The sequence below is a fragment of the Dasypus novemcinctus genome, chromosome 14 (assembly GCF_030445035.2).
Source record: "Dasypus novemcinctus isolate mDasNov1 chromosome 14, mDasNov1.1.hap2, whole genome shotgun sequence".
NCBI classification, from domain to species: Eukaryota; Metazoa; Chordata; class Mammalia; order Cingulata; family Dasypodidae; genus Dasypus; species Dasypus novemcinctus.
Window position 1 is genome coordinate 23267192 of NC_080686.1, and position 288358 is coordinate 23555549.

The 288358-nt window shown below is 44.7% G+C and overlaps 1 protein-coding gene and 1 long non-coding RNA gene across 6 annotated transcripts; one reads left to right on the forward strand and one right to left on the reverse strand.

Annotated features, from left to right (window-relative positions):
- Positions 1-12950: 12950 nt before the first annotated feature.
- Positions 12951-208334, forward strand: CHD7 (chromodomain helicase DNA binding protein 7). Of its 5 annotated transcripts, none has more exons than XM_058275557.2 (39): positions 12951-13221; positions 80601-82443; positions 123882-124312; positions 139153-139291; positions 140425-140442; positions 145233-145370; positions 146381-146446; positions 153598-153653; positions 161116-161230; positions 164629-164712; positions 166096-166233; positions 166330-166451; positions 166782-167025; positions 169791-169967; positions 173953-174096; positions 175264-175519; positions 180934-181144; positions 181685-181880; positions 182189-182356; positions 182582-182761; positions 185895-186005; positions 186092-186297; positions 188054-188253; positions 188431-188590; positions 192514-192603; positions 192996-193099; positions 194440-194569; positions 194945-195017; positions 195172-195229; positions 195572-195800; positions 196030-196238; positions 196363-197034; positions 197907-198067; positions 199410-199637; positions 199887-200333; positions 203356-203577; positions 205022-205162; positions 205351-205455; positions 207273-208334. In XM_058275557.2, the coding sequence occupies exons 2-39, from the start codon at positions 80773-80775 to the stop codon at positions 208188-208190; spliced, it is 9018 nt and encodes a 3005-aa protein (XP_058131540.1). In that variant the 5' UTR covers positions 12951-13221; positions 80601-80772; the 3' UTR covers positions 208191-208334. The 5 variants fall into 5 exon arrangements, with proteins under 5 accessions (XP_058131540.1, XP_058131542.1, XP_058131544.1 ...); XM_058275559.2 differs by having other exon boundaries at positions 205025-205162; XM_058275561.2 differs by having other exon boundaries at positions 205055-205162.
- LOC131273254 (uncharacterized) lies at positions 152683-161157 on the reverse strand. Its single transcript, XR_009180403.2, has 3 exons — positions 161123-161157; positions 160164-160208; positions 152683-152769 (listed from the first exon to the last, which is right to left on the reverse strand). It is a non-coding gene; the product is annotated as an uncharacterized lncRNA (long non-coding RNA).
- Positions 208335-288358: the final 80024 nt, after the last annotated feature.

The window sequence follows — 288358 nt, forward strand, 5'->3', positions numbered from 1 at the left end:
GAAAAAATTATTCTCCAACTCACAGTTACCTGCTTCAGAGACAACCAGTACTGCTAGATTGTTAGTTTTTTGTGTAGAATTCTAAAAATAGCTATGCATTTACAAAAATGTATATGTATGTATGTGTGTGTACATAAAACCCAGTGTGCTCTCTCTTTACAATATATATATGTTGTAAATTTTTCATTCCTTTCTTTTTTCCTACAACTATGCATTCAGCATAGGCATTCTTTTGCATTCTTTTTTTTTTTTAATGTAATGATGTGATGGTAGCTTGGAGATTACAGCACATCAGTACGTAAATATCTACTGCATTCTTTTCAATAAGGGAATAGCTTCTATCATAAAGATTAACCATAATTCAGTTTTTTAGTTGTCTTCACACCTTGTGTTTTTCTCATTAAATGCACTCTTTCTGTAGACAAGCTGTAGAATGTCTACATTTAGCATACTCCCCCATAAATCCGATAGCGCATCTTTCTACCTAGGAAAAGCTCAATGAACAGCAGTCGATGTTTATCAGTAAATAGTCAAGTAGTTGGTAACTGTATTTTATAAATAATATGTGAGCAATACCTTGAGAAAGTGTTATAGCATTATCGAATCGATGGCATCTGTCTCTCAGTGAAAATTTCCATGTCACAATATGCTTTTGCTATTACCTACCGTCTGATATGGAAGACTTGACCTTGAGGCATACTGAGTTTCAGCAACTCTGTGGGACTAAAAGGACTACCCCAAGGACAGAGCACAGCCACCTTCAACCCCCGGGAGAATGTCCACGAGAACGTCAGCCCCACCGTGGTGCAGGCCAAGGGAGGAGGGGCCCTGGTGGGCGCCGGCCCCAGGAAGTACCAGGACCTTGGATGGACGGTGTCTAGTGTTCTACGGGTACAAGGCCAGAGAAACACACCCACATTTTAAAAAATGGCTCCATTTTCTGCAATTCAATCAGTCTCGCCCTACTGCCATGATTTTCACCGTCTTTTACGTCTACACGTTCTAGTACACACTCGGGAAGTCAGGTCTGGCAGATATTGTTCTTTTCCTGAGAAAACTTATCACCACAGAGGCTGTGGGTGAAACACCTGACACTGCCTTTGACCAGCTTTGGACCCAGGCAACCTGAGAGTGGCCCAAGGGTAATAGCCGGTGAGGACCGCACAGCAGTGGCAGGAAGGAAGGGTTGGGGTGGGTGGTGTGCAGTGGCGCTCCCAGGTCCACCCTCCTGTCCCGCTGAAGGTGAAGGCCACCGTGGGACCTGGAGTTATCAGCGCACGATGCACCTGGAGTCGGCTAGAAGATGGCTTAGTATGAGTTCTTACTGGCTTTCTAAATGAAAAGCCCCAGCGGGGCTGCCAATGATCTTACAAACATTAAAAGTGATTCCTTTAGAAGAAATGAACTCTTTGAAAACACTAAGATAGAATTGGGAATGCTTCCCCTTTCAGATTCAAGAATGTGCGAAGTACTAAGAATTAAATATACTCATTTTGCCTTTCTGTCTGCAAGCAGCCCAGCACCTTCAATGAAGCATTCATCCCACGGGCATTTGTTGAATGCCTCCTGTAAGCCAGGCACTGTGCTGGGTGCTGGCCCTGAACCAAACTCCTGTACATCCAAACTCCGCGCTGAGTCAGTGGGTACCCGTGACCTTCATATGTCAACAAGGAGCACTTAGGCAGAGGGCAGTCAGTGTTCCCACCCATGAGAAGGGATTAATTTGTAATTGGTTGCATAATTCTTCAGTCAGTCTAATCCAGAGCTCTCCCCTAAGGCAAAATCTTGCATCACATTGAAGGCTTGTCTGTCAAGTGCGAATTTTCCCCCTTTAAAGCAGAGGAAAATGTAAATAATTGGATGGAAAGGGCTTTGTTGTGGATCATAAGGAAAGGAAGGAGTCTTTTGGCAGTTGGTAGTTTTCTGTCTAGGAAGAGCACTGAACAGTGACCAGAAGAGCTAAGTTTGAATCCCATCTTTGCCCTTCACCAGCAGGGTCATCTTGGACAACCTCTTAGACTCAGAGACCTCATCGGCAAAATGAGAATTGTGTGACCATGATCTGCAGAACCCACAATGAATTGGGGAGTGGGTGGAGCTCAGAGACTGAGCACCTGCTTCCTGTGTACAAGGTCCTGGGTTCAATCCCCGGTACCACCTAAAAAATAAAAGACAAACAAACAAAAACCAACACTGAATCTTCTATGTGCTGTGAATATTTTGACTGAGGAGGATGAGGGATGAGGACTGGAGTACCGTGTGCTGGCAATTGTTAGGGGCAAATATCTAAACCCAGTCAATGCAAGAGTATCGGGAGGTATGACACACGGAATACGCATTAAGCCATTTTAAAATATGGCCAATTCTCATTTCAAATATCAAAGTACAACTTTGAGTTAGATGGACTTTGGCTTGGAATTATCCAGTAACGTGAGACCACTGGAGCAAAAAAAGAAAAAGAAAAAATACAGCTCCCAAGTCTTTGCCCAAGTAACGCTGGGATCCAACTGAACGAGCCAGTCAACCATTCAGGGGTTTCATGGAATAGAAGGAAGAGCAGATATGTCTAGTTATTTACTTGTAGATAACCTACTTCTTTCCAAAAGAGGATTTAGTTGACATGCTGTGACTATTCACCTCCAACTCATATCCTACGTTTAAATAGAGGAATGGTGATTGTGGCTGCTTCGTGGCTCTGGGGAACAACTCAAGTTGATCTCACATGGCTCCTGGGATCTCAGAGGCTATGTGGTCAATGGTCTCTCTGGGTCTCCACAGAAGGGAGAGATTCCCTTGGGTGAATCTAGGAATTCAAGGTTTGTATTCCTCTTCCCCCAGGGAATGAACATTACTTAAGGAAGTTGCTTAACGACTTGGTGCCACTGCAGATTCAGTCAGGTACCCAAGAATCCTTTTAGTTTCTCTTTGCAGCTTCCTTCTTCCCCGTGTGGTTATTCCTAAACACGGTCACTTTTCTCAAGTCATTTGGCCACCCAGGAACATTTCAATCTCAGCTGATGATTAGCCATTGAATGAGTAAGAAAGATAGAATATCTTTCTGATCTGATTAACTTGCTGCCCTCTCTCTCACAACCTATGAACTCACTGCCATTTTCTCCAATGTTTCTTTGGTTTCAGAAAAACAGGTGTTCCTCCTCCCATGAAGACTAATTCCTCTACCCTGAGGCTTGATCCCTTCCCTCTCCTGGCCCCCAGCCCCCCAGACTCACTCTCCTATGCAGTTACCCTCTCCCTCCTCCCTGGCATCTTTCTCTTACTCCCAGATAAGGCTAGTCACCCTGTGGTGCTATGAGGCTGGGTGTATCCCAGCAAAACATGTTCTTAATTCTAATCCATTTGTGTGGGTATGAAGCTATTGTAAGCAGGACCCTTTGATGAGGTTACTTCGGCTAAGGTATGGCCCACGCCAATAAGGATGGGTCTTAATCCTGTTACTGGAGTCCTTTATAAGAGAATGAAATTCAGAGGGAGCAGCTAGAAGCTGAACATCCACAGATCCTGGAAGAGAAGGGAGAGACTGGGAAACAGCACCATGGGCCTTGCCATGTGCAAGAGCTAAGGACCAAGGGTCATGGGCAGCCAGCCCCAGGATGCCACAGTCTTGGGGAGGAAGACTTGCCTTGATGATGCCTTGATGTGGGCACTTACCCAGCCTCAAAACCATAAGCTAATAAATTCCCGTATCTAAGCCAACCCGTTTCATGGTATTTGCTTTAAGCAGCCTAGGAAAGGCAAGCACCCACCCATATTAAAAATCAAACTACTACTCTCTCTTTAGCGTGAGTTCTCCTCTAACTACTACCCCATCTCTCTTCATGTCATACCAAGCTTCTAAAAAAAAATAATCTGATGTCCACAGCAGCTGCCTACACTTCCTCAATTCCCATCACTCTGCAATCTAGTGTCCACCCTGAACACTCAAAACTGAAAGATTAACAATGACCCAATCCAACGAAGACTTTTCATTCTTTCCCTTCGTGATCTTTCTGTGACGTTTGAAGCTTGTGGCTCCTTCTAGAAACTCTTCTCCCTTGATGGCTTATTCTTCCTTTGAGGCTGACCTTTGTGAAATCATTCTTCAATGGTTTCTCTTTTGATGTCCTTTTTTTTAAAAACAGATCAATTTTATTGATACATATTAATAAAGCATACAGTCAGTGGTATTTGGTATAATCACGGAGTTGTACATTCATCACTTCAATCATTATTAGAACATTTTCATTATTTCAATAATAATAACAATAAAATTAGACAAACAAGAAAATTCTTCACCTTTCAATCTCTGTTTCCCCTGCAGTGCATAGCTGCTATTTATGACTATTCTTGAACAATTATTTATTTATTAAGCGGTTTTATTGAGATATATTCACATACTATATGATCTATCCAAAGTGTATAACCAATGGCTTTTAGTATAATCAAAATGTTGTGCATTCTTCATCTCAAAAATTTTAGAAAAATTTCATTACTCCAAAGAGAAAAACTCCATACCCCTTAGCGTGCTTTCCTTAGCCATCCATAACCACTAATCTGATTTCAACTTTATAAATTGATTTATATTTACATTTTATATAAATGGAATCTTTCAATATATTTAGTTCATAGTGCAATCATACAGTATTTGTCCTTTTTGTGTCTGGCTTGCTTCACTCAACATAATGTCCTCCAGGTTCATCCATGTTGTTATATGCTTTACAACTTCATTTCTTACAGCTGCATAATATTCCATCTTGTGAATACAACACAGTTTGTTTATCCATTCATTGGGTGATGGACACCTGGGTTGTTTCCAACTTTTGGCTATCATGAATAACACCGTTATGACCATCGGTGTGCAGATGTCTGTTTGTGTCATTGCTCTCATTTAGGTATTGCAGGGTCGTGTGGCAAATCTATATTCAACTTCTTTAGAAACTGCTAACCAGTCCTCCACAGTGGCAGTACCATTCTGCATTCCCACCAACAGTGAATAAGTGTTCCTATCTCTCCACAGCTTCTCCAACACTTGTAGTTCTGTCTTTTCAATAGTGGCCATTCTGATAGGTGTGAAATGATATCTCATGGTAGTTTTGATTTGCATTTCCCTAATCATTAGTGATGTTGATTTTTTTTTTCATGTGTTTTTCTTTTTTTGCCATTTGTATTTCTTCTTTGGACAAATGTTTATTCAAATCTTTTGCCCATTTTTAAATTGCGTTGTTTATCTTTTTATTGTTGAGTTGTGTCTTCTTTTTATATATCATGGTTATTAAGCCCTTATCAGACATGTGATCTCCAAATATTTTCTCCCACTGAGTTGGCTGCCTTTTCATGTTTTTGATAAAGCCCTGGGAGGTGCAAAAGTGTTTATTTTGAGGAGGTCCTATTTATCTATTTTTTCTTTTGCTGCATGTGCTTTGGGTGTAAGGTCCAAGAAACCACCACCTACCACAGGGTCTTTTAAGATGTTTCCTTACATTTTCTTCTAGTAGTTTTATGGTCCTGGCTTTTATATGTAGGTCTTTGATCCATTTTGAGTTGATTCTTGTATAGGGAGATGTCTTCTTTTCTATTGTTCTGCCTATCTCTTAACATTGTTTTACCTGGATAGATAATGTCCTCAATGAGTCACACCTGTGAGCATCCACGCACCTTCTTATTCCCTCCCCATATCGATCTGGGCTTGGCCAGGTGACTTGCTTTTTGGCCAGTGGAACACCATCAAGCATGAAACAAGCAGAGGCTTGATAAGAGCTTGTGCACTGGGGCTCACCTTGAAACGCTTCCCGGAGACTGCCGTGTCATAAAGACAATCAAGAGGGAAGGCCAAGTGGGGGAAGGGGCAGAGAAAGAGGAGAGAGGATAGGAGGGGGAAAGAAAAAGAAAGACAGGGTGAAGGTTGGTTGCCCCACTATTCCAGCCAACCTAGCAGATGAATAGTAAGTTGCTGTTTTAAGCCACTATGTTTTGGAGGTGGTTTGCTATGCAGTACTCAATAACTGGAAAAACATGTTCTTTTAGGATTCCTGTCCTCAGCTCACTTTTGTGATTATTCAACCCAACCACTCGCATCCATTCCAATGGATTTAAGTACCATTCCTACCTTGTAACTCTTACGTCTACATTTCCAGACTACTTCAGTCGTCTAGGTTCCCACTTCTTGCCTAGTGGGCATCTTCACTTGCCCAAACCCCCAACCAAAGTCTGTGTTCTTCTGCAAACTCTTCCTGCCCCTTATTCCTTCTCTTGGTTAGTGACACAACTAGTTACCCAGCCCCCCCTCCCCAGAAAGAAACCTAGAAGTTTCTGCTTACTTCTCCCTTTCCCTCACTTCCCACTCATCAGTAGAGTCATTTGCCAACTCTATCAAACATGGCGCCTAAATATCTCCTGCAGCTGTTCCATTGGACCTATCACCAGGAGTGCTGCCCTGGGCGAGGCCCTCGTCCTGTCTCCCTTGGACCATCACCAATGGGTGCCTCTCCTCCCCCTCCCCCTTCTGAACATATGCAAACTGGTCCTGATCATTTTCCTGCTGACAAGCCTTCAGTGGCACCTCACCGCGTACGGGGCAAGGTAAACAATTCTTAATAGGCTCCACCACCTTTCCTGACCTGGCTCTGCTTTCCCTCCTTGTTTCCTGTGCCTTCTCTGTGCATGCTGGGTTCCCACTGAGCCAAATGACTGCGGTGTCTGACACTAGCCATCTGCCCCATGTATGTCCCAGAACAGTCCCCCCTCCTGGCGTACTTCCACCCCTGCCACCTGCAGAGTCCTCCAAGACTCAGCTCTGACATCATGAAGGCTCCCTGAAGCCTTCCCTGCCCATCTAGGCAAAAGCAGAATTAGTCCTCCCTCTTTCCGAGCATCACTGTACCCCATATCCACCATTGCACGTTTTCATTGCAATGACGTGCCAAAATGTGTGTCCCCTCTGATAGATCCAGAGAGCTTTCCTGGGACAGGGGTTGTGCCTTATTTTTGTTCACAGACCCCAGCATAGCATGGAGGTGCATGGCAAGGTCTCCAGAGCTATGACTATTTTGTGAATAACACACTGCATTTTCCAAGTTTAAATGTTTTATCCAAGTATCTGGTTGTAACTAGCTAAGTTGGCACTGTGAATCCCCACCTATTAATCTAGAAATAGAGACAAGAGGCTTTGGGGACTGCTCAGTAGTACTGAGGATAAGTTTGGTGACATCAAGTCACTGATGGTCACAGCTGGCAGCTGATAGGGGCAGAGGCTCCCTCTGGGTGGGAGGCATGGCCCCTCTGGATCCACCCTCTCTCACCCCCCATCACTGTTCCTTCCACGATAGAGTGCTACCTTCCATCCCCATAGAGCTGAGTGGCTCTTCAGACCTGTCTTGGCTCCCTTTAGGGCAGCCCACATGGCAAGCATTTAGCCAAGTCTTGGAGTCTGGACACTAAAAAAGAAGTTGACGGTTGCATTTATCGCTTCCCTTTTTTTTTGATTCCCCACTGTTTCTCCTTCCTACAGGTCTAGTTGCTCCTCACCCTACCTCAGAGATCTTTCTAGGCTGACTTGTTACTCTCTTGCTGAAATCCCTTCAGGGACTCTTCACAACTCTTGGGTGGCAAGCATAGAGCTCTTCTTGGCCCTGACAATTTCTTCAGTTTTCTCTCTTTCTACTGCCTCTTCCCCCCCTTATACAAGTTTATGAAACATTTATCGAGCACCTTCAGTAGGGAAGGTTCTATGCTAACTGGACATACTGGCAAAGACAAAGGCAGTCATTGCCTCCAAGTAACTCATAGCCCAATGGGATGAATGAGTTGTGATGCTTGATGCTTTAGTGGTCATGGGCATCTTTGGGAGAACAAAGAAAAGACAGCCAAACTATCTGCGGAGACCTGAGCAGACTGTGGGGGAAAGATTGGCTCAATCTCTATGCTGCCCTCAAAATGGAACACCTGCAGCAAACTAAACTCTCATAGGCTTTGGCGCCACTGAGCCCCTTTGTCCTCTGCGGGGTTGCCTCTCACCTCATTGCTCTGAGGCCTACCCGAGGGCCAGCTCAAGATTCCCTTCCTTTCTTTTTGCTGCCACAAAATAGGAGGTCCTTGAAGGTTGGGGCCTTACCATGTCCCCAATGCTCATATAGAGTGACACCTAGGAGCCATTCAATGAACTTTTGTTGAAAGAGCGGCTAAAACTAAGCAAAACTTGCTATCTCTGGGCCCCATCACTGGCCTAATTGTAGCACCAGAGACTTTCTTTTCTGGACCATAAGGCCTGCCCTTGACAGTTGTCACCCAAAGCTTGGAACTGTACTCTAGGCTAATGGAAATGAAATAAGGAGTCATAGTGAATGATTTTTTAAAAAAAGATTTACTTTTTATTTATTTCTCTCTGCTTCTCCCCCCATTGTCTGCTCTCTGTGTCCATGTGTTCCTCTGTGACTGCTCTTATCCTTATCAGCAGCACCAGGAATCTGTGTCTCTTTTTGTTGCATCATCTTGTTGTGTCAGTTCTCCGTGTGTGCGGCACCATTCCTGGGCAGGCTGAACTTTCTTTCTCGCTGGACAGCTCTCCTTGTGGAGGCGCACTCTTTGTGTGTGGGACACCCCTGCGTGGCAGGACACTCCTTGCGCGCATCAGCGCTGCGCATGGGCCAGCTCCACATGGGTCAAGGAGGCCCAGGGTTTGAACCGCGGACCTCCCGTGTGGTAGACGGACGCCCTAACCACTGGGCCAAGTCCACTGCCTCCCTTGAATGATTTTTAAACCAACATACTATCTGCTTATATAAGAGACACTGGGTTGATTGCTAACACAATTTCATGCAACACATACCTGATAAATGAAAAAGTACAGAGAGAGATTCTAAGTGTAATTTAAGAAGAAGATCTTCAGAAAAAAAATGAACTAATTCATATTCATATGCTATCTATGTTAAAACCTGGGAGGAAAACTAAAGAAGTAAGTTTTTATGCAGAGAAACGGATGCTTTTGTGTTCAGGTAGAGTATGTGTAACTAAATAGTAATTTCAATGCCTTGCAACTAGTAAGGTAAAGGACAACATCACTGGGAAAGTTACCATTTTAGACACTGTAAAAGAACTGTTTTAATTAAGAAAATGGGATCAATTTTTTAAACAAATACACCTCCTTTCCTTTATGAAAAATCCAGTAAAAGATTATACAGTTACTATGGGAAGCAGACTTGGCCCAGTGGTTAGGGCGTCCATCTACCACATGGGACGTCTGTGGTTCAAACCCCGGGCCTCCTTGACCCGTGTAAAGCTGGCCCATGCGCAGTGCTGATGCGCGCAAGGAGTGCCCTGCCACGCAGGGGTGTCCCCCGCGTAGGGGAGCCCCACGCGCCAGGAGTGCGCCCCGTAAGGAGAGCTGCCCAGCGCGAAAGAAAGTGCAGCCTGCCCAGGAATGGCGCCACACACACGGGGAGCTGACACAGCAAGATGATGCAACAAAAAGAAACACAGATTCCCGTGCTGCTGCTAAGGATAGAAGCGGTCACAGAAGAACACACAGTGAATGGACACAGAGAGCTGACAACTGGGGGGGAGAGGGGAGAGAAATAAATAAAATAAATCTTAAAAAAAAAGATTATACAGTTACTCTGGTGAAGCAGGAAAAATTTTGAAGCCTTTTCTTTCTAGTGTTTTCTTCAGAATGGGTAGCCTCCTAAAAATCCATATCTTTATTTTTCGAAATATCTTCAATGACATTAAATCTTTATCACTGAAAGGCAAAATGCGTTGTTTGGAGCTAGCCAAAGTCATTTGGGTGCCAATTTGGTAAATGATGAAACAGAATAATGCAGATTTTTAGTGAAAAAAAAAAAGATATTGCTCTAAAAGAGTTATTTTTTATGGCTTGCCAATTGGTCTCTACCACGATTTCAAAACACGAGCTCCAAAAATGCATTGAGGTATGTTCTCAATGCCGGAATTAATATAATTAATGTCTAACTCCCTTTGCAATATTTTAAAGGTCAAAACATTTGGAAGAACAGCTAGGGCTGGAGTTATGAATAAAAAGGTGTTTAAAAGTTTGGGTGTTTTCAGTTATTTTGGATGTGCAAATTACCCTTCTCCTCCCCTCTCTCTACCCCCTGCACCCCCCAAAAAGTATCCCTTCTCCCCCCCCTCACAAAAAAAAAAATGTATTACAGGCTGCTACATTATGGCCATGTTCCCAAACAAAGATAGATATAGATTTGTCTAAGCAGGAACGCCACGGAACGGTCGGGGGTTTGTGTTAGTCTCTTGGAAGGGACGGTTTCCATCGTTTTCAAAGGGCCTAGGAAAACTTTTGTCCTAGGTTCGGTTGGCTTTGGTATTTTTCTCAACTGCCTTCCACTTGCCCCAGGTCATCATCCTAAAGCCCCACTGTTCAGGTCTCTAGGACCTTTTCACTGTCCTCTGGGCTACAGCTAACTCTGGCCTGTCCTATCCCCCAAGGGCTCAGGCTCTAAAATTACCATTTCTCTTATCGCTAAATCAAAACTACCAATCCATTAGATGGTAAACTCCATGAAGGCGAGGGTTTGGGCCTGTTTTGTTTACTGCTGTATCTGCAGGGCCTAGAACATTGGTAGGCCCCTCAACCTGGAATGACTGGATAAATCTCTAAATGGGTGAACCTCTGCTAGTGTCAAGAGGAGAGCAACCCATTGAACTAATTTACACTCAAATGTGAATGACCGTGGAGTCCCTTATCTCTCCTTAGGGTATTTACATACTTAAAGGAAAGGCTTGTGAATTCAAATAATTCTCTTTGGGAAAACTTCAATAGTGAAGCAAATGGAGAGAAAACATTCCAGGCCTAAAGGTAGTGGGGGGTGGGAGCTAAGGCTAGGAAGGCCAGAGCTGCCTAGGGGTTTGCCCCTGGGGCTATCTGCTGGGCAAGGCCCCTGAAGTTCACACCAGTACAAGCTCTAAAAGCTTAGAGACTTCTTCACCGTGGCTCTCAGAGACTGTGCCTGGGCTGTGCTGGGAGAGTAAGCCAGAGCCGGCCTGCAGATCTGTTTCTTTCTAAGTTGGGCAGTGCTGTACTATTTCTACAATGTTTCAAAAGGAAGTTTTATCCCTTTCTAAATGAATAAGGACGCAGAGTCAGACCTCCCCATCATCACCTAATAGTATTTGTTGATTAAAGGTTAACTGTAATATTATACTTTCACCACATGTAGATGCCCTATTATTTTTTTAGCTTCTACATTGCTTTGAAATATATGCACAGCTGATAATTAGCTGGGGTGTACTATAAAAGATAAGAAAAAATTACTTCCCTGTCATACTCTAATTTTTGATGTGTTCTCACATAGGCAGATACTAGTGGTTTCCTTCAGACATTGGGTGTGTATGTGCATGTGTGTACACAATAAGATATATGTAAAATTAAAAAATGCACAGGAGAGTGTTCTTCATAGGCTTTCAGTGATAGATACAAATCTAATGGAAATGTAAGCCTAAACTCTGAATGCTGATATCTGGCTTATGTTATTTACAAAAAAAATCATAAGTTCATTTTAGTGTTTTCAGCTTTTTTAACGACAAGGTTCTTTCTCTAGTACCAATCCCTTTCGCTGAGCATCTGTGAACTCCTTGATTAAGACATTTACTTCTTTTAAGATGCTGCTCAAAAGTATGTTTCAACAAAGTCAAAAGCAGTGCATTTAATAAGTCAGTATAATGTAGCAAATCTTTACAAACTTATTACTGGTATTAAGAAAAATGTTTTAGTGATTAAGTGTAGTATAATCAAATATCTCTTGGATATTTTTGTCATCTCCTCATTTTATTTCAGAGTCCAATAATAGCAAGCTCTTTTTATTATGGGAAAGGACAATTTTGGCTGATTTAAGTTCGTTCCTTGATTTAAAAATCAAAGTAATCTTTAACCTAATAGATCACCCTAAAATGTAGTTAGCAGTTTGGAAAATTACAACTGCTCAGGATTTTCCGCACAGAAGATGCTCGATAAATGTCTGTAGATCTATTGCCTAAAGAAAAAATATAGTAAAAGAAAAATTTCTCCAAGTTTAATCTTTATTTTGTACTGGCAAGAGAAACAGTAAGAGGCTCGGATATTTAAGGCTAGGAGGTCATGTAAAAGTAGCTTTTTTTTTTTTTTTTGGCCAAAGAATGATTAAAACACTCTAGTCCTGACATGTTTAATAATGGGCACACAACCTATTTCTTTGTTTCATAACCATTGCGCGCGCTCTCCCTTTTGGCATGGTCACAAATTTCACAAAATCAACGCCATCTAGTTAAACTTTTTGATTTATTATTAGAACCCGGCCGGCCTATCAGCGAAGATGCAGGAAAAAGCCAAGTGGGGCAGCAGGATGCAATCATTTGAAACGGAAGGTGTCCATGCTCGACCGTTTCATGTGGGAAAATAATTCCAAGTTGAAGGATAATTCCACAAGGGACGGCGCCGCACCCCCGCGCCGCCGCCCGCGCCGCCCGGGCGAGCCCTCGCGGCCGGCCCGGGGGACCTCGGCGGGGCCCGCGGCCGCTTCCTGCCCCGGGGCGGCGCACCCGGGCGCGGGGAGGGGGCCGCGCGGGAGACGTGGCACCGCCGCCAGCCCGCGCCCCGGGCGCTGCCGCGCGGCCGCCGAGCGCTCGCCGGAGCCCCGCAGGAGGGGCGGCGGCGCCCGCCGCGGACGGGAAGTGGCGCCCGGCCCGCCCCGCGCCGCCCGCGGCCCCGCGCCGCCCCCTTTCTCTCGGCCTCTCCCTCGGCCTCCGCCACCCGGGCCGAATTCTTGCATAAATTATGCCAGGCGCGCCTGACGTCAGGTGGCGGCGCGCGGGCGCGGCGCGGAGGAGCCGGCGGCGGGCGCGCGCGTCCCCGCGGCCTCGGGCGCGCGCGGCGTGCCGGGCGCGCGCAGGCGCTGGCGTGCTGGGGCCGCGGCGGCGGCGGCGGCGGCGGCGGCAGCGGTGGCGGCGGCGGCGGCGGCGCGGGGGTTGAGCCGTGGTGGTGCGGGCGCGCTCGTGCTCGGGAACTATCGGATTAAACTTGAATCGAGTGAAATTACACAAAGGAGCGCCGCGGCCGAGGCGGCGCGGGGACCCGGAGACCCTGAAACTCGCCCGCGCCGCGTCCGCGCCCGGCCAACTCCGCGCCGAGGACCAGCCCCCGGCCGCGGCCGCCGAGCCAACTCCGGAGCCCGCTGCGCGTCGTGTGCCCCCGGCCCGGGCGGCAGGAGCCCGAGCGACCCGGTGAGCGCGAGAGTTGGCCGGGCGCCCCCGGGAGGGGCGGCGGCGGCAGGAAACCGCCCGGGGGCCGGGGCCGCGCGCGGAGTTGGGAGCGAGGAGTTGGGCGTGTGCGGGGCGGGGGGCGGCGGGGCCGGGGAGCGCCCGCCCGCGCCGGGTCGCCCGCGTCGCCGGCCCCGGCCCCGCGCCCGGAGCGCCGCCCGGCGCCCCAACTTTTGCCTGCGCGCGCGGGGCCGGCGGCGGCGGGGGCGCGCGGTCCGGCCGAGGGTCACTTCCTCGCATGTAAATGGCTTTTTGTTGTGCTGCCGGCGTGGGGGGGGGGGGGGCCCGGGGGACCGGAGCGAGCGTGTCTGCGCGGGGAGCGCGAGCGCGGTGCCTCCCGCCGGCGCCGAGCACGAGTTGCCGGCCCCCTTCGAGAGAAAAGGGAAGGAGGAAAAGTTGGGCTCCAACTCCGCGCGAGCGGCGATGGGCGCGCGGGCGCGGGCCGGCTGAGCGGCGGCGGCGGCGGCGGCGGCTCGGGGACGGCGCGACCCCCGCCCCCCGCTCCCGCCCCTCGCTCCGGACCGACCACGCCGCGCTCGCCGGGCACGGCGGCCGCCCCGGCGCGAACAAAGTGCGTCCCTCCCGGCGCGGCGACGGCCCCCGGCGAGGTGGGTCGGCGGCGGGGAAAGTGCGCGGGGCGCCCGCGTGGGGCCCGGGCGGCGCGAACACGCGGCGCGGGGGGCGTCCCGGGCCGGCCGGCGCACCGCGGGGCCGGAGTTGCAAGACCCCGAGCCGGGGGCGCCCGGGGCTCCCCGGCGGCTCCCGAGTGCGCGAGGAGGAGAAGAAAGGGAGCGGGGCCGGGGCGAGCGAGGGGCGGCGCGGCGAGGCGAGGGGACCCCACCTTGCCGAGCTGGCCGGGCCGGCGGCGGCAGCGGCTGCATAATAGAGACTTTAACCCCCGGACGCAACTCGGCTCCCCCGGGCCCCCCGCACCGTCGGGGCTCCGCGCCGGCTGCAGGGGGGGTCGCCAGGTGGTCCCCGAGGTGGCCCGGGTGCGCTCTGGCCCCGCAGAGAGCCGCGGCTCGGAGCGTGAACGGCCGAGGTGGCTGGAGGCCAAGCGGTCAGCGGGGAGAGGAAGGAGGGCGGCGGGGACGCCTTGTTTGTTTGATTCGCATCGGGGTCTGGGCTCGCCGGGGGCGCGGCGCGGGGCTCGGCGGGGGCCCCGGGTGGGCTGCGGGGCGGGGCCGGGCGGGCGCGGGCGGGGGCCGCCGGACCCGGGGCGGGGGGTCGGGAGGCTCCGGGGAAGGAGCCGGCGGCCCCGAGCAGCCATCATTACCGAGCCGCCTTTCTCCGGATGGCTGTGCCTCGCGGAGCCCCGCGCCGTGGGAGCGCACCCCAAACTCCCGGCCGGCAGCCCGCTTTGTGAGCGCCCCCGGGAAGCGGGCGGCGCGGGGAGTGCTCCCGCTATGGGTCCGCCGGGTTTCCCGGAGGTCACTTTTAGAGACTGTTCACGCCTCGGTTTTAAACTAGTTTTTTTTCCCCCCCTTCTGAACAGACAATGGACAAAAGAAAAGTAGCGACCCACATGGAGAGTTTCCTTTTGAATTGCTAGAATTAGATACACTATCCAGCTTTCCACTTGCTAAGTATACTTTTTAGTTTCTCATTGTATGTTCTCTAGCAAGTCGATTTAAATAACTTATGTTTAAGATGTGTGCATTCTCTAGGCTCGATTTCTGGAATACACGAAATATTTTAATTTATCTTTAAAGGATTATGTGAAGGCCCGGGTTTTTATTATTTCCTAAAAATATTAACTTAAGCCGTCTTTGCAGTGGGCGATGTCTTTCACAGGGGTTGAGTGCATTTCCCCCAGATCTCTCTCATTGAGAGGGGGGAGTACTCCATATACGCAATAATCAGATAGAACAAAAATTATTTCTCTATATTTTCTCACAGATCTAACGATGACCAAAAAAAAAAAAAAAAAAAAAAAAATTGTCTATGACCTTAGCGACACGGGTACTTGATTTATCCCAGTTATAATTCTCCTTAGATTGCAGTAATGTGTAAGTACTGTGAAATTCCTATTTCAGAAATAACTTGAGCAGTGATTTTATGAAGTTGAAACCCGTCTCCCAGCCCCCAGAGTACATCTGTCGCGGAGTGTTTTTGTCTTGCTGTTGCACAACAGAAGCCCTCCAGTCTTTACCCTAAAATGGCAGCTTTCATTTGACTGGGGCCCATTCATTGACAATGATAATAAAGAGGCTGAAAGCTAGATGCTTGGGGCACGGAGCAGGACTCGGTTTTGCCTTTCTAGGTGATAAGTAGAAAACATTTTACGTCTTCTAGTTTGCTCATGAAAAGTTTTTTTTTTTTTTTTGGTGTGTGTGAAAAATCTGTATTTTAAAAAAGTTACAAAGTAAACAATTTGGAAATGGAAAGGGGCTTGAGCAGAACATTTTGGGAACTAAATTTTCTTATTCTGTCAAACAGTGGAAATCTGGCGTTCACCTCTTTTTGATAACCCGCTCATAAAGGACATGATGGGGCTCGGGAGGTTTGTAACAGGTGAATTTTCTCATGATGTCCCGCAAGGATCTGGACTGTTTTCTAGCATGATGTGCTTTATTTTTATATTCTCTTCATATTTTCTATTTTTGTCTCCTGTGCAAGTCACTAAATTGAAGCTTGGTGAATTCTATCCTAGGTTTATGCTTTCAAGATTCAAATAAGTTTTTACATAAATGCTTTTTTTTTTTTTAATTAAAAGACTGGTTTGTGTATTCCAAACTGTAGTTTTATTGGCTTGATTAACGGGTTTATGTAAAAATATTTTTTAAAAAATCACTTCCTTTTCTGTATCTTAACACAGAAGGCAAAACAGAGACATGATAAAGAACAGTTGTATAGGTGATGTTTAAAAACTCAAAAATTATGTCTTTTGAGAGAGAAAGAACACTTTTGGTTCCAAGCTGAAAATGTGAAAGGCAAGTTTAAAATTATACTGCCAGTAACTTAATTTTAAAATAGTACTTTTACAGATTCACCTGTACTTGGTTTAGTTTTTAATCAGTTTGGCTTATAGGACCAACCATTACCAAAACTTTTTGTAATGACAGTTTCATAGGTCAGCTTTACTTAAAATGAATACTATGGAGAATGCTTTTGTAATATTGTATTAAGGAAGTTTTACAACCTTTTCTTCATACAGATGCAAAACCAATAATACGATTCTTACGGTATGATTTTTAAGCAATTAAGTCAAAAGACCAGGAATATTTGCATCTATGAGAGAACACAGTATCTGAAAGCTTTTATATGCATGGTGAGTAACCCAAAAGGGTAATCTAAGTGCCAGGTTTATGATTGTTCAAACCTAGGGTTGCAGCAGTTTATTCCCTATGCTTGAGAAAAGAATTTTGCCATACAGTCACTATTCCCTAATGTCGGTTCAGCAAACATGGGCAAGTCTTCAGTGTGTAAAAAGGCAGTGACCGTACTTTCCCTCAGGGAGTTTACCGTCTAGCAAGAGACTGTTCGAGAGGGAGCCACGTTTTCACTCTGAACCTCGAAGCGTGTGAACTTTGGAGACAATGGTTATCTTTCAGCCTTATTATCCAAATACGGCCTTTCAGGTTTGATAGCAGGCACCCTGGCCGGCTTATAAACATCTCCTATAAATAAGGCATTGCAAGAATGAAAATGCTTAGTCAGGGCTGAGCAAAGTGTGTGACAACAGAAAATGGCTCTTAAAATTAACTTGAGCTTTGTAAGAAAGTTGATTCACTTCCAGTATTTGGATGATTTCTGTATGTATGCAAACAAGCACCTAAAGAGAGAAATGGCAGTCCCGTAGTTAATGCTCTAAAAGGGAGAAGAAACATTTGGGTGATGCTGCATTGACGTCAGAAACCTATTGGCTTTCTGTGGCTGACCTGTTCTTTCACATAGCACATTTCTATAGGCTTTTAAAAAATTCTCTTTTTGTGCCATTGGAAATGTGGACTTCAGTGTTATTTCTTGTCAGGATTCTAAAACTGTTACAGCTTTATTGGTTTGGGAGTTAAATTTTTCCTCTTTCTCTGGAAAACTTTATGTAATCTTACTAGTTCTAAAAAAGTTCCTTGACATCCAAAGATGACCAGTGATGCCAAAATATAAAAGAAATTGGGATCACTTAGTTTTCCTGTAAGAAATATGAAGATGTATGATTTATTTCAATTTGGATATCACTCAGATAGCAATTATGGCAGAAAGCCACAGCTGATTACGGTGATAGTTGAGAGCTGGGAAGGTAATTAAAAATACTGTTAATGCTCTTTTAAATTTTACTTTTATTAATATTCAACACAAACATGAAACCATACCTTTATGATATAAGTAACAAATAGGAAATCTTAGTGAACTTGTTGAACAGAAAGTCATTTTGTGATCATTAACGAATCTCTGGCTATTTAGAGTGAGGGCCTTAGTGAGCTGGTCTGACTTTCTCATTTTGCAGAAAACCCAGAGAGATTAATGAGATGAGCTGCCTCGGGCTGGTCACCTGGTGGTTGCAGGGCTTGTCTGAGTCACAGTTGGGTCTGGTGGTGGTGGGGTTTGCCCTGCCGGGTTGATCTTTGAATGAAGTTGATCTTTGAACGAATGCGCTGGTTCTGGAAGAGTCTAGCTCTCCTTCTGCTGCTATGACTCCAAAGGACCTCTGACTTAAGAATCCTAACAGCACACAATAATGCAGCTCTTCAAGGTGTTCTTAAACCAACAATCATTTATTTGCGTCTACTGTGTGATGTTACGGAGGTTGTTTTGTTTTTTTTTAAACTATGTTTTCTATCCAAAAAAATGCAGAGATAATTATTCCAAGATTTGATGACTGTTTTCACTTTAGGGGCATAGATTCATGACCATAACTAGATTCCTGTACCTTTTAACTAATGTTAGGTGACAGCAAACATGATGGTTTTCCAATGAGGTAATTTGGGGGGGGGGGTGTAGGGGAACTTATAATTTGTCTTTCAATTGAAATTTTAAAAAACTTAAAAAAATGATAATGTAGAATATTAATGATGAAGTATAACTTATTAACAAAAGGTTGGTTGGTCCTTGGGGCTGTTTGCTTATGCTAATACGGAATCGGAGATGCACTTTTCTTTGCAGTGACCCTTTCAACCTTGCACCACCTCTGGCAGGTGCCATACTTGGCCCCCAAGGCAGTTGAATCTGGGCTGGGATCAGTTTTCCTGTTTAAGTTCATCTGTTTTCTTGTTCATCAATTACTCAACTATTTTTGGGGTATCTGCTACCTGAAAGGTGCTGTTAGGGCTAGGAATTCAATAGTGATGAGAAGATGTATTAGACACATAGCAAAAATAAAGCCACTGCGTGGCCACAGGTGTTCTGCAGTGGACCCTGGGATGACTGAGGACTTGTGACTTGGGGACTAACTTTATGGCAAGTTCTTTAGGAAGAGGCTTTCATACTGCCCCTCAAGTGCTGGTGGAGGAAGGGGCCAGAGGGCATTCCAGGAGAGCAGTGAGATGAGATCTCAGAGGCAGGCAGGGCTTGACTTATAGGATGTGGAGTTTGGGATTTGTTTTTGCAGCAGTAGGAGCCACCAACAAAGAGTCTCAGGCAGTGTTTGTCATGAGCAGATTTGTATTTTGAAGAAGATGAGTGAGTAGGTGAGGGTGGAAGGGAGAACAGGTTGGGGACAACAGCAGGCAGTGATTGTGCCTGGGATGGAAATGACAATGATTTGGACTAGACTGTTAGCCAAAGAGCTGGGGAGAAATGGAAGATTTGAGGAGTACTGAGGTTAAAAAAACAGGATTTGGTGGTGGATTTGCTCAGGGAATGCAGGTTTCTAGCTTATCCACTGGCTGACTGGCTGGTTGGCGATGCTGTTCTCAGAGGCAGGGAACACCCAGGAGGACAGGTCTGAGGAGGAAGATTCTTGTAGCCTCTGACTGAGGTAGCAGATAATGGACCATGGTAGGATTGTTTTGGACACACCTTCTTTCCATTGCTAGTGGCATTGCCAAACTTTCTGGAATAATTGCTTGGGCAATAAATTGGTGTATGGTGAACCCACCATGACTTGCAGAGGTGGCAGGGTGTGTGTGTGATGAAATTACTTGCCTAGCATGTAGCTCTGTACAAGTTTGCTCTTTCTAGATTGGAATAGAATCCTGTGGGAACCAGATTTTTCCACGTTGAGTTCTTCTCTATCTCCACATTCTGGAGGCAGTTAGGTATTGGGTTCCTAACAAATAGCTGGTGGGGTCTCACTCTGCTTTCAGTGCTGTGCTGCTCACTCAGATAGAGTTGTATCTTACAAGTTGGTTGCAGTCTTACCTAGATATGGTAGAATTACTGAAATAGTCATGGAGAAAAATACTATTCTTGGCCAAATCAACTACTTGATTTTTAGTGGGTTATTTCGGAACCAATTTGATCTGTAGATTATTTTCAAAGCCACTTTGTTCATTTATTATAAAGAGCAGATTATTGAGAGTAGTTTAGTTGTCTGGTAGCAAGTGAGAGATACTGATAATCCAGAAAAGCTTCCCAAGTTGCCGACTTCTGGTATTATGTGAGGGACCATGAAAATCTTGAACATGGATCTTGAAACATTTTTTTGTGTGCGTTTGTATTTTCTTTTTTGCCAGTTTTTGTAGGTGGCCACATTCTCCATTTATTTTTGTTTTAGGTCAGGTTTTTTGTTCTCAGTGTGCAGAAAGCTATTTGTCCTGGGACTTGTCTCGGGAAAGGATTCTTTTTCAAAGGCCAGCTTACTGACACTGTTTGCTCTTCCTGGGCCTTGCTGGTGGCCATTTTGACTCACATTCAAATCCACCAGGGCCTTGTCTCTTCCAGGGTGGGAAAGATTGTGTGGATTCACAGGCTCATTTAAGGACTCAACGTTTGTCACAGGGACATGTTTGGTCCGAAAGTTTTACTCTTGCCTCTCCTGGTTTTGAGTGATAATTTGAATAGATTCAATTCAGGAACAGTAATGTTACTGTGTGGGAGAATAAAAAAGCTTGGTGTGATGGCCTCAGCTGGGCTTGTGTAAACTATTCTGTGGTAATTTACTTCTAATACTACTTCTTAAATTTGCTGGTTTTAAATCTTCTTAAAACCCTTCCAGATACAGTGTCTTGTTTGGTCCCACCAATGGTGTCGTCTTATGGCATAAGAAGCCATTTCCACCTCGGAGGTGTAGGACTGAATGGAACGCCGCACACAGGCCTCCTGTGATGTGGTTTTGAGTGGAAGAATAAAGAGGATGTTTATTTGGGGCCTGCCTTTCTCAGAGGACAGCAGGGGCTGAGCAGGTAGATCAGGGCATGTGGCAGATTGAGGTTTTCAACCAGGTAGTTCATTGGAATGGGGGTCCATCCAAGGGCCACACGGCTGAGTACTCCAAACGGCTGCTCTAACCAGCGCACCTCTGCAGGGGTGGCTCGCAACCCTGGACACCACGCCAGCCTCTGTGTGGGGGAAGACGAGGAATTGGAGGTGTGTGGTAATTTTGACATATCACTCTCCCTGGGACCCTCAACTAAAAGCAGGCTTGTTTCTGTGCTATTTGTCATATATCTAAAAAAGAGTATGTGGTGGCTAGATAATTTTTTTTTTTCCTAATTCTGAAGCAAGTTTGGGGATTCCTTTAACCTTATAACAGACCTTTTTTTATCCTTTTGAATGAAACCATAAAAATTTTAGTAATCTGTTCTGTGTTATATGTAATACAATCTTTATTTTAACATTCTTAAAATTTATTAAACATCTTTAGCATGATAGCAAGGAGGCAAATAGTGGGAAGTCCCTTGTAGAATTCTAAACATGATGTTAGTTTCCAAATCACTTTCCTGCCCTTGCACTAAATGAATAATAAAACCATCTTGAGTACAGGTGTACAATAAAAAGCAATACTTGGTGATGTATCTAAACATTTATGGGTTTAGCCATCACTTTACTTATGGACAGAGCTGACAGTATATTGAACCTTTGAAGCCTGGAGCCTGGATCCTTCAGGGAACTTTTTTTTTTTTTTTTTTTAAAACATCTCAGTATTGCAGTATTTTATATTCTTATATACTTGACCTTGTGTGTGCTTGAAATTTTGCTTTGGCCAATTGCAGGTGTATTGATCTTTCAGAAAAAATCATGCAGACTCATCTTGAGAATTTCAAAATCTTATTAAATCAAGAAGCAACTTTTATTTTCTCTATTAGGTGTGTGTTGGACAACTAAGTAAAACTGCAGAAATAACAAGGCAACCTTAAAAATAATAGTAACAACCATAATGATGATCTGACGGTCATTGGGCATTTTTAGTCAGCCAGGCCTTACATGAAGGGTTTTATACAGACCATTTTATATGATTGACAGCACATCTCTAGGAAATAGGTAGAATAATTATCCCCATTTTATAGGTGGGGAAACTCTTGGGTCGAAGGTTAAATGCCCAGGGCCGTTCTACCCTGGCAAGACGTGAAGGAGGATTTTGAATCCAGATTGACCATCAATCTGTTAACACCTGCACAGCAACCTCTGCAATCCTGTAGCAGACCCTGCTGCTACTTCTTGTCAGCCCAGGCCACTCTCTGTCCACACATCCTCTGTTTGTGTCTACTCTTTTTGGGGACTACCAGTCTTGCACGTTGTTGGCACCTTGGATAGTTTGGCCCCGTGCCTTTCATCTCCCATGTAGATGAGAACGACTGTTCTTGTGGAGGTTTCATTCTGTGCCAGCTGGAGAATGTGAGCTCTGACATTGGACAGGTCAGGCTGGGGACCATAAAAACGGAGAAGGTGATAGTACCAACCACCCCAGGTTATGGTGACAATTAAACTCTACCTAAAGCAGTTAATAAAACATATGGCCCATTGATTAATTATCATATTAACCATCTTCCTCACTGACCTTATCATACTGTGTGTCTTTGTTTTTTAATTATTATTAGAAAAAAAGTACCCCAAGAATGAATGATAAACTTCAATAAAAAAGTTAAAAAAAGATTAAAAAAAATAAAAGAAAAGATAAAGTCCCCCAAACTATGATCCTAAATTATGGGTAGAGAACAAGTGGCCTGCTGTAGTGTTTGGGTACACTTTTCACTTTTCCTCAGGAATAGACATTTGAAAATTAGTATCTGTATGTGCCTTTGTTCAGCAATACAACCAGATGTCATTTATCTAATCCTCTCAATGGTTAAATAGGATGATTCAGATGCCCCAAGTAGGAAAAACGACAAATTAAGGCAACAGTTCTTGCTATGAAGACATTCATCTGCTACCAGAATTATGGCTAACCCTGAAGTAAACCAGTTATTCCTCCTTTTCTCCAAACTTGCAATGATCCAGAATTGGGGGGTGCTGTTCTCATAGATGATCAGTGGTTTGGGTATATTCGGTTAGTTCTAGAATATTAGAACATTCCGATTCCTACCTGAGAGCTGCAGGGTGTTGTTGAAATCTGTAGGCACTCTAGCTTCTTGAATCTCTCAACACTTGACTTAGTCCTTTCTTCCCTAATTCTGTTTACTGCTGATGGAAGAGGCACGAAGGGATCTTAAACCAGGAGAGTAGATTTGGGAGTCACGGTGGATGTCTTAGTTTGCCACGGCTGCTATGACAAATAACATACAATTGGGTGGCTTAAACAGCAGGAATGTATTACCGCATGGTATTGGAGGCTAGTCATGCTTTCTCCCAGAGTGCATAGTGTTCTGGTGCAGGCTCACCACAGTCCTTCAGCTTCCTTGGCTTGCATCTCTGCCTCCATCACATGACTCATTCTTTGGCTTCTGTGGCTGGCTTTTGTTAACTTCCGGCTTCTAGTTCCAGGTCCATTTTCCTTTGCTTGTAAAGACTTCAGCCATATTGGATTAAGACCTGCTTCCTTTCAGTTTGGCCACAACTTAATTAATAATAAGATCTTCAGAGATCCTGTTGACAAATGGGTTTATACTCACTGGACTGTAGATTAAGACTTGAACATGTTTTTTGTGGGGTACATGATTCAGTCCCCAGGGTGGTGGTGGTGGTGGTATGTGGTGAGTAGTGAGTGGTGGATATGAGTGGCAAGTATTACAGAAAATGGAATAGTTTCTCTTCCTCTGGAAGAGGGGTAAGCTCCCTTATAATTCCACTGCTACCCAGACTGACGCCCAAAATGGAAGATACGGGATGTAGACAATTGTCATTTTATTTTCTTCTATTGTGTATTTACTTAAAAGCAACTAGAAGGGAATAATAAAACAAATGGGGTAAAATGTAAACAATGATGAATCTGTAGATGGGAGTTCCGTGTGCTAGTTTCCCTCTTTACTGCAAGTTTGAAATTGTATCAAAATAAAAAGTTTTTTTTTTTTTTTTTTAAAACAACAGTGACACTCTAAGGGGATTGATCTCAATTACTAACAGTTATGGAGCATGAACTTTGTCAGCATTTTCCTAAGCTGTTTACATGAATGTTTTTCACTGTATCAAAAAACTGAGGAAGGAATTATAATTGCCATTGTATAGGTGAAGAGATAGAATTTTAGAGATTGTTTACTAAATATGCCCAGGATCCCAGCTATTAACGGGTGGAGTTGGGACTCAACTCAGGTCAGTCTCATTTAACAGCCCATAGCATTAACATCTCTGCAGAAGTTGCTCTGAATGGTCCCAGGACAGTGAACCTCAGTCTTGGAGGGACAGGAGCTCATCCTCCTGTGCTTTTGAGGGCTGATTCCCGGAGAAAGACACCGAGAGGCCGAATGGCATCCGTCAACAGAGGAGGGAGGCCCCTTTTCCTCAGATGCTGGAGCTTATCAATTGCAAACACTTTTCCCTAAAAGACACATGCCTGCTGTGAGACTTTCTGGTGTTCCAACCCTGCTTCCATCTATCAGTCCAAGGCGTAACCAGTATCAGGGCGTTCAGATGGTTGCAGAATTGCCTTTCCTCAGAGTTTCCCCCCAGTGCTTATCCAAGATGAAATTCAGTTAGCGTCTTTTTCTAACTACACAGGATTGGCGTTGCCCAGAAAGGGATGCATGATGTTACTCATGTGCCCCCAGTCACGGTACTTGCTCCTCTTACGTAGATGAACGTATGTGGGGATGCAGGGCCCATGACACAAATGCTTGCATACTGCTTCTGCTGCACACGACCATCTTCTCCCACCATGCAGCACATCACTTAAGTCTAACCTTCAACTGTAGAAATCAGTAGACTTCTAGGTTGTCCCATGGCCAGTTTTTTTTTTTTTTTAAACGATAAAATCCCCAATCCTACTATGCCTGAAAGAAGTGTTCTATGGCAATGTATTTCTGGATTTTGTGCATGTCGATAGCTTTTTTCCCCTTTTGCCTTCACAATTGAACTGGTTCAAGTACTGTGAGCCTCCAGTAAAGCTTAAGTTTAGCAGTTTTTGGTGCCATGAAAATGTTCATCATTGTCTCAATTGTGTTGTTTCAGTGATGCATTCATCACCAGAGTTAGCATTGTAAGTTTTCTATTTTCCCACTCATTTAAAAACAACAACAGAAAAATCTGGCCAAGTGTATGAAACAAATCTCAGGTTTGTAAGGAATTTTTTTTGGCAAGTGTGGGATGCTGAGAACCATTCCATGTAGCTGCTAGGGTCCGGCAAGGTAAGAAAAACGGGTCTCATTATGGACAGAATACAGCGAATAGCCCGGAAACTTTCCCACAATGTTGAGCACACAGATGGCCAGCCTGCCGTTCTGATCGCAGGCTGGCAGGCGGTGCCGCGGAGCTGCCGCTGCGCCCGGATGTCTCGGAGTGGTGGACTTGAGACGAATGGGCTGCCCTTGGGAACTGCTCTGTGGCCCAGGCTTTTCCCTGCAGAGTTGTGGACAATTGGAACTGCCTGCCGTGTTCCCCCATCAGGCTTTTCAGAACTTGGGGCGATGCTCCAGTCACTGGCATTAGCCTTTCTTGAACATGACTACTTTTTATTGTCAGGCCACAATAATGATAACCGTGAGTAATGTCTTCATTTGGCAAGCTGGTAAAAGCTGCTAAAATACCTAAACCTCCTTTTTAAAGATGCCTTTGGCCAGCTATGGCATCTAATAAGTGATTTGACTTTTTTTTTTTTTACCTACTAACAGTAGGCTAGAGGTGACAAATGGATCTTTTTTATTTTTTTTTTAAGATTTATTTATTTATTTGATCCCCCCCCCCCGGTTGTCTGTTCTCTGTGTCTATTTGCTGCGTCTTGTTTCTTTGTCCGCTTCTGTTGTGTCAGCCGCACGGGAAGTGTGGGCGGCGCCATTCCTGGGCAGGCTGCTCTTTCTTTCACGCTGGGCGGCTCTCCTTACGGGGCGCACTCCTTGCGCGTGGGGCTCCCCTACGCGGGGGACACCCCTGCGTGGCACGGCACTCCTTGCGCGCATCAGCACTGCGCATGGGCCAGCTCCACACGGGTCAAGGAGGCCTGGGGTTTGAACCGTGGACCTCCCATGTGTAGACGGACGCCCTAACCACTGGGCCAAGTCCGTTTCCCGACAAATGGATCTTATGATTCAAAGCATTTGGGCATTAATTCATATCCTTATAAAACTTGTGTATTTCTTACTCTTCCGAAATTCTACTTTGTGCAGACACCCCCAGCTCTTTTTTTTCTCACTTTTTTGAGACAGGTGCTTAGAATATGCTTGTCCGTCATTTCTGGGGCAAAAACAGTAAAGGTGGCATTGGTATTTGCCGTTGATGGGGCAGGTGGAAACGGAAGTTGTGATCATGGACCTTTGCCCGGGTCTCTGAGCTTTGCCTCTTACCTCCCTCACCAGGATTCAGAAGGTCCAGGGTTGTTTCTGCAAAAAAACACAAACAAACAGTGCTTCCATTGGTCTTCAAGGAATATAGATGAGCTGGACTGTGTTTTCTCATCTGTTTTCTTGGTCTGTCATGCAGATGCTTTTGAGGGTCTTACATAATTATTTTCCAAGCTCATCTGGTAAACTTAGAATGACTGACAAAAGAGTTATTTATTGGGCCTTAGAATTAAGAGTCACCTGGGGGTACTAGTTAAAAATGTAGATTCTTCAACTCTGGACTAGGATTGCTGAATTAAAATCTGTGTGGGCCATCTAGAAGCTGAATTTTCATCCAGGCGCTTCTGATGTACTCAAAGGTTAAGAAGCCACACATTTAAACCAGTACGTTAATAATACAAGGAACACAGTTCTTTGGAAGTATAAAACAATTTAGGAAATGGAAACTCATAAATTCTCACAATATTTTTTCGAATGTATTTGGTGTGTAATGGTAATTTCTTACATGTACCTGAGTGAAACGCAGCTGCTATTTGGCACATGGATGACTATAGAAGGTTGAAGATGGACAGTTGGTTAAGACTTAAAAAGCAAATCTGTTTTAAAGATGGTGTTCAAAAGGAGGGAGAATAGTTTGTTTTGTGTTTATTAAATTTAATTTCATCTGCCACACAGTAATCAAGACCTTGTTTTATGCGTCGTTCTGGTTTCCACGGTAGATGTTAAGTCACCTCAGGCCCCTGGAAACTTGTCTCCCGTCAGACTGAGTCCTGGGCGGTTGCCCACGCGTCCTCTCCTTGCTCCCCCTCAGTCTACACTCCGCGCCTCTCCTTGACCTTCTCTGAGGTCACTTGTGGGCCGGCAACTTCTGCTCTTTTTCACATACAAATAACTCCTCGATCTATATTTTTATTTCCTTCCTCTCCCTCAAATCCTGAATGTCCCCGGACTCAACATAACGCTGTCTTCCTGCAAAAACGTACGGAATGCGAGAGACTCCAAAGCCACCTCTTCCTTGTGGAAGCCGGACGCGGCGCCCTGCGCCTGCGCTGATGTCCCGGGTCTAGGCCCTCCCGACACACCCCGGCTGCTGCTGGTCCCTGGTGGCGCCCGCCCCGCAGGGGACCCCTGGTTCGGGTCCTTGGCCGTTGCTGTCTCCCCTGGTAAGCTTGGCTGGTGGCGCGCAGCCCTAGGCCTGCCTGGCCGCGCCGCTGTGGCCCCGGGCGAGGCTGGGGTCGTGGCGGGGCCATGGTGGGTGCTTGGGGAGCCTCCCCCACTGCTGTCCCCGGTGGAGGGGCCCCCTGAGGGCCCCTCCCTACGCTCTCCTTTGCTTGGCCCTGGGCGGCCCAGCCTCGCACCCCGAGCCGAGGAGTCTCCGCCCCGCTCCTCTGGGTGGGGGTGGGGGTGGGGGTGGCGTGCGCTGGCCCCGCGGGTGAGGCCTGCGCATGCGCCCGCGCTGGGCCTGACAGGCTCCCGTCGGGCGTCTCGGCCCGCGGAGGCGTGAGGCCGCCCTTCGCCTGGGGCCTCTCTTCCTGCCTCTTCCGGGTACAGAGGGCCCGGCCCGGGCGCCACACGCAGTTGGTTCCGGCCCCTGGCTGGGGAACTGGGGCCTCCTCAGCCCCATTTGCGTGTTCCTGGTGTCCAGCCGCGGGGCCTTTCCCAGGAGGCACTGCCGGGCGTCAGTGCTGCGGGGCAGTGCGGTCAGGTGGGCTTAGGAGAGCGTGTCCGGGCGACTCTTGCCGCCGAGGTCCTTGGGAAGGGATCGCTTGCTAAGGAACGGCAGGGTCGAGAGTGCCGCCGGCACGTGGCCCCGTCTGGTGGCAGCGACCCTGGGACAGGTGCCGGCCTGGCAGGCTGGCCGGAGGCGAGCAGCAGGCCCCGGGGCTGGGGTTTCAGCTCCCTGGACCCATCAACATTCGCGTCATAGTGAACTTTTTCATAAAAGGGCCATCACTGAGTTAATTTCACAAAGGATGTTAATGAACCCAAAGACGTGGCTATTGATATTGGAGAAAGAATTCCAATATAGTTTTCAGATGTACATCTCTAAAGAGCAAATGGCAGTTTCTGTATGATGCTTATGAAGACAACTTTTTGGCTTTCAGCAACATGGATGTGCACTGAGAAAACTGTTACTTTAGTCTCCTTTCAAAGATAGATGTGAATTGTGAACATGCAGATCTTTAGGTTCTTTTTAATTTTCCATGGTGTATTTAATGTTTCCTAAAGGTGTGCCGGGGTGGCATTTCAGTTGTGCTAAGCTTTGCAGGAGGTGTTCTTAAAAAAGCTATCCATGGCCCCTGAAGATTGGAGAATTAAGTCTTTGTAGGAAATAAAGATTCACGTGCATCCAGCAGTGTGGACGGAAGGGCGGAGTATGTACTTAAGTGCTAAAAAGGCACGATACCATGCCAGGTATCGTGACCAATGCAGGGCTCGGTAGTAGAGAAGGCTCAGGAAGTATGACCGGAGCTCTCCTTGATGGGTCAGAAAAGCTGGGAGGTGACATGATGAAGTCCTGGAGTGGCACACAAGACGACCAGCCCAGAATGACCCACAGAGACCTGGGCAGGGAGGCTGTGTGGCCCCATCACAGAGGTCAGCCCCCTGGGCTACAGGGCAGAGCTGGGAAGGCTTGGAGCCGGCTGGCAGGTAGCTGGCCACCGGAGCGGGCATGCTGGCCTTTGTGTCTAGCCCCTGCCCACTGGGCATTGCTGAGGGGTGGACTCATGTCGGGGAGGGCTGAGCTGGCCGGGAGGAGATGGGCAGCAGCTTGGAGCGAGAACGTAGGGAGGTCAGACAGGGTGAGATCCTGGCTTCTGTTTTATGATGGGAATGAGCTGGAAGGTTCGTTTGGCAGCATGGGATGGAGTGTGGTTGGAGAGGGATGGGAGGCAAAAAGAAGAGGCTGACTGTGGGGCAAGTTGGAGAGGAGGGAGGAACTTCAGAAAGAACGTGGGGCAGGATGGGGATGAGCTACCGGGCATGGAGGGGAGAAGGCTTAGAAGGCCTCCTTTCAGGAGGAATAAAATGTGATATTTTGAACTGACATGAGATCCCAAACTAGAGAAGCTCCAAAATAAGCAATTGTCTTCACCAATTGTCCATCTGAACTTTTTATTTTAATTGCCGTGCCCAGTAGCAGCTATGGTGTGCTCACCTATACGAAAATAACATTAGTTGCCAAAGACATCCCCCAAAATATCGTGAGACTCTTGTGAGTTCCTATTCCCTAAACTCTTTTATATTATACTTCCAAAGAACTATTTCATTGTATAACTAACATATTGGTCTGGTTGTGTGATTTCTTAAACTTCAAAGTACCTCAAAAGCACCTGGATAAAAATAGAGCTCTTTATTGATGAGGTCCTGTAACTTCCTGGTAAAGAAGAGGCAAAGTATTTCATCTTTTTTTTTTTAAAAGATAACATCAGGTTTTTACAAAATACAAACAATTATTTTGTAGCTGCTTTCACTAGTGATTTAAGTTTGCTCTATAAATATCCTTACCTCATTAGGTACAGTTGAAATACTAGGACACAATTCTGTAAAATATTACTCTTCCAGAATCAAAATAGTACAGTGACAATTTGGGTGTATGTAAGAGGGCACTAAATGTAGTTATTACAAATTCACTGTAGTTTAACTTTATTTTGAATGTGTGCATTCTAACATTAATAACTGTCTAAGAACTGTCTCGTGTGTTTTATACTTCAACTACTCTAATGCTTACTTATGGATTCTTTAAAAAGATAAATCAACATATTCTGTGAGAAAATCCAGTAGAGAAACAGTTGCAACCCAATAGAAAAAATGTAAAGTATCTGAATACGTAATGTATAAAAAGAAAACTCTTAATTGCCAATAAAAATGAAAATTCCCAGATTATTCAGGGATAAAAGAAATGCAAATTTAAATGCAGTACCTTTTCTTTCCTTATCAAATTAGCAGAGATTTTTAAAAAAGTTCTTTACTGCACTATCTCACAGCTGTCTGAATTTCAGTAAATACAAATATTTTGGAAAGAAATTAGATAATATATGTATCAAGACTTTTATAAATGGCCCTCCCAGTTGTATCAGTGATCTGTCCTAAGGAAAAATCTGAAATTTTGTCAGCTTTTATGAATAAGAAGTCGCAGCATATTTTTTTTCTGACAGTGAAACATTGAGAATGGTTAAATTTATACTATATCCATATGTTAAAATATCATGCAGGCATTGCAAGTCATGTTTTTGTAAAATAGAAAGCTTAAAAGAGTAGGATAGAAAACTACATATTAAATATGGTTCTGACTTTATACAAATTAAATTATAAGCATAGGAAAAGACTATGGAAAATGCATCCTGCGGAGTTAAAAGCACTGCTTCCAGAGTTAGATCTGGTTTAAAAACAAAACCTGCTTTAACCCTTAGTAGCTGTGCATCTTCACATGAGTGACATATTAGCTGCATAACCAGAGGCAATTTATCTGAGACTCAGTTTCCTCTGTGGTAACAGGGGGATGATAATATTGCTCATCTCACAGGCTTACGTGTGCTAATGTGCTGATGCATCTAAAATACTTTATGCAGTGCTTGGGCAGTTTTAGCCCTCAGTTAATATTAGTTATTTGGATTGGAGGAGCTTTTTATTTTCAGTTTTATGTTTTCTAAGTTTTAAACTGAAGGTTACTTTTATAATCAGGAAAAAATAACTCCCCCCCCCCATATCCCCGCCTCCTCAAAAAAAAACTCCTTGATAATGTTTATGGAAGGAAGAACCCTGACTGTGTCGTTCAGTGTTTCAGTGGTATAAATAAGACAGTCTTTTTAAAAAAAATTAAAATTTTAACCAGTTATGAAACAAATACTACCAATTTTACATTTTACCTGTTAAAACTTTTTCTCTCTCTTTCTGATCATTTGGCAGTGTTCGTAATTTTCTTATCTCAAAGTAATTTCGTTCTGCAGTAAGTTGCATTTAAAATAATTTTTTTTTTGTTTTCTGAAGTAAAAGAATCATCTTGTAAAGTTTCTTTGGATGAGTTCTGAATTTAGTTAATATCAACTGCACACTTAGCACTCAAATTTCAGACATATTTAGGGCTAGCTTCTGTACACATCACTTAATTGTTTAAATATGTGAGCATGATTTTGATATTTGGGAGGTGGAAGAGAAATCCCTTGAGATTTTGGAGCTTGAGTTAAAAGGCTTATTGTGTCGTGGAGTAAGCTGAGGTAGGCTGGTAGGAGGAAGTTAGCATCTGGAAATCTTTCACCTTGGAAATATGCCTTTTCCGTAGAAGAAACACATTTGGACTGCATACAGCCTGGAGAAGCTTTCAGGTTATATTTTCCTTACAGGAGGGTAACAGCTTTTCACTTAAAATAGTTCAAAGCTTTTGTCTCCTTGAAGTCGTTAACTTTCATTTGCTCTCAAACATTCTTTGTTTTATCTTCTATGGCAAATAGAGGAAGATAAGAAAAAGAAAAAAAAAGATAAGTTGTTGATTGTGTCCTCTAGATTAATTATGAGTAACTGGGTTGATGGTAATATTAAAACTTGAAAGAGTATAATATGCTATAGGATCCAGAGTATATGCAACTGTGTATTACTGTGTTTTGTCACTTCTGAGATGGTATAAATTGTAGGAAATACCGCTTTTTCTGATAGGTTGAAAGGAGGAAAAAATTGGTCTTAGGGTCAATGAAATATGGTATGAGTAAAACAAAACAAAACAAAACACTGCTCTGATTGCAGTCACTTGTATTTTTCATTTTTGTTTACTGAACAAAAAGAAAATCATCTGAATGCATCAGAAATTGGAACTTAAGCCTCTAATCTTTAGCGTGAAGATTTCCCAGCTCTGATTACTTTAGTCCCACCTGGCGCCCCCTCCCAGACACCTTGCCTCCCCACTGCCATGAGCGGCAGATACGGTGCCGCCTGGGTGCCCTCGGGCGCCAGGTGTTTCAACATGACCCTGCGTGGCAACTGGAGCTAATGTAACCAGACAATGGGCAACTCTTTACAGCGTTAATCTGCCAGCCTGCTGTCAACACTTTGGGTACCATAAAACAGTGTCACCAAGACTATTCAGCAAGAGTGATGCCAGAATCTATTAAAACTCACAGTAAAGCAAGGAATGTACTGCTAACCACTTAAAGCCTGACTCAACAAAAAAATCAAGAAGTATTTGAGTACAGATTCTGAGCTCTGCATACTGGGCTAGTGCCTAGGGCTGAAAATCTGCAAAAGTTGTAAAATGAATGGTTCTCGTTCATAAGGGGTTTAAAATCTAATTATTCAGTGATACCAAGGTAAGGAAGGGCTCAACATTAATCTTTTGTGCCTAGGATAACTTGAGAAGATTTTGCATCAGTGTGATGTCAGTACAATATAGGGCAGGTAGACTTTTCCAGACCTAAACGTGAGCCTGTTTTAATGACATCAAAGATTCCTCCTACACCAAGCCATAAGAAGGAAAGATTTCAGATGAGATTATAGCAATTTAAGGATTCCTTAAATGTATACTTAGAGGTTTGAAGAGGTAGCACAGCATAAAGCTTTAAAGGCAAGGGCTTAGAGTCAGACTGCCTGGGTTCAAAGCTTAGTTCCAATTCTTATTACTTTTGGACCTTGGGCAAGTTAATTAACCTGTGGTGCCTCAGTTTCCTCACTTGTAACACAGGGTTAATGATAGTACCTTCCTCAAAGCCTGGCACATACCAAGCATGCATTAAAACGAGCTACTGTTTAATAGCGTGGCCTGCTCTGTTTCTTAGTAATGAGAACATGAAAGTGAGAGGTGTCAAGATTTGCAAAACCTTGGTGTCTATTAGTATGACTGTGGAGGTTTCAAATAAAGATGGTAGATAATGCTTTTTGTGGCATTTCTAATGAGCATTATGCAACTTGAGAGCTATTAGTTATTAACATCTTTAAAGAAAAGATTGAAAGTGTGTTTGTGGCAACTGCCTATAGAAGATTTTGCTAGTAATATCTTGATCAGAGTTTTCTGGATTTCCCCCTGTATTATGTGGTTAAGTATAGAGAAATTTTTAACATAGCAGTGTGGATTTAGATTATAAGAAATTGTTGAAGCTGTGCTTTCTACCACACTGACAGGCACTTCTCTGATTTATCTCTTAGATTTCTATATCTGGTGATATAATCAACTATTTTTAAAGAATTATATGATCATCCAGAAGAACTGAAATGGTTTCAACATTGTAAAATACTGATTTTTAAGCGCATTTTTTACTTTGAAAAGTTTAAACTTACCGGAGAGTTGCAAAATTAATACTCCCCATCCAGATTCCCAGACCAGCTGATTTTGAACATTTTGTCACATTTGCCATATCATTCTACCAATCTCTCCATCTCTCCACACATTCATGCATGCATGCATGCATGCATCCATCCATTTGTTATCTATTTCGTAAATATTTGAGAGTGGGTTGATGCATCCCCCTCCTTGAACATTTCATGTTCCCATGTACTTTTCCTGAGAACAGCAACATTCACTTCTATAACCACTTTAAGTACAGTTTTCAAGTTCAAGAAATTTAACATTGCTATAAAGCTTACAATTTTTTTCATATTTCCTAATGTCCTTTTGGGCATTTTCTTCTTCATCATTAGAGCCAGTCTAGGATCATGTATTGCATTTATTTGTCATTGTCTCTTTGGTCTCTTTTAAATTGTGGAAACATGTATACAGGATGGACTTTCTCATCTCAGCCACTCCCAAGTATACCATTCAGTGGGCTTAATCCTGTTCCCAATGTTGTGCTACCCTGACCACCATCCTTTACCCCAGACAGAAACACTGCACCCGTTATGGGTTTAACCCCCATTTTCCCTCCTCCCCCATAACCTGTACTCTACTTTTATCTATATGAATTTGCATGTTCTAGCTCTTTCATATAAGTGGAATCACACCATACCTGTCCCTCTGCGTCTGATTTATTTCAGTAAGCCTGATGTCTTCAAGGTTCATCCATGTAGTAGCTTATATCAGAACTTCATAAATATCGATGCTTTAACTGTTTTGTTTCTATTCTGCTAAAGAGAGACACCAGGACTGTGTAACAGGTCTTATTTAATTCCATTTCACTTGGAAAAAAAAATCCTGAGGAACTCTTCAGCTGTAGCCAGCTCTGCTTCTCCCCTGTTGCTTTGGGATCTACCCTGACCCCACACATTCCTTCTCTAGAGTCTCTGTCATTGGATCGGGTAGGGCTGGGTGTAGAAAAAGAGTCAAAGAAATAAAGCAAGGCCTTCAGGAACTTGTAGCTGAAGTAAGGTTTGCCTCCTTTTCCACTCCACGCTCCATAGACTCCAAAGTTCATCCTCCCATTCCACTCTCTCAGCTGCATAGTGGGTTAAATGAAGGTTCCCCACCCCCTTTGTTTTGTTTTTGTTATTGTTTGATAGCTACACATTGTTTCCAGGGGAATATTCTAAATTCCAAACAGCCAAATATTAATAGCAAAAGATCGTTAAGGAGTAAAACTAAATACTAACTTGATACTTGGTGATTGCTTACCTTATGCTCTTTCCGACGATATTGGTAGCTTTTCACCTTCACAGATTATGTCTAGGACATTTCTATTGTTGTCAGCTTTTTTTTTTTTAAAGTTTTATTTATTTATTTTTCTCCCCTTCTCCCCCGCCCCAGTTGTCTGTTCTCTGTGTTTATTTGCTGTGTGTTCTTTGTCTGCTTCTGTTGTCAGCGGCACGGTAATCTGTGTTTCTTTTTTGTTGCGTCATCTTACTGTGTCAGCTCTCCGTGTGTGTGGCACCATTTCTGGGCAGGCTGAACTTTCTTTCGCGCTAGGCGGCTCTCCTTACGGGATGCACTCCTTGTGTGTGTGGCTCCCCTATGCAGGGACACCCCTGCGTGGGGACACCCCTGCGTGGGGACACGCCTGTGTGGCTCGGCACTCCTTGCATGCATCAGCACTGCACATGGGCCAGCTGCACATGGGTCAAGGAGGCCTGGGGTTTGAACCGTGGACCTCCCATGTGGTAGACTGATGCCCTGACCACTGGGCCAAGTTTGCTTCCCTCTAGGACATTTCTAGAAGCTTATCATGCTTACAGTTGAGACTGTTCTGCACTAGGTATATGAGTTATCTAACAGGTTAAGGAACTTGTGAATTGATGCTATGCCGACTATGTACTGACCTGATGAAATCCAAGGTTCCATGTATGTTAATGCAAAATAGATAAAAACGACATTAAACTCAAAATAGTTGGCACTGCAGACTCAAGAGATGACTGCCTTTAGTCTAATAGGAGGTTACCTGTGACAACTATTATCAAGTGACTAATTGTTGTAGAGACTTAAGAAATACTGCCAGCTTTGGTGCTGGCTAGGCACACATTTAAACTAATCAAATGGTCTGGAGATGACAAAAGCTAGATCTGCTGTGGATACCCATTGGAGGCAGTATAAGCTAACAGTTAAGAGCCTGGCTTCTGGAGTTGGAACCTGGTACCAATTTAGGCTCTGCTTTACCATGTGACCTTGGGAAAGTTCCTGAAAGTCTCCAAGCTCCGGTTCCTGAAAGGGGACCAGTACTTGGCGCAGGCAACCTCTGAGTGAAAGGATGATGGTCACGACGACGACAGTGCAGCTTGGCAGGTTTGTCACCGCATCAGAGTGTGGTGCTGCTCAGGGCTGGCGGGCTGGCTTCGCGGATTAGAACACTGTTCATTTGAGTCAGTCTTGTTTTTTGAGCAGAGTAAGGTTTGCAAATGATATCTGTTTGGGCTGGGAAATAACATCATGGAAAGTAAACACACATGCACACACCCATCAGCTTGTGGTGATTTAGAGTATCTTTTGTAGATGGTAGCAGCTCTGTAATAGTAATTCAACCAAATCAGCAGACTGCAGTAAAATAGAAAAACAGAGTCACAACTGGTACATCCTTATAAGCAGTAGCAATAGTTTAGTCAAGATATATATGTGAGGGAGCATGTGTAAAATGTCCCTGAGGTTATATAGTAGTGAGTACTCAATAAAGTACTCCATAAAGCACTCAGTAAATGGCAGTCTTTTCAGTCATATGGATTCATTCGTCTCTATAAAGTCTTAACATTCTCAGTATCTTCATCTGAGGACTGCCCATTTCATTTCCCAAAATAAGTGCATGTCCAGCTAGCTTTGTGAGTCTTGTCTGCCCATTTCTCTGCATAGTTCTAGTTGGAAGCTTGGTCGGGAATGGATGGGATTTACTAGTCTTACTGGAGAGGGCATTTCTTAGTAAAAGATTGTTTTGTGACTGCTTCACACGTTCCTTCCAGTCTGGACTCTTATTAGATCATGGTTCTTGTGTGATCCTCTGCACATAGGATGAGAATAATTCTCTCTTGGAACAACCTTTTGCAGTTTTATTTGGAAAGGTGGGGTTGGGTGAGGAAAAAAGCTAAAGCTGTGCTGACATGAAGTATTTGGTTTAGTTTTGGCTCCAAGTGAACTCATGAAACATTTTTTACCCTCTTAGGGATTTTTTGAAGTTTCTCCCCCACTTTTTGTGGGGAGGTGCCCCCCCCCACTGCTGTAGCTTTTTACATTTTTCTGTGGAGGCTCTATATCTTGACATAGGGCTGTTTTTTGCCTCCTGTAAGATCCTTAGAGTTCCTAGCGTAACGTTCCCAGCCTCGACGGGGAGACATTCTCCTGGCAATTTTGTTTTTGAGGCAGGACAAAATAGGAGGAAGAAGTTGGACTTTAAATTAGTGAGGCCTTGTCTGGAATCCCAGCACCTCCTCCCTAGTTTTGTGAATTTGGGACTGTTGCTTAATTGCTTTGTTCTCAGTTTCCTCATTCACAAACTGTGGACAGATTAAACCCCAGGGGTGGTTGTGAGGATTATATGGAGTATGTGTGTAAAGTGCCTAGTACCATAATTAGCATAGTCAGTACTTAATAAATGTTGCTTTCTTTTTTCTCTCCCTTAATACTAATTTTCCTTATGTGGCAGATATAGGATCAGGAAGATACAGGATTTTAAAATCACAAATACTGAACACTTTTTCAGACTAGGCGCCCCTCCTGATAATTAATTAGAAAAATATGGGCATTGTATCCATATCACACTTTGCCTCTTGTAGCACCTATTTTGGTTTCCTCTTCAACTTAACTGTGCGTTCCAACTTCACAGAGCAAATGGAGCCTGCTTCAGTCCCCTAACTAAAGTATTTTATGCTAAGGCCCTGTGGTGACAAGCTTGTGAGAAGGTGGCGGCTATGATTTTAGTTGTTCACTTACAAACAACATCTCTTATACTGTCCTTTCCCTGCCAGAGCTTTTTGATTGCTGGTGAGTGGCATGTGAATTTTCTTCTCCTCTCAGGTCTCATTGCTTGATTCTAGTAGGGGAACCTCTGAGTTAGCAAACCACCCCGAAACTCAGCATCTGAGAACAGAGGCCATTGATTTCACTCACCGTTTTGTGGGTTGGCGTTTGGGACAGGTCTCAGCTGGCCTCATGCCTGCATCTGTGGCCAGTAGCCCTGGTCCAGCAAGACAGGGCAGGCCCTGACGCTCAGACACGCTGCAAGCCTGTTTGCCTGAGGTTTGCTCCGGTGCTCTGGTGTAAGCCCATCGCATTGCCAGACGGTGCTGGCGGGGGTGGCTCGAGGGAGGTGCGATCGCAGCCAACACTCCTCCAGCCAAGCCACGAGCCCTAGAAAAAAGGGTGAGGGGTGGCCCCACACACGCGGGTCACTCAACTGGCCATGCAGAGTGGCAATTGCCACCCCAGTCTTCCACAGGGAATGTGCATGTCACCTGTTTATTCTGTACAGTGCCCTCGGCCAGCTGACTCTTGAGAATACTGAAATGAAAGGACAAGGGCAGACTGGGTTATAATTTCGTAGCCCTCTCTTCCTGTCACCCGTCAAGGTAGGGTTATGGGAGGAAGCAAAGGAAGAACACAAAGCCATTTGTGCTTTTGTTTTCCCACTGTAGCACGTAAATTTTAGAAACTGTTTTTAAGATACCTTCTGGAAGCCCTGTTTGGTTAAACCTCTCAATCGAAACTCCCATCTCTCCACAGCCGCAGGGAGAAAAGAAATTCCTGGTGCCACAGTCAGGAAGGTCTCATTTTTGTTTCGCAGCATCATAAAATTCATGTTAGCGTCCTGCCTGTCAGTATCAGCTGCCTCACCCCTCTCGCCGGCTGCCCACCAGCTGCCCTGCGGCCTGGGGTCCATTTGGACCACTTCCTCAGGCCGGACTCTCCCCCACGCCCTCCCTGCGTTCGGCCAGTGGTCACGCCTGGCCCCTGGTTCTCCCTCATCACCAAAAGGTCCTCCGACTCTAACCTTCCCGTGGCTGACTTCCTTCTCCAAAACAGTCTCTGTTTAACCGTGGCTCAGCTCCCGGACCTACCGCGGGAATCGTCCCCTTGCTCTCTCCAGGCCCTCGCCTCCAGGCTGGCCCTGTCCCGGCTCTCCAGGGCCTCCTCCGGCCCTCCTCCGGCCCTGCTGTCACGTGTTGCCATCAACTCTGTTCATTTCCACCCATTTATAGTCCACCTTATTGAACATTCTGCTTTCAGCATCAGCTCCCCCTTCTCCACCCACATTCTACTTTATTCCTTCTACTTTTCCCTTTTTTTGGCTTCTCATTAAATCCATGCATAGGAGTTTTCTCCCTTGGTTGAATGTCCCGTACTCACATTCTTGATCATGTATTGTGTCTCACCCTTTTTAAGGTATTGGCTGTAGAATTAGATTAGTCGTCGTGATCAGTTATTTTTATTTTTATTTTTTTTTAAAGATTTATTTTTATTTATTTAATTCCCCTCCCCTCCCCCGGTTGTCTGTTTTCTGTGTCTTTTTGCTGCGTCTTGTTTCTCTGTCCGCTTCTGTTGTCGTCAGCGGCACGGGAAGTGTGGGCGGCGCCATTCCTCGGCAGGCTGCTCCCTCCTTCGCGCTGGGCGGCTCTCCCTATGGGTGCACTCCTTGCGCGTGGGGCTCCCCTACGCGGGGGACACCCCTGTGTGGCACGGCACTCCTTGCGCGCATCAGCACTGTGCATGGATGGGCCAGCTCCACACGGGTCAAGGAGGCCCGGGGCTTGAACCGCGGACCTCCCATGTGGTAGACGGACGCCCTAACCACTGGGCCAAAGTCCGTTTCCCATGATCATTTATTGATCCACCCCCAAAATAATTATTGATTATGTGTGGGCCAGGCACCCTGCTGAGTGCTGGGGATACGGAGGACAGAGGAACCATGCCCAGTGCCCAAGACGGGTGGAGTAGACGGGTATTAATCAAAGAATCACATAAAACACAAAAGCGCAACTGTCGGCATTTCATTTCTTTTTTTAAGTACTTGGTGCTATGGCATGTGAAAGATAAGGATTTGATTCATTTCTGGGTGTGAGGATGGCCTGACAAAGCTGAGGAGGGGAAGCCGAAGTGGGCGTCCTGCTGCGCAAAGGCCCTGGCTGCCCTGGGGAGAGCCTGACCTGTGCCCCAAAGGCAGTGGGGAGCCACCGCTCTGGTGGCACCAAGTGCCAGGACTGGGTGGGGAAGTCAGGGGCATGGCGCAGGTGAGAGGTGATGGGACTCCATCTGGTACGGACCTGGCAGGTATGGATCCAGCGGGCCAAGCCCCTAAGACTTGGCGTTGGACTGGGTGTGGGCAGCCGTGGGGCGCAGAAGTGTGCTGGGCGACCCGGGTGTCTGGGTTAGCCTGCATGGTCAGCCGGTGACTGGTGCGTGTGGGGCCACACCTCGTCCTTTTCTCCGAGGCACATGGCTCGGCTGGAGGAGTGTTGGCTGAGTTTTTACATCACTCTGCCTCCCCTGGTCCCTCGGGCAGGAAAGGGACTGCCCAGGCCCCCAAATGTCGGCAGCGGCCTGGGCCAGGCACCAGGACTGGGCCACCAGCTGCTTTCTCTCCTCTCTGAATCTGATGAAGCTTTTTTTTTTTTTCCCCCTTCTATTTCTGGTTGTCAGAAAGTGAATATATAAAAGCAAGTGGGAAGGATGTGCCTGAGCTGGGGTCTCTAGGACCCTCTAGAGTAAAGAGAGTAAAGGGTCACTGGTGGAGTAGGACTCCTGAGAGGGGTGGGGAGGGGCTCGGAGGCGGGGCCAGACCTCGGCCAGGTGGAGCAGAGGCGCTCTGTGGCCCCGGGGCCCAGGCGCGTGGAGGCAGACCAGGGAGCCTGTGCGCTGGGCCACCGGCGGGAGCGCCTCCCTTCCCAGCAGAGTAGAGTCAAGCAGCGAATGTGTGCCCTGTCAGTTCACTGAGGGCAAGGAGGCATGCTTATAGAAACGAGCTTTTTCTTTCTTTCCCAGGGTTAGAGCGATCGTTTCTTAGCTGTTGGGTTTCAGTTAGCAATTGGATTAACTGAAAAGTTAGACTTATTACTTGGGGTTAAATGTGCAGTTGCACCTAAGACATCACTCAACATCTTACCAAGTTTGTGAAAATAATTACTGTGATGAGGTACCATGCTCAGTCATTCCTAACTACTCCCTGAATGTTGTCATCTTAAGATTAGAAGGGTCTCCGTAAATAGAGCCTTCATAGACCACAAATGGCAGAATTCATGCCAACAGCACACAGTGTGGACAGCAGAGGGAAATGCACAGTATCTACTCAGAGATTTAGACAGAAAGGAAAAGATAATGGTGACAGGTGTAGAAGTAAGAACAGAGGGGGAGACTGGTACTTGACATAATGGTTCTTAACTTGAGCCCCTCGGCATCGATGAGCATTGTATACGAAAATGCCTCACATCTGTACTGTGTTTTGTTGCTTACCAGGCACTCTAACACACACTGATACCATAGTTCAGGAAAGGTGGCATTTTTCAGAAGAAGACATTTAGGGTTTATCCAGGGCCACGTGCGTCATCGACTAATGAGGCAGACTGACTGCAGCTCTTGTGATTTCAAAACAGAATCAAGCGCCCTCTCACCCTGGGAATTCTGAAAGGGTGAATTATTATTATTATTTTTTTGGTGGGCCCTTAGATCTGCAGTTTCAAATAGGAGAGAGTATCCAGCCCAAACACACAGACCTCCTTACACTGTGCTGATATTGTTCATTTGATCTGCTTGCTCTTAGTGTTGGAGTGAGTTTTCTATATTTTGCTTTCTAATTATGCCTATATACAACTATTGAACATGGTTAAAGATGGAATTTGGAATAGGTAGTAGAGCCATTATGAATTGCTTACCTGGTAACATTCAGGAAATAGGAATAATTTAGTATGGCACATTAAAAAAATTTTTTTTTTAGTATGGCATATTTTTATAGTATTTAATATTTTTTACAAACTTGGCCAAATAGTGGTTTTTACAATATCAGGAAATATTTTGATGCTTGGCTAGGATTTTGCATATAGAAAAATAAAATAATATGCCAGCATGCTAACACATTGTCTTGAAAGTTTAAATGACATGAAGAAAAGGTGACATTAGACTACATGTTCAGTAATTGTGTGTCATGGAGCTTCTTGTTAGTAGTGCATCTTGCTATAATTATCAAAGTCATAATAAAAAATAAGAATTCATGTTGCAGCCTATAAAAAGATAAAGTAGAGATTAACACATTTATCTAGATAATAATACATTTTTCTTCAAAATATAAGGACAAAGCTATAGTCAGTCACTTAGCTATGTTTTGGTGATTTAAGAAGCTTTAAACCTAGCAGTGAAAAGATGTCACCAGTTTAAAAAGTCAATATGCTGAAAGTTAGTTCACATCCATGAAAAAGGAAGTTCTTTTAACAGTGTTTACTAAAGATCCTTTAAAAAATATATTAATATTAGGATTCTGCTCCAAATCTGTGATGTAAAACTTGGTGAAATGGTAATGAGAAACAACTCTTGATGCTGTCTAGCAGTTCCTGCTTATTTTAATATTGCATCCAAAGAGGCTGAAACAAGCAAATACTGGCAAAACTAGGTTTATTGATAGTGATTTCAATTAAAATATTGTGGGCCTGGACATCCGGCAGTCGTCTTTGATTGGCAGCTCTTCCTGTGATGAGGAATTTGCCTGCTTGCCCCCGAGTGACTCCTCTCCAGTCCTGCCAGGCTGAAGAATGTGATTCACCTCCTTATCCTTGTGACATGCATTCATTCCCCACAAAGTGGTATTAACTATGTTGGTACATCTCTTCATGTATCCTGTGTCTCATTTACTGGGTAATGAAAAAAGGTACAAGTCACTCCTCTCATAAAAACCCACCTTGAGGGATCTCACCCGTAATTTTGAAGGATTGATCACCCGAGTTGGGTGGCTCTTGAGCGGGAGCTCACCGAGCACTGTTGACAGGCTGCCACGGCAAGGCTCCACGCTTGGCCCTTACCAACTGGAACCAGACCCCAAGCGTGTAGTCCTTCCGAGCGCCAAGACCTAAAGCCTGGGTAAGATGTGCGTGGCCAGTGGAAGGGCTTGGGCACGGTTCTCGGAGCACTTAGATTTGTGCAGGATTTAAAGCGTGGGTGATGACCGGCACCTGTGTTGGTGGAGTGCAGGGGAGGAGGCACATGTAAGGAAAGCAGCAAAGTTTTGTATTTAAGAACCAGTAAGTGTTCAGTCTGGATGGAAGAGGGAAGGGAAGATCAGCTCAAGGAGGGGTTTTTTGAATGGGCCTGGGTTTCTTGAGTGCCAGGGGGGTCCTTGGAGGTTCCACGCTAGTTGCGGCAAGGTCTGAGCTATGCTGTGAATTTTAGGTGCTCTAAATCACATCCGGAGTTTCCCCCAGATTTTCCTAATACACTTCTCCCGGTCATCCCGGAATACAATCTCTGCTTCATTTTGGCTTTCTCTCTTGTAATCCTCTGTATCCAGAAAGTTGTCCATTTGTGTAGGCTCTCTCTTTCTCCCTGGCGCGGTGTGGCTCATGATCTGTCCACATTTCAGCATCTGCTGGCCCTTGTGGCTGGACTTGGCAAAGACATCTCACTTGGATTCTCTGCCTCTTCCTGTTCCAGTTGGCTTTTTTTTTTTTAAACAAATTCGTTTTATTTTATTTTTTCAGGAGATACTGGGGATTGAACCCAGGACCTCATACATGGGAAGCAGGCACTCAACCACTTGAGCCATATCCACTCTCCAGTGACAGTTGGTTTTTTCATTTTGTTTTGTTTTGTTTTCAGGAGGTACCAGGGATCGAACCCGGGACCTTGTACATGGGAAGCAGATGCTCAGTCATGTGATGGCTTTTCAGTGGGCTGCACCTCATCCTTTACACTCCTGTCCAGCCATCTTGGTATTCTCTTGAAGATCAGATAGATTGCCTCCCCTGGCATCCAAAACCTTCTGTTCTCAGTGCCCACCTAACTTTCTAACATCACATCTCCTCTTCTTTGAATACATTCCGCTGTCAGGCTTAACTGGATTATTCATGGTCCCTAAACCCACCCAGTAGTTTCCTTCTTCAGTGCCTCTGCCCCTGCTTCAGCCTATTTCCTGTGCCCCTTTTGTCCTCTTGCACCCATCTTTGCCCATCAAAATCCCACGTGTCTTCAAACTCTTCTGCATTCTACTACTTCTGAAAATCCACTTCTGATTCCTTTCAGCTGGATGCAGTTTCTTTCCCTTGGATCATCTTCTTTTTGTCTTTACTTGAGCACACCTCCCTCGCTAGATGGGGCTGCCAGGAAACGCGTGTGCAGGGCCTCACTGCGGCAAGCTCGGCGGTGTGGCCCTGAAGGAGGCCAGAGCCCTCGCCTGGTGCTGCTCGTGTCCCTGTGGAGTCCTCGCTGGCCCCCCTTTCCCAGGGGGCTTCATCCTAGCTGCTCATCTCTACCTTCTACACACTTTGCAGGATTTATCAGGGAGTAGTGCACTGAATAATTTACATTCCTGTTTTCTTCTCTTACGTTGTGAGTCCTTGGAAGGCAGTCCGGGCTGTATTAAGTTAATATTTTCCTAATTATGTCTGGTAAGGTTTAAGGTCTGACGTCTAAAGTAGGTAGTCACACTGCCCGTTACCAAACAATGAGCCAAGGTACGTTAGTATAGCTTGTCATATTTTGATTAACTTGATAAAATGGTGAATTCCCTGAAAGGTGAATCATGTGTATGCTTGACTAAGATTTAGCATAAGTTAGAAGAAGGTGGGGAAGATAAATATAGTTAGAAGAACCACTGAAGCTTATTCATATTATTTTTGTAACCCCCTTGCAGCCAGCAAACTGCCTTAGTAGGTTTGCAGGTTTTGGTTAAATTGAAATCAAAACTCTGAAGATCTGTTGAAACTGTTACCTTTGAACGAAGTTATTATGGTGCTAAATAAGTTACTTTCTTTGCTGTTCTGACTAGATTGAGGTGCGCAAGGATTCCTTGTTTACTCTATATTCCTAGCACAGAGTCTGACACATCCTTTATACTTTTAAGTTTCTTAATAGAAATTGAAACTGTATTTAAGGATGAAAGGAGACTTTAGTTACAATGTAGTCTTCTCTATAATAGCAGTGATGCTAGAAAATGCCACTTAAAAATAGCGATTCTCCTACAGAGCAGTTAAAATATGTCTTACAGTAATCCTTTGTAGAAATTCAAGTCTTTGTAATTTATTATTGGGGGGGGGGTTGTCTTTAGAATTGAGAGTTCACAAATACAGGCTGCTAAGAATAGTTTTGGATATTCGTTTAAATCTCAAGTTTTAATTTCCTTAATGAAGTTGTTTATGATACCCCTTCTTGGAATGTCTCTAAAAATTTCCTCCAATGTTTTTTGGGAAAAAATTCTCCCAATACTAGTTTCTTCTTTGTATCTCCTTTAGATAAAAGGTTCTCTTCTGTACCTGAATGGGGGTGTGGTGGGAAACTCGAGCAAAATTTTAGATACCTAAATAACATGTTCTTAAATATTAGAATTATTGTGCAGACTTAAATTTTTTTCTTTTCCTTTGTTTTGCTGATAGTGTTAGTCTCAGCAGCAGTGTTCTTTTCATCAAACAAAGCAACATTCATCCTTGAAGAATTAACCTGATGGAGGATAGGAGACGTGGTGGTGGTGGTTGTGTATTTAGTCAAATACTGAGTAAATTGCACAGGGGAAGTTCATTAAAAATGCACCGTTTATCTTTCTCCTTGCTTGAGGGAAATGAACATCTTTCCTTTCTTTGACATCCCAACTTTACTAGTGATGGTAAATTACCATTCTAACATACAATTGAATTTGATAAGTTTAAAATCAAGTTCTAATCCAAGATTCGGAAACTCAGTATCTTTTTTTGTTGCCATTGAGTTCGTTGAGTCGCAGAACTGTTTTTTTTTAAAGTCTGTCCTTCCCTGCCTCTAGACATTGTGTTACCGTTCTTCTAATGCCATACCAGAATCATTCATCTTGAGGCATTTAAAATGTGAGTATTTGTCATGGATGAGGAGCCTGAAACCTTTTGGATTTAAAAGTGGCACGTTTTTCTAAGAATTGAATGAAATGTATACAATGAAGACCAACTGGTATGGTTGCAAGAGGGCAACGCAGAAGCTGCCTTTGGGAAGGGCTCCTGATTTAGTGATGGGTTCCTGTGATGGCAAGCTCCTAGGTTCCTGCTTAAAGAGAATGGGTTGGAAATCTGTAACACAAGCATCTCACAGACTCACCTAGACAGGAAAGGACACAAGGAACTATTTTAGGTTGATAATCTTTGGAGACTGGGACCAGGGTTGGGGGTGGACGAGGGAAGTAAAACTTTTTACCCTTCCTGCTATTGAATTTTTCCTCATCATGTCATAGGTGACTTTTATACCAAATACAATAGAACCAATTAAGATCTGTTAAGAAGGTCTGTGTAATAGTCCAGTATTCCCTTCAGTTCTGCTCTACTTCTTGGTACCTCCAAAGTCATATGAAGGGAAACGAATAATGGCTGTTCATCTTTATAGTAAAACATGGAAGAACTTGTGACAGTGTATTAAGGCCTTTTGCTAAAAGGCTTATGTGCAGTCCAGCAACACAATTTCAAAGGGGAAAAAGCCATGATAACCTGTGGGAAGAATCTCTGAGGCCTGCAGAATTCTCTTTCTGCATGGATGATATGAGAAGGTTTCTAATGCAGTCCAAAAACAGTTTCAAGGCAAAGCATTGCAGCCTCATCATATACAGCTTTGCGGCCTCGTGACTTATAATGAGGGTGGCATGTAATTAGAAATTGTCCCTGTCTTTTCTGAGTACTGATGAAAACCATGGCTCAGAGGTTAATTCAAATAATAATTAATATTGGTCTCTGTCAGTACAGGGTGGTAATGAAATCTTTCATTATTTGATGACTTTGACTTTAAATGTTGAGCAAGGACTGGAAATGGTGTTATCCCTCTTACTAATTGTGGGGCAGCTCCAACAAACTGAAACCCACTTGGTAAAAAACACTAGTCAGAAGATGCTGAATACAAAATTTCTTGGCGGCCTGTAATTGCCTACAATAGAAGCTATAACGTGACATAAAGATATTAGTATAATTTTGTTTCCTAAAGTGATAATTATTTTGAGTGAGCTATTGGGAAGGCACTAGTAATTGACTCTGTCTTTGCATATGGAGGAAGCTTTCACTCGTCCTTTACATTTCCTATTGAATGTAGTGTATATTATGCAACGTTAAATAATCCATTAACTCTTAATGGATTACATATGTACATTAATCTAAAAACAAAAACATCAAATGGCTGGTTGACTAGAGCACTTTCCATGTCCTTTTCAACCTTGAAAGTCAATGATTCTATAGGTCAGTAGGCAGCATTTGTTGAGTATTTTTCATATAAAGGGTGGGAGGTTACAAATGAAGTAGAAGGTTTGTGGTTCATGTAAAAAGGCTGTCTGGAAATGCATAAATATGTGTTAACTTGAATCAACTGTAGCTTTGCAAAGCTGCAAATACCAAGTGGAATCATTTGACTTAAAATAATTTCATGGAAGATGTTCAGGCAGGACTGCTTTTTAAAAATAATTACAAATGCTTCATTGGGTAACTTGCTTCAAAACCACAATATTCTTTTTTTGGGGGGAACATTTGTTGACTTATTTGCTACAGCTTAATCTCCATGGATATGTTTGGTGTCATTCTAAGCAACATCATCTTTTATAGGGAAAAGTACAAGAGCAAAAGAAAATTAATTTATGCAGAATTTAAGGATTCTGAGATGCTTCAGATGCCCAAAAATGGGCCATTTCTAGCATATGCGAAAGTAGACACACAGGAGAATCAGCTGTCATGTACCCTTCATCCAGGTTCATTAGCTCATGACCAGTCTTATTTCATTTGTATACTCACTGATTTCCGCTATAGTCTGTCTGTACTATTTAGTAGCAAATCCAAGGCATCACATTATTTTATTTAAAAAATTTTACATATCTCAATATATATCCCTAAAAGAAAAAGATTCTTTCCAAATTAAATGACTGGAGAAGCATGTGTGGATATCTTAGAAAGTTTTTTTTTAATTCTTAAATTGCAAGGCAGTACTATTTTTGAGGAAGGATTGTAAGCATGTTTTCCTTACTAGAATATACTGGGTGATAGGCAACTGTTGGGCAGTTAGGCTCAGTAGGCATAAACTGATTTTAGGAGGAATCACAGAATTCTGAAATGAGAATGAATGACGGGATCAAAACATTATTTAGGAGGCAGCATTGCCTCTTGGTTGTTGATGTCAAGGGTATTTGGAGGCAGAGGATTTAGGGAGGCAGTTGAAAATTGTTCAGGAGCTCTTCTAAGTGGTTGCTATGTGGGGGCAAATCAACACATTCTCAGGGAAGAAGTCAGGGATCAAGCATCGCGGTGAAGCCAAAGTGACCTTTTCAGAAAAAGAAATAAGTCTGATCTTGTCACTGCTCACTTACAGCACCCTTCCTTCCATGCCTGCTGCAGCTGGGATTGCCAGGGCCACGTGTGTGCTGAGCTCTTCTCGACGTTTGCCCAGTGACTAAATGGCCGGAAGGCCCTGATTCCTGGTCAGGGCTGGCTGGGCAGAACACGCGGCCGGGGCACAGGGGGGACTTCTGCCGGCAGGCACTCACAGCTGCTAAGAGAACACCTCTGTTTGAAGCACTGGTTGTCCAAGTTGGTAGGATAGCTAAATGCATGTCTCCTGTAATCATTGGGAAGTGGGACCAGAGAAAGAGGTTAGAATTCTACAGGGGATGTTAAAACAACAACAAAACATTGACGTGATTTGCTGCCTGAGAGAGGTCAGAGTGGGGCCTGGCCAGTTTGGGCTTGATGAACAGGGACGGATGAGCCGTTACTGTTCTGGTTGCATGTCTCCCCTAGAAGCTTGAATGTGGAGTCTTGCGCAGACTGCAGCTCAGCGAGGAGATTTCAGCGTTTGGCCTCATCGCGTCTGGCTTGCATTGGGTAAAGGAGCTTGCCTACCTCTGGGGGCAGCTGAGCTTAGGGTGAGTGAGTCCACTCAGAGTCCCTCCAGGTGGTCTACTCCCATTACCCTTGGTGCAGCTGAGTCTTCTAAAACTCCCTAGAGCAAGGTTTTTCCTTTCTGTATATGGGAGCACTTTATATTGAAAAAAAAAAAAAAAAAAAAGAAAACAAAAACATACAGCCATGTGATATAATGGAAAAGCCCTAAACATGGGATGGGAAATGTAGACTCTTAATTGTTTCTAATACCACGATATATAGAGACAGATACTTATCCTTCAACCCCAGCCTCACTCCATTTATGAGGGCCTAACGCTATACCTTCATAGCTTACTGCAAAGGACTGAGCACTGCCCAGTGTCGGTGTGTGTTTACAGTGCACTTTACAACCTTCTCCAGGCTAATCTTATCTTCTCCTTCTCCATTGTTTCGTGAACTTTCTCTTCCAAGATAGAAACCATGGAATCCTTCTTTTCTCACACACCATGTCAGCCCTCAATCTTATGGGCTTCACACTCGAAACATATGCAGAATCTCTTCTTTACCACCCCGTCCCGGCGGCCGTTACTGCTTGCCTGTGACATTGCGGTGCCTTCCTGACAGGTCAGCTCCTTGCTTCTGCTCCTGCAGCCTCCGTCTGTTTCACCCTAGCATTCAAAGTAATCTGTCACAGCCGCAGCCGGTTATGTCCCTCCTCTGCTGGAAACATTCCAGCGGCGCGCATCTCCCCGGGTTAAACAAGTCCTTCGGGCCAGCTGTCCTTAGGGCCGGCCAGCTCCACACTCCTCTCTCCTCCTGGAACCGACTTCTCTCAGAAGCTTCCTCAGCTCCTCCTCCTCTCCCTGCAGATCCTCCTCAGAGCCATTTCTCTGCGAAGCCTCACCCACCACTCGGTTTCATACCGCAGCCCCTTCGGCCAGCACGTCCCACCTCCCCTCACGGCTCTAGTTTTCCTCTCATACTTCTCTCTTATTTACTTCTGTTTCACTCATTTAATTTTGTTTGATTACGCCCTCATTAGAGTTTAACTAAGTTCCACGAAGCAGGGAGAAGTTTACTGATATATCCCCAGTGCCTGGAACAGTGTTTGACATGTGGCAGGTCCCTGAGAAATAGTTGTTGAATGAAAGTATATGGAAGCAAAAAAGATCTACGGTTCTCTTCTTTGTAGCACACGTTTTTTGGCACTCTACAGCTAACAAAGCATTGCAAGCAAGGTGGCAAATATTGCTAGAATGTAGTGGCTTTTAGAAATTGAAGACATCTTTTCTCTTTGAAGTAGTCAAATTAGCAGCCTAATCAGTAAATTATGTTTTTCCCTCATGTGTAGATTTCGATTAAGCCTTTTTTGTTGCTGGAATAATGCATGGTGTTAGTGTGTCTTTCCTTAGGGCCTCACATCAGGGGCACCTGATGTCCTTTTGCCCCATTTACTGGTGGTGTTTAGTTTGATCTTTTGGTAAAAAGTGAGTCATGTGTGTGTGTTTTAATAAACATTTTGAAATAATTTTAGATTTACAGAAAAGTTGCAAAGGTAGTACAGAGTTTTCCCATATTCTTCACCTAGTTCTCCCACTGTTAACATATTACCTAGCCTGGGACATTTGTCAAAACTAGGAAATTAACACTGGTGCATCACGATTAATTGAACTACAGGCTTTGTTTGGATTTTGCCAGTTTTCCTGTTAATGACCTTTTACTATTTCAGGAACCTGAGGATCCATGGTGCCTTTTTTTTTTTTTTTAAGATTTATTTATTTCTTTCCCCTCCATCCCCCTCCCCCTGCCCCAGTTGTCTGTTCTCTGTGTCTATTTGCTGCGTGTTCTTTGTCTGCTTCTATTGTTGTCAGCGGCATCTGGAATCTGTGTCTCTTTTTGTTGCGTCATTTTGCTGTGTCAACTGTCCATGTGTGTGGCGCCATTCCTGGGCAGGCTGCACTTTCGCACTGGGCGGCTCTCCTTACAGGGCGCACTCCTTGCGCGTGGGGCTCCCCTACGCGGGGACACCCGTTCGTGGCAGGGCACTCCTTGTGTGCATGAGCACTGCGCATGGGCCAGCTCCACACGGGTCAAGGAGGCCCGGGGTTTGAACCGCAGACCTCCCATGTGGTAGACGGACGCCCTAACCGCTGGGCCAAGTCTGCGTCCCCCATGTTGCCTTTTGTGTGGCATCACCTTTTCCTTTTTTTCTTTTTATTGTGATACCCCATATACAACACAGAATTTCCCATTTTAACTACTTTGATATGAGCAATTCACCGATATCAGTTACCTTTACAATCACCACCATTCTTTACCAAAACTTTTTCATCACGCAAAACAGAAAATCTGTTCCCATTTAGCAATAACATCCCATTTTTCCCAGCCCCTGGTAACCTGTGATCTACGTTCTGTGTTTACGGATTTGCTTTTTCTTGGTGTTTCATGTAAGTAAAATCACACAGTCATTCTTTTGTGTCTGGCTTATTTCTCTCAACATGATGTCTTCAAGGTTCATTAAGGTTCAAGGTTCTGACACATGTGGTAGCATGTATAAGAATTTCATTCTTTTTATGGCTGAATAATAATCAATTTTATGTTTATATAACATTTTAAAAACCCATTCTTCTGTTGATAGAACACCTGGGTTGCTTCTACCTTTTGGCTGCTCTGAATTTTGGTGTACAAGTATCAGAGTCCCTGTTTTCAATTCTTTTGGGCATCCAACCAGGAGTGGAATTGCTGGGTCATATGGTAATTATATGTTTAACTTTCCGAGGAACCACCAAACTTTTTTCAACAGTGGCTGCGCCTTTTCACATTTCCACCAACAATGCATTAGGGTTCCTATTTCTCAGCATTCCAGTTAGCACTTGTTGTTTTCTATTTTATTTTAATAATAGCCATCCCAGTGGGTGTGAAGTGCTATCTTATGATTTTGGCTTGCATTTTCCTAATGACTAGTGATGTTGAGTGTCTTTTCATGTGCTTGTTGGCTGGCCACTTGATTAGGTATCTATTCAAATCCTTTGCTCATTTTTAAATTGGGTTGTTTTTCTTTTTGTTATTGACTTGTAGTGACTTTTTATATATTCTGAATATTAAATCTTTGTCAGATATATGATTTCCCAGTATTTTCTCCCATTGTGTATGCCGTCTTTTTACTTTCTTGTTAATGTGCTTTGACATACAAAACTTTTAAATTTTTATGAGGTCTAATGTATCTATTTTTTTTTCTTTTGTCGCTTTTGCTTTTAATATCATATCTGAATCCAGTGTCTAACACAAGGTCCTAAAGATTTCCCCTTATGTTTTCTTCTAAGAATTTTCTGGCTTTAGCTCTTATGTTAAGGTTGATCCATTTTGAGTTCATTTTTGTTTATGGTGTGAGGTAGGCATCTCATTTCATTCTTTTGCATATGGATATTCAGTTTTTCCAATAGTATTTGTTGCAGAAACTACCCTTCCCCCAACATGTGACCTTGGTATACCTTTGTCAAACATCAATTAGCCATAGGTGTTTGGGTTTATTTCTGAACTCTGAATTCTATTCAGTTGGGCAATTTGTCCTTTTATGCCAGTACAACCCTATTTTGATTACTTTGTAGTAAGTTTTGAAATTGGGAAGTATGAGCCCTCCAATTCTAGTTTTTCAGGATTGTTTTGCTAGGCAGAAAATGCTGCTAGAATTTTGATTGGTATTACAGTGAGTCTGTAAATTGCTCTGGATAGCACTGACATCATAATACTGTCTTCCGATCCATGAACATGGAAACCTTTCCATTTATTTAGGTCTTTCATTTCTTTCTGCAATGTTTCATAGCTTTCAGTGTACAAGTCTGATTCATGTATCTGTCTTCATATATGAAATTTTTAGAATTATGTTCACAACCTTTGTTTATTGCCAAGTTAGAAATATAGTGATTTGCCTGCTTGAAAATGAAGGAAATTCTATCATTGTGGTGTTTTCATTTTGTTACTTATTGTTGGTTATAACCTAAACACTTGGTTAGTTATTAGATTTGGCAATAACATTGTATAGGACTTTTCCTTTGAGCACAGTTCTTTGACATCTGTTCTTTTAATGTGTCTCCAGCACTATATGCTTTGCTTATCTAGGGAGGCAGTGACTGTGGTCCAATGTAGATGAGCCTCAGTAGCATGGTGCTGCATCCCAGCTTCTTCACTACTGCTCTCCGTTTGGATCCACTGCCCCTCTATTGGTTTAGAAGCAAAACCGTAGTTATGCAGAGGTGGGGTGGGGTGAGCTGAAAATTGTAAAGTGCCTAGTAGTAAAAACTATTTTATCTGAGTTTGATCTTATGTTTATGGATAGCAGCTTGAATTCTGGATTGTCAACTTGGGTAATGCATACCATTCTTTAGAAATGGGAAAGACTTTTCTGAGTTAGTCCATTTCAGATGACTGGACTGAAATATTTTTAAAATACCAAAGCAGGACAATGTAAAATTAAGGGGCACTTTTCATTTTGAACTTCCATAATTGTTAAGAAATTTAGATAGGGAGATTATTATATGTTTTTTTTAAAGCTTTTAATTTTGAAATATTATCAAACTTAACAGGACAGTTACAAAAACAGTACAAAACCCAACCATAGAGCTCTAACACAGCCCTCATTCAGATACCTAGATCTACCAACTTCTAACATTTTGCCATGTTTGCCATCTCACTCTAGATATCTTCTGATCACTGACCCATCCATCTTTCTGTCCACCTGTTTTCTAAACATTTGAGAGTAGGTTGTATACATCATGTTCCTTGAACACTCAATACTTCCATGTACATTTCCTAAGAATGAAAATTTTCACTTGTGTACATACGGTTATCAAGTTTATGAACTTTAACTTGATAAAAGCAAAGCAATTTATTTTAAAAGCCAGTTACAGATGTTTTTCTTTTATAGTCACAACCTGCGTTATTAAAGTTTCTGAGGTCACACATGTTTTTATGAAGACACAGTTTGTCAAGGGGAGTTTGGTTTTATACCTTTCAAATATTTGGACTACGTGAAGGTTCAAAGATTTATACAACTTATTTTAAAAATTGCCTTGAAATTTAAATACTCACCAGTCTCTGAAACATTTTTATATAACTAGAACTGATAATGCATTAGCTGCAGTTTGTATTGTCCATTAATTATTGTTTGACTTACTCTTTGTACTTGGTACTCTGGGTGCCTTGTGGAGACAGGTGTGTGGGCGCAGCTCGGACACTGCTGGGAAAGAGCTCAGAGAATCCCCCCCGAGGGCGGGTACTTTGTGCCCCGACCCTGTGGCCATACCCGTCTACTTGGGAGGAAACTAAGGCTTTGTGGGATTCAAGATCTAGCTGGGGCTGCACAGCTCGTTGTGTCAGGACTTGGATGGGAGCTGCGTCTATTTGACATAGAAAAAGATAAGGTAATGAATTATTTTCTAACATCTGGCTGATTGTAAATCATAATGCTTTTTCTAAAATATTTAAGCCATAAAACAGGCATCAAGTAGTAAGTGCAGGTCTCCTCCCCTGATAAATGCAGTACATGAATTATCCTCATAGGCTTCTTAGTGAAGGAGGGTTTCCGCAGTGGGAACAGATTATACCTATGTGACTTCCCTTTTATAGATTATTGTGGCTGATATTTTCATCTCAATACACAAGGCTTTAATGTATCCTTTCAAATCTCAAATAATCACATCGTACTCCATGTCACTTCATTCATCTCTCCCCTCTTTAATGGATATTCAGGTCCTTTCCAGTGTTACACCATTGAGAACAGTGCTGTGTAAAGAGTAGCCTTTGACATCCAACTTTGCGCACCTTTAGGATTAATTTTTCAAAAAGGGGTATCATGGGGGTTATAAAATATGTTCATTTGCAACATGATCCATGCTCTTTGGTTGTGCCCCACCAAGGCTGTGTCAGTTTACAGAGCTTTCCAGGGGTGTATGAGTCGCCTGTTTTTTCTAACTTGCCGTCTCTGGACATTATTGAGCTTTGCCAACATGACAGGTGCATTTCTTTTATTACCAGCAATGTTGGCAATCTTTCCTCATGTGCGTTTTGGTCTTTTGTATTCCTTTTCAGCCCGTCCTCTCAAGGATGACATGGTACCACCCGTAGCTCTGGTCGTCTCGCCTGCGATGGCAGGATGGACGCGTCCTGTGGGCTCTTTTCTCTCTTCCTGTGTAGAGTGGAGGGTGAGATCCCCAGTCTTGGACTTCTTCCTGTCTCAGCCACTTGCCAGAAGTGGCTCCCTTGGCAGGCTGCGGACCTTCACACCCTCAGTTTCCTTTCCTATGGTGGTTTAACAAGGATTAAGGGAGTAAGCGCTCCTGAAGCCTTAGCCCAGGAGGGCCTGTCCTGTGAGTATATGCCGCCATGCTCATTGGGCACCAGTTTGGTAAATAAATTACTGTGCCTCTCTTCCCCGCTCAAGTCTTTCCCAGCCCCTTGCGGCAGCTTTGGGTCCCTGGACCGCTTCTCTCTGTTCCTTTTTGACACTGGCTCCTCAGGTGAAGCCTGGACCAGCAGCCTCGGCACTGGGGAGGGGCCTGGATGGTCTGCATCTTTGTTTAGAGGCCAGTGGTTTGATTTGTCTCCAAGTCAAAACTCAGATTGCTGGGCCTCACTCCTAGAATTCCAGATTCCTTAAGTTCATGTGGGTATTTCTAGCTGTCTCCCTGGTGATCTGGTGGTGCTGGTGCAGGGGCACAGTTGGAGAACCTCTGCTCCAGCTAGTTTTTGGAGAGATTTCAAACAAGGACTGAGCAGACTTGGGGTAGGAGTCTTGCTGTTTCCGCTCAATTACAGGAGCCTCTTGATCTCCCAGAGCCTGTTTCACCATCTGTAAAATGGGGATATTGTTTGTCCTGCTTTTCTCATAGGCCTTTTGAAGCAAGATGCATGCAAAAAAGCTTTTGGGTCCTTTTGTGTTCTTCATACAAAATGGCTGGAGTGGGTTGGGGGTTGTAGCATTCCTCTTGCAAAAGGGAAGGAATGAATGAATGCAAAAGTATTTTAGTTGTAAACTATTTAATACAAAGCAAAAGTCAGGTATTCCTTCTCCACCCCAGCTCCTTTTGAAAGCTGGACATTTTAGCCATGCTGCCCTTATTATAGCACCTATGGCTCCTTACTCTATCTCTCCCATGTCAAGGATGTCTTTGGTGATTGTGACAGTGGAATCATGAGTTTCTACTTCCACTACCTGGATAAGACATGTGGCCATACTTTTCATGTCCAGGGTAATGTGTATAAAGGTCTTTTTTTTTTGGGGGGGGGCGGGGGTTGTTTTTGTTTTGCCATGTTTAAAGTGCTTTATGATGTGAAAGTTTTAAATGCCTGTGTAATTATAGGTACGTTGTATTTTCACCCCTACTATTGAAATTATTAAGGTAACTAATCATTTACAGCTGCAATTCGCAAACTTTGTGGTCTGAGCACCCCTTCCCACTCTTCTGAGAATCCCAAAGAGTTCTTATTATGTGGGTGGTATCTACAGTACCTACTATGTTAGAAATGAAACTGAGAATTTTAAAAATATTTAATTCATTAGGATGACAATTCCATTACCTTTTAATTGAAGTAACATAATTTTTATGAAAAATGGTTTCCACAGCAAAAAATAGTGAAAGAATGAGTGGCGCTGTTTTATATTTTTGTGATTCTCTTTAGTGTGCCTTAAGATAAGACAGCTGATTATCATATCTGCTCTGCATTCAGTCTATTGCGATATGTTATTTTGGTTAAAGGACACAGAAAATCTGGCCTCTTGCAGATAAGTAGTTAGAGAAGGGAGGAATATTTGGCTAGCCTTTTCAGATAATTTGCAACTACATCAAAACTCTCCAGGGGCTAGTTTCTGAAAGGTTAGTTGCAATGTGGCACCTGAAATCAGATGAATGAAATTTTTGTATTCAGTTTCCTTAAGATCCATTGGTATATCTTGCACTTTGAGGGTATCTTTTATCCGTGTATGGTTTTTGTAGCATCATGCATTGGTAATTTGGAACATATTGGTTCAATTAGTTACATAAATCTTCCTGATGTTGACACATTTCATTATACAATATATTTTAAAAATCTCATTTGTTAATATCACCACCTTTTTAATCAGAAAAGCCTCTAAGGATTGAGAAGCTGTCAAGTTAACGGTGGCGGATACAGCTTTTCCAAAATTGTGATTTTTGCTTGAAAGCCTGTATTTTATCATTGGCAATAAAACTGTCGATTGTTTCCCTTGGAGTAACAGACTTATTTTGTTCATTTATGAGAAAGCGCCTGCCAAATACCTCAGGTCTGAATGACCGTAGATTGTCAGCCTTTTTTTTTTTTCCAAAAGAAAATGGTGTTTCATGTAAAAACTTGCAACTTAATCACATAAGTGCTTTTCCTTGGGAATTTCAAGGACGCGTGTAAGTGAAACTGGCTCCCCCCATCCTCCCCCACTCCCCTTACCCTCCACCTGAGGGCTCGACAGAGAAGAATATAATGACTGTTAGGACATCCGATTCCTGATGGCAGAGGTGCCAACTGTTTTACCCACTATTGCTTTTGCACTAGGTCAGCTGGCAGCACAAGGAAAAGAACAAAGAACAGCTCAGTAAGTTTATTACGAAAGTAGTTTTAATCTTGCGAAGCTGTTAAAATTGTCTGGGGAACCCAGGGTACACACTTTGAGAACTGCTAATTTAGAACATGGCTGCAATGGTTTTTGCATCCAAATGTTGGACTATACGGAAACTTTTGCGGCTAGCCTTTGCCCACTTTGCTGATTGTTTTGTCTGTGTACTTAGTAGTGTAATCTGTATTTGACATTCACTTTCTTTTACTCACCTGCCACCTGTAAGATATGGTTTTATTATATGGTTTTGAAAAGTAAATCGTTTTTAGAACAAAGGTGTTTTGGTCTTTATGGCTATTTGAGAAAGTTTATTCTATGTGTTAGAGCAGTAAGTTTAAAAAATTAACTAAAAATTTTGATTAGTTTAAGCAAAATAGGCACCAAGCTCTCTATCATGGCCCTTAGAAATTTCTGTTTTTCTGTCAACCTTGAATTGAGTGCCTTTTGCCATTTAACCACCATCTGGACGGGTTGTAAGTGATCAGGAATGGTGGCAGAGAGGGAGGCCTACTTCCTTGTGTGTGGACGGGTTGTCAGTGACATTTTGAGGAAGTAAGTACTATGCTGGTTAAAAGAGAAAAGTTATGACATAGCTGACTTAACATGAAATACACCAGCAATTATGTACGAGAGCGTTTGTTTCCTTCACAGCAGTGACCTTGGGAGATGGTACACAGCAGGTAGTGGTAGGACTGATGGTTAGAGTGCTTTTAGATGTCGCCTTTCGAGTTGCTTCCAGTTATGACTTTAACTTACTCCTTAGGTTGGGTTTGGATGCACCGTTTTAAAATCATATCGCATCAAATGTCTGCCAGCGTTTTCCCAACTACACATCCATACACTTGGATATTCTGAGAGGATCTGGTTGCCTAGCGGAAGGCAAAGCGAGCCCATTCTTCAGCAACTGAGGACGTTTGTTGCACCCAGCAAGAGCAAACACCAGCCCAGGAGTCAGGGCCCCGGCCGTCCTCTCGGCTCTGCCTCTGCCACTGCCCAGGCAGATGACCTTGAACAAAGCACCTTGCCTCTCTGTGTCTACCTGTAAGGTGGGCGGGTTAGGTGTGTAGTCTGTTAGTGCTCATTTCTGGGTTTCAGAGGCCCTGGAGCCACGAAGTGCTCATTTCTGGGTTTCAGAGGCCCTGGAGCCACGAAAGCAGGATTCGCTTCCTAATAGGGGAGCTGGCCCTTGGCGGCCTGCTGCAGCCTCCAGCCCGCTCTGCCTCAGCAAGGCCGCAGGCTTCGCGGGGCTTGTGATTTTTATAAGGAGTTTTGCTTTTTTTTTATAAGGAGTTTTCGATTCTTAATACAGTAGCATAGCTCAGAACCTGGTGTAGCTGCATCTGGGCTTCCTACTGTCAGTCGCTGTGGCGACAGGCAGTGTTTTGTGTGGGTGACACTGGGGAACAAGGAAAGTGAGATGCCTGGGGTGAGGGTTGGTGCAGAAAGCTGGGAGGGCAGCTACTGTTGACCGACTGTCTCCTTCCTGCAAGGGGCTCTGTTAGTGGCCACTTGTGAAAACTAAATGGAATCACTTCTGAGCAGCTCTTGGAGGGAGGCCACAGTAGGCTGGTTTTCACACAAGAGGAAGCTGAAGTTCAGAGAGCTTACCTCATTTGCCTGAGGTAGAGATAGTGTCGCAGCCAGATCTAGCTGGCTGCACAACTGGTTTTCGCTAAATTTCTAGATGCTGCTCTTCCTGTCCCTTCCTCCCCCACCCATGATAGTTATTTTTTCTTTTTTCCCTGTGACCATTTTAAGATCTTCTGAAGTGTTGAAGAGATGCCATACTTTGGGCACCGTTAATCTTTGATGAGAGGCAGTGATTTTATAAATAAACTGTGGAGCATTTATAAACTTAGTTTTTAGCATGGGGTAGTAAAAGATAGAGACGAGATAAACCTCAACACAACCATAAACTCGTGTTGAAATGGGGTCTCCCTAGGGCTATTAAAGATGTAAAATTGAGGGCAGATATGCTCTGGGACAAGTCCAAAAACAAATGGCAGCATGTGCAAACACGCTTTTAAGTGTTTCCAGTTTGCCTTTCCATCTCAAGAATTAGAAACTCCAAGTTTTGCAGAGTATTTATTGGAAAGAACTCCTCGCCTTTTTTCCTTCACACACTTGTTCTTGTAACGGACTTTATCCTAGCCTTCATGGTAAGTGCTGGCAGGGGTCGAGGAGTCCAGCCCCAGGCCTGGCAGCGAGCATAGTGGCAGAGGGCCCCGCGGGTGCTGGCCATGGCCTGCCCACGTCCGTGTTTCACAGGCTCCAGGGGCAGCAGCTGCCCGCGGCCTCCTGAAGCTCTGCAGATGCGCGGTGCAGATTCCAGATGTGGAAAAATGTGCTCAGGCGGGGTTGTTAAGGAAGTAGACGTAAAATGAAGGAATGTTCTGCTCCCGTCTGAAGATTTTTAAAGGTGTGAAAGTCAAGGGCAAGAATGGTGTGAAGGTAGCTTCTTGTTTCTGGAGAGAGCGCTTCCGTCTGCATAGTTGGGGTTTCTGAGGAAAGGAGCAATCCCAGCTTAGACCTTTAAGAGCCGCCGTAGTGGGGAATATGGCTTTTAATGTACTTTTTTTTTTTGGTATTACTAAGCATATTTTTGTAGGCGTTTGAGGTAAAGCTGTCCTCATCCTCAGCATTCCTGAAGAGGCCAGGTGATAGGCACCTATTTTGTTATTGGAAAAGGAAATTAAGGAGATCACTTCTCACATCTATTCAGCAAGTTAAGGGAATATGGAGAGAAAATGTTTAGCACTCAATTTTCAGTTCAGTGTCTTAGAGGATGCCTTTCAGTTAAATTCCTTTTTTTAAAAAATGAATACACTTTATTATAATATAATTTTTAAATGTAATACAGGAGCGGAAAGAAATATTAATAAAATTGCATTATTTTAAAATGACATATATACATACACAATATTATGGCAAAATGTTTCTACTGTAGTTATTTTCATAATTTTGGCTATAATGAGTTGCTTAATTAGTATTGCATGGGGTTTATGATTGTCACATGCCAGACAATCTTTATGACATCTGTTATAATTTTTGACCTTCATTTTGTGTGCTAATGTTTAGGAAGTTGAAGTAGAGATTTTCTTAAAAAGATTTTATTTGAAGTATATCATTTGTACGTGAATATATATAAACAATGTGTATAGTAAAATTTGTGAATTTGCAAAACAAATATGCATATCAGCATACAAGGCTCCCATACATCTCCCCACCACCACTAACTTGCATTGTTATGAAACATTTGTTATAAACTATGAAAGAGAATCATCAAAATATTAACTCTAGCCAATATCTTAAATTCCCCCCCCCATCCACCCAATTATCAGCACCCTATATTAGTATTATGTATTTGTTAGAGTTCTTGAGGAAACACTCTAATATTTGTCCTGTTAACCACAGTCCATCTTCCACCGTAGGATTCCCTGTGTTGTATGGTCCCATGCCTTGTATAATCCATTCAAAGTGTACACTCAGTGGCCCTCATTTTCATCACAGAGTTGTGCTGTCATCACCTCCATCCATTTTAGGATGTTTTCATTACTCCAAAAGGAAAACTTTCATACCCCCTTATACCCCCCAGATGTCCCTTAGGACTGAAATTGTATCTTGCCATTGTCCTGCTTCTTATTAAAAATAAACTTTGTTTTTAGAGAAGTATCAGTTTTACAGAAAAATTACATCAAAAGTGTAGGGAGTCCCCCTATTACCACCACCCACCCCAAACACAGTTCCCCTTATTATTATCACCTTACATTAGTGTGGTACATTTGTTACAATTGATGAGCAATTTTGAAGCCTTACTACTAACCAAAGTCTATAGTTTACATTATGGTTTGCACTTGGTGCTGTGCAGTTTTATGGGCTCTGCCAAAACCTATGATGTCATGTCTGCCATTGCAGAATGATACCAAACCTTTCAGTTAGATTCTGAGCACATAAATTGTTAGTTTGGTGGAAGAGTTCCATTTCTGCACCAGAGAGCTCCTAGTGCTGGCGAGGAGGGAGCGAGTGTGTTGGGCCAGGCCTGTTCAGCTGTGAAGAGTGGTGTGTGAGGCTTTACTCTCTGAGAAAATTGCTTCCAGTGGCTCCTCGTGTTTGGACCAACCCTCCAGATGTTTAGGAGGCGCCTGAGAAGACCCAAGGCCTCTTCGCAGAGGGGGGCCTGCAGAATTGTTCCCTGCCCTCCCCTCTCTCTAGCTAGGCTGAGGCAGAGGGGCTCCCCATGATGCACCTTCATGGTGACAAGTGAACATGTTCCAAGAAGCAATGGTTTGCAGACGACAGGAGATGCACAACATATTTACCACAAAATCCAGGGGCTAATTTTTATCTTGAGGGAGGAGCAGTTAGTTTAGAATTGCTTCCAGCTCCTAGTAATTTTACATTTAAGACTGCAGCCACTGAATTATTTACCTAATGCTTGTGCTTTTGATTTATCTGCATAAGCACGCCTTACTTGTCAATAATCTGTGCTTTTCTTGAAATTTTTGTTATTTTTCTGTCACCAGAGCATGCATGTTAGAAGAGGACCACTGTGCTTTGTGTCTTTCTAATTGAGAAGCCAGTTAGCTTAGAGCCTCATTGGATGGGCCACTTGCAGTTCTGTCCAGCCTGCTTTCCACCTCTCCACTCTACAGTTGAGTAGACAAGGCACAGAGCGCAAGTGCCTGTATCCAGGCCACATGGCCTGGGTGGCACATAATTATATGCCGGGCGCTGTATACACTGCGATTTGTATACAGCATTTAATTTTGTCCTCATAAATTTGAGGTAGGAGGTCTTACGTATATTTTACAAATTAGGAAGTGAAGTTCTGGGTCATTCAGAACCAGACCCCCAGACCTGCCTTGGGATCACAGTGCTCTATGCTGTCTGGTCTGTTGATTCATTAAAGCTGCCCCTTCCATGTTCACCCAGCCCATAGAAGCCACCGGAATGAAAGCACCTAACATCCAGTTGCTTATTTGCATCTGCACCCATCTTTCTGCTGGCCCTATGGAAGAGGCAGATTCCACCCCTTCTGCCCTGGATCCTCTCCTGTCTCCTCTCTCTGCCCTGGATCCTCTCCTGTCTCCTCTCTTCCGAGTCTGCATGCCTTCAATTGCCCCCCTTCTTTCTGTGCCCCTTTTCAGACCTCTCTCCTCGATGCTCCATATTTATTTAGCAAATGCTTATCCAGTGCTTGCTAAGTGGCAGTCCCTGTCTGAGTGCTTTCCAGATACTGACTCAATAATTCTCCTACTGACCGTGTTAGTTATTGCTATCCCAATTTTATACCAGGCACAGAGTGGCTCAGGAACTTGCCCCAGGTTCCCTCGTCTTCCGAGGACAGACACTCGTTCTTGGTTGACCCACTTCCATTCCTGCCCCTGCCTTCTCCTCGCCTCCTCAGCTGTGCAGGGGGAGTGGGCTCTGCCGTCTGTCTCCATCTTCACCACCTGAACTTGAGCCTCTGCCTCCACTGTTTTATGACCTTAACAGAGCTACTAATATTCTCCTTGTTAAGTCTGGTGGACACTTTTCTTAACTGACTTTCTTTCTGAGTTGCATGTGGATAGGTTGATCCTTCCTTCTCACACCCTCTCTCTGTTTTTCCTTCCATCTTGCTGGCTGGCACTTGGTCTCACCCTGAAGCTCTTTTCTCTTCTTACCCTATACATGACCTCTGGGTGATCTCATTTCCTCCAGGATATGGCTGTCCTTCCATTTGCTGTTAACTTCAATAGTCTTCTTATCTTCAGCTCAGCCTTCTCTCTTGTGCTCTTCTTGTTTTTTGTTTTTTTTTCCCTTGTGCTCTTCTTGTTTTTTGTTTTTTTTTTCCTTCTTCTTCTTTTTTAGGTATTGGGGCTGGGGTTTGAACCCAGGACTTTGTATGTGGGAAGCTGGTGCTCAACTACTGAGTCACATCAGCATTCCTGAGTTGGTTGGTTGGTTGTTTTTGTGTTTAGGAGGCACCAGGGACTGAACCCAGGACCTCCCCTGTGGGAAGCAGGCGCTTAACCACTTGATCCACATCTATCCCCTCTTCTTGTTTATATTTACTGCCCTGCCAGATAGCCCTGTGCAGATTTTCTCTATACCCTTCCACCGACCCAAATAAGCCCTGCTTTCTAATTCCCGTGTTTCAGTGAACGGTGTTATCATCTGTTCGGTTACTCAAGTTGGAGTCTCACTGAGCACTTGCATTTGCCCTCAGCTTCCACTGGCCAACCAGAAACCAAGTTGGACGGTAGGGTCATTGTGTCTCATGAGGATCTCCTACTCCCTCATGATTGTACTGTTGTCTCTTAACCTGAATTCCTGGAAGAGCCTTCTTGCTGCTCTTCCTGGCCCCAGTCTTGTACCATTAGTACCTCTGCTGCTCAGTGAGCCACATTTCAGTAAGAAATGGACATTTCTTTTTTTTTTTAAAGATTTATTTTATTTATTCATCCCCCCTGTTGTCTGCTCTCTCTGTCCCTTTGCCGTGTGCTCTCCAGTGTCTGCTCGTCTTCTCTTTAGGAGGCACTGGGAACCAAACCTGGGACCGCCCATGTGGGAGAGAGGTGCTCAGTCACTTGAGCCACCTCAGCTCTCTGCTTTGTTTTGTCTGTTTGTGTCACCTTGTCATGCCATGTTGCTGAATCAGCTCGCCGAGGCTGCCCATTGTGCCAGCTTGCTGCCTTGCTTGTCTTCTCCAGGAGGCACTGGACCTTCCATATGGTGGGCAGGAGCTTACTTGCTTGAGCCACATCCGCTTCCAATAAAATGTACATCGACTTCCCAATAAAATGTATGTCTTTCTAATATGCATAGCTTAAAAACCTTGGTGTGACTTCTCAATGAATTCAAAATAAATGAGAAGACCCCTTGTGACCTGGCCTACACGTAAGCCATACCAAGGAATTTTCACACACCTGAGTGTGTTCTGCTTTTCTCAGCCTCAGGATGGATGTTTCAGTCCTCTCTGCTCTCCTCTTGCCGAGCTCCTCTATCTGGCAGTCTTCTTCCTGCTTGCCTTTTAGGTCCCAGCTTGACCAGCCCCCTCGACTAACCTTTCAGTCATGATGATGGTAAATGCATGCTGTCCTTTCTCTGTCCAGATAGATTTGTTCCATATTTGGTAGCTACTAGCCACACCTGGCCACTGAGACTTGAAATGTGCCTAGTGTGACAGAGGACCTGACTTCATTTAATTTTATTTTAATGAATTTAAATTTCATAGTCACCCTTGCTAATGACTGCTGAATTGGACAGCATGGAGACTGCAGGGAGGGATGCCGTTGAGTTCCCTGAGCCCTGCTCTTCTCTCCTCCAGAGCTCAACCTGAGGACATCAAAATAGTAATAGCATTAGAGGGACCAGAAGATGTGCAAACAAACAAACAAAGAGAAAACCCCCAAACAAATCAAGAACTCAAAGCTTGCTTAGGTGAAAGACTTCATTATATTGAAATTTGGAAATATGGTTTTACTAAAGGATGATTTGCTTGATCAAGAACCAATTATTTCAGCGTTTTCACATGGTTACTTGTTTTATCCTAGACTAACATCTGCAATGCTTAAATATAAGTTGTGAATCCCAGGGGCTAGGCAGATTTTAATAGCCAAAGTTTATTTTAACATTTTATTGTCTATGGGTGCCAGATAATGCTAGAGTGTTAAGTGACATGAGATATTGGACTGGTAGCAAATATCACTGGGACTTAAAAGAGGTGAGAGTAGTATGTAGAGAGCTTTGGATGCTTTACACTTAATACATATCTTGTTTGTGCTTGCTAGAGGAGAGGTAGGCAGTAAAGCAGGGAGAAGAGATCCTGGGGCCCTGTTGGTGAGAACACCCGGGTGAAGCTACTTTGGTCTTGGGCTGTGAGGGTGGGAGCTGGCCACAGCATATGCACGGAGTTGAAACACTAGGAAAGGTAACAGTGTGTCCTTCGCCTTTTAAATGGCACAGTATCTGCTATACTTCGTGCCGAAATCAGGGTAGAGATGGAAGATGCTTTAATTCTCTGCTCCTACCCCCTCTCCCCACCTTGTCTGAATAAACTTCCCAGGAGGTCAGGCAGCCATGTTTTTGTGGCTAGAGGAAGAGTGTGTGTGTGAGCGTGTGTAGCAATTTACTAAGAGGTTATATAATGGCTTATTACATAATTTTTTTTTTTTTAGTAGGTACCGGAAATTGAATCTGGGACCTTGTACATGGGAAGCAGGTGCTCAGCCACTGAGCTACATCCATTCTTCTCCATACATATTTTTGAGGCATTAGGTCTAGCATTGGGGATATAAAGTGAGGGGTATAAAATGCAGGGTCTCCCTTGATCTGCTCTCCTAATTGGGGACCCTTAACATATTTATAGAGAGATAATAGGACGTTTCAGTGTCAGGATGAAAGGAATACTTTTGGACTGTCTGTATCCAAAAGTTAACCTTTAAACAGGACATCATATATTCAAGAAAAATATGTAAAAATGTAAAGGATTCTTTTAAAAGTAAAGTAATAGAAAATTTAAATTCATTCTGCAAGAGATTCATACTTTGCCATATCCACTTTCTATGCAGCCATTAAAAATTGTGCATACTCATCTAAACAATTTCAAATACCAAATTATATTTAAAACTTTTAACGTAAGGTATTGCACCATTTGAGGATGGCATAGTTTTAGCACTAAGGAACTTGACAGTTGAATCCACAGAGCTCTTGACACATAATCAGACCAGAGCACAGAGTGACTGTATGATTTTGAAGTAGAAAATTTAACTACATGCTCTTCTTAGGTGTAAGTTGCAGTTGGAAGAGGTACTCCACTATTCTGTTTTAAGGGACACTTGGATTTATACTTAGCGTCTTTATACAGTTGTCATAGCCACTGATCTTTAAAGGTTCTAAACTCTTTGTAACATCGACAGAAACCTTTGTTTATATTCAGAATTGTGTTATAAGAAAAGTTGTGGATATTTCCAAATCATTTCTGAGAAATGGGCACAAAGTACATGAGTTTGGTATGTTTAGCAACATAAGAGATATAATAGATATGAGAGAGGAAACTTAAAAAATGTGGGTGAGTGTAACTATGATGTAAATACTGTTAATAATGAAATAAAAGTATTTAGATATCTTTATTCAGAGTGTAATTTTATTAGCTACTGATGTATATAGTTGTTAAACTGTTAAAATCATGCAGATAGGTGGGATTAGCAGTTTTGAGGTCTTAGTAAACTCCCTGTTTTAAACTTGAATAGGTATCTTGTTCTTTTTGTATTCTCTGATTAAACCAAGTACAAAATTTAATTATAAGCCTTCATAGGTAGCCTTAAATAATTTTGGCCATCCTCATTATGCAAAACAAGTGTTGCATCTGGTAGTAGCTCATCATCTCATTGTATCTTTATTGTTTTAAAATCAGTTATGGCATTTTTATTGATTGTAGTTATAATGTATATCATTAAAACCATGTTTTAAAACAGTATATTTAATGTTACTGGAAAATGATCCTGAAATATGAACAAGGGTATTCACTTATGTAACCACCGTAAGTGCAGTTATCAAGTTTAAGAAATTTAACATTGATAAAAAGCTTACAGTCCATATTCCAATTTTTTCATATGTGCCATTAATGTCCTTTTGAGCCTTTTCTCCTCCCTTACTAGATCCCATCCAACATCATAAATTGCATTTAGCTGTCATTGTCTCTTTAGTTTCTCTTTCTTCTTTTTAAATTAATTGTGGAAACATATATACAACACAACTTTCCCTTCTCAGGTACTCCCAAGCTTGCCATTCAATGGGCTTTAACACATTCATTATATTACAGTACCCTCACCACCTTCTATTACTAAAGCTTTCTCATCTCTCCAAACAGAAATCCTACACCTATTATGCATTATCTCCCCATCCTTCCTGCCCACCACCGCTGGCAACCTGTAATCTAATTTCTGTCTCTATGAGCGTGCATACTCTGTTAAGCTCTTTGTAGTTACCATGAGGCTTAAATTTAACATCCTAAATCTGTAACAATCTCATTTGCTTTGATACCAACTTAACTTAGTGAACACAAACTGTGTTCCTATACCCCTCTATCCCTCCCATCTTTATGTAGTTCTTGACACAAATTATGTGTTTATACATTGAATCCAAACTCACTGATTTTTCATTGTATTTTATGCACTTGTCTTTTAAACCCAGTAAAAGGAAGTAATAAGTGGAGTTCCAAACCAAAATTACAATAGTACTGGCCTTTTTTTTTAAAAAAAAGATTTATTTATTTATTTATTTCTCTCCCCCTACCCCACCCCAGTTGTCTGTTCTCTGTGTCTATTTGCTGCATGTTTCTCTTTGTCCGCTTCTGTTGTTGTCAGCGGCATGGGAATCTTTTCATTGCGTCATCTTGTTGTGTCAGCTCTCCGTGTGGGCGACGCCATTCCTGGGCAGGCTGCACTTTCTTTCACACTGGGTGGCTCTCCTTCCTGGGTGCACTCCTTGCGTGTGGGGCTCCCCTACACGGGGGACTCCCCTGCGTGGCAGGGCACTCCTTGCGCACATTAGTGCTGTGCATGGGCCAGCTCCACACGGGTCAAGGAGGCCCGGGGTTTGAACCGTGGACCTCCCATGTGGTAAGCAGATACCCTAACCACTGGGCCAAGTCCACTTCCTAGTACTGGCCTTTATGCTACCTGTGTTGTTACTTTCTGTGGAGATCTTTATTTCTTCTTCTTCTTTTTTTTTTTTTAAGATTTATTTCTCTCTCTCTCCTCCCCCACCCCCAGTTGTCTGCTCTCTCTGCCCATTCATTGTGTGTTCCTCTGTGACTGCTCCTATCCTTATCAAGGGCACCAGGAATCTGTGTTTCTTTTTGTTGAGTCATCTTGTGGTGTCAGCTTTCCGTGTGTGCGGCACCATTCCTGGGCAGGCTGAACTTTCTTTCGCACTGGGTGGGTCTCCTTACGGGGTGCACTCCTTGTGCGTGGGGCTCCCCTACGCGGGGGACACCCCTGTGTGGCAGGGCACTCCTTGCGCGCATCAGCACTGCGCATGGGCCAGCTCCACACGGGTCAAGGAGGCCTGGGGTTTGAACCGGGGACCTCCCATATGGTAGACGGACGCCCTAACCACTGGGCCAAGCCCACTTTCCCTTTATCTTTTCTTTGAACTTTGATCTATTATCTGTTGCCCTTTCCTTTCAACCCATAGAGCTCTCTTTAGCATCTCTTGCATGGCCAGTCTAGTGACGATGAAGTCTGTCTGCTTCTATTTATCTGGAAATGTCTTAATCTTTTCCTCAGATTTGAAAGACAGTTTTGCCAGGTATAGAATTTGTGGCTGACAGATTTTTTTTTTTGCTGTCAGCACTTTATGTCCTCCCACAGCTTTCTTGCCTCTGTTTTCTGAGGAGCAATTGGCACTTAATGTGATTGAGGCTCTCTTGTACGTCACCTGCCCCTCTTTTGCAGCTTTCTGTTTCTCTCTTTATCCTTGGCATTTGTGACATGGGTCTCTTTGGGTTTAGCTTGTTTGGAGTTTGTTGAGCATCTTGGATGTGTCTCTTCATGTCTTCTGTTAAATTTGGAAAGTTTTCAGCCGTTGTTTCTTTGAATATTCTCTCTGCCCCTTTCTTTTTTTCTCTTTCTGAGACCTCACAGTCATTTTCCTTATTTCCCTTAGTTCTTTGTTCATGTTTTCCTTTAGCTCTTGGAGCATATTTAAGCCAATTTAAAAAAAAGTCTTTGTCCAGTATGTCCCAAGTCTGGTTCTCTTCATTGATGGCGTCATATGCTTTAATCTTCTCCTTTGCCTGGGCCATCACTTCCTGTTTCTTTGTGTGTTTGGTAACCTTTTGTTGAAACTTTGGCATTTTGATATTTTGATGTGTTATCACTGAAATTTATACTCCGAGGCATCTGCTCCTTTAACTTTTATCTGGCTAGTATTCTGACAGAGCTTTCCTTGAATGCCAGGACCTAACAGAAAAACAAAACAAAACAAAACAAAACAATACCTTTCTCAGTCTTCGCTGATTGACCTATATGCGTGCCCTCTTTCAGGGCTTACCCATACAATGAGTTTAGAGAATAGCTCAGGCCAAAACGTAGGGGCTCCCTGATCCTTTTTGATACACGTCTTGTCTTGGGCATGTCTTGTCTTGGGCATGGGTTTGTGGCCCTGGGAATTCCCTTGTTTACACAGACATGAATGTCCCCTTTTCCCTAGGAAATGGTTTCCTCACAGCTCCAAGAACTGCATGGTGTGTCCTACATCAGCATGCCGCAGGCAGCATGCCCTGGCTGCTATCCCACAGCTCTGTAGGCGAGCTTGGTGAGCTGCCCTCTACGTGCAGGGCGAGTTCTGGGATGGTGAGTCCCTCAGGTCACCACCAGGCAGGTTTGACCAGACGACTGTGCCCCCAATATGTGCACGAGGGCTACTGCTCCTTCTGGAACCAGGACGGGAATCTGCACCAGCCACTGGGGTGGGGGGGTGGGGAAGGGGTCAGCCAAGGATCCTTCCAGGAGATCTTACCTCTTGCCCTGTTTCTGCAGCCATCCAATGGTCTATTTATTTATTTTTGAGCTTCAAGAAAGATGTTTCTGGCAGGTCTTGCTCGTTGTTCAAAGCTCCTGTGGGTTGATGGAGCCCTGAAGAACCTCATTCCTCACTATACCTCCTTTTACATAACCAACTCTTTTGCTTGCTGGCTTAAGGCAAATTTAAAATGGACTTATGATGGAAATGGACACTGTGTGGAAAATTATACATACATAATTGGAATCCTTTTTCAAACTGAATAGCCTGTTTACCAGCAAGTTGGAATTGTATCCTAAAGTCAGGAATCTTGTACACTCATGCATAAACCATTTAAAATTAAAATTGGGTAAGCAAGTGATTTTTAGGGGAAAAAAATGTGGGGCAGAAGCATCTTTTGATGAGGTGTATTAATGTGGTGGGGCATTGAAATAATAAAAGAATTGGTTACAGAATGTCTTACAGTTTTTTTTTTTGGAAACCCCGATTTAGCTTGTGAATTAATTTGCTTAGAATAGTATAAAATATATTTCATGAAATGAGTTTTCCCCATACTGCACAGCTAACTGGACAAAGAAAACCCAGGAGAGAGCTGGGGGCTGAGCAGAGAGGCCAGGGGGCAGGCTGAGTCCTTGTGCAGATGTGGGAAAACGGAAAGTTAAACATCCAGAGTTGGTGGATAAAACCTTTGTCTTTTACAGTATTTGTATATGGATGAGGATATTTAATTAGGCTCAAAGGTATATCAGGCAAATTAAGTGGCATGAAATTGTTTTGATTTTGCTGGCATTATAGAATCTCTTTGCATTTGTGATAAATGTAGGCAAAGAAAAAGTGTTTTCCAACTTTGCTATGAGTTTGAAATGACTATGAGATAATGGCTGTGAACACATTTACTATATAGTCCAGCCTTAATTCCCTTCCCTTCACCAAATACGATGTACTGGAAATGAACATTTAATAGCATCGTCACTGAGTAAGTTAACATTTGTTTTCTTCCTTATTTTTCTCTAGATTTACCTTTTTGAGATTATGTGCAGTTTTCCCAAATACTTTCTCTAATACTTTCTCCCAGACGTCCCCACACTAAAAACCTTGCTTTGCAGGTCTGTTTTAGTTTTATATTGCTTCCTTCTCTGATGGAAATTTGAATTACTATGATTCTGGTGTATTCCTCTTTTGCAAGAACTATGGTGCCTTACCGCGCACAGGCCTCACCCTGCAGTTTGCGGTGTGACCTCTGCCCTTGGTGTCCCGTGACGCGGAGCTCATCCTGAGCTCAGGTTTACTCACGACGGATAAGGTTCCCTTCCCATCACATATGCTCCGCTCTAGCAAAGAGCAGGGAGAATTATTTTCAGCTACAGTGTTGCCAAAGGTTTCTCTTTCATTCTTTTTTTCAGGTGAAGACTGTTGATGGTTAAATGCATATTAGAGCACACTGATTAACTATGCCCTTTCCCAACCTGCCTCTTAATCCGGCAGGATTGGGCGCAGTTTTTAACTCCCCCGGGACTATAAAAAAGATCATCTTTTCTCCCTTTTCAGATCCTTCCAAAATGTGAAAGAATGTAGAAATTGCCAGATGAGTTAATCAGGGGCCACTGCAGTCCTCATGCAAGCAACCACGGTTTCTGACAAGAGCACTTGGCGGAGTCTGATGTTCCCGCGGCACCTCGGTGTGTGCCTTGCTGCCCTCCCAGCCCCGCTGCCCTCCCCGCTTCACAGGAGCTTGCCAGCCCGCTGACTCCCTGGCAGAGTGCGGCTCTGACTCCTGCCCGCCCTCCCTTCAGTTTTGCTTTTGCTTTCTGGAGGCTTGACATCACCTAGGTGTTGTGTGTGATGTAGTAAGTAAGTAGCTGGAAGTAAGTACAGAATGCGTGAGAAAATAGATTTCCTAATGGTGATGTTTTATATGACTAATAAACATGTGGTGCCTTCGGCCTCTTGGGGCCAGCCAAATTGTGTTTGCTTAAAAATCCCAGGATGTTTTATAGTATCAGGATATACTAGTGATCAAATTTTGTAAGATTTATATTACTTTTCCATCAGTCTGCACTATGCACATCCTTGCCAGGTGGGTTGAAATACATTTTTCAGAAATATATTTACTTTCAAATTTTAAAATTTCCTGTCACAAATAAATTGTTTTAAAATTTTCCATTTATTGATTTCTGGACCTGTCTCTTCACTTGCTTTCCCTTCCTTCATGTTAAAATGAATTAGGAATAGTATTAAGAGATAGGTGTTTTTATTTCTATACATGTGGTTATGACATATAGATAGCTGAGCATGTCTGTACATATTTGTCCTCATTTATCTCCTGCCACATAATGTGGACTATTTCAGGTGTTACTGAAATACGTGCTGACCTCTGGCTGGATCCTGTTCTTTTGCTTATGGGAGAAACGCATGCTGTGATTTCCTGGGGTCTGTGAGGGATGGCAGGTCTGGCTGCAGTCTTCTAAGGGGTTAGTTTCTGGGAGTGATATTTGAATGTTGAATTGCTGGGTTTAAAGGTTATTCCTGAAAGGGCAGAGATTTCTAGGATTCTTTTGCTTTAGTGGCACAACTTGTGTATGGGAACATATGTTCCTTTTGACCGTTAAAAGAGCATTGAGGACTGTGGGCATGTACATAGAAGTTAAGTGTGTGCTCTCACAGTAGTTACCTTGAAATGAAACCTATTAGCCCCCGGCACTATTATGTAGGAAAAAAATCTTTATCTGAAAGGCAGCTCTCAATATCCAGACTCCTCAAAGTTATGTGGAAATAACTGAAAGATTTTTGCAAGAAACCTATGAAACAGTGTGTTATGTAACATGGCATTAGATATTAATGTTAACTGCATTTTTTTTTTTTTGCCTTGCACAAATAATTGGCAAGCAGGATGGACTTATCTTTAGAATTAAACTACCTTTTTAGATGCCCTGTCCTTATAAACCATTACAAATTAAAATTTGTGACTGAGAACTATTTGTAACTCTTTGTATGGTGTCTGCCTTATTTCTTTGTCAGAATGAATGCCAAGCCCAACTTTGCTTACATGTAAAATGACCTACCTTTGTAGGATTTGCTCTGTGACTCTTTGGGACCAGTGCCATTTGTTGTCAATTATCCCTTCCCACCGGATGGTCACTGTGTGCCGGTGAGGTGTCCTCCTCTCCAGGAGCTCCGGTCTCAGGCAGGGTGTCTAGCGTCCACATGGCCAGGAGTCACCTGGGCCCTTGCTTGTACGAGGTGGCACCTGGCTCGGTGGTCTGGGCCGTGCTGCGTTAATGCTGCATTTCTCATCGGCTCCCAGATGCCCATCTCAGGACCCCACCTCTGATAGCAGGGCTCTAGCTTCTGCGGAGAGAAGCAAGCAGGCATACAAGAGCAGGAGAGTGCATTTGGGGCTTCTGTGGCTTCTGTGGCTCTGGCGTGGTGCGGTGGTGACACCAGGGAAGGCTCCAGCATCAGCCTAGGAGGAGGGGTGGGGGGGCCCTCGACAGGGCCAGCGAGGGAGCAGAGATGGAAAGGTTGGGCAAAGCAGCCAGGTTCTATGCAGGGGAGGGCGAGGGCGGAGGGGGCTGGTGCCAGGATGGCCAGAGAAGAGGCGGCCGGCAGGGACGGAGGAGGAGGGGTGAGGAGGCAGGAGGTCCCCTGGGGCAGAGGAATGCTGTTTGGAAACTGGAGAGTGGAGAAGGTCGAAGTGCCTGCACCCATGCTGAAACACTTGGACTTGATCCTGCAAGCCGCAGGAAGACCTTTAAGGGTCTGAGGCAGGAGAGAGACGACCCGCTGTGGGTTTTAGAAGGTGCTTCTGTCAGCAGGGTGAACGTGTTGAGACTGGACCCAGGAGAGCTGGGCAGGCCCGGAACGTGCCGCCCCTTTGGAAGCCTTGATGGCTGGACGGTGGCCCTGGGGATGTGCACGAGAGGCGGGGGTGGTGGTCGCACGCCTGGCGGCGGCTGAATACACAAAGTGGACTGTGTGAGGGGCCAGGGGGGTTTTGCTCAGCACCATCAACACTGGGTCTATTAAATGCTTTACACAAAGTAGGAGCTCATTACATGTTTTTGAAATGGATGATGTCCTCATCTGGTGTTCTGGGAAGCTCGGGGTGGGAGGGCTGGCGGAGCAGGGCCAGCCCCGCAGGGAAGACGGGCATTCACCTGAGGCCATGCCGACTGGCAGCATAGCTTTCCCTATAAAAACACCCGTGTCTTCAGTGGATACCAGCAGAACTGGAGAGTACCTGCTGGTGTACATGGAAGCCAAATGCAACTCATTAAAAACATTTTTTAAAAAAATTAGAGCAGTTGTAAGTTTACAGAATGTAGATGTAACTCATTACTTTTTTTCGTTTTATTTTGGCTTGGTGCTTGGACTAATGTAGACCTTCTGAAGGACTTTACATTGTTCTTTTCCTTTTTCTTTTTTTCTCTTTACATCTTTTTCTTCCAATAAAACAGTGAATGAAAATAATGCAGGGAAGTGGATGTGGCTCAAGTGGTTGGGCTCCTGTCTACCATATGGGAGGTCCCAGGTTCAGTTCCAGGGGCCTCCTGGTGAAGGCGAGCTGGCGCATGCAGAGAGCTGATGCAACAAGATAATGCAACAACAACAACAAAAAGACACGGGGGAAAAGACAATGAGAGACATAACAAACCAGGGAGCTGAGGTGGCTTAGGAAATTGAATGCCTCTGTCCACATTGGAAAGTCCTAGGATTGGTTCCCAATTCCTCCTAAAGAGAAGAAGAGAAGACAAGCAGACACAGAAGAAAGTTCAGTGAGTGGACACAGAGAGCAGACAGCAAGCAGCAAGGGGGGAGGAATAAATAAAAATAAATCTTAAAAAAAAAACTGTATAAAAAGAAACGCACAAAGCCACTAAGAAAAATAGGGATGCTGCCATCCCTGTGCTGTTATTTTTGGTTGTTAAAATTAAGCTTGCTCATACTTTATTAAAGAATAAAGGTAATATGACAGTTATGAAAAGGACTAGGGAATTAATTACTCCTAAGTGTCTGAATTTTGTATCATTGAGAATTAGTTGTAATATTGAAAATTATTTATTAAATATAAATATTTTGGGAGATAGTACAGAAGGCAGAAGTTTTATAGATTGAAAATATAATTAACTGGAAAATATATTTCAAAAGAATGCCATAAATCTCATTGTAAGGGGTACTTGGAAAAGGGTTTCAAGGGAATGCTCATCTCTGAGCAGGAGAAAATACTTTTTCATGAAAGAGGAATGCTACTCTTCACCATGGCCTTTGTCTAAAAATGTTTCCTCTCTAAGGAGACTTATTATCGCGCGCCCATAGCGTTTCCCGCTGTGATGGAAATGTTCCATCTATGCAGCGTCCAGTACAGTAGCCTCCTGTGGCTCCTAAGCCCTTGAAATGTGGCTGGTGCCACTGAGAAACTGTATTTTCAGTTTTATTTAGTTTAATTAATTTAAATAGCAACATGTGCCCAGTGGCTTCTGCGCTGGGCAGGCCAGTTGTCGTGTCCCGGCATCGCCCAGGCATTCTAGCTAGGAGAGAGACGTGGTCTCTGCCAGGGTGCTCAGGAAGCATGCCCTGTGCTCTGGCTCAGGCGGGGAACCCATGCTGGTAACCGAGGCACTTCCTACTTCTTTATCTGGGTTGCTGTCCGTTGGATAGGTGCCTCCTCCTGGCCGGGCTTTCCTCTCTCCCGAGCTGCAGCAGGGAGAAGGGAGGGATTGCTGTGCAAGTACTTGGCGATGTAGCCCGCTACTGAAGTTTCATTCTGAAGAGCTGAGCAGAGCTGGACCCTGATGCTCGATGGGTTCACCTGCCAGCTTGTGGGTCCTTTCCTCTTGAGGTCTGTGCACTCGGTGGTTGAGAGGACCTTCCAGGGTGGGGGTGATGGTGGGGATGGGATGCTTTCCAGCTGCTAGACACTCCCTTGGGTGTGCAGATGCATGCACTCTGCTTGCCTCCCCCCAAGAATCATCCTTGGAGTTATGTCCACCTCAGGTTCTTGAAAGGTGGAGGAGAGGGAAAGAAAGGGAAGAGCTAAAAATTAAGGTTACATAGCAGTGAAGAGTCTTCAGGATGTCATGTGCAAAACATCCTGTTACTTCACACTTGCTCGCCGTGTTGGATATTTATGAAAAACGTTTCTTTTGGCATTTTGTTCATACAATTGGCTGAAAAGTGGTTGAGCTAGAGGAAAAATTCCCTAAATTTTCAGGTCACACCTGAAACAGAGAAGGCTTTGTGTTGCCATGATGCCAGGTTAACACTTGGCTACAAAATTGCTGTCCTACTCTGAGAATAGTGCAGTAAAGAGTTGTTTGTTTATGTTTTGGGGAGGTCCAAAATTCACTTAAAAGTATTATATATAGGGAGGCAGATGTGGTTCAAGCCCTTGGACGCCCACTTAACACATGGGAGGTCCCGGGTTCAGTTTCTGGACCCTCCTAAAGAAGACGAGCAAGATAGCAGGCTGATGCAAAAGGCTGGTGCGGCAAGCTGACTATGCAACAAGATGATGATGCAATGAGGAATCACAATGAGAGACACAATAAGCCGGGAGAAGAGGTGACTCAAGTGATTGGGTACATCCTTCCCACCTCCTTGGAGGTCCCGGGTTCGGTTCTTGGTGTGTCTTATAAAGAAGACAGACAGACACAGAAAGCAGATAGTGCAGAACAATGAGGGAGGGGGAGAAATAAATAAAAAATCTTAAAAAAAAAAAAAGTGTGTGTGTGTGTGTGTATATATATATGTATATATATGTATGTATTTAAGAAGGTGCTGGAGATCAAATCCAGGACCTTGTACATGGCAAGCAGGTGTTCAACACTGGGCTACATCTGCTCCCCAATGAGAGTTGTTTTTTATTTGTTTGTTTTGTTTTTAGGAGGTACTGGGGGATTGAACCTGGGAACTCATACATGGGAGATTGAGCTACATCTGTTCCATATATATATATTTAAACAGCTGATTTGTCTTGAACCCTTTGCTTTTGGATATTCTCGATTCTCTTCATGCCATTCTCTTGTGTGGGTCAGCCTGCTTACATCCTGCTTATTCCCAGTAAAATTAGTCAATAGCCTCAGTTTGCTTCTGATCTGTGCTTCTTAAAAGTTATATATAGTGTAATGTGAAAAATTTTTGAATGGAAACTTTTCTGTTTTGGTGGTCTCAGCAATTATTTTGGTGACTTATCTCTGTATAAAATGGACCCAGCCTGAACCTTTATTTTTGTCCTTAATAATAAATTCTATTTAATCTGTATATATGCACTTCTTTTTGATCTCTGGGAGCTGTTCGTCATGAACATATTTTGTACCCATGTTTGCTCTGTCTATATAAAGGGTTTTCTCATCTATTCAATGAAAAGGGGTTTGAATTAGGTGGCCTCCAAAGTGTTTTCCACCTCTAAGATTTTTGTAATTGGTTTCACAGTCTCTACAGTTTAGATAATTCTGTTGGTTGACAGTCCCACTGGGTCCCTTTCTTACCCTCACAAACACTTGCATCTTCTGAACTAGTGCTCGTTTCAGAAAATAAGCTTTTCAGTGGGGTACTGTAGTAGAAACTTAAATTACTCTACATTTTATTTACCTGTACTATTTACTGTATACCATCACACATAATTAAAACACTTGTCCTAATAAACACCAAATGGTATCCTAAATTTTTATAATATAACCACTGACTCTTAGTTCTAATTTAAAAAGTTCATCGTTTTCAGATGTTATTACAAATTAATGTCGGTTGCATGAGGACAAGAGGGAATTTTACTTGTTTTTGTTCATTAATGTATCTCCAGCACCTAGTCTACTGCCTGGACCATAATAGGTGCTCAATAAGTATATTTTAAATGACTGAACATGTTTTAAGATTTAACTTAAATTTTACTTAAAGCCAAATCAAGTACAAATACAGCTTGATAATTCTGAGAGTCATTTGATGCGCCTGCTAACTTGTATTTCTCTTTTTTCTTTTTAATAGTCTATAACTGTGTTGTCCAATATAGTAACGACTAATCATATATGTCCATTTTCAGTTAAAATATGGCTAATCCAAATTGAGATCCTCTGTACTGGGTTTTGAAGACTTAATACCAAAAAATGTAAACTAGCTCATGAATTTTTTTTATGTTGCTTACACGTCCAAATGATAATATTTTGGATATATTGGGCTAAACCAAACTATATTATTAAAATAATTTTATTTTGGGGTTAACTTTTTTTTTAACATGGCTGCTAGAAGATTTCCATTTACATGTGTAGCTCACATTTGTGGCTCAGATTATTTATATCTTTTTTGAGCAGGGCTGACCTAAACATAGAAAATATATATATATTCAACGTAGTGAAGGAAGATGCTTTCAAAAAAGTAGTTTTAAATTGTTATCTTTCTTATAGAAACACAAACTTACATGTTGCAGCTGTGACTTGGTGAAGTTGGCAATCAGATGGTCTTGATGAAATAAAGACCCAGATACATTAATTAGTTTAGCTTAAATCAGAAATGTGAAATGCAACTTCCAGATGGATTCCTGGCATAGTTGTCAGCTGTGTCTTGAGGTCAGAAAAGGGGCAGGGAAGCGGTGAGGGCCGGCCGGGCGTGAGTGGGCGCTAATGACAGGCGACAGCCACAGCTCTTAACCGTGTCACCCTGGGACGGCGTGCGTGGGGTTGCGGTGCGGTGGGCGACGCGCCTCCTCGACGCCACGTCGTGTGGGATACCTCCCCCGTCATCTTCCTGCCTCGGGCAGGGGGCTCTGAGTGGGAAGGGGTCGGGAACTGGAAGGAAGAGAAAACCCAAGTGTCAGATAGGATTACCCTGTGAGTTTTCTGTCCTGTCCCTTCCCTCGCCTGTGGGCAGCTCCCCCCCTTCTGCTCGGCATTAAGCTGAGATGAAAGAAGAGCCACCTCCACTGCTGCTTCTCCCATCTGGATGTGCCTCGGCCGCGGGGGTCTGTGGACTTCAGGCAGGTGGGTCCCAGAGACCGGGCCGTGCCCTCCTCTAGGCACCTCCTTTCCAGAGCTCAGGGATCCCCAGCCAGCTTTCCTCCTGGGTCACTTGGTGGACCCTGAAGGGGGAAACCGTTATCCTGTAAAGCAAGGCCATCAAGGACGTCTAAGTAGACGTTGTTTTCCTTAAGCTAATTTAAAAGGTTATTTTGATAAGTGGTTAGTCTGCATGGCCGCTTTAATCTATTATCAAGTCCATTCCAGGATCTGGTTCCTTGAAAGCTAGAGTGGGACTTAAATAAAGGAGTCCTGACCACTTTCGGCTTTTGAGGAGTAAATTCAATTTATAAATATTTGTTGCATTTGGCACTGGAGATTTCTTCTCTTTCGGATTTTAAAGTAGTTGCTCAGCAGAGCAGCATGTTTTCATGGAAAACTGCTTTCATGCTCACCTTGTTTTCACCCATTTGACTTCTTGTTTTGGGAGAAACTGGATCAGAAAATTCATAGCAGTTAGCAGCTGAGTGCGGAGACCTTTGACTTCAGTAGACAGCTGTCACCTGGAAACTAGACCTGGAGACCCTCTCAGGTTCTCTGTCTACGGTTCTGACAGTGAACAGGAATGCTGTTTACATTTTCCGTGAGCAGAATCCTCCCCTTGTTAGGAATATGTTAGAATAGGGCAAGCAGAAACTGAATTTTCAGCTAACGGGTGTGCGCTGAGCTGCGATGCTCAGCCCATTGTTCATTCACATGCTCGTGTCCTGTGTGGGGAGAATTTACGACTGAGCTTGTTCATAACAGCACTTTAGAAATACTTCAGCAAGATATTATTTTTTGCAAGTGGGCCAGCATTGCACAACGCTTAATGAACTTATAAAAGAGAACAGAAAAATGAGTTAAATTCCAAAGATGTTTAAGATTTCAGGCATTTTTTTCCCTGTGTGAATTAGTTCTGTATTAGGCTGTAGATTTCGTTAGCACTCAACAAAACCACTTTCCTATCTGGATGGTTGAAACGTTCTTTAGATTATTTTAACCTGACATGAAATCTGCTAGGAGGAACTGTTCAGGAAAAGGTGGAGCATTCCATACTGTGTAGATTACATGCTGCACGCCCAGAGGCACGGGTGCCCTCTACTTTTCTGGCTCCCCACTCAAGTTCCCTCCCTGTTCCCATAAGGGTTTAAGGTGGCTGGCGAGGGCACCTGGAAATGTCGAGCTTTCCTCTGTTGATTTAATTTTTGGTTTTGACGAATTGGGGGAAAGCTTTCTGTTCTGCACTCCTGAGAATAGTCGTCCTGTGCAAACTCTTCATCCAGCGAGTTTCTCCTGGATGTCCACGGGCATCCTCTTCTCTCTCTGGAGCCCGGCGTGTCTGCGGGTGAAAATGAATCTGGTGGAGGGACTTCCTATGCCCCCAGCAGGGAAAGACCGGCCAGACCAGGAATGCGGGGGGTGGGCAGAGCCCCAGGTGAAGGTGGTCCTCCCGTAGATGGAAACCCCCCCCCCCTCGCTTTCCACATCTTGTGTGTTCCTGCCACGCCTCGCGATGGAGCGAGGAACCGACGATGCGCCGCCCGTCGCCGTCTCGGATCCTGCCGCGTGGTTGCGCCTGTGGCCCAGATACCCGACTTGGGTGAGAGGACGGCTCGTGGTGTCTGTGTAATCCTCCCGTCACTTCGGCCACGTTGAGCTTTTCGCAGCCCTGGGTGACGCCGCCGCTCGTCTGATTACGCCGCTGGGGAATAAGGTTAAGGATGTGCTGCTGGAAACCCACGCCTTCCCGGGGCCTCGGCTCGGCAGATGGGCTCCTTGGCTATATTCATACATCTGCTTGCCTGCTGGGGCAGCTGCTGCCGCCTCACGTTGTGTTCTTTTGTTCTGTTCCAGCCAAGAATGGAACGCTAGGAAGTGTAGTGAATGGATTAATTTAAGGTTAAGGGTAGTGTTTTGCTTGCTTTCTAAGTAACTGATCATAATAATGCTTCTGGTGGAAGCTAATGAGCTTCTCTTAAAGTGAACGGGATTTATAAAATACAGCCCAGCTAGGGGGCCTGATCAGCCCCGTTTGATGGAGACCAAATTCAGATGCACAAAATATGGGCAGTATTTATCGTTGGTTTCTAACGCTTTGTTTTCTTCCTCCCTCCTCCCCACCCTCCCCCTCCCTTCCAGGACCTAGATCCAGACTTTGCCTGACACTGCAGGGTCCAAGAGAATTAAGGAAATACGGAATGACACGAGGAGGATTAGCTGAGGCTCCCGGGCTTTGAGGACAGCACCTCAGCGAGGCCCAGCACAGGCGCGCTCCCGAGCTGCGGTCGCAGGGGCCGTGCGCTGGCAGACGATGGCCGACCCGGGGATGATGAGCCTCTTCGGCGAGGATGGGAACATTTTCAGTGAAGGCCTCGACGCCCTCGGGGAATGTGGCTATCCTGAGAACCCAGTCAACCCCATGGGTCAGCAAATGCCGATGGACCAAGGCTTTCCCTCCTTACAGTCGTCCCTTCATCACCCCTCCACCAACCAGAATCAATCCAAGCTGACCCATTTTGACCACTATAACCAGTATGAGCAGCAGAAGATGCACCTGCTGGACCAGCCCGGCAGGATGATGGGCAGCAGCCCCGGGAACGGACTCGCGTCCCCGCACTCGCAGTACCACACCCCGCCCGTGCCCCAGGTCCCGCACGGCGGCGGCGGCGGCGGCGGGGGCGCGCAAATGGGGGTGTACCCCGGCCTGCAGAGCGAGCGGCACGGGCAGTCTTTCGTGGACAGTAGCTCCATGTGGGGGCCGCGGGCCGTCCAGCTGCCCGACCAGATTCGGGCCCCCTACCAGCAGCCGCCGCCCCCGCAGCCCCCGCAGCCCCCGCAGCCGGCTCCGTCGGGGCCCCCCGCTCAGGGCCACCCCCAGCACCTGCCGCAGATGGGGAGCTACCTGGCGCGCGGGGACTTCTCGATGCAGCAGCACGGCCAGCCGCAGCAGAGGATGAGCCAGTTCCCCCAGGGCCAGGAGGGCCTCGGCCAGGCGAACCCCTTCATCGGCGCCTCGGGACCCGGCCACCTGCCGCACGTGCCCCAGCAGAGCCCGGGCCTGGCGCCGTCCCTGCGCCATGCGGTGCAGCAGTTCCACCACCACCCGCCGACTGCTCTCCACGGGGAATCGGTGGCCCACAGCTCCAGATTCTCCCCGAACCCTCCCCAACCAGGGGCTGTTAGGCCGCAAACCCTTAACTTTAGCTCTCGGAGCCAGACGGTCCCCTCACCTACTATAAACAACTCAGGGCAGTATTCTCGATATCCTTACAGTAACCTAAATCAGGGATTAGTTAACAATACAGGGATGAATCAAAATTTAGGCCTTACAAATAATACCCCAATGAATCAGTCCGTACCAAGGTACCCCAATGCTGTAGGATTCCCATCAAGCAGTGGTCAAGGACTAATGCACCAGCAGCCCATCCACCCCAGCGGCTCACTTAACCAAATGAACACACCAACTATGCATCCTTCACAGCCTCAGGGAACTTACGCCTCTCCACCTCCCATGTCGCCCATGAAAGCAATGAGTACCCCAGCAGGCACCCCGCCCCCGCAGGGCAGGCCCGGCAGCGCTGGAATACCAATGGACGTCGGCAGTTATCCAAATATCCCCCACCCGCAGCCACCTCACCAGCCCCCTGGGGCCCTGGGAATTGGACAGAGGAATATGGGCCCCAGAAGCCTGCCGCCGGCGCGCCCCTTCATGGGTGTGCCCTCGGCGCCGCGGGAGCTGGCCGGGCACCTGCGACCCAACGGCTGTGCTGGCGTCGGCCTCGCCGACCCCCAAGCAATACCGGAGCGGCTGATCCCCGGCCAGCAGCCGCCCTTCCAGCCGCTGCCCACCTGCCCTCCGATGCAGCCCCACCCAGGGGGCGTGCACCACCAGCCCTCCCCGCCGCCGCACCCTCACCACCAGCCCTGGGCGCAGCTGCACCCCTCCCCCCAGAGCACCCCGCAGAAAGTGCCTGTGCGCCAGGTAAGGCCCTGCGCGCGGCCCGCCCGCCCTCCAGCGGTAGCTCGTCTCATCTCGTAGAACTGCCCCTGCAGCGCATCTTCCTCCCGGGTGACAAGTTGGAGGCGGGAAGCTGCCCCAGAGGCTCTCGTTTTCTTTTCTCTGTTACTTCCTTTATTTACTCTCTTACTTGCTCGCTTCTGCCTCCGTTTTTTTATTTGAAAAATGTTCACTCTTTCGTACCAGGCACTGTGCTGGGTTCTTAGCATATGTAGAAAACTAGACTGGGTATCCTGCTTGCCAGGAGCTCAGTCACGGCTGGAGGGGATAAGAGAGCTGGGCTCAGAAAACCCATGGAGCACGCTCACTCTTTCCCCTTCTCTCTCTCTCCCCCTGTAGTTCTCTCCCTTTCTCTCCTCCTTGCTTTCTCTGTTTTAGAGATACACTCAACCTTGGTCTGCAGCCAAGTTTTATGAGTTTGTGGTAGTCTCCCCTCCCCACTGATATTATGATTTTTTTTCTTGGAGAGCTGCAAAATGTGTACTTTTATAACATTTATTGTACCAACGGTTGGATTTTAACATAAATTGCAAACAGTTGAAAATCACAGTACACAATAATCCACAGAATGTGTTTGATTTCAAAGAGATCCAGGTACCCAGCACTGAAATAAGCATCTTCCTTTTTTGTAAACTGGGATTTTTGTTATCCAACAGCTTTCATAAGAGGACGGTTTTAAGCTTTGGTCCTCACAAAGGCCTCCTCCCATGATAAATTTTGGTGTTTATGCCCGAGGCCCAGGAAAACTAGAATACCAGCTATGTGTACAGATCATTCTGAGTACTACTCAAAAATAAGTATTGATCACCGCCCCGGCTGCAGCTCTGTATTTGGATGGCACAGCAGGTGATTTTGGCGGTGTAAGGCATAATGCCGGTTCTCTGTGAACTCACATCAATCTGGGGAAACTTGACCGATACGTGAACTCCAAAGCAGAGCGTGGGGCCACGCACGGTTACATGATCTGAGACCCGGGTGAGGAAATAGCTCTGGGTTGGGGTGCTTGGGATTTGGTGAGGCCTTGTGAACTGAGGAGGACATTTCAAGTTGGGGGGTGTTTTGTTATACAAGGACAGGGGACAGAGAGCTGGCTTCTGGGCACAGGATGGGGCAGTGGGGGAAGGTTGCTGTTTTAAGGAGTTTGGACCTAAATGGGGAACCAGTGGAATTGATTAGCGAGCACACAGGACGGATGAGGGCCCAGAAGGTGGACCGTGGCCTGTTGCACTGGGAGCAGAAGGGAGGAAGGCATTGCAAAGCAAGAGGGTTGGGTCAAGAAACAGGTGTTCTGGGCATCTCGAGGGGAGGGGAGGAAGTCACAGCAGGGGCTCGCTGGAAGGGCTGGGCAGCAGAGGCTGGCTAACGCCCGGGCCTTGGGGAGGCTGCCCTCGGCGTGGGCCTGGGCTCCGGGGGGGCCCAGCGGCTGCACCAGCCAGCCGCCCTGCCCAGGAGAGGCTGGCCTCCCTCCTGTCTCTCAGCCCTGTGCGGGTGCTGCTGGAGCTCTCCCACCCGGGTGGGAGGGGAGTCTGGCAGCTGTGGCTCCAGGAGCCCCCTGGCCCGTGGAGGGCAGTGTGACGGGATCCAAGAGAGAATCGGGGGTCCAGGAGAAGCAAGGGCACAGGAAGGGCCTTGGCACAGAGAAGAGGAAACAGAGCCGCGGGGTTATTCTTTCTGCAAACCTCACGGCAAAATGCTCCTCCTCCAGTAGCCGACACCAAGGCTGCTTAGTTTCTGGAAAGTGTTTTTTTATTCCCTGAAACAAGGGACCCTCGAGGGCGAGCCCCTCGGAATGAGATCCCTTCTCCCGTCATAGGAGGGCGAGCTTGATGGGGGCATGAGGGTGCCCAAGATGGTGTCTGAAGCCCGGTGGGAACGGTCGATGTCCTCCTGGCTCTCCTGAGTTTTAAGGGTTTAGGAGTACAACTGTGTGGGCGGGCATTTCTGGTGCACGATGGTATGTACACGATGAGGTACGTCTCAGACTGTGGTTCGAGTCGCTGAGCACCAGGGGCTTCCTTCACCCCACGCCCCAGGCTGGACACTGGGCCATGCCCTGTGCAGGCCCCTCTCTCCTCTCGTCTGACTTCTTGAATATGTAATTAGAGACAAACGGGGGACACGCTCAGTGTTTTTCCCTGTGAGTAAAAGGAATTTGTCTTTATTTTGCCCTGATATTTGCTTATTTCTGCTTAACTTTGCCTCCTCTTCAGATTCTGAGGCATTCAGGTTTGAAAATAATGCACGGGAGGTGGTCTTGGGAGGAGTGCAGATTTTAAAGTGGGAGAAGCCTTTGAATCTACCACTTATTAACTTGGGAGACCTTGCACAAGTTACTTAGCCACTCTGAACCTCAGCTTCTTCATCAGAACAGGAAAAATAGTGCCCATCTGGAGGGTCCTGGGACCAAGTAGGATGCTGCAGGCCCCGTGTCTCAGGGAGCAGCCAGCCCCTGGGGAAGCTCACCTTTCGTTCTCCTTGAGGAGCTACTGTCTGGCCTCGTGCTTATATCAGCTCACATGTGATACAATGTAAAATTGATTTTATATTTAAGGAAGACATTGAATACGATGAAATATAGCCTTTGGGTAATATGGTAAATTTGATTTGTGCCACTAGTGCCCCTCTTTTCGCCCATGTTGGGTGTGAGGAGGATGATGACATGCATAATTCAAAGTGCTGTCACCTAACCCTAAAAATCTTTCCCTCTCCCTCTGAACAAGTCCCATTCCACTCTAGCAGATATTTCACTAAGTGTATTTTGCTTTAGAACTACTAAAATAATTTTGTATTTTATGCGTGATAGAATGGTGATTCCCAACCATGCTGTGCAGCAGAGAAGCTACTGGATTAGGTTGGAATAGTGATGTTATTCACTAACTGAATTATCACATGCAGCTGGCTTGTTGACTCAGTTTTTCACTTTTTGAAAATAGAATTTATGTATGCTCTTTCAGTGTTTCAAAGGTTCTGTACAGATATTTTCTAAATCATATAACACAATTAAGTATCTTTAAAGAAAACTTTCATGTTATATTGTAGTATCAACAAAGGAAAATATTAGCACAAAAAGGCTAAAGTTCATCAGATCAAAATGTACATACTGGTATGTGGACACATTCTTTCTTTCTTTTTAAAGATTTATTTTTTATTTATTTCTCTCCCCTCTCCCCACGCCCCAGTTGTCTGCTCTCTGGTCCATTTCCTGTGTGTTCTTCTGTGTCCACTTGTATTTTTTATCAGTGGTACTGGGAATCTATGTCTCTTTTTGTTGCATCATCTTGCTGTGTCAGCTCTCTGAGTGTGTGGCGCCACTCCTGGGTAGGCTGTGCTTTTTTCATGTGGGGCGGCTCTCTTTATGGACACACTCCTTGTGTGTGGGGCTTCCCTATGTGGGGGACACCCCTGCGTGGCACGGCACTCCTTGCACACATCAGCACTGTGCATGGGCCAGCTCATCACATGGGTCAGGAGCCCCGGGATTTGAACCCTGGACCTCCCATCTGGTAGGCGGATGCTCTGTCAGTTGAGCCAGTTCCGCTTGCCTGGACATATTCTTTTTTTTTTTTTTAAAGATTTATTTTATTTATTTCTCTTCCCTTCCCACCCCCAACCCCTGCCCCAGTTGTCTGCTCTCTGTGTCCTGAGACCTACCAGTGTGAGAGAAAGGCACTCAATTCCTTGCACCACCTCAGCTCCCTTGTCTGCTGTGTCTCTTATCATTTCTCCTCTCTGTCTCTTTTTTTTTTTTTTTAATTTTTTTATTTTTTATTGACTTTGTAATAATATTACATTAAAAAATATATATGTGAGGTCCCATTCAACCCCATCCCCCCACCCCCCCTCTCCCCCCCCCCAACAACGCTCGTTCCCATCATCATGACACATCCATTGGATTTGGTAAGTACATCTTTGGGCACCTCTGCACCTCATATACATTGGTTCACATCATAGCCCATACTCTCCTCCATTCCATCCAGTGGGCCCTGTGAGGATTTACAATGTCCGGTGATTGCCTCTGAAGTACCATCCAGGGCAGCTCCATGTCCCAAAGACGCCTCCACCTCTCATCTCTTCCTGCCTTTCCCCATACCCTTCTGGACATATTCTTTAATGGAAGCTCTTGACTCTTCTGATTATTAGATAAAATCTACAGAAAAACAACTCTAGTTTTTATTTCTTTTTAATAACTGTTTAGAATAGTGGCTCTCAAATTTTTGATTGCTTTACATTCTTAAAAAATTATTGAGGACCCGAAAGAGCTTTTGTATATGTGGCTTATATGAATTGATGTTTATTGTCTTAGAAATCTAACACTGTGGGAATTTACAATATTTACTTTTTAATTCATTTAACAATAATAGTAATAAACTACTACCTGTAACATAAATACACATAAACAAAAAAGATAATTTTCCAAAACAAAAAATACAGGCATTGCTTTACATTTTCACAAATACCGGATTCTCACACCTGCTTCTGTGTGCAGAGTCTGCTGTGAACACATCAGGAGCTTTGGGAAACATCCGCTGTACAACTAACAACTGAGAGTGAAACTCTCGTTAAGAGTTCTGGCTGGTCAGGCCCCTGGGCGCTCCCTCTCACACTCCCCCAGGTCTGCAGCAGAGAGCAGGCGCTGGAGCCTGGGGAGTTCAGACACGAGCCTGTGGCCACAGGTGGGCCATCTGACCTCAGAGCCTCGTTTCCTGGCCTCTGAAATGAGAGCGAACGAGAGCCGATGTCCCTTTCTGGTCGGAGGCGCAGCCTGATCATCCGTGATGTCCTTAAGCACTGAGTACAGCGTCACGCATCGTCCTCGGGTGTATGTTCAAGATCGTCTGTTGCCAGAAACTTAAAAATAATCCAATCACTTATTCCAGTGTAAGAAACGTGGCCACAGTGCTCGACTTCATTTCCTGAGCTTCAGCGAATGCTTATCAAATCTCGAGGCTCCCTAGATGCTGTGCTTTGAGTGAGAGAGAAAGGTGTTGCCAAGGGAGAGGAAGGGCGGGCTGAAGTGGAGTTGTGCAGGGGCAAGCGCGTGGGCCAGCAGTGCGCGCTTGGGGCCGTTTCCTAGCCGTTCCGGGGTCTGGGCAAGTGAGGTCTTCGCTGAGATGCAGAGGATCAGTCTCCGTGGAGAGAAGCCGGAGTGAAAGGGGAGGCAGGAGAGTTTAAGGCTTAGGAAACCCGGGGTGCCTGGTGGGCAGCGCCCCTGGACGCCCTTCAGCGTGGCTGGACTGCAGGGGGTGGGCGAGGCTGAGCACCGTCCACCGCGGGAGGAGGCCGTGCAGCCGGGAGGGGGGCGCCGGGTGGGTGCCCTGCGGCCGTGCGAGAGGGGTCCAGGAAGGAAGGCACAGCGGCGTTTTGTTCACAGAAGAGATTATCCACAGACAGACTGGTTAAGGGGATTGTTCTTCAGGGAGCAAACAAATCCCCAAGGTCCCGAGTCATGCGCGCAAGTCCATGCAGGTCTGTGCACAGTGCGTGGGCGAGGCACCTGGGCTGGATAAGGCTCCTGGAATTTTTAGGGTCTGCTATTTTACTTTCAGAATAAGTAGATTTTGAATACATCTGTGTCCCCTCTATTAATTTGGCCCTGAAATATAGTCTCTGTGAAGAAGAAAGTAGAAAAAATTTTCTGAGGACCACTAGGATTGAGGTGATGGGCAGTGATTTCCCTGATCCTACTGTTTTTAAAGCAGATTAAAAAAAGCGAAAAGACCTAGAGAAGCCGTAACTTTTCCCATCCTCTTTCTTGCCATGACATCTTATGAACACCTTAAAGCAAACAAACAAAACCTAACCTTTCTGGGAAAACCATTTTCTGGTAAATCTCTGGTAGTGTCAACCCTCTCCTGAAATTCTCACAGTTCGCCTGGTAATTACAGTGTTCCAAACATAGGCCAAGTGATTGGCAGCCATGAAGGAAATTTTATGGAAAAACCAGCCATGCTTCTCAAGCCCAGTGCATGCAAGTTGGGCTCAGGAGTAGAAAAAAACACTTTTCTAATGGAGAGCATATACATATTGTGACACTACCCATGAAGCCGCTTTCCTTTTGCTTTCACACCCCTAAAGATGTATGAGAGCGGAGAGCAGGTGTGCCTCCAGTGGTTGAGCACCTGCTTCCCACAGGGAGGTCCGAGGTTCTGTTCCCGGTGCCTCCTAAAAACAAAAAAAGCCAAACAGCAAGCAAAACAAATGAAAAAAACCCACTCAGGGTTGCCAGTGTGGCTCAGTGGTTGAGCTGAGTGCCGGCTTCCCACACACGAGGTCCCAGGTTCAATCCCTGGCCCCGGCACCTGAAAAAAAAAATGGGGGAGATGGGGATAACAAAGCTTCTCTCAAGAAGTCACCTTTGACCGAAGTGAGTATTTCAGTGGCTTTTCTAAGTGTACCCCCATCCAGAAAGCAGGCACCCCATTCTTCTCATTGGAGTAGATTGCTGTACTACACTATTCACACATTGAAATTGGGAGGAATCACAGCTTTTCCCATGGCCTGGGGCTCACTGGGTATTTCTTCGTGACATGTCGCGTTAGAACATGCCAACTCTGCTCTCGCTGCTCTGCTTTCATGATTGGGCAGTTGTTTTTCCTGAAGACTGTAAGGTGTTTCTTCTGAGTAGCTCAGTTTGTAATACACTGTAATACACTGCAGCTTAATGAGCACCTACTGCATCCCTCCTGCAACAAAGTGGAGTTTATACCAGAGGTCAGAGTTTCAGGAAGGTTAGAATAGAAAATACCAAGTGTGGAAGCCAAAGCAAAGGAAATGTCCTAGATTGTGTGTCCTTCCTTCTACCACATGGTGTTAGAGCGTGAATGAGCTGTTTACTACATGTCACCTTACCTCTTAGCTTTTATTTTATAAGGGAGTACCATTTTCTGGGGCTCCCAAAAATATTGCAGGTGATAAGAATTTAGGTTTTTTAGTTTATTTTCAAAGCCTGGCTATTAGGCCTCTGCTGAGTGTCCCAATTAGCAAATTGATCTTCTTAACTTTTAAACCTTTTAATTTTCAATTTTAGATTGCGCATTTTACTCATGTACTTGGTTGTCCTCAGTCAAGTACATTAAAGAAATACCTATTGAGTGACTGTGATGTGGTGTGGTGAAGGCAGGAAGGGGATATAGGCCTTCACTAAGATAGAGAGGGGATTTTGTTCTTTAGGTGTGGCATTCTTACTGCCATTTTTAGGTCTACCTAGTAAGAGCTAGACAGAGCACTTTCCAATCCAAACGGATTGGGAGTTTCAAGTCCAAGACATGGATACTATGGAAAATTTTCTGGTCGTCCTGTTTTTTTTTTTTTTTTTTAAAAAGAGTTAGAACTAATTTTAGAAATATATTTATTTAACCTGACATATCTAAAATATTATTCCAATACATAATCAGTATAAAAGGTGACTGAGATGTTTTATGTAAGTATTTGAAATTGGTCTCTATTTTATACTGGAGCCCTGCTCAGTTCAGACCAGCTGCCTTTCAGATGCTCAGCATACCCCTTTTGATTTCAGAGGGTTCAAATTCTTTTTTTTTTTTAAGGGCAAAACTGGGGAATGAACCCAGGACGTCATACATGGGAAGCAGGTGCTCTACCACTGAGCTACAACCTCTCCCCATCGAGAGTTGGTTTTTTCATTTGTTTCTTTTGTTTTTGTTTTTAGGAGGTACAGGGATCAAACCCACGTCCTCATACATGGGAAGCAGGTGCTCTACCACTGAGCCACACCCACTCCCCAATGAGAGTTGGCTTTTTCATTTGTTTTGTTTTTGTTTTTAGAGATCAAACCCAGGACTTCAAACATGGATAGCAGGTGCTCAACCACTTGAGCTACATCTGCTCTCCAAATCCTTTTCTAAAACAAGCCAGAGTACAAATTCATTTTTTTGCATATGTACAACATGAAATTCTTGAGTCTAATAATGACAGGTCTTATCACCCTCATTGCAAAGGGAGAAAGTAGTAGCATTTTTAAGGTATCATCAATAAATGTTGTGGTGAGTGTAGGGGTAGGTGAAAAGGTAGCTAACGGATGTGTGAGTTTATTTGTTTGACTCTCCAAGAAGGCTGTCCGAATGGTGTCTTTCACTGTCCTCTAATCAACCTAGTGTGTTTCTTTGGAAGGTAGTCTACAGCCATTTTCAAGATTTTAGTTTCAAGCGATGTTTGGATACTTTCAGTAATTTCTTTTTCCCCTAATTCAGAATCTCTTTAGGTTTCTTTAAGTCCCTTTAAGTCACTAATAGAATTTTTTGCTTCTTCATGAATTTGGTTGTCTGATGATTAGGTAGCAGTCTTCATTTTTACTATTCAACATGGTTCCCTTTCACTGTCTTTCCCCCTTTTCTTTTTGGCTTTTTTCTTCTTCCTCTTATTCAGTCATTCAGGAAGGCAGGCTCTGGCCCTGCCGAGCAAATAGTTGGTGGAGGAGAGAGAATTGGGCAGCGGGGTAGGGGGGCAAGAAGGGGAAAGCATGGTAGGAACTAGCTTGGTGAATTTACCTTAATTCTAACGTTGTAATGTTACTCTCAGTTCTCTGTAGTCACAGCAGTAAATCTAACTCTGTATGTAACCACTGAGATGGCCCTTTGTTGCTCAAGTGGCAGAAGTCACTAGCAAACTTGTATGTGCTTTTGCCATGCAAAACTTTGGTGGGTGATGGTACATCACCAGAAGGGAGGTTTGATTTTCTTCCACCTAGTAAAAAAAATGTAGGAGAACCTTCTAGGGAATGCAACACCATGGGTGGGAGTGATGGAGAACTTAGAGGATGTTGGCAATGTGCCATAAAATTGATACCTTTTAAAAAGTCAAATGTAAACGTGTAAAGATGGGCTCACCCTGGCTTGGATCCTGGCAAAGAAAGCAATGGATTTATCTTGTGATAAACGCTGAACTTGTATTTTAATTGAAGCAACATCGTCACCTGGGTGGTTATTTGAGGAAACACGCCATTTAGTACTCCTTAATGAAGAGCATGATATTTCTGATCTGTTTTAAAAAATCTCTGGCCTGTTCTCCTCCACTGCCTTCTGTGTTTAATCTAATCCAAAAAATTCTGTACCATAGGTTTCAGGAGTTTCTGGATTTTAACCCTGAATGGAAGGAAAAAAAAATGTGTTCTAGGCTATAAAAAAGAGGTATTCATCCTATTGCGTGACTGTTTTGTTTCTTTTGGCTGTGGACTTAAAGAATTGGAGACTACCAAGGAGGTGCAAGTATTAACGCTGGGAAACCTTGTTAAAGGCTTTCGAATGTCAGGTGTTTTTTAACTTTATGAAAAGAGAGTAGCTTGTGCCCTTCATCTTCTCTTCCTGGGCCACTGCAGTGGGTCTGTGACATTAGTCTGGGAGCCTCACCTTCACGCACCCACCTCCGCCATTTGCCAGAGGCTGCTGGAGCAGGTGGTTTAGGGAATCTCTGCATGGTTTTCCCTGCTAGCCAATAGGCAAGGAATTTCAGATCATTTTTTTCCCCCTGAAACTTTGTTGAAATTTTATTTCTGAATGTGTTCTTTAATGAAGGGGAGTGTGCAGACTTAAAATTCATGTTGACTATAGAAATATTTGAAATTAAAATTCTGTTTTTAGATCATGTTTCCTGATAGAGTCCAGTAACATGAACCTGATTTTTAACTCAAAACAATCATTTATTTGTGGGGTTATTCATTGTTATGATGTGTTTCTTTTAGCTGCTAATTTTAAAAACACATCTCACTGTCAGTCACCAGGAAGAGATAGCCACACTTTTGACTAGTGTCAGAATGGAGCAGTGGGGAACTAAGGTGGAGAATTTACCTTAAACTTGACATCTTATTATTCCCCTCCATTTTCAGTAGTTACAGCGGTAAATGTAAGCTACCAAAAGAAGAGAAATGCAACTGGGCTATCAACAAGTGGAAAGTGCTGACTTAGCTTTAGCTGGCCTTTTACTAAGCCCAGCTGCTGTCTGACTGCTCTCATTGCAAAGGCATTTTCATAAAGGAGAGCAATTGAAATGCATGGAGGTATATCTTGATTTAAAGGAGATAAGCGAGAGCGCTTTAGGGGGAAAGTTTGATGATTCAATAAGGATCTAAGAAGATAGAAGGAGAGTTAGTTAGCTCAAAGAAGGAAGTATTCCAGAATCAGCTTCTAGAAAAGATCTATCTTGAAGCCTACAGCTTTGGTTTTTGCAACAAAGTTAAAAACTAAGATTTATATGTAAGTAAGGCCCCTAACCTAGATTTTCCTTGGTGAAGAAAACAAAACAAAACAGTAGGAAACTAGCCATTCATAGAGCAAAAATCAGCCAAATCATAAGATCACTTTAAATAAGACTCCCACGTTTAATACTTGAGTGAACCCTTCAAATGCCATGCCATGTTAGATGCCAGAGTGGCTTTTTATATTAAATATAAATTTAATTCCAAGAAAAAGTAAATGGGAAGAGATGATTCATAGGTGACTTGTTTGGTTTAGGGTTTCCCTGGGACTTTTCTTGAGTGTCTTGCCCCTCTGGATTCTGTCTCGTGGACTCCGTGCTGGGTGACAGTCAGGGCTTGTGCCAGGTCGCTGCGGAAGCCCGTGGTTTCTTAAGCCTCCAGAACTTCTCATGAAGCCTGGTTCTTCCAGCGTTTTGCTAAGCCATCTCGAACACTCTTTTCTCTTCCTTAAACCTTAGTTTCCTAGGGGTAATACTTGTACCAATTGCACGGAATTATTACAAGAATTAAATGTGACAGTGGCCGTACAGCATTCAGCACAGAGTCCTGCATGTGATAAGTGCCCAGTAAATGTTAAATATTTGTATTATAACTGCCATTTCCCTGGTGGTTGAAACAGGCTCTCAGAATGTTTCTTTTTACTTTCTACTCTTTCACCTTGAAGTAGACAGGCTTTTCCTTTCTTCTGTAAAACAGGACATTATATATCAGTGCCTTAAAAATCAATTGATCAGATTATAAGGCAAACAAAAATTAACAGTGTTTTTATTTTGGGGCCAAAACTTAAAATCACACTACTGCATTTCTTTTTATTTGAATCTCTAGGAAACGTGGTACTATATATAAAATACCTGTGTTTAATTTATTGGTAATTTTAGCCAAGGTAGAAAATCATCACTCAATTTTTAGAAATTTTATAGGGTAAAAGTTAGGTTGGCTTCCTGTTTCGTATTCCCAGGGAGTTTCCCTCACATTTCCTCCAATACCCAAGAGGATGACACAAATACATACATATAAAATTAGTTCAGTAGTACTCCTATATTTATAGTTCAGTGGTATATATATCTCAGTGTATATATAGTTCAGCAGTACTAAGTTTCTTTACTTTGTTAAATATAAACTTCAACCTGTTAACTTTAAGTTCAGTGATCTACTTCATCCCTTTGTTTTTACCAACACCTTCTTGTTTTTCACGGTGAATTCTCAAATGCTTTAAAATGATACTTTAATTTTGTGTATTAAATGAGTTCCTGTTGAGTAGCACTGAGGGCACAATTTTGAACTTAGGCTGATTTGTGAGGGCCACACTGTTTAAGATCTTTTTCATGTTTCTTTATCCCAATCCAATTAAAAAAAAATAACTCCATATGTTTTCAAGTGAGGCAGTCATAAAAGAGTACTGAATGGTACTCTATACACAATTTGTATATAAAACTAAATGCTTCTTTCATATTTTAGAAATATTATAAAGTGGTTGCATTCAAGACCTGACATATACTTTCATTTATGTTCATATACATTCATATACATAGTCATTCATATACATTTTTTCAAGTTTGAAGAAAAGAAAAAAACCTTCTAAATATACTTAACTGTTTGCTGAAATTTTGTCAGAAAGTACCTAGTGTTTTTCCAAGTTATTTTCTTATGGAGAGTTTGTCATGTATTTTGATAGCATGCAAATACTGTTATGTAATGCTTGTATGAAATATATCACCTAGCATTGTCCAACAGAACTTTATGCAATGATAGAAATATTTTATATATGCTCTGTCATCTATTTTATAAAGTGCTATTGAGCACTTGAAATGGGGCTAGTAACACTAAGGAACAGAAAATTCAGCTCTATGTAATTTAAATTATTTTAAATTTAAATAGCCACACGGGGTTGGTGGCTACTGTATTGAATAGCTCAGGTATAATCAAACAAGGCAAATGATTTACTTTACCAGAATAAGTAGATGATGACTAAAACTATTAAAGAGAGATGTTTTTTCTGTGTGTGTGTGTGGCCTCTGTAGCCAGCATGAGCTGTGTGTGTCTACTTTTATTCTCTCTCACCTCTTACCAGATGGCTTTAAAACCAGAGTCCCCTGTATCTCTTGGCCCCACTAGATAGTGACAGAATATAGTAATCCGTACATGGTAACGTTGACACATCACACTTTGTTATTTTTGGAATAAATCTTTGCTGCGTACCTGCCAATTGTTGCTAAACACTGCATACTATTTTAGGTAATGTGAAAAGAGCTTCTTGTTGAATTTCTCTGTCAAAGAAGTCCCAGTTATACATGTTTCACAACAAACTTTTGTTATTCTTTGGTTTCATCAGTTAAAAACTATCACAGTTAATTTTTTTTTTCCCCCAAAGAAAATGTCTTAACAATTAGATGTTAAGTTCACTTTCCTCATGACTGGAAGAAAAAAATTCAAAATTATTTTCTCAGATGCTTATGGCTGAGAGCTATGTTGCAGTTATGGTCTCCTAAGCTGTACTTTTCTCATTTCCAGTCAGTGTATATACTTGTGTGGGTCTCTGGGTCAGAAGGAGCTAATGGTGTTATTTGGCATTGAAGACAAGCAGAGAAACATTAGTTGTTATAGGGTGTTTTCAGTCTATATTAAAATTGAAATTGCTATCCTATAATATTGTAATATTTGATTAGTGGCCACGGGTAAAAGGGATTAAGTAGAGATTTTAGGTTATGGTCTTATATTTTTATTTTTATTATTATTAAAGTTAATAGATCACAAAGAACTTTACATTAAAAAACATAAGAGGTTCCCATATAACTCACTCCTCACCCCCCACCCCCTCATTTTTATAAATTGTATTTTTTTAAGTTACATACATCACAAAAAATGTTACATTAAAAACATAAGAGGTTCCTGTATATCCCCACCCCCACCCCCTCCTCCCACACCAGCCTCCCCATCATTGTGGCACACTCATCGCCCTCTGTGAACACATTTTGGAACACTGCTGCACCATGTGGATTATAGTTTACCCTGTAGTTCACACTCTCCCCCAGTACGTTCAGTGGGTTATGACAGGATTCATAAAGTCTAGCATCTGACTCTGCAATGTCATTTAGGACAACGTAAAATCCCAAAAATGTCCCCACATCACATCTCTTCTTTCCTCTCCCTGCCTTCAGCAACTACTGTGGCCACTTTCTCCACCTCAATGCTACAATTTCTTCTATTACTAGTCACAATAGTTTTATAGTAGAGTATCAGTAAGTCCTCTCTAATCCATATTTTATTCCTCCATTCTGTGGACCCTGGGATAGGATGTCCTCTCCACCTCTAGATCAAGAGGGGGCTTAGATTCCACATGGCTGATGGATGGGATTCTCCTGCTTGCAGTTGGAGGCACTCTTGATTCCCTGGTGTGGTGGTTGACCATCTTCACCTCCCCATTAGCTGACCTGGGTAAGACCAACGAACCAGAGAGTAGGAGTTGCAACTCCGCTGAGGCTCAGGGCCCAGCTGGCACATGGGCAGTCCAGAGATTCAAGTCTCCTGAGTATGCACCATCCCTAGCACCAACAACAGGTTCAGTAAAAGTGACAGAAGAGGCATGAGTAGAAAAGTCACATCTGAGTCCAGCTCCATCACACTCAGGAGCACAAATTCCAAAGTAGGGCTCTCTGACATGGCACAGAACTCCAAATCCATCTGCCTTCACCATATACCCTGTGGGTCTCCGTACCCTTCAGGAGAACCAGTACCTAGGGTTGTATCTCCTTTGACTTTTTCTGGGGTCCTGCTGAGGTATGCGTAAGTGTGACCCCTCTGATCTTCCTGACTCTTTTTTGGAGGCTCTTAGCCGTATAAATTCATTTGTCTTTGCCATTTCCCCTTTTATTCATGGTGTTTAATTCATGTTTTTCCAAAAAGGATTTGAGGCAGTCTTACAAAAGCATGTGTGGATAAACATATAGGTATATGTGTGTGTACATATATATACACACACATATATATTAATGCTATACATATATCTGAAACTTAAATATGTATAGGAAATCAGAGTTCTATAATGGAAGAACAAGGAAATATGCCAGTTATGGGATTGCTGTAGTTTCTGGTAGTAAGCATCAAATTCTGAGCTTCCTGGTGAGGGTGCAAAGGGAAACATGACAAGATGTGTAATTCTCACAATCACAAGAAGGAAATAAATATTTTGTTTGCAGAAAGATATGTTTTTCCTGACATCAAATTTTTTTGTGGTGCATTTTTTTTTAATGTAGGAGATACTGATTGACATAGCAAATGTTCTCAAGAGTAGTTCTGCAACGAGTGTAAAAATAGATGATTTTTTCATCTATTTCATTTTCAGTATCCCTTGCTGATAGCACCGGAGGCTGTAAAGCCGAGGTATACGGGGTGAAGGCAGTCCTTGCAAAGGTTAATCTGGCCTGGGCGTACGCATTCCAGAGAATCCTGCTTGGTAAATAGTAGAACTGAAAATGCTGGAGGTGCACAAGTTGCATATCTTAGACAATCTCCCTTAGGTGTGTGGCCTTTAAATTAACTCATGGAGGTACCTGGATAAAGCTTAGTTTGACTTACATTCTTTAAGGTCACCAAGAGGTCACCAAGTACCCATTTTTTATCTTACTTGTGGAGAACAAGTCCATATCTTGGGAAACCAGATCAGAGGGTTGTAGGGCAAACATTCTGTTTTGAAAGTTGAGTTCCTATCATGCATTCTTACCTGGGTGGAAATCTTTCATCCTCTGCTGGCTTTCAGGGCCATAAAAGGTTATAGGAAAATCCAGGAATTCCCCAGGAAGGAATTCAGCCCTTTATTACACAGTGGATCCCAATCCAAGGTGCTAGAGCAGGTCTGTCCAAAGAATGTTCTGAGGTCATGGCAGTGTTCTCTGCACTGTCTGATTAGGGAGCTCTAGCCCCATGTGATTACTGAGCATCTGAGATGGGGTGCTGTGACTGAGGAACTAGGGAACTAGATTTTTTAATTGAAATTTGTATTGTGGTAGCATGTGTGCCCCATGAAATTTTCCATTTTAACCACTTTCATATGAACAGAGATATTAATATTACGTTTATAATATTTTACTGCCATTACCAAAACTTTTTCATTATCCCAGACAGAAACCCTGTACCCAGATTAAGCAGTAACTCCCAGTTACCCCCCACCCCACAACACCTGGTAACTTGTTATCTACTCTCTGTCTTTATGAATTTGCTTTTCTAGGTATTTTGTATAAATGAAACCATACAATATGTATCTTTTTGTGTCTGGCTTATTTTACTCAACATGATGCCTTCAGGGTTCTTTTTTTATCACATATGCCAGAACTCCATTCCTCTTTATGGCTGAATAATACTCCGTTGTACATACCATATTTTGTCTGTCCATTCATCTGCTGATGGACACTTGGGTTGCTTCCACCTTTTGGCTGTTTGAATTATGCTGCTATGAATATTGGTGTACAAGCATCTCTTTGAGGCCCTATTTTCAGTTCTCTTGGGTAAATACCTACAAATGGAATTGCCAGGTCATATGGTACTTCAATTTTATGAGGAACTGCCAAATTGTTTTTTCACAGTGACTGCACCATTTTCCATTCTCATCAATGATACGTGAGGGTTCCTCTTTCTCCACATCCTTGCCAACATTTGTTATTTTTTTAAAGATAGCCATCTTAATGTATAAGGATTAAATTTTTTTTAAAAACTAATTTAAGCTTAGACACATTTGACTTATGAGTATGATAGTGGATAGTGTAATTCTAGGGTCATAATTGATAGAATAGTAGACTTCAGACTTTTTGCCCCCTAAAACAATCTTCAGGGGAAATAATGAGCTATTTTTTTTTCCTGACCTTTTTATTTATTTATTTATTTATTTATTTAATTACCAGGAGGTCCGAGGGATCGAACCCGGGTCCTCCATATGGAAAATGGGAACTCAATTGCTTGAGCAACAGCTGCTTCTCTCTGACCTTTAGACATAAGAAATATTCTAAAAAATAAAACAGGGCATGGACATAAGATAGAATATTTATCTTCCTGTTAACTGAGGCAGTAGAGCATGCATGCAGGTCATTCAATAAATGATATGTTATAGATATCTATAAGTATTTATCTGTTTACAATTAAAATTTTTGTTTAAAATAGTGGTTTTGAAACTTTTTGGCCTCAGAACCCTTTGCACTCTTTCATTCTTTTGAGAATCCCAAAGAGCTTTTGTTTATGAGAGCTTATCTCTGGCTATATGCAAGGGGGACTGAATCATGCCCCCACAGAAAGCATGTTCAGGACCCAACCCTGATCCCCAGGGGCGTGAACCATTTGTAAATAGGACCTTTGAAGATGGTATCAGTTAAGGTACACTGGTACCAAATGATGCTGGGCCTTACTCCATTGTGGCTGAAGTCCTTATAAACAAGGGAAATTGGGCATGGAAAGAGAAGCAACAGGGAACATCCAGAAGCTGGAAGTTAACAGACCCAGAAGAGAAGGGAGAAGACACTATATGTGCATAGCCATGTGACAGAAATGCCATGTAACAGAAAAGCCAAGGCGAGATAGGCCGGCAGCCAGCCAGAACGCCACAGCCTCCAGCAAGGAAGCGTTGCCTTGCTGAAGCCTCAATTTTGGACTTCTCCTAGCTTCAAAACCATGAGCCAATAAATTCCCATTGTTTAAGCTGACCCATTGTATGGTATTTGTTTTAGCAGCTAGGAAACTAAAACATATGCCATGTCTGAAAAAAAAAATTGAAAAATATTTATTTAGTAAGTCATTTTAAAATAGCAATAATAAACTATTTCCCAACAAAAGTATAAAAAGAATGACATTGTTTTATATTTTTGCAAACTGTAATATCTGGAACCTCTCTCTGTGCCTGCAATCACTGGGTTGTGATGTATGGTTGTAGTTGTTCCTATACTGATACATAGTTGAAAAGATGAGTATATTAATAATCTTTTCAGGTAATTATGAATGTTATTGGATATTATGCCAAAACTCATCAAGAAGTAGTTTCTTAATGTTTAGTTGGAATGTGGAACCTGAAGTCACATCAATGAAGTTTTCATACCCTGTCATGTTAAAATCCCTTGGTCTATAGCTTGTACTTTGAATGATCTTTTCCTCATGCATGATTTAATAATGTCATGCATTAGTCATTTGGAAAATAGTGGTTTATTGAATTAGGTCTTTCAAATATTGACACATTTTTTAATATAAAATTTAAAAATCACATTTGTTAATACAACTCCCATCATATCAGAAACATTTTAAAGATTGGGAAGCTGTTGAGCGCACAGTTGTAGATACAAGTTTTCAAAATTATAACTTTTGTTCGAAAGCTCACATTTTATTATTGGAACAAACACTGTCAGTTATTTTCCTTGACGTGACAGTCTCACTTGTTCATTTCAAGAAAATGACTGCCAATTACCTAAGTTTAATAACTGTAGTTTGTCTTTCAGTCGTTCCTTCAGGTAAAATCAGGGTTCCATGAAAAAAGGCAGCCAGTTCCGCTCAGCTCCCCCCAGACACCGGGTCGGGGCTTTCCCTGGCAGTACTTTGATATGCAGTGGAAAGGCTTCACATGACTTCCCATTTTGTCACATGAAATATGAAAAAGATGCATACTCAAGGACCCCCAAAATAAAATAATTTTTTCTTGTTTTATCAAAGATATTCTTAAATGAAAAAAAATTTTTTTTACCATGCGTGTGGCAATGAGGAAATAAGGATTACTAGGGCAGTTTGGTGTCACTGCCTTGGTTTGCTTTTGTACCGTCAGTGCCATTCTCAACACAGAAAAAAGCAAGTAATATCTTGGCATCTTATGAATAAGCTTTGGAAAGGGATATTCTAAATAACGATTTCTCCTTGTGAAATTGAAGATTCATTTTTTAATCTAGGAGAAAGCCCCCGCCGCGTTGGGGAGTGGGAGGGCCCAGCAGAGCGCCGTGCTGGTGGTGGCCCCAGGCCTCATCCTGGGCTGGACGGGGTCTCGGGGCTGCTAGAGAAGGAAGCAGGTGGGTGGATTTTGCTGTTGGGTGACCTGTGGTTCCTAGAACTGTTTTTTGTTTGTTTGTTTGTTTTTTGTTTCTTTTCTTTTCTTTTTTTAATGGCCTTTGGTGAGACATCAACTCAGTTCAAATTGGGCCCTGGTGCTGGCTAGCTGGGAGCATTTCTGTTGCTATGCGGCGTATCCCAGACATGCCTGCTTCCTGCTGCCCCAGGGAGGCAGAGCGTGCTGTGTGCACTTTTGCTCTTATATCTATAGTGTGGAGCCAAAGGTTATTTTAGTGAAATCCTGTGTTAAAGTCACTTGATTAGGCTGTAATGTTAAGAAACAGTGCTGGTGAGAAGAGGGATAACTGCCCAGGTGAGACCCCAGAGGATGGCCAGGCTTTGGTGGAGCCCTGGGTAGGTTTATTCGTTGGTTTGGTCATTCATTCATTCATTCATTCATTCATTCATTCATTCATTCATTCATTCATCACATGTTTAGCAAAAGCGTAACATGTGAAAAGGCTGAAAAGGTTAAGCTGAATGACACATTTTTCTTGCCTCTGAGAGACTCAGTTTAGCTAACCTAGTGGTCAGCACCTGTGTGGATGGCCACATTGTAAATATTGGTAGAGAGTAAGAGCAAAGTACAGTTAGGGTGCAAGGGTGAATTGTTTTGTTTGGGATTGGGCAGGCTTCATGGAGGTTTTCAGCAGTGGAAATCTGGACAATAGCTCGACATCCAGAGTGGATTAGATTCATTTTGACTGAATAAGATGGTACTAGAAGCCGATGTGCAAAGATATGAAGCCAGTCTGTCCTTTACAGTATTTATGATATTTACAATTTCCAGCATTGTCTCTTTCTGCTGGCAAGGTACATGTGAGCCCAAATTTAAGATCAGATCTTGTTTGATGAGAATACAGTGGGAAGAATAGCATTGGATTTCCTGAGGTTTATTTTATCTAAGCCATTCACTCAGGCCCCCTGCACATCTGCTACAGACTGGGGCTTTCCCCCCCAGATGTTTTTTACCTGCCATGTGTCCTCCCAACTCTGTTGGCTAAACGGTGAACTGAATGTCCTTTGGGCCCCTACCAGTCTATACCCCTCCTGTTAATGCATGCTTGCTTCTCATTGGATTTGAAAATATATTGTGCAACTTTTGTTTTCTTTTTCTTGAATGAACTCTCATCGCTTTGATTGGACTTGACAGTTAGTGTTTTAAAAACACACCTGTTACCATCCCTTACATTAGTCTACTTTGGTAGATGATTTGCTCATCTATTTATTTTTATTAATTTAACAGCCTTCTACAAATCTCTATTAACTGCCCACTCTGTGCCAGGAACTGTGCTAGGTACAGCAGTGATGAAGACACATAGATTTTGCCATCCTGGAAGTAACGTTGTAGTGACAACCAACCAGCCACCCCAACAAGATTGTGTGCATGTGTGTAGTATCAAACGATGTGAACTCTATGATGTGTGAAGAAGAATAAAGGCAAGTAAGAGGATAGAGACATATGGAGGGTGATATCTGGGATATGTTAGTTAAGGAATGCCTCCTTGGGAGGTGACACTAATCAGAAAACCCGACTGAAATAAAGGGAGCTAGCCATTGCAGACAGCCGGGGGAGGTGAGAAGACAGCCTGTGCCAACCCCTGAGGCAGGACCTTGCTTGATGTGCTTGAGGCTCAGGAAGGAGGCCGCTGTACCTGGAGTGGGGTAAGGGGCAGGGCCGGTGCTGGGGGCTTTGGTCTAGTTAGAGGGCTCACTAGGCATCAGGCCAAGTGGGGTGCGGTGGCCTGCGGTAAGGGGTTTGAATTTCACTCTGTGAGAGATGGAAAGCTGTTGGAGAGTTTTGAGCAGAAGAGTGACGGCCTCTGTTGTGTGCTCACTCTGTTCTTTTCAATGAGGAATAGGTAGGAAGGCAAATGTAATAGCAGGGTGGGGGCTGGGAATTAGAGGCCATTTTGCAGTTGATCAGGCAAGATGTAATGTGACTTGGACAGGGTGGTGGTGGTAGGGAGTGGCCACACGTTTTCAAGGCAGCGCTAACAGGATTTCCTGATGGACTGGAAATGGGGTTTGAGCAATTGGAAGAATGAGCATAATGTGGGAGAAGCAGGTCCCACTTTTAGGCATGTTAAATAGAAGATGCATATGTGACCCAAGTGGAGATTTCAGGTAGACAGTTTGACATAGGAATTTAGGGGCAAGGGGCAGGTGGAGCTGGAGGTATGAATTCAAGAGTCATCATCATGTAGATAATGTATTTTTCATTATAGGCCTGGATGAGGTCATGGAAGGCAGATGGGCAGAAGAGAAACTCAGGATGGAGTCTCGTCCCTGCCGTCATTGAATGGTCTAGATTATGGACTAGAGGATCATGGAAATGACAAGGAGAAGGGTAGTCAGGATGGTAGAAAACTGGCAGGAAGACCCAGTGACCTAGAAGCAACGTGCACAGAGGGCTTCAAGAAGGCGTGATGCATTGTGTCAGGTGCCGGTGTGAGGTTGACCAAGATGTGTGAGTGCCACCTCTTACTCATTTTCCTTTTCTTTTCCTTACATACTTTCCTAAAACATGGCAAATTAGTGCCTTTCTTTGTTGAATTTTAGTAGAATTCTGAACTTGAGGTCTCAGTTCCCCAAGAGCCACTCACAAGTGTACTTGGTATCTACAATGTACCAGATTGTTTTGGCTCCTGAGAAACAAAAGATGAATAGGAGCAACCCTTCTGAACTTCCTGGGTGTGCTGTAATCTTAGGAGAGAACTTTGGTAAAATTTTTTGGGGGCTGCCTTTTGGGGTAAGCATGTGAAGACTGAACGAATGCTGTATATGAAGCTAACGGTAAAATGGTTACAAGTTGTCAGCAAAACCAGTGTTAGGACCAAGCCCTGAGGACTTTCAGTGTCTCCTCCCCACCCTCCAGATGCTACTTTCTTTAGGCAGGCAAAAAAGAACCTCTTAAAGCTTATGAAGACATTTGTAAGAAGATGCCCACTCGAAAAGCAAAGTGACAGAGCGACTGCACTTCCAAAATACCATCCTTCAAGAGAAATCTTTCCGTCAGATTCCCATGAGGGGCATGGATAGGGGACCATAACGGTTTTGCTGTTGCTGCTGTTTGATTGTTCGTTTTTGCACTGCTTGTCCAGCTTTCCTGCCCTCCCTTACTAAAGGCAAAGATGCGTGACCTGGAGATGGGGAGGGGGAGGAAAGTCCATGGTGTTGCCTGAATTGGCAAGTTAAACATTTCTTTTAAACCCACATGTCTTCTTTAAAATGAATGTGACTTTTGCGGTCTTCTCAAATATATCATGTTTGCTTAGCAGTTAAACCGCTCGAGCCTCCCTTGCCCCAAATCCTCACGCAGAAATGCTCCTGCTTAAGGACGCTGGGCCTCTTGCGCCTGCTCCGACTCCTGCCCGGTGTACTTGCTGTGTTCTTGGGGAAAAGGCTTCGGCCGGGGAACTTGTAGCACATCCGCCTGATGACCTGATCCACCAGCAGTTTTCTGAACATCTTAGCCGTGGGGCCCAGTAGGACGAAAGTGGGCACGGTCCCTGGACGGGAGGTGGCCGAGGCTGGCAAGAGAATGCCTTTCTGGAGAGCTGGGGGCGCTCAGGTTTCTGCTCAGGGCGGACTCCCAGGTTCCAGGGCTGAGCCCAGTGGTGGGGCCTGTTGTTCCTGCTGCAGCGCCCCCTCCCTGCCTTCCAGCCCTCCGAGGGGCGCCCGCCTCCCTGCAGTTATCAGCCCTCCCGCACCCAGGGTCGGCGGTGCCTCTCATCTCCTCGCATAAGGTCCTCTCCAGAAGCAACTCCTTAGGCCTGGAACAGAGCGCGCCCCACCTCCGGCAGCAGCCGCCCCTTCGCCCTCCTCTCCAGGCCAAGTGAGCTGAGTTAGTGGCTCAGAACCTGCCTCAGGCCTTTTGCCCCGGGGCACTCACCCTTGTTCAGAAATCGATTCCTCTGCACACTCGGGCTGCGACCCGGTGAGGCTGCTGCTTCCAGTTCTCCCACCGGCCTGGGCTGCCTGGGAGCCCCGAATCTCTCTGTCTCTCATATTTTTTTTGAGGCACCAGGACCTGGTACGCGGGAAGCAGGCGCTCATCCCTGAGCTCCCCCGGCTCCCCCAGCTTGTTGACATTCCACGTGGGAGCTGCTCAGCCCTCCCGGTGGGAAGGCGGGGGTGTGGGCGTGGGCCCTGCCTCACAGGAGCTGGGTGGCTCTGACCAAATACCTCGACTCCCGGGCCTCGGCGGCCTAAACGGGAGTCACACTAGTCCCTCTGCGACGGCCCAGGAAGGTTAAGTGCGTCCAGTGCTCTGCCGCGGGCCTGGCACGCAGTCAAGTATGCGTGTCTTCACTGCCGCTGGCGCCAGACTGCGACCAGACGGCAGGTCTGCTCCGCCTCTGAGGCTTTGCAGGTGCGGCGCGTCTCCCGTGCACTCCAAGTCCGGTGAGGTGGCCTCTGGTCAAGCATGGGTCCCGGAGGTCCCCGTCCAGTGCGGAGGTCCTCGAGGCTCAGAAGAGGTGGGAGGGAGGCGCTTCTTGGGCTGGGGGTGGAGGGAGTGGTGCTCGGGGAAGCCTGGCAGAGGAGGCCTTTTTTGGGCCAAGTTGACCACAATGGGTGGGAGTGAGCCAGGACCCAGGACCGCGTGGCTGCAGCCCGGAGGCTGTCACGGCTGCAGGAGGGGTCCCACTAGGGGACCCGGAGAGTCGAAGGCAGTGCTGCCCAAGAGGACCCAGCCGCGGGCCACTTGGGACTGTCCAGTGGCCACATCAAGAAAGTAAAGGGAAACACATCCACACCTCTCAGTTCAGGGCCGCCCCGTTCCCAGTGCCCAGTAGCCGCACGTGGCTTGTGGGGCGGCATCCAGCAGGGATGGCCGAGAGAGAACGTGGGCCTGAGTTAGGCCAGAGGCAGTGTGGATGGAGGGGGCGAGGCAGTCCCGTCGGGCAGGACGACTGCCCGGCTTCTCACCCGGTCGCCCGTCGAACGGTGGCCTCACAGTCCAAGAGAAGAATGCAGGTGAGAGAAGGCAAGCTCCATTTATGTCTTCAGGAGCCGAGATGATGGGACTTAGGAGGGACACCGGGCTCCATGGGGTGGAACTTCGTCACTGCTTTTTGGTCTGGAGACCTGCGGGGTAGTGAAGCCTGGTATCCTTCCCACTTCCCCCTTTTTGTCTGATTGAGGATTCTTGGGCTTCAGGGAAAGACAGATGATCATCTCCCATCCCCCCAGAGAGAGGGGGGGGGGCTGTGGTCAGAGAACAAAGAAGTTTAGGTCTAAATTTGCACACGTGCCTTAACCTTCAACCTAAATAGTTTGTAGTTCATAAGCTGTTAAAATTTTAAAATTTGTTTTACAATTTACAATCAGTGAAATTACCAGCTATTTTTGATTTTTTAAAAAATGTGTAATTGCGATAGTTCAGCAATTACTGGAAAATGTTGATACCTTTTGATTTTTGAAGGTCAAATTCTGAGAACTTTTTCTAGGTCTGTTTCCAGGGAGTGCTTTTGCTTGGCAGTGTCTCTTTGGGGATAAAATGAGTGATCATAAACAGTTCATACGGGGAGGTAGTGTTTGTTGCCTGTTGAGCCTTATTTAGGCTATTCAGAGATGAGGTGTGGACTGCATCCACTGATTCCTTTTCATTCATTCAGTTAACGTTGTTGAATATTTTCCAGTATGTCAGTCAATGCGTGAGGGCCTGGAAATATAGAAATAAGCTAGCCCCCTCCCCCAAATCCCGGCTATCATGCAGTGATGTAACTGCAGTGGAAAGAGAGAAATGAGAGCTTCTATGAGGCATTGTAATTATTTGCAGGGCCAGGAAAGAACCTGAGCCAGGTGAGGGGCTGGAGGATGGAGAAGTATGTACAGACACATGCACAGAACACGGATAACATGTATTTCATCCTTGCCTTGGATCAGTCCATAAAATATCTGTTCATTTACGTATGCCTTTATCAATACAACAAATGGTTTCAGGTGCTCCACGGAGTACTCTGGAGGGGTGAGTTGCTGAAACTGTGATACAGTGAGGCGGCAGGGTGGCCTTTGGGAGCACGGAGGCTGGGTGGCAGCAGTGGTTGAGATGGAGGGCAGGGCCATGCTGTTAGGAGCAGTGAGTTAGCATTGGGAGGAGTGGTGGGATTTCAGTATTCTCTTAGCCAATACCGTGTCTGCTCTAGAGATGAGTCACCGCATTAGCACACAGACAAGCTCGCCATGCTGCTGTGTTTCAGGGGCTCCCAGCCCAGAGACTGGGAGGACCTAATGTTAATCGTCAACAGCATGATAAGAGTTCCCTGGCATTGGAGAGTGTAGGACTCTACTGCAGAGACCAGGGGAGGCCTCAGGAGGAGGTCATGGTTGAAGATGGAGCAGGAATGAACGAGGAGAGAGAAAAGGAAAGGTGACCAGAGCCCCAGAGCTGGGAGGAGCCAGAGACCTTCTCTGGGGCCTTGGGCAGTTGGGCTTGACTGGGGCACAGCGGGTGTGGGAAGTGCCAGGCCCCAGGCGGCAGGAGGCTGCGAGGAAGCCCCGCCCCAGCCCACGTGAGGACTTTCGGTTTTAAGCATAGTTAGTGGGAAGTCTGGACAAATTGTACCAAGGAGAGCAGCATAGGCCATTTGCATTTTAGAATGAGCTCTTCGGCTGAGGAATGGAGGGTGTGGTAGGAGGCGAGGGAAGAGTCACTTGGACAGAGAGGCTGGGATGGCGGGGAGGGCGGAGGAGCGGGTTGGGGCTAGAGCAGGTCTTAACCACTGGTGGGACATGCTGGGGAGGGGTGGGAGATGTATGGCTCCAGACTGGGTTGGGTGACTGAGTAGTCACAGTGGCTTTCAGGAAGATGATCAAGAGTGGTGGTGGGAGGAGGCCTGCTGATCTCCAGCTGCCAGGGGCAAGTATCCAGTCCTGAGTGGAAATAAGAATCTGCGTCTGCCGTACTACAGTCCTGCTGAGGATGGAAGCTTGAGGATCTCCAAAATCTGACTCTAAAGAACAGTCAGGAAGGAAGAGGCAAGACACCAAAGAGAAAATGCTGGGGAAGCAAGAGAGGTAGCCACTGAGAAATCTGGTTGAAGAGCTCTGAGAGCAGAGGCAGCCTGTGCAAAGGCCCTGAGGCAGAAGGGTGTTTAGCTTGCTGTTAGATGGTAAGCCAGGAGGCATATCGGGAGTGGAGAACAAGGGGGAAGATGGCAGGAGAATGGTTAAGGGGATAGCAGGAGCCCATATCATGGTCGGGACTTGTAGGCCACGGTGAGGACTTTGGCTTTTACTGTGAATGAGACTGGAAAGTACTGGAGGTTTGAATGGAGATGTGACATGACCTGATTTACATTAAAGGATCCCTCAGTTGGCACAGCAGGTAGAACTGGGTTGGAGGGCAAGGCTATCGAATCAAAGAGGTCAGTTACAGAGGCTACTTCAGTCATCTAGGAAACAAATACCAGTGGTCTGTACCATAAACACACAAATTATGGTGGCTTGGACAAGGTTAGTAGAGAGAGAGGTGGCTGGAAGGATAGTCTCTGTGTGTGGAGTGAGCAGGATACAGTGGGTTGGAAGTGGAACATGAGACTGAGGAGTCAGCACAACTGCTGAGGAGCGGGGTCATTTAGAGAGATGGGGTTTTGGGGGAGAAGCCAAGAGTGCTTTAGAATGCAGTAACTTCAGGTGCCTTTTGGGGCATCCCAGCACATGTATCGAGTAGACAGTGGGGTAGAGAAGTCTGGAGTTGACGGGAGGGGTCTGGCTGGAGAGAGAAATTTGAGGCGCACTGGGCACCGGGTGAGGGAGGCTGCGGAGCGCCATGGGGAGGTGCAGACGTGGAGGCGCGGAGCCCCGCAGGAGTCATGGGTGGAGAACTTGGCTAGGGACCAGCCGAGGAAGAGCTGGGGAGGTGGGACCAACGAGGCGTTCCCAGGGCCTCAAGAATCCGGGAGGGAGCGGCTGTGCGCAGCGGGGCAAGGAGGAGAAACGAGCTGTCGGAGGCCCCCTCGTCGAGAGCCGCCTCCGGAACGTGAGTGCCGCAGAGCGAGTTCAAGGCCGGTTGGCGGTGAAGACGGCAGGGCCCAGCACTCGCTCTAGGATTCTCCTCCCGCGGAGCAGAGAAACAGGCGGCCAGCTGGAGGAAGACGCGCGCTGCGCGGAGGCTTGGAGAAGACTGAACTGGGGTGCGGTGGGGTGCGGTGGGGTGGGTGGGAGGACACTTCCGCAGGAGGGAACTCTGGTAAGGCGGGGGGCAAATCCAAACGTAGGCTGGTGGAGCAATTTGGAGGACCCACAGCGGTTTAAATCCTTCCGTGGCGCAGAATCCTTCTAAATTCCCGTTTTGAGGGCGTCGTGTCGGGGGGCGGGCAGGTGCTGGCTCCTGGAAGCCCGCGTGGGGTTCGCCTTGGCTGGGGCTTCGGCGCTCGGGGCTCAGGTCACCCTGGGGCGGAGGCTGGGCGCTGCAGCCCCCCCGCTCGGCTCCGCTCGGCTCCGCTTCAGGCTTGCGGAGCTTGTCTCCCTGAATTCCGCCCCCGCCCCCTCCCGAGCGCGGAGAAGACCTCTCCTGCCCGCCCGCAGCTCCTGCCCGCCCACGGCTCCAGCTCCTGCGGGTGATCCTCGTGTCCCGGGCTCGTGCCCAGCGACCTCTGCGCTTTGTTCGCGCTGCCTGACCTTTGTTCTTCTCCCCCCTCCCCTGTCACCTCGCCGTGACTTATTTGGCCTGGATCTACGGCTTTGGAGTTTCACAGTCGCGTGAATAACTTTCCCTGTACCTAAGTGTTATTCTGCGCATACATTTAATAAATATTATTTTAACATACATTATATTGAATAGAGACTAAACTTCCTGCCAGAAAACACAGTCGATAATAAGGGATCTGTGAAATGAGATTATGTATTATTGGAATGCTGTTTTTGGATGTTTATTTTTTTAATGAGAGAAGTAAATTATGCATTTTAAGGTTTAGTTTAGATTTCTAATTCGGGTATATCTCTTATTTAATTTTAGCCTTTCTATCCTAGGTTTTCAAATTAATTTTTTTTAAAGTTTTTGTATTTATTTCAGAAATGCCCCTAATTTGCTCTTCTGGAATTATCTTTTGTTTCCCCTAACCCATCTTACAAAAGCTCATTTCTTACAGATACAGGCATTTAGACATGTATGGGAGTTACCGTTCTAGTAGGACTGAAGCCAGATTTTAAAAAGCAGAGCTCCCTGGAGTCTTAGAGTTAGCTGGGACTTCCAAAATCAGATCAGGTCTTCATCTTAAAGATGAGGAAATTGAGGCATCTCCACCTGACCACCTTCTTACCTGATGTTAGATCCCACAGAGTAAATGGTCAAAGACCACACCTGATACTGCACTCTCCGAGCTCCTCCTTCTCTGCTGCCTTTTGACAGCTCATCTCAAGGGCTGCCAGCTCGTAGAGATGTGTGTCTGAGTACGTGTCTGGGGCTCTCTTCTATTCTGACCTCTCTGGAGGATGGCCAAAGACCCCGACTCATCCACCAGACCTGATCTGCCTGTGGCATCTGGGCCGGGCCGTCTGAGGCCGCCCACATTCCTCCAGGTTGGTGTGGGTCCTTCTTGGTCAGAGGTTAATCTGGTCTGGGAAGCAGATGTGGCTCAAGCAGTTGAGTGCCTGCTTCCCACATGGGAGGTCCTGGGTTCGGTTCCCAGTGCCTCCTAAAAGCAAAAAAAACCCACAACAAACCCAAACAACGTGGGGAGCATATGTAGCTCAAGCAGTTGAATGTCTGTCTCCCATGTGGGAGGTCCTGGGTTCAGTTTCTGGTGCCTCCTAAAGAAGACAGACAGACAATGAGCAGACGTGGAGCAAAAACTAGCAGTCAATGAGAAAGAAACCATGAGCAGACAACAAGCAAAAAAGACAGCGAGTAGACAATGAACAAAAATAAAAAATGAACAGGGAGCAGATGTGACTCAAGCAGTTGAGTGTCTGCCTCCCACATGGGAGGTCCCAGGTTTGGTTCCTGGTGCCTCCTAAAAAAGCAAACACAATGAGCAGATAACAAGCGAAAAACACAATGAGGAAACAATGAGGAAACAGAGCGGGGAGCCTTGAGGGTGGGCCAAAGAACAACAAGCAAACAAATGAAAAAACCAACACAAGGAGCTGATGTGGCTCAGTGGTTGAGCTCCAGCTTCCCACATACAAGGTCCTGGGTTCAGTCATGGGCCCTGGTACCTTGAAAACCAAAACGAAACACCCATCTGGTCTGCAGGCTGCTTCCACTTCCTGTTTGCCAGCTGTCCCTCAGGATGGTCATGGTAGACAGATATGAAATCCTGTGAGGTTGTTCCCCAAGTAATTTCTTTTACATTTCTGAATTTGCTGTGGTAAAAGCTAAAAAGAAAATCATTACATTCTTGAATTAGAGAAGTGGATAGTGTTGGGCTAGACATGGATAATAATTACATTTTGACACTATAGAGCTTATTATTCTAATAATTTGAGTAAGAATACTAAACTACCATGGAAAAAACCCATTCCTTTGTTTGCTGATGTTCATGCATGAATATTGCTAAAATACCCCAGGTTCTGATTGTGAATAATTACATTCTTATATACCCCCCCCCCAAGTTGGTATTTTAATGAGGATATCAAAATATCACTGTTTATGTTTAAGGGCAGAAATGATATTTTATCAAAAGTCATCCTAAGTTAGGTATTTTCAAAACACGAATGAATTTTTAAAATATGAATGCCATTAAAATAGAAGCAATTTATTCAAATACAAATCCATATGTAAATAGCATCTCTGTAGCATTTTCACCTGGACACAGATTTTTATGAACTTCAAAGAAGGTTGCTGAATGGATGTTGATGTCGACGCACAGGGTAAATCACATAGCAGTTTAACAGAAACAGCTCAGTTGAGGGGTACTGCTGTTTTATATCCATATTTAAAAATCTGTTCCTCTTTTATTCCCTCAAACTGAGTTCAGGGATATAATGGATCCCATTATAGGTAAAAGGTCTGTGACTCAGCCATTGAGCGACTCAAACTCTTGGCTTTTTTAATTGCGACCATTAAAGCTTTAGTACTTTTATCTCATAAAAATAGATATCATTGATGTAAAATGTGTGCCTATCGGAGATACATTTGTACCTCTGGCCTTACAGTTAGCTAATCAACCATTTGTGTGTGAAGTTAGGTTTTATGCAGACTGGAGCATGACATAGATCATAGATTTGTTGAGATTTAGTAATTGAATTAAAAAAAATTCCAGGTAGTAAGAATGGCAGTATCTAGCTAGAGTATCTCCTGAAAAGAAACTTCCTTTCTTTTAGTTTACATTGTGCCTACATTTAATTGATGGAAGGGGTGGTGAGTGGTTATAGTTACCCTTAGATTTTCACCAACCTCTTTCTAGAACCCAAGAGAATAATGTTTCGCTGGTGCTAATACAGCCTATTTCTCTGATCTAACTCAAGGAAAATATCCAAATCATTGTTTTGTCCCGATTTAACACATCTGTGTAATATTAAGTATGGTAATTGGAGGAGTTTGACTGCCTGTCTTCTGGTGTGTACATTGTAGACAAAAATAAAACCATGCAAAGTGGAAAATATCAAGGTGTGAAGGAAACTCCAGGAACACAGTGGGGGGCCTGAGTGTTCAAATGCTGAAAGCTACTTTGTTCTGGGCCTTTTCTCTTCAGTTTGCTAGTGTGACACAGTCATGCATTATTCATTCTGCTCTGCACAAACAAGGTAAAGTGTCTCTTGAAGGGACCGAAAATTAGTATATCTCAGGAAAGTTTAACCGCCTACCCACTATTCACACATTTATTTCTCTGTAGTAAAAATAGACTAGCAAATAATTGGCAGGGCAGTTCATTCAGTTCTTTTCTGTTCTGCAGTTGTAATTGTAGAATTGTATTCAGAGAAGAGAAAAAAATATCTGACTGTAAAGGGGCTGAAATCTGAACAGTTCTAAAACTCTACTAAAATCTACCCACAGAGCATTTGTGAGCTAATATACATAACCAGGCTTCTATTCTTGCCCAGCTGTGTAGATTCAATTATAATAATTTTCTCAGTTGCATAACATTGCTGTTTGTTTATTACTGCGTTATTAGTCAGTGAATGAACCTCCCTCTTTCTGACCCCTCAGCAGTGTTTATAAAATACTTAATTGCTTTGGTATCTTCTGTTTCATGTGTAATTCCAGCTGGAGGGAGTCATGGGGACACAATCCCCTTTAAGTGTTAAACTGACTGTTTCTAATGTGCAATAAACTTTCTTTTAAAAATAAGTGTTAGGGCCCTATAATTGTGCTCATAGTTCACTTTATTATGTCTTTTACTTGGAAATGAAGAGATTGTCTTTTAAAAATCCTCCTCCCGTGACGACTGAAGTGGTAGTTAACTGTCTAACCAAGTCTTGTCCTCTGCCTTTTAAAACACAGTCTCGCCTGTAAACGGCCTCAACGCTTATCTAGCCAAGGCTCTTTGTGCGAGCGGGTCCCACCTCTGTCGGGTTGTTACCTTGTACCGGCTGTCTTTGCCATCACATCGTCGTCCTCCTTGCACAGCCTTCAGCAGGAGTACACGAGCCACAGCCACGAGGTGGAGAGGTTCCTGGTTTAAATCCTGATGCCTCTTCCCACCAGCTTTTCGTGAATTGGGCAGATTTCCTAACGTCTTTGGTGTCTTAGTTCTCTCAAGTCATAAAATGGGAATTGTTGCCAAAGGGGATTGTAAGGATGGAATGAGTTGAATCTGCTTAAAGCACCTAGAACAGTGCCTGGCCCCAAAGCACTAAGCACTGCTGTGAGCAGCCTGACGACAAAGGAGTGAGGAAATCCGGAGTGAGGAAATCCGCTGGTGCCGCCTGTCCTTAGGTGCAGGAATAAACATCTAGCATGGAGAGCGGGAACCCAGTGAAAAAAATGAAGCGTCGCAGAGGATTTTAAGGCCTGTGTCGACGATCTATTGCAGTGTAACAACCCCCCACACTGGGCAGCATAAAATAACACCTGTTCGTTGTCTTGCAGTTTCTGTGGGTCAGGATTTGGGCATGGTCTAGCTGGGTCTTCTTTCTGCTCAGGGTCTCAAGGTTGCGACCATGGCGTCGTGGGGAGTTCTCAGCTGCGATCCTGAGTGGGGGGGAGGCACGTGCTTCCCAGTCCATTCAGTCATGGACAGTTCATTTCCTTGCAGCCGTGTTGCGGAGCACTCCCGCTCTGCTGGCTGTCAGCTGCGCGTCAGCCTCAGCTCCTGCAAGCTGCCCGTCGTGCCCTGCCGTGTGCAGTCCCCCGCCACAGTCACGTGCATCCTCAAAGCCAGCCCCAGAGAGAGGCTCTGACTTAGAAGGAGGGTCTACCGCCTCTTTAGAGGGCTTCCACCTGATTGAGGCAGGTCCACCCAGCTTCATTTCCTTTGATTATTTCAAAATCCACTGATTTGGGACTTTATCCCTGCAAAATCCTTTTGCCTTTGCCATATTGGGTTAGCCAGAAGGCACAGGTTCCACCCACACTTGAGAAGCAGCACCGGGAGCTGGAGAGCATGGTGCTGTCTTAGAATTTTGCTGCCCGCTAGATAGATGCAAGTGAGTTTTGGAGGACCGAGGTAGTCTATCATTAAGCTCTGATTGCAAACTAAACTTTTGCTAGACTCACCGTCTCTGCATCCTGTGTAACGCTTTGTTACTACTGATTTCCTTATAAATTTATTTTTTTCCTGTCAAAGATTTTTCTATTCCCATTTTCATACACAAACCCCAGGGATTATTCAGTATTAAAGGCATATCTTATTTTCAGTCTATTGAAGTTTAGCTTTGAAGTTTTTAGGAACTTTTTCAAGTGGTAAAACCTAATTGCAAACTTGGTATACACTGCTTTTCTGGACACTTCACCAATCCATTTCTGGACACATCACCAATCCAATTCAAGGATCAGTCTTGTGTTGAGTGTACCAGTGATAGCAAAATACCTTGTAGCGTATAAGTGTGCAGTAAAAAAAAAAAAGTTGACTAAATTATTTTTAGTAACCTGAGTTTGGTCTTTGCCTTAAGTATCTTTGAACAAGATATATTCATGTGAACATTTTTACCAGCCAGGGTGCCTTGTTCTCTTGCGTGTTGCTGAGGTTTGGTCAGCAGGTTAGCTTCAGGTCTAGGTCTCTACTGCCTAACTCAAACCTCCAATTGCACCTTTGAAAACAATACAGACTGAATGTCTAACTTAAGATAAGCAAGGCAAACAGGTGCCCTGGGAACTGGTTCTGCAGATTCTCATTCCTTGGTATTTATTGAGCCGAGCCTACTAGAGGAAGGGCACTACCGCGCAAGGTGGTGGGGAACAGAAAGAAGAAAGCGGGAGGGAGAAATAATAAAACTGACTTTGGTTAAGCCCCCGGAATATTTTCATTATCCTTGCCATCTTCAGAAAAGCATTGTCCAGTGAAAGAGTAACTCTATTAGTTACTGACCTAAGGAGCTTAAAAATTCAAAAGAGAGCTAATGTATGACTGTCTCTCAAATCCCTCTAATGGTTCACACTTGGCTTTGCTTGTTACGTCACAGGCCCCATATGTGCACACTGCGTACGTGCTTTTTGTCAGGGTTTTGTGTCTTTACGGACCGGCAGGCCTGCTGCCTCCGCTGTCCCACTGCCCGTGGCCCGGGAGCCTGGGAAGCCCTGCTCACCTGTGCGACGGGCTTTGCGTTGTGTTGAATTTGTGGTGGTTTTGGTTTCTCTGCTGCCCTAAATAGTAATGGATTCTGTTGGCCCCTCTACATTTCTCTCCCTTCTGTCAAAATTATTTCAGGGATAGGAGAGGCTCATGATCAGGAAGGAACACAGTCTTTTTAAAAATTGATTGATTTTTATCCCCCCTCCTCACCCCCAATGGTTCCCTTGTCTGTCTGCTTGTTGTTTTACTTGCTGTGTCTGCTCGCCTTCTCCAGCAGGCATCAGGAACTGAACCCGGGACCTCCCACGTGGGGGCGAGTGCCCAATGGCCTGAGCCACATCTGCTCCCACTGGGCTGCAGTGTCTGCTGCCTTGCAGCATCTAGCTTGATGCCTCTGGCTGTGGCATCTAGCTCGTTGCGGCACCTAGCTTGTTGCGACGGTTTGTGGCAGGTGCGGTGTCTGCTCGTCATCTTTTTGGGAAGCACTGGGACCTGAACCCGGGACCTCGCATGTGGTAGGCAGGCGCCCAAGGGGTTGAGCCACTGCCGCTTCCCAGGAACATGGCCTAATTACCGGGATGCACGTGTTGTGTTGGAAAGCTCACACATGGAAAAACATTAACCATAAAACACTAAAGCAGACTTTTCCAAGCATCTATGAAGCCATGAGGATATATCACAAGCATGCTCAGTTTAGCATCAGCTCAACTCTGCCCTCCGTGTGTGCACGTGCTTATGTGTGCAGGCAAAGAGGTTATTTCAGCTGCACGGTCCCTGCATGCAAACCTGCTGCATCTGTTGGTCCTTTCCTAAGAAGTAGCAGTTGATCTGCTACAAAACTGAGAAAAGTGCTGCCTATGTTAGAGTCTTCAAATAAGAAAGAACGAATGAAAAAACATTAGTAGTGGTCTTTATTGATAGTTTGGAGGAATTCTCAAGGCAGGACAGGGATTGGGTTTCTGTTTTCCTGATTTTGGAAGTCAGTTCAGCTCCTGGGTGAGAGTAGGTCTCCATATCAATTGAATTGAATTCTCCTTTTAAAAGGGTCCTGTTCGGACTCCGACTAGGTCACGTTTGTTAGGGGCAAGGCACAACATGAATCCACGTTTTTATCTTTGGGATAAAAAGTTAAGTGATTGCCTATAGCTTTAGTGTGGAACTAAACTCGAGTTCTTCCCCAGTGCCTCAGAGGCAAAACTGTCCAGTTTTATTAAATTCAGACCCATTGTTTTAACCTGCACCTTGGAGTTAGGGTCTTAGGCTAAGGCCTTTGTGGCTTTGGGTTTGAGCAGAGATGGGTCCCCACCTCCCGAGCTGGCTGGGCCCTGGGGCTGTCAGGATCACATTCCCAAACTTCCCAGGGTGGCTTGGCTAAGAGCGTGGACTTTGTAGCCGGAGCTCCTGGGTCTGAATTCCAGCCCTGCCATTTTCTAGCTGTGTGACTGTGGGTACTTCAAGTGTCATTCTCCTCACTTATGAAAGAGCAGTGATGCTACCAGTCTCACAGGGCCATTACCGGGACCGAAGGAAGAGGATGGCCTGGCCAATTGCACAGCACGTTTAACTGCACGTAGAGAAAACTGCTCAGAGAAAGAGCATCTGGTAAGCGCCCTGGGCTGGTTCAGGCCCGCACGGCAAGCCCGGCAGCTGTGGGCTTGCCCCAGACATCAGGGGTGTTCCTCAGCACCCCTTCCCCGGGGCCTTGCGGGTGGTGGCTCCGGCTGGCGGATGAGGAAGCTGGCTGTCCCTGGCTCAGCCTGCAGGCCTGAGGGCTGCCCCAAGGCGGCACGTCTTCTCCCACCCCCAGCTCAGCAGGAAAGGCTGTGGAGGGAGTGAGATAGCAGCTGGTGCCTCTTCTCCCCCTGAGACGGGGCCCTGCCCAACTTGGGTCTCTCAGACATTTAGAAAAGAGGTGAGCATCTGTGATGTTTCACGGCCAGAGGATTCCAGGGCAGCTGGCTGTACAGGCCCCACTGCTTGGTGTTCGGTGCATTAGAAATGCTGCTTGACCTTTCCTGTGACTTCGTTCCCTTCCTCAATGCATACAGGTGTTCAGTGTTCTCTATCTGATGGGAAGCTGTTTCACATGAAATTAAACACTGCCGCTTGCTCCATTATTTTCATTGTTTTGGATTTGACTAATTCAAAATATGTGATAATTGAGATGCCATAAAATTGTCCAATATTAATTTGTAGCCTTTTAAGATTTTGTGTGACTCATCTATTCTAAGGACAGTGTAAAAACACAAGAAGCAACCAAAGCTTCAAGAATGCCTTGAAGTGATTTTTAAATTACATATTTCAATAGTACTTTAAAAATCATTTGTGAAACTGAATGATTCTGAGGTACATGTTTAGATAAATGATTACATTATGGTACCCAAAACTTCATTTTATTTTACTTCTTAATTATCTTGACTGTGTATATATTAAAAACAGAACTTACGTGATTATTCTAACAGTTCTATTTTATTCCTACCAGTGACTTAATTTGAGTGTAAAAGAAGCTGTCAATTCAGTGAGCTCTTTCAGTGCATTTTATATATTTGTTCAGGGAGTCATATACTGTCTTGTAAAATGTTTGATAACCACAACTTTGAGACACACACACACACACAATTACACACACATTTATCCCTGCTCCAGAGGAGGCGATGAATTTGCCCTGCGTTAGCCATATTCTATGTAGTTCTATGTAGACTAGAAGGTAAAGAACATTTTTAAAAATTGAGATATTCTAGGGGAAAAAAAAAAAGGATGTCCTGGCTGACTAGCTTTAAGACGCCTGCGTTCTCTGTCCCCCGCAGCTGGAGAAGCCCGCAGTCAAGAACCTGTTTGACTTCAGTTAATCCAGAATTCCCTAGACTCGTGTGATCCGAGTCCTCTTTTCACGTAACACCTTTTACGTCCTAAGCTTGAAAAAATAGCGTTCTATTCCTTTTGCCTTCTCAGTGAATTCATATGACCAACAAGCCCAGTATTATTCATTTGTGTGCTCATGTATTCATTAGAGAAATAATTGTTCCTGGAAATTGGTGAATGAGCTGATTAAAATTATCTGGCATTTAACAGGCTTGAACCTGAGGCCCTGATTCCATTAATACCAAATTCAGCCAAGTAGAAAATATTGCAATCCTTGATTCTTCTTCAGAATATTTCTGTACTCATTTTATATGAAAGAATTCAATGTTAAAAATTACAGGCAACCATTCAAAATAGTATGTACTGATCTTGATCTACTTGGCCCCACAAGAGTGTTTTAAACCTGGGCCGGGGTGCATTTCTGGGCCATTCGTCTTCTGCAGGTCTTGCTCAGGCCAGTTGATGGCAGAAAGGCCTCCTGGCCAGTGCCTGCCGCCCCACCAGGCCCAACGTGGGTTCCTTTTAGGGAGCCCCAGCATCTCCCCCGGGCGGGTACCGCGGCTGCCTTATTCATTGAATGAATAAATGAATTGGGCACCAGATATCAGATGTATCTTCTTATCAGTGTCATTGATAAAAAAGGGTGTTTCATCTCAATAGGACTTACTGAAACTTTGCCAGATGCTCATTCTAAACCCCATGTAGACTGTTCTGCTGAAGATCGCGCTTCTGGCTTTGAACCAGAATTCCTTTCTTAAAAAGTGTAGGGGGATTGGGAATCTGGGGGTTACTGGAAGAATAAAAGTTCAGAAAGTCAGTGACAGAGGGCAAGGGCCAGCTCTGCCCAAGATGGGTCTCCAAAGCCATTTAAAGATACTGGGATGGTACTTTACACATCTTAAATGCCTCCTTAGCATATTTGTATTTTTTAAAGCCATGTAAATCATAGTTTGGTGTGTTTTCAGCTCTGTAGTCACTTGGGTCTTAATTGGCCTGCCACTTCTTCCAGAATACCATTTTCTCTGAGAGCACACACTCCTCCTTTCTTGCCTCCCTTTGGCTTAGTTGGTGGGTGGGATATGTCTTCCAGAAGTACACTGCGACTCTGATCAGGTCAGTAGTAGCTGGTCCTTTGCATTAGGCAGTGTTTTGAGTTTAGACTTGTCTGCATCATTGGGTAAAGCACAGTGTTTACACGCAGATGTCCTGTATGACAAAAGGTTGTTGGTTTGTGGAGACTGTGCATGCCGGAAAAACACTGCTCGACATGCTCATATTATTTGCCAACAGGTTGCGGCTTTGAGAATATAATTTAGGCAAAATGATTACATAAGATATTGATTATGTAAAAATGATTACATAAGATAGTTCATTTTCATGAATCCTGGAAGAAAAGCACTTGTGATGGATGACAAGTTTCAGCTTATATATGTATGTTTTCCCTTTTCTTCTAAGGAACTGAAAAGCTTGCATTTTGGCTTAGCTTGGGCTGCCAAGCATCGTGGGGCACGTGTGGGAAAGAGATAGAGAGCTGGCCCTCACTGGCCCTGCCTGGTTCTCCTTTGCTTAAATTTGCTTCCTGTCTATTCTGTTGTTTTATGTAAGATTCTCCTACTTCTACTTGCAGGGAACAGTGGAGTTAAGGATAAAAACAATTATCTTTAGCTTACGGTAATTTTTTTGGTCAAAGAAACATACACCTGGACCAGTTGTATTTGTAGTTTAAATATCCGACGCATTGTCTTAGTTCCAGAAGTTCATGGCACAAGCCCTATGTATCCCATACTATTCCAAAGGGCGTACGGAATTATGGCAGCTGCAGCGTAGAGCAAAAAGTCCTGCAGGGCGGATTTTCAAACCTTTGGAGTCTTACCTTCTCCACACTTGCTTTAATAAAGGAGAGGTTTTAGGAACGCCCTATATGGTAATATCAGACGTTAATGGCGTTGATTACCTGTCAGGCAGTGGGAATTGATGGGGAATTGTCCACTGCAAAATTAAATAGCATTAGAGAAGACTGTAACACGCATCGGGCGGGGGCGGGGGCGGGGGCCCCACCAGCCTGGTAGACTCTGTGAGGGTATTGATGTGAGCTCTGGTTCCCCCCCCCCCACATGATTAAGGCAGGCCATCTGTTCTTTGTTAAATGTTTACAAAAACAGCTTTTCTCTAAAAGATTTAAGGAGATGTGGGTCTGGTAAACACTATACTATTTTTGAGCACCTTTTGCACCCTATTTCAAATAGTACCAAAACATAATTCTGCTGCATATCAAACAGGATTAATACCTTTTTGTATTTAATCTGTATATTTTTTCTTCCTTATGGAAGATTAGATTCTTTACTGAAATACTAATTTTTGGCTTCATTTATTACTGAAAGCAGAATCTAAAATTGTTTGCAGGCTAAAGTGTACAGATATATTTTCAGAATTATTGTATTATGTGCCATGTGCTTTTCATAATTCATAAATGTATACCAGGGATCTCTCAGAAATTGGCGCTCTGTGACTGATGTTAGTTCCATGGAGATTCAAGAAAGGTGCACATACCTGGAATTAACTCAGTGTTCTAAGTTTTAATCATTGGTTGCTGGTAGTCTTTCCTCTTCCCTTCTTGTTCCAGGAAGAGCTTTTTCTTCCATTTCCTGAAAAATAGCTTGTTCCAAATAAATTCGATCTCTGTGTCCCTTATAAAAAGACATTATAAAAAGGGCATTTCCTTTTTAGGTACATTTGGAAATAATTTCGAATAATAGTATTTAGAATTGACTCGACTAAAGCAACTTAAATATAATAAGCCAATTAAATGAGATCCCATTCATTTTTAGGTAATGATGATTTGGACAGTACCCAGTTTAAGTTTACCCCAAGAGTACTTGTGAGTGGAAACTGGAGCTGTGGGTAGTGGTGTTTTTTTTCCCTAATACGTGGTTAGCTATGTTGTACCGTAATCTGCTCTGTAGACCCATACTGTATGTTCTTCCTTAGACTTCGATCTTTGCTTCTCTCTCTTCCTGTATGTCCTTACTCTTTTCCAGGTTCATTCCTGCTCAGCTATGACTAAGAAAGCAAATACCTATTTTAGGATTTATTTATTTTTAACTATTGTAGAATATTGTAGAAAAGACCATGGAAATCCTCTGACCCAACCCTTCATTTTGCAGATGAGGAAACTGAGCCTAGAGGGTTGAAGTGACTTTCCCATAGAGTGCGCTCCCAAGGCAGGGTCAGAACTAGAATTTTAATCTCTTGGCACAGAGTAACCTGCTGCAGATAGAGAGTTGACTGTAGGTTTCTTTAGTGGGAATAGTATACCGCTTTTTTTTTTAGGTAGTGCTTTTTTTTAATTTAATTTTTTCAAATGTGTTTTGGGTCACCAGCCACTGTGGAAATGTAATCTGGGGAGTCTTTCCCAGGGTGATGCCTGTGTAAGAGCTTTCAGGAGACCCGCAGAGCCAAAGAGCGCTCACTGGATTTAGCAAACCTAGCCTGGGCTTCAGCCCTCACTGTGTGCCCAGGGTGGACACAAGCTCCTTGAACTTCTACTTCCTTTCTGAAAAATAGAGGGAAACGGCCACCTGGTGAACCTCACCCGGCACAGGGCGTCAGATGGATAAATACCCCTGGTGCTGGCCTGTAGTGCGCCGCGCATCTGCCTTAAGTGTGCGCCTGGCCTCCCGCCTGCCCATCGGTGAGCCGGGCCCCCGCGCAGTCCACGTCGGCAGCGGCGGCCTAGACACTAGGTGCAGAGAGGTGGGCTCCGGAGCCACTGCCCTGAGGCCGAGCTCCGCTCTGTCACCACTCCCCACAGGTAACTCCTGGGGCAAGAGACTGCATCTCAGAGTGTCAGTGTCCTTCACTACAGAATTAGAGCAATAGTCAGGCCTCTCTCTTAGGGCTGCTGTGAGGAGCGAGCTGCAGGATACCTGCGAAGTGCTTGGCAATGCCCGGCAACAGTAAGGTTGCTCACCAGGCAGTAGCGGGCGTTACTGTCGTCGTCCTTGTTGCTGCTTCTGTTTCAGCTTCTCTAAGCGTCGGGAGATGCATAAGGAAAAGGCAGAAAAGCGGTGCCGTTTGCAGAATTGCCCCTCATTTTCCAAGTATTTCGCGGCACTGTAAAGATCCCTCAGATCTCGTTCACGGTGGCGAGGATGGCCTCGCTCCACCAGGTTTGGCCCTGCGCTGGGGACTCTTACCCACACGCCCCTTCTGGTCTCGGCTGGGCACCTGCACCCATCCTCACTGCTGGTATCACTCCTGTATTCAAGTCCTGGAGGGACTCCTAGTGAGGGATGTGCAGAATTTTAAAAAGTTAAGAAAGATCACTGGCCATATTTCATACCAGCACAGGTCATTAACCAATCCAAAGTCATGAAGTCCGGATACATACTTTTTTCCTTCTTAAACTTGAAAAACAATATAATTTCAAATGTACATGACAGTTGCAAAAATAATACAAAACCAACTCAGAGAACACCAGCGTACCTTCCCCACCACCCAGATACCCAGATCCACCAAATTGAACAGTTTGCCACATGTCCTATCTCATTGTATCTTTTTTTTTTAAAGATTTATTTATTTATTTCTCTCGCCCCCCCCACCCCCACCCCGCTTGTCTGTTCTCTGTGTCTATTTGCTGCATCTTCTTTGTCTGCTTCTGTAGTTGTCAGCGGCACCGGGAATCTGTTTCTTTTCGTTGCGTCATCTTGTTGTGTCAGCTCTGCGTGTGTGCAGCACCACTCCTGGGCAGGCTGCACTTTCTTTCGCGCTGGGCGGCTCTCCTTACGGGGCACACTCCTTGTGCGTGGGGCTCCCCTACGTGGCAGGGCACTCCTTGCATGCATCAGCACTGCACATGGGCCAACTCCACACGGGTCAAGGAGGCCCGGGGTTTGAACCGCGGACCTCCCATGTGGTAGACGGACGCCCTAACCACTGGGCCAAGTCCGCCACTGTCATTGCATCTATCTATCCATCTCATCTGTCTGTCTCTTAAACATCTGAGTGTAGATTGTACACATCCTGCTCCTTGAGCACATAAACCTTCCATGTACACTGCCTAAGAACGATTGTATATGTGCTTTTAATTTGATGTTGTAATGAAAACATCAGAAATGACCTGTAACCCTTAAGATTATATGCCGTGTTTACACTTTGTTTTCTGACTCTCTCAGTTTCAGAAACTCCCAATGTTAAGAACACTTGTTCTTTCTGACATGGCTAACTCTTTGAGTCCCCATTGTCTCATGTGGAAAAGAAGTCAGCTTACGTTTATTCTTTGTGGTTTTAGCGTTCACTGCTGTTTTGTCATTCATCACTTTCCATGCAGGCTGTTAAGAAAATGGATAATGTCTTCAGATGAACGAGAATTTTTTTTCTTCCTACACAGAATTTTTACTTGTATTATGAAATAGTTATTTTTCACTGTTTTTTTTTTTTTTTAAACCCCAACACTCTCCCTAATATTAAAGAAGTATTTTTTTTGGATGAGAAAATGATAGATTCCCCAACTGTGTAGTTGGTAAAATATCTGCTACCTTAAGTGCAGAATAAGTTTCAGAAACATCAGCCATTAACTTTCAGTTCCTTCCTTCTTCTCTATGAAGAGTGAACTAATTTCAATTCCCATTTGTGTCTCTTAGCATTCTCCATCGGAGCCCTTTCTAGAGAAGCCAGTGCCGGATGTGACTCAGGTTAGTGGGCCGAAAACTCAGCTAGTGAAGAGCGACGATTACCTGCCGTCCAGAGAGCAGCAGCCACAGCAGAAGAAGAAGAAAAAGAAAAACAACCACATTGTTGCAGAGGATCCCAGTAAAAGTTTTGGTAAAGATGACTTCCCTGGTGGGGTTGATAACCAAGAACTAAATAGGAACTCACTAGATGGGTCCCAGGAAGAAAAAAAGAAAAAGAAAAGGCCGAAGGTGAAAAAAGATCCGAAGGAACCGAAAGAACCCAAGGAGAAAAAAGAGCCCAAGGAACCCAAGACCCCGAAAACCCCTAAGATTCCCAAAGAGCCAAAGGAAAAGAAAGCAAAAACTGCCACGCCAAAACCCAAGGCCAGCAAAAAGTCAAGGTAGGCTGTGGGCAGGCGCAAGCACCGCAAACCCCTGCAGGCCACTGACAGACAGAAACGAGCAGTTGTAGCCCAGGAGGCTGGGGGTGGGGGTGGGGGGTAGGGCATTTTGATTTTTCTCATCGTTGTTGGGTTTCTTTCTGTAAGGCCCAAATTGAAAATTAAGGCTTCGCACGCATTTTGAAATTGAGAACTCAGTTATTAATTATTAATTTGGATGGCAGACTTCAGGGACCTTACTGGCTAAAAATCATTTGCTGTTTAAAAACCACTTTCTTGTATTCTTCTGGAAGTTTATAATTTAACCAATAGAGCCAAGTTAACAGCGTAATTATTTGTAAGCACAGACCTTGTTTTCCGGGATAATGCAAAACTGCGAAGGAAGGATAATATCAGAAAGAAAGGGCATCCTAGCTCACTCAGCATTTCGATCCTGTTTTCCTGGAAGTTGAAGCAGGATTAATTATCTCCTCCTGGCAGACTAAGCCTTCCGGGGCAGGGGTGAAATCCTGGTGGGCAGCCTTGGAGAACTCAGAGCGCAGTTGTCCATTTCTATGCGCTCGGGAGAAGCACGCCTTTTCGGTTCTAGGAAACGGGCTCCCTTCACCCCTGTGTTCCTCAGAATCTCCCGCACCGCTCTCTGGTCCCCCAGAAGGCGTGTTTACTCAGTAAGAAAAGCTGAGAGGAGAAGACATTGAAGACTAATTCTTTCATTTGTACTGAACATTTCTTACAACTGTTCTGAACCCGTTCCAAACATCTGAATCTATTTTTCAGAATATGGCTCAAGTTAGAAAATATAGTTTCCAGATGGAAGTATGGTCAGACTTGGTTAATCTGAACCTGTTTGCAAACTCCATTGGAAAACATACTCCACCACCTATCCTGCCACATGCCACATGCAGGAGTGCGTACGCGCGCGCGTGTGCAGGCAGACACATGCACACACATGCAGGCACGCACAGCCTGCAGTCCATAGTCTTGGCGTGAGCTTTTGAGGTCACTGGCCTCTAACCCTTTTACCTCTAGATTATCCTGTGTGTGCACGTGCAGATTCCCACAAGTGAGGAGGTAAATTCTGTGACCAGAATAGGCCATTGCAGAGCACAGTGAAAGCACAGACTTTGACTTTCAGCTACCCCTAAACATATCCGAACAACTCCAGCCACATTCTTCTGCCATGTTTTGAAGTTTGCATCATAGCCACTTAAAATGTTTTACCACCAGTACCTTTAAAGATGCCAAAATAACCAAATTATATTCAATACCTCAGTCTTACAGATAGTTGGATATTTGTATTTACTTAGGAGCTTTCTTTGATGTCTTGGCACATGGTCTTCTAACTGAAAACCATTTTTCCCCCTCTACTTTTCTAAACTCACTGTCCATTATGGTATCCTTTTTCATTTATTGAAGAAATATTTTAAGTGCTTCCTGTTTCCAGTGCTGAGTGTTAGGGAAGCAATGGTGAGCGAGGCAGACAGGATGAGAATCTCAGGCTGACTTAGGAGGTGATGTTTTTAAATACGTAATTAGCTAGATCTAGATGTTGTGCTTTTGATAGGAAGGAAGAGTGTGTGCTTATTTCTCCCAAGGAAAAAGAAGTTGAAGCCCAATTTGAAAAAGAATGTTATCCCGGCCCCCCCCCCCCCCCCCGAATTAAAAATGCAGGCGTTTGCGTTCTACAGAAGCTTTCTGGGGTTAAGAAAATATCCCTACCAATTTTAGTATCAAGATATATCTGGCTTCAATTTCCATCATAGTTATAATTTCCATCATAACTATTGGTAAAAAATTAAAACAAACAAAACCTTAATATATCTTGGATCTTGTCATCAATTTCCAAGTAAATTCTTTCAGACTCTGAATCTACATCACACTGGCCCTTTAGCACCTCCTTACCTTCTGCAGAACACTTTGGGACAGATATTAAAAGGCTGAATCTAACCATGACAATGGTTCACATCGCCCCAACAACCCTAAATGACTGTTTGGAATTCGGGGCGAGACCTAGTTAGGCCTGGGTACCCCCTGCCTCTCCATATTTGTCCTCTAAAGACACATTCCGGACAAACCCCCCGCGCATGCTGTCACCTGTCCATTCTGAACTACGAAGCTGTGAAGGCTGAGTGCTTAGCATTGCTGAACCTGGCGAACGATCTAACGCTGGAGTCTTGTTTCTGGTAGGAGGAAGAAAGTGTACTTATTTTCTCCCAAGAAGAGAGTCTAGTACTTTCTCCTTCATTGCTTCGAATAGTCTTACCCAGAGCCTCCTGTTGGGTCCCTTTACCCCAAACGGTGTGAAAAAATTTGCATGGCCCCTGCTGATGGGGCCTGAAGCATCCAAGAGAAAGAGCACCGCCCTCACGTGGCCCAGAGCTCCAGGCGGTGGCCCTGGGTGGGCCCCAGAAGTGTATGTGGTCCCTCCATAAGCCCCGGGGATGCTGCCACGGGCAGGAACCCTTGCTGATTGACAGTGAAGTGTGGTAAGGCAGTTCCTGAGAGTCTTCCCTGCCGTTGATGGCCAGTGCCACAGATGGGGATGGCTGGCCAACAATATGGTAATTGAATCAAGATTTTAAGTAAATTAACAAAGCAAACCCTCAGTCTGTTGAATGTTGAATTCTAGCGTTTCTATGGGTCAGATAAATTGAATATGTCAGATTGTGGTCTCGTCATTCTGCTAAGTCTGGAAAGAAAATAGCGTCCCTAAAGCAAGGATAAGTGGAATGACTACAACTAAATGTAAATTCTGAATGGCATAGCAGAGTAATTATGTAAATTGAATATGCAGTGATGAAGGTAATAGGGGGTTTGGGTTATGTTAGTACGGGGTTTGAATTGCCTTCGTAGTTTGCTTTTAAGCACCGAGTACAGCAGTGGCAATTTTGTTTTGCAAAATGTTATGCGATACCAGTTATTTCCTTCCTTGAATAAGTTAACTTGATGAATTTGTTTATACAGAAAATAATTTTCCTGCAGAGGGATGAAATAGAGGGGAGAAACAGGAGTGAAGCGAAAAATTTGGCATGGAAATACTCAGCCCTTTCCTTTATAGCCCTGTATTCCATATCCGTGGTGGGGGCTTGGGTTCTACAAAACAGACCTGCAGCTCTCGGGCCAGGTCGTGGAGGAAAGCTCCACCGAGGACCGGCTCTGTCCCTACTGCAGGGAGGGCACAGGTTCCATGTGGTCCACTCGCACGTTAATGAAATAAAAGCACACACAAAGTGCAGTGTTGGGGTGGGGAGCTGAGTTTCCTTGGGTGCTTTATGGGGTCCGTCTCACTGCTTTATCATCCCACCTCGTTTCCATCAGGTGGTTGGGGCTTGAACTTCTGTGGCCATTCCCAGCCCACCAGCCCTTTTGACAACCAAAATAGTGACATCCATCTGTCCTGTGCAGGGATGCCCTAGAAGAATCTGCCCAGAAGATGTTACAAAGAATGCTAGTGAAACCACAAAAAGATGTTTAGCATCTCAGTGAAAGATGTTTTAAAATCTTGATGAGGAAAACAGTCCATATTCTTCTTTTTGATTGGGACCATATTTCATTTTTCAGTTTCCCTTTTTAAGGTAATTAAATAAATAAATAAATAAATAAATAAATAAATAAATATTTGTCCTACCCATTTTTCTAGTGCTCTCCCCAGTTATGCTTGTAGCTTTCAGGTATTGGTAGCTAATATTGCAATAAAAGTGAAGGCATTCATGGGCTGGAAAAGATGCCATTTTGCATGTGGAAGGGTTTGTGGGGCTGAAATAGGAGGATTTGCATTCTTCTTTTCAATGGGTTTACTGTTGTGTATGCATTTTCCTCATAAAGTGAGAGAATTTGGAAGAAATGATTTCTTTAAAAGACTCTTGAGGGATTTGGTCCATTTAGCTATATAAAGATCTTTGAATGTACAGAAAGAGGGCAACTTGGCCAAACATTGTGACTTGACTCCTGAAGCTTCAGTTAAATGAAACAATGGAGAATTGCTTTTAATGCAGTTTCTAGGAATATACTATGTTCCTCTCTCTATTTTTCCACCACTGATATTAAATTTAGTTTAGAAAACTAGACTGTTATTTTTCAATTAAGAGTGAAGCCATCATTTCATTTTAAACTGTAAAATGAACACTGCTTGTGCTTTAAAAATACATGTAAAAACTTAAAAAAAATTTTTTTTAAAATGTAAAGTACAAAAAACATGTACACTTTTGGCAAACCACACTTTCATTACTATTAACAGTTAAGTTTATATTTATATCACCTCTTTCTTCTGGAGGACTTTGCTTTTCAGATATTTTCTAGATTTTGAGCTGAGAAATATTTTTATGCAGGCAGCAAGCCCAAAGGTGGTATGTTTTGTTAAATTAATATATATTTTGTAGTGTGCCCATGTACATTTAAAATTCCTTAGTAGAAATTACAGCAGTTTTTCTAATAAGTACAGAAATCCACACAGTCACGTATCTTACCACCAGGAACAAAGGTAAAAAAAATGAGGAAAACCCACAGGTTTTCTTCTTTCTTTTCTCTTGTTTTTTTCTTTACTCATGTGTACCCGAGACAGTGGACAATTTGAAAGGCCGAATTCAGTGTTTGGGGCACGGATTTGCAGAAGAAGGTATCGGTTTCTCAAGTGTGGAGATGGTGAAACACACTCTTGAGCGCCTTCTGCATTGCAGAAAAACGAGGAAGCAGCCGCCCGGCTCGGTGCCCGCGGCCCTGCCCACCGGCCTGTGGCTGCCTCGTCGCTGGTTAATTAAATCCAAGCCACAGGCCAGGGATGGGGCCTGGTGCCCGTTTCCTGCTGGTCTCTTTGTAAAGGGGGCCGTGGAGTCTTTTCGGCCTGAAACCTTCCCTTCCCTCACATAGCCACCTCGGTCTCTCCTTTGCCGGTGGAGGCCACGTCAGTGCCACCCTTCCCTTCCTCCTACCTGGTTCCCCTAGGATGGGCTGAAGAAGCAGGGAGGAGGCCCGCCAAACCCGACCGCCGCGACCACTGTGGTTTGGTGGGAAGAGAAGGCCTGACCGCACCGTCCTTCAGAACAGGTGCTACCACCTGATGCTGCGGGCCAGGTGCAGGATGGCCCCCAGGCCTGCGGGGAGCTCCGCCTCCGCGTGTCCCGGGAGCTGCCTGTGAGCGCCTGTGGCTTTTGGGGCAGTGGCCTGCTGCCAGTTTGGTGTATGTGGGAGCCGGGGATGCAGAGCCCACGTTCAGCTCTCACTGCCACCCCTCGAATGAAGCTCAGCACCGAGGAGGCCAAGAACTGCAGCGGGGTGTCAAAGGGGGGCTGATTCTGTAGACTGTTCCTTTGTCATCTTCCCCAAGGGGCATTGTAGGGTGGAGCCTACATAGCCTTGGTAGCCGTGGTCACAATTTAGGGCGGCAGATGAAGAGCACAAGGAGTCATAGGGTTGTGATTTTTTTTTTAATTTAAAAAATGCCTGTATGAGAGTCCTTTTTTTTTTTTCTTTATTTTTTTAATGTTACATTCAAAAAATATGAGGTCCCCATATACTCTCCACCCCCCTCCCCCTACTCCTCCCCCCATAACAACAACCTCCTCCATCATCATGAGACATTCATTGCACTTGGTGAATACATCTCTGAGCACCGTTGCACCTCATGGTCAATGGTCCACATTATAGTTTATACTCTCCCCCCAGTCCACCCAGTGGGCCATGGGAGGACACACAATGTCCAGTAACTGTCCCTGCAGTACCACCCAGGACAACTCCAAGTCCTGAAAACACCCCCACATCACATCTCTTCTTCTCTCTCCCTACCCTCAGCAGCTACCACGGCCACTTTCTCCACACCAATGCCACATTTTCTTCAATTACTAATCGCAATAGTTCCATAGTAAAATACTGGTAAGTCCTCTCTAATCCATACTCTATTCCTCTATCCTGTGGACCCTGGAATGGATGTGTCCACTCCACAGGAGAGTGCTTTTGAAGAAAGTGAAGTTCTGTACAAAGGCCAGGTTTCACAGCCACAGGGTAAGGGTCTTTTGCCTGTTGTCTTCTGTGCAGCCCGAGGCCCGTTGCGCCTGTGGATGCTCCCGCAGGGCCGTCACGGAGAACAGCTGCAGCCTCCAGTGCCTGCCCTCGTCTCCGCCACCCTTGGGTGAAGTCTGTGTCACTTAGGGTCAACATTTTAAATAGGGAAATTGAAAGTGTGAATTAAAGAGAGAGACGCTGGGGTTTTTTTTGTGTGTATTTTTTCTTTCTTTTTGGAAAGTTAGACTATACTTCTTGAACTTTCCTTTAAAATACTGCTTCTATGTGTAACCCTGACTTCCATAGGAATAGTGTGATTTTGTGGGTGTTTGCTTGTCCTGTTGGGTGGATGGTGAGACTTGCCCCTTCCTAGCTTACGTCTGGTTCTGTGCTCCTGAGGGTAAGACGGGGCCGGCCAGCTCGCTGCGTCTCCCACCTGAACTTGAGAGGAGGTGATTGTGACTCTCACGGGTGGGGTCTCACTGCCAGAGCCCCCCCTCACATGTCTCCTTTCCTGGGCCGTAGACATGTTGTGCATGGGTGGTGTGTTGGACTTGGCCCCGAGTAGCCAGCTGTTTGCCCTGCACTTGGCACTTGGAAGGGGTGCTGTGGGAGAGGGGCGCTGAGAGGCCCTTCTGCCGCCTTTGTGTGACGTCTGATGCATTTCATTCTTTCAGGCAGCATAGCAGGGCCAGGCTGTGCCATGTCGCAAAAGCGACTGAGATCGGTGTCGCGCCTCCACGACGAGAGGACACCGCTAACTGAGCTTCCCCTCCACGTTCCTCCTGGTGGACCTTAATTCAATCCGTGAAGCCCCACCACTCTTCCATTTTCAGTGATAGTCCTTGAGTGTATGACAAGAGGCACTTTTTTCTTTAGAATTATGTGTTATTAAAACTGGATTAGGCGTTTTAGATATAACATTATACTGTACTTTTTTCCCCTTTTAAATATTTCACTTAAAAAAATAAGTCAACTCTTAGCCATCTTCAGGGACAGTGCTCTGATGTTGTTGGAAGACTTAAAATTACCCAGGGATGATCCCAGGTGACAGAATGCCTTCACCAGGAAAGAATCCGTGACGCCCGAAGGACCCTCGCGGAGGCCGGCCAGCACTGCAGAGGCCTCCGTGGGGTGTGAGGCACCGTGGGGCCGGGGAGGGAGCCACAGGCCGTGCAGCCAGGCAGAGGCTGGTACAGTCTAAGGGCTGCCGCTTACGGGGCCAAAGCAGAGCACTCTTTACTCTGAGTGTAAAATATGAAGAGTAGGCATGCTGACTTTGAAATAGGCATTTAAAAAATCTGGAGAGCAGATGTAGTTCAAGTGGTTGAGCACCTGATTCCGGCACATGAGGTCCTGGGTTCGATCCCTGGTACCTCCTAAAAAAACACAAAACAAATGAAAAACCAACTCTTATTAGGAAGCACATGTAGCTCAGTGGTTGGCTGAGTGCCTGCTTCCCATGTATGAGGTCCTGGGTTGAATCCTTGGTACCGCCTTTTAAAAAAAACAACGAACTCGGTTTTAGGCTTCTGGATCTCTTGAAAGCATCTTTGCTCTTCCTTTCCTAAAATATGGCACACATCATGTACTCAGGGAGCACTTCATTCTCAAATTGCTACTTAAGGTAATATCCTAGATTGAATTATTTAACTTACAGGTATTCTGTCCATTAACTTTCAGAGAACTTAAAAAGTCTTATCAGGAGTAGATGTGGCTCAAGCGGCTGAGCACCCACCTCCCACATGGGAGGTCCCGGGCTTGGTTCCCAGTGCCTCCTGAAAGAAACAAAAAAAACAGAGAACAAGCAAAATAAATGCAGAAACGAACTCAGGGAAGCTGATGTGGCTCAGTGGTTGAGCACCAGCTTCCCACACATGAGGTTCCAGATTCAATCCCTGACCCCGGTACCTCAAAAATAAACAGATCCCTAATCACTTGTCATCAAAATCATATGTTTGCTCATTCGTAGAATAGAATTCTTTCCCTTCCCCTCCCTTTTCTCACTCTTAACTGGAAGAGTAGGGTGAAAAATGGGTAGGTGGAGTTTGGGGAGTTGGGCATGGCAAGGCATCAACTTGGACTGATGCCGGTGGTCCCCAGCCAGGTGGCCCCAGCACCTGAGGCTCACTGGATGCCTGGGTGCCCAGGGGCCGCCCCCCTTCCCCTGCTCCTCCCAGGGCTCTCTGCTCACCTTGCCGTGGGGACAGTCTCACACGATTGGGAGGCAGCTGAGCACTCCTGGGGCTCTCGTCCAGTGTGCTCTGATGGCCTTTGTGAGAAGGTGTTGACCTTTCTTTGTATCATCTGACACTCACAGTTGATTTTGTCTTTCCTTATTGGTTGATTCTGCTCTTTTTTTTTTTTTTTTTGAGCTGTTAAACACATTTAGTCTTTGACTTTATTTTACATTTCTATTTTATTTTGATTTTACTTTATGATGTATTGCAGTTTATGCTGCTTTAATTGATCATTTTAAACTTTATGTTTGTACTTCATCTTGTCTTTTCTAGTTTGCCTCTTTATTTTTGAATTTCCTTTTTTATCATTTGAAAAGCTCATCAAACAGTAGCAGGGCTTAGAGGAAATCCTATGCTCTTGAGTTAAGAGGCTGGGTGTGCTCTTCTCTACCAGCCACAAGCCCTTGACCCTGGCTGCTCATTATGAATTTTGTGGTGGTTCAGATCTTTTTGACTCTAACACCCTACAAACATAGGCCCTCTCTCACTTCTTATCCACTAGGTTCAACTCTATTAAAATGCCTTTCAAGGGGAATGGGTGAAGCTCAGTGGTTGAGTGCTTGCTTCCCATACACCAGGTCCCAGGTTCAATCTCCATTACCTCCGAAAAAGAAAAAAAGTCTTTTGAGCATATGAAGTATAAGGACATACTTCATTCAATTCCTTTGTGCTACTTTTGTCAAAGATCGTAGGAGAACATTCTGGACAGGCTGGTGTCCCTGAAAACTAACCTGATAAGTTGTCACAGTCCGAGCCTCAAGGTTGACCTTCCCCAATGCAATGAGACTCTTCACTGACTTCTCCTATCCAGATAGCCCATTTGATCGCCTCCCGTGGTCCAGACATCTTCACTAACTGATCACCACATTTAGTTTCACAGCTCTTTTCCAAATTTTCTTTTCTGTTGAGAACATACACCCTTAGGCTGACACTAATCAGTGTTTCACTGCATTCTGTCCTACAATTTTTGCAATAAATCAGCTGAGCCAGCTGATTTTCTGGTAATTTCTGAACATTTTGTAGAAAACCTTGTTTAGGAAGCCTGCACTCTTTCTCCCCAGGAAGAATAAGTTGTCCATGCTCTATCTTAGCTCCAATGAATTCCTCTAGCCCCATTTCAGGAAATACCATTCAGGTAAAGGCATGGGCTCTCCTAGTCATGAGCAGAACATGAGTTCTTCATAAGAGTAGAGTCCCTAGACCATCCCTCCACAGAACAGATGTTCCACCCTGAACACAAAGTTTGTGTTCTCTTTACTTGTGATTGGTTTGTTGCGGTCTTCTATTTCTTCTCCAGTCAGTGTAGGTAGTTGCTGTGTTTCTAGAAATTTGTCCATTTCATTTATGTTGTCTAATTCATTAGCAAACAGTTGTTCCTAGTATCTTACGATATTTCTTATTTCTGTGGGGTCGGTAGTAATGTCCCTCTTCTCATTTCTGATTTTATTTATTTGCATCTTCTCTCTCTCTCTCTCTTTCGTCAGTCTAGGTAAGGATTTTTTTATTTTGTTATTCTTCTCAAAGGACCAACTTTTGGTTTTGTTGATTCTATCTACTGCTTTTTGGTTTTCCGTTTCCTTTATTTTCTGCTCTAATCTTTATTTCTTTCCTTCTGCTTGCTTTGGGATTAGTTGCTGTTCTTTTTCTAGGTCCTCCAGGTGTGCAGTTAGGTCTTTGATTTTAGCTTTTTCTTCTTTTTTAATGTACACATTTACAGCTATAAATTTCCCTCAGCACTACCTTCACTGTATCCCCATAGGTTTGGACATATTGTGTTCTTATTTTCATTTGTCTCAGTGTATTTATAGATTTTTCTTGCAACTTCTTTGACCCATTGGTTGTTTAAGAATGTGTTGTTTGACCTGCATGTATTTGTGGGTGTTCCCGTTTGTATTTTCCTATTGCTTCTTTCTAAGTGGACTGATCAAAATGGTATCTGCGTTGATCAGCTCAGGAGCAGAGCTCCTGGGTTTTGGTTGGCCAGAGGTGACTAAGTGCTCTCACCTGTGGACCCCAAGCACTTAAGCTGTGTGCTGTCTCACCCACTCTCTGTGCACTGTGAAACGGAAGGCAGGTGGAGTACAGTGGCCTTCAGACCTCCAGCAGCATCTTTTGGGCAATGTTCTCCCTCCAAGATTTCAAGGCTTGGCTCACTCCCTGAGCTAATGGCTCTGCTCCTCTGTCACATGGGTAGTGATGGGAGATGAGGATCTGGAATGAAGGAACTTTGTGAATAGGTTTATTTTATTTCTTTCTTTCTCCCCACCCACTTGTTGTTTGTCCTTGCTGTGTCTGGTCTTCCTTGTTTCTTTAGGAGGCACTGGGAACTGAACTCAGGACCTCTGCTGCGGGAGGGAGGTGCCTAATTGCTTGAGTCACCTCTCCTCCCTTGAACTTCGTGAATAGGGAGGGAAAGTTTATAAATAGCATTCTTTTCTTTGTAAAATTGCTGAGTTTCACTCTATTTTGGTGACACATTAGCCCTGTTGCTGCTGAGCTAAGACGGTATTTCATCATGGAGACACAGACTATGTGACATTTCCTTGAACAAGATAATGGGAAAACACTTAGAGCTGGGCCTGGCACTTAGGGAGGCTGTGTAAGTATTTGGTTGCTATTACTGTTACCGTACTGTTGAGTTAAACATCTGTGAAGGCCTGCACGGCCTGGCACTAGGAACACAAAGATAAGGAGGCCCAGTTCATGTCTTCTTGGGCTTTCAGGATAGTTGGAAACACACCCACACCCACACACAAGCACACATACACACAGGCGCGTGGAGTGACTTTGATACACTGCAATAATGTTACCATGGCATTTTGTATATTTTGGACATACCCCGTATGGGGCATGTTATGTGCATCCAAATGGAGTGCAGAGAGCGTGCGCAGGTTGGGGTGGTCTCAGTGACACCCACGCCCTGTTGGGAAGGGGAACAGGGTGGGTAGGGAGGGGAGGTAGGAGAGAGGCGAGTGCCTTCTGGTACGTGTGGAACATAAACTGTAAAGAGTTCAGAGTACGGGAAGAGTAGCAAACACTTAAAAGAATCACAGAGGGCCTCGTGCCAATGCCGCGTGTTTCGCGCTTTAAAATGCGTGGGTTGGACTGTCAGCTGAATGGTGCAGAGAGGTTTGCATTTGGCGGCCAAGTGGAGGGTAGCTTTGTGGGGGGCATTTTGGTGGCAGGGCCTCTGAGCTAGGGAATGCGGGGTGCGGCACAGGCTGGGGCAGGGTTCATGACCTCTTCAGGCCTGTCGTGTCAGTTGAGCATTAGAAAGTATTTCTTCCCAGCCCAGGCCTAGCTTATTTTAGTTGTGGAGGCCACCATGGCAGACGCTGGTTGAAGCTACATTATTTATTAATAACGTTCTGGGCTGCGCAACTGGAAGAGCTGCCCTCCTTGCGCATTGTGGCTTTGACCGTAATTTGGAAGAGGGGGGCATGCATGGCCCTGTGTTGGCCCTGACGTTACAGAGGAGCAGTGTGGACCCTTACAGTTGAAATAACAGCCATGAGGGCAGGACCTTGCCCCGCCAGGCAGGCTGTGAGTAGCTCTGAAGTGGAGCGCGAGGGGCTGGGGGAGATGGTAGGGGGCCGGAGAAGGAGAATGGTTTGGGCTCGTGCGCTCGTTTGCCCTTTTAGCTGGTGGTTAGGGATGTTACAAAAAGGTTTTCCTCGATTCTTATTGCTTAAATGGTGTGATCAGCAATGCAGGGGGTCCTGTCTTTAGATCTCTGCGGTTGACGTTGCCCAGGTGGGGCCAGATTCCAGGCAGCGGGCACCCCCCAGGCCGGGCTGCGTCCCTGCCTTCCAGGTGCCTGTGAAGGTCTGCTCTTTCTGCCAGGCACTGTCAAGGTTTCCATGCACCGTCTCATTGCATGCTCGTAACATACTTAGAGGAGAATAATGATTAACCTCATTTCCAGATGAGGAAACTGAGGCTCAGGGAAAGTAAACAACTTTTCCAGGGCCACAGGTTGTAAACGTCAGAGCTGGAACTTAAACCTCAGGTCTGCCTGACTCACATTAGTGCTTTTCCCCACCACGCTACATTACCTTCATTTGTTAAAAGAAACATTCTGACTTTAGTTTTTTTGGACAAAGCAGTCTTAATATAGAAGTTACTTGAAAATCCAAATTTGCTTATTGCAAAACAGAAGCAAAAGCAGCTTAAGTAACTTTGTTTCGTCCTTGATTGTAATAGCTTTAGGTGGACTTCAAAGATTTTACAGCTTTAAAAAAAAATTATTTCTTAGGGTTAAACATTTTTTTAAAAATTTGTGCATTGAGGTCACGAGAAGATGTTAACAGGGAAATGCTTTGCGGTCTCTGAATAACGTTAATAGCGCGAGGCCCAGCGAGTTTAGAAATCTTTCATAATCAGAGCTGGGGGAGGCACTTCCCTGGGGCCCAGGCTTTGTGCCTGAGCATTTGGAGAGGTCCTGTCTGACCTGGAGGTTCCTTACACTTCATTCCCACCAGGGCAGATGGGAATGCGTCAGAACGTCGCTCCGTCAGCAAACGGCTGCTTCCTCCAACCTAGGGGCTGCTCGTCCTCAAGACGCGTCCCACAGGCTCGTGCTCCCGGGGCTCTGCACCCACCACGAAGTGAGAGGGCGTGCCCCGCTCCGCGGTGGAGAGGTCCCTGGCCCCGCGCGGCCTGCCAGCTCCCTTCACCTGGCAGCGGTTCAACTCCTTGACAGCCCTACCTCTGATTTAAACAAATTTGAGAAATATGTAAAGTTTTGGAAGCAGTTTTGCACTGATTTGATAAAAGAAACCACAAAACACTGCAGCGCAGGTGTTGAGAATGTTTGAAAGCTGATTGAGGGAAGCAGATGGCTTTAGTCAGTGGCACCCAGCCAAAAGAGCAGGTGCTGGTCATGTGACCGCTGGTTACCACGGCAATCTGATTGCTCTTGGCGTGCAGATGAAAGGAAAGGGGCCCAGTGTTCAGCTGGAGTATTGTATAATTTGTGGCAGTTAGAGCGGAAATAAATGCTGGAAATGGAGCCTCATAGTAGGGGAGACTTCTGTCCATGTGTAGCGTAAACACTGGGACAGTTGGATGAGGAACTGTTGTATGGTTTTTTTTTTTTTTTAAATTTAAAAAATATTATGCTCTCGGTGGATCTTTTACCGACTTAAAGTTTTGGGACGTTGCCTCCTCCTCCTCCTTACTTTTTAAATAAAAAGAATCTTTTAATCCTAACCGCTGTTTGCCATGATCTTGAATTGTTTTAAGCTATTTCCTTGTGTGGCTATCTACCATGCTAAAATTTTAAGAAAACAAAAACACACTCTGAGCGTTCTCTCAAAAGAGCTAGTTTAACACCATGAACTATTTTATTTTCTATTTGGCCAATGGATTTTAGGTGTGTGATGGGTACTTTATCATAGTCACAAGACTTTTGAAATATTTTATGTGATATGTGCCTTACTTGGAAAAAAAAAAGTAAGCTTAAAGCTGCCTTGGCCTCTTTCCTTTTTATGCTATCTGAGGTTGAGAAAATGCCCTTGAATGTATTCTATCAGCATATTTTTCTGGGAATTAGCAAACTTCAATAGATAAACATTTGAAATGTATATCTTCAAAATTCATTAGCATTTTAGTCTCTCTAGAAATAGTGAAAAATAATTGTCACTGAGTTTGGTTTATTTTAAATGTTGGAGAGCAAATGATAACTGCTCTTAGAGAACCTTGGAGCCAGTTTGCAGACTGAAGTGGAAGGTGGCACTAAGTGTGCATTCTAACAGGATGGTTCTAAAGTTGATGATAAACTTATTAAAAAAACAAAAAAAAGGTTTTTAAATTTTTCTTAAAGATCACTCCTGTCTTTTGACTTACGAATGTTCAAATTCTGTTCATGTTTGACAGAGACACCTTATGAAACATGGATTTTAGGTATTGGCTTGCTTGTTTTGCTATATTTTTGTTATCTCAGTAGCCTATTTTTTGGAAAGAAAGGCTAATTTAGACAATCTCAAAAATGTAGTGCCCAGATAAAGTTTATTTATAATTAAGAAAGGTCCATCAAGTAAAATTATGTAAAATAGAAAATTACTATATAAATTAATTATATTTTAAAAGGTGACCGGTTGGATAAAAATTTAGCTGGATGGTGTAAAAGAGGACATGTAGTAGTACAGGTCAAAAAAGTACTTAAGTAGATACCTGTAAAACTACCCACAGGAAACACAAAGGAGAAGATGATTGTATTCTAGTTTTCCTTGACAATTTGTTTTTTAAAAAAAGTGTTCTGCCCCTTAAGAACTTGAAAATGAAACTTTTAAGATCTTGTAATCGACTTGGTGTATTGGCAATTTGCATTGTCTAGGTGAACAGATGTCCTGTGGGTGGCCTTAGGAGTTCTTGCATACAATTTCTCTTTAATTAGGTCAGATATTTGCTAAAGGCCGTCAATATGGGGTTTTGCCATCCAGACTTACTAGAGAGTACCACTTATCTTTAAGTGGCTGAAAAGTATTGATTTATCAATTGTCATTGATGCTTTTGGGATATTAATGTGGGAAATATAAGGCTTGGGGCATGTGGAAAACCACATTCAAAAGTGAACACTAAGTGATCCACTTTGCCTTCTAGTAATAAGAAACCTGATTCAGAAGCAAGTGCTTTGAAGAAAAAGGTCAACAAGGGAAAAACCGAAGGTTCTGAAAATTCAGACTTAGAAAAAACACCCCCAGCATCTCCTCCCGAAGAAGACGACGACCCAGGTGTTCAGGTAAGGCCATTATTCTGCTCCCCAAGCCTCGTTGTTTTGTGCGGGTAACTCTAGACGGGCAGAGGCACAGCACTAGCCCGCCCTCTTTGTCACAGAGGTGCTTTGAAGCTGTCTTTATTCTTGCCTGGGACATCTTACCCACAGTGATGAGGGCTGGGGGGCCAACGTGAAATCAAACTCCTGCCCAGATAGTCAGGCTTTGCCATCTTCGACTCCGTAATGAATAAAAACCACTCTTTATTTCTCTGTAAATGTCTATTTTGATGTTTATACTTACGTTATTGTTAAGATGCGGTTAGCGTATTGTCAATACGTTGGTTCGATTAAAGTTTTGTTCACATTTTTAATTTTCTCTGAAGTTTTGTTGCTTGTTTTTGTTTTTTTTTTTCTTCTCAGAATGAAAGCCCAGACATAATTTGCAGTGTAAGGTTTCTCACATCTGATGGTCAGAGGTGAGAGATATTCGGGTCTCACTGGACTTCCTATTACAAATCAGTGACTCTCTGGATGGCAGACAGTCCAGCACCGTTTTCCAGTGTTAGAGTCTCCTGACTTTATGAAAATTTCATAAGATTCAGTTGAAAAACGAGCCCTGAACTCAACATTAGGAATTTTGGTTTATTGTGTGTAAAGCACACCAACTTCCCCGACTGGACCAAGAGGGATCCTTACACTTGACAGTTAACATTACTTCCTTGTTAGGCTCCCTGGACGCGTGCCAGCGCGGTCCACGGGGATGGCTGGGAATGTGACTTGTGTGAGTGACAGCAGAGCTGTCAAGGCGGCTCCCCGCGTCCTGATGGGCGGGACAGCGGCAGCTCCACGGGCCCTTTCTCACCCTTTAGCCATACCCAGCACTGTCCACCTACGCCCTTCAAGGCGCTGAGGGGTCAGAAACAAATGTTTGTGATTCGCAGCTCTATTCTAAAGCATTTCAGTTGGCTTTTTGGTTCTTGTTTAGTAGAACTCTCTTTTATCTGCACCTTCCCAGAATGGCCTAAGCTAGGAGGATCTGGAAGGGCGAGAGGGAGAGAAAAGCTAGATATGGGTTGGTTTGGTTTGGTGTGTAACTAACTTAGTGCCTCTGGCAATTTGAGTTAATTTTGTTAATTTCCTTTTATTTAACACATCAGGGAAAAGATATCGGGAAGGTAAGCGTTTTTTTTGTTTTGTTTTTTTTTTTGGTTTAGTTTTTAATTGCCTATGGAGTTTAAAACTAAGGTATTTTAATGATTTTGAATTTCATTTTTATGTTCAAGGATGGTTTTTCCTGATTTGTGTTTGCTTAAACCAGGACCTTTATGATACTATCTGTATGATATTAAGAAGATTTATTCACACAATTCAAGAAAGTTCTCTGTCTTAGAAAGTTGCTCTTTGCTAGTACCGCTTCTGGGGAATGGATATAGCTCAGTGGTTGAGTGCCTGCTTCCCTTGTATGAGGTCCTGGGTTCAGTCCCCAGTATCTCCTTTAAAAAATGTTTGTTTGTATTAATGCAGATTAAAATGGGCTTTTATGAAATACTCGGATTTTTTTTCTTTTTCATTTCAGTTATAGAAAAATGCTGATCAACTCAAATGAACATCGATGTAACCTTTATTTGGCTGGTGCTGAACTGTTAGGGGTTCAGTAGCTGATCTAAGCAATCACACAAGTTGATCTGACTTTGAAGACAGTGCTTTCTTGACACATGAAGTGGTACTGGCTTGTGTTTATTTATGTTTCTTCCTATAACACGTGCAAGAAAGGCTTAGATTAAAATTCTTGAGTTTTATGATTAATTTTAGGCTTTAGTAAATGCCATGTAATTTTTTTAAAAAAAGATTTATTTATTTATCTCCCCTTCCCCTCCCCTACCCCAGTTGTCTGTTCTCTGTGTCTATTTGCTGCATCTTCTTTTTTTTCCACTTCCGTTGTTTTCAGCAGCACAGGTATCTGTGTTTCTTTTTGTTGCATCATCTTGTTGTGTCAGCTCTCCGTGTATGCGGCACCATTCCTGGGCAGGCTGCACTTTCTTTCATGCTGGGCGGCTCTCCTTACGGGATGCACTCCTTGGGCGTGGGGCTCCCCTACACGGGGACACCCCTGCGTGGCACGGCACTCCTTGCGCGCATCAGCACTGCGCATGGGCCAGCTCCACACGGGTCAAGGAGGCCCGGGGTTTGAACTGTGGACCTCCCATGTGGGAGACGGACGCCCTAATCACTGGGCCAAGTCCGCCGCCAATGTAATTTTTTTGTAAAAGGAGGTACCAGGGATTAAACCCAGGACCTCATGCATGCGAAGCAGGTGCTCAACCACTGAGCTACACCTGCTCCCCTGCCATAACTAACTCAAAATTGTGTCAAAAGCACCAAGATCATAGAAACATATTTTTTTCTAAGGTATACCTGTTTTGATGATAATTAACTTTTATTTTTTATTTATTTTTCCTCCCCTCCCCCAGCTGTCTGCTTTCTGTGTCCATTTGCTCTGTGTTCTTCTGTGTCCGCTTGTGTTCTAGTTAGTGGCACTGGGAATCTGTGTCTCATTTTGTTGCATCATCTTGCTGTGTCAGCTCTCTGTGTCTGCAGTGCCACTCCTGGGCAGACTGCGCTTTTTTTGTGCAGGGCGGCTCTCCGTGGGGACACCCCTGCATGGCATGGCACTCCCTGGGCACATCAGCACTGCATGTGGGCCAGCTCACACATGGGTCAGGAGGCCCTGGGTTTGAACCCTGGACCTCCCATGTGGTAGGCGGATGCTCTATCCATTGAGCCAAATCCGCTTCCTGATTATTAACTTTTCTAATGCAAATTCAACTTTAAAAATAAACTCCTCCAAAGTTGACCTGTTATTTTAATGTCAATTTGGAAGTTTTAAGTTACGGCTTAAATGCAATTCTGGTATTTCATTTTGATCTGTAAATTTTTTTCGGATAGGTACAGCATAACAGATCATAATAGAAACATTTTAGGTAATAAATCATTAAAAAATTTTTTTTGAAGTACTGCGGTCCAAGGATTGAACCCATTGAACCTTGTATGTGGGAAGTCAGTGCTCAACCAGTGAGCAACATCAACTTCCCTGAGTTAGTTTTTTTCATTTATTTTGCTTGTTGTTCGTCTTTATCTTTTCAGCTGAACCTGGGATCTCCCATTTGGGAGGCAGGAGCTCAACCGCTATGAGCCACATCCACTTCCCATCTAATTTTTTAAAGAACTAATTTATATTGGGAAATTGTAAAAGGAAACTTGATATCCCAAATAAATAAACTTAAGGTCAATTAATATTTAGAAAGTAGAGAAGCCATATAACATTTTAAAAATTCAGGGTATGGAGTTCTAATTTTATTTTGAGTTGTTTTTCACTCTTATTAAGGGATCTCCTGTACAGTACTCCATCATTGCACACACGAATGGCAATGAGAACACAGGTTTGTATCACAAAGTTGATATGAGAAGAAACTTTCCTCATAGAAGTTTTATCTACCAAGACATATATTTCTATGGACAAAAAAGGAAAGCTCACTGTTTTACTGACTGGATGGTTTCTTTATCATCCGAGTGGGGTTAACGTTAAGTGGATTTGCCTTAGACCCCCCCGAGGGCATTTTGTCATCAGTGTTAGAAGAACACCGGTGTGGCTGCAAGCATGGAGACCTCATAAAACATCACAGATGTCCCACGCGTAGCCCACGCTTCCTTATGGGGAATGGTATAAAGATGAAAACATACCTCAGTCCCTTTTAATGTAAATCGATAGGTCAAATGCTATGCTACATGTCACAAAGGGGAAATGCTATTCTTGTCCTAAAGAAACTCACAGTCTGAAAGCGAGGGGTGGAGGAGCGGGTGCCAAGAGCAGGAGTCCTTCTGGGCCAGCCCTGGAAAGAGGGGCCGGAGCTGTCCCTGATAGTGGGGCTGGTAGCCTTGGAGCTTCTGGGTGGCCTTTGGAGAGGCGGGGCCGACTTAGGGCTCCAGCCCTGCCTCTTGCACTTGGCTTTCCCATGTCCCTGTCCTGAGCTGAATGCTGCAAGTGAGTTCCCTCATGGGCGCCTCGTGGCATCCGGTGAGGCAGGCACCGTCACCAGTCCCCTTTGCTCCTCTCACCAGCAGCTGAGACCAAGGTCACGCTGGGTCCGGGCCAGCGCAGAGGGACACTGAGCGCAGGGCCCACGATGGGAAACCGCGTCCTGCAGCGCGGAGACGGAGCAGGGAGCAGCAGCCCGTCCGTCCCCGCCGCCTGCTGGGACCAGGTGACCTGCAGGCCTGACTCTGTGCTGCAGAGGAGGGTCAGGCGAGCCGCCGTCGGCGCCTGGCACACCTCCCTCTCCTTTAGGCCCCAAGGAAGTAGGTTACCAGAACGCGACTGCAGGCGTGTCATGCTGGGAAAGTGCTCTGTGCCTCTGCGGCCACGCCTGCGTGGGGCTGAGGGCTGAGGGTCTTGAGCAGGCCATCTGATTCTGTAGTGAGGGGGAAGGGGGGCACAAACTTCATAAAGTAAAACCAGTCTACCCCGCTTGTCAGGGACAGGTGCTGGGAGTGCGATGGCCTGCCACCCCCTCCGATACTCTCCACCGTGCTGTCCCCACTTCAATATGCTCCTGCCTGCTAAATGCACAGGGCTCTACATTCACCAGTTTTATTTCCCGATTCGTAGAAAAAAGTTTACATGTGTTACTTTTCTCAGTGTTATATGCTTGCCTCCATCAGCAATTTAAAACTTACATGCCAGTTTCAAACTGGGTTTTCATCACATACACATTTTTAAAAAGATTATTTTCTCTCATTTTAAATTAGCTTAAAAAACAAATTCTTTGTCAAAAAAGATCAAACTATATAGAATTTTTTTTGAACAAAAAGTGCATTTCTCTCCCCAGAATTAACATCTACTCACAATCGAGTGTGTATCTTTTCAGATTTTTTTTTCTCTAATTGAAAACATACACATTCATTTTTTTGGGCCAGTATTCATTAAGGCATAGAAACATGAACAAGACATACCTTGCCTAGGTCTTACAGAGTTTATGTATCGATGATCCACACATACAAATAGGTACATGTGCGGTTTTATTTCTTATCTTAAATAAAATCATAAGCCACTTACTGTTATGTGACTTGTTTTCCTTTTTATTTAACAGTTTATCTTGGAGCTGCTTCCAAGAAACATTAGATAGCTTACTTACTAGAAGCACAATTGCCCACTCAAAGGGTTGACATTTTAAGTTTTTGATAGATACTCCCTCATTGTCCTACAAAGACTGTACCGGTTTATATTTTGACCCACCGGGATGTGAAACCCTATGACCACTGGTCGTTATCAATCCTTTACATTTTAACCAGAGTGGTAAAAAATTTTAAAAAAAAAAGGAAAATTACTTTTTATTGTCATTTGTTATACATTCTGTCTTTCAACCCTTCACCTCTTCAGAATTTTCAAGCGTGTTTCTTTTAGGAACAGGATTAAAATGCAAGCTTTCCATTTGAATGGCCTTCTGCAAATATGATGGTTACCTTGGAGGACAATATCATAGTTCTTGTATAGGACTTTATAATTTATCGTTCTTCTAATGCATTCACATTTTAAAAAAACTTTTGTCATGGGAAATATTACAAAACATACAAAACTTGAGAGAACAGTATGATGAATCCCTGTGTGCCTGTCACCCAGCTTCACCTTTGCCTTCACGTGTGACAGTCACAGTTGCTGAGTGAGGGACAAGATCCGTTGTTATTTCCTTTTTCCGGTCACATCCCTGGAAGTGGCAGGGCAAGGGGCGTTCCAAGCATCTGACCCCAAATTTCTCCCCATCTCCATTCTATTGGATTGACAAGATTGAAGTTATAAGCTTTTCTCTAAGATTAATTTTTGTTTATACGTGTATTTCAGCCTTTCCAGAACTTGTAAAGGACATCAGTGGTTGCTTTTTAATATGCACCGTGTTGGGGTTTTTTTTAGAAGAGGCGCTCCAGCCGGCAGGTGAAGAGGAAGCGGTACACGGAGGACCTGGAGTTTAAGATCTCGGACGAGGAGGCCGAGGACGCCGAGGCTGCTGGGAGGGACTCCCCCTCCAACACCTCCCAGTCCGAGCAGCAGGTGAGCCCCCAGACCCCCTGCATGGCGTGGGTGCATCCCGGTCAAGACGGGGGTGCAGAGCGGGACTAGGAGCAGGGCGGCGGCGCCGCAGGCTTTCCCGGGGAACGTTCATTCATGCCCGCTCGTGTATACGCAGGGTTAGTTCTTCGGCGGTGTCTTTAAAAAGGCCCTGTTCATGGAAATTTATTTTTATACCAGCCTGTGATATATAATTTGACACAATTTTGGAGAATTAATGGTCTCTGCCAAGGAAAAGTCAGAGCTAGGATACAAGAAGGCTGAATTTACCTCTGAGAATTCAGTGCCTGTAGCTTCTAGGACTTTAATAAACCACTCAAGCTTGTCTCCTGCTGTTAGGCACCGCAAGAACCCCTTTATGAAATTACTGCCTAGTAGGACCCAGCAGGGCATACTTTATTTGTGCAATGTAAATGATGGATAAAATAGTTTGTATAAAATGTGCGTTGTAATATAGGATTGATTATTTTGCAGATTTTACAAACAATAATGCTCTCTTCTTACCATTACTATACTTTAGTTAACAAACAGGTAAACCGTTGAAAAGTATACTAATTGTAGTTCTGGACACTTCAGTAATTTGTGCTGTGTTGTTATATAACATTTATAGATAAAAGCTGCCTGCAAGAATAGAATGATGAGTATATTTACCCTGTGGATATAGATGAAGAAATGTTTTTTTTTAAACTTTGACTGTTAGCATGCAGGCATTATGTTTTTTTGGCCGCTGGAGTTTCTGAATACTCTCTGAACTTCAGGGTCCCATGCTAGTCCATGTAATTAAACCACATAATCATGATATGATAAACCCAGATCTTCCCTTTGCCTTCCTGTGGAGTGTGGTTTTTGTCCTTTTCAGTTGTATTTCCCCCTGATGGTAACATTGTAGTCACTAATTTAAAGAGTATGGAGGTAGAGGCAAAAAGAAATTATTTCTTGCTTAAAATGAAATGTTTTCCTTTTGGATTGACTCGTACTAATTTATTTTTTAGGAATCTGTTGATGCAGAAGGTCCGGTGGTAGAAAAAATCATGAGTAGTCGTTCAGTAAAAAAACAGGTAAATGCCATTCAGAGTGATCAAAATCTATGGTGTGTATAAGACTCTTAAATTATTTTTTGCTTTGTAATTTTCTTTCAAAATGCCACTATTGTAAAATTCAATGCTTGGTGATATTTCTAATCCTGTTAGATTTATTTGTGCAGTGTAAATCTTTGGGTGGTATTCAGCCCCAAATGAAATTAAAATATATGTTTCAGTTATATCATTTAGAGTAGGCAAAGAAACATTTCTCTGAAAGAAATGTGTTGGACATTAAGAGTTCATAGAAAAGGAAAAAATAAGAATTTATAGGATGCCTTCTTCATAAAAAGCCTTTATAAAAATCAAACATGGATCTCCTTCTCCCCTCTCTTATGAAGGTGGTCGCCAGCCCACCCTGCAGTAGGATGGAAGCTGCGTTTATTATTTTAGCGAGGAGGTGTTTCCTCATACTCTTCCTAACATATTTTTCCTACGTAGTTGCAATATGCATGGATATCTTTACTGCCAGTGCAGAGGTGAAATACAGGGCTGTTACAGTGTAAATTTTGAAGATAGTGTAACTTGCTCTTCAGAATTATTCAGCTTTCATACCACTCTGGAAAGGCGAGCTTCAGTTCCACGTCCGAGCCTAACACCTCTGTCTCTGGGCCTCTGAAACCCTTCGCGGAGAATTCCAGGAGCACTGTGCCTTCTGCGGAGGGAGGGTTTCCCCAGCCCAGCCGCCTCCTTTCTTGCCCGGCTTGAGAAAATGCTTCACTGGGTTTGAAGAGTGACACAGGCACCCCAGCTGCATTCACATCTTCCAGCAGACAGTTTTCCGTCTCTCTAGACAGTAGTCCCCGTTAGAGACATTTGTCTGTCTTTCAGCTTGAATCTTTGGCAGACCCACAGTCATTCTTTGTTTTTGCCTTCAAGGTGGAGGAAGTACGACTTCATCATTTTGACACGTGAAAGAGGCTTCTTGTATTAGTCAAATTTATACAAAGGGTGTGACTTGTTGAGAGAGATGCAGGATGGTGGGATTATGGGGCCTAAAGTGAAATCACAAGCTTATCAAATAGAAGAGCTTTGCTGTTCCAATGCTCTTATCTATCGAGACAGTCTTGAAAATTTCATTGCCCCAGCAGGAAACCACTCTACCTTTGTTGCAATCCTGTTTGCTTGTCTGTTGTGCTAGTCAAGGTTTGGGTTTTCATCAGTATGTTCAACTCTAGTTCATATGAAAATAAGCAAAAGCAACATATCAGGATATTTTCAAATTGGGAAGAGGGGTGGGGAATGTGGAGGGGCTCTCCGTGACTCTATGAAAGTGAGAATTTCCTCTCTGATGAAGCAAATGATAAAATCTGAGCCAAATTTCCCACCTGTTCAAGCCAAAAGGATCACTATTTAACTCATTAGAAAGGTTGCATTTCTGTCCTGCTAATGACTGTACAACTGTTAATTTGTGAATTGTAGATATATGGTAAAATTTAAATACTTGACATGCTTTTAAAGAATAATCCCCTTCACTGAATTGGATTGACTTGTTTGAGTAAATAGCATGTGGTTTGGATGGGGTATATTAATTTTCATTCAATTGATAGTCCTTCAGTTGGCATACTCAGCAGGTTTGGGGGTAGCAAATCATAATTAGCTCTATCATTCAGAGAATAATTACGTAGACTTTGCATTATGTAGGGCATTGCTTTTCTTTCTGTTTTCCCGCTGTAGTTGTTTTTTGTCTTGTTTTATTTTTAACTACCCTTTAAAAATGGGGCCCTATGGTTTAGGAATGGGTATCGTTTACAGACCACCACATTGCTGTTATCATAGGAGATGAAAAATCACTATGACTGTGCGTTCAGGTGGTAGGTTTGTGGAATTGGTGGATTTGGGGATGAAGAAAATTAATGGAAAAATTCTGCTGGAAGGGGAGATAGACCTTGAGGTATGACTTAAAGTATGGAAGCGATGTGGAACTCTTGAATTGCTTTTAGATTGCTGGTATTTCTATCAGAAAACATTCGAGGGTACTCAACATTAGAAGATTCCAACTTCTTAAACTGCTAATGTTCTCAAAAATGGTTACTTTTTTTCAATGTTAATAACATTGAAGGAAGGTGCAAATAAAAACAAGGAGATTTGAGATGTTTCTGTGGATTCCAATTGGGCCTTTCTGTTTTGGCCAGTCTGTTTGCTACGGCTATGAGTAATTTCAGATGGGCCCTCAGGAGGTATCTTTAAAAAATTTTTTTTTTATTTTAAGGTGCTGGGGACCAGGGATTGATCCTGGGATCTTGTGTGTGGGAAACCGGTGCTCAACCACTGAGGCGCATCAGCTTCCCTGCTTTGATTTTATCATCTGTCTTGCTTGTTTGTTTTTTCACAAGGCACTGGGATCCAAACTCGGGAGCTCCCCTGTGGGAGGCGGGAGCTCAGCGTTCGAGACACATCTGTTTCCAGGAGGTGTCTTTGTAGCCCCCTGGCAGCTCTCTAGCAACTGCCCCTGAGCCCTCTGACCCCACCCAGTGCCTGACACACAGTGGGAACTCGGTGTTTTCCGAGTGAAGCTGACCTCATCAGTGCAACCGCAAAGGATGACCCGTGATGATGTCGTCCTGGAGGCCGAGCTCAGCTGGTGGCGCAGCCCAGCTTTCGCTTCTCCTTGTAGTCGGTGTGCCTCAGGCCTTTTTATCATTGCGAAACCACGTTAATGGGCATGAGACCCAGTGGAAAGGACTCAGTGGATACTTGTATTTGAATTTTGAGATAGTAGTAGAATGAACTTTTGGGCTGAATAAAGGCTAATCCTTTTATATTTTCCATGATCAGTCATCCTGTAGGCACTTCTACTTTGAGCAATCCATTTTTGAGAAAAAACAGTTCAGGGAAGCTGATTTAGCTCAATGGATAGAGCATCCACCTACCACGTGGGAGGTCCAGGGTTCAAACCCAGGGCCTCCTGACCCATGTGTTAGCTGGCCGACACGCAGTGCTGATGCGCACAAGGAGCTCCGTGCCACACAGGGGTGTCCCCCACCTAGGGGAGCATCACGTGCAAGGAGTATGCCCTGTAAGGAGAGCCACCCAGTGCGAAAAAAGTACAGCCTGCCCAGGAGTGGCGCCGCACACATGGAAACTGACACAGCAAGATGACGCAACAAAAAGAGACACAATACAAGCAGACACAGAACACACAGCGAATGGACACAGAAAGCAGACAGCTGGCGGGGGGGTGGTGTACAGAAAAGGGGAGAGAAATAAAATAATAAATTAAAAATAAAACAAAACAGAAAAACCAGTTCAAATCCTTTTTTTAAAAAGCAAGTTTTATTGAGATACAGTCAATCCTTTTTGTCTAAGGAGGCCAAAGATAGTTTTAAAGGTGAATTCTGACTCTGTTCAACCAAACTATTTTTTTCTTTATTTTAACTACATGTTATATTTTAAGACCTTATTTTAAATTTTATTCTTTGTTTTAATCCTTTTTACCTGAATGCAATAATTTAAAAAAAAATGCATGTAAGGAACTCTTAATCCCATTTAATATCATGTCCTTATTTCCTCCCTAAGTAAGGTGTGATTTGGAATCTCTGGTATGGTGTACAGTATGTTGGGCCAGAAGTAAGAGGGGATTTCTGTTTGGACCTTATTGATAGCCTTTGCTGAAATGCTTCCTTATTCTCTTGTGTATTGTTTAACACATTTTTCTTTTTTTGCCTTCAAGGTTAGCTTTGTTTTTTCCAGTGTGACTGCTTAATTTAGTCATAGGATATTTAGGAAAGGTTACTCATTCTTTTAGGCCCCAAGGTTTATCATTTACTGAATGACTTTTTTAGGACCCAAGTGAAAAAAAGAGTTGATCGATTACCTAAATCAAGCTTTTTGGTTCATGGGAACAGTGGAACAAATATGGCTTAATATGTTTGTAACTTCAGTTTTCATATGAGTACTAAGGATTTCCACACTATTTTTTTTGTCTTTTCATTTTTTTATGTTTTAAAAGATACTTAGATTACATAAATGTTACAGAGAATATGTAGGGCACCGACTATGAAGTCTAAAAAAAAGTATACACTTTCTCAGAAATACTCTACTGAATGTGTACTGTTAGGTCAGAGGGCTCTCAAATTTAATGACAGCTGTCCAAGAAAGAAGTTTGCGTGTTTGTTGTGTGAAGATAGAGATTTGACTCACTTATTCATTAGAAAAGCACATTATAGAATGGCTCCTAGAATGCTGTTGGAGGGTGGGTGGGTGGCAGGGACCCTTTTTGGCCAGCACCAGAGGCTAGTCAAACAGACCGCCATTCAGTGAGTAATCAGAATGGTGCTCCTGAAGGCCTGTGCATTCACACTTTCTTGTTAATTGTTTTTCTCTGTTAGTAAAGCAGAAGGAATCAAGGCAATCACATTCACATAAAACAAAGGAGGGAAAACAGCTCTGTTTCTAGTCCCACGGTGCTGCTCAAATATGTGTGGGCTGTTAAAGTGCAGTGTTCTGTTTTGGGACATCCAAAAGAAATAGGCACTATCTCCAGGTGCTGCCAGATTGGGTCTCAGAACCTAACTGGCTCTTCTCAGCAACTGTAAACTCTTGTTAGGCATTAGGCATCTGACAGTGGTTTTCCAGAGGAAAAGTCAATTCTGACAAGAAAATGGGTATTAATGAGAGTTGGGGACAGACAACTGATGGCTGTGGTAAGAGTTCAGGCTTTCTGAGAGTAGAATTATGATAAAAGGAAAACCATCTCATTGGTAAAAGAGTTAGTCCTGTGTGCCACTGTGCCTATTAAGAAATTATGGGATGGTGGGACCATTATTATGAGATGGAAAGGGCAGTAGAAAGGAAAAGACCCAGAAGAAGGAAATCACAGAGCACGGAAGTGGTAAGACTTGGCCTTTTACTATCTCAAGGATACATAATTTTGAAAATTTCTTTTAGAATTCAAAGAGCAATGGCGAGTGTTGGAAGAGCGAACACAGGACACTAGGCCTTTGAGCGCCCTTCTAGGTTTGCATTTCGTGAAATGCCAGGGAGACACACCAGAAGATCTGGTCCTGACCTCACGTTTGCCTGCCCTGCTCTTCTGCTCTCTTTATTTATCTCTGCCTTTCTCCTAAGATCTCTAGTCCAGGCAAAGGTGGTGTGTCCTGACGTGCCTGCCAAGCTGTGAGGCCAAACGGGGGGCAGTGGGCCGCCTGGAAGAAACTGAGCTGCCTCCTAGAGGGTTGGTTGCCTGTACTGACAGAACCTACCTATGAATGAAGTCCAGGTGTATATTGCTGGCTCCTGAAGCCATCCCCCAAACATTCCCCCACCCCCCCATTGTGGACAAGACTAAAAGTCTGGGACACGGACATGTTGTCCTGAATACATTGACTTAAAAAGCAGGCTGATGCCAACTCATGGAATCAGAATCTAGAATACAGGTTCCCAGGGGATGGGGTTGGGAATAGGGAAAGGGAGGTTAAGGCTTAAAATATACAGGATTCCTATTTGGAATGATGGAAATGTTTTGGGAATGGGTGGTGGGGATGGTAGCACAACACTGTGGACACAGTTAACAGCATTGAAATATATATATCTGAGTAAAGGGAAATGTGAGAGTGTATATTTGGTAACAGTAAAAATTAAAACAAGAAATCACGAAACTACACTACTCAAACAGGGAACCCTAAGTTAAACCATGGACTTTAATTAATAGTACAGTTATAAAAACGTGTCGTCATCAGTTGTAACAAATGTTCCACACCAGTGCAAGAAGGTGTTGGTATTGGGGTGGTATATGGGAATCCTGTATTTTATGCATGATTGTTGTGTAAACCCACAACTTCTCTAAGAAAGGGGAAAAAAACCTAAAAATAAAAGAGTGAGCTTAGAGTAATGGCCTTTCATAGAGCCACTAGAGCAGAATCAGGTATTAATGGTTTCGACCACACATTCTAGATGGATATTCTATTTTTTTCTTTTTTATTGGTGGTCTCTAAGCAGGTGAGAAAGCTGTTTAAAATCCAGGTTTAACTGATACAGGCAAGAGTGTCAAAGAAAAGTTCAGTTCCCAGTCTTCCAAAGACAGTTTGAAGGTTAAGGATGGAGGGAAAGAGCAGCGTCCTTGAGCAGATCCTACGACAGCTTGTTATCCAGCAGAAGGCTCTGCTCTTCATGCAGTCTTGTGCCGTGCAGTCTTGTGCCGTGTTTCTACTTGCCTCTGTTTCTTCGCAGCCTTCCCAGGCAGCTTAGCAGCCACAGGCGACCCTCAAGGCAGGCTCTCAAGCTCTTGTAAGAGTGTCAAAGCGATCCCTAAACATCTGTAAATGTTCTTTAAGCTTTACATCCCCGTTTTATCTGATCAACTGTTCTAGGAGAAAATTACATATTACAACTTGTTTAACACCCTAAAACCAAAAGAAAAGAAAAAAACCTACTGAAAAGAGATTCCTAAAATAACCTCTGAGCGTTACCTTCCACATCCAACAGGAAAGTGGGATAATCCCACCGCGCTGAAGACGCGTGACTTGGCTGACGGGCGTCACAGTTTCAGCCTTACCTACACGCAGTGTTTAGTGCATTAATTTTATTTGGCTGCTATGCGTGTGAGACATCTTGTCTGAGAGGTTTTAATTGTACCATTGAGGAAAACTAAAGTGGTGACTACCGATGCCTTGAAATTTCAGCATCAGAACAAGGCTCGGTTTTATATGCTTTCTTGTTTAGAGTTATTAACTATATGGAGGAATAAATGTCTTTTAAATATTTTAAAACATCACAAAACCCACAACGTAAAGTTGCCAGGAGGCAGCCAAAAATAATACATATGGTATTCGGGAGAGCAGTGGCTAATTGGCTGCTGCCTGAGAAAATGGTACACTTGGCGTCTACTTAACACTGTGGGTTTGGCCGAAAGCCAAGTTTGGGGTCAGGTTGTTGTGAATGAAGCTGCGTGTGGTTAGGGAGGAGTTAAAGTGATTCATGTCCTAGAAGTTACAGCCGCCGCCGAGGAGGGTGTCTGTGCCGCGCACTCCCTCTGCCGCTGCCGGCCCCCAGCCCAGCCTCGCCGTGTCCCTCTTCCAGGAAGGGCCCCTGTCCTGCCTCCTGGGTGCTCACGTGGGAGGCAGTCATCACTTTTGAACTATTTTAGTAGATGGTTTCAAGCTTGCTCCTGAAATTTTCTTTTGTTACAGAAGGAATCTGGAGAGGAGGTAGAAGTCGAGGAATTCTATGTGAAATACAAAAACTTGTAAGTAAATGGCAATTTTTCTTTTTAAGTGGGTTGGGGGCCAGATTTTATTTTCAAAGTGTGCAACTATTTAAAAAACTGGTGAAACTTAAAAAAATAATACTTGGGAACTGGAGAATTTTGATATGGTTAATAGGGCGTTAGAGGCTATCAACTACTAACTTGGGAATCTTTGATGTTTTATCAGTTTCCTTTTTCTGAAAAAGGTATAATTGATGTAAAAATGGACTGTCTTGTGTAACCAGGAAGTTCTTTTTCAGAGGGAACAAAAACTTGTACAATATAGAAAAACTAGTTAAAAATGTTATTTGATCTCTGAGAATGAATTTTTCTTTCTGAGACTACCCTGTCCCTCCTATGTTTATGTGGGAAGCCGAGCATTTGGAATGAGAGCTCCACTATCAGCAGAAGGCTCTAGAAAATCAGTGACATCCCTGAGATTTTAAAATGCAGTGAATTAGAGTTTTATCTGTTTTTTGTTTGTTTCTAATCTTTTTAGTGGATTTAAGTTATGTAACCTTTTTTGGGGGGGTTATTTTTGAATAATATAACTTAAAAAAAAATGAATTGAAAAACCCAGGGGGTTGTGGTCTTTGTAGATTCTGCCTTATCGATGTAGACAGCACCCCTAGTGCAGACCCATTCCCCCACAGCTCTCTACAAGAGAAGGAGTAAAAAAAATTACTTTGAGGCAACTGGTAAAGTCCATTGATATTGTATGAGATTGGGTGAATCCTTTGAGGGTTGTTAGCCATACACATTTTAGTTTGATTTTGGATGATCCAGTGTTTATGATCCAGTGTTTATGAAAAGGCCCCAAAATGACATCAGAGCTAGGTCCATGAAGACCAAGTAAATGTTTTCACGTTTTTGTTAGACTGAGACTCCAGTCTTGTTGTAGATCCCATGTAGCAGAAATTTATCAAATTCGTATGGCCTGGTCCTCCACTAAGTATCAACTCTTTGGTTTGCCTTGGTGAAAAGCACGGGTTCTGGAATCGAGACACCTGGGTGCTGCCACCGCCAGACATGGGTGAGTCTCAGCCTCTTCAGGTCTTGGACTCCCCCCGTGAAAAGTGAGCGAGTAAGGCACTCGGTGTCGATGTCTTCTTCTAAGACAAAGAGGTCTTCTTCAGAACGGTAGTTGTGTGCACCTCCTTACCGAGGGTCCAGGCCGGCTCGATGCCCACTCTGGTTAAAGTTCTCTGAACTGGCTCTCATGGCATGCCACTGGAAACTCAGAAGTCGGTGCTGGGGCGAATATCCTGTACTTCAGCGAAGTATTTATTTTCATGAGTCTTGGAATCGCTTAGTATATACCAGCCAGGGACTGGCTCTAACAACAAATAGAACCCGTTTTGGCGAGCCAGCATAGCAGTCATCCTGCTGAAGAAGACAGAGGCCGCTCTTGAACCTAAAGAGCAATCACAGGACAAGGACAGACGCAGTCACTGATGACCCGGGAATTACTTTTATAACACCTCTTTTGAGACAAAGAGGCATAGTCATACATTCTAGGGCTTGAAGAGAGGCCTCTGAGTCGGAGTCTAAACAGCTTAAAAACCTTTAATCCCCCTTAGGAAGGTGACAGTGCCAGGCACATGGTTCCTGTCGTCTGCCCCTGCAGTCGGCACGGTGTTCATAAGCCACTGCGCTTCCGCAGAAGTGTAGGAGCAACACCTTCCACCATGTGAAAAAGATGAAGCTTCTATGACATGGTCCTGTGAGAGTTCAAGGACATAGAGAGTCCGACAACAGAAAGTGCCCCGTACATGTAAGCTGTCTTCACCGTTCTATCCTCAGCACATGCTGAGCTTTAAACGTGGAACTCATGCGTGTCACCTGAGTTCCTGTGACTGTGTATGGAGAGGGGGCGAGGAGGGGTGAGGAGAGAAACCGAGTGAGCCAGAGGGTGGCAGTTCTTGTGTACATTTACCAAATCAGAATTTGGGCCAAGGACCTTCAGTATCAAATGCCCAAAAATGGCACCCCTAGGCAGACGTCCACACCGCTGCGTGGCTGTGGGACCACTCGAGCCATGAAAAGCATTTCCTCCTGTCTGTGAGCTGCAGAGGAGCATGTCTGCCTGGTCGACCGCACTGCCAGGAGAGACCAGCTATCCTTCATCTTCACTGGTGGCGAGGCAAGAGTCGTCCTAAAAAAGCAGCGTTCCTGTGTGATGTTATTGAGATCTAAGGCACTGTTAAACGTGAGAATGGCCGCCGAATGGTGATTTACTAGTCTGTCATTCTGTTAAATTTATGAGTCGGGTTTCTACTGTAAGGATGTGCTTTACCTTCTTGCCCATTTGTTTGTTTATAGCTGTGTAGATGCGTGGTTCTTACTTTATTCTGTGAGTTACAGTTCTTTACGATCACATCGCCTTGTCCTTTGCTCACATCACCCAGATTAGGTCAGTGGGTGCCCCTTCACGCAGATTCCTGTGTACCTTTCCCTAGTTTCTCTTGTTCTTTGATCACGTCCTTACTTTCTGGCCCCATGAGATGTCCAGGCTTGTCTTGTACTTTCCCTGCTTCTGTCTACAATCAGTTAGTTTTCCATGGAACCCTGGCTGCTTTTAGGAGATTTGGGCACTGGAGCGCTAATTGCTGCTAGGGAGTCTTTGTTTTTAGGACTGGTAGGGTAGGGTTGGGAGATGTGTGCATGTGGGTGCACATGTGTGCACGTGTGTATGTGTGTGCATTAGGCACATGCATGGGCAAATGTCCACATAAATATATGCATTTATATGTACACATACACATGCCCCTATCTAGCTCTCAACAATGAGAAATGGTACCTTTCTATTGATATTCCCAATTAAGTCCAACATTTCCAACCATGAGAAACAAAGCTCCGATAATTCATAATATATTTGCTTATTTGTCAATACTGGGTTATACAGGAAGTGGATTCAGAATACCTAGCCTATATTTCTGTGAAAAAGAAGCCCACTTAACTAGACTTCAAAATTCATTTAGAATTTTTTTGTCTTTCCCCCAAGGGCCCATAAGCTAAATACTTGTTCCAGAATTTCCTTGGGTTGGCTTTCCTTCTCCTCCACCCCCCACTCCCTTTCAGTGTGGTTATGCTACTTCTGTGATAAATCATTGGGTGCATTTGCTCCTGTTTGTCTTACATTTTTAGTCCCCCTCACCTTATCCTTGTTGGCTTTATTTCTTTTTTCAAGTTGGTGGAACATGAACATGGTTCAGAAAGTCAGACTGTGCACAAAAGGATGCTCAGAGAAGTCCCACCCTGCCTTCCTCCCTTCCCCCTATTCCTACCCACACCTCAGTAATCTTAGATTAGCTCTTTTCCAGTTTTTACATGAATATGCAGCTTTAAACATACTATTTCCCTGTCTTTCTTATACAAGAGATAGCATAGTATCAGTACACTTTTGCACTTTGCTTTTCTCACAGTACTGTATTCCGGAAATCTTCTCTGTATCACTTGATAGGGCTCTTCCTCATTCTTTGTTACAGCTGCCTAGTACTGCACTGTGTGGCGGTATGATAGCTTAATCAACACATCTATGGATATGGGCCATAGTAGTTTATGTATGAAAGGTTATATGCATGTGCATACATGTGTGGTCTTTGATATTTTACAATTACAAATAATTGCTGCAGTATATATTCTCATACCTGTGTATTTTTGAATTGTTTGAAGCAAAACATCAGGTTGAATTCCTTCAGTGGGATTTCTGGGACAACAGGTAAATAAATGTGGAGGTTTGCTTTGTGATTACCAAATTTCCCCCCATGAGGATTGCAGCAGTTGGCATTCCTACCACCAGTGCATGAGACTGCCTATTTCTCTGTAACCTTTCCCACATAGTGTGTTGTTTTACTTTTAAAATTTTCTGAGAAATTGTATCTCAGTTTAGTTTTAATTGGCATTTCTCTTATGAATGAGGTAGAACTTTTTTTCAAAAAGTTTAATGGCCATTTTGATAGCCTTTAAAAAATCATCGTTTCATACCTTTTGCCCCTTTTCCTATTGGGCATCTCTCAGTTTTTAAGAGTTCTTTATATTGTAGGGATATTAGTCCTTTATCTGTGTTTATTGTTGCAAATATTATTTCCCAGTTTCAGTTGTCCTTTGGCCTTATTTATGGTGCTTACCACCTTGTAAAAGCTTTTAAAATAATGTGTATGGATTTGTTAGTCTTTTCTGTTATTGCATCTGGCTTTTGAGTCATTGTTAGGAAGCCTTTCCCTACACTCAGGATAAAGTCTGTGTTTCCTTCTAGTACTTGTAGGGTTTTATTTTTAACGTGTAGGTGCCTGATCCAGTTGTGATCCATTTGGTGCTTATTCTTACTCATGGTGTAAGGTCTGGATGTAACTTTACTCTTTTCCAAGTGGGTACCAGTTGTTCCAACACCATCATGTAAAAGTCCATCTTTCTCCCAGTGATTTGCCATGTAACCATTACCATGTCCTGAAGTTAAATATTAATTTGAATATATATCTGTACTTTAATTCTTTCATCTGTCTATCCATTTACAAGCCTGTATCATACTCTTTTACTTATAGAGGCTTTATAGTATATTTTACTATCTGGTACATCTAGTTTCCCTAATAGTTTTTCTTTTTTTAATGTATTCCTGATTATTTCTACATGTTTATTTTAAAATATGAAGTTTAGGATTAACTTGTATAGCTCCCTGGAAATACTTGTTTGTATTTTCTTTGGATTGTGTTAAATGTACAGATTCATGATTTATGATGTCATGCTATCCAAAAACAAAGGATGTCTTAGCATTTGTTCAAGTCAACTTTTGTGTTGTTTAGGAGTGCTTTAATTATTTCCTTAGATAAGTTTTGTACATTTCCTGTTAAATTTATTCCTAAGTGTTTATCTTTGTTGGTATTATAAGTGAGATTTTCTCTAACATTTTATCTTTTAACTAGTGGTTTGTGTGAATGAAGGCTTATTGATTTCTGTATGTTAGTTTTATATCCTGCAAAATTAATGAATTATTTTATTGTTTGAATAGTTTTTCTATTTGATTCTCTAGTGTTTTCCAGGTTAATGATCATACTGTCTGCAAATAGAGATGGTTTTCTTTTTTCTTTTCCAATTATTATGCCTCATGTTGTTTTCTCTTGCCTGATTGCATTGGCTAATACCTCAAATACAATACTGAATAATAGTAGAGCTAGTGGGCTGCCTCACTTTGTTTCTGGTTCTAATGGAAAGGCCTGTGGTAATTTCCCATTTATGAAGATCCTGGCTTTTGGACTAAGGTTGATATATTTTAATATGTTACTAAAGTGCTTATGAATTCCTATTTTTTAAAATCCAGATGGGTGTCAGATTTTGTCAAGGACTTTTCTAGCATCTTTGGACATAAATTGTGTGCTTTATTTTCCACTTTAGAATTACTAATATTGTGTATTTTTAAATGAATTTCATAATTTTGAACCAACCTTGAATTCCTGGAATAAATCCTATTTGATTGTGATGTGCATTATTTTCTTAATGTGGTGTGAAATTATGTTTGCTAATATTTTACCTAGAATGTTGCAGTGATGTGCAGAAGTGATAGGATCTTTAATTTTCTTCCTTTTTTCCCCCTTTTTGTACTATCTTTATCAGGATTTGGTATAAATTTTATACTTGTTCCATAAAGAGAAATTGTATTTTAAAATGAAATTTTATTTCTCAAAGTGACCATAAACTCTATAGGGACTATTTCTTATTAGCTTCTTAATATTTTTATTACAGTACTACTTGATAACATTTTTCTTACATTTTTTTGTGTGCTAATCCACCAGGAAGGCATATCTTTTCCTTCCTTTATTATCTACTAAGATTGGCAGCCCTTCTTTGGCCCTTTTCTTTCTTCCTCTTCCTCCTGACCGAGCTTCCACAGTGGGTTATTATCAGGGAGTCACTGAGGGAAATAAAGTGGAATCACTGGGGAAATTTCAGCCTCAATTAAGGAAGTAGGACTGGGCTTGACCCACTTCTTAGGTGCCTGTCTCCAGCTCATACCACACTGGTGGTACTTGAAAAGCATTTGCGCCTCGACCAAGTTGAGCAGCCTGGTTGTACATGTGCCATTTCTAAGCAAGTAATTAGGAGACTCAATATGCTATTTTTATAATGTATGTTTCTGATTATGACAGTATTACATATTGTTCATGGGGAAATTTGAAAAATATAAGTTGAAAGTAGAAAATAAAATACTAACAATCTTACCATCCAGAAATTATCATCATTAATGTTTTGATGCATTTTCATCTAGTATGGTATGTGTGTGTATGTGTGCAGGGTTTATAGCAGTTCATATCTATATAAGGCATAAGTATTTATAGTTCTTTTCTCCCTCAGCCAATTCTTGAAGAACTAAATCAGACCTCCCTTTGAACATGCATATTAGACACTCTGAAAATACAAATTATAAGATAACTTCATATCATAAGTATTTTCCATATCGTTAATCATCTATGGGGGTTTTTATAATGGTTACAGAATTTCTAAGAGTAGTATTACCTTGATTTTGCAATAGGTGTATAGTCAAGTGTCTCATTTCATTTTCTTGCAATCAACAGAAAGAGAAAAAAGAGACAGTTGAAGCTATTAGGGGGCAGAGGGAGGATTATGGTACAAAAGAATATTGAAATACCAAACAAAAGAATGTCAAAGGTTCCATGAAACATTCACCACGTACCTCTGAGCCTCGAGAAGGAAAAAGGGAGGTTGGAGCGGATTCAAGCTGAGGTTGGGGAGAATGCAGCCTGACCCCGAGCAGATGGGGGTGCATTTAAAGAGGACGGGATGTGCAAGGGCTGGGCAGATGTTCGTGAACGAATGGACAAGGGACATTGTTTCCAAGCTCCTCGCAGAAGTTGGAAAGCGGAAGCTGATGAGAAGTGGTGGGGGCCATGGGTTCAGGTAGTAGATGGTGGCTTTCTCCTCCCCGGCTGCTCTAGGACTAAGTTAGGTTTCCTCTGGGTCCAGTTTGGTGGACCTTGGATGGATCAAGGACACACTACACCCTTATCTCCAACATCATGGCTGTTTTAATTTGGGATTTTCAAAAAAACCTGATGAAAACCTTTTTATTTCTCAATTAATGATAAAAGGCTTGAAATATAAATTCATAATTAGGGCCACCCTGTAGTGCTAATTGTTTTGTATTGAAGTGTAATCCATTCACTAATGAAAATGGCGTGTTAGTAGATCCTTTTTTTTTTTTTTTTAAGGGGTAGGAGAGCTGGAGGTCAGAACAGAAGACAAATATTAGACAATATTATGGATTTTCTTTTCTTATTCCCAAACATGAGTGGTTATATTGAATATTGCCCAGCAGTGTCTATAAGTAATTAAACAGGTTGTTTTTTTGTTAATGATCTGTTTTGTTGATTTTTCTTGCATAATAAAAGACATATATGAGAGAGGATTATTTTCAACATGTTTCAAAGGTATTATTTTATTCTTTTAGCTCTTACCTTCATTGTCAATGGGCATCTGTAGAAGATCTGGAAAAAGATAAGAGAATTCAGCAAAAGATTAAACGATTTAAGGCAAAGCAGGGCCAGAACAAATTCCTTTCAGAGGTATGAAGTGCTTGGTTAATTTTGTAAAGTATTTACTTTTATTGAAATGTTCTGAATTTTGAATTTTAGTTCAGTAAATTATTAAGAAAAACTAGTTTGCCTCATTTGGTGCTGTTTCTTGCATATTGGTAACTGGTTATTGCTAAAAAATTTGTAAACAGGAAATTTCTCATTCTTCCTGTTGCTTAGTCTAGAAAATACTGGTCCTTATGATATTATGTGGAAATAGTGGTGATGGTGTGATTAAGATCTTGTAAAGAAAGTACAATTAACAGACAATTTTTAAAAGTAAGGAGCTCTCTTAAGGTTTAGGAAGTCAAAAACTACATTAAATATTAAGCACAAGGTCTAGAATGTGCAAGATTAATTTCTACTGGGGAAGGTATGTGGCATGTTTCTTTTGTTTAAGGTAGTGCCTGGCAGCAGAGAGTTTACTAATCTTATTTTTACAAATGATGTGCCATGGTGTAGAAGGTGGTAAAATACCTTTGCCTGTGCCCCTTTATTCTAGGTTATCAATTTGATGAACAGGCAACAATTTGATGAACAGGCAGTACAATGCCTGTTCATCAAATTGAAAATCTAGAATAAAGGGTAGGACAGGGAAGGAAATCTGCATTTATAAGAAGTGCCAGGGAGTGGATGTAGCTCGGTCCGGAATTCGATCCCCAGTACATCCTAAAAAAAAAGTTCCAGGCTTCCCTCTACCATAGTCTGTTACATTGAAAAGAAAAGCACTGTTCACAAAGTCTCTGGACTTTTGCTCACTAATTTAATTTCGCATATAGCCTCAGGTGGATATAGGGGAAAAACCCACCAGACTAGCTGATTTGTTTGCGTGCCTCTTCATTAAAGAGTTAAAAGAATGTAAACTGTAAATAACTGTGAAATTTGATGCAAAATAGTGCCTGTTTAACCGCCTGTTTCACCCTCATCCCCATCCCATTTTTGGAGATGGGGAGTGGGGAGAGCAGAAGAGTGTTCGGTATTTTTATGCCATAAAATCTCTATAATCTCAGGTGACAAGTATATGTTCCCCTAGAATCTAACTTCCATGATCCCAGGAGGCAGACTGTAAAGTTTGTACTAGATGGGAAATCAGATTGTTGTTTTGACTCAACGTATAATTGTCACAACCCCAGTTATTCTGAGTATCGAGCAGTAGTCAGCACTGAGGGGGAATGGAATTACTCGAATGTGACTCACTTCTTACCTCTTGGAGAATATTAAGGCGATTCTCTATTTGAAAGGGCAGTTTCCAGGAAAATACTGTGCTGTTCTGTTTTCTTGCCCTTCTTAATGAAACTAAAGTTCCGCTTTTGTGCCATTCGGCGAACTGAACTCTTTTGCATCCTTTTAGAAAGAACTGTAGGGTGTGTGCTGCTGGCCTTGCATGTGGGAAAAGGAGTGAGCCCACTGGCAGCCCTCCCCGCCCCCGGGCCTTAAATCCCAGACCTGTTTATTCAGTTATTAACCACAGCAGACTTGGTTTCCTCCAGTCAGATGTACTGACCCTGGCTCTGGAGTCTTCTATTTGAATCTATACATATGAGTTGCCCCTATTTAATTGCTGTTAACCTGGCAATTAAGAAATCTTAAGTTCTGTCCTGAATGGAAATAGCTTAAACTTGGAATCTAAGAGGATGGTCCACGAGTTAGCAGAGAAGGATAACACCCTCCTCCCCCCGCGTCTTTTTTGCATGCACATGTGCACACAGTGGACACATGCACACCTGTTTGATGCTCCCATAGATGGGGATACATCTTTGGGTATTCCATGGTTCTACTATTGGGATTTTCAGTTATGACTGCTTTTATGTTCACCTTAGTTTTCCTTGTAAGTCTGCTACAACTAAAATCTCTATTGGAAAAGATCATTTAGACTAGAAATATCATCTGTGTGCTGGCAATAAGATGGCTCAGCTAAAGGGTAGAACTGTTTAGGAAAAGTTAAGGATTTTGCATGGAATCTGAAAGCTGCTGTTGAACAAGTTTTCCTAAAGAGATGGCTTGCCATCAAAACCTAGTTTATGGAAAATTTTAGTGCGTCTGCTATATATGAATAATAAATATATATCATGTACCTAAATTTAGAAGCTATTGACAAGGCTGATGCATTAATATATATAGTAGTGTTTTTTATTACTTGAATGTTTTAGCAGATATTTTGCCTTACTAATCACCTCTATGAGAAAGCTCAAGGCAGTTGAAACACATTTTTGTTTTTCTGCTTTTCTTTCATAATTAGCAGTTAAAAGCTTCCAAACTGGGCATTTCAAATGGGCATGGTAGTTGAGAGAACACTCTTGAGCAGACTGCAGCTGCACAGCCTATCTTTTCAACCTACAGTTCAGGGGATAAAAATGGTGTCTAATTGACTTCTCATATGTTTTTCAAAGTATTTTAATAAAGTTATATTATTACTAAATTCATCAATAGGGACATTTCATAATGGGTCTTTTTTTTCCTAACATTTGAAAACTTATCTGACCCTGATTGCTTTAATGTATGATTTCTTCTCTTCTCCAGTACGAGATAACTTTGTAAGCAAGCAGTATTACTTTACTTTTTAAAAATAACTAAAAGATTAACCAACAGTCAATATATTAATAATAATCATGTTAACAATGACCCAATTATTGAAGCCTCGTTTGGTTCTTTTATTTTTGTTTTTTAGGAGGTCCCGGGGATTAAACCTGGGACCTTGTACGTGGGAAGCAGGCCCTCAACCACTGAGCTTCACCTATTCCCCATAAGTCTCGTTTTTTATTCTTAATATTTTTATGCACTCTGTTGTTAGTACAAATAAATCATTAGAATGCTCAGATTAATTAGGAGACCGTTATTCTAAATGAGGTACCAATGTTGATTTGGCAAAGAAGACCAGCATGATAAACAGTTCACACTAAAATATGAAATCGGCGGGTTTCGGTGTTTTCAGTTTCTGAATAGCCTGCTGTAAATGGTGCTATGCGGTGCCCGACACCTCCGGCAGTGACGAGGCTCCAGCAGCACCTGGTGTGTATGGCCCTGGCTCTTTATCACGAGCCAGAGCTTCAAAAATGCTAAATACATTGCTTGCCATAAGCCTTTTGGATTGCTCATTAGTGAATTGTAATTTCACACTTCATTTAAAATATTCTTAAACATTCTCTCACAGTAAAAGGTTCCACACAGTAATTAAAAGACCCAGTTAACAAAGTCTGAGGAGTCTCATTTCCTCATGGGGAATGATTTTGTTCCATTGTAGCATTTCAATTACTGTATTAGAAATTGCCAAATATGCATTTTGTACTGCCGTGACCCAAAATATGAGTGTCTAGTGAAAAGTAAACTAGTGTTTGCTCTCAGGAAGAAAATAGCATTTTAACTCTCTTCCCCCTCCCCCTTTGGTGCAGATTGAGGATGAGCTTTTTAATCCGGATTATGTGGAGGTTGACCGGATAATCGACTTTGCCCATAGCACAGATGACCGGGGAGAGGTAACAGACGATGCTTCGAATTAGGGGTGGTGGAGACCGCGTGTGTGTGCTTACTGGGTGATGTGTTGGCGCCTAGACCTGGCCCCGTCACAGCCTTGGGCCCTGACCCACTTGGTCTAATTTAACCAAAGCTTGCATTCACTCTTTGTTAGTTTTATGATTTAGTAATGATGGTGCTAAATGTATTTCATAATTAGATTGAGCACTTTTTTAGGAAAAAATCTATTTGAAACCAATACATCAACATCTTAAACAATCTGGAATATGATCAATAAAGAAGTCAGTACATTCTGGTGCACATCTAATTTCCCTTATGTAATTAAGAGCAGCTTTGTAGCGGAGGAGTTTAACGTCAGATAGCATTGCACGTCCTTAGCGCAGCGGGTCAGCCAGGTTTGACGTGGGCCGTGGAGGACAACGCAGAGTAGTTCCCTTTATGGGCTCCCAGGCCTGGCGTTTGCTAACCCCGCTGAGGTTGCACGGAGACGTGACAGGGAAGGAAGCCTCGACACCTGTCCGCTGGCTTCCTGAGCAGTGCACCTTAGCAATCACGTGCCCACCGAGTTCTGCTGTTCCCGACTCCTTCATGTAAATTGAGCATTTGGATTATTCGGAAGCTCATCCGGCAACTCCAGCGACAGTCTGTGAAGATCTCCCATTTTCCTCCAGGCTCAGCATCCTCAAACGCCATGACATAAAAATCAAGTTTCCTCTTCTAGATTTGCTTGGTAACATTTAGAAGAAATTTGCTTCATAGCTTATTTACAGAGTACAGTGAAACTTTTTTAGCATCACAGTATCCTGCCATGAAGGACAACAAACCAGAGCATTTTGTAGATGGCAAAGGAATCCCCTTGATCTGTACAACTCCAAATATTTTGCCTTCCACTCTTCTGAAGCTCAAATACTTTAAAGTGATTGGAAACAAACAGTGTATCTGTTTTTGGGAAAAGTGCAGTGATCCTGATCAAGTTAAGCCTATTTTTCATTCTGTAAGAAACAAGCTAATTATATAAATATGTAAATATGCTAAGGTAATTTACTATATAAGTCAGAATACGGCTCAAATTAAGCTCTATTACTACTAGCTACGCCTTCATGCTCTTTGGCTTTCGAACATTGCTTACCAATGGTTTTGATTGAAATTAAGTTAATTTGTTTTAATAATGCTCAGTAATACAGTATCCAGTTTAGTTTAGATTTGACACTGTAACTAGGGACTACTGTTTAATGGTCATGATTTTGAAACTTCTCCCAATGCCATCTTGTGATTGCTGGAATGGTATGCATTAGTTGTTAAAGGCGGTAGAGACCAGGTTGCTCCTTAGTATTTTTTTTTTCAGTCAAATGAATCCAATTCTAACTTATTTCAACCTGGCACAGCCTGTGACTCACTATCTGGTGAAGTGGTGCTCACTCCCTTACGAGGACAGCACGTGGGAGATCAGGCAGGACATTGATCAAGCCAAGATTGACGAATTTGAGAAACTCATGTCCAGGGAGCCGGAAACTGAGCGTGTGGTAAGAATTGGCTCACGGTGGAGGATTTAATTTGAAAATAGCGTAGTGGTGTGGTCTTTGAGAAACCACTAATGGGATTTACTATATTTGAAACAGGAGCGACCTCCTGCTGATGATTGGAAGAAATCGGAGAGTTCCAGGGAGTATAAAAACAATAACAAACTCAGGGAATACCAGTTGGAGGGAGTAAACTGGCTACTTTTCAATTGGTACAACATGTATGTAAAGCATTTCTTTCCTTTGCTTTTAAAAATGTCTGTCGTGCTTTTCCTTTGTAGTTACTGAAAATAGGAGTTAATCAAAAAGGACCCAAGTAATGTTTTTATTTTTTTCCAACAAATATTAATACACAGATAGGTAGAAGTATGTCAGAACAATTGTTATTACTTAGAGAATTTTGTTTGAAAATGTATTTTATTGAATCTGAGAGAACATCTGAAGCCACAGGGATGTACCTTTATGATAGAAGAGTTTATGTTTTGTGAAAAGACTGCAAGATCTGATCTCTGTACTCATTAAATTTTCCTTACTCTGTTTCCCTCCCAAAGGCGAAACTGCATTTTAGCAGATGAAATGGGTTTGGGAAAAACTATCCAGTCCATTACATTTCTCTATGAGATATATTTGCAAGGAATCCATGGCCCTTTTTTAGTAATCGCCCCGTTGTCCACAATCCCCAACTGGGAAAGGGAATTCCGTACCTGGACGGAGCTGAACGTGGTGGTGTACCACGGGAGCCAAGCAAGTCGTCGGACCATCCAGGTGTATGAAATGTATTTCAAAGACCCGCAGGTGAGTGGCTCAGATACTATTCCTTATGCTAATCACATTCATTTTAAAGAGTCAGAAGTTAAAAGGGTCTCAGTGACTTGGGGGGGTGGTCTACATTTTGGTCAATGGAGAAATTTGCTTGGCATTTCATATGTCTATATATTTATGTCTATATCATACTTCTACATCTCATGAATACAGCTCTTTTTCTTTATTTTTACAGCTCTGGCCATTCTGATTATTACAGTAGAAGGAGTAGAATTTTTCACCTTGGATGACCAAGGAAATCCATTTAATGTAGTGATATGTAATTGCTTTTGTTTTGCCAGCCTACAAGAAAGCAAAATCAAAAATGGAGTTATTAAATGTGAATAGAAAGAATATTCTACTATTATTAGAAGTGAAAAATATTAGACATGTAAAAAGTCCTTGAAATATATGATACATTTTGCGAAACACATCCAAGGGAGGAATGTAGACGGTGGCTCTTCTTAGCAATTGCCATAATTATTTACTCAGTCTAGTTACCTCTGTGCAATTACCTTGTGATATTGGCAGTGAAGCATTATAAGTGACCTGATAAAGAAGGAAGAATAATATGTACGAAAAATAGTTTACGCTATACGTAATAAATGGAAGTCCTCTAATTGGAAATGGGAATGAGTTTTGTTTGATATGTTTGTTTTAAGTATAAAATCTGACATACAATTAAGTAATTAAATGAGAAAAAAATAGAAATCTATTTGGTGTTTAGATTTGGGAAATTACTATAAGTACTATTTTTTTATTTTAAAATTAATATTTAATTTATTAAAGTTATAAATCCCAAAGTCTATACCTCTTCCTTAAACTTTTCATTTCAATTAACAAATTTTATAATTTTATTTATAATCAAGTAAATTTTAACTATCATATGTTTGTTTCCCTTAATAAACTTAGTTTTGAACAATTGAAACTGCATTTATAAATCTAATCATTCATTTTCCTTTTTATCCCCTTTATACGAAAAGTTATGGGTTTACAGAACAGCCATGTGTGAAATATAGGATTCCCATACATCTCCCCACCATCAGCGCCTTGCATTGATGTAGAACATTTGTTACAACTGATGACAGCACACCTTTATAATTGTACTATTAATTAAAAGTCCATGGTTTAACTGAGAGTTTGCTGTTTGTAACAGAGTTCCATGGATTTTTAAAAAATTCTTATTCTGTTACCATGTATATATTCTAACATTATCCCTTTTAATCATATTCAGATATGTATTTCTGTGCTGTTGATTATGTTTACAATGTTGTGCTACCATCCCCACTGCCTGTTATCAAAACATTTCCATTATTCCAAATAGGAATACTGTACATTTTAACTCCCACTCCCTATCCCCACCCCGTCCCCTGCTAACCTATATTTTAGATTCTAACTCTATGAGATACTTATTCTAATTACTTCCTATCAGTCAGATCATATGATAGTTGTCCTTTTGTATCTGGCTGTTTCACTCAACATGATGTCTTCAGGCTTCTTCCATGTTGTTACATGTATCAGGACTACATTCCCTTTTACAGCTGAATAATATTCCATTTTATGCATACATCACATTTTATTTATCCATTTATCAATTGATGGACCCTTGGATCACTTCCATCTTTTCACAATTGTGAATAATGCCACTCTGAACATCGGTGTGCAAATATCTGTTTAAGTCAATGCTTTCACTTCTTTTGGGCATATACCTAGTATACCCAAGATTGCTGGGTCATGTGGTAGTTCTATACTTAGTTTTCTGAGGAACCCCCACACTGTCTTCCACAATGGCTGCACCATTTTGCATTGCCACCAGCAATGAATGAGTGTTCCTATTTCTCCTCATCCTCTCCAGCACTTGTAATTTTCCTCTTTTTAGGAGCAGCCATTCTAATGGGTATGAAATGGCTATACGTACTATCTTAAGTGAATGTTTATTTCATTTTAGAGTGTTAAAAAAAGATTCAGCAAGTAAAAAGTAAGTTGAAAAGTTAAAAGTTTTAAGAAGCTTCTAAGTTTTTATTTTATTTATTTATTTTTTTTAAAGATTTATTTTTATTTATTTAATTCCCCTCCCCTCCCCCGGTTGTCTGTTTTCTGTGTCTTTTTGCTGCGTCTTGTTTCTTTGTCCGCTTCTGTTGTCGTCAGCGGCACGGGAAGTGTGGGCGGCGCCATTCCTCGGCAGGCTGCTCCCTCCTTCGCGCTGGGCGGCTCTCCTTATGGGTGCACTCCTTGCGCGTGGGGCTCCCCTACGCGGGGGACACCCCTGTGTGGCACGGCACTCCTTGCCCGTATCAGCACTGCGCATGAGCCAGCTCCACACGGGTTGAGGAGGCCCGCCCGGGGCTTGAACCGCGGGCCTCCCATGTGGTAGACGGACGCCCTAACCACTGGGCCAAAGTCCATTTCCCCTAAGTTTTTAAAATGTTAGCTTAGTCCCTTGGGCTTTGGCCTTTAGCTTCTGCAGCGTGTGGGGCTGTGGGTACTGCAAGACACATTAGTGCTTGCGATCGTAAGGAAATTAGATGGGAAATTTTGCTAAGAATTTTCTAACTTCTTGAAAAAAGGAAAGGGTTTTAAACTCTGTGTTTTGCCGTAACTGCTTAAAACCTCTAAAATGCCTTTAAAACTGAACTGTGTGTGCTACCTAAAATAAAGAGGTCCCCGAAGAAGTAAATATGTTTTACACTACTTATTCACCCCCAAAGTTGCTAAAGCACTCTTTGGTGCTTACTAATAATTCAGAGTTGTTCTTGTAGGGTCGCGTGATAAAGGGGTCCTATAAGTTTCACGCCATCATCACCACCTTTGAGATGATTTTGACCGACTGTCCTGAGCTGCGGAACATTCCCTGGCGCTGTGTGGTCATTGACGAAGCCCACAGGCTGAAGAACAGGAACTGCAAGCTCCTGGAGGGACTCAAGATGATGGACCTGGTCAGTGGTCAGGTTGGCGTGTCCGTTGAACCCAAGTAGAACTGTTATCGATGGGCGGTTCCTGCTGCTCTTGACCGCTGCCAGTGAAGGGCCCTTGCAAAGCCTACCAAATGTCGGGACAGGTCCTCCTGAGCTTTCTGTTACTGGAAGAGAGCTGCCTTCTTCCCAGCTCTTCCTTTGCTGGTGCTCTTGCTCCAGCTGAACCACACAGCCGAGTTCAGTCCTGATGCTTCCACTGAAGTGCATCTCAAGTATTTGCTTTCCCCCTTCGGTTATGAATGGGCCAAGGTTTACCCCAGTGAGGGTAATCCGCTTATGTGCCTGGGCTCACAGGCTTCGGCACCCTGTGGCCAGTGGGTCTTGGAGGTGCAAGTTCTCGTAAGTTGGAGGGCTATCTGGGATCAGTTCGGTTCACATAGTCATTAGAACTTTGGAGCATTACGGGACTTTGAACTTGATCTGGAGTTTTAGACCACACCTATCCCATGCTCTTCCAGGTCTTCTCAGTATTTCTCTAGTTTTTTTTCAGTAGGAGTATGATAGGATAGTGACAGCAGAATTTGGCTGATTTCCAAACAGAAATTGCTACAGGACCATAGTTCTTTTCACTCCATAGTTTACAAAATGGGTTACGATTTGTTTTTCATTTTTAATGTAGATTTTGAAAGTAAAATCATTGTCATTTAGCATGTCTCAGGGTTTTCGACAAATTTCACAATACAAGATTTTTTAAAATCCCTTAAATATTGACTTTTGCAGATTGATTTGACCTCTCGTTAATTGAGAGTTTGAGATGGAGAGGAATATTCTCTTTTTTCATGGCAACATACTTTTTTTTTTTTTAACTGAAGAGTGGTACTACCAAAAAGAATACCTAAACTTTTTCTGTCATGGGTATTTCTTTGAAATGGCTTCTTTTATTCTTAAACTAAGGGGGTGGGATTAGCTAGCCCATCTCTTAATCAAAAACAACCAAACAAAATCTAGTTTTGTTTAAAGGAAAATGTCTATCTGAATTATCTTCTTTAGGATGGGATTTCCCATTTTTCTTTGATATGAGTTGTTTGTTATTAAAACTATACTAACCAGGACCATTTTATGTTAGGTGGTGACCAATCCACAAAACAACCTAAAACACTTAGAAACTGTGTATAGTTTTGAAGACATAGGCAAGAATATGGAAAGAAGAAATTTAAAAGCTGTATTTGATCTCTCCAAGTGATACTTCGGCACCATATTGCAGTCGTCCTGTATTTACAGGCAAATGCTAATACTTATTAAATAACTGTATCTCCCCATTCTTCACAGTGGTCCACAGAAGCATTAGTTAAATAACCGTTTCCCGCATGTTGAAATGGTAATCTGATGACTGAGTTTATCCAAGCTGTGTTCTCTTACTTGTTCATACATACCCAGAGAGTATATTCTGACTGCAAACTTACCCTCCATTTGTGAGCACAAATTAATTTAACGCTATCAACCTCAAACAAATCTAATTGTCACTGGGAGATCACAAATGATTTTCCTATTTATACTAAAATCTCATTAATGGATTAGCATTTGTTTTCCAAGTTTTTTGGTCAAATATTGCAGTGTTCCTTACCCTTTGTCACATCGTGGCACTGATGGAAAATGACGTTTGTGTGTCATACCTGGGTAAGCAGAGCACGCTGCCTTCGCCAGCGGTGAAGGTCCTGGGGCCCTGGCCACAGCCCTGCCGGCTGCCCCCAGACTCAGCCGACCCGCCCCACCCTGCTGCCGTGCTGCCCGGGAAGCACTGGTTAGAAAACGCACCAAAGATATGTTTTCCTGATGACCAAGAACCTTTAGTTCTCAAGAACTGTTTTCAAGGTGGAAGACAGTTCTGAAAGCTCCTTGCCTGGTCTTAAAACCTTACATCAGGTCGACCTCAGAATCACTCGATACATTTGCCATTTTTCATTCTCTTTTCCTGGAGTCAGTCGCAGTCTTCCTAGTGAGCAGTGAACCTATCCAGCTGCGCAGGGCGTAGTGAACTGCCGTTACCTGAACTAGACTGAGTTAGGATGACAAGGCGCTTGGTGAAGACGATCTTCCAAGCAGCTCTCTCAGGGAGGGCGAGTGAGTGACTTCAGCCCTCCTACCTCCAGGAAAGTACTGGTTGAGAGGAGACAGTGAGGGCCACTTCCAGGTCTTCACAGGCCACCACAGGAACTCTAGAACAACAGAGCTCTCCTTCTCCTTCGATGGCACGGAGGGAAATTGCGGAGGTGTCGTCGTTCTTCGTAGCTTCCACCATCTCCTCTTTCGCGGAGGAGGCCCCAGTTAAAGAGCCTGCTGATGTGGAGCCAAGTGGGCCTCACGCCAGATCAGAGCGAAAAGAACGGTCCATCTTCAAGCCAAAGGCGTATCTGCCAGCACCGCTGAGCTCGGAGGTGACCAGCTCCAGAGCCCAGGTCCCTCCCCTTCCATGCTGCTGTGCGAATTAATCGTACAGTGTCTGATCTTCACCCCCTTTCTCCTGGAAACCTGGTTTTCTTCACTTATGCGGCTGTATAAAAGGGGCATCCATGTAATTACTGAGTATACCTGGTGACTAAACAGCCCTCAAGGGGAAGCAGCTTGAAAAAAGGAACTTGCTTTTCTTTTCCGAAATAGGGTTTTTTTTTTAATTAAAAGACTTTTTCTGAGTATTTGGTTAGGGCTTCATGATTTCAAATTACCCTGGTAATAAAGGATATAAAAATCCCTGAAAGACCACCTTTAGTGTCAGTACAGCTCCTCTATTAAACTAATGCTTTTTTGTGAATCTGTGATGATGTTTAAAAAAAAAAAAACTTGGATAAAGTTATCCAGACCATGAATATGTCTGTGTTACGTACCAGGTGGTTATAGTGTGGGCTTCTTCCTCTTTGTGATTTCAACGAGTCCAAAGATGAAGGTGGTCCGTGCATCTTCCTGCATCAGGGGCATCGTCTTTCAAAAGGGAGTAAAGGAGGAGTCAGAGCATGGAGAACTAGAACTGCTTCCACTCATTTTCAAAGACTTCCCAGACAGAAAAGACAGTAGCTATGAAGGAAATTGGGAGGTCCTTAGTTACGTCGGACCTAAGACTTACTGAGCATATACTCTCTACTTGGCAACAGAAATATTGTCAGACTCCACGTTAGCGATAGAATGTTGCTGTGGAACCTACTGGAAGGTATAACCACTTTCTGGGGTAGTTTTGTTCCCTGCAGCTGTCAGCTCTCCTGTACACTACACATCAGATGGTTAAGTAGAAAACAGTATAAGACCGTAGGGTTCATAATCTCACTATTGTTAAAACTGACTATTGCAAAGGGCTCCTCTGGAGGGAAGGTCAGGGCTACACCTGCGTAAGGAAAGCTGGGGAAGGAGGAAGAATTAATTTAAAGAAATACCTACTTTGGTTCAAAGTGATAAAATTAAAAATAGCATCTGAGTTTTTAGAAAGTGATTAAAAGCTGACCTCTTTGCTAGTCTGAAATTTTTGCAGAACAAAATCATTTTTCCCATGCTGCTGCAGGTAGAGGAAGGACTTCTGTCTCTAAACTGAGTCACGCAGGAAGCAGGAAGAGTCCTGAGAGAGAGCACCGTTGATGTAAAGAACAGAAAGACACTAGGGATTTGAGGGAGACCTTTGACATCGGTGAGGAGGAAAGCTTCGAGACATCGAGGACTTAGTACTTAGGACACTGGGCACTGAAATGCTGATCTGATAACCCCAGGAAGAAACAAAACTGCAAGACGCACCTAAGGTGCCTGCGGGCTCTAGAGAGGCGCCTCGTGTGTCTCGTTCTCTGAAGAAGGGACCAAGTGTTTCTTGTAGGTCCGCCGTCGTTCTGATACCTGTCGTTTGCATAGGGAGGAGGCTGAATTAACAGTGACAAACAGAAGTCGCAAATGGATACCTAGAGTGAGGCTGTGGTTTTAAGAAACGGTTTTCGTTCCCATTTGGTGAGTTCCCTTCCTTGCATCGTTGCAGGAGCACAAAGTGCTGCTGACGGGGACTCCCCTGCAGAACACCGTGGAGGAGCTCTTCAGCTTGCTTCACTTCTTGGAACCAAGTCGCTTCCCTTCAGAAACCACCTTCATGCAAGAATTTGGTGACCTGAAAACAGAGGAGCAGGTACTTACCACACCAGCTTTGTATTTTAGTTGTTAGGATTGAAGATTAACCCACGGAGAGGCAAAGCTAGTCCTATTTAACTATCTTAGGAAGTAACTTATACCATAGTATTTTGTCCACACCTGGTAGATGGGGTACCCTGAGCCTTCTCGGTCCTTGCTTATGTATTCCAAGTCATCGTTGTGAAGGCTTTTTGTTTGTTTGTCCATCCCAATGAAGGGTTGTTGAGGTTTGTTGAGTGATCATGGAATTTTCAGAGACTGCTCTGCTCTTCAGAGATCGTCTCAGAAGCTGCTGCAGCTTTGTAGGGCTGTTTGGCTCCTGGAATTTCGAGATGCTGGGCTTATTTCTGAACTCTGTGTACAGGGGCCACGTTGCTTACTTCTGAGCCTATGTATTTTAATTTGAAAAATAGGGGTCGTAAAACTGCCACTCAGGATTTCTGTGAGGAACAAAAGAGGTGTCCCTGTGAAAAGGGGTTGCTGATTTATCCACTGTGAGAGTTACATGGGTACTAGTTACTATATTTTGTGTGCTGTGTCTGAAATAAATATGGAGGTATGTTTGAAATCCTGCTCTTCTGGGCACGCCCCCCACCCCTCTCCACCTGCTGTCTAAAACCCCTTAGCTTAGCTCATAGTGAAATCTGTTTTGATTTGTTTTGTTTTGCTTTTTTTTCTAAAAATGAAAACTAAACCCTCCAGCCAGTCAACAGAAAAGAGAACCTGGGGGGGCAGCCCAGCCTGCTGAGCAGTACAGGGAGCAGCCCACCCTGGCCCGCCCCCTTATGTTCTATTAGCTCCTCCTAGAAGGAAGGAGAACTAAAGCATAGCACTCCCATGCATTGTCTTGTCCCTCTTCCTCCTCATCTCTGTGGCTTGAGACAAACAGAAGGGAAGGCAAAGGGAGCCAGTGGGGTTGTTTTCCGCAGTGTGCTTCACAAGCCTTCTGGCCGCATAGGTGAAGTCAACCTGACATTGAGCCACGCAGCCTCCATGCCCTTCTGCTATGAAAGCCAAGAGATTAGCGCCCTCCTAGCCTTACTGGATTTTGAGAAATGAACACAAAACGGTAAACGAATAAGATGATCCCGGTTTTTCATGTTAGACTATGTCTTAATGTGCAAGCAAATCGTGATCCCCGTATTTACTGAAGGTCCTTTTTTAGGTGCAAAAACTTCAGGCTATTCTAAAGCCAATGATGTTGAGACGTCTCAAGGAGGATGTAGAAAAGAACTTGGCCCCCAAAGAAGAAACTATTATTGAAGTTGAGCTAACAAACATTCAGAAGAAATATTACCGAGCCATCCTTGAGAAGAATTTTACATTTCTTTCCAAAGGTGGTGGTCAAGCTAACGTCCCTAACCTTTTAAACACTATGATGGAATTACGAAAGTGCTGCAATCATCCATACCTTATCAATGGTAAGCCCGCTTTCCATCATGTTTGTGGCTATCCAGGCGCCAGAATCCCTCCCACCCCCCAGACAGGGTTTTACCGTCTGTGGTCCCAGACGCCTCTTACCCGCCGCCTGCCTCCTGCCCCTCCTGTGGGTACCGGAAGCTGAGGAGCGTTCCCTGTCCCCCGACCCCTGCAGCTGGCCGTCACCTGGCCTTTCTCCTTCCCCCTCCTTCTCAGCCCCTGAAAGGAGGCTTTAGCACTCCACGGCTAGAAATCATCGCAAGTGCTACCCTCAACGAGAAATTAGCCCAACTGAGGTTTTCACACGTGTGTGAGTGTGTGTGTGTTTAAATCAGAGAATCTAAGAGGACCTTTTGTGTAGGGAGGCAGCTGTCTAAAGTCTTTGATGGGAGGAAGTGTCCTGATAGGGCCTCCACAGCCACTCCTCGAGAATGAGAGATTATTTTACAACTCTGGTAATAGTTTGTCCCAGTTACAGATGACTAATTTACGGGCCTCCTGTTTTCTTAACTTAATTTTTAGTGTTACGTAACTGATATGGGTAAGAGTTTCTATTATTTATTTCCACATCCTCTAGTGAGATAACTATTTCATGCCTACCGTGTGTAAGAAACTCTTCAGAATACAAAGCTAAGTAAGAAAGGAGCTTTCCCCTGAGCAAGCCGACAGTTTGTCAAGGGACTTGAGAGAAGGAAAACCTTTAAAAGGAGACGGTGTTTGAAATGAGCCTTGGGGAGAGGAAGGATTTTGCCAGGCAGGCTTAGAAAAGGAATGGCGTTTAGGCCAAAGTGATAACACACGCAAAGAGAGGGAGACGGGGAGACAAAGGGGAACTCGCCCGAAGTATTTTTCAGTGAACTTTAGACCTGTTGGGACCTTCCTGTGGAGGTTCTGGAAGCTAGGGTTAAGGACTTTTGACTTTCATCTCTAGGCAGTGGAGAACCATTGCTAGCTTTTGAACTGAGAAATGATCAGAAAAATGATTCAGGATGGTTAAGGATGGGAGCCTGGCAAGCAAAAAGACCAGTTAGGAGGCACTCCTGTGGTCCAGACATGAGTTAGTACAAGTTAAGTAAAGGTGATAGGAGGCAATATTGGGATGTTTGATGCAATTATAATTTGCCAGATGACAAAGAACAGGGAACCCAAGGACATGGCTGCAGTGTGGCATCAGTGGATTTCTGTTGTTATTTTGCATTTTTAACACCCTCTCCTAAGAAAGACTTATCGTGCACGATAATTCTGTGTTTGTAAGCCAGCCCATTTGAGAGTTTGGAGATGGAGTCGAGGCTTAGGGTGATTAGGCATGTGTATGTGCACCCACATTTTTGCACTGAATATCTGTTTATAAAAAGAAAATAATAGTAGTGTCCACGGGGACAGAAGAGAAAGGGAGATGCTGACAAAAGTGCTTGAATGCTGCGAGCAGGATGTGTGTGAAGGGGGTGGCGATGGTTCTTGGCTGCCCATCCCACAGCCATCGAGCGTGGCGTGTTTGGTTGGTTGCGTGAGAATTCTGTGCGGTGAGCACTGCAGAGTCCTCCCCTCCCCGGACCCAGCCGGTGGACTTCTTTCTGGCTGCTAGCTCCCCAGGTCCACCCGTGGCTCACTTGTTCTTCTGCAAGGTCTCAGGATTCCCTATGGCTTGGTGTCCGTGGCACTTGTTCTCATCTGTCACACCTCTTGTCAGCATTTCTGAGGTCGTGAAGTATCTGTTAAGCGAGTGTGCTTTAAAATATGACTTTATGTTGGGTCGTTGTCAAAAAAAAAAAAAAAAAAAGGTGCACTTATACCCACGCGCCGCACACACATGCGTCAGGCACGCAGCTGCCAGCCAGCATACAGGGCCGTCGTGTCTCACCAAGGCTGGTTCCAGGGCCGTGCTCTCTGCTGTCATCCACAACCTGGAGTGGAAGTTCTGCTGAGATGATGCCCGTTCAGCAGGCATTATTGCACAGTCACAAGGGAGGCTGTAATTTTGGAGGCTAGAATTAAAATTTGTATTGATTGTGGCAGAGTAAAGCCACCCCAATCAAAATAAAGTTCAACTCAGCAAAGCACATTTCTGTAATTGTGAAAAATGGCAGCAGCTATCTACCTATGTTGGGAATAGCAACAAAAGCAAAACGGGAAAAATCTAGATGTGCCAGTAGAACACAAACTACGTTTAAAATTGGGAAATATTTTGACTGCAAGTTAATCTCTCTAATAAGTTGCTCAAACCATCTCTGGTACATTATAAAACACTCGGTTGGTGTTAGTAATTATTTTTTTCCTGCTGACTGTTAAGTAACTGGGTAACATACGTGTATTACTATTATTGGTCCAATCTTTATTCGAATGAAATGTCCAACTTTACGTTTCCTCATGTGAGGGTAAGAATAAGGTTGGAAACGGGTAAAATTCTCCTCATGAATAGGATTGCCTTGAGTCATTTGCAGGAGGAGCGTTGAGAATAGCGAGCAAAAAGAAAATAAGAGTGAAATGTACACAATGGAACGGATTTCAAAGAGAAGATAGAAGCGTGTTTTTTTCCGATAATGTTTTTGCCTGATGAGTGCTTCCTCGTCGGTGGCTGACGTGGCTGGACAGCCTGCCTCACGGTGAGCCTCTGCTCCAGGGGAGAGCGCTCCAGGCTCCAGAGGTGGCACACTTCATCCAGATGTCTCTGGAACGCACTCGTGCAGGCACACACACTTTTTAAACGGGAGTACCCAGCAGTACTTTCGTTTAAGCCAGAGCCAAAAAGATATTTGGGCTTCTTACAACCCATTTCCAGTTGGTTTTCTGATTGGTATTTATGAGTTTAACATCCAGGCAAATCTTTAGTTGCTGTGACATCTAGAAATTGTCCTTCTCGCCACCACCTCACCTACCCCATCCCATCCCCACAGTCTAGCCACAATAAATACTGCACTGAGAGACACATGGCAAATCTGTTTGCTGGGAACGTTTTTTAATGTAATGGAAACTGTCACTTTAGGAAGCAGAATTCACCACAAAAGAGTTGAATGGATGAATTCAGAAGTAGCTTCTTTCTCTCAGTTGAAAAACAGGTTTTTTTTTCCCCTTTCTTTTCAACTGTTCCTTATAAGATGAGAACTTGCTGGTAGTTCGAAAAGGCAGCATAGTTACTTTTCTTGTCTCTGAATACATTTGAAATGAACAGTTAAAATATGAGAACATTCTTACATGAGTTTTAACAAATGTGCAATATTAATACATGGTGATTTGTGGGGAAAACACACCTACTGTAAGGTTATAGAATATAGTTAGTAGTAATATTTAGATGTTCTTTTATCAATTGTAACAAACGTTCCACACAGTGCAAGATGTTGGTGGTGGGGTGCTGTATGGGAGCCCTGTATGGTTTGCATGATTGTTTTGTAAGCTCACAACTTCTTTAGTGAATAAATAAAGCAATTAAATTTACATTGCTCTGCTAATCTGACTGAATTTATTTTTTTAAATGCCTAAAATTTAAATTTATTTTTGTACTAAAATTGTTCAAACATACCTGATTTTTAGCATAATTATTTCACCTTTGAGAAATAGCCATTGATTATTTGTTTAAAACTGCTGAAATGCTCTTTTATTTTGATTGTGTATTATAATCTGAACATGGTCAAAAATAATTAAAATGTGTATATTTCTGAATTGCAAGGGGCTTATAGTATATTGTACAAGAACACACTCTTGGCTAAAGCCTAATTTAATGTTTTATTTAGATCTCTGTCACCCGCCTCACCTTCTTGTCCTACATCTAGAACCCAAATTTCTAAACTTCATATTTTGAAAAACACAGCACTCTTTTGAAGAACATTCTTGCTAATGCCCTGAATAGATGGCGTTTTGTTCTCTGCCTTTTCCTATAAAACCTCTTTTTACCCTGCACCTAAGGACAAATTCTGAATATTAACCTTCTGTGAAGGTGGCAGAGGGAGCGCGGGAATCGCATCCCGTCGGGCTGACATTTTCCGCTGGTCCTTGTCGTGAGTCGTCCCCGTGTGCTGCGCAGAGGCCCTGGTGCCGGGGGGAGGCATCGCGTGGCTTTAACCTGCTCTCGGCGTGATCCTCCACTGAGTCATAATTAACAAGCCATAGTTCTGCATCTGGTCATATCCTAAGTTATTTTCCACAAACGACCTTAAAACAGAAGCAGGATTGCCCCTGTGGGTCTTCCGCTCCCTGTCGCTCCCTGTAGGCGTCCCGGCCGGCTGAGGCGCCTTCCCTGGCCTGCCTGAGCCCTGGGAGCCTGTACAGTCTCCTGGATCTCCACCTTGTGTGCAGCCAGTTCCCATGTTTAAAACCAGTGGAGGAAGCATAGTCTAGAGCTCCTGGCACAGGCCCAGCTAAGATCCCCTGCGATGGACCGGTCAGTTTGTATTTTCTAAAGAGCAGGAGGCGACGTCCCCCAGCCTTAGAAGAGCTCTGCCCCCCATCCCTGCAGAGGTGCAAGGAGGCCAGAGCTAGCTTCCTAATTCTAGTTCAGCCACCCCGGCAGCCAAGGCTACGCAGCCCGCCGCCCCCAAGCAGACGCGTGCTGCGGGTCGGGGGAGGAAGTGGGAAGGGCTCGTCCCCAGGAAGGTACCATTTTCTTGGGGCATTCTCTCTAACGCATCAATTCTTTGAACAAGCGAAAATATAGGTGAGGCTATGGGGAAAGAAAGGGTAAGTATACAAGTCATACGTGAAACACTCAGAGGTTTTTTGAATCATGCTTTGGATCATTCAAGACAGAACTTCTGTATTTTAGGAAATGATCAAAGGGGAATGGGTTTGGAGGGAGATTAGAGATTACGATAAAAGTTGTGTGCTTAGGTTCCCTGTTCCCCCTCCCCCAAATCCTTGAAAGTTGTCCCGAAAAGGGAATTCTTGTCCTGAAAGAGGAATAGCCTTTCTGTCTTTCCTGTGGGTTGTATTAACTTGCAGTTATGTACCCGAACAACTGTCCCTGCGCTCCCATTGTTCAAATTCTAGTCCCTTGCTTCTTAGTTTCAGAACAGATTTTGGTTGTTTGTATTTATATTCACCGAGTACACAGTTCTTCATTTCTTTAACAATTTAGGTTCCAATTTTTCGGTAGGTATCTGGCCCTTGGCTTGTTTCTGCCACTTCTGGCTTGCCAGTCTGTTGTTGAGATGCCATTTGTACAGACAGCAAACATTTGTTTGTTGGGAAACGTGGTTTTCCCCCTAACTGCCTAAATGTGTTGCGGTGAAAACTTTGATCCTGTCTGTACTCGCGCGGTTTGGCGCAGGCTGAACTTTGGGGGAGGTGGATGGATTCCCGTTCGTCACCATGAGTGTGCTCTCAGGGTTCCTGCAGCTTGCCTTGGGTTCTGAAAGCATACACATTGTTTTTAGTAATAAAATACCTTTTACAGCCTCCGCGTTATGCTGTCCAATCTCTGCAGGTGCTGAAGAGAAAATTTTGGAAGAGTTTAAAGAAACACACAATGCAGAGTCTCCAGATTTTCAGCTCCAGGCAATGATCCAGGCTGCCGGCAAGCTAGTGCTGATTGACAAGCTGCTGCCAAAGCTGAAGGCTGGTGGCCACAGGGTGCTTATCTTTTCCCAGATGGTGCGCTGCTTGGACATCCTGGAGGACTACCTCATTCAAAGACGGTGAGCGCCGCCGCAGAACCGTAACAGAAAGGACATTTTTTTTCTTTTTGAAAAAAGGAGCTTTACCAAGGCTCCTTGGAACTAACCTCGACGTGACATTTAGGATCAAGCAGATGGAATGGGGGAAAATGTGCCACCTCTTCTAAAAAGCTGTGGATGGATGTGACAATTATTTTATATGATGGCTGCAAGAGGACACGGCTAATGTCTATCTCCACCCTTCCCCCATCATTTCATTCGATTGTGGGGAGAATAATGCCTACTCCAAAGTGAAATTGTAACTTTACAGTCGAAGGTGTCAACTCTTTTTACAGTTTAACTGTTTCACTGGAGAGGAAATAAAATAACTTTTAATCTTTGGGCATTCAATCAACTGCTGAAAAACTACAACAACCCCTATTTGCCCTGAAATTTTTTCTGATAAATCATCCCATTTCATTATTAAATAGCTCATATGTAATACTTTCGTAAAAACACAGAAGGAACAAGTGTACTGCAGCTCTTTGTCAAGCCTCCTTGCTAATACTGTAACTTTCCTAGGTACCCATATGAAAGAATCGATGGCCGAGTAAGAGGCAACCTCCGGCAGGCAGCTATCGACCGCTTCTCCAAGCCCGACTCCGATAGGTTTGTTTTCCTCCTGTGTACGAGGGCAGGAGGTTTAGGCATTAATCTTACTGCTGCTGATACCTGCATCATCTTTGATTCAGACTGGAACCCCCAAAATGACCTCCAGGTAAACATGCAAGAAAATCTTGCTGATGCTTTTTTTTTTTTTTTTTTTTTAAGTCATTCGACTGTGCTGGAGAATCCCTATTTGAAATAAAAAAGTACAGTTGGGGTAACAGGGCGGTGCCCCACAATTCGTGACAAATGAACCAACTGGTTCATTTTATTAGTCAATTTATTAGTCATGTGAAAAGCAATCTCTTTGTACGTTAGCACTCTTCTCAACTGCACCTTTATTTAAGGGCACACGGGCTTTTACCCCTGGCAGTTGAGTCTGTTCTTTCTTTGATAGCCCTTCATTTCCCTTCCTTCCAGGCTCAGGCCAGATGTCATAGAATAGGACAGAGCAAATCTGTGAAAATCTACAGGCTGATTACCAGAAATTCTTACGAAAGAGAAATGTTCGACAAGGCTAGTCTGAAGCTCGGTCTGGACAAAGCAGTGCTGCAGTCCATGAGTGGGAGAGAAAATGCCGCCAACGGGGTAACACAGAATCTTCCGGAACCCTTCATTTGTTCTGCCTCCTGATTTGATTTAGCCAATATTAAGGAGTTAGTCAGCATCCTATCTTCTTTTGACCTCAATATGTTAAGCATTTTTTGCCATGTTTTCCTTCTTACAATTCAGGTTTATGCTCTTTGAGAAGTTTGTTCGGTCTGCGAATGTTGCCATTCTAAATACAATGTTTTAAATATTTCTCAAAACCAGGTACAACAGCTTTCCAAGAAAGAAATAGAGGATCTCCTCCGGAAAGGGGCGTACGGCGCGCTCATGGACGAGGAGGACGAGGGGTCTAAGTTCTGCGAGGAGGACATCGACCAGATTCTCCTGCGGCGAACGCACACCATCACCATTGAGTCGGAAGGCAAAGGGTCCACGTTCGCCAAGGTGCGGCTGATCCACAGGCCGGGTGTGATGCTGGACATGCAGGGCAGCCTGTGCGGCAGCACCCGGAGGGTGCTCAGGGGTCACAGGCCTCACGCTCGCGTCACGTTGCCAGTTCCCAGCGGAGTCTTAACTCCGCAGGGGCCCCCGGCGCCCAGCGCTCTCATGTGTAGGTTTCTCTTCTGCGCCCGTGGCCCCTTGCTGTCCTTGCATGGGCGCCCGGCCTCCTGGGCGGACGGCTCACGGGCTCCTGACCCGCCCCAGCCTCTCCTACCTCCTCTGAGACTGCGCCCGGTCATCTCCCTTTTCTTCCCGGAGCGTGATTCCGGAAACGGCTTGTACAAACCATCGAGTCCCTCCTGTCTTTAAAAAGCCCCTCGACTGTTTTTCCCTCCAGCTCCCACCCACAGCTCTCCTTCTTGTAGCTCCTGTCCACGCGAGCATCCTCCTCTGCTGCGGAATCGGCGGCCTCCCTTCCTCACGTTTCAGCTGAGCCTGCCCTCCTCCCCACCTCTCCATCTGAACGGCTCTTGCCAGGGTCCCACCAAGCCCCGACTTTCCCCCCAGAGCCCGTCGGAGGCTTGACCCGCATGGTGCCCCAGGCGTGCACGCCCAGGGCCACGCCGCTCTTCGTTTTCTTTGATAGCCTGACATCCCATACAACTCACCTGTCTTAAGCGTCCGTTTGGTGATTACTAGCATGTTTCTGGAGTTGTGCAATAGTCACCACAATCCAAGCTTCAAACATTTGCATCACCCACCCAGTTATTCCTCATGCCCACTCGCTGTCACCCCCCAGCCCTGGCAGCCACGAATCCACTTGCTGTCTCTGCGGTTCTGGCCTGTCCTGGACGTTTCATGTAAATGAGAGCGTATGCTACCTGGCCTTTTGTCTGGCTTTAGTCACTTAGCATAATATTTCTGAGGTTCGCATGTGTCAGTAGTTTGCTCCTTTTTATTGCTGAACAATAATCCATTATATGAATATATCACATTTAACAGTTGGTAATGGGCATTTGGGCTGTTTCCATTTCGGGTTACTATGCATAATGCTGCTGTGAACATTTGTGGATGAGCTTTTATGAGGGTATTTGTTTCCATTTCTCTCCGGTTAGATACCAGGAGTGGAGTGGTCAGGTCATGTGGTAGGTAGCTCCATGTTTAACCTTTGGAGGAACTGCCAGGCTGTACGCAGGGTGGCTGTACCATTTTACAGGCCCACCAGCAATGCCCCAACTTCTCCATGTCCCGGCCAATACGTTCTCCGGTCAGTCTTTTTTTTTTTTTTTTCCCCTCAGGCACTGGGGCTCAGGGATTGAACCCAGGACCTCACATGTGGGAAGCTGGCACTCAACCTCTTAGCCACATCAACTCCCCTGAGTTGATTTTTTTGTTTGCTTTGCTTGTTGTTTGTTTTTGTTTTAGGGGGCATCAGAATCAAACCCACGACCTCCGATTTGGGAAGCAGGCGCTCAGCCATTTGAGTCACGTCTGCTCCCCTTGTCAGTCTTTTTTATTGTAGCCATCCTCATGCGTGTGAAGAGTATTCCATTCTGGTTTGGATTTGCAGTCCTGTGATGACTACTGATATTGACCATCTTTTCACGTGTTTGTTGGCCACTTGTATATTGTCTTTGGAGAGATGTCTATTCCATTCTTCTGCTCTTTTTTTTTTTTTTGAGTTGTTTTATTGAATTTTAAGAGTTCTTTGTATGTTCCATATATAAGTCTCATCAGATAGTGTGATTTGCCAGCATTTTCTCCACGTCCTTTCTTAATGCTGTTGAATTTTGATCAAGTCCAGTTTACCATTCTTTCTTTCATTGTGCTTTTTTAAAAGATTATTTATTTATTTTTATATATTTGCTCCCCCGCCCCGAGTTGTCTGCTCTCTGTGTCCATTTGCTGTGTGTTCCTCTGTGACCACTTCCATCCTTATCAGCGCACCAGGAATCTGTGTTTCTTTTGTTGCATCATCTTGTTGTGTCAGCTCTCCGTGTGTTTTTGTGCTTTTGATGTCTTACCTCAGAAGTCGCTGCCTAACCTGAGATCACAGGGAGATCTACGCCAGTGCTCTCCTCTAAGAGTTTTATGGTTTTCATGCCTCCAGTGGGCCTGTGATCATTTCTGTGGCAGGCGAGGTAGGGGTCTGGCTTCTCCGTGGGCACGTGGGCCCAGTTGTCCCAGCCCCTCCACTCTCACAAGGCATGGCCTCCATCACTCAACGGCCTCTTGCTTCTTTCCAGCCTCTTCAGGTTCTTTCCTCAGTTCTTACCAGCACTTCAAATTCAGTGTGTCCGAAGCTCCTCAGGCCGGCCCTCCACCCTCCCCAAGCACCCGCTTGCTCACCGCAGCAGCGGCAGCTGCGAAGCTGTCGCCGAGGCGGAGGCTTTTCCTGCGCCCCTCCTCCTCCTCAGCCTCCTCGTCTGCCCAGAGTCCAGCGCCCTTCCTTTTACCTTCTAGGCTGCCTCCTTTTCTCCGTCTCTGCCGTCACTGTTTTCAGTCTTCATCCTTTCTTACCTAAACCGCTGCAGTAGCCTCTTCTACTCTCTCTGTCCTCAAAGACACCGCGTGTCCTTCCCATTGCCTGACTCTGGAGGAGATAATGTCCTTCTTGAACGCGTCCTTCAAAGAGTTCCCTGCTGCCCCAGGCAAGGGCTCAGACCCCTGTCCACGCGCCCCGGGAGGCCCTTCTCCATCTGGCTTCCACCGGCTTCTCCAGCCTAGCCTCAGCTCAGGCCGCTCTCCACGAGAACCCCGAGCCCCCGTGCCTTTGTACGCGTCCTTCCCGGGGCTGTGGATGCCTCCACCCGCTCTCCTGTTCTGTGAGCATCTTCAAAAGCTGGTCCAGGCATTATCCTGGGGCGAGCGTTGTCTTCCCCCTTCCCAGCAATACTCTCCCTACACTGCCTCACCCGGGCCAGGGCCCCTCCGCTGTGTGAGTTGCACCCGTCCCGTCATGGGTCCTGCTGCACTGTCACCCTGTTCCCTGGTGAACCACTCGAGGGCCAGCTTCTCAGGCCAACAAGGGAGGGACTCACACGTGGTCACAAATGAATCAACGAGGATTTTGTATTTTGCCTCTGAGAAAAGCATCTCAAAGTAATGCACCATTATTTTTTTTTCTTCTCTTTAGGCCAGTTTTGTTGCCTCTGGAAACAGGACAGATATTTCTTTGGATGATCCAAATTTCTGGCAAAAGTGGGCCAAAAAGGCGGAGTTGGACATCGATGCCTTAAATGGGAGGGTGAGTGAGAGGTCCCCTTCAAACCTGACCCCTGCAGCCCGAGCGCGCACCTTCGGGAGTTTCAAAGGTGTTCGCTCTCTCTTCAGAACAACCTGGTTATTGACACCCCACGAGTGAGAAAGCAAACGAGACTCTACAGCGCAGTGAAAGAAGATGAGCTGATGGAGTTTTCAGACTTAGAAAGTGATTCCGAGGAGAAACCCTGCGCCAAGCCCCGGCGCCCCCAGGATAAATCACAGGGCTACGCAAGGAGTGAGTGTTTCAGGGTCGAGAAGAATCTGCTTGTGTACGGGTAAGTTGGACTGACTGTGTGACATGCGATCTTATTTTAAACATTATTAGAACTTCCAGCTGGTCGAGCAAAATCATATTCATCAGAGACAGTCAGATGAAGGCTTTGCGGCCGTTTCAGTGGGACATAGAGATGACTCGGGCGGCCGTTTCAGTGGGACATAGAGATGACTCGGTGAAGGTGTCCTAGGATTGGGCCTTCGCTCTCGTCTGTCAAGAGACTGTCCCCATCCAAGCCCTTTCCTTCCTGCGCCCCATCCACCTTTCAACGTCGAGGTCACAGAGTTGAGAACCGCATTGGTAACTTTAGAAACAGAACACTAGCGGTGACATCCAAAGCCAAGACGCCTGCTTCGGCCACATTGCGTTTCCTTTACTCAAGCCCTCCGCCCCCACGTTCACCCCTCCTCGCCAGGCACCCACCCCGTGCTGGCCACTGTGCTCAGGTACGGATGATGCCAGGGCCCCGCTGGGACACGACAGTGCCACTCTGCGTTCCAGCGCACAAGTAGGAACCGCAGAGGCCCGTGCCAGTGCGGTGACGGCGCAGCATCCCGCAGCGCAGCAGGGGGTGTGCCCCTGCCCTGTGAGACGCGGCTCGGGTGTCCTCTGTCTCCCCACTCACAGGGCCGGGAGGGGTGAAGCAGATGCCCCTGGAAGATGAGCCACGTCATCTGCGACCTGGTGGATTTCATGAATTAGCCAGAAAAGAGGGCACTCGGGGGCTGGGGAGGTGAGGGAGGAGAAGGGAGTTCCCGGTAGAGCAAGTCGTGGGTCCAAAGGCCGGGGGGTGAGGGCAGGCCTTGTGAGCCAAAAGAAGTTCAGTGACGCCAGAGAGGACGAGGAGGAGCGTGCGACGAGGCCCGGGGGAGGCAGGGCCTGGGAGCAGGTGCATTGTGCTCTGGTCGGCACGGCTGCGCCCTCCTGGGGATGCCCGGACCGGAGCACGGTAGGGGGTGGCGGGTGTGCATCATGAATTCACGCGCGCCGCCCCAGGGGCTCCACCCACTGCATCTGGGGAAAGGGCCCAGCACCCCAGGCACAGGCGCCTCCTGCTCCCCGCATGCTGCTCGCATGCTGGTCCCAAGGCAACGTCGTGCTGAAGGCGGGGTGGTGGCCCCAGAGGGGCTGCTCATGTTCAACAGGGCACTGTCTGTTGGTCTGTCCACAGTCCCTTCTCCCTGCTTCACGTGAGGAACTGGGAGGTGGCTGGCCGTTTTTCCTGTGCGTGCCATTGTACTCTGGAGTTCTCACTCCTTATTTGAAAGGGAAACTCAGAGCTCTTTGTAAGCTTCTCTTACCTCTGCTGGCCTCCCTCCAAGGTAGATCAGCCACCATGATCCTCAGCAGTGCAGCTTTCATCTTGATGGTGTCACACCTACCTTGAGTCACCTTTCATCTCCAGTGGCTGGTCAGCACTGAGGCATACAGATCATGGTAGATTGAAGCCAAGTGTAAAGTTTCCAGGCCCCCAGGTGGCACTCATGCCCGAGAACAGCTGCCGTGGCCAGCCTCGGCAGGGACGTGGTCCTCTTGGCGGTAGCTCACCCACTGCCCTTAGTGAGCTGTGAGCACGTCGCCCGCTCTGTAAGACAGGCTTTTTTAGCTCTCGCCCCCTGGATTGCTTCCATACCACCTGACGTAAAGCATTCCTAGCTTTGACCCAGGCTGCCCCAGCCCTGGCACCTGCCTGTTGACGTCAAGCTCCAATGCTAAAGTCAAAGGCACCCTCTACATACGGAATATCTACTTTGCAGTTGGGGACGGTGGACTGACATCCTTTCACATGGGCGCTACAAACGTCCACTCACCGAGCAGGACGTGGAAACCATCTGCAGGACCATCCTCGTGTACTGCCTCAACCACTACAAAGGGGACGAGAACATCAAAAGCTTCATCTGGGATCTGATCACACCTACGGCTGACGGGCAGACGCGCGCCTTGGCCAACCATTCTGGTGCGTCCAGCGTCGTTGTCCCTACATTAGCAGAGGGGACAGAGAGCCGCCCCAGCCCCCCCCGCCCCCTGCCCCCTGACAGCACTGCTGATAAAAAGACCTAAGGTGACCCCCATGCTTCCTGGCCTCACACCGTATAAGGTAGATTGTAAACAGCTGCTGTCATTGTCGTTCCAGGTCTCTCGGCCCCCGTGCCCAGGGGAAGGAAGGGGAAGAAGGTGAAAGCCCAGAGCGCACAGCCGCTGGTGCAGGACGCTGACTGGCTGGCCGGCTGCAACCCTGACGCCCTGTTCCAGGAGGACAGCTACAAGAAGCACCTGAAGCACCACTGCAACAAGTATGTGTCCAGGGGCCGCACCGACTTGGCTTCCTCTCTCGTTCTCTGAAAAATGTATGTTCTTAGGACCGTGAAAGTGTGCAGTCGCTGCTTTTACACAGCTTTACCATTTTTCTTGAAACACAAGGCCGTGTCACGTCACGTGCCTTTAGATGACTGACTTGTGCCAGCGTTTGTTAGAGAATTATGGTTTCCTTTATCTGATCCCTCCTTCAGCTAATTGCTTTCAGTGCAGGGAAGGGGGTGTTTTCCTGTTACTTGTTGGGTCATATTATCTCCGTGGTGGGTCCTTTTTCCTGGTCACGTTCCTTCCCTTTATTTCCCAAAACTGATCCTTTGTCATTGCAGAACACTGAATCTAAACGTATTTCATTGCTTGGAGCTCTCTGTCCCCCATCTACAATATGAAACTGGCATCTGTCTACATTGCTTCCTTCTGCATTTTGAGTGTTTGTTTTTTTCCAGTATCAGTAGTCCAGGCAGCAGTTTGTACAGCTCTGCCACTTCCGAGCTTTGTGTGAACTTGGGCAAACTATTCAACCTCCTTTTTTTTTTTTTTTAATATCTTGCTTTATTTATTTATTTATTTTTAAGATTTATTTTTTATTTGTTTCTCTCCCCTTCCTTGCCCTGCCCCAATTGTCTGCCCTCTGTGTCCATTTGCTGTGTGTTCTTCTGTGACTGCTTCTCTCCTTATCAGCAGCACTGGGAATCTTTGTTTCTTTTTGTTGCGTCATCTTGCTGTGTCAGCTCTCCATGTGTGCAGTGCCATTCCTGGGCAGGCTGCACTTTCTTTTGTGCTGGGTGGCTCTCCTTACAGGGTGCACTCCTTGCGCGTGGGGCTCCCCTACGCGGGGGACACCCCTGCATGGCATGGCACTCCTTGTGTGCATCAGCACTGCGCATGGGCCAGCTCCACACGGGTCAAGGAGGCCCAGGGTTTGAACTGCGGACCTCCCATGTGGTAGGTGGATGCCCTAACCACTGGGCCAAGTCCTCTTCCCCTCAGCTTCTTTTAAGACACTATTTCCTTGTTAGTCAAAGAGAGTTCTGCAACAAGATCTTGATTGGGTGAGGCAAGGTAAAAATGAATAAATCCATCTTTCTTTTGTAAAAGTAGCAGCAGGGGAAGTCTGAGCACATAATTTTTGAAAGCTTGCTGCACGCTTTAATCTGTTTGAATGGTTTGAGATGTGCGGTCTCATCTTATCCCCCTTCAACTGATAAGGAGGCGGAGACCCAGGTTGAGTAACTTACTTAAGGTCACTCAGCCAGGTACAGGGCAGAGCATTTGAGCCCCAGACTGGACACATGTTGTGCCCTTTTCCCTCCCCACCCTTCGCCCCTGCCTGCCTTGGGCGCCGGCCTGCTGCCTGGGGTCGTCGTGGGCTGGTGCTGAGTCCTGCGCGGGAACGCCTGGTCCTCCCTGGTCCTCGTGGCCTTCTTAAATAGCTGTGGTGCTTTGGGGGCCGACCCTTGACTGCTGTGCTGGGATTTTTACTGACAAAATCTTCCTTTTTGAGCCTTCTAAACCATTGCTTCAAACCATTTTTGGTACCTCAGAAACTTCTTATTGTAGCATGATAGTTCTCCCCAGAATACCACCCCACTTAGAGCTCTAGTGTTCCTGTAGTTCATGCAATCTTTGGGTCAGAAAGCCTTTTGAGATCTGGATTCAAACAAACTGAGAAATGAAGATGGTCTACAGCAGCCATTTTCCCTTGGTTTAGTGTGGAAATAGTAGCTCCCGTTTCCAGATCCCCTGAAAACGGGGATCTCCCACTCTCACGTCAGGAGCAAACCTCTATAGGTCACCCCCATAATTAGTGTGTGGGAGGTAACTAGAAGTAACTAGTGCTCCTCACATCTTTCCACTCACTCCCATAAGAAAATGGTGAACACACTCCATCTCATCTCTGGGAGGAAGCATGGCCTCCGATTCTTCTTTCCTGGCAGCTGGTGCTTTGCGACTCATCGGGACTGAAAATGAGGAAATGTCTACGATTGTTAAGAGAAAGCGAGGCCTAGGTTGAGGGGAGTCTTAGAAGAAAACTGACTAGTACTCTTCAGAAGCTTCAAGGTCATAAGAGACAGAGGACCTGTCTCAGATTAGACCTGACTGAGGAGACAGGACCGCTCAGGGCGATGTGTGGAATTCTGAGTAGTTCCTGGTCATTTAGAGGGACAGGCGGTGAGGCCTGAGTAAGGCCTGGCGAGGCGATGCCACGTCCTGCTTGTCTTCTTCCACTCCCAGGACCAGAGTGGCTCAGTTCATTCCAAAGGTTGGCATTGCACTGATTTGATTTTTTTCCTCTTAAAGAAAGGTGAAATCCACAGTTAGTCCATAAAAGTCTCCACCTAGTACTGCTCCCAAAGCAGAAGACTTTGTCTTCTCCGAAAGGGAGCGACTCCACTGCTGTGAATGGGAGGCAGTCGCCCGAAGCCTGAGCCTTCTTTCCTCTGGAGCTGGTCTTACCTGGTGACCCACACCTTTTCTGTGTGGGGTGAAGTGATGGACAATCAGTTCTTACCTCACGGTTCATCTGGAGTGATTGCTAACCTTGGAGCACTGACAGAAACCTCCCTCCTCTCCACGCTGAGCCAGGAGGAGGTGGCGGTGGTGAGGAGGGAGGCGTGTGCCAGCTGGCCATCTATGCGTCAGGAGTCGTCGGGTTGGGCCGAGCTGCCTTTACTTGTTTCGATGTTGAGAGGACGGTGGCCCTGTCATGGCGAGACTGTGTGAGGTGGTGGAATCACATGTCGTTCTGAGTACTCCATCCCCAAGGTGACTGTGACCTTGGACATGCCACTTATCTCGTGTTAGTCTCAGTTTTCACATTTATAAAATGGAAATTGGAACTTACCCCACTTCTTCACAGGATTCTTGTGAAGAGCACATGAGCCTGTATGTGTGAAAGTGACACGTTGGCTGTCAGGTGCTGTACAAGCGCGTGAGGGGAAGTGGAGGCTGGAGTCTACTCACGGCCGAGGAGCTGGTCTTCACACATCCGGCCCCAAGGCGCACAGCGGCGGTCCAGCAGGGAGCGTTAGACTCGGAGTAGACGGAGGCCTCTGGGACTCCCCAGGAGGATTTTATTGGAAGAATAAAGCTGTTGAGGAAATCCAAGGGGGATTGAAGCTGTGGTTCCTAGAATTCCAAAGTTTTGTGTTTTTTTAAAATTTGATTCCTTGAAAAATAACTAAGAACTTCAATTAATTAGACACACTTTAATCTCCTTTATAATGTTTTATTATTGCCTTTTAAACTAAAACTTAGGGTCACAGGTACTGCAGGCCAGAAGGAATGACCATGTTTAACCCTCCTTGAGGGGGAAGTGTGAGGGCCCAGCTTCCAGCCCCACCCCCAGCCCCATCTTCCTTCCTCAGAAGCAAAGTTGTATAATCTGAAAAACCTGACATTCCATATTGAGGGTTTATTGTAAGGTAGTAAAACCAGATTTTATATCTCGTTTATTCCTACAACTTCTGATGTGCTTCCAAAAATGGTATTAAGGCAGCAGCTGAGGAAATTTTATGAGATAATGAAGCAGAACAGTTACTGAAAGCCATCTGCTCAGTTGTTTACAAACTTGCTCCAATACTTCAGAGGCAGTGGTCGGCTACGTGTCTAAACTTCACAAGCTGCACTAGGTAGAAGTAAATGAAGTGCGCCGGGGCTGGGCCGAGCCCCGTCCCTCTCTGTGCGGTGGGAGCGGTTGCCAGGCAGGCCTGTTGGAAGCCAGCAGAAAGCACCACACAGAGGTGATTATGTGCCACCATCTGTCACGCTTCAAGCCTACCGTACAGCAAGGCTAATCAGCCCTGGCAGGATGATGGATGAACAGCAGCAGCTGCCAAAAGCCACTGTTGGCAAACAGTCCTGAAGTTAAGAACTTTCTCCCCCCCTCCGTCTTCCTCTCCAGGGTCCTGCTGCGTGTCCGCATGCTGTACTACCTAAGACAAGAAGTGATCGGAGAGCAGGCAGAGAAGATCTTGGAGGGTGCGGACTCAAGGTTAGTGCGAGCGCGCTTTGTTCCGGAACGCTCCGCGCCTCGCCTTCAAGAACCTTCACCAGCCATTCGTAGCCCGCTTCCTATCCTCTGGGCTAGGGAGGGTGGCGAGACCTGTCTAGCCGACCCGGGCCGTGTGTGTGTCTGTACCCGCGAAAGCGCGTGTTTTAGGGTGACCTTAGGATGTGAGGTGGTGCGCTGGCGTTCACCACCGTTGTGGCAGGGCGCGGCCAACTCCGCCCTTGCCGTTCACCTTCGTTCCCGCTGCCCTCAGCGCGCAGGTGTGTCCTCCTGTAAGAGAGGGCGGGTGAGTGTGTGCGTCACACCCGTCCCCTGGAAATTGTCCTCAGTTCTAGCAGTTATTTGAAACCTTACCTTAGCGATTGCCTTTATAGCGAAGCCGACGTGTGGATCCCTGAACCTTTCCACGCCGAAGTTCCTACGGATTGGTGGGATAAGGAAGCAGATAAATCCCTTTTAATCGGAGTGTTCAAACATGGTGAGTGATGTTTTGGGCTGACCACATCCTCACCGTGCGGCTCTCTCTCTCAGTAGAACGCTGTGCCGCCTCTTTCCAGAGTCACAGTATTAATGAAGATAGTTCCAGAGGCCTCTTGGCGTCTACCATTTTTCTGCACTAAAAATCTAATATGAACTGTAAATATCAGATGCTGTTTTTGAATGTTTGTTGAGCATTTGAGAAGAAAACATTTCTTTCTTGGCTGTAAATAAAAAACCCAAACCATATTTGTTGCCGTAGTGGCCAAGTCGTCCTATAGTTCACCCTAAACTTTGCTTCCAGCACTGCCTCACTCGCTAACTTGGCCAGCCAGTGTCAGAGTGGACGGTGGGCTTAACCTCTGCTATTAATCTGTACAAGTGCCTCCTGGGCTTTGTTCCAAGCAATATTTCACAAATGTCAGTGCTGAGAACTCGCGGCTCCCCTGAGTGGGACGCAGCCTTGTTAACTTTGAAAGGCCGGGGATGCAGAACTGGCATGATATATACAGTGAGCGATTCCTGATTATAATCCCAACTCTCTAGAGGTCGCGGAGGTATTCTCAGCAGCCCAGCCTGACTAAAGGGGAGAATGATGGCTTATAAAACCTTTCATGATTACAGTTTGGCTTGAGGCTCTACAGCAGTTAGGCGCGGTGTGTTGTAGTACACATCCTAATTGAATTGTGCTGCTCTGCCTCTGTACCGCAGCCATGTTTTGTGAACTCAGCCTAAAAAATCATTTTCCCGCAGCGCACTGTTGGGATCTGCCATTTCCCATCTAGTCAACGTGGGCAGTCAAAAAGCAAATTGCAGTTTGAAAACCATAGAGGGAAGGGTGTCATCTTACTGACATGCATCATCCCAAACCTAATAAGACAGGTTCACCAGCCTTCCATACACAGGGATTTTTCGGCCAGCGGTGCGGGTTCCTGCAGGCCTGGAGCTGTTCAGGATTGGGGGGTTGGTGAGCCTGGAGCACCTCTGCAGAGGTCACCGAGAACATCGCAGAGCCTTCTAAATGTCACGCAAAATTAGATCTCGGAGAAAAAAGGGTCAATCTTTCCAGGCGTCTCGCAGTTATTCCCGCCATGTTTTTCCGTTAGGGTTGGTCGTTAATTCTGATAATGTCCCTGAAGTGTGACCAGGCCCCCAGAAGCTTGCCTAGAAGGATTGTCTGTGGGCGGCTCTAGCTCAACGGGGTTCATTGAAATTGAGCCTGGGCGCAGCCTCGACCGGGAGGCCAGGCCCGCGTGGCGTGGTGGTGCGGTGACTTAGCCCGTGCTGACGCCTTCCTTTGTCTCCGTGTGCTTCCTCCACGGGCTGCTGGGGGTGGCGCAGGCTATGAGAAGTACAACTCGATGCGAGCTGACCCCGCGCTGTGTTTTCTGGAGCGAGTTGGCATGCCCGATGCCAAGGCCATAGCCGCCGAGCAAAGAGGAACAGACATGCTGGCAGATGGCGGTGACGGGTAAGGACATGCTAAAATTTTAATAAACTTTGTGTCAGTGTCGCACTTCCTGGCAGGGTTCAGTTCGCATCCTCCACGATGCCCCGTGTTGCGTCTGCCTGGAACTTAAGTGATGCACCCCCCCATCAATTCCACCTCTATGTCAAATGACTCTTCAAACAAACCGTACCATCTAGCGAATCCGAAGCTTGCTTGTCTTTTCCAAATGACAGTCCCACCCTCCCCACGTCCTGCCAAGGCTGCATGTCCCTAGCCCTGGTGGAGTCACTTCTGATGTCAAACCCAGAAGTCAAAGTAGCGGTACACCTCCCCACCCACGCCCCTGCTCTCTTGCTTGCGAGTATGATTCTTAGCAGATTTTTAAATTTTGTATAGGGGAGAATTTGACAGAGAAGATGAAGACCCAGAATATAAACCAGCCAGAACTCCATTCAAGGATGAAATAGATGTAAGAACTTGAGTATATTGGCTTTTATAGCACCATTACAGTATTATCTGCCCATATAAAACTTGTTAAACTTTACAAGTCATGACCTGTTCTTTAAAAGATAAAATAAAATGGAGACCCCAGGTTTCATTCTCTCTCTTGCTTTGCTTTCAAGGAATTTGCCAGTTCTCCCCCAGAGGATAAGGAAGAAGCCATGGAAGTACACACTACAGGTACGGCGCCGGGAGAGCCCGGGCAGACCAGGCGCGTTGCGCAGTACTTAGTTATTCATGTATTTGGGACTCTGCTTCTTTAGGATGGGAGCACCTCAAAATGTTGTTTTGTCTACACCGACTCATCTCATTTGAGAATACTTTTGATTCTTTTTTATTGTTGGTTTTGCATTGCATTGAATTATATCGGGGTGATTCCTTACTTGTACTTTCAAAACAAGTAGACTAAGAATTCCCACACCATTATCTGAATGTTAATGAGTCACCCGTTCAGGTGGAAAATCCCGTGTACCACAAGGTTGCAGCGACCACATTTCAAAAATTCCTCTTCCACTTCCCCAGGCAAGCACGGCGAGAGCAGTGCCGAGCTAGGGCAGCTCTACTGGCCCAGCACCTCGAGCCTGACCACCCGCCTGCGCCGGCTCATCACCGCCTACCAGCGCAGCTACAAGCGGCAGCAGATGAGGCAAGAGGCCCTGACCAAGACCGACCGGCGGCGGCGGCGGCCGCGGGAGGAAGTGCGGGCGCTGGAAGCGGAGAGGGAGGCGATTATATCTGAGAAAAGGCAAAAGTGAGTTTCCTTGGGGCCTTTAGGCAATTCCAGGCCCGTTCCCCTCCTCTCTGCCCTTCTCGGCCCACTGCAGACAGGAATCCCAGCAGAGGTGGTGGCCAGAGCAAGCAAGTGTCGCCGGCTGCCAAACGAGTGCCGTGTGCCAAGTGTAGGGGAAAGAGAAGGGCAACGATAAACCGGAAGCCTTTGAACTCAAGTACAGTTCGAGCTAATGTCTTCTCTCTACTAGGTGGACGAGAAGAGAAGAGGCTGATTTTTACCGCGTGGTGTCCACTTTCGGGGTTATCTTTGACCCCATCAAGCAGCAGTTTGACTGGAACCAATTTCGAGCTTTTGCCAGACTCGACAAGAAATCCGACGAGAGCCTGGAGAAGTACTTCAGCTGCTTTGTGGCCATGTGCCGGCGGGTGTGTCGAATGCCCCCCAAGCCAGACGACGGTGGGTACCCTCAGAGATGCAAGCGCCACACCAACAGGCCAGGAAAGAGGGAAGGAAGGAACGCTCGCGATCTAAAGCGCCCCCGGGTTTCCCCAAAGTAAACGCGATTGCTTTTGTGTTCCAGAGCTGCCCGACCTCTCCTGCCTGATCGAGCCCATCACGGAAGAGCGCGCCTCCAGGACGCTGTACCGCATAGAACTGCTGCGGAAGATCCGCGAGCAGGTGCTCCACCACCCGCAGCTGGGGGAGCGGCTGAAGCTGTGCCAGCCCAGCCTGGACCTGCCCGAGTGGTGGGAGTGCGGCAGGCACGACCGGGACCTGCTGGTCGGCGCGGCCAAGCACGGGGTCAGCCGGACGGACTACCACATCCTCAACGACCCCGAGCTCTCCTTCCTGGACTCCCACAAGAACTTCGCTCAGAGCAGGGGGGCCGGCAGCATGGCCTCCCTGAACCCGCTGGCTGTCGGGTTCGGCCAGACCCCCGCCGTCATCCCGCCCGCGCACACCCAAGACGAGAAGGGGCCCGAACCAGCCGAAGGCAAAGTGGAGGAGCCCGAAGGCGCAGCCGCCAAAGAGAAGCACGAGGGCAAGGAGGAGGAGGACGATGCCCACGGTCGGGAGAGGGACCTCAGGCATGAGCGCGAGGCGGGGGCCGGCGCGGCCAAGAGCGAACTGAAGGTCCTGGAGGCCGGCGAGGACCCGGGGCCCAAGTGTGTCTCGGAGAAGGGCTCTGAGGAGGACGAAGAGGAAAAGCTGGAGGACGACGACAAATCCGAAGAGTCGTCCCAACCTGAAGGTAAGGCCTGGCGATTTGGGCCGCTCTCCTGGTTTCCCTGCAGCCCATTGGGAGACGCATTGTTTTCCTGTCCCATGAAACGTGCTTTTCTTTTTTTTAAAAGGGTAATTAGTGTATGTTTTCTTCTGCGAAAGGATCATAATTTCAGATTATCCCTAGATATCTGTGAACATCTTATGGCATATAAATCTGACATTTCAAAAAGTTAAGCTCTAAGAAGAATTTCACACACAACAGAACAACCTCTGGGTTAAGCCTAGACCTTAACTTTATATAGCAGAGTATTAAGAATTCCATGTGATTTTGATTGGAACAACTAAATGTGTGGGAGGAGCGTCATTCCTTGGGTAAATATTATTATCTTAAACGATGCTTGCTTTTTTTTGTTTTAATTCAGAAGTTTAAGAGTAGGAGTAGATTCTGGAGAACCAGTTTTCTTCCTAAAGTTAAAAAAGAGAAAAAAAAAAAAAGGAAAAGCACCACATTGTACTGTCCTGCTCTAGCTGTAGCTTTGAACTTCAGCCAGAACATTCACCCTTTTTCCTGTATGGAAAAACATCGGCTCTTGGGTCAGAGACTTAGTTGGCATTCAGGCCTGCTCCAGAGGCATCGTTGCACAAATGCGCAATCTGTGACAACTTTGTGTATGCCCGCTCAGCCCCATTGCTCTCTTACCGCATGGGACGAGCGCCGTCTGCGTTGTGAGGTTTAACTGGCAGGAATGGTAAAGTGCCTCATACTGCTCTGATCACGTACAGTGTTAGGTACTCAGTAAACTGGGGTGAGTGTTCCAAACCTTACTAGGGTCCCTCCTCAGTCTCTGTTTCAGAGAGAGTCTGGCTGTGAGTAATATACATTAACTCATCTCCCAGCAGGGGCTGTTTCTAGAGGGAAGAACTTTGATGAAGAAAGCAATGCTTCTATGAGCACTGCAAGGGATGAAACCCGAGACGGATTCTACCTGGAGGACGGAGATCCCTCCGTGGCTCAGCTCCTTCACGAGAGAACGTTTGCCTTCTCATTTTGGCCCAAGGTGAGCATTTTTTGTTGTTCCTATTTATTGAAAAAGAATAGGGAAGGAAGAAATCGGTCCAGCTTGATTTTACAAATAATTTATAGGTAAACTTTGACCTAGTATATGAAGTAGGTTTCTTTTTGTTGTTTGCAAAGAATTGATCCAGAAAAGCCCAGGGGAAAAAAGTCTGTGGAATACTTTCCTAATAGAATAGGCAAGGTGACATGAAGGATAAATAACCAGAACTCTGGACAGTACTTTGGGTCCTTGTGGCTTTGGAAACTCTGTTTTTATTTTTTTAATCTGAAGCAGAACTTTCAAGTTCAAGACTTACATCTCTTGGAAGCCCACAGTTTCCTTAGGTCGGGAGAGGGTGGGCTGTGTGCCTCTTTGCTCCAGTACCTCTTGGATACTTCCACGTGTGGCCATCTGTCACCAAAAGCAAAGGGAAAGTTAGGTTTTAGGCTAAAGAGGATAATTTTATAACACATCCCTATGTGATTTGGGTGTGCTTCTTAGTGGGGAATTATCATCCTAAACACTATAACAGGGCTGTCTGCTTTAAAGCAAACGACACACACAAAATGTGCTTCCATAGACTTATCCAAAGATTTCGACAGTGTTCATTGGTTTAAAGACCAGGTGTAATTTTTGACTGAAGAATATAAAAAGAACTTTTTTTCTCCCTCCGTTTATCATTGTAGTGCCAAACTTCCTTGTTGAGTACAGAACAGGGTTTCACAGATCAGCCAAAAGGTTGATAGTAGCAAGCACTTTCAATCCATGGAAACTCCGTCCGAGAGCTGTAATTAGAAATTTTTAATGTACACGCTCCAGTGAAATCTGAAGTGATAATGGGTGGGGAATGCAAATTAACATTCATTAGGTATCCCGAGGTTGGTGCCCACTTCATAGTGCTGAACTTTATTAATAGTGATGCCGGTGATGTCCCACTTCCAGGGACCGGCTGTGATCTGGCCTGTGGGTCTGAAGTGCCAGAGCGCCATGCACAGCTTCCCCCATCTACGAATATGCACGCCGATCCTCTACTGAGTGCGAATAAGAGTTACTCTTAAAATAGAGGGATCTTTCGGTGGTGTCCTTTCCTCAATATGTTTCTTACCTTACATGGTTCACTGTTGATGATTGAAAAATAAGTTCTCTGGATCGGGACCAGCTAAGACCATCCATCAGAGCAAAATGGTTTGTGTGGGTTTGGCCTATTTGCTGGGGGTTTTCCTTCCTTTTTGCCCACAGCTTTGCTTTTCAACCCTTCGTGTGTCTCTGGACGGCTGTGTTGCTCTCCTAACTCCAAGCAGGTCTTTGCAACTATGTCACGTGACTGTTCTTCTCCTTCCAGGACCGCGTGATGATAAACCGCTTAGACAACATCTGTGAGGCAGTGCTGAGAGGCAAGTGGCCAGTCAACCGGCGGCAGCTGTTTGACTTCCAGGGGCTCATCCCCGGGTACGCGCCCAGCCCGGGGGACGGTCCCCTGCAGAAGAGGAGCTTCGCGGAGCTCTCCATGGTGGGGCAGGCGAGCGCTGGCGGGGGCGAGGACGTCAGCGCTTCCCCGCAGTTATCAAAGGTGAGTTGGGGCGCCTGGCGGCTGCCGCTGTAAGGGGAGCTCGAGCCCTGGGACTGTCAGCGCGGTGGGAGGCTCGTGCTGAACAGGCTTGGGGAGAAGGTAGGAGCTGACGCTCCAGCTCCACCTGGCCCTGTGCTGTCCAGCAGCCCGCGGACCTGTACTTCCCCAAGCTCCTGGCTCTCAAGAGGTGGCCAGCCTGCCAGGTACAGCTGGGGCTCCCTGCAACTTTACTTTGGGATTTTTCAACAGGAAGACGCTCTCAACCTGTCAATCCCTCGCCAGCGGAGGAGGAGGAGGCGGAAAATCGAAATCGAGGCGGAGCGAGCGGCCAAGCGGCGGAATCTCATGGAGATGGTCGCCCAGCTGCGGGAGTCTCAGGTGGTCTCAGAAAACGGACAAGAGAAGGTTGTCGATTTATCAAAGGCCTCAAGAGAGGCAGCCAGTTCTACCTCAAATTTTTCATCTCTGACTTCAAAGTTCATCTTGCCCAACGTCTCGACCCCAGTGTCTGACGCCTTTAAGACTCAGATGGAACTGCTCCAGGCAGGCCTGTCGCGTACACCGACCCCCAGGCACCTGCTCAACGGCTCCCTAGTGGACGGGGAGCCCCCCGTGAAGAGGAGGCGGGGAAGGAGGAAAAACGTGGAAGGCCTCGATCTGCTCTTCCTGAGCCACAAACGGACGTCGCTGAGTGCAGTAAGTCCAGGAGCTCACCTGCACCCAGCCTGCCCGTGTCCACTGCCAGGGTCCCCGTCCCGCTCGGCGCGGCTGGGCCACAGTCCTCGCGGTGACGGGGCGTCCAGGCTGCCTTCTTCCACTGAGGAGACAGAGTCCCAGAGAGCAGAGCCAGGGTCCCGAGCCGGGGAACTGTACTGGTCATGGAGACCAATCAGCCTGAACCGAGCGTAGCTCGAGGATTTATCCTTCCCAAGGTTCTGATTTATTGATTGCTTTCAGAAGAGTAGCACAAGACAAAAACATGTCCTTCTAAGCCTAACATTGTTATCTCTGAATTCTCGAAGTGGAAAAAGCTTCTTCTCTGAAAAAAAAAATCAATTTCTTTGGGGCCTGGCATTTATGACATTAATATAAATGTTTAGTTTTGGACTAAGATGCAAAGCTGGTGATTGCAAATTTTCCTATCTCCGTGATAACTAGATATATTTAAAATCTGAGCTGAACAGAGGTCTTTGCATATTTACTTTTGAATGAAATGCATATGCCAGTGGATTTCAGCTTTTCCTTTTAAAATTCAAAGTAAATGGATGCAGGTGTAATCAAAATAATTCTCTAACCTATTTCAATCACGCCACCTAAAACTATGCCACCTAATTCACTGAGGGTGAGTCTTTCGCCCCAAAGAACCCGATGATGTTTGTTCCCTTTTAAAAAGGTTGCTTAATTAGTACTCAATCTCCTCGCCATGTGGATTTGAAACTTGAGTGGCCTCTGTGGTCCTGGAGCATGTCAGGCTGCCTCGGGCAGAAGGACACGGCGTGGGAAACACGTTTGAAATTCAGGGGGAGAGCATCCTTCACTTCAGAGTGCTTTTCCTTATAGTTTTACCATTTGTCTGTTTTCTCTTTCTTGAACCTAAAGAAAGCTCAGGAACTCCAAAGGGTAGGAAAAGGCCTGGCTGAGTCGAAGCCAGCCCAGAAATGGCAGAATAGCATTCACTGACATTTCTCTGCCCTTGGTGGGCTCTAATTAAAACAGGAGCAGCCAGGTGGTTAAAAGTAAAATTTCAAAATTGATTAACAATTCATCAGTCGTAATAAGGGTCAGTTTCGTTGGTCACGTGATTGCATTTAGAATCTGGTAAAAATACGCCTTGTAGAGTCTCAGTGGTGACAGCTTATTCGATAGGTTTAAATGTCGCTTCTAGGCATGTGGTCCTCAAACCTGGTTGTCTCACCTGTGATTGGTCTTCCTGCTTGAAACTGATCAAAAAAGCCTTTCCCCATAAACATAAACAGCCTGCCGAGTTTCTGCAGCTGATGCGTTTTCTCGTTCACTATGTATTTGGCATTTGGGTCACAGCACACACTTGTCTGCAGACCAGGCGTTGGGAATCAGTAGTCGGTGGCCCCCCGGCACGATTTTCCTAGTGCACGTATAAGCCCTGTATTAAACTTCAGGCTGACTTGACTCATTTCCCATATTTTAAGCTGTCACTAAGAATTTATTCTTTTTCCGAAGTTCCATTTAGCAGCCCCACTCAAGTCCAAGAGAACCCCTAACAGATGTTAGTGACTGTCCTTTCGAATTTCTGTTTTTCCTGCCACGTGCTGGAATTTAAGGACTCCCCGTCTGGTGTCGTGGAGGGTGCTGTGCAGGCACTGGAAGTAGAAGGAAACACTGATAGGTCTGTAAATCCCCTGAGCAGGGAAGAGGTGCTGACGGCTGCCAATGTCACTTGTACAGAACAGGCCGAACGCTAAGCTCTGGCTTCACGTCAGCACTTGGACTGGAGGCCATCTGGGACTGCCGCGGGAAGGAAGGGTATTGGGATCGTGTGCTCAGCAGCATCGGTGGAGCTGAGATCCCCCGCACCAGGTGCTGGGACGCAAACAGAAAGGCACTTGAGTACACAGTCTTCACGGTGGGGGGCAGATAGATATGTCACGGTGCGTCACTGTGGAGGGTGTGTTGTGACCGAGGCCTGCCTAAGAGCTTTGTGAGCCCAAAGGAGGGTGCACACGACCCAGGAAGGCTGGGGGTGGAGGGCAGGTGGAGGGAGAAACAGATGAGGAAGTTTCACTGAGATGGTCATACTTGGGCTAGGTTTTGAAGATTGAGTGGGAGTTGGCCATTTGAAAAGGTTGGGGTAGGGAGGGAGAAGGGAGAGCCCTCTGGTGTTCAATGACCCAGAAGTTATTGGCTGAGGAACTTGGTGAAGAGTGAAGGTTCAGCAGAGATGAGCTTGGAGCCAAGGCAAGGGGCATATCACAGAGGGCCTCGACTGCCCTGGATTTTATCCTGAAGGTGTTGGGGATGAAGTTATGTAAGTAATTTCCAAAGAAGAGTGATGTGGTGTCATTTTTTGAACTGAACAGAGCAGCATTTTAGAAAACCGGCTCCATAGAACAGCATGGAGGCAGGATGGGAGAAGGGCGGGACTCAAATCAGGAACACAGCTTAGAAAGTTTGAGGAGTGATGAAGGCTTGACCCATGGCAGGAGCCCTCGGGGTAGAGAAATGGGCTGATTTTATGAAAGATGTCTGGAGGTTGAGATAATAGAGTTTGAAGACGAGTGGCTGGGTGCCGATGGCAAAGTCTAAACCTCAGTTGGGGTTCATCTTATGCCATGCAAATCGAACACAGAACATTGCCCTACCCACAAGATTGTCCTTTGCACAGAGTGCCGATAACGTCCCTACAAACTAGCTTTTGGAACAGTCCTTTGATTATCAGTTATCTTTAACTCTGTTATGCAAGGATCCACAAAAGGCACAGGTCAAGTCCTGATGACTCGCTTAGGGTTTCAGCGGGTGGAGATGGGATGGCCTTTGGGTTTTCTAACTAATTCTGAAGTCTACAGTGAAAATAGTAGTAGAAGTCATTCAGTAGCTGTTCTCAAACTGGCATTGCTTCAGGAAACTTTTTTCCCCTTGTAGTCAAAGACCCATGACATTAGTATAGCACGTTCTTAGACTTAGGACACTGTCGCAACGTCTCTCTTGACATGAGAATCAAACCCTTGTCAACTTTCCGCAGGAGGATGCGGAGGTGACCAAAGCTTTTGAGGAAGACATAGAGACCCCGCCAACAAGAAACATTCCTTCTCCTGGAGAGCTGGACCCAGACATGCGGATCCCCGTGATAAATCTAGAAGACGGAACTAGGCTGGTGGGGGAAGATGCCCCTAAAAATAAGGATTTAGTTGAATGGCTTAAGCTGCATCCTACTTACACTGTTGATATGCCAAGTTATGTACCAGTAAGTATTACAAAACTTGGCGTGAGAAAGCATCTCTCTTCCACACAGTGTAGAAATCCCTCCACCTCTCACTTGAATGTCTCCTCTGAGTCTTTGGCAGTTTTTCATCATCGTAGATCACCATAGCTCCTACCTGCGAGAAACGAGGTTCAGCTCTGCCCTGCTGAAGGATGGCCTTGAGTTATCTGAAGACAATTATCCCGCATCTCCTTAATTTTCCCTTTTCCCACCGCACAACCGTGACTTTCTCAGTTACTCTTTGTATGGCACAGTCCCCAGTGGTCTTGTTTGGATAGGCTTCTTAAATGTTCCTTAATTGGTCTCTGGACAAGGTGTGACCAGCATAGAGCACTATGAAGCCATTACGTCCTGACATTTGGCCACTTGATGCAGCCCAAGACTTTATTAGCTTCTTTTTAAGCAACTAAATAGCACTTATGCCTTAATTAAACATTAGGCAGTTAATATCGGCCGATGATTTTGCACATGAACTATTTGCTAGCTGGCAGCGCAGGTCTGTTACTTCCTGTACATCTCTGGGTGATTTTAAAAAACGCAAATGTAGAATTTTGCTTGTTATTTTATTGAATTCAGCCTCGTGTAACTGCCCACCTGAATGCCTGCCCTCCCACACAAATTCTTTTATCTGTTGTGTCTTCTCATAGACAGTTTTCTGTCACTAAATGCATTGTTATCTCTATGTTCATTTTTTTTTTAAAGATTTATTTTTTATTTATTTCTCTCCCCTTTTCCACCCCTCACCCCCAAGTTGTCTGCTCTCTGTGTCCATTCACTGCATGTTCTTCTGTGTCTGCCTGTATTCTTGTCAGCAGCACTCAGCATCCATGTCTCTCTTTATTGCGTCATCTTGCTGCATCAGCTCTCCGTGTGGGCGGCACCATTTCTGGGCAGGCTGCACTTTATTTCGCACTGGGCGGCTCTCCTTACGGGGTGCACTCCTTGCTCGTGGGGTCCCCTACACGGGGGACACCCCTGCGTGGCAGGGCACTCCCTGTGTGCATCAGCACTGTGCGTGGGCCAGCTCCACACGGGTCAAGGAGGCCCGGGGTTTGAACCGTGGACTTCCGTGTGGTAGACGGACGCCCTATCCATTGGGCCAAATCTGCTTCCCTCTATGTTCATTTAAGTTATTAATTAGAAATTAGTAAAGACAGCGCAGAAAGTTTCCTTTAAAGATAACCATAATTTGGTTAACATTTAAAGAAAAACCTTTTTGGGATTATTGATAGACAAAAGGAAAAGCACACTCTCAGCCTGCATGTTTATTTGATTCCTTAATGCACTGAGGGGGAAAAGTAGGAGTTTTTCTTTTGGAGGAAAAGTAAGATTTCTAGAAATATCCATAGTAGTTGAAAATGACTGCTGTTTTCATCATTTACATAGGAAAGAATAAGTATACTAAACACATTTTTTTTTTTTTTAGAAGAATGCAGATGTGCTGTTCTCCTCGTTTCAGAAACCGAAACAGAAACGACATAGGTGTCGAAACCCTAATAAATTGGATATAAACACTTTGACCGGAGAAGAAAGGGTGCCTGTTGTCAATAAACGCAATGGGAAGAAGGTAAAGTGCGGGGAAGCAGAGTTGATCTCTCTGTGACTTCTGATCCCACAAAGAAGCATCCCCCCCCACCCCTCCACACACCCCCCACCATCATTTGTAAGGGAAAAAAAAAACATGTTTTTTCAAGACTATACAGAGATATGAAGAACCTGGGGTTCCTTTAATTGTTTACTGGTGTCTTTCCCCAGATGGGTGGAGCCATGGCCCCGCCAATGAAGGATCTACCCAGGTGGCTGGAAGAAAATCCTGAATTTGCAGTTGCCCCAGACTGGACTGGTATTGTCAAGCAGTCTGTAAGTACAGACCCCACGTTTCCATCACGGAGGGTCCCCACAAAATGGTTCTCCTGCGTTTTCTCTCTTTTCTGTTGCTCATTAATTGTTCAACTTTAGCTCATTCTTATCTTTAAAAAATTGACATAATACATCAATCTCATGTATCCTCTCATACATTTCATACCTCAACACGTCATTAACCCAGTGCAGATTAATCTGTCAGCCTTGATTAGAAGGACTATGTAGAAATAGCCACAGTTTTGGAGGGCGCCTTGCTTCATACAGGTAAGCCTATTTACCAGCCTGCCTGTGGAACAGAATTTATGGGGATGAAGAGCGTTAAGATTAACTGTGATTTCTGATTTTGAAACAAAAAATACAATTCTGCCTAAAATGTGTTTTTTAACCCCATTATTTTATTTTTTATTTTTTACCTTGTTTTAAAATTTTTTTACACTTTTTTTACACTTTTTTTATTAAAGTTAATAGATCACAAAGAACGTTACATTAAAAAACATACAAAACATAAGAGGGTCCCATATACCCCACTCCCCACTCCCCCACCCCATCATTTTTGTAAATTGTATTTTTTTGAAGATATATACATCACACACAAAAAAATATTACAATAAAAAATATAAGAGGTTCCCAAATACCCCCTAACCCCCACCCCACTCCTCCCGCACCAGCAGCCTCCCCATCACTGTGGCACACTCGTCACACTCGGTGAACACATTTTGGGGCACTGCTGCACCACATGGATAATAGTTTAGTCTGTAGTTCACACTCTCCCCCAGTACATTCAGTAGGTTATGGCAGGTTTTATTTTTAAAATTTTTAAAATCAGTATGTTGATGGGCTGGTTCTTTTGTTTGTTTAAATTATTTTTCAATAAAATGAACTTTTTTTTCCTTGGTGTATAGTTCTGTGAATTTTAACACATGTAGATTCATGTAACCCACCGCCTTGATCAGAATACAGAACAGCTCCATCCCCCCTTCCCCAATTCCCTGTACTTTCCTTTATAGTCTCCCCCACTCCTTCACTCACCCCCATCAGCCACTGGCCTGGCCTCCACCCTTCTAGTTTTGGTCTTTTTGAGACCATCACAGAAATGAAAACATCCAATATGGAACCTCTTAAGCCAGCTCTTTTCACTCAGCATTATGCCCTAAAGAGTCATCCAAGTTGTTGCATGTATCAAAAGTTCATTCCTTTTTTTGGCTGAGGTACCATTCTTCCATTGAAGGGCATTTAGGATGTTTTCAGATTTGGGCAGTTATGAATGGATGTGCTATAAACATCCTTGTGCAGGTTTTTGATGCAAACAAAAGTTTTCATTTCTGCAGGGGCAATACTAAAATTTAGCTTCACTTAACTAAATTTTCCATATTTCTCAACTATTTTCTGATGCATTATTTCTTGAGTTAATCAAGACTGAAGATAACTCTGATATTCCTCACTTTTAACAGTTTTTCTGCTGAAATTCAGTGTAACTCATTGAGTTAATGTGATGCTAAAAAACATTATTTTTACTTTCAGAAGTTTTATCATTGAGTTTTTAGAATGGAAGCAATAGCTTATATATTTCCACTTAGAAAATCATCTTTTGGTTCATTGCAAAGGCCCACATTAAGACTTTAAATTCAGGACACCTTGGGAAAATGGGTCATTGATTTGCCCCAAGAAGTAAAAGATAGGTTAAATGTCAGGTGTTTTTTAAACTCCTCTGTTTTGGGTATCGAGTGGCGCTCCGACATCAGTCATCAGTCGAAACTTAAATTTCCTTCCACGACTTTTCATGAAGCCATGGCCTGCCCCTTTCTCTGCTCCAGGGCTTTGTTCCAGAGTCGATGTTCGACCGGCTGCTCACTGGGCCTGTGGTGAGGGGAGAAGGCGCGAGCAGACGAGGAAGAAGGCCCAAAAGTGAAATCGCCAGAGCGGCCGCCGCCGCCGCCGCCGTGGCCTCCACTTCGGGAATCAACCCTCTGCTGGTGAACAGCCTGTTTGCTGGAATGGACCTCACGAGCCTCCAGAACCTGCAGAACCTGCAGTCTCTCCAGCTGGCCGGCCTCATGGGCTTCCCGCCAGGCCTGGCGACAGCCGCGGCCGCGGGCGGCGACGCCAAGAGCCCGGCCGCCGTGCTGCCCCTGATGCTGCCGGGCATGGCCGGCCTGCCCAGCGTGTTCGGGCTGGGCGGGCTGCTCAACAGCCCCCTCCCCGCGGCCGCCGGGAACACCGCGACTGCCCCGGGTCAGGGGGAACCGGACGACGGCGCCCCGAAAGGCGACGAGAAGGGCAACGAGATGGAAGACGAGAACAAAGACTCTGAGAAAAGCACAGCTGCTGTTTCGGCTACTGACCCCGCAAATGGATCTGTTGGTGCTGCTACTGGCCCGGCCGGCCTGCCCTCCAACCCGCTGGCCTTCAACCCGTTCCTGCTGTCCACCATGGCCCCCGGCCTCTTCTACCCGTCCATGTTCCTACCTCCAGGACTGGGAGGACTGACGCTGCCCGGCTTCCCCGCGCTGGCAGGACTCCAGGGCGCCGTGGGCTCCGGCGAGGAAAAGGCTGCCGACAAGGCCGAGGGGGCCGCCTTGAAAGACGAAGAGACCCTCGAGGGCAGCGATGCTGAGGAGAGCCTGGACAAAACCGCAGAGTCCTCCGTCCTCGAAGACGAGCTCGCGCAGCGGGAAGAGCTGGACTCCCTCGACGGGGGCGACGACGCGGAAAACAACGGAAATGACGAATAGCCAGTCCCAGTTCCCGTTCAAGTGTTTAAAACTTTTGACAAGTGGTAGTCCTACTGTTTACACTCACAGTTAATGTTCATACCTAGTTTTATAAGCTGTTCTGTAACATAGTGTAGCAAAAAGAAAAAAGAAAAAAAAGTCCAAGTCATGTTATACAGGTGTGTCAAAAGGTATCTTGGTCATTAAGTATTGTGCAGTGCATTATTTATTATCCCTAGGAGAGATGAAATTTGCGAGGTGATCATGTCTTTTTTAAGGAAACTTACATAATGCTCTGCTTTTTTTTTTCCTTTTGGTACCATTGGTATTATAATAAAAGAGCAATTTGTGACTGGGTGGCACGAATGGAAGGAAGTGCTGCTTCAAGGAAGTATGAAGTTATGTATTTAATTTTTAAATTTTTTTTTTGCTGTGAAGGTCAAGATGAAATTTACCATACATATCATACTTGCTCTTTTTTTTTTTTTTTTTCCTTTTTGACTGTATGGGGGTTCCCACACTTGCTCATACACACACATCCATACACTCTGACAATCTCCACGTTAGTGTGAACGTCTCCAGCTTGAGACGCAGCAATAATAAGGCAGCTGTTGAATGTGAAGGGTCCCTTTGGAAATTAACCTACTGGGCGGGTTCTTGCCAGACAGAACTCCAGTTCCATTGTCTCGTGATCTTGTAATGCACTGGTATAAACAAAATAAATAGATAAATAAATAAAGAGTGAGAGAAGAGAGAATCAGGTACCTTTTTTAAATTAAAGGACTTTGTTACTTTAGCCACAAAGCTAAACAGCATTACCTCAGCTCTAAACTAGCCTTGAAGTTTACAGACATGACTTTGTAAATGTATTGTTTTTCTTTGTTGTGATGTCCTTTTATTTTTTTCCTTTGAAAACTGCTATCGTGTAAGATAAAATGTAAATTGCTGCCAACTGTAGTAATGATGCTTTTAATAAAAGTGACCCATGATATGCAGAGATGTGATGAGAGCACGTGGCACGTAGGGGAGCTGGCGTCCACGGTCTAGTTCTTATTCACAATAGGTGCAAATCCAGCCTTCTGGCTATTGTACGGTTTTCTTGATACAGCCTCTTATACCAGCTGAGCCGTTAGTAATACTCCAACCCGATTGTCTTCACGACGAGACAGGAGGAAAAAACCTTGAATTACCTTCCCATAATTCCACTCCAGAGAGCTCAACAGAGAGGCCCCAGAAACCTCCCGTTCCTCCCTCAAAGGGCGCCTGAGCCTGAGAACACTTAAAAGCGTGCGCAGCCTGCGATAACGCAGTACACTGACGAACAAAAAGGGCAAAGGAAAACGGGGCTTGAGTGGGCCCAGTATCTAGGTCATTCGTCCTTAGTTAATGGGGAGAAAAACACAATGTCGTGGTGTCAGCAGGGGACACAAAAGCACGCTGGTGTCCTGCAGGCCAGTGCTGGACGCCAGCAACCCGAGTGTGGGAAAGCCCACGTGCAGCTACAGGCAGACCCGCTGATGCGCGCACCTGCGCAGCGGCACGCGTAAACGCACAGAGTCTCCAGAGCGACTGCGTGGTCTAAAGCTCCTTACGACCTCGGGCAGTTAAGGTACGATATAAGGTGAGAGCTCCTGTTTTCCCCTTTTTATGTCACCTGAACAAAGACAAAGACCTGTCTCCTCCCAGGTGAGAGGAAGCCGGTGTTGTCTTGTGTGCGGTGTTGTCTTGTGTGCGGTGTTGTCTTGTGTGCGGTGTTGTCTTGTGTGCACTGCCTCCCTCGATACTCCTCCCCCTCCAATACGCAGACAATCTGTTACTCTTCCCTCCAGGAGTCACCCGACAGATTGTCCAAATTCCTTTTGGACAAAGAGGTTCACTTACCCAAATAAGTCCCAGAGCTAGGAAACTGCCAACCTGGTTATTCGAACCCAGATTTATAAACACACCCCAAGTTGGAAAGATTGCCCTGACGATCCTGGAAAAGGAACAATGTCAACCTACCCAGCCCGTGACTGCTTTTTACCCACTGTGGCCACCACCATTATCTCCTGAAAGTCACCTAGCAGGTCATGTGCTCAGGGAAGTGCCTCCAAGAGCGGATCTCCTGAGAAGGAATTCTTTAAACATGGAAGATAAGACTAAATCTGCACAAAGCCTAAGGAATTTAGATATTTAAATAACTGCAAAACACTTTTGGCCTTGAAATAATTCAGGGGCAGAATGCATAGTAAAATCAGTTGTAAGAATTCTAATTCTTTATACCTGGGAAGTTTTCCCGTGACCTTGTCTGAGTCCAGCATATGATACGACATACGACGTGACTCTCCCTGTAAGGAGAAAAGGCTGACGGCGTGGAGGGTCTTCCAAGCAGAGGCCTCAGGTTCTGGTGGCCCACAGGAACTCTGAGTTGATAGATGAGTCGGCTGCCTGCATTATCTAGGACTGTTAGATAACTCAAATGTAAAGATCTCCAAACTGCCACCTTGGAAAATGTCTTTTTCTTCTAATGGAATCCACTCTTCCTATTAGGTCATAACCAGTGTCCCTCGTGTGCTTTGTGCACGTGAGCACTTTCCACAGCGTTGCTCATCTCCTCCTCGCGTGTCTGTGAGGCGCTGTGCAACCACGAAGACACTGAGGCATGGGGAGTGTAGGTGGCAGGGAGTGCGGTGCCAGGACAGGGACCCAGGAGTCCGACATCAGAGCTGCCACCCCTCTCAGGACTGCTTATGTCTCTAAGAGGAAGTTATTGCATAGTGATGGTCTAAAGTGTTTGGTGCTTCCGTATTTTTCCATTTCTTTTCTCCCTCACCCCTCCATCATGGATCTTAAGTTTGAGTTCAGGAAATAAAAGAAATCTACATGAATCTGGAACAGGATAAACTCTAAGGAAACTCATGTCCCAGTTACCTTTGTTTAAATTTGGGTTTATTTTGCCCCATGAGTATTTTTATTTCACCAATAAAGAGAGCAAGGCTTTAAAAAACAGCAGCTTACCCAAATGAGACACAAAGCTAAAAAATATTGCAAACCTGGTATTTGGCTGAGATTTCTCTGCCTCTAAAGCACAGGTTCCCACCGTGGTGCTGGTATAATTTCATTAACACTCATCAACAGATGTTTGTTGGGTGCTAATGTGCTAGGTGCTGTCTTAGGGACAGGAATACAGCAAGGGGCACGAAACAAAACAGACGAGAGCGCTACTGTCATGGAACATTCTATAGGAAGAGACAGGAGACAAATCACATGTAAAATGACTGGAGACTGTAAGATAAGGTGACAGGACTGGTCAGGAGAGCACTTTGCGGAGGCAGCAACTTTGCAGCGGCAGACTGACACCTGGCTGAAGAGTGATCTAGACCAAGGGAGCGGCAAGGGCAGAGACCCTGACCTGGGGATGAGCTTGAACAGGAGAAGGAGAACAAGCCTGGCTGCGTAAATGCGGCAAGCATAGCAGGGAGTGATGAAAGAGGTGGGAGGCAGGGACCAGAGCCCCCACGGCCTGGAAGGGTTTGGATTCCATTCTAAGTGCCATAGAAAGCTTTTGGAAGGTTTGTGCAGGAAAGTGGTAAGATCCAATTCAGCATGTTAAAGGACCCCAAATGGCTGCCATGGGAACGGGGCTTGTAGGAGGAGTTGCGGACCAGTTGGGAGACTTTTGGAGTAGCTTTGACCAAGGTGGTGCATGGAAAACGAGATCGGAAGAAGTGGATGGATTTGGATAGATTGTAAGAGGTAGAGTTTCCAGTTTAAACAGCATGAATAATTTGAATGAACTGTTCAGGTTTACTCCTACTGAGATAAATATCCACAGGTAAAAACCAGTAGATAAAGAATGTTTATATGCTTTTAAATATATATAATAAAACTCCATGATTAGTGTTGAAAGAAAGAGATACCGGAAACAGAATTTTTTCCTTCATGTGGCTATTACAAAATTACATTTTCAGTTCTATGACGTTTATTTGGGAAGAGTTTTCAGAAACTCCATCTAACAGAAAAGGTGACAAATGTGTGTGCACTGTAATGCACTGTAATGCACACACATTTGTCGCCTCTTGAATCAGCAAACAGCAGTATAAATGACTATGCCACTAACAAGCTCTTAAAAGTAAACTTTATCTTCTTCTTTCATCTTGGAACCAGCATTTAACTTGGCTCTTGGCGCTGATAAGATTTACCACAATTTTGTAGGTCTTAGAATAAACTACATTTGGCAAACTAGATGAATAAATTACCTTCTGGAATATGCCATCTAATGTAAGACTCCGTTGGGAAAAAGTATTTCATCATTGGATTTTTTTGAAAGGAGAGTCATCCAATTTGCAGATTTTCTAATACCCATTAGGATGATGATTTTCAAAGTATTTCGGCCTATTTAAATAATTTTATATGTTTAAAATGTCTGTTCAATGATCTATTTCTCCCATTCTTTTTTTTTCTTTTCTTTTTTTAGGAGGTACTGGGGATCGAACCCAGGACCTCATACATGGGAAGCAGACACTCAACCACTGAGTTAAATCCACTCCCCAGTGAGAGTTGGTTTTTTCATTTTTTTTTTTTAGGAGATACTGGAGATCGAACCCAGGACCTCATACATGGGAAGCCGATGCTCAACCGCTCGACCTACATCTGCTCCCTCATTCTTATTCTTATGTCTCTAAACTAAAATTTAAAAATTGTGTATGTGTGTGTGTTGGCAATCCCTTCCCCATTCTAAATGGGTCCATTGGTCTATAGCTTTTCTTTTGAATCTACCAATGTAGAGTGGAATTTTAGTTTGGATGCCCTTCATTGATGAATGCTTACCAGGCAAGTTAAATGAAACTCAAGAAAAGGGTAATGACAATGAAAATTTCAAATATTCTTATATTTGACATCTTTATCTTCAGAATGGTTTATGCTTATGATTTAACTCCTAAGGGGGTTAGAATTTTCACCAACCGAACAAAGATGGCAGAATCCCGGATCCAAATGTTTACAGACGTGTAAGTACAGCACTGCCTCTCATGTTCCTTGCCGTGAGTTTCTTAATCACAACGTCCTTAAGGTATTTAAATATCCAAACCCTCTTGACTGGGCTCTAAGATAAATCTGTCATGGCAAATTTTGAGTTGAAGCTAAAGGACAATATAATAGCAGATTTCTAACGTATAATAAATAGAAGCACACGTCAAAATAGTGTTTCGGAAGCACTTTATATTCTGCTTTAGGCAGCTTCCTCCATCGTCCCTTCCCCTTCTCTGCATTTCGATCTTGGCTTCAAAATTACAAGTGAAAAAATCCCTGATCCTTTTCTTTTTCGGGAGCCTGGTACTGCCTTGGCTTACCGTCCTTTGCTATCCAAAACCATCTCATAATTGTCAGGCTCCATGCAAGAAATCTAAACTTTGGCACAGGCTTGCGGATGGAAACCAAAGCAGGCTGTAAATGTAAGTGTTGGGAGTACATGCAACATTCTCCAGTAGAAAACTCATCCTGTTAAACACGTTTCATTGTGTTTCCTTAGGAGTCGGGCAGGCTTAACGTTTTAGAATTCAGCATTTTTGTTTGTTAATAGACATTGTGAGTTAATCCACACCACGCCCCAGCGAATCGGGTCCGTGTTCTTGCCACTAACCCTTTACCTGGTGAGGTGAGCCACACGGTCAGACGAGCATGGAAGAGAAAGCCACAGGTTAGACTGCTTCAGGGTGATCTGGTCCTAGTTTGGACTCTGAGAACAAATCTGCCTTCCCATTAATTCAGGTTCTAGAATCTTAAAAAAGAAAGAAAGAAACTAGAATAGAGTAAACCACAGTCTCCTAATAACAACAGATGGTATCATGTGAAGAAGAACAAATCAGAAGTTTCCAGAGTCTTGCTACAAGACGAAAGCGAGTGGTGGAAGGACGACTGAAAGACATCAAGTTTTTAGAAGAGACGTTGTGAACAACGACGAGCCTGCTTCCGTCCATGCTGATTTTATGACATAGACTGCGTAACTGGCAGGCTGTGTATGTCTGCCCATGGTTAAAGCTATGCTCTAGGATCTCGGGGGTGATCCGACACGACCGTCTATCCCAGTGGCCCTCTAGAAGGCAGCTGCAGCTCCTGGAAGTGGAGATGACAGAGGCGGGAACCTGCAGTTCCTGCACATGGCTGGGAAATAACCAGCGGCATCAGCCTCCACCCACAGGGTTTTCCTGGGCTACTGCAGCCCTCCGAGCGCATTTGCATATCTGCAGCCGCAGAGCTACTGTTTCCTCACCGGCCCGTCCAGCTTCCTTTCCATCTGGTTGGAGGAGGTGGCGGGGAGCGAGGGGCGGCCGCTGGGCCTGGCAGGGGAGCTCTGTCCTCCCCCCGACGAGCCGGCCTGCCCTCAGCTCCCCGCTCGTCTCCTCCAGCCGCGGCTGGCCTCTGCGGAGCAGCTGGACACACTGAATAGCTCGAAGGTTCCATAGAACCGTTCCCACATCTCCCTTCTCCCTTACTCTCCAAGTGTCCAGGCACAAGGAAGCCCCGCACCTCCCCGCCTTCAGAGGCCCGTGTCGTAGAATACCTGCGAGTTCTGAGAGAACGCGGAGGAAAGCAGCGGGGGCGACTGGGTGACACGACGAGGGGCTTGGCGTGCCCCTCGTCCCCCAGCCCACTCCTGAGAAAAGTTTCCCACGGGCCGTCAGGATTCCTAGATGTCGGAGGGAGGGGATACGGGTAACGCTGAAGAGGTTCCTTGAGGCTTCACCCGAGAAACCGTCTTTTGATAGGGGTGTGCAGCGAGCGATTATTAATTACCATTAAAATCTTCCTGTTGGGGACAATGACTGCAAAAACCTGAACACTGCTTTATGATGTCAAGGAAACGAAAGCTTTTTGCGTTTCTATGGTCTTTTTATGTGGTTTGGGAACAGGCCAAATAAGCAAAGCAAAACTGGCCTGCGAAAGGTGGCAAGGGACGAGAAGACGAAGGCGCACGCGTGTATTTGAGAAGAGTGACTCGGGGAATATCTTGTCTCTCCTTGGTATTTGGAGCTCAAATGATCAAATATCCAAAAAACTCACCTTCAGCTGACATGCGGCGGAGAGGCTGTACTTACTTGTGCGTGCCTGTCTGTGTGTGTCAGAGGTGTCGCAAAGGCGCTCGTGATGTGACTGTGTGGCGTTGTAGAGCGACGAGGCATAAGGGAGGGAGTACACAGCTTATCCACCGAGGGCAGTGCCGGGATGCTGGGACGAGCCCGCAGATACCGCGTGGAGCCTTCTGTGGCACATTTATTCCTAGGGGCCCATGAAGCAGGAAACCTCTCCCTTCCCTCCAGGAGACACTAAAATGCCACCTTAAATTTGACTTACTGGGAAACGGACTTTGGCCCAGTGGTTAGGGCGTCCGTCTACCACATGGGAGGTCCGCGGTTCAAACCCCGTGCCTCCTCGACCCGTGTGGAGCTGGCCATGCGCAGTGATGATGCGCACAAGGAGTGACCTGCCACGCAGGGGTGTCCCCCACATAGGGGAGCCCCACGCACAAGGAGTGCGCTCCGTAAGGAGAGCCGCCCAGCGTGAAAGAAAGTGCAGCCTGCCCAGGAATGGCGCCGCACACACTTCCCGTGCCGCTGACGACAACAGAAGCGGACAAAGAAACAAGACGCAGCAAATAGACACAGAGAACAGACAACCAGGGGAGGGGGGGAAATTAAATAAATAAATAAATCTTAAAAAAAAAAAAAATTTTGACTTACTGTTTTAATAGCTGTTTGGGGTACCAACTATCCTAATCAGCTGATTATCATTTGTGGCTAAATGTATTGAGTGGCGAAATCAAAGAACCTGGGGTCTCCCCTAGACCTGGGGGGAAGGCTTGTGGAGGGATCCACTGTCCTTGGCGCCCTTTAATGAGCTCATCCAGAGTAGGGACACCTTGAACTTGCAGTGTTTGTTTGAAGCAGAGGCCAGCTGGGCAAAGCAGGAGTTTGCCTCTGCATTATTGCAGCTCACAGAGAAGTTTAGGGACCTCAGCTAAATGACCTACATCAGCCACCCTCATTACTATGATGTCACGTCTCCTTAAGACATCACCAACCACAACCCAAAGATCACTGATGAGAAGCATGGCATCCCTGCTGCCCGTGTCCACACCAAATTGCTGCGTGGACTGGGACACTTGCTTGATGGGTGGATTAAATGCAGTCATTTTGTGCTTTGAGTCTTCGGTGCTCTCAGGGACAAATGTCATGGAGTCTTTTTGTGTATTAATTTAAGACGCTGTTGTTTTAAGCTCGAATTCTTCGAGCATTATGCTAGACCAAAAGGATGACGGGCGTCATTCTTGACAAATATTTAGTGGGCACCTGGGGGTGGGGGTGCTGGGAATGGGGATGGAGGACAGAGAATGTAGTCAGTGCCCTGGCTCCCAGGGGCCCTGGCGTGGTGCCGAGACGGAGGATATAAATGACACACACCTGTCTGAACCTTTCAGACTTCAGAGCATTTGCTTTCTTCTCCACTGGTCCTTACAACTCTGAAATTAGGTCCTTACAACTCTGCAGTAGGCAGGTTGGTTGGGACTTTAGAGATTAAAGAAAAGACCACAGGGTGACCCAAGGTTAGGAGATGGCTTAGCTGGCTGTTGCAGAAAGATGTTTGGACTCCACACCCAGAGGTCTTCCTCCCACATGACGAGACACCCGGCAGGTGACTCCTACATTCCCTGCCTCACGGAGCCAGGGAGCAAGAGCTGGGCACGCCCTGAGCTTTACCCTCCTCATTTGTGAATCCGGGTTAATCAGCCTCATAATAAGATGATGACGATACCTTAATGTGGCGTTGCTTCAGGATTAGAAATAGTGACTGGACAAAGTCTTAGTGTTGGGTGCTGAGTTGACACTCAATAAACGATGACTTTAAAGCCATCCTCATCATCTGACGAGTTCCGAATGAGTGGTGAAAGAGAACGCACCGAGGAAGCAGGCAAGCACTCTGGTTTTTCAGGAACATTCTATAGGAATGAGCCTGGAGCCTGTGCAGGTAGTTCTGGGCTGAAGAGAGCAATGCAGCCTGCAGCCTGGAGCCTGGAGCAGGGCACACAGGGGTGGCCGTGAGGGGTCCTGGAGCAGTGGCTCACAGACCCTAAGGAGAAATACGTTCAGAGTCACATGTGGCTATGAATTTTTTTTTAAGTTTCTCAAAATACCACATACTCCTACTGCCTCTACACTGGAATATTTTCTGTTCTGTTCTATTTTTTTAAAAAAAGGTCGTTCCACTCTAAACTGATATCATGACCAAATAATGGATATAGCCTGAACTTTGGAAAAATGTTGCTTTAAAAACAAGGCTTCGGAAAACGGACTTTGGCCCAGTGGTTAGGGCGTCCGTCTACCACATGGGAGGTCCGCGGTTCAAGCCCCGGGCCTCCTTGACCCGTGTGGAGCTGGCCCATGCGCAGTGCTGATTCGTGCAAGGAGTGCCCTGCCACACAGGGGTGTCCCCCGCGTAGGGGAGCCCCACGCACAAGGAGTGCACCCATAGGGAGAGCCGCCCAGCGCGAAGGAGGGAGCAGCCTGCCGAGGAATGGCGCCGCCCACACTTGCCGTGCCGCTGACGACAACAGAAGCGGACAAAGAAACAAGACGCAGCAAAAAGACACAGAAAACAGACAACCGGGGGAGAGGAGGGGAATTAAATAAATAAAAAATAAATCTTTAAAAAAAAAAACAAAAAAAAAACAAGGCTTCAGGCGGTGGACTTGGCCCAGTGGTTAGGGCGTCCGCCTACCACATGGGAGGTCCGCGGTTCAAACCCCAGGCCTCCTTGACCCGTGTGGAGCTGGCCCATGCGCAGTGCTGATGCAAGGAGTGCTGTGCCACGCAGGGGTGTCTCTCACGTATGGGGAGCCCCACACGCAAGGAGCGCGCCCCATAAGGAGAGCTGCCAAGCATGAAAGTGCAGCCTGCCTAAGAATGGTGCCACACACACGAAGAGCTGACACAACAAGATGACGAGGCAACAACAAAAAAAAGAACACAGATTCCCGTGCCGCTGACAACAACAGAAGCGGACAAAGAAGACGCAGCAAATAGACACAGAGAACAGACAAACGGGGTGGGGGGGGGAGGGGAGAAAAATAAATAAAAAATAAATCTTTAAAAAAACAAAAAACAAAACAAAAAAACAAGGCTCTTACACCTGGGGTTCCCCGGTGGGCATTGTGGGAGGGGGCTGAGAATGGGACACAGTCCCCTGTGGGGATGTGCAGTTTTCTGGGGAGAGGGTCTCTAAGTTTCCTCTGTTCTTCTCACAGGGTCTCCAACCTTCTCGTTGGAGAGATAGTAAGAACGAGAGCCAGAAAAGCAGCTTTGAGGTGACTGGTGATTGCTTGTAATGCCACTTAGAAATGGGCAACTGCTGAAAGGCCAATCCCTGCTGCCTCCCAAATGCCTCTTGTACAGAGGAGCCTTCTCTCCACCGTATGACTAGCCGCTGTCACTGCCTCTGTTTTCTCCTGGACAGAGTGCTGATGATTAGAGCACCTACTGCACAGGCCTGTTTGGGAGACTGAGTGAGGCAATACACGTAAAAACTTCTTTGCCCAGCGGGCCCCGAGGACGTCGACTCTCGTGCATGCTGACCCTGCCTGATGACAGCGTCGCAGCGCGTGTGTCCCTGTGGCACTCGTTCGATTCTCGTGTGAGCGGGCGTGCTCGCTGTTGTTTCGCATGGCATGAATCATTTCCCTCCTAAGTTCTCAGAGAGTCCGACCAAGATTCAGGGCAACCTCGTCCAAGCTGGAAGGAGCCCTGCTGGCTTCTGGAAGCTGGCCCTGGGAGCCGAATGGTGTCCCCGCCAAGCTAAGGCCGATTCCTGGACTCCCCAGGCGTGGCTGCCCCTGCCGGGTGGCGGCCAGCGACGCCCCGCTCCCCATCCCGGCCGCTCTTGTTTCCACTTGCCCTTCAGTGTCAAAGCAAAACAAAGCCGAGCTGGCCCGACCAGGTGCCTTCAGCCTTCCAGTCCCCCGAGGAGGAAAGCCTCCTCTCTGCGCGAGCTGCGCGGCTTCGGGGGGCCGAGCGTCTGCCTTCTCGTTTTGAAAGCCCACCCTGTTCTTCGCTCTCGCGGCTGTCCCGCGCGAATGCTGGGCCGCCTCTGTGCACGAGCGCCGCTGGGTGCAGGACGGGTGCATGCAGCAGGCGAGGTGTGTTAGATGCAGGCAGAGGGCAGATGCCGCGTGGACGGGCAAAGGGGTCGCTGACTTCTTTCCCGAAGCCCTGTGTAGAGGACAAAGCCGCAAAGGGGTGGTGGTTTTAAGAGCTCAAACCCAGCAAAGAATGATTTACAAACCCACAGGAACTGGACCTATTTGTTTTGGGTTTTGTTTTTTTTAATTGTTTGTAAAATTGTGGAGATATGTATATATATATATCATAAAATTTCCCTTTTTAAACATTTTTACGTGTACGATTCTGTGCCATTAATTACATTCACAATGTGATACCATCACCACTCTTCATGACCAGACTTTCTCACCACCCCAAACAGAAAATCTGTACCCATTAAATAACAACTCCCCATTATTCCTTCCCCTTCTTTCCTGTAACCTCCAATCTACCTTCTGTCTCTATGAATTTGCTTATTCCAGATATTTCAGGTAAGTGGAATCCTTTTGCATCTGGTTTCATTCACCCAGCCTAATGCTTTCCAGGTTCATCCATTTTACGGCACGTCTCAGAACTCCGTTCCTTTTCATGACTGAATAATATTCCGTTGTGTGGATATACTACCTTCTATTCAGCCATTCACCTGTTGATGGAGTCATTTCCCCCTCTGGCTATGGGGAAGGAGGCGGCTATGAACACTGGTGTACAAGTGTCTGTTTTGAGGTCCTGTTTTCAGTACTTTTGGGTGTATACCTAGGAGTGGAATTGCCTGGCCAGATGGTAATTCTATGTTTAACTTTTCAAGGACCCACCAAACCTATTTGCTTTTAATCGGGTTATTTTTTTTTTTTTTTTTTTTTAAGATTTATTTATTTATTTAATTTCCCCCCCTCCCCTGGTTGTCTGTTCTTGGTGTCTATTTGCTGCGTCTTGTTTCTTTGTCCGCTTCTGTTGTCGTCAGCGGCACGGGAAGTGTGGGCGGCGCCATTCCTGGGCAGGCTGCTCTTTCTTTTCACGCTGGGCGGCTTTCCTCACGGGCGCACTCCTTGCGCGTGGGGCTCCCCTATGCGGGGACACCCCTGCGTGGGGGGGCACTCCTTGCGCGCATCAGCACTGCGCATGGCCAGCTCCACACGGGTCAAGGAGGCCCGGGGTTTGAACCGCGGACCTCCCATATGGTAGACGGACGCCCTAACCACTGGGCCAAAGTCCGTTTCCCTAATCGGGTTATTTTTATGTGTAGGTTTTCCATCAGGAAAAGGCATTCTGTATTTTCATGGATTCATACAAAAACAGTTCACAAGTCTGGCGGACCACGAAATTAAAAGCAGTATAACGGCGTGGTGGGGGAAAGCGCCTCAGAGCTCGAAGGCCTCAGGTGGAATCTTGCTCTGCTGAAGGTAAGTGGAGCGCCTGGAGCAGACCCTTCTCCTCTCTGTGCCTGCTTCCTGAGAAGCCAACCGAGGGCCTTGCTGACAGTGGGTGCACCCACTTCAGAAGTCACGCTAAAGATTCAGCAAGTGAAGGACTTAGCTCTGCCCCCGCACCTGGTAAGTGCCGTCGCTGGGTGATCTCATCGGGGTTACTACAAACCTGAGACCCAAGGGCTGCATCTGGAAGCGCCTCCTTTCTCGATGTTTGACCTTGAGGAAGGCACCACCTCTCTTGGCCTTGTTTGCTCCGTTTGCACCGAGCGGGCCTTGGTGACACTCTGTACCATTTCAGATGTAGCCTCTTATTGTGCTAATAAATAGTGATCGGGACCATTTTTTTGCAGGGACTCGGGAATGTCTTCGGTGAGTCCTAGGAAGCACTACACTGGCGGGGGCTGCTCTCCTATGTGTGTTTGTGGTTGATCAACCCAAGTAAATGGGGGTGCCTTTAAAAAATGTTCTTCCAAATGATCCCCCGAAAACAAAAAAAAACAAAAGCAAACCCAGAACTTGGACCTGTCCCAGAAGCTGGGTTCTGCAGGCATGAACACAAAAAGGAAAAGGTAAACTACTTCTCAGCGGTGCAAAGTGACTGCAGTAAATCTGCTTAGGTATCATCATGTTTGACTTTAAGAAAATGGCTGAGCTATGGGCAAGGTAATTCCAGAAGATATAAATGGCTGCATTATAATAAGCAGACACCTATTTTAAACATGATCTATGTTTTTGAGAAAATTCATTACAATAAGTCTTACAATACCAACCTCTTCAATGAATTTTTCATGTCTGCATACCCAGATATATATAAAACGATCGTAATCATATACCTCTGGGGCAATGCTGAGCGCCAGCTGTTTCGAGGATGATTTATAGGTTGCCGAGTTCAAGGTTAATAATCAGGAGAAACAGGTTACAGTGTGCAATGTATTTATGTCAGGTTAGAAGTTCAGTTAGTGGAGATAGCGTGTTATAAGGAAGCACAGACTTTTAATTATTTTCTAACTTCCCCCACCCCGCTTGATTTTCTCTGCCGTAAACTAGAAATTTACACAGGCCAACCTCTCTGCCAAACACATCTTCTGGTAACCGCTTGCTTTATTTAAAGGGAAACCACAGTCAGGAATGATTAGCTGCACATAGGAACACACAGCTTGAAGGTACTTAAACGTCTGCGCAATGGGCTTATGCGCAGGGCGTGAGGCTGGCTTTCCGTGTCCTGGTAATCATGCTCTTATAGAATTGCAGCGCTCTGCCACCAGCTGGGTTTCCGACAGGATTTTCAGAGATGGGGCACAAGCAAGCACGGACTCAACCTCCAGAGGTGTTTGCATGTAACTTGTCTCCCTGTGGAGACAAAATTATTACATCAGCTCCACAAAAATCTCAGAGATGTTCTCCTTCCCTTTGAGACTGGAAACTTTGTTTTATAATAAAGAGAACAAGTTACCTTTTTTTCCCTGCAGAGTCCTGTATTCATTGGGCTGCTCACTTTTCATCATTTGTGCAGGGGGGGGGGGGTCTCCTATATTAGTTACATTCACAATATTGTGTTACCTTCACCACCATCCATTACCAAAACTTTTTTATCACCCAAATCAGAAACTGCACTCATTAAGCAATAACTGCTCATTCCCCCTCCCCATCTGGTGCCTGAAAACCTCTAATCTACTTTCTATCTCTATGAATTTGCTTACTCTAGGTATTTCATCTAGGTGGAATCATACAATATTTGCTCTTCTATGTTGGGTTTATTTCACGCAACGTGATGTCTTTAAGGTTCATCTGCGCAGTGGCTTCTATCAGGACTTCATTTTTTATGGCTGAGTAATATTCCCTTGTGTGCTCCCCCTACATTTTGTTTATCCCTTCATCTGTTGATGATACGTGAGTTGTTTCCATTTTTTTGGTTATTGCGAATAATGCTCCTAAGAATATCTGTGTTCAAGTATCTGTTAGAATCCCGACTTTCAAATTTTTGTGCATATACCTAGAAGTGGAATTGTTGGGTCATATGGCAATTCAAAGTTGAACTATTCAAGGAATTGTCTAAATCATTTCTTTATTCTCTTTTATCTCCAGGTCCAGTCTCTTTGCCTCCAGAGGACAGTTTTCTAATGATTTAAAACATATATATATATATACAATATAATGTGTTTATATGCTTTTGCCTGTATGTTTTTTCAAAATGTGCCCTTTTTGTGTGCTATATGTGTAGTTTTAATTATGTAAGTGGTATTTTGTTTTCTTTCTCATTCTATTTTTGAACAATTTTTGTGAGTGTATTTAATTTTTAACAGCTTTATTGAGGTATGATTGACTAACACTCTACTGCACATGTTTGGATAAGTTATGGCATCCTGAAACCATCACCACAATGAAGATAACAAACCTACCATCACCGCAAAGGTTTCCTCATGTTTCTGTGTAACCCTTCCGACCTCCCCTCTCTACACCCTTGTTTTAGTTTCCTAGGCTGTTCAAGCCGTTGAAATGGGTTGACTTTAAACAATGGGCATTTATGAGTGGACAGTTAAAGGCCGTGAGAATGTCCAAATAAAGGCCTCATCAGGGCAATGTTTTCTTCCAGAAGACTGGCTACCCGCGATCCCCGGCTCTCCAGCCACGTGACAAGGCACGTGGTGGTGTCTGCTAGTCTCGCCTTCTCTTTCAGCTTTTTCTTCCATGACTCTCCCCCCCCTCCCCACCCCCCATTCCATTTATAAAGGATTCTAATGATAGGATCCGGTCCAGTCCTGCATGAGACGGGCCATACTTTGCTGAAGCAGCATCAGCAAAAGATGCTACTTACAGTGGATTGACACCTCAAGGATGGATTAGATTTAAGAACAAGTGTTTCTGGAGTACGTACAGCTCCAAACCACCACACTCCTCATTGCCAGGCAACCACTGCCCTGCTTTCTGCAATTAGTTTGAATTTTTTACAGTTTTACGTAAATGGGATCATACAGTATGTACTCTTTTATTTCTTACAGTTAATTTACATGCCTTCTGATGTACACGTGAGTGTTCTATAAGCTGAACATTAAGCAGGTAAATTGCTAGGACATATATAGGTATGTACTTAAAAATATGTAATCGCTTTGCCCTTTGCCATCGAACAGCACAGTATAATTATTTCCCCACATTGACCTTTAAATTATCACACTTTTTTTTAGTTTAAGAGAAGAGATTAGTGTTTCATTGTTTTATTTTATTTTATTTTATTTTTTTTAAAAGATTTATTTATTTATTTAATTCCCCCCCCTCCCCTGGTTGTCTGTTCTCTGTGTCTATTTGCTGTGTCTTGTTTCTTTGTCGCTTCTGTTGTCGTCAGCGGCATGGGAAGTGTGGGCGGCGCCATTCCTGGGCAGGCTGCTCTTTCTTTTCACGCTGGGCGGCTTTCCTCACGGGCGCACTCCTTGCGCGTGGGGCTCCCCCACGCGGGGACACCCTTGCGTGGCAAGGCACTCCTTGCGCGCATCAGCACTGCGCATGGCCAGCTCCACACGGGTCAAGGAGGCCCGGGGTTTGAACCGCGGACCTCCCATATGGTAGACGGACGCCCTAACCACTGGGCCAAAGTCCGTTTCCCTCATTGTTTTATTTTAAATTTCCATGTTTACTAGTGATGAAACCATCTTGTCAACTATGAGTAATTAGCAATGGTCACTAAAAAAATGAATTGTCAGTTTGTATTTTGCCCATTTTTCCATTAGGTCATTCATTCTACTGTTGAACATATGTTTTCTTTCAGTATTCTAGATGTGTATTTTTTAAATATATCTGTTGCAAATGTTTCTCTCATTTTAAAGCTTGTTTCAACTTTATGATGGTTTTTTTCACATAAATGTTTAAAATTTGAGGTAGTAAAGTTTATCAGTATTTTCTTTTTATATCTTGGGCTTTTGTGACTTGTTCAAGAAGACTTTACCACAAATATCCTCAAAGTTATCACCTATAATTTCTTCCAATTATTTCATAGCTTTGTTTTTACATTTAATTATTTAATGAAAATGCATTTTTTGTGTGTGTGAATAGGGATTTAATTTTTGCTTCAGACAATTAATAGCTAATAATCCCAACTCCTTTAATTAAGTATTCTATTCTGTCCTAAATAATTTGAAATGCCACCTTTATCATGTGTTGTTTCCATATTCACACAGGTACATTTAGTGAAAAGGATTTTACAATGAAGTTACAGCTTCCTGAAGACACGGGACTCTGACCTGTGGCCTAAAAGAAGTTGGAGCATCATCTTAACTTTGCTGAGTTGAAACACAGTCTGCGAAATTGAATGCTGGGTAGCAGATATAGCTCCAGTGATTGGGCAGCTGCTTCCCATGTGTGAAGCTCTGGGTTCAATCCCCAGTACCTCCTAAAAACAAAAGACAAACAAATGAGAAAAGCAACTCTCAATGGAGAGCAGTTGTAGCTGAGTGGTTGAGCACCTGCTTCCTATGTACAGGGTCCTGGGTTCAATCTCCAGTACCTCCTAACAAAATAAATAATACATAATAAATTGCACACTAAGGGAACTCTGTCATTACTTTGCTTTACACCATCCTATTGCAGTCATGTGGTTACTTATTTAATCTTTTCCAAACACCTATCAAATTCAGTACCTTATTAGTAGAATGGTAATCAAGCTGCACCAAGTTCATGTACCAGGGCCACACACGTGCACGGACAAGAGAACCAGAGCCTCCAGCTCTTCACTCCGCTCTTGTCTCTTTTGGACTGTGAGTCAACAATTTTAATCTGACATTATCTCACTTTGGAGGTCACTGTTTTGCCCTCTTATTTTGTCTATCCCAAATAACTTGAAAATCCCTTGTGAGCAGAAGGAAGTCTAGCTAATCAGAAAACAAATGGGACAAGATGAGAAAGTCCATTTAATTGAATGGTGAATGGTGAAACTAAACTGAGCACCATCTTGCCTTGGGTTCCTTGAGATGTAAGGAGTCTGTGTGATTTGAAAGCTTCACTAATTTTGAGTGTTGTCATGTGATATTTATATAGTAAATTATTTGTCCAAAAAAGGTATGTAGATTTGAATCTGAAGCAGCTCCTTGCACATAGGTTGGTAGGGTTGCTGTGAGCCCATGTTCTCTTGCCCATGGATTCCCCCAGAAAACTTCTTTCAAATGTTTGAAAGCCCATTTGCTGAGCTATGAAGGTTATAACCCACTTGGTGGATGGCAAAGTTCTATGTGGTATTAGAAGAAAATAGAGGGAAGTGGACTTGGCCCAATGGATAGGGTGTCCGCCTACCATATGGTAGGTCCGTGGTTCAAACCCCAAGCCTCCTTGACCCGTGTGGAGCTGGCTCACACACAGTGCTGATGCACGCAAGGAGTGCCCTGCCATGCAGGGGTGTCCCTCGCGTAGGGGAGCCCCACGCACAAGGAGTGTGCCCTGTAAGGAGAGCTGCCCAGAGCGAAAGAAAGTGCAGCCTGCCCAGGAATGGCGCTGCACACATGGAGAGCTGACACAACAAGATGACACAACAAAAAGAAACACAGATTCCCAGTGCTGCTGATAAGGATAGAAGCGGTCACAGAAGAACACACAGCGAATGGACACAGAGAGCAGGCAATTGGGGGGAAGCGGAGAGAAATAAATAAATTAAAAAAAAAGAGAATAGAGAATGTGTACTCTTTTTTGTCTGACTTCTTTCACAAAGTATATATATACACACACACACACACACACACACACACACACACGCACTTTTTTTTTTTTTTTTTAGGTACTGGGGCCGGGGATTGAAACTCAGACTGAACCTGGGACCTCATATGTGGTAAACCAGCTCAATCACCGAGCAGCATCTGCTCCCCTGAGTTGGTTTTCTTGCTTGTTTGCTTGTTGTGTCTGTTTTTGTGTTTAGGAGGCACTGGGGACTGAACCCGGGACCTCCCAAGTGGGAAGCAGGTGCTCAATTGCTTGAGCCACATCCGCTACCCATCGTTATTTTTGAGATTCATTCGTGTTGCTGTGTGAATCAACAGTTCATTTCTTGGTGTGGCTGAGCAGGATTCCATAGCATGGATATACCATAGTTAATCTATTCACCTATTGATAAACATGTGAGCTATTTCCACTCTGGGGCTATTATCAAGAAAACTGCTATGGATAGCTGTGTACAAGGTTTTTATAGACATATACTTTTGTTTCTTTGGGGTAAATACATAGGAATGCAATGTCTGGATTAAATGGAACAGCTGTGTTTACCGCTTTAAGAAACCACCAAACTTTTCTCCAAAGTAAGTTCCTACTGGAGGTGTATGAGTATCCCCATGTCCCCATGTCCTCATCCTACACTTCATATGGCCAGTCCTTTCCATTTTAGACATTCTAATAGATGGCATCTCATTATGGATTTTTGTTTTTTTTAATTTATTTTTTATTTATTTCTCTCCCCTTCTCCCCGTTGCCTCCTCTCTGTATCCATTCACTGTGTATTCTTCTGCATCCGCTTGCATTATCCAGCAGCACTGGGAAACTGCGTCTCTTTCTTGTTGCATCACCTTGCTGCGTCAGCTCTCTGTGTGTGTGGTGCCACTCCTGGGCGGGCTGCACTTTTTTCACATGGGGCGGCTCTCCTTGAGGGGTGTACACCTTGCACGTGGCACATGGACACCACTGCATGGCACGGCACTCTTGGCGCACAGCAGCACTGTGCATGGGCCAGCTCATCACACGGGTTAGGAAGCCCTGGGGTTTGAACCCTGGACCCTCCATATGGTAGACGGATGCTCTATCAGTTGAGCCACGTCTGCTTCCCTCATTATGGTTTTAATGAGGGAACCATCAGCCTAGTGACTGATGGCATTGAGGATCTTTTCATGTGCTTATTCTCCATCTGCATTTATTCTTTTACCCATTTGTGGGAGGTTCTTTGTTTTCTTATTATTGAATTTTGAGAATTACTTTCATAACCTGTATATAAGTGTTTTATCAGATAAGTCGTTTACAAATATTTTCTTCCTGTCTGTGGCTTTTTTCTTTTCTTTTTTTTTTTTTTAAGATTTATTTTATTTATTTCTCTACCCCCCTGCCATTGTCTGCTTTCTGTGTCCACTCGCTGTGTGTTATTCTGTGTCTGCTTGCACCCTTGGTGGCACCGGAAAACTGCATCTCTTTTCTGTTGCGTCATCTTGCTGCATCAGCTCTCAGTGTGTGTGGTGCCACTCCCGGGCAGGCTGTGCTTTTTTCACGCAGGGCTGCTCTCCTTGCAGGGTGCACACCTTGCACATGGAGCACCCCCATGCAGGGGCGCCCCTGCATGGCACAGCGCTCCTTGCACACAGCAGCCCTGTGCATGGGCCAGCTCACCACATGGGTCAGGAGGCCCGAGGTATTGAACCCTGGGCCATCCCATATGGTAGGTAGATGCTCTATCAGCTGAGCCATGTCTGCTTTCCCACTTCTTTTTCCAATTGCCAAAAATTTCATGGCTCAAAACAAGACAGATTTATAATCTGACAGTTCTGGGAGTCAAAGGTCAGAACTCAGTTTCACTGGGCTAGATCCAAAGTGTTGGCAGCGCTGGTTCTCTGAAGGGAGAATTCATTTCCTTGCCTTTCTTCCTTCTGGTAGCTGCCTGTAATCCTTGGCTCCATCTTCAAAGCTCAGCACGGCAGTCTCTGCTTCTATCACCACATCACCTCCTGCTCTGACCTTGACTCCTCTTAGGTCCCTCTTTTATAAGGACTGTTGTGAGAACATTGGACCCACCCAAATAACTCAGGACGATCTCTGCCTCCCCCAAACCCTTCACCTGACACAACTGCGAAGTCCCTTTTGCTGTTTCGGGTAGCTTTCACAGGTTCTGGGGACTAGGACATGAGCGTATAGGGGACACCACTGTTTAGCCTAACACACAGAACATGCAGCCACCAGATTTCATGTTCCTCCTCTCCCAGGAATAGACCAGGCCCCCTACTCCCCACCGCCACAATAATGCTGCAAAGACCATGCTCTCCTGTGTCTTCTTGTGGACATCTGCACGAATTTCTTTTTGATTTGGACCCAGGAACAAAATTTCAGGGTCACTGAGGTGTGTCCATACTTACTGTGGTAGAGCGGTGGCCAGCTGCTCTCTAGAAAGGCTGCAGCAGTCCCCCTTCTCCAGCAGGGCAAGAGCTGTCCTTGAGCTCTACATCCCCGCCAGCACGGGCCATTGCCTGTCTTTCCAACGGCTCCCAGATGCAAGGTTATGTCCTGTGGCTTTATTTTTCATTTCTCTAATTACCAGTGAGTTTGAGCATCTCCTTTTTTGGTTTCCTCTGTAGTAAGCTGCCTGTTCAATTCCTTTGCCCATTTTTTCTATTGGGATTCCTCTTTTTTCTGGTTGATCTGACTTGCAGGAGTTTTTGTATGTCCTTAGATATTAATCTCTCTTTTTTAAACATTGTAAATATCTTCTTCCATTTTGTCTATTAAAATTGTTCAGAGTATCCTTCATTGCACAGAACTTCTTGATTTTGGTGTAATCAAATTCTTTTTTTTAAATTTTTTTGCTGGCACATGCTTTTGGAGTTGTATTTCAGAAGTCAGTCTCCAACCCTATGTTAGAAATATATTATCCTAGATATTTCTCTTTTTAAAGATGTCTTTATTTCTCCCCACCCCCGCATTGTTTGCATGTGCTGGGTCTGTTTGTTGTATGCTTCTGTTTCTTCTAGGAGGCACCGGGAACCAAATCCAGGGCCACCCATGTTGTAGGCGGGCGCCCAATCGAGTCACGTCTGCTTCCCATCCTAGATTTTTTTGACTTCAGTTTTATTTTTCACATTTACATTTTCATCTACTTCAAGGTTACTTTTGTATGTGGTATTAAATAAAGGTGCAATGCTATTTTTCTCCATAGAGTGGGCCAGTTTTCCCTTCAGCAGCTACTAAAAATGCTGTCCTTTCTCCATTGGTTCGTGGAGCTGCTCTTATCATATAAGTTCCAGCATGTGTGTTTGTGTGTGTGCATGCAGTAGTCCATTAGTTTCTTTATTCTTGAACCAAGATCACACTTTTTTTTTAAGGAGGTAGTAGGGATTGAACTCAGCACCTTGTACATGCAAAGCAGGCACTCAATCATCTGACCTATACCTGCTTCGCCACACTTTTTTTACTACTATGACTTTATGGTATATCTTAATATGTAACATGGAAAATCCTCTTTCTTTACTCTTTTCAAGGTTGATCTAGGAGTTTTATTCTCCATATACATGTTAATATAGTTATTATGATTGTACTGAAATCATGGATTATTTTAGAAACATTGGTATACCTATAATAGTAAGTCATTCACCTAAGAGAATGAAATCTCCCTGACTTTTTCAGATCATTATCTATGACGGTCATTGCATTTAAAGTTTTCTCAACAGAAGACCTCAGGATTCTTGATGAATTCATAGACACTTATGAGGGTTCTTATTTTTTCATCGTAATTTCTAGTTGGCTATTTTCTGGTTTATAAAACTGCTACTGCTTTTAGTAGGTTGATCACACAGACTTGCTAACCTTGATTAGTTCCAATGATTGGTCTGTTGGATCTTTTGTTATTTTTCTAGGTAAATGGTCTTATTATCTTCAAATAATGACAGTTTTATTGCTTTGGAAATATTTTTTTCCAGAATTCTGTGAAAGCTTCATTACCTAAATTAGGGAATCCCTTATTCAAGACATCCCTACTTTTCTTTCTAAGTATAATAAATTTGAAATGTACTTAATGATAGCACTCTTACTGTCATTTCAGTATATCTGTGAGGAAGCCAAGAAGGGAAGATGAAATTACGTAAAATTATTAAATATATACTGCTGGCTGGGCCTTTCTCTTTAGAATTCTTTGTTTGGTTGAAACTTTAAAATTTAGTTAGAAAAATAAAACTAGAGGAATGAAATGCAGAAAACTTTCAGAATTACAGATAAAGCAATTACAGTAATGATAAAATATTTCCCCCAAAATTATCCTTTTTTCAACATTCTAAGGATTAATAATGTTTCCCTTTCTGCTCAAGTCATTTGTTTAATATAGCCAGTACACTACTCAAATCTAGCTTTTTCTATAAAGATTGGGTTATTTTTTTCAAAGTCAGTTTCACATTCTATTTTATAAAGGAAACAGAGTACTTGGGGCAGTTTTTTTTTTTTTTTTTACAAATAAATTTTTTCTCTCTCTCTTTTTTAAAGGTTTATTTATTTATTTATTTCTCTCCCCTCCCCCTCCACCCCGGTTGTCTGTTCTCCGTGTCTATTTGCTGCATCTTCTTTTGTCAACTTCTGTTGTTGTCAGCGGCATGGGAATCTGTGTTTCTTTTTGTTGTGTCATCTTGCTGTGTCAGCTCTCCGTGTGTGCGGTGCCATTCCTGGACAGGCTGCACTTTCTGTCGTGCTGGGAGGCTCTCCTTACGGGGTGCACTCCTTGCGCATGGGGCTCCCCTTGCGGGGGGCTCCCCTGCGTGGCAGGGCACTCCTTGCGTGCATCAGCACTGCGCATGGGCCAGCTGCACACGGGTCAAGGAGACCCGGGGTTTGAACTGTGGACCTCCCACGTGGTAGACGGACGCCCTAACCCCTGGGCCAAGTCCACTTCCCTCTTTGTTTTATTTTTAATGTTACATTCAAAAAATATAAGAGGTCCCCATATAAACCCCATCCCACTCGCCCACTCCTCCCATACTAACAACCTCTTTCATCATCGTGGGACATTCATTGCATTTGGTGAAGTCATTTTGGAGCACTGTTGCACCACATGGGTAATGGTTTACATTGCAGTTTACACTCTCCCTCAGTCCACCTAGTGGGCCATGGAAGGACATACAATGTCCAGCATCTGTCTCTGCAGCACCATCCAGGACAACTCCAAGTCCTGAAAATGCCCCCACATCATATCTCTCCTTCCCTCTTCCTACCCTCAGCAGCTACCGTGGCCACTTTCTCCACATCAGCGTTACTATTTCTTCCATTACTAGTCACAATAGTTCCATAGTAAGAATATCAGTAAGTCCACTCTAATCCATTCTCTATTCCTCCATTCTGTGGGCCCTGGGATGGTTATGTCCAACCCACTTCTGTATTGAGAGGGGGCTTAGATTCCACATGGGTGATGGATGCAATCCTCCTGCTTGCAGTTGTAGGTGCTCTTGGCTCCCTGTGTGGTGGTTGACCGTCTTCACCTTCACCTCCCTGTTAGCTGGCGGGGGTAAGTCCAATAAACCAGAGGGTAAGAGTTGCAAGTCTGCTGAGGCTCAGGGACTGGCTGTCACATGGACGGTCCAGAGATTCAGGTCTTTGGAACAGTTTTTGACATCTAGGAGATGTGCAATATCAGAGTATATACTTGCATAGTTGTCCCAAAGGGTTCTATGGATTTGCTATGTGTTGACTCATTTGAACATGCTGATCTTTTTTTTTCCCCCATTTTTAGGAGGTACTGGGGATTGAATGTGGGACCTCGCACATGGGAAGCAGGTGCTTAAACCACTGAGCTACACCTTTTATCTGGACTATTTGGGGGGAAATTCATTAGGTCTGGTGCCAGGAAAAATTGGGATCTGAATGAACTTTCATTTGATCCATCACCTGTCAGCTACCCCATTTTTGGACGTGTTGCAGAGATATAAGGGTCCAGGAGAGGTGGGCCTGGTAGCCCTTCCCCTTACAGACTGAGCTTGGTGGAGCAGGAAAAACCCTGGAAGAAATCAAGTCCAATACAGACGAGGCGATGGACCCTCTCGGGCCGGCACAGCTAGTTGGAGGCAGACACTGCCACCCAGATGTGCTCTTACCCAATACCCCTTGTAGAAGCACTAAATGTCCTACATTGGAGGACACCAGGCGAACCTCAAGAGCAACTTGGACAGGGACAAAGAAGGGGGAAGATATATCCTAAATCATAACTAATATTGTACAATTTATGTATTTTTCCTTAAGACTCTCATCAAATTAGAAAAAGCAAGTGGATAGTAGTAGTTAATATTATTGGTCCTTGTTACATGCATTTGATGTGAATTATTTCATTTAATCTCCACAAAAGGCCTATGATGTGGGTGCTATTATTGTCAATATTGTCATTCCTATTCTATAGACTTGGAGACGTCAGGTAACATGCCTAAGATCCCATGACTAAAAAGCGGTAGAGCAAGAACTCAAGTTAAGTGTTCTCTGTCATGTGACTCCATGTCTTTAACCATTACTCTCTAGCTGGGCAATTTTATTACCCCATTTTGTAGTTCTGGACCTGAGGCACAGCCCAATGTGGCAGAGTCTTAAGTTCTATTTGTTTCCTAGAGAGGCCATAACAAGATGCCACATTCTGGATTGCTGAGCACAATATAAATGTACTCTCTCAGTGCTGGAGGCCAGATGTCAGAAATCAAGGTGTTGACAAGGACGGTTCTTTCAGAGGACTCTGAGGAGATTCCACTCCACAGCCCTCTCCTAACTTCTGAGAGCTGCCAGCAATCATTGGTGTTCCTTGGTTTGTAGAGACATAACTTCAATCTCTGTCTCTGTCTTCACTTGGCCACCTTCCCTTTGTGTGTCTCTGTGTCCACATTTCCCACTTCTTATCAGGACACCTATCATTGGCCCACTCTAATCCACTATGACCTCATAACTTGGTCACATCTGCAAGGACCCTATTTCCAAGTGAGGTCATAGTCACAGGATCCAGGTGGACACGACTATGGGGGACAGTAATCAAACCAGTACACAAGTTACAGCAACCAATTCTTGGCCACCTAAGCAGGGAAAGAAAACAGTAAAACTCACTAACTCCAGGTTCCAAGCACATTGCAGCCCATGAGGCATCCCAGGGAATCCCGGGGATTCCATCCCTGCTTGTCTCTGTCCCAGTGGGGAGCAGCAACTCCATTTCCTCTTTAAAAGCAGATAAATTACAACAGCCTGTAGGAAAGGGTTAAGTTTAATTTTCACACAAAGGGGAAGTCAGAGCCAGCTCTGCTGTTGGAAGAGGGAGGGAAAAGGATTCTAGTGGCTTTGCCATGCCAAGAATTTGAAAAGTGGCACCAAAGCGAGGGGGGGGGGGCAATGGTGTGAAGAGGGGATGGGGCCAAAGTGAGGGGGCCAATGGTGAGAAGAGGGGGTGGGGCCAAACTGAGGGGGGCCAATGGTGAGAAGCGAGGGCAGGAACAAACTGAGGGGGGCCAATGGTGAGAACCGGGGGCGGGGACAAACTGAGGGGGGCCAATAGTGAGAAACAGGGGCAGGGCCAAAGTGAGAGAGGCCAATGGTGAGAAGTGGGGGTGGGGTCAAAGTGAGGGGGCCCACTCAGCTAAGATGGAGGTGAAGAAGGACAACCACCACACCATGGAGCCTAGAGTGATTACAACTGAAAATGGGAGGATTGCATCCAGCATCCAGGTGGAATCTGAGCCTCCTCTTGACATAAAGGTGCAATGGACACAACCAATCCAGTGTCCACATAGAAGAGGTGGCATTGGATTGGGAAAAGTGGACATAATGGACAAAGGGTATGGGGAAAGGCAGGAAGAGATGAGAGGTGGAGGCGTCTTCGGGACATGGAGCTGCCCTGGATGGTGCTTCAGAGGTAATCACCGGACATTGTAAATCCTCACAGGGCCTACATGATGGAATAGAGGAGAGTATGGGCCATGATGTGAACCAATGTATATGAGGTGCAGAGGTGCCCAGAGATATACTTACCAAGTCCAGTGGATGTGTCATGATGATGGGAACGAGTGTTGTTGGGGGGGGGGGAGAGGGGGGGTGGGGGGGTGGGGTTGAATGGGACCTCACATATATATTTTTAATGTAATATTATTACAAAGTCAATAAAAAATAAAAAAATTAAAAAAAAAAAAAAAAAAGTGAGGGGGCCAATGATGAGAAGAGGGGGGCGGGGCCAATGGTGAGAAGCGGGGGGGGGGGGGGGGGACGGACAAACTGAGGGGGGCCAATAGTGAGAAGCAGGGGCAGGGCCAAAGTGAGAGAGGTCCATGGTGAGAAGTGGGGGTGGGGTCAAAGTGAGGGGGCCAATGATGAGAAGAGGGGGTGGGACCAAAGTGAGGGGACCAATGGTGAGAAGAGGGGGTGGGGCCAAAGTGAGGGGGCCAATGGTGAGAAGCGAGGGCAGGAACAAACTGAGGGGGGCCAATGGTGAGAAGCAGGGGCAGGGCCAAAGTGAGAGAGGCCAGATGGTGAGAAGTGGGGGTGGGGTCAATAGTGAAAGTGGTGCCAAATTTGAAAAGCAGCCAGGAGTGAAAGTGGTGCCAAGCCCATGACTGAGAACAAGAACTGCGAAAGTTAGATCTCTCAGATAGGCTGTAACTCTTGAAGTACCCAATCAATGGGAAACGGGAGGGACCTATGTGTTAGGTTGAGGTTATAAATATCACTGTTTCTTGTTGTTTGGTGTGTCTGCCATTTTATCCAGTTCATGTGCCCTTTCTTGTAAGATTGTTAATGAAATTCTTTTCTTCTCCACAATCGGGTGAGCTTTTGTTCTCTTACCGGTGCAACTTTCTTTCTCACAAGCCCAAACCATCACACACACACATAAACACACACTGATTTATTGCTGTTGTTATTATTGTTTTTGCTTCTTCACCTATGGCAAGAGAACTATGAAATACTCAGGTGTGAGTCTCAGCTTCAAATACAATGGAACTATGGCTGCCTCCCCTAGCAGAAACATTCTTCTCTCGTTTATTAAGACCTCTAAGCAAATCCTAGAGCTATGAAGTTGGAACACAAAATGGTTGCAAGTGGGTCATCAGGTTATACCATTCCCATATCCACCCTTATTCACTGGGGCTGGTTCAGCACATTCTGTATACCCCAAGCTTTAAGTTGAACAGCAAGAATGTGCCATTTTTGCAGGTCAAAAGTAGTTGAATAGAGAGCAGATGTAGCTCAAGCAATTGAGTGCCCACCTCCCACACGGCAAGTCCTGAGTTTGGTTCCCAGTGCCTCCTAAAGAAAACAAACAAACAATAAGCAGACAATAGGCAGACAATGAGCAAAGACAATGAACAAAAACAATGAGGATACGATGAGCAAAAAACGGAAAATGAGAAAGGAGTGTAAGTGGCTCGAGCAGTTGAGTGCCTGGCTCCCACACAGGAGGTCCTGGGTTTGATAAGCCGTGCCTCCTAAAAAAGCAAAGACAAAACAGATGAGCAAAAACAACAAGCAGACAATGATCAAAAATAACAAGCAGACGACGAGCAGAAACAATGAGCAAACAATAAGCAAACAAGGAGCAAATAGACAAGAGAGTCAACTCAGGGGAGTTGATGTGGATCAGTGGCTGAGTCCTGGCCTCCTTCATGAGAGGCCCTTGGTTCAATCCCCAGTCCTAGTACCTCACACACACACACACAAAGTAGTCAATTATTGGCAAAGTCATTTCACTCAATTTAAGAGCAAGATGGGTTTCTTCTATTTACTGTTGCTAGAATTGAGTTTCCAATACGTTATTTGGCTCTTCTGAGAAATAGGCTACATGGGACGATGAGTGACTCCCTTGGGCATCTGTCCATTGTCTATCTTCTTTCACTCAAATATGTATTTTGGTGAGAAGCAGTATTATATGAGTGTGAGATACTATCATGTTTAAAAAGACATTCACTCTGACCATGTAGTTTGAATTGGGAGAAGAATGGTGGGGACTAAGGCAGGTCCAATTCAAATCCAGAGTGAGTAGCAGACCAATGAGATGTCTTTTGGGAAAGAGAGACGGCCAATGGCCCTTTGGCAGAGAGCCCTGAAACAAGATCATGAAGAAGTGTTGCTGCTCAACCAGGTGAAAGCAAACTTCTGAGGTTCTCTATGTATTGGGATTGAGGAAAAAGCCATTTCAGAATTAGCCTTGCACAGACAGTTCCAGAGTTTAGTTCATAGAGAGAGAGCACATCTGGAGCAGCGGTGGCAACCAGAGCACTCATGCTATCAGCCTTGCGATGGCCCATTGCCCTTCATTCTCCAAGACCCATCTATCCTCTGCTGTACCCTGAGGGCTCTTGCATCCAACACTTCTGGTTTCGACTCATTTATCAATGAGTATTCTCAGTCAGAAGCAACAGGAACTGATTCTGGCTAATTTATGTACTATATAAGACCTACTATTTTCAAGTCTTTGGTGAAAGCACTTATCTGCATTTTCGCCATGGATGAAGCACAGCTTTTGACTTACTATTTGATGGGGACAGTATGCTTCAGGGACTTCTACTTCCTACTATGGTGACCTTTATTCCACCTCTAAGAGAGAGCCAAAGTGTGGAGTCTAGTAATCACTGAGCATATTGACTCAAACTATTAATTTGGATATTAACCAAATATTAATATTAATATTAATTCTATTAGGAACTAAGGAAAAGACTTAGGGTTCCAATGGATCTCTCAGAAGACTTTGGTCAAAAATCTATTTATTACCTCACTCCCCCGAAGTCCCCTCTCTAATCAAAGTGGTGTTTTCAGGTCTCCAGAAGTTTATGTTTGCTAAGAGCACCAGCAACCCCCGCTAATGGAAAGTGGTGACACTCGTAGTGCCATACAAAAACATTGGTCGTTGCCTTATCCATTGCCTCAAAGCACCATCTCAGTACTTTGGTGAAGAAAGTGTTTTCTTGTGGCCCTCTTTGGGTTTGAGGCAATGTGTCTCACACACAGACTTGAAATAGTAGGTCCTTTCTCTCCAGCCGCCAAGTCTTTGGAACCAATCTACTGCATTTCACCAACTAATTTCTGGTATCTTGATCTCATTCAGTGGCGACCATCAATGAGTACAGATTTCAATCAACTAAACAAATGAACAACTGAAGCCATTTCCAGCTGCCTGAGCTAGCTGAGTTATCTGGAAAATGAATGAATCTGGACTGTCTGGAAAATGCAGCTGTATCAATGAAATTCAGTCCAATCTGCAAGTATAATATATACTCCCCCCCTTTGGTGGAGCCTTTCAGAATGCATTCCCGAACGTGAAAAATAAAAAATTTAGAGGTTTTATTGTGGTAACGTTCTACATATTTGCCATGTTGACCATTTTTTAAGTGTGAAAGTCAGTGGCATTGACTACATTTACAATGTTGTGTTAATCACCACCATCCATTACCAAACTTTTTCATCACCCAAAACAGAAACTCTGTACCCATGAAGCAATAGCTCTCCATTCTCCCTCCCCACAGCTTTGCGTAGCCTCTTCCTCAGTCTCCATTAATTTGTTTATTCCAATTGCTTCATACAAGTAGAAATACACAAAATTTGTCCTTTGTGTCTGGCTTATTTTACTTAGCATAACGTTTTCAAGATTCATCCATGTTGAAGCACGTGTCAGAACTTCATTCCTCTTTATGGCTGAATAATATTCCCAAGTGTGGATATTCCCCATTTTGTTTATCGATTCATTTGTTGATGGACACTTGGGTTGTTTCCACCTTTTGGCTATTGTGAATGATGTTGCTATGGATATTGGTGTAAAAGTATTTGTTTGAATCCTGCTTTCAGTTTTTTTTTTTTTTTTTTTTTTTTTAGGATTTACTTATTTATTTAATCCCCCCCAGTTGTCTGTTCTCTGTGTCTGTTTGCTGCGTCTTGTTTCTTTGTCTGCTTCTGTTGTGGTCAGCGGCACGGGAAGTGTGGGCGTTGCCATTCCTGGGCAGGCTGCACTTTCTTTCACACTGGGCGGCTCTTCTTACGGGGCGCACTCCTTGCGCGTGGGGCTCCCCTATGCGGGGGACACCCCTGCATGGCAGGGCACTCCTTGCGCGCATCAGCACTGCACATGGGCCAGCTCCACACGGGTCAGGGAGGCCCGGGGTTTGAACCACAGACCTCCCATGTGGTAGATGGATGCCCTAACCACTGGGCCAAGTCCGTTTCCCTACTTTCAGTTCTTGGAGTGTATACCTAGAAGTGGAATTACCAGGTAATATGGTAATTATATATTTAACTTTGTGAAGAACTGCTATACTCCACAATGGGTCTACTGTTTTACATTCTCACCAGCAATGCATGAGGGTTCCAATTTCTCCACACCTTCATCAATATGTCTTTTCCATTTTTTAAAATAATTGCCACCCTAGTGGGTGTGAAGTGGCATCTCATTGTGGTTTTGATTTGCATTTCCGTAATGACTAATAATGATCAACATATTTTCATGAGTTTACTGGATATTTTTATATCTTCTTTGAAGATATATCTATTCAAGTTCTTTGCCCACTTTTTAATTGGGTTGTCTTTTTGTTGCTAAGTTGTAGCAGTTCTTTGTATAATCTAGATAATGAATCCTTATCAGATATATGATTTCCAAATATTTTTCCTATTCTATAGGTTGTTTTTCTACTTTCTTGATAACATCCTTTGATGTACAAAAGTTTTAAATTTTGATGAATTCCAATTTATCTACTTTTTTGTTGTTGTTACTCATGCTTTTGTTTAAGTCTTAGAATCTATTACCTAATACAAGGTCCTGAGGATTTCCCCCTAAACTTTTTTCCTAAGAGTTTTAGGGTCTTAGTTTTTATATGTATGTCATTCAGATATTTTGAGTTAATTTTTATATATGATGTGAGATAAGGGTCCAATTTCCTTTTTTTGGTATGTATTTTCTTTTTTTTTTTTTTTCTATGTGGCTATTCAGTTTTCCCAGTACCATTTGTTGTACTTTCCCAGTACCATTTGTTGTTCTTTCCCATTAAATGGACTTGGCACCCCTGACAAAATCAGTTGTGAAGGTTTATCTTTGGACTCTCAATTCTATTCTATTGATCTATATGTCTGTCCTTATATCAGTGCCTCACTGTTTTGATTACAATAGCCCTGTATAAGTTTTGAAATTAGGAATTGTTTCTTTCAACTTGGTTCTTTTTACAAGACATTTTTGGCTATTTGGGGCCTATTGCCATTCCACATGAATTAGGTGATTGGCATTTCCATTTCTGCCAAAAAGACTGCAGGAGTTTTGATGGGGATAGCATTTAATCTTTAAGACATTTGAATAAATTAATTATTTATATGTATATGTTTTTTCCTCTCAGATTTGATATCATAATTGACCTCCCAGAACATTCTGGATATGACTCTAGTTACAGATCTACAAGTGTTGTGAGTGTGAGGAATGAGGACAAATTTTTGCTCAGATGAAGTTTTGAGAGGGTCATCAACAAGTCAGAAATGGCCTTGTCTCAGAGAAGGGAGGATGGACGGTTTGGTTGGTATGGAAGGCTGAGGGAGAGTCAGAGGATCCTAGTATGCCATGTGTGCTGGATTCTCCCAAATGCCCATTCCACCTCTATTTCCTAGTCAATGCCCTAAATTTCACCTACACAACATAATAAGGCCGTGAACTCAACTGGCATCATAATACATCAGTCTGTATGGCTTTTAGCTACTCCAGACTTATAGTGGCAAGAAATAGGAATTGTCATAAGGAGTCTTGGGTTTTCTGACTAGGTCTTGAGCCAAGAATTTGTGAATTTGACCTTTCTTTAAGTTGTCAGTCTCCAGTAGGAACAACCACCCCATCTTTAGATCTTGAATTCCTCATGACTTTCCTACCATTTGATGGCAGCAACCGTATGTCCCCTGATGCCTGCCATTTTGGGGCACTTTATTCAAAGAACAGGTCATGATGAACCATTTAGCCACAAAGTGATGGGACCTGCTAGAATCACATCCTTACCTGCAGATGTTTCTGCCTTCTGCCTTAACAACACCTGATAACCAATACCAGATTTATCTCATTATCATGAGGTCTGTTACCTATAACCATGTCTGCTTCCAATTTCTCTGTGCACACTCTTAGTCATTGGCAGCCAAAACTTACCCCAATTGATTTAAGCAGTAAAGGAAAGAATTGAAAAAAGATACGCAAAAAGTGCAGAAACTTTTCAGGAGGGTGAGATTGTAAGGACTAACAGCCACAATTACATCCTAGAAATGACCCAACAAATACCCAGTAGCCATTGGCTCCAAGCACTAGTTGCTGCAGCTCACAGGCCTCATCACTAAGTGCTAGAAGAAGCATTGTTGAATCTTCTCGCTCAGGAACTTGACTCTACTGCAACTATCACTGTGCCAGAGAGAACTTTTTTGTGGTCCCCACCTCTTTGGACGAGTTTTTTTCTGATTCCTAATCCAGGGCATGTATATCTTCACGGCTGCCCTTGCCCTAGCTTCAGGGAGGGCCAGGGCAATACCTAGCTATTAAGAGCATTTTCAACTCCTGCAGTGGGAACTGGGCTCTGCTCCTGAGACAGCTCATAAGGTGGGGGAATCCCTAACACTAGGAGGGGGAGAGTCAAAATGTTTGATAAATACCCAGTGTGCCAAAGTCACACAATGTAACAGCTCAAGAAATTCTTATTGCATTTCTATTGGATGCCTTGGGGATAGATGGATGAATAAAGTAAAGTCCCTAATACTAGGGAGTTTAGATTCTAGTGTGATAAACTCAAAAATAATTATGTGAGGACAACATTTTGAATGAAATATCTAGAATAAGGAAATTCATAGGGACAGATGATGGACTACAGGTTACCAGGGGCTGGGGGCAGAAGGGGTGAGGAGAAAGGAGAGTTATTGAGTGTACAGCTTCTGCCTGAGGTGATGAAAAGTTGGGGTAATTGATGTTGTTGGTAGCAAAATATTGTGAATATAATTAATACAACTGAATTATATACTTGAAAGTGATTTAGGGAAGTAGATGTGGCTCAAGGAACTGGGCTCCCATCTACCAAATAGGAGGTCCATGGTTCGATTCCCAGGTCCTCCTGGGGAAAGCAAGCTGGCCCAGGTGACGAGCTGGCCATAGCAGAGAGCTGGCCTGAATGGAGAGTCAGCCCATGTGGAGGAGCGCTGACCCACGTGGCGTGCTCATCCACACGGGAGTGCTGGCCTGCACAGCAAGCTTGCCCATATAGCTGGCACAGCAAGATGACACAACAAAAAGAGACACAGAGGAGAGACAATAAGAGATGCAGCAGACCAGGGAGCTGAGGTGACGCAAGACATTGAGCTCCTCCCTCCCACTCCAGAAGGTCTCAGGACAAGCAGACACAGAAGAACACACAGTGAATGGACACAGAAAGCAGACAACTAGCACAAAAACGAAGGGTGGAGGGGTGAGAATAAATCTTTTATTTAAAAAAGTGATTTAAATGGGAAAATTTGAGATATATGTAGATAACTACAATAAAAAGTTTTAAAATATGAAATGACACACTATATGCTGTAGTAGCAATATTTATGAAGGTTATGAGAGCACAAAGGGGGGATTCATTAATTTTGATTGGGAGGCTCGGTAGAGGGAATGATATTTGTATCAGGTCTTGAAGGCTAAGTAAGGGCTCATTACAGAAAAGTGAGGGGTTGAGTGGAGGTAAGAGAATTCCAGGAAGCTGACCCCAGTGTGAAAATGTGTCAAACTATACAGCATATTTGAGGAATTTCAAGGTGTCCAGAGTTAGTAAGATAAATTAGGCTAGAAAAGGTAGGTTAGGAATAAATTTTGAGGTATTTAAAGCTGGGCCGGATATCTATCCACTAAGGGTATAAATAAGCAGGAAAGAAAAAAGATGACACTTTTCTTTTTAGAAAGAATTTTGAAAGATGGCTATAAGTGGGTAAAATCTGTAACCAAGAGACCAGCTAAATAAGTTATTGTGAATGGTGAGAGGTCATGAGGATCAGAAGTAAGACAGTGGCTGTGGTAATGGATGGGATAGAGCCAAGAGTCCATGGCAGGCACAGATGATTAATATTGATGGTCAAATGGATGTGGTGCATAAAAGAAAGAGAAGAATTAAAGTTAATCGTAATGTTTATTGCTTGGATATTTGAGCCGAGGTATCTTTGACTGAGGTAGATACAGAGAGAACAGGTGACAGGGAGAGAAAATGTGCTACTTAGGTTTAGACTTTCTTAATTTAGGGTCTTTGAGAACTTCGGATTGGAAAGCTGGGTCTAAAGACCAGGAGAGAGATGAGTCCTGGTCATAGATAGTTGGACTTCATTGTCATGTGGGCATGAGAGTGTCACCTAGGGAGAGGAGGTAGAAATGGGAAAGGACTAAAGAAGTGGTTAGAGGGGGAAACTAGGTGAGAAGAGTTTTTTGGAAATAAAAAAAAAGAGGCTGTCAGGAAGGAGAAAGGGGCCAGGACAGTCAGGTGCACAGAGAGCTCAAACAGGAGAACTGCAGCGTCCCCATGCCTAGACACTTGGAAGCCTGAGGGTTACTTTTTTGAGAGCAGTTTCAACAGAATTCTATGCCTTCAGTGAGTTTGGGGGTGAGAGAAGGCGGAGAGGGGAGACTGAAGGCACAGCACCATTTCTTTATATATATAGATACACGCATACACATATTTAATTTATTTTTAAAAGATAGATGGATCACACAGAATGTTACATTAAAAAATATAGGAGGGGGTGGAGCCAAGATGGCTGCAGAGTAAGGAGCTCCTGGAGTCAGCTCCTGAAACAGGGCAGTTGGGGTCACCCAGAGCTAACGAAAGCACCTGTTTGGAGGACCCAGGGGACCAGAGGAGTATCCTGCAACATCCTTGAGAGTGTGGAAGGAGGAGACTACTCATCTGCACAGAGGAATCATGAGTAGAGCCCTCCACACCACGGAAGTTGGTGCCTGTGGTGTGCAAGCTGCCTCAGGAGCTATTCCGTGGTTGGAGTTGAAGTTCCATTTCCCTGGATAAAAATGGGAGGAAAACACGGTGTGGCACTGACTTCAGCTACTGATTAGTGGATGTGGTGAGCTGAAGTAGAATCCTAGAACCAACTAAGCTTTGAGCCTGTCCAGGTCAGAGGGAAGCCGGTGGCCACCATTCTGACTCTGCCCCAGGCTGGAAGGGAAGCAGCGCTGACTGAAAATCACAGTGCTTGTAAGGACCGGCTTCTTTCCACTCAGGTTGGACTGCAGGTCTAGCTAAACCCCAGTCCCACCTCCAGCAGGGAGGAAGCTGGGGGGACCTGCGCCACCTCTCTGGGAAGCTGCACGCCATGCTGGGGCTTGTGCCCAGCCTACTCTAGGGGCGCAAGCCACCGCAGGAGCTGTTCCGTGGCTGGAGTTGAAAGCTCCATTTCCCATAAAATGGTGGAGGAAGAGACAAATGTCCACTGACCGCAGCTACTGATTAGTGGACTCGGCTGGCTAAAGTATAATCTTAGAGACAGCTAGGGTCTGAGTCTGTCCAAGTGGGAAAGAGTCCAGTAGCTGCCATCTTGACTCCACCGTCAGCATGAGGGGGAGTCTGGCTGACTGAAATCCAGTGAAGTTAGGGATGGGCTTCTTTCCACCAAGACTGGGCTGCAGCCCTAGCCTAAGCTCCAGCCCCACCTCCAGCAGAGAGGTAGCTGGAGGGACCTTCACCAGGGTCTCCAGGCAAGTGCTCTCCACTGGCACAGGCTGAATAGTTGGACACCTGGGACTGCATCCCTGCACCCCAAGAGAATAGGAGAGGAACTGGGTATCCTCAGCCTCTCCAGGCAATGGCAGGAGTTTTCAGCCCACACAAACAGATTTGTTGAGTGCCTTTGAGCCCATCTCCACCTCTGTCCCCCCACAGGATAGGAGGGGGCTGGTGTTGCCTCAACCTCTCAGGGCAACTTCTGACAGTTTTCGGCTGCACAAGCCTGACTATTGGGCACCTGTGACTCCACCTCCATCCCCAATAGGACAAGAGATGGATTGTGTTTGCCCAGGCTCTCTGGGTACCTGAAGGTGCTTTTGGCCCACACAACCTGGTCTGGTGGGTACTTGTGGACCGACTCTCACCCCTCAATAGAAAAGAAGGGGGCCGGTCTTTCCACAGTCTTTTTGGGCAATGGCAGACCTTCAGCCTGCAAGAACTGTACTATTGGATGCCTATGAATCCACCCCCACCCCCAATAGGATAGGAGGGGTCTGGTGTCTCCACAGCCTCTCTGGACAATGGTCATACTTTCAGCCAAAAGGGACTGAACTGTAGGGTACCTGTGGATCCAACCCCATGCCTTAAGAAGATAGAAGGGGACTGGTGTTTCCTCAGCCTCTCTGGGAAACGATGGGTACTTTCAGCCTACAGGACTGAAATATTGAGCTTTTGTGGTTCTGTTCCCACCCTCTAAAGGGCAGAAGGGACAGTACTCCCTCAGCCTCTCAGGGAAACCGCAGGAATATTTGCCCCACAGAGATTAGATTGTTGGACACTCCAGAGGGTCCATTCCCACCCCCAGCAGGGAGAGGGTCTGGTGCTACATCAGTTTACCTGAGCAACTGTGATCATTTTGGCCCCACACAGCATAGATATAGAAAACTATATCTCCATCCCTGCCTAAGTAGAGGAGGAAGGGGTGTGAAGCTTCATCAGTGTCTCTGAGTGACTACAGTGTCTCAGTGACTACAGACAGTCTTGTTGTGCCCAACTTGGATAATTATACATGGTTGCAGCTCTGCCCCTACCGCTGAAAGAGGAGAAAGGTGGGAGAAACTTCATCACTTCCTGGGGCAATGTGGGCAGCTTCAGCCTCCATAGCTTACAGCACCAACTACATCTGTGGCTCCTACTACACAACCAGCAAGGGAGAAAATATAAGAAATCCCTAAACTAAAGGGAGAAACTGCATGCAGAATAAATACATCTAGCAAGCCAGATGTGGAAATGCCAACAAAAAATTGTAATCCATACCAAGAAACAGGAAGAGGTGGCCCAATTAAAGAAACAAGAAAAGCCTGCAGATGACATAAAGGAGTTGAGACAATTAATCTTAGATTAATCTTAGATGTTCTCCTTAATAAATTCAATGAGATGGCTAAAGAGATTAAGATATTAAGAAGACACTGGATGAGCACAAAGAGGAATTTGAAAGCATACATAGAAAAATAACAGACCTTATGGGAATGAAAGGTGCAATAAATGAAATTAAAAATACACTGGAGGCATATAACAGCAGATTTGAGGGAGAAGAAGGGATTGGCAAGCTCAAAGACATGACCTCCGAAAGTGAACAAACAAAAGAAAAGATGAAGAAAAGATTGGAAAAAATTGAGCAGGGTCTCAGGGAATTAATTGACAGCAAGAGATGTGCAAACATACATGTCATGGGTGTCCCAGAAGGAGAAGAGAAAGGAAAAGGGGCAGAAGGAATATTTGAAGATATAATGGTGGAAAATTTCCCAACCCTATTGAAGCATATAGATATCCATGTCCAAGAAGCACAATGTACTCCCATCTGAATAAATCCAAATAGACCAACTCTGAGACACATACTAATCAGAATGTCAAATGCCAGAGACAAAGAGAATTCTGAGAGCAGCAAGAGAAAAGCAGTGCATAACATATAAGGGATACCCAATAAGATTAAGTGCCGATTTCTCATCAGAGACCATGGAGGCAAGAAGGCAATGGTACAATATATTTAAGATACTGCAGGAGAAAAACTGCCAGTCAAGAATTTTATACCCTGCAAGATTATCTTTTAAAAATGAGGGTGAGATTAGAATATTCACAGATAAACAGAAACTGAGAGAGTTTATAACAAAAGACCAGATTTACAAGAAATACTAAAGGGAGTGTTACAGCCTGAAAAGAAAAGACAGGAGAGAGAGGCCTGGAAGGGAGTCTAGAAATGACAACTGTATCAGTAACAGTAACTAAGTGTCCAATATAAAATGCCAGATAAAATGCAAAGATCAAAATGGATGAAATAAGAACTACCTTTACAGTAAAAACATTGAATGTTAATGGATTAAACTCCCCAATCAAAAGACACAGACTGGAAGAATGGATAAGAAAATAGAAGCCATCTATATGTTGTCTGCAAGAGACTCACCTTAGACCCAAGATTACCAATAAATTGAAAGTGAAAAGTTGGAAAAAGATATTCTACACATGCAGTAACCAAAAAAAAAGAAAAAGAAAAAGTTATGATAGCTATACTTATATCAGATGATATAGACTTTAAAAGCAAAACTGTTATTAGAGGCAAGGAAGCACATTATATATTAATAAAAGGGATGATTCATCAGGAAAAAATAACAATCATAAATATATATGCACCTAACCAGGATGCCCCAAGATACATGAGGCAAACACTGGCGAAACTGAAGGGAGAAATAGACATCTCTACAATAATAGTTGGAGACTTCACTACACCACTCTCAGCATTGGATAGAACATCTGGGCAGAAGATCAATAAAGAAACAGAGAGCTTGAATAATATGATGAATGGACTAAACTTAACAGAAATCTAAAGAACTTTGCACCCCAAAACAGCAGGATATACATTTTTTTCAAGTGCTCATGGATCTTTCTCCAGGATAGACCATATGTTGGGTCACAAAGCAGATCTCAATAAATTCCACAAAATTGAAATTATACAAAGCACTTTCTCTGATCATAATGGAATAAAGTTGGAAATCAACAAGTGGAAAATAAAGGGAAAATTCACATATATATGGAGATTAAACAACACATTCTTAAATAATCAGTGGGTCAAAGAAGAAATTTCAGGAGAAATCAGTAAATATCTCAAGATGAATGACATGAGAATACAACATATCAGAACCTATGGGATGTTATGTAGGCAGTGTTGAGAGGAAAATTTATAGTCCTCAATGCTTACATTAAAAAAGAAGAGTTAAAATCAATGACCTAAATACATAGCTGAAGGAACTAGAAAAAGAACAGCAAGCTAATCCCAAAGCAAGTAGAAGGAATGACATAGCAAAGATGATAGCAGAAATAAATGAAATTGAGAACAAAAAAGCAATAGAGAAAATTAATAAAACCAAAAGTTGGTTCTTTGAGAAGATTAACAAAATCAACAAACCCTTAGCTAGACTGACTAAGAAAAAAAGAGAGAAGATACAAATAAATGATATAAAAAATGAAAAGGGGAACCTTACTACTGTCCCCACAGAAATAAGAGAGATCATAAGAGGATACTATGAACCACTTTACGTTAAAAAAACTAGACAATGTAGATGAAATGGAAAAATTCCTAGGTATGTACAAACAACCTATACTGATGCCAGAAGAAATAGAAGACCTCAACAAATCAATCACAAGTAAAGAGATTGAAAGAATCATCAAACAGCTCCCCAAAATGAAAAGCCCAGGACGAGATGGTTTCACAGATGAGTTCTACCAAGCATTCAAAGAAGATCTAATGCAAATCTTACTCAAGTTTTTCCAAAAAATTGAACAAGGAACTCTACTACATTCATTCTATGAAGCCAATATCACCCTAATACCAAAGTCAGATAAAGATATTTCAAAAAAAGAAAATTACAGACCCATTTCTCTAATGAATACAGATGCAAAAATCCTCAATAAAATACTTGCTAATGGAATTCAACAACACGTTAAAAGAATTACCCATCATGATCAAGTGGATTTTATACCAGGCATGCAAAGCTGGTTCAACACAAGAAAATCAATCAGCATAATATACCACATTAATAAATTAAAGAAGAAAAATCACTTGATCTTATCAATTGACACAGAAAAGGCATTTAACAAAATACAGCATCCTTTCTTTATAAAAATATTACAAAAAATAGAAATTGAAGGAATCTCTCTCAACATGATAAAGGCCATATATGAAAAACCCATAACTAATATTGTACTCAATGGTGAAAGACTAAAAGCTTCCCCGTTGAGATCAGGGACAAGACAAGGATGCCCACTGTCACCACTGTTGCTCAATATATTGATAGATGTTCTAGCTAGAGCAATCAGGCAAGAAAAAGAACTAAAAGGCATCCGAATTGGAAAGGAAGAATTAAAACTTTCACTATTCACTGATGATATGATTGCATATCTAGAAAGTCCTGAAAAATCTATAAGAAAGCTGCTAGAGCTAATAAGTGATTTCAGTAGAGTGTCAGGGTACAAGATCAACAAACAAAAAGCAGTGGTGTTTCTATACACTAATCATGCACAATCTGAGGAGGAAGTCAGGAAAAAAATTCCATTTACAATAGCAACTAAAAGAATCAAATATTTAGGAATAAACTCAACCAAGGACGCAAAGCCCTTGTATTCAGAAAACTATAATGCATTGTTAAAAGAAAGAAAAAAGACTTAAATAATTGGAAGAACATTCCATGCTGATGGATTGGAAGACTAAATATCAAGATGTCAATTCTACCCAAATTGATATACAGATTCAATGCAATCCCAATAAAAACTCCACCAGCATCTTTTAATCAAATGGAAAACAATTATCAAATTTATCTGGAAGGGTTAGGGGCCCTGAATAGCTAGAAACATCTTAAAAAGGAAAAGTGAAGTTGGAGGGCTCTCATTTCCAGACTTTAAATCATAATACCTAGCTACAGTGGTAAAAACAGCATGGTATTGGCATAAAGAAAGACACATAGACTGATGGAACCAAATTGATGGTTCAGAAACAGACCCTCACATCTACAGCCAAGTGATTTTTGACAAACCTGTCAAGCCCTCCCAGTTGGGGCAGAACATTTTATTCAACAAATGGTGTTGGGAAAACTGGATATCCATAGCCAAAAGAAAGAAAGAAGACCACTATCTCAGACCTTATACAAAAATTAACTCAAAATGGACCAAAGACGTAAACATAAAAGGAAGTACAAAAAAGCTCCTAGAAGAAAATGTAGGGAAACATCTTCCAGACCTGGTGGTAGGTGGTGGATTCTTAAACCTTACACCAAAGGCACAAGCAATGAAAGAAAACATGGATAAATGGGACCTCCTCAAAATTAAACAGTTCTGTGATTCAAAAGACTTCATCAAGAAGGTGAAAAGGCAGTCCAGTCGATGGGAGAAAGTATTTGAACCACTTATCTGATAAGGGTTTGATTTCCATTCTATATAAAGAGATTATATAACTCAACAATAAAAGAGCAAGCAATCCGATTTAAAAATGGACAAAAGATTTAAATAGACATTTCTCCAAAGAGGAAGTACAAATGGCCAAAAAGCAAATGAAAAAATGCTTCATATCACTAGCTATTAGGGAAATGCAAATTAAAACAACAATAAGCTATTATTCAGACCACATAGAAAGGTCATTATTTAAAAAACAGACAAAAGGTGCTGGAGAGGATGTGGAGAAATAGGAACACTCCTTCACTATTGGTGGGAGTGTAAAATGGTGCAGCCTCTATGGAAGATGGTTTGTTGGTTCCTCAGGAAACTAAGTATAGAACTGCCACATGATCCAGCAATTGCTCTTCTAGGAATATATCCAGAAGAACTAAAAACTATGACACAAATAGACATCAGCACACCAATGTTCATAGCAGCATTGTTCACAATTGCCAAAAGGTGGAAACAACCCAAGTGTTCATCCACCAATGAATGGATAAACAAAATGTGGTGTATACGTACAATGGAATACTATGCTGCAATAAAAAGAAATGAAATTGGGACATATGTGATAACATGGATGAGTCTTGAAGACATTATACTAAGCAAAGTAAGCCAGACACAAAAGGACAAATATTGCATGGTCTCATTATTATGAACTAAATACAAATAATAAACACATGGAATTAAAACCTAGAGTATGGGTTATAAGGAGATAAGAGGAGGGTTGAGAAGAATTACAGATGCTTAATGTACATAGAAGTTTTAATTAACTTGACTGTAAAAGTGCGGAGATGGATAGAGTTGATAGTAACACATTATAGTGAGTAGAAACTGGTTTGTAAATGGGATTGTGACTGAAAAAGGTAGTCTGGGAAAGTAAATGTCAATAGAAACAAAGCTAAAGAATAATCTAGGGACTGAAGAACATAGTGAACCTAGAGGGGGTTGAGAATTGTGGTTAAGGGTACAAATGCAAGAGAGTCCTTCTGTGAGCTAGAGCAGATGTAAATCACTAATGCAGGGTGATGGGAATATGGAAAAGCATGGGAAAACTACAATAGGTGTGACCTATAGCCTGTGGTTAACAGCAATACTGTAATATTCTTGCATCAATGCCAAAGCTGTACTTTGTTGATAATAGAGGTGTATGGAAAAAGTGTGCCAAATGTATGCTATAGACCACGATTGGTGGTAACAGTTTGATGATATTGTCTCATAATCTGTAACAAATGTTCCACCAGAGTGTGGAGTTGTATGGGAAATCTACACATCTGTAGGATTGTTTTGCAAGTTCACAATATCTGTAACAAAAATATATTTTAAAAAATAGTATGGGTTGGGGGAAAAATACACCAATTGTAAGATATTGACTATAGTTGGTAGTAATATTTTGATGATGTTCTTGCATAGTTTGTAACAAGTGTTTCACAACAATGCAAAGAATTGGTGGAGGGGTGATGCATGAGATCCCTGTGTGATGTTATATACGTTTATTTCGTAAGTTCACAATCTTTACTATGTACTTAATGTTTATGTGTGTTCATGTATGAATGATATACTTCAATAAAAAATAAATTTAAAAAATTATATAGAAGATTCCCATATGCCCCACTCCCCACACCCCCCACTTTTCCATCAACAACTTCTTTCATTAGTGTGGCACATTCATTGTATTTGATGAATGCATTTTGGAGCACTGCTACACCGTATGGATTATAGTTTACATTGTAGTTTACACTCTTTCCCAGTCCATTCAGTGGGTTATTGCAGGATATATAATGCCCTGCATCTGTCCCTGCAGTATCATTCAGGACAACTCCAAGTCCCCAAAATCCCCCCATATTACACCTCCTTTTCCCTCTCCCTGCCTTCAGCAACAACCGTGGCCACTGTCTCCACATCAAGGATATACTTTCTTCCATTGCTGGACTCACGATAGTTCTATAGTAGAATACCAGTAAGTCCACTCCACTCCATAGTTTATTCTCCAATCTTGAGGACCCTGGGATGGCAATGCCTACTCCACCTCTAACTGAGAGGGGGCTTCGATCCCACATGGCTGATGGATGGGACTCTCGTGCCCGCAGCCGTAGAGTCCCTCGGTTCCTTGGTGTGGTGACTGTCCATCCTCACCTCCCTGACAGCTGGCCTGGGTAAGTCCAACAAACTAGAAAGTAGGCAGAGCACCATGTCTTGAGAGTCTTAGCTGAACAGGTTGCTATGGCAAATACCCCTCGATGGCTTGGCTTAAACAACAGGAATTTATTGGCTCACGATTCTGAGGCTAGAGGAGGTCCCAAATCTAGATATCAGCAAGGCCATGCTTTCTCCCTGCAGCATTCTGGTGCCAGCTGTCAACGATCTCTAGGGTCCTTGGCTTCCTGGTCATATAATGATGTCCTCTCCTTTCTCTTCTGGGTCCTTACTGACTTCCTGCTTCTCCCTGAGGCCTTTTCTGATCCTTGCTTCTGGTTTCTTCTCCTTAAAAGGCCTCCAGTAACCCAGATTAAGACCCACCCTGCTCTCCTTGGCCACACCTTAATTTAAAATAACATCTTCAACGGGTCCAATTTACAAAGGGTTCACACCTACGTGGATTAAGGCTAAAAGCATGTCTAAATTGGGGCATTAATTCAACCTACCGCAATGAGTAAGTGAGCAGAATTCTGGGAATATCTGATTCCAGACTCACGTTCCAGGCCAGGATTCCTAGACCATATTCCTGGAACATGTTTCCTGTTGGCTAGTATTTGTGTATGAAAACAGGGATTTGGGGGAAAAAGGGGACAAGACAACTGTAGGCAATGGGGAACCTGGATTAAACCTTGAAACAGAAAAGAACATTAGTAAAACAACAACAACAAATGGTGAAAAACAAATAAAGCCTGCAATTTAGCTCGTAAAATTGTACTATAGTTAATTTCTTCATTTCAATCATTGTACAGTGCTTGTGCAAGATGTTAATACAAGGGAAAATGTATAAGGAGTACCTGGAACACTACTATTTTTGCAATTTATCTGTACATCTAAAATTATCTTGAAATTAAAAGTTCCAAAATTAAAAACAAAAACAGAACAAAACAATATTGTGTCTTATAGTGAATGACACTTTTCAATGGAGCAAAAATACTGTATTTTCTCCTCCCCTATTTTGCTTCCCTGAGGTTTGAAAGGTACCAGAGCTTACTAGACACTATCGGCCAGCAGATGGGAACGGATGGAAAGTAGGCAGGGAATGGAAAACCTTGTGGCAAACATGTGGGGAAGATATGTTTAAGCAGGCCTTTGGGATACCTTCAATTCTGCCACCAAAAAAATGCCTGTTTGCTTATGGGACTGGCCTTGGAGGCCATGATTTACCAGGCTGGGTTTAGGGCTGCCGATATCTTCAGTGGGGGAGGAATTTCCCCTGGGATAGAAGTCATTCTTGACTGGGCACCCGAGCAAGTCTTTTAGAAACAATTTCCTTCTCATTACAATAGAATTTTCTGTGATGATGGAGATGTTTCATACCTGTGCTGTCCTATACAGTTGCCACTAGCCACATGTGGCCACTGAGCATTTGAAATGAGGCTAGGGTGATGGAAGAACAAAATTTAATGAATTTAAGTGAACGTTTAAGTAGTCTTACGTGACAAGTGGCTGCCGTACTGAACAGTGCAGCTCTCATAACTGGCTTAAGTCTAGTCTTTTAAAAAATTTTCTCTGTTGATCATGGTATGGCTCGACATAGGCAAAAAGATATAAATTTAAAGATAAGTGTGTGTGGGAACAACTACCAAAACCCTAAAGGCCTACTAAAATAAGGACTGGCCAAATGATCAATTTTACGATTGGTGGGCCTAGAACTGTGGGATCTTATAGCTGGAAGTGACCTTTGAGTTTCTGTTTCCATCCTCTGTCTGTTACTGTCCAGAACAGAATATGTGGTTTTTCCAAGACCAAGGCAAGATAGGGGCAGAGGCAGGTCTAAAATCAGGGCATTTGAGCCCCACTCCAGAGCTGTGCTCAACTGCATCTGACTCACACACCTGGAATTGGACAGGGTTGCCTCTGCAGTGCCTCTCAAGCTAAACCTGCACAAATACTAAGGAGCTATGGGACACCCCTTTTTTTTCTCCTGCCCCTCCCCTGCTTCCCGCACCCCTCCACCAGTGTTGATCCTTATCAAAATATCCCAAAAGTCTGGGGAGCCGGTGTAGCTCAGTGGTTGAATGCCTGCTTCCCATGTACAAGGTCCCAGGTTCAATCCCTGGTACTTCCTGATATAGCCCAAATATGAGGTTTGAACATTTCCTTTTTACTTTATAGCAGCAAAGCTGCTGTCTTTTAGCCACATGGTCTGTTTTCTGGCCCCCAGGGAGGAGAAGAACTGAAATAATAAATCCTCTGAGGAATACAGAATCAAGGACACCAGAGAGCTTTCTTATAAATTGCCTATTATAATTTGAGCATATTCACAATGGAGAACTCTAAATAAGATGAGGGTGAGGCTAATTCATTTTATAAACATCACTTTAAATCTCTTCATGTGCCTGAGCCATGAAATTAATTATGACTTTGATGAAATGAAAAAAAAAAGTTGCTTAAAACTGTAAGTACCAGAGCCTACTTTCTCAACCAGTTTTCATCCCAAGATGTTAAGATGAGTTCTTAAATCTAAATCTCTGGGGGAGGAAAGCAAATGTGGCTCAACTGATAGAGTGTCTGTCTACCATATGGAGGGTCCAGGGTTCAATCCCCAGGGCCTCCTGACCTGTGTGGTTAGCTGGCCCATGTGCAGTGCTGCAGCATGCAAGGAGTGCCGTGCCATGCAGGGGTGCCCCCGTGTAGGGGTGCCCCATGCACAAGGAGTGCACCCTACAAGGAGACCCGCCCGTGTGAAAAAAGCGCAGCCCACCCAGGAGTGGCACCACACACACAGAGAGCTGACACAGTAAGAAGACGCAACAAAAAAATAGAGACGCAGTTTCTCAGTGCCACTGGATAATGCAAGCAGACACAGAAGAACACACAGCAAATGGATACAGAAAGCAGACAATAAGGGGAAAGGGGAGAAAAATAAAAAAATAAAAAATAAAAAAAAAATAAATAAATCTCCTGGGGAGCAGAAGTAGCCCAAGTGGTTGAGCACCTCTTTCACATATGCAAAGTCCTGGGTTCGATCTCTGGTACCTCCTTAAAAAAAAAAGAAATGTAACTCTCCTTAAGCAAAGCCAGAAGAATGGCAAACTGCAATTAATGGGGTAATTCAGAGGAAAATATATGAGGTGTCTCTTTGCTCTCCTAAAACAACCAACAAAGTTTGAGTTTCCTAGTGGGACCAACACTGGAAAATCCCAACCTCAAAGAGAAATATGAAGTGGCAAAGATTTGTAATTGCTCTTCAACAAGTTTGCAAGTGATGGAGTCTATTAATAGAGCTAATCCTTATGTTTCCTTTCTGGGGTGAATTTGGGGTCCTTGACAAGGCCCATTTCTTACAACCTTTCTCCTGAAATGTAAAGACCAAAACATCTACCTGATTATGAAGTGAAGCCGTTTCGAGCAGTTTCACATTGATGTTACTTCATTGGAATAAGAGCCCACTTTTACAAAGATTAAAATTCAATGATTAACACTGAAGGCTTCTTTTTTTCTTTCTTTTGCTCAAGGTCTTTCCTAAGCAGGGCCCTGACACTTAAAGTAACAGACAAATCTAGAAGATGAATTAATTTTTGCTGACTGTAAACACATATGAGATCAAAGTGACACCCTAAGCCTTCCACACAGCCTTGAGGTGCCCAGAGGAGAGTGACTTTGTCGATAATCTATACACACCTAGATCATCAAGGGTGTAGCATAAATAATTAAGGATGGGAGAGGAACGGTTATCAACAGTTTCTCTGTGTCTCATTTTTCATTCATTCTCTTGTAATCCCCAGGCCACGACCAGGCTCTGTGATAGGCAGTGTCATTATCATTGCCGCTGTGCAGGTAAGGAAAATGAGGCAGAGAAAAGTTAAATCACCATAGGAGACGGAGTCAGCATCTGACTCTAGATTAGTCTGACTCAGACCCTGAACTCTTCTTTAAAAAAAAAAAAAATTTTTTTTTGTATTGTTTACACACGTCATAGCCAAGACCCTAAAACTCTTTTTATCTATCTATCTATCTATCTATCTATCTATCTATCTATCTATCTATCTATCTATCTATCTATCTATCTATCTTAAAGAACTCTTAACCTTATCTTAGACGATCTTCTGGAGGGAGAAGTAGAGACCAAAAACCAATAAATGGTGGGGTCCCATGCCCTGGCTGATGATTTCTGAACTGTCCAGAACATTTCTTGTCTACCCCTTCCCCCTCACAGGTCTCCCCGTTGGCAGGGGTGACTTTGGAAAGTCAAATTATGCCTTCAACACCCTTTCACCCCTTATTCTGGACTCCTTCCTTTCAGGCGTGTGGCATCCCAACCCCTAGCTCTCCTCCCTCCATACTTTATATCTCGGTATTTCTAGGCCCTCCTGTGCCTGCTCAAGTCATATCAGGTCTTGGTCCAATCACCACTGCCAACTGCATTCTGTTTCCTCCTTTACAATGAATCTTAGGCCTTCTGAGGACGCAAAACTTCTGCTTCAAGAGCAGCTTGATGGTGGGGACTTTAGCTACACTGTTTTCCCCTGGGCAGGACTCCCACAAAAGGGCAACTCACTAAGGTCCATTGTGGTCTGCGAGGAAATGGTACAAATGCTGGTTTTATCGCTCACTTATTATGTTTTTTTGGGGGGGCGGGGAGCCCAATCTTTGCACTGCTAAGTATCCAATGACTTTTTTGGAATTACCACAGGGTTCATTTCTGAAAATGCTTCCTTTAGCTTTCTAACAGGTTGGGGGAAATACACCTGAAAGACCAAATTATTGTCCAGAGACATTTTATACGGCAGTTGATTTCTGGGTTCTGATCCACATAGTACGTTAGCCCAAGTTAACAGTATTTACAGTATAACCCCATCATATGCACAATTACCTTAGTCAGTCAAAAGAAGAAGAAGGAAGAGGAGGATGAGAAGGAGGAGAAGAAGAAGGACGAAAAAAGAAGAGGAAAGAAGCAGCAGCAGCGGCCGCAGCCGCAGCAGCAGCAGCAGTGGCAGTGGCGCTGGCAGGGGAGGTAATTTAACTGTGCAGGCAATTTTGTCTGTGAGCTCTGCCCCAGAAGGCTGAGATGGGAGAGGAGAGTCTTGTTTTCTGTGGGCCTTGGTTCCCACACGCCTTCTGTGAGCAGGGAGATGCCAGCATTTAGGGTTTGAGGTGTATTCTCTCCAAGCCCACAAGGAAACCAGCCATTTCGGCTGGTGCTGCGTTGAAGAAGCAGGGATCTGCCCAGAAGGGAAATGCGGATGATGAGGGTGAGCTTTGGAGAAAACACTCTCCAATGTGGCACCTTCTGAGGGGGCTGTCAAGTGGCATTTGGAAAACTTGTGATTTTCCCCTGAGAGCCTGAGATGTGTTTCCAGTCTACACTAATGAGGTACCTCATGTCCTCATAACAATAGCTATCACTTATGAAGCAACTGTACTGCAAGCTTTTCAAGGGCATTAATTATATCATTTTATTCTCACAGCCAAGCTAGAGGGAAGGTGTTCTTAACCCTATTTACAGATAAGAAAATGAGATACTGAAAGTTGAACTAAGTCCCCTTGGTCTCATTGCAGGTTGGTGACAGAGTGTCCGTTCAAACCCTGTTCACCAAGCTCCAAAGCCGTACTCGTGCTCCATTATCCCATACTAGTTATTGGGCTGGGAAACTAGCTTCTCAGATTATATTCTAGTCAACTGATGACCAACAACTCCCCTGTGGGCTCTTGGAGTAGGGAGATGCAGCTCTATTTTTTGTCCATAGGCCCATAACCTATCATTTCATGTAATAAGGAAAGTACTCACTTTAATTTCACAGACACCAAATTAGGACCCTATGGAAAGAACTAGAAGAGCACCCAGGCAAGGGCAAAACAAAAATTATTAAAATTATTTGATAACATTTTCCCATTGTGCATATAATAGTTTCACAATTAGAAAAAATAGGAAAGGCCATTTCACTTTGGGACACTAATCATTTGAAAATTGAGAAGCGTACAAAGGAAAAGCAGCATGCATCCTCCTCTGGTCAAAAGGTAAACACCCTTAACCTTTCAGTGTGCATCCTGCAATATTTTTGTATGCATTTATAAATTTCTCTGTGTAGTTGAGATTAGAGCTTATATTTCATTTTTAATCCTTCTTTTATGACTTAAGCATTTCCCAGGTCGATTAAGCATTTTCCCATGTTAATTAAAAACTCCTTAACATGCCATGTGTAATGACTGTGTAATATTCCAAGAGACAAATTTATCACATTCATTTAACCAATTCCCCATTACTATTATGATAAATGTTACTGTATGTGGTGAACATCTTTAAATGAAACTTGCTTGTTGGGGAAGGAGATATTGGAATTTTTTGCCTCTGAATTCCAACCACCTTGACAGATGATGACAGTTTTCAGCTCTAATTTGTGGTATTTCTGATGGAGATGAAGGAAGGATAAGACTGACAAAAATCTAGGGTTCATTTGAGTGAAAAACCTGAACTCTAAAACTCTTATACACTCTTGCCTCAGTGTCTTTGAGGTTTAAGGAAAAGAGACCCTAAGCTAGTGGGAGCTTATGAAAGGAGACATGGGAAATGAAGAAGAGGAGATCTCAGGGAGCAGTGGAACGTATTCCCACGTGGTACCCAGTTATGCTCAGGAACAAGGGACGGAGGACACCTACTCTGCTGGCACCCCAATATGACAGCTCCAGGAGCAGAGAGGTCTAGAACAGACCTCGCTTTGGTGCCTCAGGCTTTCTCACTCCACTCCTTGGCTCTGCTCTTCTCCGGGCTCACTTCACCTTCTTCATTTGGCAGCTGCTGGCAAGTCCAGCTTCGCAACCGCAGCAAGAGGATTCCTCACTGCTGGGTTGCGGTAACAGTCCCAGAAGTCACTCCCATTGGCTCTCACGGGCCAGGCGAGGGCCACGTGCCCATCTTTGGCCCAATCACAGGCAGCCAGCTGTATGCGAGGCTCTGGTTGGTCAATCCTGGGGCTTGTTCAGCCCCCGCCTTCCCCCCCCCCCCCCTCCCAAAAGCCAAGGACCTGCGCGCGGGGAGCTGAAGGGCTGTGGGGATAACCAGCTGCAGCACTTGGCAGAGGTGACCCCCATGGCAGCTCCTCAGATCGTCTGAGAGCCCACTTCTGCTGCTTCTCCTGCCACCACCACGATCGAGTCTCTCTCTCCTCTCCTTCTCCCTCGCTCCTGGACTTTGTTCACTCGTGGCTTTCTCACCTCCCAACTTCCCTGCATTCTTGGCTTCTGATTTCTTTCCTCTCTGGGTCTTTCTGCTTGCTCTGTTCTCTTTGTTCCTCTTTGAACTTCTCACACTGAAGTTCCCTGAAAGTGTAGTTTGTTAAAGACTGGTATAGACTGTCCCTATTAAGTAGCATGTCCTGGCAAGTCACTTCTTAGCCACCCAGAGCCTGTGGATTGTTTCCTTCAGGCCACACCCCTCTTCTTAGGATAATCAACCAGGATAAGAGCGTTGTGCGTCATAAATCAAGGGGGCCTGGGTAGAAGGTGGTACAACTTTTGACAGTTTTGCTCAAAGAGCAAGACAATCAGAGCTTGGTGGCCTAAGGAACACATTTAGGTACTTTTCCCAAAGGATCAGGCCCCAATTATTTCTAACATATACTGTAGAAGCCCAAACAACGCTTCCTGAAAGAAGGATCTTTGAAGAGAGATGATGTTTTCTTAAACTCTAGGTGATACCACTGTTGGGTGTATGACTTCATGGAAACTAGAAACCAACCATCTCAGTGACTAAGGGAAAATGGGCTTGATAAGAAAAGGTGAAAGGGATTGAAAGAGCCTAAAAGGTGACCCCAAGATATTTTTAAGAACTTAAAGGTTAAGGAGGACATTGCTCAGCTCTTCCACCTTGAGTAGAGAGACCAGGAAATGGGTTTCAATGGTAGCAAGAAACAACCCTCCTAAAACCACAGCTTCAAGAACTGAGAGGCTTCTGAAAGACTCAGCCCCGTGCTGATACCAGGCTGGGGGGGGGGGGGGGGCGGGTAGCAGCTTCAGCGTCATCAGGAGGAATAAAATGTAGATGTTTTGCCAATTGAAAGGTAAACTAAATAGAAATTGGAAGTGCAACACTTCTTTGATTTCGTTTAGTAAAATGGCCTTTATATATCCACTATTTCTGTCTTCTCCCTACCCCACTGGGATTACCAGCTGACCAGAAACAGGGTGAAGAAAGCATAAAATTTAAAGGGGCGCATGCTCTCTGCTGCTCACCATGTGCTCACAGGCGCCAAAGAGTCTTTAAGTTATTTTCCTGGAAGCCTCCTTGTCTTTCCTTAGTCCTGACTCTTTATATACAAGTGTGGTGGTTTCCTTTTCCTAAAAGCAAAACTTTTGGATGGTTTGGATGAGATCGATCATACTTTATCCTGCTCTTTATGACCTGGAGTACTGATTCAAATTAAAAAGGAAGAATTTTATGTGAATGTGTGTGTGTGAAAGAGAGAAAGAGAGAGAGAGAAGAGAAAATGCAGATTTTTCTAAATGTGGAAAGGAAAAAAAAAATCCTGACTTTCATCTGTGAGCTCAAGTTTTAAAAACGCCCTTTGTTTTTAACCACCCCTTCCGGCTGGATTTGTCCCCTGAACAGCCAGGTGATGGCCTCTGCTCCAGCATTTTCTGGTTGGCAATCTGTGTCCCCCAGTCCAAGCACTTCTATGCACATGTCATGTTCATCTGTTTTATTAATAATTGCTTGCAACCTTTCCAATTTTCCCCTCCTACAGGCTTGCAGAGTTTTGTTACTTATCACTTTATGAGCTCGATTCTTCTAGAATATTTTTATATTACTCTTCTAATGCCTTCAGGTAAATTGGAGGATCACCTGAATAACTCAAAGCTGATGAGGAAGGCTGTGAGGGAGGTGACCTGGACCTGACCAGGATGTTCTCTGAAAACAGGGAATTGTCTCCAGGCTGCTTGACATAGCTGCATCTCAGTGGTTTTCCTTCCAGCAGTGGAAAGACTCCTGCTAATAAGTATCTTCCCTAGTAAACAGTACAACTAATTCTCACTCACTGTTTGCATGGCCCCACGTCATTCATTCATTATTTCATTCTTCCACCTCATAAGAGGTTTTATTTTCCAACTATTTTAATTTTTTTAAAGATCTGCTAGAAAGGCTAGATTACATCTCGGTGATGCTTTAAGTCCATGCTGAAAATGTCTATCAGTGCCGGTTTGTGTGGGCAGGTTTTGCTTCACAATAGGCAGCGATGATTGATAACACGAACAACTCTGCCGTGTTGCTGCCCTCATGCAGTTGTTTCTCTCCAGCTCACCTTGTCATCCTCTCCCCCTGCAAGTATAACTCTACTTTCTTTTAGTAGCATGAAAACGCAAAGTTGTTTTTCGGTTGTTTTTTTTTTTTAAAGTAACACTGGTTAGTCAGAATGCCCTCCTCACTGGAAAAGCACCATCTGAGGAGCCAGGAAATGACAATATTCAGCCTCCTGTGGTAGGTGAATTATAAACCAAACAGTGTCATGGAAAACCAGGGAGACTCATATATTTCAGGGAAACCCCTCCCTCAGAGGTTGTCACTTTTTATTCTAGGTGAGTGACATTCCTGTATTTCCCTCCAGAGATCCACTGTTGCTACCGGAAAGAAACTAAGAAAACTTAAATTCTCTGAAGAGAAGCTACTCCTGCAGCACAGGGGCTCTTACTGCAAACCCCATCGCATTTCCTCTGTCGGACATAAAGGTTTCTCTAAGCTGTGAAAGCAATACAAAGACCAATGACTTTGATGCTTTCTTCCTTTAACAAAAAGCTGTCCACTTACTGTCGGGGGAAAGAGTGAACTGGTGATTTTTAGGAGATCCCAGCAATTTAAAGGTGAAGGCAGCTCCTCCTCTTCTATTTGAATTTTGCCTTTCCCTTGAGCGAGGGCTGCTGATGAGTTATTCAAAGATTTAGAAAGCAGATGGAAGAATAGGTCACTGGGTTTGTGGCTATGTTCTGCTCCTACTAATTTGCAATCAAACCATGCCCTGCTTGTTTCCTTAAGAACAGAAATGACTGGCTGGAATGCCCCCTGCCCATACCTTTTGAAAAGAACAGTTTAAATGCTCAAATACTTTGACACCTTTACGAAAAATCAGAACTCATGGGAAACATTGCGTTGGAAGTCATTCAATTTGTAACCTGTGTGGCCAGAATAAATGTGCAAGCTGCAGTATTAATATTTGATGTGCATTTGGAGATATTGCCCCAGTGTAAATTTAATTGTTCACAAGTTCATTTTCTACATAATCCAGTTTGATTTGGACATTTCTTTATGGTTGTGTTTGCCATTTTATTTTTTATTTCAATAAATGCTAGCAATGGCTCCTTCTTAGCCCCATGCCAGGTTATTTAACATCCCTGTGCCTCAGTTTCCTCATTTATAAAATGGGAATAACAGTAGTATCAATCTCCAGGGATGCTCTTCTGCTTATTAATTTAACAAATGCAGTTGCATGTCCCAGAAGCAGCGGGAATTGAGCATTGAGTGGGGGGCAAGGCAGACAGGCACATCCTTGTCCCCAGGGCTCACTAAATGCCACCGGGAAAGCACAAAGCAGGGCCGGGGACTAGGGGTATTTGATGGGTTTGAAGGAAGATCTCCTGGAGGTGAAAACATTTAAATTGAAGTGGGGTGGGGATTAGCCAGGCCCAGGGGTGGAGAATTCCAGCAACAGAGGGAGAGGCATCTGCAAGGCCCCTGAGGTACAAATGAGCTGGAAAGCTGAGTGGGGAAGGGGAGGAACAGAAGCGAAAGAGCTAGCGAGGCGGGATCCCTGTGAGGAGAGGATGTGGGGCAGCCCAGATCTGCCATCTTCTGAGCAAAGGACAACTAGTCCCTCAGTTTTCCCAAGTTCAGAGGAAGCCAAGAGCTGGACCTAGCCTCGTTTACATTTTTTTTTCTTCTTCTTTATTTTCTTTTAAATGTTACATTCAAAAAATATGAGGTCCCTATATGCCCCCACCCCCCTGGCCCCACTCCTCCCACATCAACAACCCCTTTCATCATCGTGGCCCATCCACTGCACCTGGTGAATACATTCTGGAGCACCGCTGCACCACATGGACAGTGGTCTACATTGTAGTCCACACTCTCCCCCAGTCCACCACGGGGCCACATCAGTGCTACAATTTCTTCCATTACTCATCACAATTGTTCCACAGCAGAACACCAGTAAATCCACTCTAATCCATACTCTGTTCCTCCATCCTGTGGACCCTGGGATGGTTACGTCCAGTCCCCCTCTACATCAAGAGGGGGCTTAGATTCCACACAGATGGTGGAAGCAATTCTCCTACTTGCAGTTGTAGGCACTCTTGGCTCCCTGGTGTGGTGGTTGACTAGAGCTCTCTGACTACTGGCAGGGCGATGGTGATAGTGAGGAGCAGTTTTTGTTGCAATGATTAAATGAGATAATGACTGTTTAGTACTTGGTGCAATCCCTGACATAATAATTGCCCAGTTCATGTCAGTGATTGTTATCAATCATTATTATCAGTACAATATTCTGCTTGGCATAATCTGATGGTATAAATCCAATGTGAGAAACCTGAAATTAAGCATCCTCTCTGATTTCAGTCACTATTAACATTAAAAATAATAATAATTAGGCCAGGAGTTGGGAAGTGAGTTTGTTGGTCCAGCTGGGACTCAAACTTAAATCTGATTTGAGTCCTAAATTCTCTACTTTATCATTGTCCATATAGTTAGTTGCATGTGTAAGTGCCAACTTTTTAATGAGTGAGCTTGTGAAACATTTTTGACTAATTAAATTAGTATGCCAATCTATAAAAAAAGACACTTCTTGAAAATACTTTATTTTCCAGAAAACAAAACATTTACTTCTGTGAGATTTACTTCTGAGCTAAATGAGGTAGATAGTGTATGTGTTTTGAAAGCTAGTATTTATTACTTATGGAAAACCAGGCTATATGTACTGAGTGACATTGCTGTCTTGTCTTTTTTGTTGTTTTTTGTTTTTTACATTTTTATTTGAAATACTTTCAAGCTTACAGGACAGTTACAAATATAATACAAACCACATATAGAGAACTCCAATGTACCCCTATTCTCCCAGATACCTATATCCACCAATTTTAACATTTGCCATATCATTTGATCTTCCCATCTGTCTATTTCTCAGTCCATTTCCTGAACATTGGACTCTAGGTTGTACACATCGGGCTCCTTGAACCCTTAATATTGTCATTCCCTAAGAACAAGGATATTCACTTATGAACCATCTTAAATGCAGTTTATCAAGCTCAAGAAATTTCATTTTGATATAAAGCTTACAGTTATGGTCTGTTTTTTTTCATATGTCCCAATAATGTCTTTTTGAGTCTTTTCTCCTCTCTTCTTAGATCCTGTTCAGAATCATGCATTGCATTTAATTGTCTTTGTTGCTCTTTCTTTCTTTCTTCTTTTTAAAAATTTGGGAACATACATACAACATAAACTTTCCCATCTCATCCAATCCCAAGCACACCATTCACTATGTTGCATTATCCTCACCAATTTCTATTACTAAAACGTTCCCATCTCCCAGAACAGAAACCCTATGCCTATTTTGCATTAAGCCATTCCCCCTGACCCTCACCCTGGCAACCTGCACTCTGTTTCTCTCTATAAGGGTGCATTTACTCCAGTCCTTTCCTTCTAGTCACCATGGGGCTATGTTTGACATCCTAAATCTGTAAGAACCTCATTTGTTTTAATATCAACTTACCTTCAATAGCATACACAGACTGTGTTCCTATCACCGTCCCCCTACCTTATGTAATTCTTGTCAAAAATTACATGTTCAAACATTATGAGTCCAAAACTACTGCTTTATCACTATGTATTATACATTTACTTTTTAGATCCTGTAGGAAGTAAAAAAGTGGAGTTTCAAATCAAAATTACAACAGTACTGCTATTTATGTTTATCCCTATTGCTACCCTCACCAGAGATCTTTATTTCTTCTTGCATCTTTGATCCATTGTCTTTCCTTTCAACCTGCAGAACTCTTTGTAGTATCTCTTGTAGGGCAGGTCTAGTGGTGATGAACTCCCTCAGCTTTTGTTTATCTGGGAATGTCTTGATATTGCCCTCATTTTTTTTTTTTTAGGTACTGGGGCTGGGGATTGAGTCTGGGACCTCACATGTGGTAAGGCAGCTCACAACTACTGAGCCACATTGGCTCCGCTGAGTTGGGTTTTTCATTTGTTTGCTTGTTGTTTGTTTGTTTTTGTTTTTTAGGAGGCTTTGAGGATTGAACCTGGGACCTCCCATGTGGGAAGCAGGCACTCAAATGCTTGAGCCACACCTGCTCCCCTTGCCCTCATTTTTTAAAATTTTATTTTATTTTTTAAATTTTTAAATTTTTTGGAAATATCAGCCATATTTTTATTTTACATGATGCTTCACTATGGTATACAGTTCCATGTTATATTTTTCAGCTTTCTTTCTAGTAATATAAATGTAAGGACATTAGCTTTCCCTTTCAACCACTCTCATACCCATATGATAGCCCTGCTAGTGACAAACTCCATGATATGCTCTCACCATTTCCATTAATATCCCCAAATTCACAAACAACCTTATAGCCAATTCTGCACAGATTAACCATCAGCTTTCCAATCTCTACCCTCATTTTATTTTCTGGTGCCCTATAGTCTGGGCACAGTTTCTATCTTTTTTTTAATTTTTAATTTTTAAAAATTTTAATTTTATTTTTAAATGTTACATTAAAAAAATATAAGAGGTTCCCACATACCCTCCGCCCTTTCTCACTCCACTCCTCCCACATCAACAACCTCTTTCATCACTGTGGCACATTCATTGCATTTGGTGAATACATTTTGGAGCACTGCTGCACCACATGGGTAATAATTTATATTGTAGTTTACACTCTCCCCCAGTACATTCAGTGGGTTGTGGTAGAATATATAATGTCCAGCATCTATCCTTGCAATATCATTTAGTACAACTCCAAGTCCCGAAAATGCCCCATCATATCTCTTCTTCCCTTTCCTTGCCCTCAGTAACCTACTGTGGCCACTTTCTCCACATCAGTGCTACATTTTCTTCCATTACTAGTCACAATAGTTCCATAGTAGAATATCAGTAAGTCCACTCTAATCCATATTGTATTCCTCTATCCTGTGGCCCCTGGGATGGTGATGTCCCTTCCACCTCTATATCAAGAGGGGGCTTAGATTCCACATGGATGATGGACACAATTCTCCTGCTTGCAGTTGTAGGCACTTTTGGTTCCCTGGTGGTTGACCATCTTCACCTCCCTCTTAGCTCACCTGGGTAAGTCCAATGAACCAGAGGGTAGGAGCTGCAACTCTGCTGAGGCTCAGGGCCCAGTTCCTTTGCCCTCATTTTTGAAAGATATAGAATTCTTTGTTGGCAATTTTTTCTTTGGGGCACTTTTGAAATATGGCATCCCATGCCTTCTTGCTTCCATGGTTTCTGATGAGAAATAGGCACTAAATCTTATTGAGATTCCCTTGTATATAACACATTGCTTCTCCCTTGCAGCTTTCAGAATTCTCTCTTGTTCTCTAAATTCTATAATTTGATTAGAAAATGTCATGGTGTGGGTATAATTGGGTTTAGCCTGTTCGGAGTTTGTTGAGCATCTTGGACTTGCTAAATTTGGGAAGTTTTCAGCCATTATTTCTTAGAATATTCTCTCTGCCCCTTTTGTTCCTGTCTTCTTCTTCTGGGATTCCCAGAATATATATTGGTACACTTGATTGTGTCCCAAAAGTTCCTCAGGCTCTACTCACTTTTCTTTGTTCTTTTTCCCCTTCTGTCCCTCAGACTGAATAATTTCAAAAACAATTTTTTTTTTAAAGGAGATACCAGGGATTGAACCCAAGACCCTGTACATGGGAAGCAGGCGCTCAACCACTGTGCTACACCCACTCCCCAATCAGAGTTAGTTTTATCATTTGTTTGTTTTGTTTTTAGAAGGTACCAGGGATTGAACCCAAGACCTCATACATGATAAAACTAACTGTGTTCATTAAAAAATGTATATATTGAAGTTATGGAAAAGCATAGTTCACAAGTTACTGCTTCAGCATAAGTTGTAATCGTAATACAATGTAAATAATGTAGAACATTTTTTAAAAATCTCAAATGCAGAGTTCAGCAACTGAACGTTTCTGCTAAGGTATTAAAAACACTGATTCCAGTGTTAGAGAGCTCTAGAATGACATTTCCAGGCTCTGTTTCTACTTTATATCATCATACACACACAGTCAAAAAGAACCAACACAGAACACACTGTCATCAGCATAATGCTTTGCATGCCAATTCATTCTCCAGAAACATTTTGAATTATGTGTACTCACTGGTAATTTTAGATCACTGATTTTACATTGATTTGTGATATCACTTGGGTGAAGGCGGGGGACTATATTAAGTCTAGGTTTAAATTCATACAATGGTGGGGTTTTTTTTTGTTTGTTTGATTGATTGTTTTTGAGGTACCAGGGCCGGGGACTGAACCCAGGACATCTTAAGTGGGAATCTGGTGGTCAACCACTGAGCCACATTGGTTCCCCTGATTTGGTTTTTTCATTTGTTTGCTTGTTGTTAGTTTTTGTTTTTAGGAGGCACCGGGAACTGAACCGGGGACCTCCCATGTGGGAAGCAGGTGCTCAACGGCCTGAGTCACATCTGCTCCCCATACAATGGTTTTAAAAAATAGCTCCAGGTTAAAGCATAGGGACCTCTCTGGCCCTTTCTAGGTGCATGACTTCTCTTGGGCATGTGAGTGTGGCCCTTGGAATTCTCCCAGTTATGTGCAAACAAGTGTCACCTCCTCCTTAGGGAATAATTTCCTCATGGTCTCAGGCACCGCATTTTATGTCCTACAACCAGTAATCTCTTGCCCCAAGGAACAACTAGTTGATTGCTCTCCCATTCTCTTCTATAGGAGAGCTCTGTGAGCTACCGTGTACATGTAGGACAAGTTCTGGGAAGGCAAGCCTTTGATCAGTGTCCTGGTTCAGTCCTTCTGGCCGCCACCAGACAGATTGCCAAAGACTTGCATGCTCTCAGTTTTTGCCTGAGGATTACTCTGTTCCCTCTGGAACTGGGACCAGGATCTATACTGGGAGCACAGAATGGCTCTGTACCCAGCAGGTGAGGTGAGTAGGGCGGGGTCATCCAGGGCGCCAGGAGATATTACTGCTTTTTTGACTAGCTGCCTTTTCCTTATGTGGCACATTCGCTGTTAGTGCAACCCTTTGTTTTCTGGTGCTTTAAGAAAGCTGTTTCTGCCAATTCTTGCTGGTGTTCAAAGGTTCTGTGGGGGGACAGAACCCTGCAGCTTCTCACTCCAACATCCTAATAGGGACAGGGCTGATTATAGGTTCTCCTGTCAAGTTTTTAGCACTTTATGACATACCCTGATCCTCCGATGGTAGGGCAGAACCACTTTCCCTTTTTCCGTGGGAAATCGGAGGCATGAGATGGTGTGAATCTTTTCTAGACCAAAAGAAGCACAGAGCAAATGAGGAAGCAAAATGCTGTGTGACCTGGGGCACGCTTCCTGCACCTCTCTGAGCAGCAGTTTTCTCATCTAACAAATGGTTGTAATAATCATGCTTGCATCTGAAAGCCGCTGGGAGGATGGAGTGAGAAAATTAATTAAAGGACTTCCACAGGGCCTGACACATAAAAAGAGCTCAACAACTGTTAACTGTTGAGGTTATTATTGTTATTTGAAAACCAAAGTACCTGATCTCCTTTATTTGATATGTTTAATTACAAAAAAAAAAAAAGATAGTTCTGGTTTCCCAGGCAGAACTGCTTTGGTCTGAAAAAAGAATATTTTAGCATGATAACCTTTGACAGCCTATCTATGACCCTAATTTGACCCATGGGCCAGGATCAGATGTCGAAAAAAGCCTCCAGGGGCACTGCCTGGCTTACCTGCCCCCCTCGCCAGTCTAAATCTGACTGCATTTACAGACTTGCAGCTCTGAGAGGGGCTGCCATCCAAAGGCTGCTTGAAATTACACCAGGTCCTGGGAGTTTTGATAAACCAAGGGGCCTAGGGTTTCAATTCCCTCTGTCCTCAGCTTCTCTCACTCGTAGTAATTATCTTTGTAATGCTCTAATGCTAAATAATGATGTTGCTAATGCACACTGCATTTTCGTGCACAGGTGCCAGCTGTTAGCTCGCAGAGTGCTGACCGCGAGTTGCACACAGGCGCATTCACAGGGCCAGCCCCGCCCGCACAAACACAACAAAGAAAACCCCAGCCAGCGCTCTCGACCCTCCCCGCCCCCTCCCTCTAGGCCTCCAGGAGGCCCCGCGCCCTCCCTTCCCAGCTCTTTCCCCTCCTCCCCTACCCCTCCCTCACTCCTTCCCCTAACTGCCCTCCCTCCCACTGGTGGTTTCTTCCGGCAACAGAAATCCAGGAAACCACCCCCCACATTTCCTCTACCCACGATTTTCTCCAGGGCCTGACTCACACACCATTCGGCTCGAGCTGGAGTTCTCTCTTCTCTGCCCCATGAGAAAAGCCAACTCTCCCATTCATTTCTGGGAGTAGGGCTTGCCAGATAAGGTTGCTTATTTTTGAGTCTGATAATTGACCTTTCCCCATTAAAAAAAAAAAAAAAAAGACATATTGAAGACAAATTACCAAAGCACAAATGTAAGGCTGTTGGCTTTTCTCACACACACACACACACACACAAAGACCCTCTACACATTCGTCAATAGAGCAGCCTTCGGCAGACATCTGCAGGATGAGTCGTGTTTTCGGTAACTTTAATCTCATAATCCATTGTTTCTGTGGCGCTGGCTCCAGCAGCTAAAAAGGGCAGAACAGCAGGGCCAGTTTGGCACACAAACAAATTTAAATGTGAACCGAGGGGCTTGCCCACCACAGGGGCAGCGGCTGACTAGGTGCCAAAAACAAAAACAAGGAGAGGTGGGGTGGATGAGGGGGGTGGGCAGAGGTGCAGCTTCGAAACGGAGCGGAGGCGCCTTTCATCTCGACAGCGAGGAGAAGACCAGGGGTCAGCGCACATCTGCTCCGAGGCAAGACAATGGGCGCGCCGGGGCCGCGCCGGGCCGCGCGGGGCTCCTCGAGGGGCCCGGAGCTGCGCGCGCCGCCTCCGCCCGCCCCGGCGCGCCCGCCCGCAGCCCCCGCCGCGGCGTTTAACCTTGACTTCTTCCTCCTCGCATCTGGCACCGGAGGAAAGCCGGTCCAGATGGGCGTCCTGAGTGCGACGCCCGCCCCCTCGCTCTGCGCGCAGATGTCGCCGGCCGCCCGGGGCCCCGCCGCGCCGCCCGCGAAGCCTGCGGGCCCTGACGCGCGCCGGGGTGGCGGGCGGAACCCGGCCCCGGCCCGGTTCGGACTGCGAGCCGAGCCCAGCGTGGGTGTCCCCGGGGGTGGGGGTGGTGGTCCCGGGAACAATGGGCAGCCTGTGCTCCGTTGGCTGGGGGTGGGGGACGCCGTACCCCCAGCAGCCGGGCGGGACAATCCGAGTCCCCCCAGCCCTCCTCCGCCCCCGGCCACCCGCACTCCGGGACAGCGGTGTCGCCCGCGCCGGGCAAGTCCGTGGAGACAGATCACGCGGTGACAGGCCCGAGGCGGCTGGAAGGATCCATAATTTATGATGTTGTTCTTGCCACTCCGGTTTGGGATTTCACAAGCATGGCCTGTTTCCTTCCCATTTGTTGCTTCCTTCCCTCCAAAATTCCCCTTCCCCACGACCGAAGCGGTTACCATATTGAATTAAGGTGCTAAGAATTAAAGAAAGAAAAAAAGAGTTTCTACTTGAAAGATTGCTGAGGGGGATGAGGGGAGCACAGGTAGAGGGGCGAGATTGGAAGAGCCCTGGATTAGCCCCTTGTACACCTTCTATTAATTTTACCCAAACTTTGCAGAAAAAAAAATAGCCCCATGCACAGAGCTTGCCGGACTCCTAATACCAGGGGCTGGGCCCTGATGGAATGCCATGCCTCGTCATAGGTCCCCGGCCAAAACTTCCTCCAAAGGCCTGATGTTGGGTCGATGTGTGATTGTCCTTGACCCCAAGCCCAATTCCTGGCGTGAGGGCTTGTGCGGAGAGATGGTGTGAAATGATCTCCCTGCCTTTCTCAAACTGTCAGTTTGTAGAGAAGCCTCCGGCCCTAAGTTATTTATTTATTTTTGTTTGGGGGGCACTCCAGGCCACAGAGGACAACTTGGGTGGCAGATAGGGATGGGGTGAGTTGCTCCTCTTTGCCAAATGGGCTGACGCTGGGTGGATCCTGGGAGAGAACTGCTGCAGGGCAGCCACAGGGGCTCTACATTTAGGAAATATTTTGGCCAAGGGCACTCCCATCCTGAATATAACAAAAACTTATTTAGTGACTGGGGAAAGCCTTATGTGCTTTATCGAATTTTAGTGCAATAAATGAATAAGTGATAGGCACCCAAAGGCCCCGGAAAGGAGAAAGATTCCGTAACTTTTTTTTTTTTTTTTACTTTCCTTGGGGGGGAAAAAATTCTAGCCCCTTCCTTTTCTCCCTTGAACTTGGTGTTGCTAAAATGGAATTCAGGCCAGAGAGCAACTGTGGCAAAGACTTGCTGGTGCTGGCTCTGCCGCAGAAGGCAGAAGGACGTGAATAAGAAGAGGTTTGAAGCGGTCAGCTCCATTCTGCTTGTAGCCAGTGCCCTTTCCCGAGACCCTGAGCCGAAGGGCAGCTCCCAATATTGCTGCGGGAGAGTCAGGGGCAGGCCTGACTTCTTCAGAAGCCACCGGGGATGAGCTTTGAGCCAGCAGCCCTTGCAGATGACTGGGTCGTTTTGTGGTTTACAAATGACCAGGTCAGGTTGAAGCCACAGTCACGGTGCCTCCCCGGGCCTGTGATTAGTCACACAGCGAGCGATCCAGTTAAGGCACACCCTCTTTTAAAAGGACAACACTTAACATGTGGCTAGCTTGATTTCAGAAATGTTCCATGTCTGCAAGGAAAATGAAGTCCGGGGTGGGGACGGAGTGAAACCTGGGGTGTGATTCAGGTATGCCTGGGATTGGGTTTTCTGAAAAGGAGCGAATCTGTGGGGTGGACTTTGGAGGCCAGCAGAATTTCACGGAAGTTTGATGGGAGCGTGCTTTCCCAGTGCAGGTAGGGCTCTTCACGCCGCATCCTGCAATGGAGGGTGGGAGAGAAAGGAAAGCGCCTCCCTGGTTAAATCGTGTGAGCGTTTACTTGGCTCGAATATTTGCGGCCATCTGTAAAATGAAAGTGGGGAAGCAGGAAGGGGAAGAACCCCAAACATGGAGGCTGCTGTGGGTTTTTACTTTTTAAAAATAGCCTGCCTTTTTACCACAGTAGCACAGGAACTTGTAAACATGAATCCCCAGCAAGAGTAAACAAATTAGTCTGGGCTCTTTTATCTGAGAAGTAAGTTGAGCAAGGGCCCTCTCTCCCCCTTTCTACAAAGAGAAAATGCAAAACAAAAATCCCCCCGTCCGCCCTCAGAGGCTTCTTTGCTGGTGAGTGCAGTGTCCAGAAACAAATCATCTTTTATTCGAACGGTCTCCCGAAGTTCATAAGTAAAAAAGTGTCCAACGTCTGGATGCTCACAGTGCAGTCCCTGGTTGCAATAGCAAAGCTTTTCCATCCTGAGTTTGTGGTCTGCTCTCAGGGTCCTTTAATTTCTCTGAACAGAAGGCTCTTTGGGAGAAGAAAAGATGGGGGTGGGGAGCAATGTTGGAAACTGGCTTTTTTTTTTCTTTCTTTCTGTTTTCTTCCAGTCAGCAAGTTGTGCTTGAGTTCTTCCCATCTTTCCCAGCATCTTATTGAGGTGAGGGCCGTGGAAGGGTTAAACCGGAGGCCACAGGCTGGTTTCCCTGCTGGTGTATTTTACTGGGGTGGAGCCACTAGCCTGGCACCACCAAGGAGCTGTTCATGAAAAGGAGACGCCCTGCTCCTGATTCCCTTTATCTCCTTTTACAGCATGTCTAGTACAGTCTTCACTGGTGACTGTCTTTTTAAAGCCAGAGGTTCCCTTTAACCATCCGGAGTCTGCAGATGGCCACAACCTTTCAAATGGAACATCCGGCAAGATGAAACGAAAGAGCCAAACAATTAGGGAGGAGGTGGACAATCATTTAGAGGCAGGCGTAAAAACAATCATTTGAGATTATATCTTCATTGCTCATAAGAAAATAATTTTAAACATTTGGTCACTTCTTGTGGGTTGGAGGTTCCATTCAAATGGATCCAACCCAACATGCTTCTGTGCAGCAGCCTCAGTGGAAGCCAGGGTACCAGGATCCAGAAGAGGGCAAGACACTCAACTCCCTGCTCGCAGGGAGCTTCTATTCTAGTGGGTGAGAAAGGTTATAAAAAAAAGGGTTTCAGGAAGCGGACTTGGACCAGTGGTTAGGGCGTCCGTCTACCACATGGGAGGTCCAAGGTTCAAACCCCGGGCCTCCTTGATACGTGTGGAGCTGGCCCATGCGCAGTGCTTATGCGCGCAAGAAGTGCCCTGCCATGTAGGGGTGTCCCCCGCGTAGGGGAGCCCCACGTGCAAGGAGTGCGCCCCGTAAGGAGAGCCTCCCTGCACGAAAGAAAGCGCAGCCTGCCCAGGAATGGTGCTGCACACATGGAGAGCTGACACAGCAAGATAATGCAACAAAAAGAGACACAGATTCCCGGTGCCGCTGATAAGGATAGAAGCGGCCACAGAAGAACACACAGCGAATGGACATAGAGAGCAGACAACTGGGGGAGGGGGGGGTGGGGAAGGGGAGAGAAATTAAAAATAAATAAATAAATGGTTTAAATAACTTTCTCATAAGGCAAATGCTTTGAAGATAGTAAAATAGGTCAAAGAGAAGTCCTGTCTGAGGATATGATATTTCAACTGAGTCCAACCGAAGAGGGAAACAAGAAGGAGGTAGCCGTGGTGAATTTGGGAGCAAGGGTTCAGGCAGGGAGGTGAAGGTCTGAGTCCATGGCTAGGACGAGTTGCTTGAGCTGCAGGTAGAGAAAGAAGGACCACGTTAGAGGGTTGGGGAGAAATGGGGTGTGGGAGCTCAGGGGCCCTTGGCCTTCAGGTTCTCCTGTGCTTGCCAGAATTGCCGATTTGCACAACTTCAGGGGGTGCCGTGGAGTCCTGTGTCCCGCCCTGCGTTACCCACACATGAGTGTGGGTACAAGTCACCCAAACGGCTGAGAGTTCAGACCCCAGCCCTTTCATCTGTGAGTCCCCTTTGCCTTGACTTTAAGGCCAGTGGTATTTACTGAGAGTAGAAGTACCATGGAGCAAATATTGTGTCCAAGGTGGGTGAGGGACAGTTGTGAGAAGAGTTCTGAGGCTGAGGTGAGAGTCCATGACAGGTCTCACTCATGTGTGACCACTATTTCCCCTCGGTGTGAGCCTTTCGCCCATCAGAGGCAATTCCCGCAGAGGTGGGTGTGGCCTTCCTGTTTCCTCTTCCTTTCCTAGGGACCTGACTTTCAAACCCCTAAATTTGCTGCAAATTTCTCCCAGGAGGCCTGGGGCTTCCCTCACTTACTTTCCATGGTCTTTGTCTCAGCATCCTACATTCCAGCATCTTTCTCCCATAAAGCACCAAGCCCCCTCTGCGTTTTCTGGGAAGAGTCTGACTCTAGCCTCTCTTTCTTGTCTTTCCCTTTTCTAAACGTCGATGACTGATGGGAAGGGTTTTCAGTCATTGAGTAGAATATGAGGGAAAGGAAGAATTAAATATATATTAAATGAGGTAGCAGGATGAAAAGGAACTAGGAGGTAAAATAGAAGAGACATGTCTGACTTTATCCCCAGAGTTCCAAACTGGGGAGAGAGAATGTATAAGCAAGCTCTCATGCTCCTACAATAGACTTTTCCTGGCTTCTTTTTTATAGGGTGCTGTGGACACCCCTATAGCTGTTGGTCTCAGGTGAATGCCCCAGTAGGGCCCCTAAATTGGTTGGTCTGTCCTCATCTCATGCCTTTTGGGGTTTCGAGCTCACTCCTGGGTTGCAGAGAGTTTTGCCTCAAGGGCTCTGGAAAGTTGATCTTGAGCTATTCTCCATTTATGTGCTGTCAACTTTCACCAGCTCCTTGGCCCATTACAAAGCCACCCAGAAGGGCAACCCTGGAGCTATGTTTACAGTCGAGGGAAGGCTCTGGAGAAGCTTCCCCGAGACCAGCTTCTTGGCCATTCCCTGCTTCCAGGACCAGCTAACATTTTTTTGTTCGTAGCTCCTCATGAGCCCCCAGATCGGTTGGATTATTCCGCTGAAGCAGAGGCCTCCATCGACTGCCTAGTCAATCTGAATCTGTATGGCTCCTTTCCCCCCTCTCTCTGAACTTCCGGGTTGACAGCCAAGATGGGGCACTAGAGGGCATGGACCACTTCTTCCTTGAACTGGCGAAGGAGAAGCACTGGGGAGTCCAGTGTCTCTTGAGTACCACACTGTCTTCCAGAGCCAGCCATCCCAAGACGAGTGGGGTAAAACCCTGGATGCCACAGAAGCCACCGGGGCTTTGGAGAAGAACCTGACCCAGGCCCTTCTGGGCCTGTGCGGCCTGGCTTCTCCCAGCATAGACCCTCATCTCTGTGACTTCCTGGAGAGCCATTTCCTAGACCAGGAGGTGAAATCCAGCAAAATGGCTTCCCACTTGACTAAGTTCTGCAGGCTGGGAAAGAATCTCTTCCAAAGACTCATGCTTAAGCAGGACTAGAAGCTTCCAGGGACCAGAGGCCTTTGGGGGACCCCTCTGCTCTGCCCTGGCAGCCAGACTGCTGCCTAAGCCCCTCCCAGCCAGGAGACATCTTTTTAACCAAACACCTTGTAGCCTTCTAACAAGCCATGAGCTGAGTGTAAACAAAAAAGCCTTTTGCAGCAGAACGAAAATGAAACTATATACATAAAAACAAGTGATCCTCTTCCCTCTACATCAAAAACCCTTTCCCAACTTCTTGGAGCCACACTGATTCCATCTTCTCCTGGATGCCTTTCCTCCAACACTGACTCCATCTACTGAGACTCCCAGGCCTTCAGTGTCTTCATTTACAGTGTCTTGCTCTTAAATTGATTTCTTTTCCAAGGTCGTCATCTGGGTTTAGATGTTCTAGGTGCTACCAAAACTACCCCCAAGGTCTCAGTTCTCCCCTTGATCCTGTGGGGACAGGCTGATTGGCCTTCACAGGCAGCCAAAGGGGAGAAAGAACCTGCCACTCTCTTATCTCAGTCTCACTGTTTGGGAGCTCAACTTTCTTATCTGAATGTTATGCTGCTGCATGTCAGAGCAGAGGTTTATTTGGCTTATGTCCACCCTGGGTTTGCTGTTAGGAGGAGGGCCTTGGGACAGGCCTGTTGTATTGATCTACTTGAAAACCCAAGAGGGCCCAGGATAAGGACTCACCCTAAGGGCAAGGGGAGTCAAAGAGCAATTAGAGAACTTAGAGTACAAGCTACTGGGCTAGTGTGAACATGTGTTAATAAGAATCATAGCAATACCAACTGTTATCACTAATGTTGTCCTCTGGTTTCATCTACTTTTCCTTTGAGGAACTTGTGCTAGATCCTTAAAGAGTATAGGATGTTACAAAAAGCGAGTAGAATGGCTGGTTCATTAAAATATCTATGTGTTCTTATGAGCATGAGAGCAATGCTGTGATGTCTCAATTCATTCGCTCCCCCCATACTTACTCAGCACGGGGCTGGAACTGGGCTACCCCCTTCCCCTACCTGCAATGGCGTTACCATCAAGCAGGGGAGGCAGATAACATAAACAAGTAATTGCAACGAAGGTGGGAAATTGTTACCCATGGTCAGGTGCAGAAAGTCTGGGGACCACATATTAGAAATACTTAACTGACTTGGGGAGTCAGATGAGACTTCACAGGGCCACATAAAATCTAAGCTGAGCCACAAGAGAAGAGTAGGAGTCAGCTAGGTAGAGAAAGAGTTCTATACTGGCAGGAAGAGCATACACAAAAGTCTGCAAGGCAGAGAAGCAAGACATTTTTGGGGAACTGAAAGAGGTTCAGCCTGGGCAGATGTGGGTGGGAGGGCCGAGAAATAGACTGGAGAGGTATACAATGAACAGGGTATTGTACACTGTGTTCATGAGCTTTGTTTTGACCCTAAAAGGCAAAAGGAAGTGATGGAAGTATTTTAAATGCTGGTTTGTATCTGTGTGTGTGTGTGTGTGTAATACTCAGACTTGAGTATGAGAAGGTCCATCTGGCTATTGGAGAGTACTAACATGAGAGTTAGGAGGCTCTTGCATCTATCAGATGAGAGGCAATGGAGCCTGAACTAGGATGAGACGCACAGGTTCAGGGAGGTGGATGGATTTGGGCAATAGTTGAAAGGACTTACAATCGATTGGCTGTGGGAGATGAAGGGCAGGGAGAAGTTGCAGACAGCTCCCAGGCCTGAACGCTGGGACGATATTAGTAACAGTCACTGAGTCTGAGATCACCCGGGGAAATGAGAACTCGATGGGGGTTCATTTAGGCTGATTCCTGTGAGGTTTCTAAATGGATATGGCTTTAGGAGTACTGACCATCATTGGCAAAGCCAGGCAGATAATTGGAAAAAAAAAAAGGATTCTGAGAATTTGTGTGATTTTTTTTCTGCCTTTTTCTTGAGATCTTTTGGTTGTAAGGAAAGAAATATACTCATGCTTGCTCAAATTAACTGTGGTCTTGTTAGAACAAAGAGAGCTTCATGGGAAACGTTGCTCCCGGTGAAGCTGTGAGGACTGGGCTACACAGGGTGACATGGCCCCTCAGTCATTCAAGCCTGATTCACCGCCTCAGGGGGGACCAGTTTTTCTGCTTGCTTCATCTTCCATATCTTTCCTCCCCACAGAAGGGACTTGTGCTCCAGTCCCTGCAACTGATCTAACATCTGAGTTGAAAAGCTTACCATGGGTTTGCCTCTGCGCATGCATCTCTTTCTTTTGGGAGAGGGGACACAATTCAACCCAGTATATTTTACTGTACTAGTAAAATCTTGGTGAATTTATATTTACTCTCCAATCTTCGGCTCCATAATCTGTAAAATCAGAAATCACATCTACTTTACCAGGATAAAAGAATTAAGATATAACACAGAATAGCAGACACGCAGTGGCTGTTCCTTTCCTGCTTTTACTTCTCCTTTATGCTTGTTCATGCCACTGTTTTCTCAGAAAACAAGAATCATCTCACCTTTTTATATTGATTCCTATGCATGAGCATTAACAAATGTTTAGAGAATGATCACATATTTTATTCCATTAAAAAGTAGTTGTGGCCCCCGCCTTGATCAAGATGACAGAGTGAGAGGCTTTGGGGCTCTGTCCCCCCATAGAAGCTTTGAACAGCCAGTAAGAAGTGGCAGAAACATCTTTCCTAAAGCTCCAGAAAACAGTTAAAGGATCATGGTAACATGGTGAGTGCCAAATCAAGACAAAGGCCACTAAAAAGTGGTAGAATCTCCTGGTAGGCTGGCTGGCCCCTCCCCCACCCCACTAGCTTGGCGTGGAACTAGCCTGCGCCCCCAGGTCCCTGTGCAGATCCCTGATCTCAGTTCCGGAGGGAGAGTAACTCTTGTACACATATGGGAGCATGTATGTCTGGTCTAACCTGTCCAGTGGTGGCCTGAGGGACTTACCAGCCCAGAACTTGCCTCGGGTGTAGAAGGCAGCTAACTGAGCTTTCCTAAGAGTGCTGTGAGTGAGCAGTCAGGTCATGCTGCCTGGGGCAAGGGATTGCTGGCTCTAGGACATACAATATACTGCCCAGGACCTTGAGGAAACTATTTCCTAGGAAAGAGGGTACATTCCTATCTATGTAAACAGGGAAATTCCTAGGGCCATATGTGCATGACCAAGACAAGAAGCATGCAGAAATCATCAAGGGGCTCCTATGCTTTGGACTGGCTTTATTCTCCAAATTTATTATATGAATGATCCCTGAAGGAGAGCATCTGCAAAGACTGGGAAAATATATTTTCTTTTTTGGTTAGCTCCTGGCATTCAAGGAAAGTTCTGCTATAACACTAGCTGGATATGAGCTTAAGGAACACATGCCTCAGAGTCTAAATTCCAGTGATAATATACTAATGTACCAAAATGTCTAGGTTTCAACAAAAGATTCCAAAACATACAGAAAACCCAAAATAAAACAGGAAGTGATGGCCCAGGCAAAGAAGAAGATTAAAGCATTAGAAACCATCAGTGAGGAGGACCAGATCTGGGATATCCCAGACAAAGACTAGTAATGGTTCTAAATCTGCTCAAAGAGCTAAAGGAACCATGGACAAAAAACTAAAGTAGGGAGTGGATGTGGCTCAAGCAGTTGATTGCCGGCTTCCCACATAGGAGTTCCCAGGTTCAGTCCCTGGTGCCTTCTAAAACAACAAAAATAACAACAACAACAACAACAAAAACCCTAGCAAACAAACAAACAAACTGACTCAGGGGAGCTGATGTGGCTCTGTGGCTGAGAGCTGCTTCCTACATACAAGGTCCTGGGTTCAATGCCCGGCTTTGGTACCTAAAAAAAAAAAGAAAGCAAACCAGGAAAATGACAGATGAACACAAAAAGAATATCAGTAGAAAGTTGGAAGTTATGAAAAGTAACCCAAACAGAGGTGAAGACAGAAACAGAAATTGAAAATTCCCTAGAGGGACTCAACAGCTGATTGGACTTGAAGAAGGAAGTGAACTTGATGCTAAGACTATTGAAATTATTCAGTCTGAGGAGCAAAAAGAAAAAAAAAATGAAGAGAATTGAAGAGAGCCTGAGGAACCTGTGTGTCACCATCAACATACCAATATATACATTGTGGGAGTCCCGGAAAGAGAAGAAAGAGAAAGGGGCAGAGAGAGTATTCAAGGAAATAATGGCTGAAAGCACCCCACATTTAGCAAAGGGCTTGAATATACACATTCAGGATGGTCAATGAACTCCAAGCGGGATAAACCTTAACAGACCTACACTGTGCCATATTATAGTCAAACTGTTGAAGGCCAAAGATAAAAAGAGAATTCTGAAAGGGGCAAGGGAGAAGCAATGTATAAGGGAGTTTCAATTAGACTAAGTGCCAATTTCTCATCAGAACCCATGCAGGCAAGAATGCAGTGGGATGGCATATGTAAAGTGTAGAGAGCAAAATGTTACCAAGCAAGAATTCTATATCCTCAGCAAAACTGAATTTCAAAAATGAGTGAAGAATTAAGACATTCCCAGATAAACAAAAGCTGAGGGAATTTGTCACCACTAGACTGGCCCTTCAGGAGATGGTAAAAGGAGTTCTGAAGGCTGAAAGGAAAGGACACTGGACAACTGACTAAAGCTACATGAAAAAATAAAGATTTCTAGTAAAGATAATCACATGGTAAATATAAAGGCTGTTATACTGGTATTTTTTATTTATAACTCCACTTTTTACTTGGGACTCATAATGTATAAATACATAATTTGCAACAAGAATTACATAAAGGTGGGGGAATGGAGGGGTATGGGAACACAGTTTATGTGTGCTATTGAAGTTTTTGAGTTGGCATCAAAACAAACAGATTTGTTATAGATTCTGGATGCTAAATTTAAGCTCTGTGGTAACCATAAAGAAGATATCAGAGAATAGGCAAACAGAGTAAAAAAGTAAAGTGGAGTTTACCAGCAGTGGGGACAAGGGTAATGGGGGAATTAATGTAAAATGAATATAGGATGTCTATTTAGGGTAAAGGGAAAGGTTTAGTAATGGATGGTGGAGAGGGTATTGCAACATTGTGAATGTGATTAATTCCACTGAATGGTGTGCTTGGGAGTGTTTGCTATGGGAAAGTTTATGTTGTATATATAGTTCCACAATTTAAAAAAATAAAGAGAAACTAAAGAGATAATGACAAGTTAATGCAATACATGATACTGGATGGGCTCTAACAAGGGAGGAGAAGAGGCTCAAAATGACATTACTGAGGGAAGTGGATGTGGCTCAAGTGATAAGGCTCCAGCCTACAATATGAGAGGACCCAGGTTTGATCCCTGGGAACTCCTGGTGAAAAAGAAGAAGAGAAAGCATGCCTGTGTGGTGAACCAGTGCCCATGCAGTGAGCTGAGTGCCCATGTGAGTGCCCACGTGGTGAGCCAGTGCCTGGGCAAGTGAATCATGCAGCAAGATGATGCAACAAAAGAGAGACAAGGGGAGAGTCAACGTGAAGTGCAACAGAGACCAGGAAGTGAGGTGGTGAAACTGAGAGGGAACCTCTCTCCATATGAGAGGTCCCCAGGATTGAATCCCTCTGAATACTAGAGGAGAAAGATGAGAAGACAAAAGGAGAAATAGATACAGAAGCTCACACAGTGAATGGACACAGACAGCAAAAACAACAGGGTGGGGGAAAAATAAATAAACCTTAAAAATAAAACACAAATGACATTATTGGGATATAAGTAAAAATTGGAATATACAATATAAGCTTTGTGAGAATGTTCAATTTCTTGACCTTGATGACTGCACTTAAGGTAATTACAATAAATGAATGTCCTTGTTTGTAGGAAATGTACATGGAAGTATTATATGTTTAAGGAGTATGATGTGTGCAACCTGCTCTGAAATGTTCAGATGGATACACACAGACAGACAGATAGGATGGTACAGCAAAGGTAGTAAAATGTTAAAATTGGTGGATTCAGGCAGCTGGGGGTGGGGTGGAGATGGGAGTATGTTGGATTTCTCTGTAAGGCATTTGTATTATTTCTGCAACTGTCCTGTAAGTTTGAAATTATTTAAAAATAAAAAGTTAAATATAAAAAGCAATTGTAGGGGAGTGGATGCGGCTCAAGTGGATGAGCACCTGCTTCCCACTTGGGAGGTCCCAGGTTCGGTTCCCAGTGCCTCCTAAACACAAAACAAACAAACAAAAACAAACAACAAGCAAACAATTGAAAACGCTACTCAGGGTTTACACCTAAATTATTTGTAGAATGAAAGATATACACTTTAAAAACACTTATTTTTTTATAAATCTAAAATGTTGACTGGCATCTTGTCCCAATTTCCTCTGATTTATCTAGACCTATTCAGGTATGGAGCACCATTTAGTTAAAGCCATATTTAAGTTAACCACATTACAAATATGTTCCAGGAAAGTGTTATGTCCACTCAACTCTACTTTCCTAAGTTAGAGTTAATGTGGGGCTAATGAAGTCAAGGCATAGGCTCATCCTCACACTAGCCAATTAGCCTTACTAACTACCATGGCTAGAGATTTCACCCCAATACTGGTTTCCCTCCTTGCAAATGAGTGCCAGGGGTCACAAGGGAGACTGAGAGAACATGGAGTGTTCCATGCAAATCCATTACCATTCCCGGCCAACCAGCTCAAAGGCTTCATCTGTGAACCATTAGATGAACTTGGAGGGCCTTAATAGGCACAATTAGAATATTTCATGATTGAGCAGTTATTTAATTTTCAAATGAATGTTCTAAATTCAGCTAGAAGAAAAATAGTCCAGATCTAGCTCTTTCCCAGGACGTTAATTGTTAAAATCGCTCTCTAGCTTCGAATGAAATAGGGGTAAGCAGCTTCAAACAGCGGTAGAAATGACAGAGCTCATTCAACAGTGGTTTCTTTCTTTAATAAATACCAGTTGGCTGGAGGTCATTCCGTGAGAAGCAGAGTGTGGTACTGATTGTGCTATGACTGGAATGAAATGTGGAGAAGACCTTAGGCCTGTGTGAGGTTGGAGAGATTTGGAAATATGTCCATTAGCCAGTTTACCTGAGGACATCCCAGAGCAGACAGAAAAGTTTCTATTAGAGAAAAGTGCATCATGTTACTGGGGAAGTCTCTATAGCGACACTGAGTATTTGCCACTGGCTTTCTGTGCACTGATGTGCTCTCTTTTTGAGACGATTTGCACACATACAAATCACTCTCGGCAATTCCATGAAGAAGATATACATCGTTGAGAAATAGTTACGAGCACCTCTTCCACCCAGTTGATAGAGCTTTGTACGAGACTGACTGGCCCTCTGTTTTCAGGCCAAGCCTGGGACTGTCGTTCTTTTGTAGGATGGCTATTTGTCAACACTCACCAGTCCCCCATGCTGGTTTAGCCCCAGGTAGAGGAGAAAATGTGCACCACTGAAGTTGGTGGGCTGCTTTTGAAGCAACTGGATTCACACCCACCACCACCACCACCACCAAAGCTCCTCTCTGCTCCACTCTGTGAGACCAGAGCTGGGGCTAAGAGCTCAAGTTCGAGGCCTAGCTGAGCTGCTGTTTGCCATTGTTCTTGCTTGCTGCCACACGGGTGGTGTCAAATATCCTTATTGATTTTTGCCTGATTGGTCCGACCTGGAAAGGATTCAGCTTCGTAAATGGGACATCTTGTGGTCTGAAACACGAGCTTTGTTTTAACAAGCCACTCTTAACTGTATCTCTCCAAGGGAACCACGGACAGGCAGTTGCTGAATTTCTCCTTGGCTTTGCCTTCAGTGACCCTCTCCCTCCTGCTGGTGCCCCCCTCCCCCCCTGCCACTTTCTCCCACTGCTTACACACAAAACCCCCCAAACAATACCCCCTGAACTCTCTGGACCCCTGAATGGACAGAACTGAATCATTCTGGCTGCCGATTGAGTGGAAGATGTTGGAAAAAAAATACCATTGTCCAAGGTAAGGACAGGGTCAGAGAACCGAAAAGACAGGCAGCTGTATTAAAGGGCTTCTGGGTAGAGACTCTCCTTTTAAGCTATCCAAAGGCCTAAATTAAGGACCACAAACTTGGAGATGCGGCAAAGGAGCAAAATTCTATGTTTTCCCGTTTTGAAGTGAAATCCCTCTCTATCGCAAGAGTTCTAACGTGAAGCTTCACATATTTCTCGTGTCAGCTCTATTCCCTGCCACCTTTGTTTCCCAGCCTGCTCGCCTGCCCGCCCTTAGCAGCTGGACACATCACCATTCCATTTTTTCTATTGGTTGTGACTGCAGTAGCTTGAGGTCAATTATTTCCCCAGCAATTGACAAAGAGTCTCCAGGAAGAGGAAAGTGACATTGTCCCTTACACAACACTGCTCCGTTGTCCTCGCAGCCCCTCTGGCTGAGAGGAGGGCACCGTGTTCCTTTTGCAAGGAGCGCAGCCGGGCGGCGGCGGTGGGGTCTGTACAAGTGCGCGCGGGAACATATGGTAAGTGGAGAAAATATTTATACTCCTGGTGAAAGAGCAGCAGAAGATCCAAAGAAGGTCATTCCACAGAGGCTTCAAACAGGAGGAGCGCCGGCTTGATCTTCTGTCTTTGGCCTGGATACAAGAGAGGACTTAAAAGACAGAAGTTTGGTTTGGTTTTGATGCCTTTCGCTGCCACCTTTGCTCCTACCAGTCTGAATTGCTGGCAACTGAAAAAGGGACGATCCCGCCCGCGGAGCTTCCAGAAAGTCCTACACAGGAGCTTCCCGGGCCCTGCCAAGGCTCCAATCTCCCGCCACCCCTTCTCCCTGCCCCTGAACTCAGTCACTCTCTGGTCTCCTGGGCCTTGGGCCTGCTCACCTTCCTTCGTTACTTCCCCAGCTGTGGTGACTGCGGGACAAGCTACGGTGGAGCGCGGGCAGGGCGGGCACCGGGGGCGACCAGGGCTGGGGGGAGACAGGAAGATTGCATGGGCATCAGGCTACTTTCTGGGGAAGCACGTGCACACGCCAGTGATTTCCGGACGGCATTGGGCAAAAATGCCGGAACCCTGGGAAGGCCCTCTTTCCGTCCCCAAGTGGCGGGGACCGCCACACCACCCGCAACCTCGCGGAAGGGGATTCCCGCATGCTGAGCGCCTCTTGGGCTGCGGGACGGCGCCTCGGGATCGACATGCTCCCACCCACTGCCCCGCACGCGAGCGCACGTTCCGGCCTGGACAGAAGCGACAGCGGTGCGCCCCTCCCGGCCGAGGCCTGGCCGGACCGAAAGGAAGACTTATTTCCCACCTCCCCTTCGAAAGTCGCGCCCTCCTTCCCGGAGCCTGCGGGAAAGGCAGGAAGATGTGAAAAGGGGGGCTTTGGGGTGCGGGATTCGGTGGTTCTAGTATTTTCATGCTAGTGTGGGAGTTTCTTCCTCTCTGCACCCCCCTCCCCCCCATTCCAGGGCCCGGGGCGAGTAGTGAGAGGGGCTACAGGTGCGGCTGAGTGCTGGGCTGGTGAGGGGTGCGCACTCCCTCGTCTCCCACGTGGAGCGGCCCAGAACCGAGCTCCCGCTGCACCTGCACGGAGGCCACGCTTAAGGGATTCTTGCAGATAAAGAGCAGGGCTACCTTTCTTTCCCCATAATGGCCCCTGAGGCTAATGTCTTAAAGAGGAAAAAAAAGGATTGTTTTACAGAACACAAAGGAGGCAGGCGCGGGGGAGGGGGGCACGGAAAGCTGGATGGGGTGCCCCAGCTTCTTAACCCTTGCCCTCCCGCGGCCGCTCAGGCCCCCCGGTGGCCTTGCACCCGCACCCAAGACCCAGAGCTGGACGGGATGAGCAGACCAGAGAAGAGGGGCTGGCGGGGCCAAAGGGAACTCCCAGGGGCCCCAGGCCGCGGGAGCAGCGGCTGCGGGTATCAGTCCCGGAGGAGCGTTCCCAGGCAGGGAGCCCCGGGTGACCGTGCGGGGCGAACGCGTGGCGGCGCCGTCTGGGCCCGAATTCTCAGGGCCCCTGGCCCAGGAACCGCGCAAGCAGGGCGGCTTGGGAAACCCGTCGCTGCCCCTCCGGGTGGGCGCGGCCTCCGCGCCTCCTGGTCGCCCCGGTCCTCAGGTGTGAGGAGGGCGCGCCTGCCAGGGCGCCTGGAGCAGGAAGTTTACATTTGCCAGCTGCGGAGGGAGAGCCGGGAGCGTCCACGTCGCATCTGCTTCCTGGCTTTTTGTTCTGGCTCCAGGAAAAGATCAAAAACAATAGTTAAATAGTGATTGAAGACAAGTGATGTAAGAAAGAAACAATTCAACAGCAAAGATGCCTATGGGAGGCTTTTTAAAACGCTTTATCAAGGAGATCGTAGCACGTACACCGAAGTGGGAGAGTGGGTTAAGGCAGTGGGTCTTACATTTGAGCGTTCGTCCATCCGCGCTGGGGATGGGAATCCTCTGAGGGGCTTTTTCAAACAGAAGCGCCGGCCCCCACTCCCAGAATTTTTTGTTTAGTAGATCTAGGGTCTGATATAGCTGGAGAATTTGCAACTTGCTGAAGTTCCCAGTGATACTGGCCTGGAAACCGCACTTTGAGATCTCGGGGAATAATAAACCTCTATGTAACCGTCACCCAGCTTCACTGGGTCTGGCATTTCCCCCTTATTTCTTCTCGCCACATACGCCTCCCCCCATTTGTTTTGTTTGCTAGATAATCTTAAAGCAAATCCCAGACATCATGTCATATCACCCATATGGATTATTATTATTTAAAGATTTATTTGATTTCTCTCCCCTTCCCCAACCCCCCAGTTGTCTGCTCTCTGTGTCCATTCGCTGTGTGTTCTTCTGTGTCTGGTTGTATTCTTATCAGTGGCACCGGGAATCTGTGTCTCTTTTTGTTGCTTCATCTTGTGTCAGCTCTCCATGTGGGCAGCGCCATTCCTGGGCAGGCTGCACTTTCTTTCGTGCTGGGCGGCTCTCCTACGGGGCGCACTCCTTGCACGTGGGGCTTCCCTATGCAGGGGACACCCCCGCATGTCAGGGCACTCCTTGCGCGCATCAGCACTGCGTATGGGCCAGCTGCACACGGATGAAGGAGGCCCGGGGTTTGAACCACGGACCTCCCATGTGGTAGGTAGGTGCTCTATCCGTTGAACCAAATCCGTTTCCCATATGGATTATTTTTAATTTAGCAGTTACTTTAAGCCAAGAGGACAGAAGGCTAGGGGAGGAACTGAAAATGCTTTTTTATAGGCTTCCGGGAATTCCAGCCTTCCTTTTGGGCATTCGCACTGGGGCCGGGGCTGAACACCTCTCAGCAAAAGCTGCTCCTGCATCTTGGTTCTGAGATCACTCTTTGGGAGCTCCTCCCCAGCAAAATCTGTCCTTCCAGGGACCCCTGGATTTCCTGGCAAGCTGGCTTGGTTTTGGGGGGGGCCACTTGGTCCCTCAGGCTCAGCTTGGGACTGTCTTCCCCCATCTGCCATTCTGTTCTCCCTGAAGTGTGTTCCTAACGAGACGACCTGACCAGGTCTGAGTGTCCTCCCCCAGGACCTGGCTTTGAACCTCAGGGGTGGGACAGGGCCTACTCGTGGGCATGCACACAGCGATACATTTTTTAATTGGTTGCATCCTTCTCTAAGGATCCTGAGTGCATAACCCAAGAGTTACTGCCCTGGGCTGCCTACCTCTTCTTATACTCACTGATATTGGAAAAGGGAACTGCTGCCATTCAAGCTCAGCCTCAGCTCCCTTGGTCTGTGGGTCCTGACACAGTCTGGCTGTGTGTGTTGCTTTTGTTTGGAGAGGCTCTGAGTTCCCTCTTTTATTCCATTCAGCTGGAAGCCTCTACCAGGCTCCTCGGCTCTCCTTTAGGCCACTCCTTCCTCCCCCTCCCCCCTTCCCAGGATCGCTCCTCCCCCACTGCAGCTTTCTCAGTCCCCAATCCCCCAGTCCCTGCCCCCATGCCATCACACAGAGTCCTCCTAGGCTGTTCAAAAGTTTATTGCCATGCATGTTGGGTGTTCTTGCTCCTTCCTTGACTCTCTGGGAAGTGATATTCATTTCTCCTTTCTCTGTCTGCTGCTAAAGAAAGCCCCAGGGACAAGTAAACTTCATCCCACAGCTCTCCTCCTCTTTTCATTGTGCCTCATCTTCTTATAGGTTTTTCTTCTTTCTCCAGCCTGGAGTCAGCTGTCACTTTTCTGTTTTCTCATGGGTCCTTCAACTTGTCTTTGCCTTTCCCAAAGGAACTGAGAACAGCATGTGTTTACTCTCCTTTGGGTCCTCATTTTGCTTGCTGGTCTCTATTCCCCGTGACGCCCACTGATGTGGTGGCTCTTCTGACATGAAGGGACCACCTGGTGCTGGGGAAAGGTTTGCTACTGGAGGATTTGCATTCCAATTTTGATACCCCTTTTAATAACTGGTGTTGCTGGAGTCAACCTCAGCACCTCGACCGCCTCATTCGCTCCACAAATACCTACTGAGCATCTACTGCATGCTAGAGGCTGTTTATGGTGCCGGGGATTCGGGGATTCGGCTGTGAAGGAACCAGATATGACTCTGTCTTCAGGGAGACAGACAATAAAAAGGGAAGTAAGTAACAGCATGTCAAAGAGTGATAAAGTGCTAAGGTGAAATATCAAAGCAGGGTGGGGAGTTGGAAATGTTCAAGCAAGCTTGGTGGAAGTTTCGACTGAGTAGTCAGAAAAGGCTTTGCTGCGCAGTGGACAGGTGAGGACAGGAAGGAAGTGGGCGTCATTTGTAGGATGGCAGTATTGATATTCACAAACTCATGAGGAGGAAATGGGCTACTAGGTCCACAGCCACTTTGGCCTTTGTCTTTTCAATGCTGTGACTGTTTGAGATTATGTAAGAATCCCCACCGCCCCCCCCCAAAGGAAGATTATGTTTGGAAACGAATCGGTTCCTCTGGGTGTGATACCCTTTGATTGTATTAAATTCAGTGAGGGGCCTCTGATTAAATTTACTTGATAAAATCAAT

Coding starts and splice junctions, on each gene's coding strand:
- CHD7 (XM_058275557.2), top strand. CDS start 80,773: ATGGCCGACCCGGGGATGATGAGCCTCTTCGGCGAGGATGGGAACATT. Junction 182,357..182,581: donor GAGAAAATGCCGCCAACGGG/GTAACACAGAAT, acceptor TCTCAAAACCAG/GTACAACAGCTTTCCAAGAA. Junction 197,035..197,906: donor AGAGTCGTCCCAACCTGAAG/GTAAGGCCTGGC, acceptor CTCATCTCCCAG/CAGGGGCTGTTTCTAGAGGG.